At 35.1% G+C, this 243793-nt stretch overlaps 3 protein-coding genes across 4 annotated transcripts in view; 1 reads left to right on the top strand and 2 right to left on the bottom strand.

The window, feature by feature from the left end:
* Positions 1-4108: 4108 nt before the first annotated feature.
* On the bottom strand, positions 4109-156247 carry LOC136039518 (nuclear factor NF-kappa-B p105 subunit-like). The gene is made up of 20 exons (XM_065723316.1): positions 156106-156247; positions 145219-145361; positions 117499-117659; positions 101147-101288; positions 97492-97636; positions 90887-90991; positions 82761-82875; positions 81061-81185; positions 77789-77926; positions 61917-62053; positions 42969-43158; positions 40900-41174; positions 32272-32523; positions 29222-29441; positions 27388-27557; positions 21942-22049; positions 18095-18232; positions 13686-13863; positions 7583-7749; positions 4109-4408 (listed from the first exon to the last, which is right to left on the bottom strand). The coding sequence occupies exons 1-20, from the start codon at positions 156179-156181 to the stop codon at positions 4325-4327; spliced, it is 3069 nt and encodes a 1022-aa protein (XP_065579388.1). The 5' UTR covers positions 156182-156247; the 3' UTR covers positions 4109-4324.
* An 899-nt stretch (positions 156248-157146) lies between these two features.
* LOC136039517 (transmembrane protein 267-like) lies at positions 157147-178697 on the top strand. The gene is made up of 3 exons (XM_065723314.1): positions 157147-157188; positions 166003-166293; positions 177846-178697. The coding sequence occupies exons 1-3, from the start codon at positions 157162-157164 to the stop codon at positions 178188-178190; spliced, it is 663 nt and encodes a 220-aa protein (XP_065579386.1). The 5' UTR covers positions 157147-157161; the 3' UTR covers positions 178191-178697.
* A 17155-nt stretch (positions 178698-195852) lies between these two features.
* LOC136039516 (uncharacterized) overlaps positions 195853-243793 on the bottom strand; it is a 63084-nt gene continuing 15143 nt past the window's right edge. For both annotated transcript variants that reach the window (XM_065723313.1, XM_065723312.1), the window contains exons 3-9: positions 237048-237351; positions 230268-230440; positions 225196-225340; positions 215750-216407; positions 206851-207076; positions 203464-204121; positions 195853-196121 (exon numbers count right to left, since the gene is read on the bottom strand). In XM_065723313.1, the coding sequence (XP_065579385.1) occupies positions 195869-196121; positions 203464-204121; positions 206851-207076; positions 215750-216407; positions 225196-225340; positions 230268-230440; positions 237048-237351 (2417 nt within the window). In that variant the 3' untranslated portion in view covers positions 195853-195868. The remainder of the gene's footprint in view (positions 196122-203463; positions 204122-206850; positions 207077-215749; positions 216408-225195; positions 225341-230267; positions 230441-237047; positions 237352-243793) is intronic.

Raw genomic sequence — 243793 nt, 5'->3', positions numbered from 1 at the left:
AAATTTATTAAAGTTTAGATCAATCAGAATAAAAAGCTCTTAGCCAAGGAGGGAGGGGGTCTACCGACAAGGACAGTAGGGGAGAGGTAAATATCTGAGGGGGAGCCGTTTTGGTCACATATTTACGTTGCAGCTGTTGCAGAGTTACAGTTGCAGTTGAAATTTTTCTCCAAATTTCCCATAACACCTTTTAAGTTACTGCAGCCAAATTGTTTATCCAAGATGACGAATTCTTTTTTATACGAAATTTCTTTGATAGCTAGCATTAGTAAAATCTCCAGAATTATTCTCTTGAATAGGTTGTTAAATCGCAAGGCTGTTAAAATAAGGGGTTATTTGGGTGTATGCAATAAAACAATTCTTTACTTTTTCACAATTTTTTATATTGGAAATATACTTTAATAATTACCCGTCAGAACTATTTCTCCAACACGAACTCCTTCGAGGCTCTTAGATTATTAGATTGTTAAGCCTAACTATTTTGAGAAAGCATCAAAAGAGTTTTCTAAAAGTACTGAGGTTTAGCCAATTTGAAATATACTTGTAGTCCCGGTATTAAAAAGAATTATCAAACCTGGAACGTTTCAACCCAAGCTGAACCCCTTGATTGCTCAGTCCCTCCCCAGGCAGTGTGTTTGAACAAATCATTTACGAGCCCCACACACTTGATGTGAATGCGAGCTCTTGAAACACGCTTCAAAATAAACACCCTTCCAGGATTAAATTCATCAACAACTGAAACAGAAAGTCAACTTTATGTTTAACAAGATAAAATTAAATTTAAAATAAGTCATAATAAATTTATGCAAAACTTCGACAAGCAGAAATAAAATAATCGCAGTGTAAATTATCATTAATGTAATTATACTTGTAATCACGGGTATTAAAAGAAATTCTTAAACTTTGAAAGTTCTAAGCCAAACTAAACTTCAATAATTCCCCCCCCCAGGCAGTGTGTTAGAGCGATCCATTAGTGAGCCTCTTAATGTTGGCGTCTACGAGAACTCTTTAAACAAGTTTCAAAACAAACACTCTTCGTCAATTAAAGCTTTTTAACGATTTAAACAAAAAGTCAACTTTACGAACAACTTCAAAAAGCATAACTAATGTAATAATGGTTTGGTTAATTATTAATGTAATGAAGGTAATCATAAGTCATCAATTAATGTAATCAATCTTGTAATAATAGATACTAAAAGGAATTCTTAAATTTGAAACGTTTGAAGTGAAAATGAACTGTTATTGCTCAGCCCCTCCACCCCCCTCCGACCCGCCTCACCCTCTAGGCAGTGAGCTGAAGTTACTCGATTCTTAATCCCTCGAAGTTGCCATCTAGGGGAATTCCAGAAAGTTTCAAACCAACCACTCTTTCATAATTGAAATCGTCTTCAAATTCAGCTAAAAGTCAACTTTAGGTTCAAATAAATTAAATAAAACTTAAAATGAGTTATTATAAATTTACGTAAAACTTCGAAAAGCATAATTAATGTTATCATAATGCTAGATACCATCAAATTTGAAAACTTCTAAAGTGAATTGAAATTTCATCACTCAGCAACCCCCCTCCCACGGCATGACTTGCTTCTAAACCCTCAAAAAATTCAAAAAAGACATATTTAATTAACAATGCTGTGGCTGCAGTATAAGAACATTGGGACTTTTGATACGCTGGTCGACAAATAGACATTAAGTTCCTATATAGTCCATATAGCGCAAGAAGCCCATATAGCCGAAGAGAGAAAAATTAATTTCGCAGTCTAAATTTTAATTCATATTAATTTGCTATAATCGCAGATACTCTTAATTTATCGACATACGACGCTTCGAAAGTCATACAATAAGTTAAATAAAATAACCTCAAAAATCATCATCATCTATATGATTCATAACAATCATTGTCAGTAAAATTTAAAAGAACTCAAGAAGTTACTGCCTGTTATTAGTTTTATATATTAAAAACTATAGGAAAGCTGCGAAATCAGGAAAATCTATAAAAAAAAATTTAAACCATATAACATAGCTATCTGAATCTAAACTAGCCAATACTTTAAATTCTTTAAAAAATTTTTTAAAAGGTTTATGTTCATATTCACCTATGACGCTTGATCATTATGAACAGAATAATAGTAGGATTTTGGCAAAAAACCCTACCCTACCTTATTAAAAATAGGTGTTCAAATACCCTACCTTGGTTAAAAATCCTACCTCGTTTTGGCTAAGAACCTAAGAAAGGTTTTGGCTAAAAACCCTACCCTACCTTGCTAAAAATAGGTGCTCAAATACCCTACCTTGGCTAAAAACCCTACGTAAGGTTTTGGCTAAGAACCTAAGTAGGGTTTTGGCTAAAACAGCAATTTAAAGCTTAAAACAATCAAATCCCTATAGGATTTTTTTTTTATTTAACGCTTGAGATTTTTAATTTTAAGCTTAAATTTTTGAATTTTTGGTTTTGATTTCAAATCCCCAGATTAAAAAATTATTTGCCCAAAAATTATTACAATATAAAGCTGTAGATTTCTGTTTAAAGTATAGAAAACCCCGAAATGTACATATGAACCAAAAATCTTATTCCATCAGAGCCATCACATTCCTTCAGAGGAGTGTTATGTACAAAAACTATTATTGCACGCGGATGTGAACATGTATATCGCAATTTCCCAAAGGAAACAGGGATTCGGTATAAATTAAAATTTACATTTTATAAATTAGAGCCTATATTATTAAAGCTCATAATGCTAAATACGCTTACAAATTATTAATAAATTCAACTTATTAGTTATTAAAGCCGATAATACTAAAACGACTAATATATAACCAAAAACAAAATACAACACAAAAAATGTGCTCATGACAGTGTTAGTTTTGTTTTATAATGTTTAATAAACACACAATGTGTTTTTAAAACACAAATATACATCCTTTCTCCTTTGAAGCGCTTTCTATCAGCATTTAGGATAAGATCAAGGCAGTATAAACAGCCTACCAGTTGAGTACACCTATCGTACCTTTCTTGTGATTAAATAAAAAAAAAACAAGTTTTTTTAACTGAAAGTAAGGAGCGACATTAGAACTTAAAACGAACAGAAATTACTCCGTGTATGAAAGGGACTGTTCCCTCCTCAACGCCCCGCTAAAGCTTATTCCCTTATTTAACCTTAAACTTATTAAATTAAAGCTTTAATTAATAAAAGCTTAAATTAAAAGCTTAAACTTATTTACGCTAAAGTTATTTACTGTTTTATAAAGTAGAATTGAGAGAAATCCAATTATTCTATATATATATATATATATATATATATATATATATATATATATATATATATATATATATATATATATATATATATATATATATATATATATATATATATATATATATATATATATATATATATATATATATATATATATATATATATATATATATATATATATATATATATATATATATATATATATATATATATATATATATATATATATATATATATATATATATATATATATATATATATATATATATATATATATATATATATATATATATATATATATATATATATATATATATATATATATATATATATATATATATATATATATATATATATATATATATATATATATATATATATATATATATATATATATATATATATATATATATATATATATATATATATATATATATATATATATATATATATATATATATATATATATATATATATATATATATATATATATATATATATATATATATATATATATATATATATATATATATATATATATATATATATATATATATATATATATATATATATATATATATATATATATATATATATATATATATATATATATATATATATATATATATATATATATATATATATATATATATATATATATATATATATATATATATATATATATATATATATATATATATATATATATATATATATATATATATATATATATATATATATATATATATATATATATATATATATATATATATATATATATATATATATATATATATATATATATATATATATATATATATATATATATATATGTATATATATATTGTTAATATATATTAAGAAAGTATATCTTTGGACACAGTTCTTAAATTTTTCTAGGGGGTAATTTCGGGTCAGGGTATTATATAAGCTTCAAAGAACATGTCTAATACACTAGTTGATCCTTCCAAGCTTAAAATGAGGTAATTTCCAACACCAAGCACTCCTCAAAAAGTGTTTCTAAGTAGAGAAGTTCTAAAGGCACTTGATTAACATTTAGTATGTTGCTGCTACTCGAGGAATTCGTCGATAACATTGACAGCTTCTTTCAACTGCATATTTACCAATTTTGTGCGGAGTGTTCGAAGTGACACCTACAGAAATAGACTGTGTTAAAAATATATATATAATATATTAAAAAGGATATGCTACTATGTTCTGTGGTAAAAAGAAAAATGTACTTAGATTTAAATGGTTTACGGCAGTGACGCATTCTGTGGGCCAATTACTTTATTTTTAAAGTAATTAAATAATAATTAATTATTATTGAATTAAAATTTAATAAGCTTAAAGAATTTAATGCTTAAAGAATAATTAATTATTCTTTAAGCGTATGAAAGAAACCTAATAGCCTCGTCTTTTTAAGACTCTTTTTCTGTGTGAAAGTTTAAGCCAGTAAAAAGAATAAAAATTTGAATTCCACTTCATTGGCACTCCTGTGTGAAATCTAATAAATAAAAAAAAAACGGAAGATTTTAAGTCACAAGGCTACTTACAAGTACTTCCTGTGTTACTCAATGATTTAACAAACATATACTACTTAGCTTATAAATTAATTTAGTAATCATATAATTTGATCTGTATTTGACCTGACTATGATGTACGTATTACCGTTGGGCTACTATCTTTTTGGTGTTTTCTTTTCCATGTGTTCAAAATTATCGACCGGTTTTCAGAGGTTTTCAAGGGTTTCTTGTAGGTGATTCACTGAGCATATCTACTGTGAGAAAATTAAAAGATGGCAGTAGTGACAAGATAAAAATGATAAACTTTTATACATTCCAGTAAATGCACTTTACAATCGTCTAGCTTGCTTTAACTGTAAGTTAAATTATGTTAATTTCGAGCCAAACCGTGTTTTAAAAATTATATTTATAAATCTTTATAAATTCCTATATAACTGAAATAGTCTATAAACTTTTGTATAGTCTAGTTTTTTTTCTTTTCTTTTTTTTCTTCTTTTTTTAAGTGTAAGGTTCGGGCGATTCAGTGAAGATATTCTGTCGGGCCGTTAGTAAATAAGTTTGGATATACCGTTGCATAAAAATTATAAAAAGTTTTTCGTTAAGATCTGTTGGATGGCAACATGAAAATTTTTTTAATTGATGAATTTTACATATTTGAAATCAGGATTAAAAACAAAATAGTTTGATGTGGCTTAGATTAGACCTAGTTTGGGTTGTAGCTATATAATTTCCTTCACCTAGCTTAATAGCTCGATGTTTGAAAAATAAAGTTAATCTTTCGAGTAGTTTAAAACGAACTTCAGTCAAATTAGCTTTAAAAAGGTACTTGTGTTCAATAGCAAAAAGTTACCAAAATTTCGACCAAACTATGAAAAAATACTGAGTTGGTTGTTTTACTTAACATTTGCGTTAAAAGACATTAAATGGCCAGGTTTGGTGAGAAACTTCCAAAGGCAAGCCACATAACCAGGGTTGGCACTAAGTAGACTGGGTGTTATATACATGAACAGTATTGTCACTGGTAAAAACAAGAAAATTTCTTGTAACGACTCAACAACCTGTTTAGTAAAACTTGCGAACAAAAAAAAGATAAAAAAAAGACAACATCTTCTATTGTTGTTGGCAGTTTTTGGTCGTGCCTTGGCACTTACCATCTTGCGACCCAAAACTCAAATGTTTGAGGGTAGCCCAAACCCTTTGCCATGTTTTCTGCCCTAAAAACTGAGTTTAAAGTGAAAAATATATCAGTTTCAATAGTATATTATATCAAAAATAAATACTACGTAAAAAAAAGCTGTTAAAAGACAGTATATAATCGAATAGTGAAATATTTAAAGGGGTGGATTTTTAAATTTTTAAAGAAGTAAAAAAAATATAAACCGAACATCGTAGTCAAGCTCACCAGCAGATTTGAGAAGAGGCATTTGAATAGATTGTTTTTATTAGTCAATACATACATATCGGCAAACTTTGAAGAGGCATTTAGATAAGATTCTTTTTTTTTAGCCAATTCAGGTATATCGGCGAATTTGAGAAGAGGCATTCAGATAGACCCTTTTTATTTGCCAGTACAGGCATATCGACCACTTTGCGAAGGGGCATTTAGATAGATTATTTTTATTTGCCAATACAGGTATATCGACAAATTTGAAAAGAGGCGTTTAGATAGATTCTCTTTACTAGCCAATACAGGTATGTCGGCAAATTTGAGAAGAAGCATTTAGACAGATTCTTTTTATTAGCAAATACAGGTATATCGGCAAATTTGAGAGGAGGCATTTAGATAAACTCTTTTTATAAGCCAAAAACAGGTATATCGGCAAATTTGAGAAGAGGCATTTAGAAAGATTCTTTTTATTAGCCAATACAGTTATAATAATCATAAAAATAAAAAACAACTGATAATCTAGATTAGACACCTGCAGACAAGTCTAGAAAATCCAGGCTAAAGTTTGTACAAAAGGAAAAAGAGAAAAACGTCAATAGCTATTGTTGTTGTGGCTAATTTTGGCCATTTTGGCTCTGATGTCCTTGCAACCCAGAAAAAGCAATAGCAAACATAGTGGGCTGAATTCGAATGATTAACTACCATCTATAATCGAAGTTTCTTCAACGTAGCCAGTAGCGAATACAAGGTTTCGAAAATACCTCCGGCGCATTCTAGGTATCAACTGGTCTGACGAACACCTTCATACGCGAAAAAAAGAACCATAGCTAGTTGAGAGAATTTAAAGTAGTAGATGGCGGTATTGAGACCATATAACCCCTATGGGCATGGGCATTGGCAGGCTCCCTCATGATGTTTGATGTTGGATTCCACCGGCAATAAAAGGCATAGACGGCAAATGCGCTTGGTCCATGCCTAGAGAGGGAGGCTACATTGGCAGGCACATCTTTACTTCAACTGTGACCGCAACCTCTTCATAGGTCGTCGTAGAGAGGAATTTTCGCCTTATCCGCCAACCGGCATGGGAGGAACTAAGTCTAAGTAAGTTTTGTTAGTTGTTCTACTCCAAAGACCTCGGCTAAGAGGGAAAATACATCCCGCGTCCAGGAGTGATGGCATAAACCTTTGTGCAGAAACGAAGAGGTGCTGAGGGTCATTCTTTTTTTTCTTTAGTAGGAAAGTTTGGATTTTATTATCGGAAAATAGTGACATCATATTATACATCAAAAATGAATACTACATAGTACAAAAAGAGCTAAAAAGAATGTACAAAAGAAAGTCTTTTTAAAGGTGGAGTTATTACAATTTTTTAAAACGAAGAAAATATTTAAACTGAACATCCTAGTGAAGCTTACCGGTAGATTTGAGAAGAGGTGTTTGGCTGGATTCTCCTTATTAGCCAATACAGGTCGAAAAAACTGAAAATCCAGATCAGCCATAAGACGCTGAAAGTTTCTACTCTGAGGATGGAACAAGGCAGACAGCCGATCAACATATTTCTCATCCAAAACCTCTTTAGAACCTAAATAGCATTCAGACAGTTAGGGCAAGAAAAATGTGTTTTACAGGTCAGCTAATTCTAGGGGGGGGGGGTCCCTCGAAGAATCTATTTTTACGAAAAATCTATTTGATGAAAAATTAACTTCAGGTTCAAGTTCTTAAATTCAATAAATATAAAGAAACACTACAGTCTAAAAAGATCCTAAAGGACCCAGAGGCCCGTTAACTGAAAAAAAAATTAAAACTGAATATTAATCATTTGCAGGTTACTGAACTAGACCTAGACAAAAATGAATAAGAATTACTGCTCATACAATTGCTCACACGAACACAACCGACCTCCATATCACCTAACACCAACTACAAATCATATTTTATCATCGAAGATACATTAAAAAACAATGAAAAAGAAGGAGAGGTACTAATGCAGTCCTTACATCAGCTACGATGCTTCAAAGGTGTCGTTTCAAAAGACTTGAATTTACTGCCCATCCAACTTTTTTTGGTATATCGGTATTTGATCGGTATTTCGGTAATTTATTTTGGTATATCAGCATATACTCATATTTCAACATGTTTATCCTTCTATTTTCTCTCAAATGCATTGTATCTTCTTTTCTCTTTCCGAAATATTTGGAAAAGGGAGGTTTTAAAATCAACAATGGCGAATATACTATAAAAACAAATAAAATAAAACAGTCAATAATCAAAAACTTCCCTTTAAAATCAACGATTAAATATCCCCTTGTCCAGTAATTTTAAAATTTTAGCACATTTTAAAGTTTATTTATAGGGTGGCTTCTTTTCGTCTGGTTTTACTTTGTTAATTACTTTTTCTTTGTTATGTTCTTTTTTCTTTTTTTATCTTTGTTTTTCTCTTGTTTTCTTTTGTTCTAGTCGAAGTTTTTCCTCTGCTAATAGATCAATAAAGCTTTAAATGTATATGTTATATGTTTATGTTATATGTTATATGTATACGTTTATTTCACATGGATAACGTATATCTTTAGGAAAGATTACGCTATGCCGTTGGATTAGTAGAGAGCTGGAAGTAAAACTGGAGGTGGAAAGCGGGATTACGGAAATTGGAAAGCTCAATATAGCAGTTTTACGGTATTTTTACATCAAATGACTATTTAAGAATTTTCACTCAATGGCTTTTTACTCCTCTTGAATATATAAGAATAAGAATTACTGCTCATACGATTACTTTGTTAATTACTTTTTCTTTGATATGTTCTTTTTTCTTTTTTTATCTTGGTTTTTCTCTTGTTTTCTTTTGTTCTAGTCGAAGTTTTTCCTCTGCTAATAGATCATTAAAGCTTTAAATGTATATGTTATATTTTTAATAAGCAAAAATTTTATTTATAAAACATAATTTTATTTATAAAAAATAAAAGCTCTAGTGCAGTTTTTAAGTACAAGAAAAGATTGTGGCACTGTAAAATGGCGTTTTCTGCCATTTTGTGATCTAAGCTTTAAAGCTTTAAATGTATATGTATATGATATATTTTATTCTTATTGTGATCAGTACAGCCAGTGTAGACTTGGAAACCAGGCAAGTGATCAAAGTCTCAGTGGTCAAAGAACAGAAATTATTAAAATGTGTGGAGGGTTTTTGTTAGTTTTTTTGTGCCACAAAATGGCAGAAAACGCCATTTTGCAGTATCACAATCTTTTCTGGTACTTAAAAACTGCACTAGAGCTTTTATTTTTTATAAATAAAATTATGTTTTATAAATAAAATTATGTTTTATAAATAAAATTTTTGCTTATAAAAACGATTCTTTTCACTGTTTGATGATATTCTATCGCAGGGCAAAACTAAGGTAGATAGGTATACAGTAAGGGTTATTCAAATTAAGTTAATTGGTTTAACTAAAGGTTTTACCATCTTTATACTTTTATTTATCTTACGCCAAAAAATTATAATAGGAAAAACTAACCTTTCGGAATATTTGAGAAAAAAGCGCATTGAAAATGAAGTACTCGATAAAAAAATAGAATAAAAACAAAGGAGAAACCAAAGAACAACAACAACAAAAAAAGTACAAAACAAGGGGGTCAACAAGGGGGAACAAACAAAAAGAACAAAAAAGGAGATCCACATTGGAGAAAAACAAGAAGAACAAACGAAAAGAATAAAACAAGAGGGTCAACAAGGGGGAAAAGAAAAAGAACAAAACAAGAGGTCAACAAGGTGGAACAAACAAAAGAACAAACAAAAATAACAAAACAAGGGGTTATCGTATCAAGATATAAATAAAAAGAACATTCAAAATTTGATTGGGGAGGTTTTAGTCTTTAGTTTAGTTAGGGCTTTAATTTTTAGTTTAGGGCTATAATTTAGGTTTAAAGGAGACACCAGCAATTTTCGCGAGAACCCACTAAATTGTATAAGACAATGTACCAGGAGAATATCCTTACGAATTGCTTGCTTTGATAATAGCAATTAGAAGTTCTGTTGATATGTTTGTTCATGGCTAACGCTAGAGCCTGTATATTGCTCCAACCAGACTAATTGATCTTTTGCTACATGATCAACAAAGACCTTTATATAGCCAATGGGGTCTTAAGACTACCTTAACGTGTAAGCAATTCTATAACGTCTATCTAAGACTTTGTTAACCTGAGGTATGTAATGTTCATCTGAACAGATAGATTGAAATATAGATTAAAATAAACATCATATCAATTTATATTTTAACGTTCATCCATATAGATACAGACGCAACTAAATAGATACAATGGTCATCTATATAGATACTGATCAAAATATAGATCAAATAGATTAAAATATAGATTGATAGATAAAATTATGAATCATATAGTAGATTAAAATCCTTTTGTGATTCTGCTTTCAACAAAATGGAACGTGTCAACAATGCCACTAAAATTTGTGTAAAACAATCTATTTTATACGGGCAATTTCAATAATTTAGAGCCCTCGTCAAACTATACCCAATAATACCCAAATGTTTGGAAAACTTAGTGAAGAGTGACGGTTTTAAAAACATAAAGACTATTAAATGTTGCTCTGTGCTCGATCTCGCAATATAAAAAGCTCGGTCTCGAGACCGAGCTTTTATAGTAAGTAAATCACATTCTATAAGTTACTAATATACATCGATACTATATGGGGTAAGCAAGTAAATAAGTTCAAGCAAGTTATAAGGCATATGCGGCACAGTAACTTGCGTGCAGATTATTATAATAATAATATGCGATCAAACCTGTGAATAAAAACGATCAAACCTGTGAGGGCAGCTTAAATTACAAAAGAATTACAAAATTACAATTAATTACAATTAATAAATTACAATTAACAATAAATTACAATAAATAAATAAATTAACAATAATTACAATTAATAACTATAAATTACAAAAGAAAGCCAAATTTAAATCTGACTGTTTAGGCTGATTAAGTGCAAGTTACTAAGCCCTACACATCCCTCAACTTAGAGAAAACCAGGAATCCAATATTTAATGAAGATGACTTCCATTTGCAGCTGTTGGAAGCTTGTATGCCTTAAGGAAACTTCAGGAAAACCAGGAATCCAATATTTACTGAAGATGACTTCCATTTGCAGCTGTTGGAAGCTTGTATGACTTAAGGAAACTTAAGGAAAACCAGGAATCCAATATTTACTGAAGATGACTTCCATTTGCAGCTGTTGGAAGCTTGTATGACTTAAGGAAACTTAAGGAAAACCAGGAATCCAATATTTACTGAAGATGACTTCCATTTGCAGCTGTTGGAAGCTTGTTTGACTTAAGGAAACTTAAAGAAAACCAGGAATCCAATATTTACTGAAGATGACTTCCATTTGCAGCTGTTGGAAGCTTGTATGACTTAAGGAGACTTAAGGAAAACCAGGAATCCAATATTTACTGAAGATGACTTCCGTTTGCAGCTGTTGGAAGCTTGTATGACTGTTTTAGCCAGGTCAGTTTCCCCTCAAAAGTGACTACATTGGCTTCTATAACTCCATAGACTTTAAACCAAGGAAATTAAAAGCTAACTACAAATGTCAATCTGACGCAAAAGCCTACTCTTCTGAAGCCCCAAGGACATTGCCTGTTGTTCTGAAGTACCAAGGAGAGAGACTGCAATTCCGAAGTAAAAAGGACAGTGAAAATTAAATCTGATTGTTTGGTATAGTGGAAATTTGCTGAGAAAATCCGAGAAATTATATTTTAATGAATAAGACTTCCATGTGTAGCAAACAGTTTTTTATAGTAATCATCACTAAACTAAAAAAAAAGAGAAACTTTGGTAAAAATCGGCAAAAATAGGCCTAAAGCTATGTTTTTTCCATTAGCACACTGCCTTTCTATGACGAAACAAATTAGAGTTCAAATAGGGATATGTCCTTTTATTAGACAGTGAAAAACAGATCCAAAAGTTACTGGTATTTCGATCACATACATCAGTAATCATTATCAGTAGCGAAACTAAAGTATAACTACGAAACCCAAGACTTTTAATGAGCCCTCTAAGCCAATGGACCAGAAACTACCTCTGATCCCGAAGTAATAATTTTGTTCTGTATAAATATAGTTTGTTTTAATTGTAATGCTTCAGTTTCGTTGCTCATGATGATCACTTATGTATGTGATCGAAATATCCAGTAACTTTTATATCTGTTTCTCACCGTCTAATAAAAGGACCTATCCCTATCTTCATGTATTAGGCCTAAAAAATAGGGCACCAACCAGCTGAAGAAGGTCTAGCTTTCCTTTTAATGGGTGACTTTCTATGGGAATTACCCGATTGTTTATTTTTAAATTCTTACGGACGAATAGAGTTGTCAACTAACTAATTAACAAACTAATTATTTGATTAGAAAAGTAACTAATTCATTTATTTATTTAGTTGGGCTGTTCAACATGGGAACATGACGAAAATGTGTACTGCACTAAAACTTGAATATTATCAGTTGCTTAGATGTTCTCATTGAAGTAACTCTAATAGCTTCTTTTCCTTACGTGGATCAGTAGCGACAATTGCATTTATTATTATTGGTGGTGGTTTAATTTGTTTTTTCTTTTTATGTTGTGCTGAGGACGCCTAGTTTGGATACAGGCGAAATATCCGCGTTATTTTAGTCTTTCCTCTCTACTGGCCGCAATCTCGTTTGAGGTTTTTTTTGTGGAGTTTTATCTCTCTTTGTTGTTTAAAAACTTGAATATTAGCAACCAAAATAAAAATTATAGAAAATCGTAGTGTTGAGGCATCAACAAACCTAAGATGGTTCCTAGGGGGAGAGTTTTTTCATATTTTGACGCCCTCGATACTTTGAACAGAAAAATCCAAGATATTTGTAAGTGAGACACGACAGACAGGATTTGAAATTTCTTTTCAAAGCATACTTTTACCATTCCAATTTTTAATTTTATAAGTCTAGAAATTACCCCTTTGAAAGAAACAGCTCAGAAGGTAATTAAACACTCAACTGCTTCCACTATTCTTCTCATATTGTAGTATATTTCTCGTGTCATTTATTTCCTTTTTTTTCAAAAATTACGGCTACACACAACCTCCTGGAGTAACCCATGGAGCAATATTTTTGGATTCTAACCGCGCATCTGTGTTCAGGTTGTGGTATTTGTTTGCCTCTTTTAAAGCTATGTACAACTGTACATGGTTGACTGTCCAACGGAATTACCAAGATTTTTTAATTACTTTAGAAATATATAGCTATTTTAATTGTTTTCGGGTGAAAAAAGAGGTTGTGGTATTTGCTATTGAAATATAAAAGGCACAACCTTATAATACCGTTTTATAACAGCAGTGGACGTAAAATGCATGAAAACGGTAAGTAGATGTACACAGGTACTTAGGATGACATATAAACAGTTATAGAACGTATATCTCATCAATTCTCTGAAGGTTAAAACCAGAATCACAAATAAACCAGTTGCTAAGCGGAACCCCACTGAAAAGCATACTTACTTTTGGAAGATGAATGCTCAATGTTTGATGAAGAAGTGTCGATATCTATTCCCGAGTCAAGTCGGCTACAACTTGAAGGAATTGTTGTGGATGGTAAGTCAGTAGCGGGCAGCTCCGTAACATTTTCTTCTTTTTTTATCTCCTCTACTGTCCAATTTTGAGAGAGAATTTCTTTAATCTGAAAGATGGAGTCTTATTAAGCTTAAATTAATGAATTACTGGGCATAAAACATGACAGATTGCCAAAGATCGTGCTTTTCGGCCGACCATCTAGCGTAAAACGAAAAGCAGGTCGTCCCCAAATCGGGTGGGAGATCATAAGGAAAAATTTAAGGGACATGAAACTTCTTGCTGGGTGTGTTTGTGAGTCTGTGTAAAGAGGGAGTCTTGAAATAGATTGGGACGGATGAGGAACGTGCGTAACTGTATAAACCTCAGGCGGTTTGGCGCTACAGTGAGTTTTTAGTAGTAATAGCATAAGCACGTGGGGAAATTTTCCATGGGTAATTGTCTGCAGGGGGAGTTTTCTGAGGAGATGGAGGAAATATATGCGGGTAATAGCATAGCACGTGGGGAAATTTTCCATGGGTAATTGTCTGCAGGGGGAGTTTTCTGGGGAGAGGGAGGAAATATATGCGGGGGGGGGGGCTAATAATTTTCCGGAAACAATTATCTGGGGGAAATTACCCTCATGACGGAGGACTTTCCAGAGAGAATTGTCCACGGGGGATTTTCTCCAGGGGGAGGGAAGTTAATTGCCAGCAGGGTGGTTTCCAGAGAGTAATTTTCCAGGAGAGGGGCCAGCTTCTGGAATAATTGAACTGTCATGAGCCACCCCTGGATAATTGAACCGTCATTAGCCGGTGCAGTCATTGTAGAAATGATTTTGCTGATATGTTATAAAATTTGTAATTTCATTGATCATACTTTCGATATGAAAATGTTAGCAATAATTGACCACATTATCTATATACTAGGAAAAAATAGATATATTTAATAATTTTGAATGTATTAGACATTTATGTAATATTTGAGCAAGTATTTATATGTTTGAATAAAGATACACTATATGCCACGGTGATACTCATACCCTGTATATCCTTACCAAAGCAATAGTAGGCAAGTCAAGTTTGCAAGGGCACCCAGTAAAAGATGAAGGAGGAAGGCTCATGCTATAGGCGGAAGAATGAAAAGAACGACGGGCTAAATATGACAAAACTCTGTTAAATCGCCCCACAACAGCAGTTCCGACTAGGATACCATATCTTTCTTTTTTCAATCTCAGCAGTCTCTGTACGTCAAGCCGACAGCTGCTCTCAGCAACTACAAGCTGAAAAAAATAAAGGTCACTAGTACAGACCGCATTCCAGTGGAAATCTTGCTATCCTTCTTGTCGCTCCTGTGGCGGACTGAAAGTATCTCTAAGGAACAGAGAACGGGCTTCACAGAGAGTCTTCAAGGAAAAACAAAAAACTACAACTACAAAGGCATCCATCTTCCTTAAATTCATCTAAAGCTCTTTCGGACTATTATGCTAGGAAGATTCCATACTGCCCTTTGTACCCGTTTCAAGGAAGAATAGCATGGATTTCACCAAATCGTTGCTATTTCAACCTTATCTTTACTCTTTACACAATGTTGGACGGGTCGAATGAATAAAAACAATGCTTGTATATATTCTTCGCACAGGAAAGTGTTGTGTCTATTAGGTCTTCTTGCTGTACTACAGCATTCCAGAGAAAAAACTTTGTCTAATAGTTGCCATGTACGAATAGACTGATTGCTATGGTAACAACTCTTATGACAACAACACTACTTCAAAGTGATGACTGCCGTCATGCAAGGATTTATCCATTCACCCCTTTTCTTCATCCTGATTGTAGATTGCGCTTCTAAACAGATTAATGAACATGGAATTCTAATTGCTGCAAAGCTTCTTCAGGACACTAGCTGTACCAATTATATTGCGTTCACAGAAGCTGCAGAGTAGAAACTTCAGAAATACTTCAAGAACCTCCAAGAAACTTCAGAAACTGACAAAAAAAGCTGAACAGTTGGGATTACACATCAACGCCCAAAGAACTAATGCTGTGTCAATTACCCATGGAAATCCCAATAAAAGGTAAAGACACCGAGCAGATGGCACTCTGCAAATACTTAGGAAGTACCTGCAGACAACAGCTGTTGTACCTGAAGTACAACAGCTTTCAGTGCCAACTTTAAAAAAAAAAACACACAAGAAAAGAAAAGTCTGACCCAAAGCTGCCTTTCCCGTTGTGAGATAACGAGGCTAGCATTACCTTGGGCGCATCCTCTACATCCCAGATTATAGACTTCCAACAATTTTCCTCCACTGGTAACCGGAGGACACCTGTCACCAAGAAAGACGAAAAACACGTTCAATAAAAGATCCTTCAGTCAGATCTCATGGCAGAGTGGCAGAACATCTACGAGCAGGTTATCGAGCAGGAATCGAGGTTACCCATTGATAAGCTATGAGCCTCTGGAGGATTTAAGGATCTAAGGTAAGGAGCAACGATGTGTACTAAGCTTCAAACTTTTGATTCCCTTTTTTAAGGTTTTTGAATTGTTGTAATCCCTTGTTAAATATCTACAAATATTTTTGCAATTATCAGTTTTTTGCTCTTTACGCAATTTAATGTCTTTTTATGCTGAGTCTTTTCAAAAACATTTGCTTATTGAAGCTAGTCCGATTCCTAACAGCGATATGTACAAAGCTTGAAACTTTTGGTTTTCTACTTTAAGGTTTATGAACTGTTGTAATCCCTTGTCAAAATATCGAACGATCATCTACACATATAAAAATGTAGTGTCTGTCCGTCTGTTACACTGTCTTTTATAAAAAAGGGAAAAAACTGAAAAAAAGAAAAAACAAAAAATGTAAAAATAAAAAACAAACAAAATACTAAACAATAAAAAAAATAAAAAAGAAATAACTAAAAAAAATAAAAAAGAAAAAACTAAAATGAAAAAGATAAAAACTAAAGAAAAAGAAAAAAAAATACAAAATAAAAAAGACAAAAAAGAAAAAGAAAAACAAAACAAAAAAAAGAAAACAACTAAAAAAGAAAAAAAGAAAAAAAAGAAGAAACTAAGAAAGAGAAAAGACTGAAAAAAGAAATAAACGAAAAAAGAAAAAAAATTAACAATAAGAAAAAACTAAAAAAAGAAAAACTAAAAAAGAAAAAAACTAAAAAAAGAAAACTAAAAAAGAAAAAATGACAAAAACTAAGAAAAAAGAAAGAACTTAAAAACTTAAAAAAGAAAAAAAAGAACAAAGAAAAAACTTAAAAAAAAATTATAAAAATAAAATAGGTAAAAAACTAAAAGCCTGCCGCGTGCCACTAGAAGAGGCCAGGCGGCAAAGCCGCCTGGTCCCAGCTAGTTTGTAATAATTAAGAATTTTCGTTTTTTGGGTCTTGCTACTGACATTATATAACCGGTTGCGTTCATACCTGTAAGCTTAACCACACAACGAGTGGATTTTATCTAACAAAAAGACAAACTCTTTTTAAAACTTTCAGGTTTTTTTTTCTAGTTTGAATTAAAACATTAAAAATTCAAAATTATTGCTCAGGCACCATAAATATTTTTGCAGTTAACATGATAACTTTAGTGATCCTCAACTGAATTTTAAATTTTTTCAACTTTTTTTCATGTCTTTAAAAGACAATGCTTATACTTATAAGAAAAGAATGTTTTTCCAGCAATGATTTCTACTAAGCTTCAAACTATTGATTTTCTTTTTTAAGGTTTTTTGAATTGTTGTAATCCCTTGTCAAAATAGATAATCATGGTTTGTAATAGCAAAAAGATTTCTTTTTTAAGGTTTTTAAATTGTTGTAATCCCTTGTTAAATATATACAAATATTTTTACAATTACCAGTTTTTGCTCTTTACGCAATTTAATGTATTTTCATAGTGGTATATTCAAAGAGTTTTGATTATTACCGCAGTCTGATTTCTGATAAGGGGGGGGGATGGTATAATTCATCGAATTTTTGGTTTTCTTTTTTAAGGTTTTTGAATTGTTGTAATCACTTGTCAAAACATGCGCAAATATTTCTGCAATTACCCGTTTTTTTGCTTTTTAAGCAATTTAATAAAAGCTTCTTGATAAACGGTAGGCAGGAGGCCTGCCGGAGGTCATTGTCACTTCTTTTCTAACCGCAGTCAATTTGCTGTCTTTTCAAATATATTTGATTATTAAAGCAAGTCCGATTTCTAACAACGATATCTACTAAGCTTTAAACTTTTGATTTTTTTTACTGATAAACTTTTAAACTTTTGAATAACATAATAAAGGAATATGCATACAAGATAAGAAAGCTAGGATAGACAGATTTAAAAATACAAAATTCCTTCTACAAAAATTAAGAACAAAATACCTCTGGAATGTCTTTAGCCATCTCGAGTGGAGTACGAGAAAAATCATTGTAACTATCTTCTTCATCAGTTTCATCACTACTTCCATCTGAGAAACTACTATAGTCAACAGGTACATAGCAGCTTATATGGGGGTTGGCCTGCAATTAAGGCTGAAGCTAAATATAGATTTTGAAAAAGAAATTCCTAGATACCCATAAACACCGGGCTATCCTTTTCTCAGATTTTATTCCCAAACGATCCCCAAGAGTTGCCAAAAGGCCAGTCCCGAAGCTAATAGAAATAAACACGAAAGACATGCAGTATGAGAGAACATTTCTTCCGAGTTTCGTACAAGAGTTCAGTTTACCCTTGAATCAACTTTTTTTAGTATTGCTGACTGATGATATGTCTTTATGACGCAAATTGTATTTTGACAATGGCCATAAAAGTGGTCTTTTAGAATGAAATAATTTGATCTGAAATATAAATTATCTTGCCATTATTTCCTTTCTATTTCACAACACAAAGCTTAGACAAAAAAATAATAAAAATAATAAAGATATGAGATTAGTGTCTGTTTTCCCTCTTCCCTTTTGGCTCACAAATACAATCCCTAGCAAAAGAGAAATTCCGTTAAAGTCATGCAAATTTAGGGAAAGGGGGTACCGATAGGAATTTGGCTTCCACATCAAAGTTTTCCACCCCTCCAACCCTACAATTAGTGCAATTTTCAGCCTTCTGGGATGGGGGGGGGGGACGTGCTTCTAAAACCACCCCCTGGATCCGTCTGTGCACTCACCCATTTTGCTTTGGTATTTTTGTAGTTTGGAAACACTATTATTTTTGTTTTCACTGAACTAGGTACTTGACACTACTTATTGCCCTCTCTCTAGCCTATGAATCAAAAACAAGAACTAAAATATAAAACGCGAATTTTTTCTTCTTTGGATGGATTTGATACCCCTAGCTTGATAGTTAAACAAACGCCGGTGTGATTAGAGCAGAAGCCATTGGGAATCATATGAGGTAAACTATTTTTAGGCCATAAGTTCTTAATTTCACGATAGATTCAAGCCGATATTTATGGGGCAAAATTGCATTAAAAGGAATCTAAAATTGTGGATGTATATTTGCTGGGCGTTAAATTACTTAGCAAGATTTCAGGTTCTCCTGAACATGTTATCCAAGTCAAGCGACGGGACACATATCAAATACGCAAGAGTTTGCGGGTTCAAATTCTACCGAAGCAACATTTTTTACAGATTTTACCTTCTTTTTATAAAGGTTGCTGGTCTATTTGATGATCTTTTTGAAAGCAAGTTTGACTGGGTCCATTTTTATACAATTTTGGGTTTTAGAGTATTAATAAAAGGTTGACTTTTATGTCTTCATACTCAAACATTAAATTCCAGAAAACTGAGGCATAAAATACGATATCTCTTATTTGCTTCACAGTTAACGCGCCATTGTGTCGGGTGAGTGAACTCGAAGCGAATAGAGAAACAATTTGTTATTTAACTATGAAAGATGTTTCTTTTTTTGCGAGTTCACCTAAATTTCATTTTGCTCTCTGTAAAAATTTCATCTTACTTTGCGTGAAAGTAAAAGGACATGCTACGGCAAAGCTCCAATGATTTGTAAATTTTAGGTCTGAAATTCAGTCCTAGGAGGTTTTGTAGGACTTTGGGTGAGTGAATGTACGACTTTTGAGGGGCTACTTGAACCACAAATTTGGTTTCAGCGGTACCCTATGTTGAAAACGTGCTTTTTTATCAACACGTTTGACTATGGTGGTTCGGTGTGGTTGCGCCACAAGAATCATCGAGGCGTTTCTGAAAAACTGATTAGGAGGAAAGATCCCTCCTCCAACAGTATTTAGACATATTCATATTTAAGTTCGATTTCGTTTTATTGGCACCCTTACACTTTTTTGATAAAAAAAAAAGTATCTCTTGTCTGACCAGGTGTGGCTGCGGCGCACGGGCTTTTATGTCTCATTATAATCATTCATTCCTGTTGGGACATCTGTTGTCTTTGCTTGCATACATATGTGCAGAAAATGATTTTGATAGGATTTTAGACACAGAGCTGCTCGAGCTTTTCTCTTCTCTTTACGGCGAGCTGGATATCGACAGCATTCTTCTCGAATCTCAAGCTGGTATTACCAAGCGTTTCTTGCCCAATGAGGAGAAAAAGCCGGAAAACTTCCTAGACATTGTCGACCATCTTCAGGCATTACCAGTGGCTTACTCAGAAGTAATTAAAGTACTTCGTATTGCTGCCACACTTCCTGAGACAACAGCGAGCAATGAGCGTTTGTTTTCTAGCCTAGAAAGAGTGAAAAACTACCTGCGGTCTACAACAGGAGATGATCGTCTCAGTCACCTCCCTTTTGACATTTTGCATTTTTCGATTTTGCAAAGATGAAAGCTCGGCGGTTCAATGTTGTTAATTTTTTTTCAATGTTGTCAATGTTGTCAATTGTTGTTACCTTCAATGTTGTTAATTTTTTTTCTTGTTATGTTTTTCCTTTTTATAAATATATTTGATCTGGAAGAAAGTTCCTCGCTGAGGAATGCCAGCCTGTACTTTGGTTGAATTTTCCACTTTCAGTTTAATCACTTAACGTAGTTGATTGTATTCTTCGTGGTTATAATTAACCTTAGAGGTCAGTGTGGCTGAGTTCCACATTTGGTTACAGCACATTTCGATCAATGTGCTGCCAAAACACGGATTTTTTTCAGTGACACAAAGTGAATAGGGGGGGGGGGCTAGATGGAGTTCATGCCCACTCCAAGATTTGGCCCAAATGGCGCCTCTGGTATCAGGTCAACATTACTAGCAGCATCGAGTGCCTATACACCGTTAGAGCATAGCATAAACACGTGTGAGCTCATTACACATAAATTATGCACAATAATGAAGCACAATATTTAAATCATCATTCTCAGAAAAAAGGATTTAAGTCATTGAACGGGTTTGATTAGAATTGGCACACTTAAATATTTACTCATAAATGGTGTACAAAATATATAGAATTACCTGGCTAATGCTTGGATACGTTTTCCCCCTCTAATTTGGGATTCTAGGGATCGGTTGTTAGGTAGCAGGGAAAAAACTTTACATTTTCTAATTCAATTATTACAAAATAGTTCCTAGCAGCAAAAAAAGAGATAATGAAAGGTGGAAGTAAGGTCCAATCGCCAAAATTTTTAAGGGTCGGTCTGATTACTTAGCAGGCACAACAACGATAGGCGTTTCATATTTAATTTCAACGAAAACAACGATAAATTTAAAAAAGAAGAACGTAAATAAAGAAAGAGTTTGAAGAAAAAAGTATTCTTGTAAACATTACTTTTCATTTTAACTTTAAAGCTATATTTTTGCGTATTTGTCGTATGGGCTTGGAAGCAGCAGTAAAAGCAGAGATAACTCGTCAGGGAGGGGGAGGGTTGCAAGGTCAGTGGATGGTACTATAGAAAACAGACATTGGAGACACATCACATCTCTCATTGAAAGGTTGCAAAGTTACCCAATTGTCGTTACAGTTCACTATTAAGGCCCCATTTTGGATAGGGCCCTAAATGGTGGCCTATCCAAGTGGCATCTCTGAAGATGTCCCAGGTGGGTTTCAGGAGCTCGTGCAAATAGCATTTGTGTCCAGCAATAGGTCAAGAGTATGACTTATACAGAGAGCGATAATGCATACTTATACGATAATATAACCTCACTTTTCATCCAAAATTAAATATCAGTTTTATTCCTACTCAGTCGCCTGGTGGTCTACTTAGTGGTTTCTAATCTTTCAGATGCAGAAATCAAATAGTGTCTTACAAAAATAAAGAAATTGAAAAAAAAAAAACTTACCCCAAACCTCATCAGCTCAATACAAATTTCTTTGTTACGATTCATAACTGCCAAATGTAAAGGAGTCATTCCATCATAAGCTTGTATGTTTGGATTGGTTTGCTTGCACTAGAAATGAAAAAAATAGATCCGTTAAATTTGCAATAAACGAAATGTTCCAAGACACCCGTGTTGTAAAAAAACCTAAGAATACACGATAAATTTACATTCGATAATAGAAAAAAAAAAAAATCAATAAAGCCGACACAGCATAAAGAAGGAAACGCCATATTGCTTACTAAGACGCTTACTTACTGACGAGAAGATGTCAAGGAGGCACACTCGTGCCTCTATAAAGAGGCGACACACGACAATGTTAAGCGATCTTCGGTTCCAGTGGTCGCAGACGGATGGGGAGGGATGCATTTCGTAGCCCGAGCTCCAACTAAGAAACCTGCAAAATTTCATCCCCCTCCAACTTTTTCTTCACGGGGAAAATCTGGCCGAAAGTTTCGACCTGTCAACCCAAGCCCCCCTTTAACGTTGTCCGATCGGGCTGAAATTCACAAGTTGAGGTCCCCTAGGGCCCAGGAGCTTATCCGCGAAATTTCAGCTTGATCCGATAACTCCTTCCCTGTTTTCCAGAAACCACGCATAGCCACTTAAAATTCATTTACTTTTTTTTCCTAGACGCCTACAGGTCACATCCGACATCGGATCTGGGTGTACGAAGACTCGTTCGATGCGGAATTCTCCGAGTAAGTGCCCATGAAAGTTTCGTAGGAAAATCTTAACCCCCCGAAAGTTTCGACCCTCCAACCCCCCCACCCCTTTTAACGTTGTCCGATCGGGCTGAAATTCACAAGTTAAGGTCCCCTACGGCCCAGGAGCTTATCCGCGAAATTTCAGCTTGATCCGATGACTCCTTCCCTGTTTTCCAGAAACCACCCATTAGCTATTTAATTAACGGATTTCTCTCCATAAGAGCCCATGTTAATTTGAAATTTTTAAAAGCTATTGAGAAGTTATATTTACACATATGCAAGTTATTAGCTCAGTTGGTAGAGCGTGAGACTTTTAATCCTCGGGTCATGGGTTCAAGTCCCTTACGGGCGGTTTTTTTTCACAACATCAAAAAAATTTTGATAACACCTGGACAGCTTATCATTTGAGAGATAACAGAATATTAGCTTCTTATGAGCAAAAGAAACATTTCGGTCATTCTATCTATTTTTTTTCTATTTTATACAATGATTTAAAAGCGGGGGGGGAGGGGGGGGGGGGTTCCTCTCCTAATTCCTGTACGAGGAGTACTCCTGTACGAGGAGTACAGGAATTATTAAATTACATCCACCATGGATTGTAGAAAAACGTACAGAAATAATATGAAAAAAACTTCGTTTTCTTAAAGAGTTAAAGAGGCTGCGTCCCAAAGTCGAACCTTAAAACGTACAGGAATTAGAAGAGGCAGTTGGGGGGCTGCCGCCCCCCAAACCCCCAGCTTTTAAAGACTCTTTTGTACAGGTTTTTTGTTTTTTTGCTAACCCCCCGCTCTTGGCTTCGGAAAGGCCCTCTTTTAGTTAAAAAATAATTGAAATGAATGAATAATGGAATAACTTCGAAAAATGTTAAACACAAGAGGACAGGAGAACCATTGCACCGAAACTAGTAATTAGTAACAATGAAGTCCCCCCACAAAAAAAACCTGTCCAAAAGAGTCTTTAAAAGCTGGGGGTTTGGGGGGCGGCAGCCCCCCAACTGCCTCTTCTAATTCCTGTACGTTTTAAGGTTCGACTTTGGGACGCAGCCTCTTTAACTCTTTAAGAAAACGAAGTTTTTTTCATATTATTTGGTATATAGGTCGGGCTGTTCTCATGATTAGGGTGAGTCCTTACTCCACTGTAAGCTCCCTCCTTATCCAATGAAGAGAAATCCTGATCGTGCAGCCTCAATAATGTGTTGGGGTGCACCTATTACGAAATGGTCTAGTCAAAACATTGACTGAAAGCAACCTGGCCTCAAAGATTGGCACCCCTCGAGGGCGGCAGAGGACAGCATTGCAGAGGATTTTGAATAATGGACGGTTCTTCTGGGTATTGTTTGTTTGATAACATAATTAAAACAATTTCAGAATGCCAGTTGATTGTAATTTGCTTCCATGTCGTAATATAATTTTTCAATAGATGGATATATACTAAGTCTGATATAATTTACCTAGAGCACAACCCCGGCCCTTGTCCACAGAACAGCCTCGGGCCCTGAAAATCTTATGGTGACCCAGATGGGCAAAGGCGTACATAAAAGTCTTATTTACGCAGGCTTAATGATTCAACTTAAGGTCCAGAGGATTTCTTGGTTTCTGGTTTTAAGCCAACTTAAGCACATTGCTCAGGCTTAAGATGGAATTTTGCCTGGTTGGCACTGACACGACATCCTATTCATCTTGTTACTCTAAGACCTTTAAAAATTAAAACAATATGAAAAACTATGACCTCTAAAAACTATGACCTCGAGAGCATTTGCCATTTACTATTTGACTAAAAAATTCGACACTGAGTAGGATAATTAGACAGGGAGTAGTTACTAATGGTTATTAAAGAAGCTTTCAAGTCCTATTGAGGTTGGACAGGAGTTGAAAATATAATTATAGTTCCAAATTTTATACTTAAATCAGACTGAAATGATTTAATTGTCAAACGCCTTACACGATCATGCCCATCAGTGGCAGTTCTTGTCAAAATAAAAGATAAGGCACTAAGCATATACAAATCATACCACCGTAGAACCGACTGACAGATAGAGCAGTGAGTAAGATATATTTAACAAGCAGTGGCAGTTCTTGTCATAATAAAAGATAAGGCACTAAACATATACAAATCATACCACCGTAGAACCTACTGACAGATAGAGCAGTGAATAAGATATAAGTAACAAGCAGTGGCAGTTCTTGTCATAATACAAGATAAGGCACTAAACATGTACAAATCATACCATCGTAGAACCGACTGACAGATAGAGCAGTGAGTAAGATATAATTAACAAGCAGTGGCAGTTCTTGTCATAATACAAGATAAGGCACTAAACATGTACAAATCATACCATCGTAGAACTGACTGACAGATAGAGCAGTGAGTAAGATGTATTTAACATGCACTGGCAGGAACAAATAGATAACACTAGCTGTTGGGGTGGCACTTCGCGCCACCCCAACACCTACTTGGTGGGGAGCTTCGCAACCCCCCAAGCCCCCCCCCCCCCCCGCGCGCGTAAGTCGTTACGCGCCATATTAGTTACGCGCCATTGTAGTTGTGTCCCTGTGTCCCACCTGTGAATAGAGATAGATATATATATATATATGTTTTTAACTACGTAAAACATGCGAATATACAACATTCTTCGCTGTCCCATTGTCTGTGCATATAAATAGATTGTCAGGCTTACTGACTCTTGAACATGCAACATATAATTGTCCATGGGAAAAACAATCCGTATTCAGATCTATGCCTCATTATTCTAATGATGTGTCCCTGTGTCCCGGTCGTCATTTATATTCCCTGTGTCCCGGTTGTCATTTGTGTCCCGGTGTCCCAGTTTGTAATTTCTCTTTGAGTGTCCCAGTCGTCATTTATATTCCCTGTGTCCCGGTCGTCATTTGTGTCCCGGTCTGTAATTTCTATTCGAACAATCCCTGTGTCCCGGTCGTCATTTATATATCCCGCCTGTGCCCCCGGCGTCCCCGTTGTAGTTGTGTCCCTGTGTCCCGGTCGTCATTTATATTCCCTGTGTCCCGGTCGTGATTTGTGCCCGGGTGTCCCAGTCTGTAATTACTCTTTGAGGTTCCCGGTCGTCATTTATATTCCCTGTGTCCCGGTCGTCATTTGTGTCCCGGTATGTAATTTCATCAGTTGACAAACATGACGTCAGTCGGCAAACAAGTTCATGACTCATACAGCTCAATCCTTATAATGACGTCAGTCGACAAACATGACGTCAGTCGACACACAAACATGACGTCACTCGACACACACACACAAACACATAGACAACTTATTTTTATATATATAGATAGATAGATACTGGGTAGAAGTCTTTTTATCTGAGGATTTAATGCCCTGGAAAATCCGAATAGGGATATGGAGGAATTATTCTGCAAAGAATGGGTTACCGTAGCTTGACTTTGGAATAACGAAAGATGCAATTTGTGAAAATACGACACTTTATTAAGTAATTTATGACCTTTTTGAAAATAACAAATAAACTTGTTGGAAAAAATTTCGATATACTTTTTGGAAATAATTTTTTTCTTGGTACTAGAGTATTACGCCTAATACTTATGCATTCTGGGAACTCGCAGCAGATACAATTTAGTTTTGAATACTATCATCATACTTGACCGCTTTTACAGAAGAATTTTCAAGCAAAACGAATAGCTGGCCCAGTCACATTTAAACGTCATTACAGCCTTGTTAGGTTCCAGACCCTCTTTTATTTCCTCTCCTTTAAAAGGAACACAATGTAATGAGAAGTTGCTCCTACTCAAGTTTGACTTAGGTTGATCAACTTTTCCTGGTAGATGTCCTGATTAAAAGACTTCAGGGAGCCCTACTCTACAGAAGTTGGTCGTACTTGAACCCCAAAAGAGCACTATGCAGAAATTAGCTCTCCCTTCGTACCCTACTCTGTTAAAATGTGACAATCCGTCCTTGTAGATCTCCTAAGTACACGAACTTAACCCCATCCTCCCAGCATTATTACTGACAACTCATCACAGTAGCATGGTACTCGAGGCCGACAAGGATCATCCTCTGCCACCCTCCCATGTATAGCTCCAAGGATTATCCCATCAAACTGATAAAGAATACTAAAAAAAGAGGCAAAAACAGTTACTTTAACGCGTTCCCTAATCTAAAACAAGTAAACAAGGCATTACAGCCTTGAATTTCAGCAACAATAGTAAGGCAATCTTAAATATGTCACAACTATATAAGCTTAAATAGCCACAATTGTAGCTTATACTATACGTTCTTATCTCATAGTTACGATTGTTACATTTTAGACTACAAACTGTAACATTATTAATATATGCACTTTTACAAACTATTATATGCCTTAAGAATTAATTTAACTGAATGAAACTATGCAGCGGCAAGAAGAGGGGTTTTACTATTTTTATACACACTTACTTAAGCATTATATACCTTAAGTACATACTTTAAATATTAATTGAATTAAACTGAATGGTGAACATTCTACGGCTGAATAATCTTCCTAGTCTCATACACACACCTTGAGTGTTATATACCTTGTACACTATTATAAACCTTAAGTATTATCAATATTATACACCAAATGTATTAATTGAACTAAACTTCATTATGAAATTATATAGCAGTAAGAAAGATGGTTTTACAATTCTCATACAAACATATTTAAGTATTATTAAGTACTATATACCTTAAGTACATACCTTAAGAATTAATTGAACTAAACTTAATGACGCACATTCCACAGCGGCATGTAAGGGTGTTCTTCCTAGTCTGCAGTCCTTTTCATTCGGATTTGCACCACTTTGGAGAAGAATTTCAGTTCCTTCTAGCCATTGTTTTGAGACACTTTTATACAAAGGGCTACAGCCCTCTAGAAGAGAAAATAAACATACAAGGTAATATGAAAATACAATTAGATACGTTTTTTTACTACTAGCGTAGAAATGAAATGCATCTAAATAAACTCCACCAGAGCAAGTCATTGGAACTCATCCTAACAAGCTTGAGCGTAAGAGAAAATCAAATTTCTAAGGCTACAAAGAAAAACTTTTGGCAAAACAATAATTCATTTTATTATTGATTCCGATCAACTGATAAATTTGATTCTGATGTATCGTTGATTCTAGGTATTGTTTACATAGACTTCACCCACCCACTTTTTTTCATTAAATAACAGTTTAAATCCTTTTATCAGACAGTGAAAAAAAAACAATTAAAAAATACTTGATATTTCAATCACATATACAGTGACTGTCATCAGCAGATATACTAAAGTATAACTAAGAAAACCAGCGATAAATATACATAAATATAATATATATATATATATATATATATATATATATATATATATATATATATATATATATATATATATATATATATATATATATATATATACGAAATAAAATAACTACGTGTTATTTAGTGCTCTTATCTTTATCAACGCAATAGCGGAAGCACTTCCTGCTGACTTCCTAGATTCCTGTTCATTAGCTTTATTTGAATTAACAGGTCGACAGAGGTCAAAAGCATTGGGAGAAACAAATCTTACTTTATCTGACCTGACTAAATCATCGTAAATTGAGTTTAAGCCAATCGTCTTCAAAAATACCTACGCTTTTTTTTTTATCTAAATTTAGTGATTTTACTTACATGTTTGTTTTGCTCCCTCTTTTAGAGGTACGAGTACCCATTTTTTGTTTAGAATAATGGCATAAAAGATTTGAAGTGCAATCCTTTCATGTAAATTAAATAAAAAAAAAAAACAAGTTTTTTTAACTGAAAGTAAGAAGCGACATTAAAACTTAAAACGAACAGAAATTGCTTCGTATATGAAAGGGGCTGCTTCCTCATCAACGCCCCGCTCTTTACGCTAAAGTTTGACTCTTTCTCTCAACTCTACTTATTAAAACAGTAAAAAACTTTCATGGGGTTTCATGGGGTTGCTATTGTACATATTGGTTTTATTTTCTTTTTCATTTTTTATGTTGGATTCCTTCCTTTTTAATGTTGTTACGGTTTAGATTCTTTCTCATTAAATACCAAAGGTTACCCGAAATTTTTGGAGGGCTACAACCCACACAAAAAAAGGATTATTTAATTCAAAATTTTAATTATGCACCAATGCTCCGAGAAAAGAGTTCGTCTAATGTATTTGAATTTGACGTGAAGTATAATTATCCAAGCATTAGGGGAGCTGTTGTCCCCTCAGCTACTGTTATAACCATTTGAGGTCATACTAACTTCATCAACCCACAGAAGAAAATCAGTGACCTTGAAAGTAAGTTTTAGAACTACATCACCACCATAGAAAAAATCTACGGTCGTCCCTTTACACAGAGGGGGAGGGGGAGAGGATCCACAAGACAAAGCTGTCAGGACAAACCCCGTGGCGAAATATTTGAAACTAAAAGTAATAGAGACCCTTATCTTCCTAAAAATGTATTGTTAGTACTAAGTATAATAAACTAACGTAATCCATTAAGCATTAAAAGAAATAAAAAAAATCTTATCCAAATAGAAGATTCCTACCTGAATAGTTTTTAGCCTCCAATGAAAATTTGGCATTAGACTGAGCCCGATTCTTTGGATTGAGCAACTCTTTAAGGCAGTTGAAAAGAGATGGATCAGAAGATGCCAAGTGAATACAGGTGTTGCCATCTTTATCAACTAGATCACTATCAGCTCCAGATTGTAATAAGAGTCTTACGGCTTCACTATTGTTGGTCGTCACAGCAATATGGAGAGGAGTCTAAAACGTAAACTGGGGTTATACAGATGTGATTCAAATGCTAACTGGGATTTAACGAATTGAGTTAAAATAGAAACTATAAATATGAGGTAAAAATATAAGTTGGGGTTAGTTTAATAGCAGGAGGAAGTAAAATAGGGTCAAATGGATCAGCTAGAAATTTAAACTAGGGTTAAAACGTGAACTGGAATAATGGATGGGGTTAGAATGAAAACTGGGGTGATAACAACACAAAACTTATAAAGGAAACCGAGAAAGGCTTAGCGAGCCATCACACAGTTATCGTTTACATTAACTGACTAAGTTACAAAAAAAAACGATATGCCTCCTATTCTATATGTCCTTACGCTTTACCCACCTTCCATGCGTTTATTCTTATGTTGGTTTCGGTTAATGTTTTCATGCTTCATACTCTTTTCCTTTTTTTCTTTTTTTAAGGACATCCTCGCAAGCTCCATTTTTGTTGTGCAATTATATAAAAATGATTATTTTCAATAAAATTGTTCTACCACTACTACTACTACTACTACTACGTTATCCGCCGATGTACTGTTTCTATCCCTCAGTTTTAATATTGGACTTAGCCAGAGAGATGACCACTCTTCTTTCATCATTTTTTTAACATAGTCCGTATTATCCATGTATTAGCAAGACCTCTGCCGCACAACAATCTGAATACCAAGAACAAACCAGCGGACCAGATCATTTACCTCGGCCCTTGCTATGGCCCTCAATATTGGATCTTCAATATTGTATAATCAACAAGTTTTGACAGCTAGCATTGGATTCTTCATTAGCTTTCCCGTCATGAAAAGATGTTTCAACTGTATGTTTCAATGCCAAGGATTTCAAAATCTACCAATTAGGAAGCTTCTTTTGACGCTAAATTTATCATCTGTGCTACAGTGTCATGTTTCCACATTTATCTGGCAGTACATTCTACCTCTAAACCCGCACATCGCCAGACTTACATGCCTAGGTATGGATATCATGACAGACATGGATCTCAATGCCACTTAAGCTAAACTACCAATGGCCCCGTTACTTTTTAGATATTTTTTCTCTTTTCTAAAGTTATAGCTAAAGTAACCGCTGTCTTCAAGAACGTATCCAGAATATTTTGGAGGAAGGAAGCTACAAAAAACTTTAAAAAAACGCGTCAAAGTTTGTTTATATTTATTTTTGATAAGTAATTACAAGTTGGAAAAACATTTGAAGAGAGGGGGGTCAAACCCCCTAGCCCTCCCCCCTGGCATCAACGTAATTAGTAGATACTAAGTAGATATTACGCATTTAGTTGAAAGTCGCATTTCTACAGGAAGCAAGATCCTCCATATGATATTTCACTCGGTGATACCAGAATCACGCCAGTTGACAACATTAATTACCTCTGTCTCCCCAGTAAACCCTCAATAAAGCACACACGACGACTTTTAAGAGATCACACTAAACATTGGGTTTAGATAAGTGAACCCTTATCCAAGATAGGTGAGACACAAAATTATTTATCTTTTACGAAGATAGTGCAGATCATTATAAGTTTCATATATAAACATACGTTACTGACATATATGAGAATACATATGTTTTATTGCTGATTATTTGAACATACATTGCAACAGGCCTATATGTTCGTGTTGAAAATTCGTGTTTTTCTATACCTAGAAAGTTGTCTGTTTATAACTGATCCATCTCTATAGTAGATGCTTTTTTATTTTATTTTTAGTGTGATGTTTACTTTAGATTGATTTTTCATATTTTATTTTTATAGACTAATCTAGTTGAATTTATGGATGTTTATTGTTGTACCCGTCCATGTCAGCAGCTATGTTTCTTCTTCGGCGGATCCTTGTTAAATGTGTAAATAGTCTATTATCTATTTTATTTTAATACAGTTCAGTTTAATTCAACATTATATCTGGAAGTTTTGTACTTTTCGCTTTTTCTTTTCTTTTTGTTGAGCTGAATTAACCATCAAAGTTTAATCCGCGATACTCTGAAACCAACCCCGTTTCTGAAACAAGATGTCGATTTCTCGATACACATATGAAAATTCTAAAGAGGTTTCAACACTCATCTATTACTTTGAAGAATAATGTTGACAAAACAGGAAAGACATGCAAGTATTTTCAAGTTCAAAACATTCAGAACAACAGCAGCGTTGCCACGATATTGCACTGCTGTAAGAAGGGGCCCAAACATTTCTAGCTGATAGAAAAATCAATACAACTGAGACTTTTTATCATCAAAGTTTATTCTATATTTTAGTTAAGCTATATTAATTAAGTTACTTTAGCTAATTATATTAGTTAAATTAGTTAGTTAATAAGTAAATTAAATTTAATTAGGTCAATCAAACCAATTTAATTATTTCTATTCGAAGTCTTTTCTTTTACTTGGTAGCTTTATCATATTACTTGGATTTTGCTACACAAAGTAATATACCGGTACAATGTTGCGATATATCGCAACAGCGGTATAGTACATCGTTCTGGAAGATGTTTACAAGTTCATAAACACCAACACTTCTGAAAGTTTTTTCATCTGGTTTTTTCTTCTTTTTTTTAATCGTCACAATATAAAAATTCAGATCACCGTGACAAAAATGTGGAAAATCTCTAGGTGAAAAAAAAATCAATATAACAAAACTTTTATTATGAAAGTAAAGTCTATACAGCCAAAAGTCCTAAAATTAATCCTTTTGACAGGAAATCATTTTTACTATTGTACAAATAAAACTGAAGAACAGGTTACATTACCCATATATTGCTTAAAAGATAAATCTTTACCAAATAAAAAAAAAAAAAAAAAAAAAAAAAAAAAAACTTACCAGTCTTCTGAAGTTGAAAACGTTTAAAATATCACCAGGGTTGTCACGACAAGACACCGCAGCAAGAAGGAGTCCAAACGCCTCTTGCTGATTGTGAGTTAAGGCAGCATGCAAAGAATTATCTCCACTATTATCTTGAAGAGCAACTAAGCTATTCAGCTTAAACATTAAGGGAAGAATATCTCCAGACGTTGCAAACTTCCGTAAACTACAGCCAAGACTGAGACCTACCAATTTCGCCACATCCAAACCCTGAAATAATTAATTTCATATGAAAATTTAAGCAATCTTCCCATAATAAAAAGCTGGTATTAAGATTCAAACAGATTATATGACACAATTGGACTTGCCCTCAAAAGAAGAAAAATCTTGTCTAAAAGAAGATGAATCTTCAAACATTAAAGCATGATAAGTTGATCCAAAACTTCCTAGAGACCGTGATTTTAGAACTGAAACTTGAAGAGGAGGGCGATTACCCTTTCAATTCCAGGTCCAGACCTTAAAATAATAAGTTCGATAGAGAAACTTAAGCATTCTTTCAATTACAAAAGGCTGGTATTAAGATTCAAACAAATTATATTATACAATTGGACTTGCCCTCCCCCTAGAAAAAAATTATCGGTCAAACTTTCTATTAAGCTCTAGGGGTAAAACTCGAGTTGTTCAATACTCTAGGGCTCATTAAGCTGTAGCTATTCAGGGACAAAAGAAATATTAACTTCACAAGACAAGCAAAAACAAGTTTAAAAGAAGATGAATCTTTAAATCTTTTGTTTAAAATCGAGGTTATAAGGTAACCAGGTTGAGATAAAGATGTTAGAACATGATTTGTTGATCCAAAGATTCCTGGAGACCGTGATTTTAGGACTGAAACTTGGGGAGGAGGGGGATTCCCCTTTAAATTCCAGGTCCAGACCTTGGAATAATTAGTTCCACAGAGAAATTTAAGCATTCTTCTTATAATAAAAAGCTGGTAATAAGATTCAAACAGAATATATGATGCAATTGCACTTGCCCCCCCCCAAAAAAAAAAAATATTCGTAAATCTTTCTATTAAGCTCTAGGGGCAAAGCTTGATTTGTTCAAGGCTCTATGGCTCATTAAGGTCTAGCTGTTCAGGGGCAAAATCAATATTCACAATACAAACAAAAACAAGTTCAAATGAAGATAAGTCCTTTTATTAGACAGTGAAAACAGATATAAAAATCTGGATATTCCCAGAATCTGAAATCTTCTATTTAAAATGTAAGGTAGCTTACATTTATATGTAATATACAAATGTAAATGTAAGGTTCCAGAAACTTAACTGTAAATGTAAGGTATATATGTTGAGATAAAGATATTACAGCAAGGTAAAATGATCCAAAGCTTCCTGGAGACCGTTTTTTTTATTGATTTTTTCGGCGGGAGGATGGGGGCGATTCCCTTTTCAATTCCAGGTTCAAATTCTGAAATAGTCAATTTCGCAGAGAAATTTAAGAATTTTTTTGATAGCAAAAAGCTGGTGATAAGAATCAAACAGAATATACAATATAATTGAGCTGGTGATACAAAAAAAAAAACATCTGTTAAGCTTTCTATTAAGCTCTAATGGCAAAGGTCTAGTTGTTCAGGGCTGTAGGGCTCAGTAAATTCTAGTTTTTCAGGGTCAAAACCAATATCAACTTCACAAGATTAGCAACAGAACCAGTTGAAAAGATGATCCCTTCTATTTCTATATAAAATAGAGGTTATAAAGTAAACACGCCGAAACAAAGATGTTAGAAAATAGTAATTATTCCTATTTAAAAATCCTTATAATTATTTTAAACTACAGGCTACAGCCAACGCCTACGGGCTATTGCCAAAATATTAATTGCTTTAATTGCTGTAGGCTCTGTCATCCTAAGCCTTCCCTTACCCATAGTGCCAACTATAGTTCGCCATCTTCTGATGTCCTTGTTTGTTTTGCTGATGACACCACACTTGGCACTTCGGGAAATTGCGAATCTGAGCTTCGATTAAATTTGGAAAATTTGTTTTAGAGAATAATTTTATGGCTTGATGCTAATTATCTGACCCTAAATTTTTCCTAGTCCAGTTTTTTGATATTTTCGCATGTTTCTCAGATTTATCCTCAGTTATCAGAAATTCAACAGCCACATGGGATAATTCATAGATCTAAAGATCGACATGTTCGTTTTTTGGCATTCTTGCTGATGAAAACTTATCTTTCAAACGTCACATTGATTTGATCAAAATGAAGATTTGCAGGAGCCTAGGCATTTTAAGGAAAATTAAACATATTTTCCCTGGATCAATTTTGAAAATCCTTTTTCACTGCTTGATCCAATATTAAGTTTCTTACTGTCCAATAGTATGGATGTCAACCTTTCCTTCATTGTTAAAACTACTTCCTAAGGTTTACAATAAAGCTAGATACCTCATTAAGGAAACTAATCGTTCAAGAGTAATCCCATTACTAGATCTTGAGTCACTTTATATTCTTTCGTGTACCTATGAGTATTCTCAATGAAATTGGAAGTGAGGCTTTGGACCTAGATATGACCGTAAACCCCTCTAAGTCCATGATAATGCCGATTTGTTTCCTCAAATCCTCGCCCTGTTTTCTTAATCCTATCCCTCCTGAAATTTATGCATCCTCGGTTAAATTACTTGGAGTCACAATTTCTTCAAATTTAAAGTGGGATATCCACGTTAAAGATATCATCCATAAAGCTAATGCGTCTATCGCCCTCCTTAAGCTCCTAAATAAATATAGCGTCCCCCCTTCCCACTCCTTAAGGTTGTACACGTCTTTTGTCCGTCCGCATCTTGAATATGCTTGTCCAGTTTGGCACCCTGGCATCTCCCGTGAAGAATCAGACAAAATTGAGTCAATCCAAAAAAGAGCCTTGCGAATAATTTTTAAAGAAGGCAAGGTGCCTTACTCTCTGCTCCTAAAAAAAGCTAGTTTGGAAACCCTTGAGCGTAGGAGGTCGTCGTTGTGCCTCTGTTTTTCAAAAAATGCAATAACGAACCCTCGGACGGCAAGTATTTTCCCCAAACGTCACTCACCATCCAGATTACGACAGCCTCGAGCTGTTTCTGAGCCTATCCCAGTTTTGTCTCCCATTCGCTGCGTTACTTCCAGATATGAAAAAACCTTTGTCCCCTTCATCACAGAAAAAATAAATAAAATAGCCAACTGGTTTCTCCTCCCCCCCCCCTTCTTTTTTTTGTGAGGTGCTTTAGGTCGTTAAACTAATTTGCTTGCCTCCCGCTGTTTTGGTTTAGTTTCCCTTTTAATTCATATGTGTTTTTCGTGTGTTTTATGCTTCGTTCTTTTTTTTGTGAGTTTTTGGACTTTTTTTTAGTGTCCCTTTTAATTTGTAGATATATATGTTTATTTCTTGTTCATTTCTGTGTTATTATACTTTTTTGTCCCCTTTCCTTTTTTTTCTGACTTATATATTTTTTTATTTATTTTTTTGACTCATAATTTGATTATTTATTATTATTAGCTTTGTGTTTTTTGCTTTGTTTGTTTTATTAGTCGACTCCGAAGTCCGAATTCGGCCCTTTGAGGGATTGTGATAGTGATTTTTTTGAAATAAATATCTTATCTTATCTCTTATCAAAATAATTATAACCTTTGCAATACCAAAAATCATGTTCAAATTCCTTTTACTCCGTGTGTAAGGTCAGATTTTAATCCTTTAATTGCGAGTCATATTGTGTGGAATAAGTTGCCCGAATCAGCTCGAAGGTGCCACTCATTCGGTTTGTTCAAAAAATTGTTAAAAATTCTTTGGCTTCTTAGAAGTTATTTTATCTTCTTTTTTTTATTTTTTTCGTATATATATAGATATATATATACATACATATATTATTATTATTGTTTTTTCATTTGAGTCTATCTAATCTAATTATCTACTTAATTAGTTTAGTCTATTCAATCTATTAGTCTATTTAGTTTTGTTTTCTATAGTTTTTATTTTATTTATGTTTTCTTTTCTTCTCCTTTTTGCTCTTCTCTCTGTGAGTAAGTAATATTTTAATTTTTTTCTGAGTAAGTGACTCGTTTATATTCCCCCTTCTTTACAGGCCAAAGAGCCTTTTGGGGAATAGTAAAATGTAAAATTGTATGTGTATTTCATGATGAATAAAATCTTATCTTATCTTATATTAATTATCTTTTAAACTACGGACTTAGCGAACATTCAGGATTGGATATCATAAAGGTCTTTTGTTCTATTATACCAATCAACTTTCAACTACGGGCTACATCCATCATATTAAAATGGGCTACAGCCAACGTATAGGATTTCACATCTTAAAGGTCTTTCCGAAGTGACTCGTTTATATTCCCCCTTCTTTACAGGCCAAAGAGCCTTTTGGGGAATAGTAAAATGTAAAATTGTATGTGTATTTCATGATGAATAAGATCTTATTTTATCTTTTATTAATCATCTTTTAAACTACGGGCTTAGCGAACATTCAGGATTGGATATCATAAAGGTCTTTTGTTCTATTATATCAATCAACTTTCAACTACGGGCTACATCCACCATATTAAAATGGGCTACAGCCAACGTATAGGATTTCACATCTTAAAGGTCTTTCCGAAGTTGATTTCCTTAAAAATATTTTAAGTCCTTTGAAGTTCCAAATAGATATTTCAAAGCACGAGCCTGAAATGTCCAAATCTTATTTAATATAGCGTTTGAATTTCATTCTGTTAAATGAAAAAACTGAAGAATTGACTTTAATGTATACTAGAAGCAAAAAATGTACATCTGTACATCTGTATCGCGGGCACGGTTACCACCGAGGTTGATTTCTAAAGTGCTACGATTGCCGAAATTTGCGTGCTACAGAGCGATTTTCGATGCTATAGTCACAAAATCGACTGTGATAGTGATAAAATAGTGCTAAATTAGCACTTTTGGGCTACTTCAGCACCATTTTAGTGACCCTGAGCACGTATTACAGTGCTACACATGATATTAATATAATAGTGCTAAATTAGCACTTTTGGGCTACTTCAGCACCATTTTAGTGACCCTGAGCACGTATTACAGTGCTACACATGATATTAATATAATAGTGCTAAATTAGCACTTTTGGGCTACTTCAGCACCATTTTAGTGACCCTGAGCACGTATTACAGTGCTGCACATGATATTAATATAATAGTGCTAAATTAGCACTTTTGGGCTACTTCAGCACCATTTTAGTGACCCTGAGCACGTATTACACTGCTACACATGATATTAATATAATAGTGCTAAATTAGCACTTTTGGGCTACTTCAGCACCATTTTAGTGACCCTGAGCACGTATTACAGTGCTACACATGATATTAATATAATAGTGCTAAATTAGCACTTTTGGGCTACTTCAGCACCATTTTAGTGACCCTGAGCACGTATTACAGTACTGCACATGATATTAATATAATAGTGCTAAATTAGCACTTTTGGGCTACTTCAGCACCATTTTGGTGACCCTGAGCACGTATTACAGTGCTACACATGATATTAATATAATAGTGCTAAATTAGCACTTTTGGGCTACTTCAGCACCATTTTAGTGACCCTGAGCACGTATTACAGTGCTACACGATATTAATATAATAGTGCTAAATTAGCACTTTTGGGCTACTTCAGCACCATTTTAGTGACCCTGAGCACGTATTACAGTACTGCACATGATATTAATATAATAGTGCTAAATTAGCACTTTTGGGCTACTTCAGCACCATTTTGGTGACCCTGAGCACGTATTACAGTGCTACACATGATATTAATATAATAGTGCTAAAATAGCGCTTTCGTGCTATATGTGGCAACTCTGACCACAAGTCCCTTAAAACAAGGTAGTAAGATATTCGCACACAGGGGGAATGGAAAATGGGTAACCGATCGGTCCGAAGAAACCTCCCCACAAAAACATCTTAACTTTCGTAAATACCGACGAAGACAACACTGCCTTTCCATGTAAAACAAACCACAACTTAGAAACAATAGGGAAATTTTCTCAAGACAATAGAATTCAATTCAGTGATTATTAAGGCCCTATGTCCAAGGGCCGTCTGCAGCACAACACCAGCAACAACAAAATATAGATATAAAACTTACATTAAAATATGAGCTTTAAAACTAAAAGTGTTTTTAAATAAACTTTTAAAACAGCCCTAGCATCCTTACTTCAACGAAGTACAACCAGGACTGATATATAAAATGATGTGAGATAATAAAATCCATTCAAACGAAATAAAACAAAATAAATAAATGCAAACTTTAAAAAACAAAACTTGCTTGTCTGGCAGCTAGCCTTAAAGACCTTTTTGTAACGGGTTCACTACTATTGTCTTTTCGCTTAGTGAAATATTTTGTCAGATGATTTTCTATTAAATTTAAGTATAACGAATTTAATGAATATTCCTCCAAGTCCCTATTTAAAGAAATATTATTATTTATTTTGAGTCTAAATTCGACTGATTCCGGAACCACCTGTTTTATTCCAAACTCATTACTAATGGAAGAAGATTTTTCAAAAAGTATTGTGCGGCTGGGGTTATAAAATATATGGCTAGCTAAAGCAGAATCAATGAGGTATTAGAATTATTAGAAGGTAAGACTTTATCTATGTCTTCTTTATGCTGGTGTAGCCATTTTCCTAGATTCTGATGAGTTCCGCCAATATAGTGATTGCCACAGATACATGGTATTAGATAAACTTTTCTTTAGCAAGTCACGGGGGTTTTACTTTTACCAGAGTTTAAGAAATTTGTGATTTTAAAATTATAAGTGAAAACTATAAATAGATACGGTTAATTGTATTATTGACAAAAGGAATGGGTTATCTGTTAACGAAAAGATAATAATAATTATTCTTAATTCATAATAATTCATTAAATTTTTATAATCGAATTTAAATAAAAATGATCAATCAAATGTTTTACTAAACCAGTAGATAATAGCTGTGAACCCGTTACAAAAAGGCCTTTAAGTCTAGCTGCCAGACAAGCAAGATTAGCTTTAAAGCCTTGTATTCAATTATTTTATTCTATTTCGTTATAATGAATTTTATCATCTCACATAATTTTTTTTATTAGTCCTGGTTGAACTTCGTTGAAGTAAGGATGATAGTGCTGTTATAAGAGTTTTTAAAGCATTTTTAGTTTTAAAGTTCCCATTATATATATATATATATATATATATATATATATATATATATATATATATATATATATATATATATATATATACATATATATATACATATATATATATATATATATATATATATATATATATATATATATATATATATATATATATATATATATATATATATATATATATATATATGTATATATATATGAAAACGGCCCCTGAACATAAGGACGAAATAATCACTGAATTGAATTCCTCTGCCATGAGAAAATTTCCCTATTGTTTCTAAGTTTTGTTTGTATTTTAACTTTCCCTTGACAACCCTAAGTTCCCTTGTCTTCAAGACCCTGCCCCCCCAGGACTAAGTTTATGAGTACACAAGCGAATACTAAATAATTAGTTATCAATTCTTCAACTGGTCTGAGTTTTCCAAAATATTGTTATTAAAATGCTTGCTAATATAATGTACTGTATTTGTGTTTACATGTAAAAATGGCTATAACAGATAATACTTGTACTGGTAAGTCCACTTCTTTTCTAAGTGTAGCCACATATGTTAATGAGGTTAATTCCCATAGTAAAAGTTTGATGAATATAATTTATGTCAATAATTTGGTGGCACCTAGGTAGCGATTTTCTCTGGTTATCAGATAGACAAATTTATGGAATTCGTTATATGGGATATTAAAAATAGATGTGATTAGTTGAACTTCAGAGGTTGTTTAAAAATCGGTCGTCTACAAAATATGATTTTATTGATTAAAATAAAGGAATATTCAACTGACAGAATAAAATGGGGTACTTATCTGTTATAGCAACCCCACTCAAGAAGTGAAGTTAGGGTAATCCTAATGAAATATATCGGAATACAATGAACATATAATACTTAAAAAACAAATTTGGGCAATGTATTTGCACAGTAGGGGGCGTGAAAAACGTGTTGGGTATAATTGTTCTGCATATTATGAAGTAAGAATAGTTTTCTAACTTCACACTGTCTAAATACTTTACCAACAACCCGCCACCTCCTAATGTGCAAATATATAGCCCCAATCATATATTTCCCATCTATTCTGTCAGATGTCTTTGTCCTCTCTCACGCTACCAAAAATGGTATTAAAATGGTTCTCTCACCTAAAATGGTACTTTCAAGCACAAAAAATGGTATTAAATTGCCACTACTAGTAGATATTGTCAACGAATTTTAATTTTTATGGATGTTAATTAAGAAATTATTTGAGTGTCAAGCGTAAAGTTAATTGTAGCAGGGTACATAATGTTAAAGTTATGCTTCGATTTTTTTTACCTCTTCTGAGGCTAATCTTTTTTTTCGATTTGTTTGATTATCCCACCTCTATATCATGTCCTTGCGTTTGAAAAGGATATTGTAATGTTGATTTTTTCGTTAATAATTAATATTAAATATGTAAAAAATAAAAAATTAAAAGGTTAGTAAATAGAATACCTTAAATGTTGTTTCTTCATCGGATTTTTTTCCGTCATCAATCTTCAGATTTTCCATCCCCCGGCTAATAGTCGGATATATTGGGTCTAAAAGTTCGTTATATCGTATATTATTTCCATCGATAAAGTAAGGCATCCGATATTCGTCCAGCAAGTTGCTCAAGTTGGAGTCAGAAAAAAGCCCATCTTGATGAAAATTAGACTTTTGAAGCTTTGAATTATTTGCGGGTGTACATGAACTGCTTTTTAAAGCATCTTGGGTAGTGTTTGACTGGCCTGAAAGTTTATTTGAAATTAGAACTCATTTAACCAGGGAGCTAGTAAATAAGACAATATAAAAGTCCCTCCCAAAACGTCCTAACCTGAAAACCATGTTCATAAGCACGTATTGATTTTCTACAGCCTCTTGGGTACTTTTCAACCAACCTAAAAGTCTTATCTGAAATTAAACTCATTTTATAATCAAACCAGGGAGCTATTAAATCAGGTAATAAAAAAAAACACTTAGGCCTTAACGTAAAAAAAGCAGATTCTTGAGTATTTTTTTACTCACCTGGCATTTTATCTGAAACTGAATTTCAAATTACCATCAATCTGGGAGCTATTAAACAGGGTGATAAAAAAAAAATAATAGGCCTTGATCTGAAAAAATACGGTAATCACGGATTTATTTTACAACGTCTTGGATACTTTTGACTGCGTTGAAATTTTCATCAGAGGTTAAATCTCATTTTACCATGAATCAGGGGTACATTATCTGAGCAATATAAAAATCACTAGTATCAACTATGAGCCTCAAAAATTACCTTATTTTTCACCACTGACTTAGTCTTACAACCTCTTGGGTAGTTTTCAACTGACCTGAAAGTTAAATCATTTTTTTCCAGGCTAAATTCACTCTTCGCCATTAAAAGGTTAACAATTAATCAACAGAAATCAACAAAATAAAAAACCAACAAATCGAAAGAACGAAACAAAAAAAAATTCAAACCAACAAAATCAGCAAAATTTTGTATGTGACCTACGGCAACATCTAGCCCCGTTAGACAGGGGTTTAGGGGAATTTGCAGGGATACTACTAGTATATTCTAAATCAGTGTTAAAAGGTCCATCAAGTTATATTTCCATCGTTTAGCTAGCCAACGATTTAAAATTCATAAAACTACAAAATTTATCATCATATAAGTAGAAAAATAAGTCACTATGTAAATTTATTTTAAAAGTATTTGACAATCCTTCATTTCTCATTTAATCTTTGTTTAATTGTTCTTTTTAATTACAATTTACACAACAACATACTACTTTACATACTACTTTACATACTTTACATACTTTACTTTACATACTTCGCATACTTTACTTTACATACTTTACATACTAAATCCTCAGCTGACAACGGAACTCATAAAGTTGATGTAAGATAACAAAATTTTACTCTTGTCGGAACTTCGACAACGAAACCAAAATTTAAAAAAAAGAATAAAAAGAGAAACAAAAGATTGGGAAAGAAAAAGCAGAGATCTTTCTCAGAAGAAATCAATCCAAGTGAGTCCTAGAAAAGCTATACTAGAAATTTGAATTATAGTCTATAAGAAAACAGGATGCAAACAGGCACATACACAACGTCGGACAACGCACAAAAGGCACAAGGCACAACGTTGTAGGCAAACAAACGACAGTTAAAACATTCCTGATAAGTAGTGGCAGTATCCGCTTGTGAATATATGCTCTTTGGCTGAAGCTCTCTCATTTTCTTCTTTTTTAACATTAAGCCCCTATTTTTACGAGTAGAAAAAAATTTGCATCTTATTTTTTCTGAATTTCAATATAAATTGAATAGAATCTGAAACTATAATTTTTTTCAATATAATAATTTATACAATAATTTTTTATACATATATTTTTTTTAAATTATAATTTATAAGATTTTGATCTTTTATTTCTGTTTAAATCAATAAGGATTAAACTTTATATAATAAAGGCGGCAAGGCCTGTAGAATTTCTTTCCTGTCATTGTTGCAATATCTGTTGTGAAATAACTGAACTATAACAGAGACAACAATTGTTTACCTTGCATAGTTAATAGATAATCATCAATTTCGGAAGACAATGAAGGCTCAACTGGAGCAGGTTTTGATATCGCGGGAATGTTCTTCTCAATTTTAGGGATCTTCATCATAGAAACCTGAGCTCTGGGTGGAACAGATGATTTGGGCTCTGAATAAGCTATAGGGATACCACCGAAAACTCGCGGATTTAACTGTAAAACATAACTGCTTAGATATAAATAGAAATAATCAAATTAAATTACAATTTCTTGAAAAAAAATCTATTGTTGATTCGCTAAGACAACTGTACCTTCAAAAGTAGGCTGTACCTTTTTAAGCTGGTTGGTGTCATATGTCTGGCAACTTCAAGCTTAGTGTTGGTTTTTCACCAAATTTTTTTTTCTGTAATTTTTTAAGAGTCTTAGGGTTGTATACGTTTCCACTAGACTAACCCCAAAAATCACATTTCATTTTCACTGTTCTTTGTACATTTTAAAGATATTTTGTCAAAAAATCTGTCGGCAAATGGAACAGCCAACCAGTCAAGGATATTCTGCCCTACTCCATTTTCCTATAGTTTCGTCATTTTTGTAATCGAAGAACATTTGTGCCTCCTTGGAAAAGGTAACAACAGTCATTGCCGATCAACTTCTGGTTGACTTTTGTCTTATAGCTAATTGCTTCTTTCTTGAAAAGCATAACTTCAACTTAGCTGTTATATATATTCGGCTTCAGTCTGTTTAATATTACATTTTCCTCAATTATCACATTTAAAATATTCTAGCGGCGTCCTTACAGAGAAAAAAAAAGGTAAAACACCACTTCAGGAACCTCTTTATGCTAAGCACCAGAATTAATTCTTACTCTCAACTTGTAGGATTGCCATTAACAGCACTCATACGTCCATACTTCCTACTTTGCTTTCCTTTCTTTTTATGAACTAGCAGGAAGGGTTGCATCAGAGCTTTGGGAGTTCTTTGACTAGTCAGCCTGCATTCACCTCTGTTCAGTCCAAACCTTCCATTTAATCCTCAGATGATAGCACAGGGACTCCCAAAGCGGTCAGATCAATTAAATGATAATTGCTTTAGACAGATTTTCGGTATTATTCGAGCAGTTAGGCTAAAATATCTTTAGGGACTGACATTTCCTGAACTTAAGTTAGAAAATTCTGCTCCGAGTAATAGAAAAAATTAAATTCACGCTTCATGATGATGCAAGTCTCATTAAAACTGAATATCTCTATATCAGGCCCAAATTGAAAGAAATTAAATGGTTTTTCTAAGATATCTGGGAAATTCGCTGTCGGCTTTTAGTATTCTTTCGTTTATCTAAAGGTGTTATCTAATTTCTACAAATTATATGAAGGCCACCAACATAATTCTAAATAGTTTGGCCCCACAAACTAAAAACATTTATAATGGACGAGGTAGGGCAATTCTTCTTAGCATCGATGGGCCTTAAGAACAAAAGAAGACTCATTAAGAAACTAATAGGTCACAGAAGGAGCTCCAACTGATTTAACAGGTGATCGTCCTACAGCAATGACCCTAATTTCTGATGATCAACAGAGAGGTGGTGTGCCACAAGCTACTCTTTTGGCTAATTTTCTTTCTTTTTGGTGAAGATATTGGCATAGGAATATGAATATTGGTGGTAATATATGGACGGTCTCTCCTTGCTCAAGAAGTGCTATAGAGAAGGTATGGTCAACCCAAGTGATTTTGTGGCTATTTTGAAAATCCATCATAACTCTCTTGGCCACACGTAAAATCATATATCCCTGAATTACATTTAGAACCACTAAGAAATTATTTGAAGTGAAAAAAAATGAAAAAAAAAAAGTGAAAAAATGAAATATAAATAGTTACTACTATTGTGTTTGCTTGTATATAAATAGAGAGAATACTAAAATGGTGATACTGAGTCAACAGTGTAAAGAAAATGATAACACTTAAGAGGAAAAATATAGTTTACAAACATGTATATGAAATATAAAAAGTGAAATCATTGAAAAATATTTATTTCACTACTGCGGTATTCGTTTCACTACTCTTCAACTTAACTTTTACAAATCGATCTCCATTTGGATATTTGCACAGTGCAATTGCCATTGCTGCTTAGCCCCCATTATGTTGGAGTGTTTTTTTTTAACTCAAACTGGATAATTTGAGATAACTATCCTCTCCCTCCCTCCCTCCCTCCCTCTCTCTCTCTCTTTCTTTCTTTCTGTCTCACTTTCTTTCTTTCTCACTTTCTTTCTTTCTCTCTTTCTTTCTTTCTCTCTTTCTTTCTTTCTCTCTTTCTTTTTTCTTTCTTTCTTTCTTTCTCTCCTTCTCTCTTTGTCACTTTCTCACTTCCGTCTTTATTTTTCTATTACTGAAATGATTTTTGTGCTATTTTACGATTAAAAAAAAAATTGACAAATACTATCTACTATGCAGCCCTGGTCCTTCAAATAGTAGACTGTCGCTCACAATGAGAGGACAGAAAGGCAAACAAAGTAAATGTTCGATTTATTCTCTTTTAAGAGCCACAGAGCCGTGCTCCATTTTCAGAGCAATAGGTGTAGAAAATTTTACGACAAAAGATAATCAATACGGAAATTTAGGAAAAACAACAGCATCATTAACCTAAGTTTAGATACATTATGCAAAGACCCAGTTAAATGTAACTTTAAAAAAAAAGACTACCCTGCTAAGGAAGAGAACCATGGGAGGCAATTTCCATACTTTAAATTATAGGTCATATTGTCATGTCCAAATATAGAGAACACATTCCCTGAATGTGTTTGAATATCGAAATGTTCAAAACAGATGGATGCTAAAACATATACCATAAACGGCATACTCAAATGTTTATTTATTATATGGTTACATAATCAGCTTTACAAGACATACTAAGGTGTTTTCAGGTTTAGATACTTATCAATAGTTCGTTGAACACTATCTTTTGTTTAAATTCTTACTAAATTTTTCCGTAACATATTTTTTTTTCGTTTTCTTTTTATTCCCTCGCATTCTTAAGCTTTTTCTGAATTTTTCATAATTTTTCGTGTTTGAAATAGAAAATTTCTTGAATGTAGGGTTTTCGAAGCTGGGGAGTGACCTGTGTTATGTTAAAATGCAGTTAAATTTTACCTATTAAATTACCTAAAATTGCCTAAAATTGCAGTTAAAAATTACGAGGCAATCATACAGTTCGTGGTAACGAACTGTAGTAAGGAGCGACCGGCTCAATAGTAAACGAAACTCTAAAAAACAGAATTTTGATGCTAAAATATACATCAAAAGAATCGGATTTTCATGCTAATTTTAAATATATAAGTTTCATCAACTTCAGTATTTGTCATCAAAAGTTATGAGCCTGAGAAAATTTGCTTTATTTTGGAAAATAGGGGGAAACACCCCGTAAAAGTTGTAGAATCTTAACGAAAATCACACCGTCGCATTCGGCGTATCAGAGAACCCTATAGCAAAAATTTCAATTCCTATCTACAAAAATGTGGAATTTCGTATTTTTTGCCAGAAGACAAATCACGGGTGGGTGTTTATTTGTTTGTTTGTTGTTTTTTTTTTTTTTTTCCCCAGGGGTCATCGTATCGACCAAGTGGTCCTAGAATGTCGCAAGAGGGCTCATTCTAATGAAAATGAAAAGTTCTAGTGCCCTTTTTAAGTGACCAAAAAAATTGGAGGGCACCTAGACCCCCTCCCACGCTCATTTTTTCTCCAAAGTCAACGGATCAAAATTTTGAGATAGCCATTTTGTTCCGCACAGTCGAAAACCATCATTCGCATAGTCGAATGACTTACTCCCCCACAGTCCCTGGGGGAGGGGCTGCAAGTTAAAAGCTTTGACCAGTGTTTACATATAATAATCGTTATTGGGAAGTGTAGAGACGTTTTCGGGGGGATTTTTTTTGGTTTTGGGGGTGGGGCTGAGGGGAGGGGGCTATGTGGGTAAATCTTTCCTTGGAGAAATATGTCATGGGGGAAGAAAAATTCAATGAAAAGGGCGCAGGGTTTTCTAAAACTATTATAAAAGATAATGAAAAAATAAACATGAAAAAGTTTTTTCAATTAAGGAGAAAGTAAGGAGTAGCATTGAAGCTTAAAACGAACAGAGATTATTACGCATATGAGGGGCTCTAAATATACTTTAGCATAAATAGCGAGGTATTTAGGAGGAGATAAATACCTGGCTTTTTATGCTAAAGTATTTTTAGTAATTTCAACTATTTACTCTACGGCCTTTCTGATTCAGGGGTCATTCTTAAAGAATTGAAACAAAATTTACGATTTAGTGTAAAGAGCGAGGCATTAACGAGGATACAAACCCCCTTATATACATAATAAAAATATAAGAATATAAAAGTTTGTTACGTAAGTTAATTCTTAAGTTACGTATATTTTTTACTAATAGAAACGTTAGTTAAAAATTAAAAGTTATAGTTGCCTTTTTATGTAACCGAAGAATTGGAGGGCAACTAGGCCTCCTTCCCCACCCCTTATTTCTCAAAATCGTCTGATCAAAACTAAAAGAAAGCCATTTATCCAAAAAAAGAATTAATATGCAAATGTCATTTTAATAATCTGTTAATCTGATTCAATACAAAAAAATTCAATAAGATTGGACAAGTCCTATGGTGGAGAGCCAAAATCAAACATGCATTAATTCAAAGACGTTCAGAAATTAAATGAAAAAAACTAGTTTTTTTAACTGTAAGTAAGGAGCGACATTAAAACTTAAAACGAACAGAAATACTCCGTATATGAAATGGGTTGTCCCCTCTTCAACGCCTCGCTCTTTACGCTAAAGCTTTTAATTGTTTTAAAAAGTAGAATTGTGGCAAAGAGTCAAAGTTTAGCGTAAAGAGCGAGGCGTTGAAGAGGGGACAACCCATTTCATATATGGAGTAATTTCTGTTCGTTTTAAGTTTTAATGTCGCTCCTTACTTACAGTTAAAAAAAACTAGCTTTTTTTTCATTTAATAAGAGGTAAATTCTCTCCAAATGTCTGTATATAGCGCTAGGTGACCACAAAAGATTTCTGATCTCGCAGTTTTTACAGTTATTGCTCACCAGGAGCTGGTTCTGAAGATTATCTTTCTCTATCAGTTTTATTCTTTTTCATGCCCCAATTGAAGTCAAACTAATAATTTTTCGGGACAGGTCCCCTCTTGTGCACTTCCCCAAACGAATAAAAACAAACATATCGAGTCCATTTTTGAAGAGGAGGGGAGTGGTGTTTAATACTTTTTTCTGTGCGTAAGATTAGTGTCATCCAACTACAAACACTAATCAACTGGAGGGAAGGTAATTAATGTTAAAATTGCAGTTAAAAATTACCTAAAAAGAAAAAAGGCAACAAGAGGTAAATTCACACTTTAAATTGTTGAAGTTTTGGCACTGAGGACGGCTAAGCGGAGCGCTTGGCTTATTTTCTTTGGCTTCTTGGCTAATTTATATTAAATTTGCCTTATTTTCTGATTTTCACGGATTTCTGGGTTTCCAGGTTTTAAGTTTTCCCTTTTATGGGGTTTGTCTGGGAAGTTTCCCAGGTTCCACTGGCTGGCAATACTTAATCGGTTGTTTATTCTATGCTTTTTTGTTGTTGTTTTTTTCTCTGGCGTAGATAAGTTTCTTAATCCTTTCAAGAGAACATTTTTTCTTTAAAGATTTAAATTTGCTTCTAAATCAGTAAATAGTGTGTACCATAACAATTTGGCAGCTAGTATAAAGTTGATAAAATATTACTATTTTGTCGTTCATCTAGAGGCATTGACAGATTGCTTACTCCGACAAAGGCTATTTTTCCCTACGTGCAATGAAGAACCCCCCCCCCCTACGAATACCGTCAGGGAATATTAACCCACTAGACTATGGGAATTGTTTACTTGCACAACGTAATTTTTTTTGAAGTTTAGGGTTATAAAAAGCCGAAACTAGTTATTTAGAATCATCAGAAACCGAAGGAATTTTTACGCTAGACATCTTTAGCAGATTCAAAATATTTTGATTTATAACTGGGCATTATTGCAAATGTAAATTTGAAAGGACACATTATTGATTCTCATTTTTCTTGCAGTTGCCGAGGATAGGATTTTTAAATCTCTCCCAGTAATCTTAATCTATTTGAATTTGTGATTTACTTTTTGGCAAGTTTATTTAGCATTTATCTAGAAATCAAACTGAAATAAACTGACTCAAGATTTTCCCCTAGAATTTTATATTTCTCCTTTGTGTTTAGCTAGAAATCAAACAATATAAAAGTTCCTGGTAACGAACTGTAGTAAGGAGCGACCCGGCTCAATAGTAAACGAAACTCTAAAAAACGGAATTAAATATAAAAATTTATAAGTTTCAATATTTAAGGAATAATAATAAGTTTCAATATTTCAAGGAATTTAAATGTATAAGTTTCATCAAATTTAGTCTTTGTCATCAAAAGTTACGAGCCTGAGAAAATTTACCTTATTTTGGAAAATAAGGGGGAACACCCCCTAAAAGTTATAGAATTCAGCATATCAGAGAACCCTATAGCAAAAATTCCAGCCTCCTATCTACAAAAATGTGGAATTTCGTATTTTTTGATAGAAGACAGATCACGGGTGCGTGTTCATTTGTTTATTTGTTGTTTTTTCCCCAGGGGCCATCGTATCGACCAAGTGGTCCTAGAATGTCGCAAGAGGGCTAATTTTAACTACTACTACTACTAATAACTCACTGCAGCACCAAACCGCCTGAGGCCAACACAGCTACGCACGCTCCTCCTCCAACCTAATCTATTTAAAGCCTCCCTCTTTACACCCTCCCAGGAAGTTCCCATTTCCTTTAAATCCTTATTTATGACATCCTCCCAACCCAGACAAGGACGACCTGCTTTCCGTGTAGCCCCAGACGGTTGGCCAAAAAGGACAATCTTCGGTAATCTGTCATCCTTCATCCGTAGAACGTGGCCTAGCCATCTCAACCTTTCTTTCATTATAGCCCCAGAAAGCGGGATTGAACCACACTTTTCGTACAACCTACTGTTTGAAATACGGTCAGTCAGCCGGGTACCCAGAACAATCCGTAGGCAATTTCTCTGGAAAACATCTAGTAAATTTTCATCTGCTTTTCGGAGTGTCCATGCTTCAGAGCCATATTTGACCACTGTCATCACTGTAGCTTCCAATATTCTAATCTTGGTTTGTAGGCTTATCTTTCTATTCTTCCAAACTTTTTTTAACTGTGAAAAAACACCCTGAGCTTTAGCTATTCTACTTTTAACATCTTCACTGCTCCCACCATCTTTACTAATAATACTACCAAGGTAACTGAAGCTCCCAACCTGATCAATCTTTTCGTTACCTAAGGTCACCTGTTCATCTTCACTTATTCCTAACCTTAGTGACTTAGTCTTCTTAACATTAATTTTCAAGCCTATTTTAGCACCCTGAACTCGTAAAACCTCTAAAAATTCATTCATTTTGCTCACACTTTCATCTAATATGCTTAAATCATCAGCATAATCTAAGTCCAGGAGCGTTCTTCCTCCCCATTTGATTCCATGGTCTCCAATTGCCTTTCCTGTGCTCCTTAAGACGAAGTCCATCAAAATGATCCATATAAAGGGGGATAGAACACAACCCTGCTTAACTCCTGATTTAATACAAAACCAGTTGCTAACCTCATTTCCTACCTTAACCGCAACAGTATTTGAAAAGTTCTAGTTTTTTTTTTTTAGTGACCAAAAACATTGGAGGACACCTAGGCCCCCTCCCGAACTCATTTTTTTTCAAAGTCAACGGATCAAAATTTTGAGATAGCCATTTTGTTCCGCATAGTCGAAAACCATAATAACTATGTCTTTGGGGATGACTTACTCCCCCACAGTCCCTGGGGGAGAGGCTGCAAGTTACAAACTTTGACCAGTTACATACATTACATACAGTAATGGTTATTGGGAAGTGTACAGACGTTTTCAGGGGGATTTTTGGTTTGGCGGTGGGGTTGAGGGGAGGGGGCTATGTGGGAGGAATATGATAGGAGGAATATGTCATGGAGGAATAGAAATTCATTGAAAAGGGCGCGGGATTTTCTAGCATTACTATAAAAAAAACAATGAAAAAATAAACATGAAAAAGTCTTTTTCAATTGAAAGTATGGAGTAGCATTAAAACTTAAAACGAACAGAGATTATTACGCATATGAGGGGTTCTAAAAATACTTTAGCATAAAGAGCGAGGTATTTAGGAGGAGATAAATACCTCGCTCTTTATGCTAAAGTATTTTTAGTAATTTCAACTATTTATTCTACGGTCTTTCTGATTCAGGGGTCATTCTTAAAGAATTGGGACAAAACTTAAGATTTAGTGTAAAGAGCGAGGTATTAACAAGGGGACAAACCCCCTCATATACATAATAAAAAAAAATAAGAATATAAAAGTTTGTTACGTAAGTTAATTCTTAAGTTACGTATATTTTTTCCTAATAAAAACGTTCGTTAAAAAGTAAAAGTTCTAATTGCCTTTTTAAGTAACTGAAAAATTGGAGGGCAGCTAGGCCTCCTTCCCCACCCCTTATCTTTCAAAATCGTCTGGTCAAAACTAAGAGAAAGCCATTTAGCCAAAAAAAAAAAGAATTAATATGCAAATTTCATTTTAATAACTTATGTGCGGAGAGCCAAAATCAAACATGCATTAATTCAAAAGCCTTTAATTCAAAAACTGAAAGTAAGGAGCGACATTAAAACTTAAACGAACAGAAATTACTCCGTATATGAAATGGTTTGTCACCTTCGCAATCCCTCGCTCTTTACGCTAAAGTTTGACTCTTTGCCACAATTCTACTTTTTAAAACAATTAAAAACTCTAGCGTAAAGAGCGAGGCGTTGAGGAGGGGACAACCCATTTCATATACGGAGTAATTTCTGTTCGTTTTAAGTTTTAATGTCGCTCCTTACTTTCAGTTAAAAAAAACTAGTTTTTTTTTATTTAATAATAAGCTAACTCGAGATATTTCCCTAGTATTTTTATGTTTCGCCTGATGATCTTAATCTATTCGAATTTGTGATTTCCTGTTTTACAAGTTTATTTAACGTTTATTAGTCTATTAAAAATGTAGTTTGACCTCAAACAAATTGCTATACAAATGATGCTTTCACTACCCGACTAATAAATATATGCTGATTCCAAATCCGAAAAGTTTGCCACTCTAATTCTTTCACAAATTTGAGTTTTTTAGGTTGACGTTGAGCGTGAATTTGTTTTTTTTTTTTTCAATGTAAAGAATGCCGTCCTGAAAAGACAATTGCGAAGTTAGGGAGTGGTTTAGGGGTATGATTTAGCATCCCTACATACATCAGAACATTACAGCAATTTGGATTGAGATGGAGAGAGTGAGGTAGACTCTGAGGCAAATTTGAGGTACATAAAAGGCTGACTTTTTCGAAAATCGTCCACGAGAATCATCTTGCATACAAAGATCAAAATAGAATTTTTAACATTATAAAAAACATGCAGATATACTTGTATAAAATGTAGTTATTTATTTTTTTTTTTTTTGGTTTTAACAAAAAATCTGATTAGTCAATTGAGACTTGAATAACTCCGGAAAATTTTAACACAATCGCTAAAATCATTATTTAAACTTCAAAAGTATTTATGGTGTCTGAGTGATAATTTTAATCTTTAAATTCCAACTAGAAAAATACCTGAAAATTTTAAAATTAGTTTGGTTTTCGTTTCGCGTCAATTGACTCGTTACGTCCTTTTATGAGGTAGAAATATAGTGCAGATGATTTGTTTATTCTGTAAGAAAGAAATATTCGAAGTGGACGAGAAAGTCGTTGTGACTGAAGTAGGAACGAGAAGCACAGATTAATGAAGTAAAAAGCAAAAACAGACTAATATGACGGCTGTTGTGGGAGATTGTTTTCACAAGTCTTGTCGAAGTTCTTACACAAATGCAGAAAACCATTGACCAGCACTTGCGATTCTTAGTCAAGCAAAATGAGTCCCGATGTGTTATCTGATCCACGAAGCAAGTCTGTGGGATATGTCGGCAGCTAAATCGAAACTTGGTGACGTACTTTGCTACCAAATTCTTTTTCTCTGTTCCTTTCTCAGATGCGATTCAACTTTTCGAGTTTGTGGCAAAGGAAAATCTACACCTCTGAACTAGCAACAAGAAGAAAAACTTCCAGGATATCGCCGGACTATTCCTAGATTTAGCTTCTACAAAAGACAACGTTAGAAAAGCTGGAGAGAATGCCATGCTTATCTTATTTAAGGCTGCAGAAAATGAAACAAGTCTTGATCAGGTCCGCTACAGAAAATTCCTTTAAAAAGTATGTAGAGGCAAAAACACTTCCACCAACAAGCGGTGTTTGCAAAGATCATTCGCTTCGAGCATAATTCCAAGTACAATCGTGGAAAAATGAATGAGTGTCGACTGGATCCTTTGGAGTTTTGCTGGATTGCACAGAAAGAAGAATTATGACCTGTGTATTCAGATAAATAACCGGCACCACCTTCCTTTCTCTCAGTGTTTCACTGTAATTGCAATAGCGAGTGTTCGACGCTGCGATGTTCTTGCAAAATACATGGCTTAGGGTGTACTTGGGTTTGTGGCAATTGAAAAGGAGCAAGCTGTTCTAACTGCGAAACAATTGATGCCGGAAACCTTGAAGACGATAGTAGCGAAGAAGACCAAATTTTTGAATAGCTTTGACAGTATCCAATGAATCTCTGTGTTACTGTGATTTTTATCTGCCTAATTTAATCGATCTCTGTGTTGCATTATATCTGAGTATATTGATCTCTTATTTGGAACTAGTGTTTCATCTCATCTAAGGGAAGCTCAGTGACAGAACGTTTTTGTTGTTGGCAAACATGCGCTTCAACTTCCCCTCCTCCTCCTCATTCTTACTCACTTTCACAAAACTAAGGATCCAGGCATACTGGATTTTACCTGGACCCAGTCTTGGTTGTTACCAAGGCGCGAGGCTGCAAAAGTTCTGCCATAAGCCAAGTTTAATATACAACTGCAGGCTGAACATCTCCTCCAAGCTCACTCTCTCTCAAAGCTTTAATCTCCAAACGATTCTTTTAAAGTTTAAACATTTAGCTTCATGTTCATCTGGAAACAAAAGAGCGTAGAAATAACATATCTAATCTAATTGCTGGTATACATATAATAGATACATAAAATATATATATATACATATATATATATAGATATAAATATATATATATATATATATATATATATATATATATATATATATATATATATATATATATATATATATATATATATATATATATATATATATATATATATATATATATATATATATATATATATATAATAATAATCTAATTTGCTGGTATTTACTCAATCAAAATTTTTTGTCACAATCTCAAATTCAACGTATATATATATATATATATATATATATATATATATATATATATATATATATATATATATATATATAATAATCTAATTTGCTGGTATTTACTCAATCAAAATTTTTTGTCACAATCTCAAATTCAACGTAAAAAAAAACTTAAATTTGTGAAAGAGCTAGAGCGGTAAACTTTGTGGATTCGGAATCAGCACACAATTTTTGGTCAGGTAGTGAAAGATCATTTGCATAGCAATTTGTTTGAAGTTGACTCCTTTTTCCCAGTTTTCCTAGACTATATCTAGAGACAAAGCTCGAATAAGCAGACTCAAGATATTTCCCTTGGATTTTTATATTTTTCCTTGTGATCGTAATCTATCCAAATTTGTGATTTCCTGTTTTCCGAGTTTAATGAGCGTTTATCTAGAAATCAAACTTGAATAAGGTGACTCGAGATATTTTCCTAGGATTTTTATATTTGTCTTTATGATCTTAATCTATTCGAATTTGTGATTTCCTGTTTTCCAAGTTTATTTAACTTTTATATGGAAATCAAGCTCGAATAAGCTGACTCAAGATATTTCCCTTGGATTTTTTTATTTTTCATTGCGATCGCAATCTATTCGAATTTCTGATTTCCTGTTTTCGAGTTTAACTAAAGTTTGCCTAGAAACTCAAACTCGAATAAGCTGACTCGAGATATTTTCCAAGGATTTTCATATTTCTCCTCATGATCTTAATCTATTCGAATTTGTAATTTCCTATTTTCCAAGTTTATTTAACGTTTATCTGGAAATCAAGCTCGAATAAGCTGACTCAAGATATTTTCCTGGGATTTTTAAGATTCTCCTTATGTTCTTAATCTATTCAAATTTGTGGTTTCCTGTTTTGTGGGCTTATTTGGCGTTTATCAAGAAATCAAGCTAAAAAAAAAAGAAGCTGACTTAATATATTTCCCAAGAATATTTTTATTTCTTTGTGATTTTCTGTTTTGCGAGTTTATTTAGCGTTTTTCTAGAAATCAAGCTAAAAAAAAGCTGACGCAAGATATTTCCCTAGGATTTATATTTCTGCTTAAGTTCTTAATCTATTCAAATTTGTGATTTCCCTACTTTCAGAGATTATCTAACGTTTATCTAAAAATCCAACTCAAATAAGCTGACTCGAAATATTTCCCTACTATCTCCGTGTGATCTTAGTCTATTCCAACTTGTGATTTCCTATTTTCTAAGTTCATTTAACGTCTATCTAGAAATCAAGCTCGAAAAAGTTTAAGATATTTCTCTAAGATGCATACATTTCTCCTTTTGATCTTAATCTATTCGAATTTGTGATTTCCTTTTTTGCAAGTTTATTTAGCATTTATCTAGAAACCACACTCCAATAAACTGGCTCGTGATATCTACCTAGGATTTTTAGAATTCCCCTTGTGACCGTAATCTGTTCCAATTTGTGATCTCAAGTCTTGTGTGATTATTTAACGCTTATCTAAAAATCCAACTCGAATAAGCTGACTTGAAATATTTCCCTACTATTTTTATATTTCTCCTGGTGATCTTAATCTGCTCGAATTAGTGATTTCCTGATTTCTGAGTTCAATTAACGTTTAACTAGAAATCAAGCTCGAAAAACCTGACTCCCGATGTTTCCCTAGAAATCAACCTCAAATAAACGGATTTGTAATATTCCCTACCTTTATAGAACTCTGGAAAAAAAATCAAGCTCGAAAAACCTGACTCCCGATGTTTCCCTAGGATTTTTATATTTCTCATAATGATCCTCATCTATTTGAATTTTTGATTTCCTGTCCTGCAAGTTTATTCAACATTTACCTAGAAATCAACCTCAAATAAACGGACTTTAATATTTCCCTACATTTATAGAAATCTGAAAAAAAACAGAGCTTTATCAGAAACTGTTCTTACTCAAGTTATTTTCAGATAGTTCTAATTCTATACTTAAGTTGTTAATGTCATGGCTGATAAATGACTATTGAGAGCCTTATATTAGCCGTCTTTTATATTCTACTGTCTGCTTAAGCATTTTTCTGCGCCTAAAAGAACAACCCGTTTTTTGTCTCGATATCATTTTTTCAGTATAACATCATTTTTTGAGAATTCTATAAATACAGGGTGATGTCACACGCCACTTTATTTGAACATGTTACATAAACTGCGAAACAACAGTTTTTGTTCATTTGAAGTATCAACTTCACTCGTTACTTCAATCAGAAAAACTTCCCAGTTTAAAATTAATTTCAACTATGAATACTTGTATCATTGTAATGGCTTCTGCCATTTGGAAAAATTTCGGATTGCAATAGAAAAGTATTTGATTTTAGACGTGACAGTGAAAGACAACAGACACTATTATTGTAATAGTGCGAGAGTCCTCATAGCTCATGGTAGTATTTTTAAATTTCAGCATGATATTGTTATTACTGCTACTGCAACTAACAACTCACAGCAGCACCTAGCCGCTTGAGCCCAACGCAGCTACACATACTCCTCCTCCGTCCCAATCTATTCAGAGCCACTCTCTTTACACCATCCACAGAAGTTAGTATTTCGATTAAACTCTTCCCTACGATCTCATCCAGCCCCATTCGGGGACGACCTGGTTTTCGTATGGCTCTAGATGGTTGACCGAAAAGGACAACCTTTGGCAATATACCGTCCTTCATCCGCAGAACGTGTCCTAGCCATCTCAAAATTGCTCTCATTATAACCCTAGAAAGCGAGATAGAACCAAATTTCACGTACAGCTTAGTGTTTGAAATACGGTTAGTCAAACGGTTACCCAAAAGAATTGTGGACAATTCCTTTAGAAAACATCAACAAATCGTACTCCGTCTTTCGAAGAACTCGCGCTAAAAAACCATACGGCCAACCTTTGGGTACCCAAAATTTGAGTAACCAAAAAAATCGATAGGCAATTGCTCTAGAAAGCATTTAGCAAATCTTCCTTCAGTCTTTGGAGTGCCCATCCTTCAGAGCCGTATTTGACCACTGTTATCACTGCAGCTTCAAATATTTTTATCTTGGCTCGCATGCTTATCTTGCAATCCTTCCAAACTTTTTTCAACTGTGCGAAAACACCCTGGGCCTTGGCTTACCTAGTTATTACATCTTTACTGCATCCACCAGCTTTACTAATAATACTACCTAGGTAAGCGAAGCTATTCATTTGATCAAGCTCCTCGTTACCCATCATAATTGGTCCCCTTCACTTATTCCCAATCGAAGCGACTTATTTTCCTTCACAGCTTAGATATCAATACAGTTATGAAAACTCCTATCTTGCCCATGAGAAGCTTTTGGTACAGAGCTCTGAACTTGGCGCCTCCTCCAAGCCCACGCTCCGACGCGTAGATCGTACTACAACACCATAGGCGGGAACGCAATTTTGTTTTGTTGCATACACAGATTAGATACCAATATTGGTATCTAAGCTGTGCTCTGACTTCTAGATTCAGACTACCAGTTTCCTGTCTCCAGCCGCTAGCATCGCTACCGCGCATTGTCTCCCAAAAATAAATCGAGTTTTCATAACTGTATTGGTATCTAAGCTATATTTTCCTTAAAATTAATTTTCGAACCTATTCTTGCACCCTGACCTCTCAAAACCTCTAGACAATTATCCATTTTACAAATACTTTAATCTAGGATACTTCAAATCATCAGTATAATTTAAGACTAGGAGAGTTTTACTTCGGCGTTTTATTCCATGTTCTCCCATAGCCTTTGCCATGTTCTTTAGGACAAAGTCCATCAAACTGATCCATAAAATGAGGATAGAACGCAACCCTGCGTAACTCCTGATTCAACAGGAAACCAGCTGCTAACCTCATTTCCTACCCTAACCACAACAGTGTTATTCTCGTACATATCACTAATCTCATATCACTAATATCACTAATCTCTTTAATGTGTTTGTGTAGTGTGTCACTAACGGATAAGAACTTCGCTAAAGGTCTTCTATCAGCTGGATCAAACGCTTACTCATAATCTATAAAACTAAGGACTAAAATGGTTTGATGACTCAGATACTTCTCGATTTTTTGCCTGAGACTGAGAATTTGGTCGACACATCCTTTACCTTCCTAAAACCATACTGTTCTTCTCTTAAAACTTTGTCTACAACATCTGTAGGTCTAAAAAGTATCATCATACTAAGTAATTTGTTACCAACAGAACGAATCCTACAAATAAGGTGCTGGGAGAGGCAAAGAGCATCTCAAGAACGATTGAAGATAGAAAAAGAAATCCGTTATAAGAAAAGTGAAGGCGCATCAGTGACTAAACAAGTACGGTCCATGTAGCATAGACAGTCCCCCCCCCCCCACCCACCCGTTTGAAAAATACCTGTTTTGACATTTTTATTGAAAAATGGTTTTTTTGGTACTTTATTGAAAAAATTGAAAATATAGCGGAAGTTTCCCCCTAGATTTTGAAACACACATTTTTGTCCTTCCCAGTATACTTCCGTGAATTGACGCCGCTGGGTGGCAGCCCACTTATGTAGAAGATAATCCTGAAGATACTGTTCAAAACAGAATAGATATTTATAAAATTTCTTTTTTTTTCAAATAAAAGTAAATACGAAGAGAATAGTCTTGTGCGGAAGAGGTGTGGCGCCTGCCTAAGCGCTTTGCGTTAAGGTGTGACTTTTTGTCTCTAAAAATTCAAAAATGTATGCTTTGACCAAAGAACAATGTCATAAAATGTTACATTTTTATCACAAGACTTCCAGGATTAAAGGGTGCATTTAGTTGCAACAATCAAACGGGTTGTTCAAAGTAAAAGCATACGCTTAACTACCATCTGGCAGCCTACCATCATAACACCAATTATCATATTTAACTCCTTCCTTGATTGTTTTTAGTAAAACACTTTGAAAAATTGTAGCATAAAAGCAGGGGTGAGGGGGGTTAAGAGGGACGATAGGTCTCTTTATATATACAAGAAGTTCTGCTTGTTTTAAATTTTAAAGCCAGTCGTTGTTTTTAATTGAAAAAAAAAAAACGGAAAACATGTACTTACTATGTTTGGTTTTGGACTCCTAAGTTATAATACTAACCTCATATTTGTAATGAATAAGCTCAGAAATCCATTGAATCGAAATGCAGTGGCAATGAGAAACCACCTGACAACCATGTAAATACCGTACTTTATTTCAAGACTTTCATAATGCAAATACAGCTCTATAAATTAGCTCTATAGCAATTACAGCTCTATAAATTTGCGACTCCAAAAACCCATCAGTACGTACTTTGGTGAAATCGAACACCATTCCTAGAATATATCATCACTGCGTTTAGGATCTTCATTCTATAGTTCAACCTCAGGACTGACATCGCAACCTCCGTAAGCAGATTTGACTTTGTGGAAATTTGAATTTTGGTATTTATGAGGGTTTATTGCACAATTTTGCCTTGATTTGTGAGTGGGCGGCTATATAGAAGGCGAGGAGTGAAACTGCTTAACAGTATCTCTCAATAAGAAAGGATGTATTAATGTACACACAAACGACTGACAAAAGAGTGACTGCCGTATGCCGAGGTTGTAGCAGTAAGACCGTTTGATTACGAAATAAGGTCAAAACGAGTATTTTGATCAGCTTTTTTGCATAAAACGCAAGAAAATGCAGATACAGGTTAGTATTCGTCTCCAGGAGGCTGTACCGACAGAATAAGTACAGCGTGTACTCCATCGATGGCAACGCGTTAAAATAAATTGTATCGGTTTTATGATCAAAATGGCACCATGGAATATTCTTTGTGGAATAAATTTAACATTCTGCATCAGTTTCCATTTCACAAGCAAAAATACTAGAATATACTGAGAAGCAAACCAACTTCTTTTTTTGCTCATCCACTTTCAGATATTTCAAGCGCTGTCTTTCTGTGGATGACACATTTTGGAATTCGCGTAGATTTCATTTTGTGTCACGTTTGTCATTGCCAAAATTTTACCATATAAGATTCTCTGTGGCACAACTATTGCATTCTGCGTCAGTTTCCATTTCACACGTAAAAACACTAGACAAAACTAAAAACCAAGAAACTTTAATTTTGAGCGCTGTTTTCTCGTAGACGATTGGTCGGAATTTGCGTAGATTTCTTTTTGTGTTTTCGCCTTTGACCGAATATCTTTTTTTTTGCTTTCAGCCTTAAGATTTGGGAGTTTCAAAAATTTCACAAAAGTAATACTTACACAGGTGAATATAACCATAGTGTACCGAAACATTTTAGAAATTTTGGATTGTACCATAAGATGTCCAAATGCACCACATTGTTCAATGACGTCTAAATTGTACCAAAAATGGTATAATTTTACCGGGTTAGCAATGCAGGTGTGCTCTATGATTCCCACCCTGTACAGCAACATTACACTCAAAATAGTAATATTTCTAAGCAGGTGTGTCTTTTTTTTTCAAATCTCACTTTAAGTTAGTAAGAAACAAACTAACTTGAGTCAAATCTACTTGTGAATAGAGCGAGAGGTCTCGACAGAGGAAGAGCTTGATAGAGGAAGACAAAGGCTTGGCAAAGAAAGAATAAGAGCTGAAAAGAGAGGAAATTTAAATTCTTCTCTGGGAAGACAAAAATAACCAGTGTCATCTACCATCATCCAGTATAACCAAAAAAAAAAAAATTGTAAATCACTTTATTTGAATTTTCTTTAAACTATGAAGAAGATTTAAAAAAAGGTAAAATTGGTTAATTTATCTACATTTCTTAATTAACCTACGTTCTGAATACATGGCCTGAATTATCTAATGACCAGTAAAAAGTTGCTTCAATAAATCACCACTTTCACGATTGCTCATCCCAGAAAAGGAGTTCTTAAGATTTTTCTCTCGGTTGTTCCGAAATTATGAGTTTTTAGAGCAGTGCCATCTTTTCACCAGTCTTGTCACGTTCAACCGTGAAATTAAAAAGCAAAACTATCTAAATAATTTGATATCACTTTTTGAATGCAAAAATTATAACATTAATAATCCGTTGATTCCCAAGGACAACTACACCTTCAAAGGAGAGTTATACCGTCCTAAGCTGTTTGCTGCCATAAGTTTTTTAGCTTATTTTTTGACGATTTTTCACCCATGTTTCTTCTTTTAATTTGGCGCCTATTGGTGCTAAAAACAACATAACTGCGAATGGTGGTCTTTTTTACTAAAAATGAATTTCCAATTTTTCTAATTTTTTAAACATTTATGATGATCTAAGTTCCGCTAAACAGATCTAAACGATCATACTTCATTTTCACTTCCCTTGGTACTTCAGGAATACAAAATTCTGAAGCAATAGAGTGGCTCAAATTTAAATAGTTAAGACATTAAAAAGATTAATGATGGAACATCATCCTCTCTTTTCAGTTACACATACTCTTTGAGAAAGAGGTGAGAAGAATTTTTGCAATTTTGATTTACAGAACATGCTGGTTCTCTTGCTTTGCAGGGCAGAAATGTTGGGAGTGGTTGCCTACACAAAAAGCAAGAGGTAAGTAGAAGCAAAGATCATGCAGTTTATTAGACAATTGATATCACAGATACATAAAAAACAAATTCAGACCTGCTGAATGTCCGGTGTAGATGACTGAACACTTTTAGGTGGCGTTACGAATGGAGTGTGGTAAGCGGGGTAACGAAAATTGTAAAATCCTTGCAGACTTGGTGTGAGATGAGAATCAGAGGCAGAGTCAGAAGAACCTGAAAAAAAAATGATTAAAAGACATTTGATATAGAAGAAACGAATAAAAGTGGTTGGGAAATAGCACCCAAGCGCCACTTGCACCGGCGGAAATTATAGCAGGCGATGACGGATTTGGGCCGTTTAGCCTTCTCTTTGAACATTATTTTATTACGGTTTATCTTACCGTCGGAGCATAATATTTGCAGGCATGATCGCATAATGACCAGTAGGGACTAGGTATTAGATATTCTTAAGCAGAAGGTAAGGTCCTGGTGAGAGAAGTGCTCTAAACTCTAACAAACACATCGTGGTAACGAACTGTAAGTAAGGAGCGACCCGGCTCAACTGTGACCAAGACTCTGAAAAAAAGAATTTTGATACCGATAGATACATTAAAAGAATCAGATTTTTATGCTGGTTTTAAATATGTAAGTTTCATCAAGTTTAGTCCTACTTATGTCAAACTTTAATCAAAGTTACGAGCCTGAGAAACACACACTAAAAATCATAGAATGTCAATGAAAATCACACCATCAGATTCAGCGTATCAGAGAACCCTACGGTAGAGGTTTCAAGCTCTTATCTGGAAAAATGCGGAATTTTCAATTTTTGCCAGAAGAAAGATCACGGATGCGTGTTTTTTTTTTTTTTTTTTTTTTTTTTTTTTTTTTTTTTTTTTTTTTTTTTTTCTTCCAGGGGTGATCGTATCAACATCGACACAGTGGTCCTAGAATGTTGCAAGAGGGCTCATTCGAACGGAAATTAAAAGTTCTAGAGCCCTTCTTAAGCGACCAAAAAAATTGGAGGGCAACTAGGCCCGCTCCAACGGTAAAATTTTGAGATAGACATTTTATTCAGCATAGTCCAAAAATCTAGTAAATATTTCTTTGAGAACGACTTAATCCCCCACAGTCCCTGGGGGAAGGGCTACAAGTTATGAACTTTGCCCATTGCTTACATATAGTGTTGGTTATTGGGAAGCATACAGACATTTCCAGGGGGATTTTTTCTGGTGAGGGGCGGGGGAAGAGGGTTACGTGGGAGGATCTTTCCGTGGAGGAACTTTTCATGGAGGAAGAGAATTTTCCATGAAGGGGGTCCATCTCGTTCATCACCCAGGATATGAAATATAGTATTTGGTAGAATAAAATTTCAATGGAACATTGAAATTTTGACAGTTGGAAATGAACTCCGAGAGTTTCGAATTTGATAATGTACGGAATTGATGGAATGAATCCGATCGCCCTCGGTGCATGTGTCCTAACTAGCTAACTAGAAGACAACCCCTTGGGCTCTGTCCCTGAAAATTGAGCTCTATCAGAAGATAAATGAAAAGCATATCATTATAAGAATCGAAAAATTTGGGTTTCAGTTTTCGAATCACTCTTACCATGTAGAGATTTGTGGTTAACAATGCCACAAGCACCGATAACCCAAGAAACGGCATTGAAACTACTTTGTCAGCATTTAAATTACACTCCAAATTGTGGTAACATCTTAAGTTATTGCATCTTAAGTTGGTTGGGCCTGCGTAAAATTTGAAGAAAATCGGAGATGGTAAAGTAACGATTATAGTAAAATAAAGTAAATAATTTGTTTAGTAAGGAAGATCCCAGTGGTAAATAATAATTGAAAGGTTTAACGTTTATACCCAACTGTACAGGGGTACATAATCCGAGATAAAGAAAAAAATGCCCGACTGACCCAACCCCTTGCAAAATAGTAAACCTATAACCTGATTTTTCAGACCAGAAAAAGATCTTAGAGCTGCATGTTTAGGGGTTGAACAACTTCTCAAAATTGGAGTTTCCTATTTTCTACGAAAATTATTAAAATAAATATGTAGGGGATTTAACCTATCCTCCCTACATTGAGGAATATATTTCAACTGCTGAAGTGGTGATACTCCTGCTCTAATACTACAGACATGCCTTGAATGTAAACTAAATGAAACTAGGGCCAGGCACAATTTCTCGCCTTTTGCGGGATATTTTCAAATTATCATGCAAATATTAATCACACTCACAATAAAGCAGAAGTTAAAGTTATGCACGAAGAGCAAATGGTTCCCCTCCATTCTGACGATAGCCCCCTTATTTATATTTTCTGTTCTATGCTCTATACCTCAATAGCCTATACCTACCGACAAAATGCCCCAAAACGACAGATAAAATGAAAAGACAAATGCTTTCCTACTTAATTGGAAGAATTAACAGTAAAAAATAAGTTTGACAATCTCCAAAAATGTATGGGATGGGGTCCAAATGTGTTTTTCAAAACCTAGGTGCGTCAATTTTTTCAATTTTACAATGGAAAAACAAAAAAGGCATTTTCAATGAAAATACGCCAAAAAAGGTATCCTGAAAAACCTATAGTGAGGGGCAAACAAATCTAGGGAGGGGGCAAAGGGCTCTACCCCAAGTGACACCACTATTAATAGTCATTTGATCAAATCTTACCACATGTTTTGCTCATGGGTGACAAACTGAAATTGCATGATTAATTAACTTTTAACTAAGTAATTAACTAAATTAATAGTGCATAATTTTTTTTTTTCATGGAGGAGGACTAGGTCGACATACTGAAATTTGTATTTCCAGAGCATGATAATATTGATGCAAAGAAATATTTTAGATCTACAACTGAATAGCTTTAGCCCAAGGATGTTGAGGGCTTTGAAGCAAAAATCGCAAGATTTTTACGAGTCCACCCATATTTGCTTTATATGTTCTTGTAGAACGTGTCCACTTTTTTCCATTAACAAATTAAACTCCCTGCAAAGTTAGTTCTATCACCAGAGGTTTTAAGTAAAATTGACAAAATGTCGTAATATAATTGACCAAGAACACCTTTCTTGGAAGATTTTTGGACATACTCCTTTCCAGATGCAGATCCAGACCCGTCTTCCTGGGAAAGGTGTAGGGATTATGAGCATAAGTAACAATTTTTATTTTAAAAGTACAAAAAGCCATTATAAAATACAACATTCAAAAAAAAATTATATTAACTAAGCAATCCATTTAATAAATATTAATAGAAGGGCGCAATCTGGGGAAAGAACTTGCTTAAATCGATAAAAAGGATAAGCCTACAGTATTTCGCCAAATCTGAGACAATGACCGTCATACAAAGTTCACCTATAAAGAATCACCCATTACGGTAATTACAGTTCAATGCAAGGTAAAATAGGTATATACTGTAATTTCTTTTTTAAAGGGGGGGGGGTAGAGGAGTCGTTAACCTCTACACCTCCTCTCTGAATCAGTGCAGGTTTCTGTTTCTGGTTAGTGATTCATTTAGAGTTAAACTTGATTACAGAATTACCTTTCATACTAAATAAAGTAATATTCCAAATTTAAAACTAACATTTAGCTCAGTTATTTCACAAACGGGAATTCCAAGACACCTCAGAATAAAACTTTGAATATTGGACGATCAACAATGAATAATTTGCAACAGAAAAAAAAACCGAATGACGCAAATCTGCATCCGAGGGAAAACCCCGGCAATTCGTTTTAATAAGTCACTGCAATACTCATTTTGACGTCATTCCACAAAACAATACACATCATATATTATTTGAGTGAACCACACTATAAATTAAAGGACTCACAGCGTCCATTTTTAGAAGAAATATTTTAAATTTTCCCACCCAGAAAGTACGAATTAAAATTTCATCTTCTTCCTTTTAAATCTTAGGTCGTTTTTGTTGCAGGAGTGCAATTTAACTAATAGCAGGAACACATAGGCAGTGTTTCCACTTTTCTTTTCAAAAGATCTAGAAAACGTCGGGAATTTTCGGTCAAAACTGGGTAGGTGATTATCAGGAGGAGAGCTATCTAATTATTTTGTACCGAAAATAGCATCGATACGTTCGTTTTTGGTTGAGAGATGGATTGGGAATTCGGTAGACCTATCCAAAAATCGGTCGAGAAGCTGTACATAATTGATTGAAGAAGACATGGGGGCCAGCAGGGGGGCCTCCCCTCCCTGGAAATTTGGGACTGCAAAGTAATTATAAGGAAACCAGAGGAAAAAGAACAGAAAAGAACTGATATGATGCATCTAATAAAGGGATTTTCAATAAGATTGCATGCTTTTTTGGGGTGTTTCCCCTTTTTTTAAAAATCAGGCAAATATTTAGAATCAGCATAAAAAGCCAATACTGTCGGTGTAACAATTGTAAAGAGAATTCTATTTTTAGTTTTGGTGACTATTGGTCCAAGTTACTTTTTACTTCCAGTTTTTTTGTTTTTTTGTTTTTTTCTTTTTAACACAAACTATTTGATAAGATTCTCTAATGACGATTTTTTTTTCTTTTTTAGCCTGTTCATTTTATTTAGTTGAATAGGACAATAAAAACGAAGAGGGTTAATTTGATAGCTGGGTAGTAAGTTAAAATTTTGTTTTTCTTTCGAGTATATAAGGGATTTAAGTTCGAGGGGGGAATTGTCCAGTTTTGAAAGAGGTACATTTCACGTGGCCGTTATAAAATCAAAACGTGGTACCTATGCAGGCACGATGGTTTTTGAGTATGTCTACTCCTTTTGCGAACTATTTTAAGGCGTAGAAAATTGCATAAAGACAAGTCTACATATGTTATAATCTACGGAAGCAATAAGTCTTTCTGTAATTTTGGTTTGAGTTTGATTTTATTTTAAGATTAAATGGATAATAATAAAATATGTTATTGATGAAATAAAATGATCCCTTTGCCAAAAATCCTTGTCGTTGGAAATTTACTGTATTTTGTTTCATTTTGCGTGCAATTTAATTGCTTCTTTTATTTGAGTTTTTTCCTAAAGTATTTCAAAAATAAACTTACTCTTACGAAAAAAAATTCCTGAAATATATTTTACGTCACCCAACTACCACCGATATTTTAGAGTTTGGCCTCCCCCCTGGAAAATTTTCTGCTGGCACCCTTGGAAAAAGAGGTATGCCAGACGTTGAAGTATGCCATACAGTAATACGAATTTTTCTTTTGTTTTAATTCTGTCACTTGTCCTAAGTAAAAAAAAAAAAAAAAAAAAAAAAAAATTCAAACGATTTCAGAAAACTCCTTGTCTTGCAATAGTAAGACAAACCTTGAAAACTAAATATGACTCTTGATAAACCTTATTGATCTTCTTCTGAAAGGGTCTTATCATAATGATGGAATTTGATAACACATTTATGACCATTTCATGTTTTTGTTATGTACAGGGTGACCCAAAAAGATGCGTACCCATATTTTATTCGATAAAAAATCCACTCCGATAATACCCAATACATGTAAATATATTTATTAATTCTCAATTCGATATTGACGAGGCGCCAGTGACACAACGCAAAAAGTTCGAGTGGAAATTTCTAGTAAATAATAGAAAAAAAATGACTACGTTTCAGAAAACAATGTTCCCTACTACGTATAGACCCAAAATGCCTTGAGTAAACCCATAAATGTATTTTCATCATTGTTACGGAGCTCACCTTAGTACAGAACGAACTGTGGCCCATAGATACCGAAAAACATATTTTGAAAAAAAAAACAAGAGCTAAGAGCCCATATGGCACTTGTGACGAGGCCGGAAGAGCCAAGAGCTCATATGGCATGAGGTCTAGCAAAATTCTAAGAATCAATAGATTGATTTAAAAGGAAAATCAGGGGCTTAAGGCCGGTCGGGATTTAAAATAAGAGCTCAGAGACACGAGATCCTTCTAAATATCGGAATTCATTAAGATCCGATCGCCCATTCGTAAGTTAAAAGTATCTAATTTTTTCTAACTTTTCATCTCCCGTCAGCCCCCCAGATGGTCGAATCTGGGAAAACGACTTTATCAAGTCAATTTGTGCAGGTCTCTGACACGTCTACCAATTTTCATCGTCCTAGCACGTCCCGAAGCAACAAACTCGCAAAAGCACTGGACCCCCAAACTCCCCCAAAGAGAGCGGATCCGTTCCGGTTACGTACGACATTTGCTTATTCTAACCACGAAGTTTCGTCCCGATATCTCCACTCCATGCGTTTTCCAAGATTTACGGTTTCCCCCTCCAACTCCCCCCATGTCACCAGATCTGGTCGAGATTTCAAATGAGAGCTCCGGGAAATGAGTTCCTTCTAAATACCAAATTTCATTAAGATCCGGTCACCTATTATTAAGTTAAAAATGCCTCAATTTTTCTAATTTTTCCGAATTAACGCACAACTCCCACCAACTCCCCCAACGAGAGCGGATTCAGTCCGGTTATTTCAATCACGTATCTAGAACTTGTGCTTATTCTTCCAATCAAGTTTCATTCCGATCTCTCCACTCTAAGCGTTTTCCAAGATTTCCGGTTTCCAAGATTTCCGGTTTCTAAGATTTCTGTTTCCCCCTCCAGCCCCCTATGTCCGCAGGTCCGATTCGAATTGAAAATGGAGCAACTGAGACATAAGGCCTTTCTACATATAAATCCACTCCATGCGTTTTCCAAGATTTCCGGTTTCTCCTTCTACTCCCCCCAATGTCACCGGATCTGGTCGGGATTTAGGACAAGAGCTTTGAAGCACAAGATCCTTCAAAATATGAAATTTCTTTAAGATCTGATCAACCCGTTCGTAAGTTACAAGTACCTCATTTTTTCTAATTTTTCCGCATCCCCCCCAACTCCCCCAAAAGTAGCGGATCCAGTCCGGTTATGTCAGTCACGTATCTTGGACTTGTGCTTATTCTTTCCACCAAGTTTCATCCTGATCTCTCCACTCTAAGCCTATTCCAAAATTTCCGGTTCCCCCGCCCCAAACCCCCCCCCCCTCACACTTGATCCGGTTGGGATTTAAAATAGGACATCTGAGTTACGAGTTCCTTCTAAATATGAAATTTCGTTAAGATCCGATCATTTCTTTTTAAGTCAAAAATACCTTATTTTTTCTAATTTTTCGGAATTACCCTTCCCCCCCCCCAACTCCTCCAAAGAGAGCAGATCCGTTCCGGTTCTGTAAATCACGTATCTAAGACTTCTGCTTATTATTCCCACCAAGTTTCATCCTGATCCCTCCACTCTGAGCGTTTTCCAAGATTTCCGGTTTCCCCCTCCAACTCCCCCCAATGTCGCCAGATCCGGTCGGGATTTGAAATAAAAGCTCTGAGACATAATATCCTTATAAATATCAAATTCCATTAAGATCTGATCAACCGTTCGTAAGTTAAAAATACCTCACTCTTTCTAATTTTTCCGAATTAGCCGTCCACCCACTCCTCCCCCAGATGGTAAAATTGGGGAGACAACTATTTCTAATTTAATCTGGTCTGGTGCCTGATACACCTGCCAAATTTCATCGTCCTAGCTTATCTGGAAGTGCCTAAACTAGCAAAACCGGGACCGACAGACCGACAGAATTTGCGATCGCTATATGTCACTTGGTTAATACAAAGTGCCACAAAAACAAAAGCTAAGAGCTCATATGGCACTTGTGACGCGGTTGGAAGACCCAAGAGCCAAGAGCTCATACGGTATGACCTCTAGCAAAATTCTAAGAATCAAAAGATTGCTTTAAAAGGAAAATCAGAGGCTTAATGCCAATCGGGATTTAAAATTAGAGCTCTGAGTCACGAGATCCTTCTAAATATCAAAATTCATTAGGATCCGATCACCCACTCGTAAGTTAAAAATACCTCAATTTTTCCTCTCCCTTCAGCCCCCCCCCCAGATGGTCGAATCGGGGAAAACGACTTTATCAGGCCGATTTCTGCAGCTCCCTGACACGCGAACCAATTTTCATCGTCCTAGCACGTCCAGATGAATCAAACTCGCCAAAGCACTGAACCCCACCCCCTAACTCCCCCAAAGAGAGCGGATCCAGTCCTGTTACGTCAATCACGAATCTACGACATTTATAAGCGTTTTCCAAGATTTCCGGTTTCCCCCTCCAACACCCCCCAATGTCAGCAGATGTGGTCGGGATTTGAAATAAGAGCTCTGAGACACGAGTTCCTTCTAAATATCAAATTTCATTAAGATCCGGTCACCCGTGCATAAGTTAAAAATACCTCAATTTTTCAATTTTTTCCAAATTAACAACCCCCAGCTCCCCCAAAGAGAACAGATCCGTTCCAATTATGTCAATCACGTATCTATAACTTGTACTTATTCTTCCCATCAAGTTTCATCCCGATCTCTCTACTCTAAGCGTTTTCCGAGATTTCCGGTTTCCATGATTTCCAGTCTCCCCCTCCAACTCCCCCCAATGTCGCTGGATCTGGTCGGGATTTAAAATGAGAGTTTTAAATCACAAGATGCTTCTAAATATCAATTTTCATTAAGATCTGATAACCCGTTCGTAAGTTACAAATACCTCCTTTTTTTCTAATTTTTCCGAATTACCCCCCTCCCCCAACTCCACCAAAGAGAGTAGATCCGGTCTGGTTATTTCAGTCACTTATCTTGGACTTGTGCCTATTCTTCCCACCCAGTTTCATCCTGATCTCTCCGCTTTAAGCATTTTCCAAGATTTCTGCCCCCCCCCAATCACACTGGATCCAGTCGGGATTTAAAATAAGAGATCTGAGTTACGAGGTCCTTCTAAATATGAAATTTCATTAAGGTCCGATCACTTCTTCGTAAGTTAAAAATACCTCATTTTTTTTTAGAATTAACCCCCCCCCCCAACTCTTCCAAAAAGATCGGATCCGTTTCGGTTATGTCAATCGCGTATCTAGGACTTGTGATTATTTTTTCCACCAGGTTTCACCCCGATTCCTCCACTCTAAGCGTTTTCCAAGATTTTTGGTTCCCCCCCCCCAACTACCCTTAATTTCACCAGAGCCGTTCGGGATTCAAAATAAGAGCTCTGAGACACAATATCCTTCCAAACATCATATTTCATGAAGATCCGATCACTCCTTCGTAAGTCAAAAATATCTAATTTTTTCTAATTTTTCAGAATTCACCCTCCTCCCCCCAACTCCTCCAAATGAGAGCGGATCCGTTTCGGTTATGTCAATCACGTATCTAGGACTTTTGATTATTTTTCCCACCAAGTTTCATCCCAATCCCTCCGCTCTAAGCGTTTTCCAAGATTTTAGGTCCCCCCTAACTCTCCCCAATGTCACCGGATCCGGTCGGGATTTAATATAAGAGCTTTGAGATACGATATCCTTCCAAATATCAAACTTCATTAAGATCCGATCACCCGTTCGTAAGTTATTCTAATTTTTCCGAGTTAACCGTCCCCCCACTCCCCTCCCCAGATGGTAGAATCGGGGAAACGACAATTTCTAATTTAATCTGGTCTGGTTCCTGATACGTCTGCCAAATTTCATCGTCCTAGGAAGTGCCTAAAGTAGCAAAACAGGGACAGACAGGCCGACAGAATTTGCGATCGCTATATGTCACTTGGTAGATGCCAAGAGCCACAAAAACCTATCAAATGAGGAAGAATTGCCATTTGAAGATGATTTAGAAATGGTAAGTGTTATTTTGGCATATTTCATTCGTAAAAGCTTATCACGAAAAAAAATTATGGGAATTTAAAAAAAAAAAAACTAGAACCCCTTGAGAATCGGATCAAAATAAAAACTGCAACATTGGAATCACCATACCCAAAAACCCTATTCAGGTGAATGAGAGCAACAAGAAAAATCACTTTTTTGCATAGGAGGCACTGTTGTGTCCCAATCCTTTTTGTTGCTTTTTGTTATACCGTTACTGGGACACTGAAACATCATTTGAAAGCTAATTTTGTTTGACAGTTTTCATATTTCTTTTCATTTTCACTGCTCAGCGACCACTGGTACCGCTTATTTTTCATTTTAGAAAAATTTAAAGCAATTGCAAATTTTGGGTTTTAATTTATTTATTTTTGGACTTTTTTTTTACTTTACAGACCAATTAGTAGGATATTTCGTATAATGCAAGGCTGAGATTTTCCTTGCTGTTCAACGTGACAGACAGTAAATAACCATTTCAGGATATTTAGCAAAGAGAATTTCAAAAGTGTACTTTTTACTTTATTTTAAACATTCTTGAGAATTTCAGGCTCTTCTAATTCTCAAAAATTATTCTCTTAATTACAAATTACTGCTCAGTTGAAACTGAATAAACATTACAATTTTTAAAATAGTATTACATGGCGAATATCTGTCACTAGGCAGTTTCTTTAAAAATCGTTTTTCCCTAATTTTGGCTTCTATGGGTTTTCTATTTACTTAGTTACAGCCACCACCAACAATAAAGACGTATACTCAAACTGGCAAAATCATATTATTCTAGGCAGAGACCGAATAAATACATAGTTTTCTTGAGGCAAATTTGACAAATTGAATGAACTAAAAAGAAACTAGAATTGCGTGACGACTGTACCGACATGACAAACGGATATTACTTACGTGTGAACATCTACATGAACAAAGAGCAAGAGTTCCCAGCTGATCCGACAAGCAAGATAAAGCATGTCCAAATTTTGTGTAAAAACCAACCTATGATCAATGAGTAATTTACATAGGGCTTATACCACTAGGCCTGCTGGGGTTATGCCATCTCTGCAGGATGAGTATTACACCTTTCGACTGTTCTGAACAAATTCCGACATCATTGGGGATTACGGGGATACCCGGGGCGAAAAGGGCCCGGGAGGTATCTGGTTGCACTGCAATCCCTTTTGGCGCTTAAAGAAGGCACTGGGAGGTTCTGAGATTACACCTTCCACGCGAAGTGGTCGAGAAAGAAATAAAAAGAATAACCATGGACACACATGGCTCTTTACTGAGGCAACACAAGTAAGTTTCCTCTGACAATTGATGTACATAAAGCATATTCTCACCAACCGGAATAATAGCCGGCTGATTAATGATATAATAAAACAACACAAAACCACACCGATTAAGAAGCTCTAAATAGTCTACCACAACTCAAATCAATATTTTAACAAATTTATTGTTTTTTTGTTATAACTTAATTTGGCATAGAAAACTAGACTGTCATAATTAGAGATAAATTCAGTACGGTATTTTCGGGTCCATGTATAAGTGTTTCCATCTCCAACCGACTGACACGCCAGCTCCTAACCAGAGGCACCATCTGGGGGGGGGGGGGAAATCAGGGGTGGGCAAATGCCCACCCCAGATTTTCCAGGGGGCCCAAGCTTCCACCAAAAAGGGCCCTTTGCCGGCCATAATAATCCATTATATCCAGCATAATCCATTCTGTCCAATTGATTTGAAATTACTGCACGCCTATTAACCAAAGAGCGTAATTACTTGACAACCCTTGGGGTAATTACGCTATTTACTATTAATCATTGTAAACTTTGAAAGTAGGTAAGATACATAATAAAATTCTCGACTTCTGTCAAATGCCCATTTCCTAGATGATTACGCGACACGAAGTGAGTCGGGGGGGGGGGGGCAAGATGGAGTTCATGCCCACCCCAAGATTTGGTCCAAATGGCGCCTCTGCTCCTAACTATAGGTAAGTGAGGAACCTACATGAGTATTAACACGTACCTTAAGTAGCATACTTTACATCAGTTCAACTGAATCTTTGTCTCAAGCCCTGAGCCTTTTCAAGTTCCAAGAAAAAGATGACAAATACTCAGCTCATAATTTTTTTTCATGTTTCTCAACCGCTCCCTCAAGATATAGAATCCCATGACAGCCTTCCACCCCCCCCCCCCAACAAGGTTCTCAACTCTGAACGTTTATTATTAAAATTAAAACATGCCAAAATAATGTCATATACGGAATTGATTGTCACGTAACTCAAGTAGCGAATTGGATAATAAAATAACGAATAATGCAGCTTGCAAAACGTTTACTTTCTGACTATTTTTGGCTAGCAATATGAATTTAATTAATATTAAAGAAAGCATTATTAAGAAACGATTCTTTAAATTATGAACAGCACGTTGAAGTATCGACCAAGTGATATTAGTCTAGAAAAAAGAAAAATATTAAAAAAAATCCTTATTTCTAGGGCATTTACTTATGAATTTACAATAAAGTCAATCCAGTCCTTTCAAGGCAGATATGGAAAACTAAAAAGAAAAGAGGCATTAAAACTGGATTTGGCCTTAGAGCGGCTCATTTATCCTTCTACGTATTGATTAAAAAACAGATTTAAGGTGTTCCAAAGATTTCTACGATTCTGGAAGTCATGAAAGTGGAAGAAAGTAGGAAAAAGATGTCTTCGTAACCGTAAACGGAGTTTTAAGAACAGCTCATGTTTGTAGGAAAAATCTTCAGAAGCGTCATAGATAATGTCCCCTAAAGTTCCAAAATATTTTGAAAAAAAGTTTGAGTTGCATTGAATTAAGATAATTCAAAATGGAATACAAATTTTTATTCTTTAAGTGACTCGAGACTTTCAAGGTAAGTAGGCAGGGCATAGGGGACCTCAATGAGGGCAATAAAACCTGAAAGAAGGTTATCCTTTTTCAGATTGACCACAATTGTTTGCAAGTTTGGTAGTTGTTCTCTTTCACGACAAATCAAGCAGATGAGCAAAAAAAAATTTTTTTTGGCTGCTTGAACTTTTTTGGCAGTTTTCTATTAAGGACGTCCTTGATCCTGGAATACAGAACAAAAACTAGACGTAAGGAAAAAAATCTAAGCTGAGACAGCCTTTACCCAGGAAAGAACTTTTTAACTAAAAAAGAGACACTTAAAAATTTTGATCTTTTGGCCTATTTATTCTACTTTTTTTTATTATGTTAATGAAGCACGCTATAATTTGGTTATGATCTACAATTTTTACAGTGTTACATATTATCACAGGGATTACTCTTGCAGAGATAAGAATATCATGGAAAATAATAGAAAACCCCGTCGAGATGGGCACCTCATCTCGTAGCGGTGAAAATCATCTCAGAAAACCAATGAAAATCAATCAGAAATCAAAAGATTTCTGAAAATTTGTTCGAAAAGCAATCATTCCCTCTGTATCTTTCACACAACAAAATTTTGTTTTTAATATCAAGTTTTCCTTTTCAATCCAAGATATCTGTAAATTTTTGATTCTAAATCATTTGGTATGTACACCAAAGGCAATTCTCCTTCTTGGTACACATGCAGGATTAAATGAGATGGATACTGAAATGGTCGAAAAGCCAAAAGGATAATTCTCTTCTTTCAAAAGTACTAAGAGCGAATTTAAAATTAGTCCATTTTTACGAATGTCTCCTTGTTCCTTGACAGGAAAGAAGACAAATTCCTTTATAGCTCCATAAGATAATCCTTTTCTGTCAAAACGGGTGTATGCCTCTATTTTATTTTCGTAACAGTACAAGACACGACAACTCTGACTGCACCATTCTAATTACTCATTTCGACCAAAAAGACATATGTCACACTTTGAATTATCACAGCCGAAATGTTGTTTGATTTCAAACAACATTGGTACTTAGGAGTCTTTCAAGTTGCCAAGTACAAATATAAGGTTTAAATTGCAATATGAGCATCTGAAAGAAAAACACAGAAAGCAACTTACAGGGTTCCGCAAATAGCGTTCCGCAAAATACAGGGTTCCGCAAAATTTCGAGACAATATAAGCTCTGCTGGAGAAGAAACACCATAAGTAAAATACGTTTTTATTATTTTATTTTTCAATTTTTACTTATCAATCCACGATATATGTAAAATTTTTGATTCTAAATCATTTGATATGTACAACAAAGGCAATTTTCCTTCTTGGTCCACATGCAGCATTAAGCGAGATTGATACTGAAATGGTCGAAAAGCCAAGAGAAACAACCTTATACGCAGAAAAGAAAATTGTCCAGGCCTAACCACGCGAAATTTAAACTGAAAGTGATTCTAAATAAAATAAATAGAAAACGTCTGAATGAAGTAAAGCAGGAACTTTATTATCATTATATAAAAAAAATAAGTTTTTTCAACTAAAAGTAAGGAGCAACATTAAAACTTAAACAGAAATTACTATGTAAATGAGGGAGGTCAATCCCTCGCCAATACCTCGCTTTTTACGCTCAAGTTCGAATTTTGTTCCAATTCTTCAAGAACGGCTACTGAATCCCAAAGGCCGTTTAATTAGAATAGACAGAATTTTTAAAAGTACTAAAAAAAACTTTAACGTAAAGAGCGAGGTGTTGACGAGGGGGCGACCCCCCTCATTAATTTCTGTTTGTTTTAAGTTTAAATGTTGCTCCTTATTTTCAGTTTAAAAAACTTTTTTAATTAATTTCCAATCATTTTTTAAACATGCTGGGAAATCCGATTTCCCCTCAATAGAAAATTTACTTCCTCAATGGAAAGGTCCTACCACGTAACCTCCTCCCCTCCCCCATAAAAATCCCCCTGAAAACGTCTGTATACTTCCCAATAGCCATACTATATTTAAACAATGGGTGAAGTTCATTACTTGCAGCCCTTCCCCAGGGACTGTGGGGGGGGGGAGTCATTATCAAAGACATAGCTACAAAAGCTTTCGACTACGCTGAATAAAAGGATATCTCGAAATTTTGATCGGGTGACTTTGGGGAAAAAATGAGCGTGGGAGTAGGCTAGCTGCCCTCCAATATGTTTATTCATTTAAAAGGGAACTAGAACTTTCGATCAGGTGAGCCCTCTTTCGATCTCCTACGATCACTGGTTCGACATGATTACCCCTGAGGAAAAAAAAACGCATCCGTGATCTTTCTTCTTACAAAAATGCAAATTTCCCCATGGATATTGAAACCTTTATAGCAAGGTTCTCCGGTATGCTGAATCTGATGGTGTGATTTTCACTCAGATCATTTGATGTTTTGGGGGTATTACCCCTTTTTTTTAAAAAGGCAAATACTCTCAGGCTCATAACTTCTGATGGGTAGCATTAAATTTGATGAATTTTACATATTTTGAATAAGCATCAAAATTCGATCCTTTTGATGTATGTATTGCTATCAAGACCCTGTTACTTAGAGTTTCGGTTACTATTGAGCAGCATCGCTCCTTACTTACAGTTCGTTAGCACAACCACGAACGGTTTGATACTGTTTAGTTCATTAATAGTTCTAAGTTCCGAAAAAAACTGTTCAAAACTGAAGAAGTTCGGTCAACAGAAACACCTAGTGGGAGAAAGCTTAGGTAAACTATTAACTAGTACCATATCAGGCTCTAAATTCTTAGTGGATGAAACCCTGCACTGATTAATTGAAGAACAACTTTGTAAGATGTTGCAGCTTCAGTCAGAATGGTCTCTCAAGGAAGGTTACCCCTGATGATTCGTCTGATCATTGCTTTAAATGGAAATTCAGCAAACACAATTGTACGGCAAAAAAAAACTTATGTAAATGCTTGACTAGTATCACATCCAGGCCTAGGTTTGATGAGTTGGCCTGAGTTGATGAAGGCCCAGACTAAGCACTTGAAAAGCAGCTTTGTAAGATGCTGCAGCTTCATTCAGAATGGTCTCTCAAGCTAACATACCGCAAAAGAACCGTCTGTTCACTGCTTTAAAAGAAAGTTCTCCAGAAATAATTTTAGGAGGAAAAAACGAGGTTAATGGTTGACTAGGACTATAACTGGACCTAAGTCTTCAGTGGATGAAACCTAGTCTTGAGTACTTGAAGACCAGATTTGTAAGAATCTGCACCTTCATTCGTAAATACATTCTAAGACCACACTGGCTATACATGACATATGAAGCAAAGAAGAAGAAAAATGAAAAATAATATCAAATAGGCATGAAAAAATAGGGTTGTGTCACCCAGTGGAAACACTTTTTCCACTATAGATGAAGCAACGAGGCTTGCCTTAAAATAACAATATTAATACCCAGGAAAAAAACTTACCGGATGAGCCATATTTGCTAAGATTCTGAGGCGCTGGAGAGACAATAACTGATCCATGCAGAGAATTTCTGTATGCTCCAGTATTAGCAAACGAGTCCACAGAGTCGGTAGCCCCGATGCCCAAACGAACTCTTTTTCCTAAAAAGAAATTCAAATTATTTCATCATACATCAAGAAATATCTCCGTGGTCATAATAGACCTTTAGAAGGGAGCTTACGAAAGGATATAAGCACCAATTGTGGATACCCTAAGAAGTGTTGTTTTTTTAACCAACTGCTTTTGTGTTATGGACCTTTAACTATAAATATAGCCTTGTATCTTATCTATGGATGTCTTAATTCAAAATATGACTACAAACAACACGAATTTTTACGAATTCCAAACAGCACAGATTTCTGAAGCTGTTTGAAACAGAAAAAACAGATTCTTTAAGTGTGCTTCTCAATTACCTAATTGATTACCAATATTCTTATTAGATGCCTGATTGCTGTTTACCCGTTGGTGTACTCCAACGGTTTTTCGATATTATAGATAGATATCCACCTATCTATATAAATCAACGGCCGTCCTGGCCGAGTGGATTGGTGCGCTAGATTCAGGATCCTTTGACTGAGAGGGCGAGGGTTCGAATCCTAGAGTACCCAATTATTTAGTTTGGGACGGGGGTCAGTGGCGTGACTCTGTAGGCTCAGCCAGAGTCGAGCCAGCTCTAAATGGGTACCTGGAGAAATCTGGGGAAGGTAAACAGGAAGGGTGTGCGAAAGCACAGGATGGCTGCCCCCCCCCATTGTACTTCCTGGCTGAAGGACCAAGAAACGGAGATCAGCACCGCCGGTAGGGACTGTAAAATTTTATCCTTTTTATCAGCAAGAAAAAGAAAAAAAAACATGACCTCTTGACCCTGAAAGATTCAGAAAAATATTTCTGACCAGATCCTTCAAGACTGGTCGGAAAGACCTCATCCCAGAGAATTATCATCTAAAAAAGGTAAACAAGGAATGAATTACACAAATTTGTGCCTGCACATCCAATATGTAGCACCTGGAGTACCGTTGGAGTGTCCTTACTCATAAACTTAGGCTAATAATTAACACCAGCGTTTCCAAATCTTTGAAATAAACTGTACCGTTTTTCTGACAAAATTTGTTCCGCAAGGAATTAATTCATACCATCTGAGCAGCCTGTTAAAATTTACGGTAACCGACGGAAATTTTCTATAAACTAAAACTCGAACAGATATCAGAGTCAGAAATTGAGAAAATGATCAGAAATGAGCAATTAAAGCCAAAAAAATTTCCAGAAAATTTGTATTGTACCAAAAGATTTCCAAATGTATCGCATTGTATCAGGACCTCTAAATTGTACCAGAAATGGTACAATTGTACCGTATTGGCAACGCTGCAACACTCGTCCCTTAACAGGTGAGACTTGAAAATTGATATTTGCAGGGAAGTTAAACAAGGCCTAAAGTTTTTGCTGAAATTTCAGATACGTGAGCAAGATCAGAACTTAGGATCCCCGCAAAAAGTAACTTGCATACGATAACAAATTTTATTCATTAATGAATATCATTTTTATTAATAATAGTACATAATAGAAAATGAAAATGAGAAATTGCTTGAAAAGTTAAATTGTCTTAATGGTAGAAGAACAATGACGGTATTACAACGGTACCTTATGGCTACTATCGCTAGTTATTTTGTTTGGAACGGGTCAGGGGCGTGACTCTGTACGATTAGCCAGATTCAATCCAGCTCTAAATGGGCACATAGAGAAATAAGGGGAAGCTAAGCAGGAAGGGTGTGCGAAGGCACAGGATGGCTGGCCTCTAGCCCCCGTTCCATTTCCTGGCTAAAGGGCCACGAGACAGAGATCAACACCACAGGTAGGGACTGTAAAGTCTAATGCCGTATCAAAACATGGGAACAAACCAAGAGCATAGCAAGAACTGAACTAGAAATTAAGTGGTAGACTAGAGGCTATTGCTAATACTAAATCATGTATGAAATTTCTTGTAAGGGAGGGGCACTTACTGTTTTAGCCAAAGCATCATTGATATTCGGTGCAAGTTAATTTAGGACTAATCAATGCATAGAAGGTAGATGGTAAGGTAATAAAGGTTAAACTGAAAAGCTGTCATTCAAAAACTGACATCCAAAATTTAAGGCGGTATCGCAGAACTTTCCCGAGAGGGATTAAAACCCTTCAGAAAAGGATTTTTATTCTAAAATTTGCTATGACCTTCTTAATAGGATATTTTTAGTTTATTCAAAGTTCTAGCCTCTTTTATTAGGAATTTCCTGTAAAAGCATTTACATCAATATGTATATTTACATGAATTTTATTAATTATTCGATTTAAGGGCAAACTGCTAGTCTTCAAAACTATTTTCTTTTTTTAAATCGGCCAACACATGGAAAGGGACGGGAGTCATCGGCGTAACTCTGTATGCTCAGCCAGAGTCGATTCACCTCAAAATGGGTGCCTGGAGAAATCAGTGGCGGGTAAGCAGGAAGGGTGCGAAAGAACAGGATGACTGGCTCTAATCACCCGTTGCACTTCCTGGCTGAAGGACCTTGAAACGGAGATCAGCACCACTGGTTTAGACTTTAAGGGTCTAGTACCGTATCGCTTACCTTTTTTTTCCAACACATGGGCGGTAAACGTTTATTGCTACCTGAGGGAGATTACATCCCAAGAAGTTTGGATTATCTACACCAGTAACCATTGAACATAACAAGGCAATTTTTTATCTTATCCTGGTTTTGACCTTCAGTTTGACCTTGGGTTTTTTATTTTTGTCAAAATGTTAGTCTTTAGTATGCTATAACATATTTATTGCTACCTGAGGTAGATTATATCCGAAGAAGTTTGGATTATTCAGACAAGTAACCATTGAGCCTAACAAGGTAAATTTTTATCTTATCCTGGTTTTAGCCTTAGGTTTGACCTTGGGCTTTTGATTTTTGTCAAAATGTTGGCCTTTGGTTAGTTGTAAAATATTTATTGCTATCTGAGGGAGATTACATCCAATGAAGTTCAGATTATCCAGACAAGTAACCATTAAACCCAACAAGGTAGATTTTTATCTTATCCTGGTTTTGGCCTTAGGTTTGGCCTTGGGTTTCTGATTTTTGTCAAAATGTTGGCGTTATGTAACTTGGTCCTAGGTTTTCACACTGGTTATTTACATTAAAACCATAAGGAAGATAGAACCCTAGTTCTGCAGGTAGGTAAGGTAATGAAAAGTAAGATATGCAAATTAACTTACTCGGTTGATCTCGAGGTTTGTACTTGAATGGTTTTGGCTCACTTACGGCTTGATCCTGAGGTCTAAAAAGTTGTAAATATACATCGACATCAGACTCAATGTCCAAATCCTTGTAAGGTGGGGTTCTACAAAGAAATTTGGCTGTTTATATATACTTCTTCGTCAATAGCTACTAAGGAAATCTCGTCACACCCAAATCAATAAATTAATTTGTATTAATAATATTATTTTATAATAAATAACATTTGTTATATTGCATTAATTAATAATATATTAAAAATGACAAACTAATTGGTAATATAATTTTAATACAACAAATTAATTGATTATACGATAAATAATAAATTACTAATGGTACAATCAATAATAAATTAACTGTATAATCAATTTGTATAAGAAACTAAAAAAAATTATGAGTTGATTATTTATAAGATAGGGAAATTATTAATTTTTTTTGTTAGTTACAAAAACCACGAATCAAACACCTTTTTGTTTTCAAGAAAACAAGTTAGAGGGCAAGAAACATTCATGTATTAATCATTAGTCTACTGATCTAATTCACTAAGCAATACCTTTCATGATGTGTTACACACTTAACGCCAAAAATTAAGTTACAATCTTACATCATATTCATTAAGGCGATCGTTGCGTAAGTTACATCACACCCATTAATTTGGACGTTACTAAGTTACGTCGCGCCAGGGTCGTATCCAGGATTTTTGTTCAGGGGGAAGGGTTACACAAAAAAAACTTTAAAAAACTCATTAAAGATTTGTTTATATACATTTTATTACATTTTTACGACTCGGACAAATACTTCTGGGGGTGGAGAGCGGACAAACAACTTGACCCCCCCCCCCCTAGATACGGTCTTACATCGCGCCCAAAACGAAAAGACGTATATGACACCATTTTTTCGAAAGCAAGCTAGAGTGTGAAAAAGTTTCTGTATTAGACATTTATCCGTTGATCTAATTTGCTTGATCATCCTTCCATAATGTCTACTAAGTTTTACCAGTAACTTAACGTCAAGATTGTTTACCTTTACCTCACGTCAAGTATTATTGACGAAGGATGACAGGCTGATGAAAATGATGCTTTTTGGCAGTCGGGATGAGATCAGGCGGAAAGAAGGATGTAACTGAATGGGTTGGGAAAAGGTCATAAGTAAACATTTAAAAAAATTGAGTACTAAATGAGAAGAATCAAATAGTTAAGCCTTTTAACAGGGTGGAGTAGAGAAGGAATGTGCACAACTGTAGTGTCCTAAGGTGACTTGGTGCTGGGATATTGGTGCTTGGTGCTTGGTGCTTGAACGTGCACAACTGTAGTGTGCTGGTGCTGCACCTACACAAGTGTAGGGGCTGGGATGAGTCGTCAATAGCAGTAGCCAAGGCATTTAAAAATTACAAATTACACAAACTCAGCGACAGAAAAAAAAAGATTATAACTTAGACAATGTTGAAACTCAGAAAATTAGACCTCAAAAACTGAGAAACATAGACTTTAAGGTTTCTAGGACTAGGCTTGAGAGAGAATTTCAAACATTCTTTTTCATGGTTTCCCGATAATGTCCACACACTTCTCGGCTTTTTATTCTGTTCCGAAGACGTACCCCACCCCCTCTAAACAACAGAAATTCCAGAGCACCATGAAATATTCAGATTTATGGCGCTGAACAGAGTAAAGGAAAAACTTACTTAAAAGCAATAGCATACTGATGATGCACGTCTAATTCAGAAAATTCCGCAAATGCGTGCCAAGTTTCTAGGCCAGATTCTTCGTCAACTTCAAAAAACCGCACTTTAATGTTGCCTATAATGAAATACAAAAAAATATAGGCAATAAAGGCAATAAGAAAGTACACCAAAAAAGCCACAAAAAAGTTATAGAGGTAGCCCAAAAAAAGATGCCTAAAATATCTAATGACGGTAAAGTGCCTTATATCCCTTCTTTGCAGAGCCAATCTGGTTATCCTTGAGGAAAGAAAGAACAAATTCGCCAACATCGCTTTCCCTATTGTATTAAGTAATTCTAACTCTTCCTCCTCTTTCCTCTGCCCTCCCTTTTTAACCATTCATTGCGTAATTCTTTTTATTTTTTTATTTAGGCATTCTAATTGTTTAGTCTGTAGATTGATGTTTTATGCATGACATCTTTAGTTTTTAATTATTTTTTAAGGTTTGTTTGTCGTTCTTTGAAGCTTCTGCTTTTTTGTGTCATGTTGTTAGTTGTTTACTTGTTTGTCGTTTTTGTTTGTTTTTTTTTTTAGTTTCTTTTTTTACTTGAGATAAGAAGTGAATTCGGCTCTATTAGAGTTACTGATAAACTTTTTGGAATAAAAATTGTCTGAACTTGTCTTATTATCTTAAAGTACTTTAGAATACATAGCCTGCAATTAGCAAACAAAGAGCACGATCTGCACTAAGATATAAGAGAAATACCTAAGATCCATAATATTTTGTTTAATTTTTCATCTTTTTCTTTCTTTAATACGAAAGACAAAATATCCTTATGGAAAATATATAGCTACTAAAAAATAAGCCCCCCGCCCCTCCATCCCCCTCTTTCTCTCTCCAATACTCCTTCAAAATTTCAAAACGATCTATGAAGTCATTACCGAGATATTGTAAACAATTTGAAAAACCAGGTGAGCATAGTGTCCTTTGATTTACTCGGTCACGCTTTTTATTTCCAGTGTAGGCTCTTGGAAAAAAGGAGAGCCCTGTCCAAGAGAAGTGTCTGTTTTTAGCTTGCTCGAGATGCAACTAATCAAGAACAAAAGTTTCAGACTTCATTTATGGGCCCCCTACCCTCTCCCCCCTCCCACAACAAAATGTTTGATACTTTTGACCAAGAGAACAATCCCAGCAAGCTTAAAATAAATCGCAAACCTAGCATCAAACAAGCCCTCCTTTTCTATTATAAAAAAAAATATGTTAGAAAAAATGGACAATTTGCATGATTTACAGCCCTTGCCCCAATGAGAGTCATCCCCAATGGCATATTTATTGTACCTTTCAACTACTGGAAACAAGACGGCTATTTCATAATCTTGATCGGACATTTTTGACGGTTAAGGGGGCGGAATAGCCAAAAACGGTATGCGAGGGGGGGGGTTGTCTAATCGCTTATGATTCTTAAAAAGGGAGCAATGACTTTTAATTCCCAACAGACTAAGTCCTCTCAAAAGTTTCTACGATCACCCCTTTCATGCAAAGTGGCCAAGGGGAAAAAAACAAGTAATACATGGAAGCTATATCGCTCTTTACTTAGGCAGCGCTACTGGGCTGTCTATGAAAAAAGTGATAGATGCAGGTAAGCGAAACTTTCTGGAATCAACTCCTAAAAATCTCTGAAAGTTTCAATCATCTAGTCTTTGTACTTCCTACTCAGCTACTTTTTGTTAGGACAGTTTGATTGAAAAGCGATTCGTTTTACCATGGACGGATGATATTATTTTTTTTTTTCATTATTAAAAGAAACTTTGGGTTTTCTCAGTTTTCTAGGGTGATTACTGATTTTTCTTTTCAGAATTTTTTTTTTATCAACGGAAACCGGGTTTTCTCAGTTTTCTAGAATTGAGAATATAAGAGGCTCTATTTACTAGAATACAACAATAATAATTAGTCATAGTTAAACAACAAACCGGTTAATCCTAAACCGGATAATCTAAAGTTGACTGTACTTAGATTTTGAAGAGTTCTGGACAAAAAATGGAATGACGCCAATTTGCATCAAAGGGAAACCCCAGTAATTTACATATTAATCAATCACAATCGAGCATTTTTGCGTCATTACACGAGACAATACAAAACACATGAAACAAAAATATCAATACGCTGGTTTTCATATAACGATTAGTTACATATAGCTAAACAGTTAGAGAAAAAGTTACTGAAGAAAATTTATTCAATAAAATTATTATTTTATTTGACTTGATATAACAATGTCTGTCGGTACGAAATTGAATAAAGTTAAGTCCATACAATCCAAACACATGCGATGAAATAATTGGTGGACTTCCCCGATCTTGGCATGGCGAGTACAGTAGTATAGTTAAAATCTTTCCGTTTACTATGCTTTCTGTAGTTTCGGTTAAACGCTAAAGTTTTGTTTATTACTTTCAAAGGAGCTATTTATTCTAATTAAACGGCCTTGGTGATTCAGAGGTCATTCTTTAAGAATTGGAACACAATTCGAACTTGGGTTTGAAGAGCGATGTATTGACGAGGAGTAGAGCCACCTCATATACGTAATAATTTCTGTTCGCTTTAAGTTTTAATGTTGCTCCTTACTTTCAGTTGGAAAAACTTGTTTTATATTTAATTCTATTTAATAGAACAACACTAATTTATGTTATTCTATTCACAAATGAACAACTGGAATTGTAATAACTGAAAACAACTAATACTAGATTATAATATTTGAAATAATAATTAGAGTAGAGTTGTTCTATAGGAATAGTTCAACTACTATTAATTATAACAAATAAAACTTTTGAAAATTATAATAATAAATGAAATAATAATTGGAAAAGTGTTATTCTGTTGCAAAAATTCGACAATGTTTATTATTACTATTAGGTTTAGTTTTTAGTACTATTAGGTTATCTTGGCCAAACCCTTCACTTCAGTGACTAACCAGTGTTCCTGAAGTTTTCTTCAGGCATGGAAGAAGGCATACATACGAGTTATAACCAGAATCAAAGTTCCAAAATCTTGTTACCAGCTGCGGTCGATATCGATTACTCTTAATCTAGCCAAAGTGACCGAATCGTCCATTTACGACGAACTTACTTCTTAAATTAGCCCTTCCCTTGACCGATTTCAGTACGGTTGTCTGAAAGGAAGCAGCACTACTCAATATTTGACATGACTATTCAACATAATAACCAAATGAATGGACCAAAACCAATAGTATTGTGAATTTATATTTAGCTGATTATCCAAAAGTTTGATCTCATCCGTTGTAATACAGCTGCCGAAAACTTAAAGGCAATGGGTACAAAAAAGCATATTCAGCTACTTATTATTGACTTTCTTCGCGGCTCTTATCAGTGTGTTGATGCACCTTTCACGGGAAATCTCGACTTGGAATGAGCCGATGTAATATGCGGTGCAGATCAAGGCACCAAACATGCAGCCCTGCTGTTTCTAGTGATGATAAATTACGTGCTTTTGAGAGTTGAGGATCGTGTTAAATACGTTGAAGACTTGTGCATTCTACGGAAGTACCTAGTGGAAAAGTACCAAGTCGTTCCACAGTTCAGTACTGGCCTCAAGTCGATTTTTGTTGGCCAGTGTGGCAAAAAAGGGCTGCAAATCAACGAGAATAAAACAAAAGTGATGAGGTTCAAAGCTCTGGAACATGATCTCTCCTGTCGTGAACCATGGCACCCAGTTATCTCAACCACGTTTATGCTCGGTGTCACTTTTAGCTCAAAATCGCTCCTTTAGTCCATATGCTTCAAACCTAGTAAAGAAAGATAGGATAAGTGGTTACTTTGCGGCACCTGGGTTTTTCTACAAGGCAGTTCAAACTAGCATATCTGTATTATGTGCAGCCACTACTTGAGTACGATATGTCTGTCTGATGTGAGGGCTTCAAGTGCACAATGCAGAATATCTCAGTAGTGACATTGAAACTGTGCAGAAGCGTGCTGCTAAAATCCTACTCGGTGCGAATTATGTGTCGTAAATCCGGTGTCCAGTCAGTAAAAATGCTTCCTCTCCATGAGCACAGATACGAATTAATCCTCAAATACGGAAGCTCACTACTTGCGAGTCACAAGAATTGTTGCTGCTACCACCTCCTTCTACAAATCGTTTGCCTACAAAAAGCAGGAATAAAATCGAGCCATTGAGATGCTGAACCCATTGCTTTATGAACTCTTTTGTTCCTTTGCATTTAATCGGTTGTAATTTATTGACCTGATTATATAAAAATAGGGTAATTTAGCTGCGGCCTAGGTAAGCATGGTAAGCACTGGTAAGAGCACTAGGTAAACATGGTAAGCGGCCTAGGTAAGATCTTGAGAGGTGCAATTTTCCAAAGATTCTCACTGTGCCTTTTGCCAAATACTATTTGATTTGAATCCTATTTGTTTTATAACCATACCTGTTATAAGAAAAGGTAAATCCACCCCAACCCCACCCCCACGTACACACAAATTGTATATATCCCAATACTCAATTCGTTTGACATCCATAGCCAACATTAACTTTACACTCTTGACGTTACAACGACAGAGAGTAAGTTTTCAAAAAATGACGTTCTGGGTAGGATATTCAAATAGATGAGATTCGGGCAATCGAGCCTTGATCATTCTGACAAGGATTGCTAAGCCCCTAGTGATTTATCACTATTTCTAATGATTTATTATATCTCCATTTTGCATGTGAAAGAAGATTTGTTTTGAGGAAGAATTAGCGACAGAACTAAAAAGATTGAAAAATAATAAGGCTACAGGTGCTGATAGTGTGGTAAATGAGTTTCTTAAATATGGAGGCTCTGAGGTTAGTATGAATATGATTTTTGAAAAAGGGGGAGTACCTAGCGATTTTGGAAATACCTTAATCAAACCACTGAATAAGAAAAGTATGTTTTAAAAAAATGGAAAAATTGCATGATTTACAGTCATTGCTCCAATGAGAGTCATCCCCTATGGCATACTTATTTGACCTTTCAACTACTGGAAACAATGCGGTTATTTCAAAATCTTGATCGGACGTTTTTTGAAGGTTAAGGAGACGGTATAACCAAAAACGGCATGTGAGGGGGGCGACTTGGCTCTAATCACTTATGACTCTTAAAAAGGGAGCAAGGATTTTAATTCCCAATCGACTAAGTCCTCTCAAAAGTTTCTACGATCACTCCTTTCATGCATGAGTGGCCAAGGAGAAAAAAACAAATAATGCATGGAAGCCATATTGCTCTTTACTTAGGCAGTGCTACTGCGTTGTCTACGCAAAAAGTGATAGATGCAGGTAAGCGGAACTTTCTGGAATCAACTCCTAAAAATCTCTGAAAGTTTCAATCATCTAGTCTTTGCACTTCCTACTCAGCTACTTTTTGTTAGGACAGTTTGATTGAAAAGCGATTCGTTTTACCATGGACGAATGGGTTTTTTGTCAGTAATCGTTTTTCATATTTTTTATATTAGTTTATATATATATATATATATATATATATATATATATATATATATATATATATATATATATATATATATATATATATATATATATATATATATATATATATATATATATTATATTAGTTGACTCTTTGTCGTTTTTATTCAAATTAGTATTCCCTCCAAAAATGACCTTTAGTTCTGACGTAATTTTCTGGTTATTGGCCTGAAGCCAGAGTGTTTTAGAATATAATGTATTACTAATTGAGGTTTTTTCCTGAAACAACATTAAAAAAATGGAATTTTTCATTAAATTAACAACAATAATACAACATTAAATAAGTTAATATTAAGTAAATACAACAATAATAATTAGCCATAGTTAAACAACAAACCGATTGATTTTACCATGGACGCCCATAAAATGATTACTTTGAACAATTGATTTTTTTTTCAGATAAATCTTCTGATTAACGGAAACATTGTGTTTTCTCAGTTCTTTAGGGTTCAGAATATACGAGGCTCTATTTACTAAAATACAACAATAACAATGAGCCATAGTTAAACCACAAAGCGGTTAATCCTTAACCGATTAATCCTAAATCCTAGGATTTAAAGAAAAATATACGAACCAGTTGTTGAAAAATCCCATTGTTTTTAGGAGGAAATTCTCAAATAAAAATATGCTTTGACCTAAACTATTCTGGCTTCAGACAGCTATTGACCTATCGAAATTGCTTCAAACTGGAGAATATTTTTGGAGGGGACATTAATTCAAATAAAAAGGAAAAAGAGGCAAATAGTACAATTTACTGAAAAATTCCATTTTTTTAATGTTGTTTCAGGAAAAACCTCAATTAGTAATACATTATATTCTAAAACACTCTGGCTTCAGGCAAGTCAATAACCAGAAAATTACGTCAGAACTGAAGGTCATTTTTGGAGGGAATACTAATTTGAATAAAAACGACAAAGAGGCAACTAATATATATATATATATATATATATATATATATATATATATATATATATATATATATATATATATATATATATATATATATATATATATATATATATATATATATATATATATATAAACTAATATAAAAATATGAAAAACGATTGCTGACAAAAAACCAAATGTTTTGGGAAAATCCACAATTAATAATACAATTTGTCCGAAACCAGTCTGGCTTCAGGCAGGTCAGTAATCTAGAAATTGCTTCAAAACTGAAGGTCATTTTCTGAGGGAATATTAATATGAATAAGAAGGAAAAAGAGGCAAATAGTATGAAAAATACACAAAAAATTTACTGAAAAAATCCCATTGTTTTTAAAATGTTATTTAGGAAAATTCTCAACTAATGACATATTTGGCCTAAACCGTTCTGGCTTAAGGCAGGTCAACAACCAGCATATTGCTTCTGAAGTGGATGCCATTCTTGGAGAGGATATTAATTTCATAAAAGGGAAAACACGCAAATAATATAAATAAAAATTGCTTTTGAATAAATCTCAGAAGTATGGACATTTTGGCCACAATGTATTCCGACTTCAGGTAGGTCAATAATTAGGGAATTACTTCAAAGGTGGAGGACACTATTGAAGGAAATATTAATTTGAATAAAAAAGAAAAAAGAGGATAATATAATAGAAAATACAAAAAACAAACACTTTAGAAAATTGTCATGAAATTGAGGGGGCACAGCCCCGAGAAGTCGTTTCCGTGCATGCGGGTCTGCTTACATGCTTTCCCCGCGAATAAAAATTAGCTCTTGGTTTTCTTTTTCTTTTTTTTTGGGGGGGGGGGATCCTTTCCAATAAGTTTCAATGGCACAGAAAAAATTAAATTACAACGTTGCAGAGTTACGTGAAAACTATGAAACACAGATTGAGTAAAATATTTATCACGGAAACCTGGGACTATTCGAAAAGAAAAATGATAAACTAGCCCTCTCCTATCTCGGTCTAAACCCCATTCGCGTTGGGCTTCAAAAATCGTTATTAACAAGCGAAAAATTCTATTCCGAAATTCCACCCACCTCCCTCCTCCCTTCCAAAAAAAAAGTATTTTTTGTTTAACCTCTAGTTAGAATATATTATTTTTAATGAATAGAAAACAGGAAGATTTTAAGCCCGTGTTACTTTACTTTGGTCGGGTAACTACCGAAAATAAAATTAAAAAAAAAAAAAAAAGGTAAAGGATACGGGCACTAGACCCTTAAAGTGTAAACCGGTAGTGCTGATCTCCGTTTCAAGGCCCTTCGGCCAGGAAGTGCGGGGTTGGGGGCAAGCCATCTATGCTTTCGCATGCCCTACCTGCTTACCTTTCCCAGAATTCTCCAGGTATCCGTTTAGAACTGGGTCGACTCTGGCTGAGCTTACAGAGTCACGCAACTGATCCTCGCCCCATCCCAAATAACCGGCCACACCAGGAATCGAGCCCCCACCCTTCGAACAAAGGACTCCAAATCCAGCACACCAACCACTCGGCTAGGACGACACCATTGAAAAAAATAGTATATAGAAAAATACAGGTGGCCTATACACGGACGATTTGTCCCTTTCCATGAGTGACAACGAAAATGATTTCACTATATCAGATAACATCACTAGTCTGTAGATACCACCATATCACATGACATAAATTTAATAGCTTAAGACATTTAAAAACAGAAAACTTACGTTTATTAACTTTTTCCACGAAAATGAAGACTTCTTCATTGCCTGTGACACAGCTCACATGTTTGTCAATTCTAACAATCCTTAGATCACCAGTTTGTGTTGCTTCTAGAAAAGTGTAAGCATAAAATCATCAGATGGACAAAACAAGAAGAATGAAATAGAATATCAAAACTCGGGATATTATTTAAAAACTCAATATAATTGAACTTTAATATCTGAAAAATATCAAGAAGAAAAAGAAGAACCAAGAACGTTCATCATAGAAGACTCTCAGCAGTTTCTCAAGTAAGAGCAAGAAACTAAGACTAGACAAACCAAGAGGGAAAAGATAGGTAAGAAAGAAAAAAACCGTATGGCAACCCTGGTCAGTACTTGAAAATCTTTATTAAGTCTAATAATCCCAGTTTATGTTGCTTCTAGAAGAGTATAAGGATAAAATCATCAAGTGAAGATGGACAAAATAACAGGAGCAAATAATGCCGTATTTATAACGAAATACCCTCTAGCAACCTAATCAGCATTTAGCACTTCAACCATAATTTAAGTCGTGAATATTGACCAGGATAGCCAAAGGGTATTGCGCATAAAAATAAGAAAAATATCAAGAAAAAAATATATCAAGAAGGATCGTCATAAAATAACCAACGATGGATTCTCTGGGAGCAAGACATTGAGATCGGGCGAATCAAAAACAATAAGGTAGGTAAGAAATAAAACGCCGTATGGCAACCCTGGTCAATACTAGAAAATCCTTATCAAGTTTAATAACCCAGTTTGAATTCCTTCAAGAAGAGTACGAGCATAAACTCATCTAGAACAAATGGAAAAAAACAGGTGCAGATAAAGCCGCAACAATAATATACTCCGTAGCACCCCTAGTCAGTATTTAAACTTCAATTATATTTGAAGTTTTAGATACTGACCAGGGTAGTCAAAGAGTGTTTTTCAAAAAGTAGAAAAATATGCAGAAGAAAAAAAACTCAAGAAGGGTCATCATAAAATGACCGAAGACAGTTCCTCAAAATGAGAGCAAGACATTGAGGTTGGACGAACCAAGAGGAACAATTTATGGAAGATGGTAAAGGCTGTATGTCAATTTTGGATAGTACTTGAATATTGCTGTCCATTCTGACAATCCACAATCATCAGTATGCCTATATTTGTAGAAGCGAAAAGCATAAAATCATCCGAAGATAATGTAGCTTATTTCAAAAATTCCCATCACAAGCCCAAAAAGGCCGAATTCGAATCTTGGGATCAATAAACAAAAGCAAGACAAAAAACAGATAAAAAGTAATGAAAACTAAAAGATTGGTAAAAGAAGAAGTTAAAATTGTGAGAATGAAAACTCATTAGTCATTATTTAAACTGAGATTAGTCATAACGAATTAAAAGACAAAAAAAAGTAAAACTATAAAAACACAAATAAAAAATAAATACAAATATAAAAAAATTAAAGGGACATTAAAAAAGGAAGGCAAAACACAAACGAATAAATACAAAACATAGGCAGCACCTATACCCATTAAAAATTAAAAATAAAGTATCGGGATGTTTTGATTATTTTTTCTATAATGTAGGGGACAAAACTTTATTCATGTCTGGAAAAGAAGATGAACGAACAGGAGAACTAAATGAAAATGATGATGAAAATGAAGCGAACGGGAGACAAGATAAGAACAGGCTTGGGAAACGACCCAAGGAGGGTTAAATCTGGTTGGGGAGTGGGTTTTTTTTTTCAGAAAATGTGTCCCGTGCGAGAGTTTGTTGTTGTATAAAAAAAACGGAGGCATAACTCTGTACCTATGTTTTGAAAAAGTTTGAAAGAAAGAAGAAAAGTAAAATACGGCCTATTAGTAAATGCGTTAATTAAATCTTTCATCAATTAAATAAATAAAATACAATTAAACAAGTAAATAAGTAAAATACATCAATTAAACAAGTAAAATACATCATATGCTTCAGAATTCCGACCAGATTTTCAAGACTTAGAGCAACAAAGTGCCAGCTGTGGTTAGTGACCGTGGCACCAATTGTAACAGTGGGCACCAATTGGAAAGGGTGCAATTGTCCCCTAGATTCACCGTCCCATTCGTATATATACAAATATTTTTTTTTGATATTTTCATTGAAAAACAATTTAAAAAAATACAAAATTACCCCCTAGACTTTGAAAGATCTATTTTTTTACATCTTCATTTTAAGAAAAATTAAAAAAAAATCCTTGTCCTCCTCCCCAAAATTTGCATGAACTATTGCCCCTTGGTAATTTTCCCCTGGGTTTCCTTCCCCCATTTTCCAGATATGATGAAAAAACATGGGGGGCATATTTTTATTTTAAAAAAAATTACCACCGCACCCCTGACATTGAAAGACATATTTTTTTAATCTCCATTTTAAGAAAAACAAAAAAATCTTTGTCCCCCCTCCCCGAAATTGTCATGAATTATCAACCGGGGATCAAACAGAGAAGAATATTTGTGAAGAGACCTGTGTTGATAATTCCTTATTCATCCCCCTGCTTCATCCCCCAGCAGTCTTGAAATCTTTTTTTTCAGATTTGTACCCGAAATTCATTTGTTTTGTTACTATTTACTATTTTAAATGTCAAAAAAATTTTGTTGTATTTAAGTTTTTATTCTTTTGGTACCTTGTTATCATCTTGCAGCATTTAATTCATTCTTATGGTATATGTTCACTCTGAAACCAGCGATTTTGCAACAAGCCCGCTATGACTTGCACCAAAAGAGCAAGATACTCATATAATTGACTTCATTGGTCTCAGGTCTATCCTTTTGCCAAGCTATAATTATGATATCAAACATAACTTTTTTTCAGAGAAGTATCTAAACTTGCTCAAAAAAAGGAAAATTATACTTTTTCAACGATTTTAATCCAATTCTCGCCGTATTTTGAATCTAAAAAAAATTAGGTATATCAAATTTCAAAGATTAAATTCGGTAGACAAAAGTGAATGTCGGCTTTGAAATAACAGACACAAATTCTGATTTCCGTTGATATGATATTTAAAATCATAGGAAAGGATAAACATACCATAATCATAGAATAAACATACCAAAACTTGCACAGCCAAAACATACCAAAACTTTACACAACCAAAACATACCAAAATCTGCACACACACCGAAATATACCAAAATTTACACATACCAAAACATACCAAACTCTGCACATACCAAAACAAAATTTACACATAATAAAATGTACTTTAAAATTTACACAGGGAGCAAAAACATTACTCTATGATATTTATCCTGATCTTGAATTCTTATCCATACTGGATTTTTTTCTACAAACAGACAAACTAACCTTTTTCAAAGAAAAGACAAAGAAAACATAATCAAACAAAAACGAGTAAAAAAAGAGATAACAAATGTACAGAGAAAAAAGAATAATTCAAAGAAAACACAGCATTAATTGCACACAGGTTTGGAATATATATGGCGACATATCGATAATAAAAGAAAAGATAGTTAAAGAAAAAAGAATCAAAGAAAAAATTGATATATATCTAAAGAAAAACAATTCAAAGAAAACAAAACAGTAATTCAACTTGCTTAAATTAGACACCAGGCTAGAATATACAGAACTAAAAGATAAACAAAGAAAAAGAAAACAAATGTGTAAAGAAAAAAGAATAATTCAAAGAAAACAAAGGAGCAAATCAACTTCCTTAAATTACACACCGGGTGGGAATATACATTGCGACATATCAATAATCAGAGAAAAGATGGTTAAAGAAAAAAGAACAAGAAAACATATGTATAAAGAAAAAATAATTCAAAGAAAATAAAACAGTAATTCAACTTACTTAAATTACACAATGGGCGGGAATATATAGGACTAAAAGATAATCGAAGAAAAAAAAACAAATGTGGAAAAAAAGAATAATTCAAAGAAAAAAAAGCAGCATTTCAACTTAGTTAAATTACACACCAGGTGGGAATATGGCGACATATCGATAATGAAAGAAAAGATATTCAAGGTAAAAGAATCAAAAAAAAAAGAAAAACAAAAACAAATGTATAAAGAAAAAAGAATAATTCAAAGAAAACAAAGCAGAAAATCAACTTACTTAAATTATCCACTGGGTAGGAATATACATGGCGACATATCAAAATCAAAGAAAAGTTTGTCAAAGAAAAAGAATCAAAGAAAAAGATAACATATGTGCAAAGGAAAAAAAATTAAAACAAAATAAAACAGTAATTCAGCTTACTTAAATTACACTTTTCAGGAATATTTAAAGAAACTTTCCACGAACAGTTGAATACTAAACTTGAGAGTTTAAAATTTGACAATGTGGAAGATGGTTGGAATAATTTTAGAAAAACAATTTGTGAAGTTGCTGATGGTACCTTAGGGAAGAAAGGTAGGACTGCAGCTAGGAATTTTAGTGGAAATATGTTTAATAGAGAGGAGAAGGAGCTTGTACAAGAATTATTTGAATGATAGATCATGTTAACACAAAGGGAATGTAAAGAAAGTGGAGAAAACATCAAAATATTAACTAAGGAGATGTGCAGTGGAGGCCATGGATAAAATTGCCGAGGATGGCATGTTAATAAATCGAGGAGTAGTCAATGCGGACTAGTCCCGGTTAAAGATAGGAACGGGGCCACAATTAGTGATAAGGAAAGAGTTAGAGAGATGGGCAGAACATTTTGAGAACATTTGAGATGGGATTATAAAACAATAAGGCTCCAGGTGCTGATAGTGAGGTAAATGTTTTTGTTAAATATGGTGGCTCTGAGGTTAGAAATAAGTTACTGAAGATTATGAATATGATTTTGAAAGAGGGGAAGTGCCTAACGATTTAGGAAAGCCTTAATTAAACCACTGTACAAGAAAGGTGATAAGAGTGAGTGTGATAATTATCGCCGCACTAGTCTGGTCTCTGTAGGTAGCAAATTACTTAGTAATGTGATACTTTTCAGACAGTGATGCTGTAGACAAAGTTTTAAGAGAAGAACAGTTTGATTCTAGAAAAGGTAGAGGATATGTCGAACAAATTTCCATTCTTAGGTTAATAATTAAAATATGCTTGAGTTATCGAACACCTTTGGTCCTCAGTTTTATAGATTATGAGCAACCGTTCGATTCTGTTGATAGAAGAGCTTTAGCAAAGGTCTTATTCTAGTGTGATATACCAAACCAATACATTAAAGTGATTAGTTCTTGTACGAGAATAACACTGCTGCGGCTAAGGGAGGAAATGAGGTTATTAGCTGGTTCTGTATTAAATCAGGAGTTAAGCAGAGTTGTGTTCTATCTCCCTTTATATGGATCATTTTGATGGAATTTGCCCTAAGGAGCACAGGAAAGGCAATGGAAGACCACGGAATCAAATAAGGAGGAAAAACTCTCCTGGACTTAGATTATGCTGATGACTTAAGCATCCTAAGCAAAATCAATGAACTTTTAGAGGTTTTACGAGTTCAGGATGCTAGAACAAGTTTAAAAAGTAATGTTAAGGAGACTAAGTCACTAAGGCTAGGAATAAGTGAAGATGAACAGGTGACATTAGGTAACGAAAAGATTGAGTGGCCAGCTTCACTTACCATGGTAGTATTATTAGTAAAGACGGTAGGAGCAGTGAAGATGTAAAAAGTAGAATAGCTAAGGCTCAGGGTGTTTTTTCACAGTTAAAAAATAGTTTGGAAGAATAGGAAGATAAGTCTGCAAAACAAGATTAGAATATTGGAAGCTACAGTGATGACAGTGGTCAAATATGTTTCTGAAGCATGGACTCTCCGAAAATCGATTAAGATTTACTAGATGTTTTCCAGAGAAATTGCCTACGGATTGTTCTGGGTACCCGTCTGACTGACCGTTTTTATACTCTGAGGTTGCACAAAAAATGTGCTTCAATCCCGCTTTCTAGGGCTATAATGAAAGAAAGGTTGAGATGGCTAGGGAACGTTCTGCGGATGAAGGGTGTCAGATTGCCGAATATGGTCCTTTTCGGCCAACCGTCTAGGGCTGAACGGAAACATAAAGAAAGAAAACGACCAAGAATAGGCTTTTTAAAGGCCAAACGAAAATACTGAAGAAACACACAAAGTGAATATTTCGAGAGAACGACCGCCTCTCTTCTTCAGCGCGAAAAAAATAATATAATCAAGAGAAATGCCGGAGAATAAACCTACAAACAAACGCGGAAAGTCAACAAAACCAATTAAAAAAACAGCCAAAAATTTAAAAGATAAATAAAATTCAATGAAAGACCAAAAGTTATAAGAATTAAAATCAAATACGTAACAACCACAAAGTGAGTCATTCGCAAATATCCGCAGGTCGTCCTCGTCTAGGGTGGGAGGATGTCATAAAGAAAGCTTTAAAGGAAATGGGAACTTCCTGGGATAGTGTAAAGAGGGAGGCTTTGAATACATTCGGATAAAGGAGAAGCGTGTGTAGCTGTGGTGGCCTCAGGCGGCTTGGTGCTGCGCTGCCCCAAGCCACCTTAAAGTAAATTACACACCGGGCGGGAATATATAGGACTAAAAGATAATCAAAGAAAAAGAAAACAATTGTGCAAAGAAAAAGGAATAATTCAACGAAAATAAAGCAGCAAATCAACTTACTTAAATTACACACCGGGTGTGAATATACCGGCCGACATATCGATTGAAAAGTGCCAGGAGTTTCACTCGGAATTAAGGCCTCAAATTTCAGCTTCACGGCATGCAAGTCCATTGAATGTGCTTTACTTTCGGATAATTCTTTGGCCTAAAAAGAAGAAAAATTATAGTAACACTTAACCTCTGACAAAGATAATGAGCCATTCATGCAGGAGAGAAGAAGAAGCCAAAAAAACACGAAGAAGGCAAAGAAGAAAAAAAATACATTCTTAGTCACGATTAGTCAAGTTAAGAAAATCTACGGCAAAAATCATGAGACATTTAAAGAGGAGAGAAGAAAAGGAGACAGGAAAAAATCTGTAAAGAAAGATGAAAAACTAAACTCTCAACTAAACTTAGGCGAAAGCTCCACCGATAATCAGAGGACAGTCAGAGAGGAAAAGAAAAGAAGGGGAAAGAAAAGGAAAGAAGAGAAATAGAAAAAAAAGAAAAGAGGAAAGAAAAAAAATTCAACGTCGTGCTGAAGGAGTAAAAGCTCCTTCACTTTTCTGACACATGGCGGGTTGAATGGCATGATCAAATTATCACTTTTCTGGAGCTGTTCCCTGTTGTTATTGGAAAACTGGCGAGCTTTGTGGAAAACCAGTAAGATTCAGGTTTAATGCCGAATGCCAACTCCTTACTATCAGCCATTACCTAGTTGAGCTTCTTTTTCCCTCTGATTCTCGTGAAGAGGGATTTCGATTCTGCTTTCAACTTCCGTTTATCTGCAAAGGAAAATTCAGGTCTACATACCTACTGTGAACACTTCGATCTATGCAAGTCTGTATTAAAAGATCTGCTGAAAGTGGATTTTTCTTCTATTAATGGAAAAGCATTCTAGATAGATGAAAGTACTGAGACACCCGCCTCAATGGCAAGACGCCAACGTCGGTGATTCCCCTCTTCAGACGCTTCCATTTTTTTACAGACTTTTCCCTTTCCCCATATCTCGTGCAGCTATGTGTGGAAATCGATACGAGATTTCTTGACCGCCGATTACAGCACTTCAAACTCAACTTCTGTTCCCTCGTTTTATTTGTTGAGACTATATTAGCCGAGGTTGTGAAGAAGCCGCAAAAATACAAGCGATTCTTTTTCTCTGAGACTGGTCTCCAGTCTGACAAGCCAAATGGAGGTCTATAGGCAAGTCGCGCATCCCGATAGTTTCCGAAGCTCTTTGTGCGTTCGACAACCGCTGTTTTCCAACTATGCACTCTTGATTGTATTCTCCCTGTTATCACGACAGCTGTAGAGCGTTAATTTAGCATACCAAAACAGCTTCAAACATACATCCGAAATCAGACAGTAGGGGGCATGTTCAACGGTCTTGCACACATGTCTATCAATTGCAATGTCAAGGTGGATACTGACGATGTTTTAAGCCACTTTAGGAAGGAATTAAGATGGACTTAAATATAAGAAGTATTTACTTTTTGAATTAAAATGGAATAGTTGTGGGCATCAAGTCATGGCAATTGTAGAAAAGGCTAAGACAGATAGTCCAATTGAGTGAGAGGCAATTCTGGCATTAACCCCCCTTATGAGGATTATATAAAAATGATGTTAGTTCATTTGTTAATAGATATGTCTATCTATTATCCGTTCATGCGTCATTCCTAGGGCAGTAAAACCAATGTAGATAGTCATAGAGCTAAGATAGTGATAGAGCCTATAGTTTTCCAAGTGTTTGGTTAAATGGCACGGGTAAACGGCGGGAGTAAGTGTGCCTCTTTTATTGGACCAATATTTGTTTGTTATCTTTTAGCAAGTCATGCCTGCCACGTTTAATCACGTTTAGTCACGTTTTGCTTTTTTATCTGATTCAAGGATTAGCAAGATTATAGCTCTTCAATTTGGTTAATTGATTAATTATTTTATCTTTTTTAGCAGCATAGTAATAAATAAGCTAAACAGGGGACTATGACAGTAATATACTTAGTTGCTGGTAAGTTTCTAGACTTCCGATAGCTTTCGGCTGCCTCCCCCCCCCCCTCTCCGAGCAGAAATCCTGAATACGCCAATGCCATGAAACCATGTTTCGCTGCTAGCTCACACACTGCCTTAAGCTCCCCAAAAGTTTAATATTAACATTATTTGTTTACAAGGAAGTACAAATATTTATACTATTATTATACTATATTTTATTTCGCTGAATATTTACATTTCCTGTACAGACAATATTACAATACAGTTTTCAATTTACCCGAAGTAAACGTCATCATTGAGCCACTTGCCAGCGTCTCTGCAAAAAATATCTGAAAACTAAGCGTTTCTTTGAGTTAAGTTTTATACTCTGGCAAAAGAAAGCACAACAGTACGGGCTAGTTCAGCCAGGTCTTTTTACAAAAAAAAACTTTAGAAGTATAGACCTTTACAAAGTGAACTGTTTTGTTTAAAAAACAAAACAAACTTCGCCCTTAACCTTCCTCCGCTGACCAGTCTACTTAGCGCTGAGGTTTTTTGCTCAGTAATTATGTTGTTATAATTCTTTCTCTTTGCGTTCTGCTTGTTTATTCAACTAAGTGGGCAATAAAACATATTATAATTTTACAATCCAAAAAAATACTTTTACAATACAATAAATTAACAAAATATCGATTTTTCTAACTTAAGTAATATGTTTAAAAAAAAACACATTTTGGATTATTTTAATGAAGGTAATCTTTTTTTATTATTATTATTGTATTATTATCATTATTCCAATACACTTGGTCTAGAATGTGTTGATTCCCCGAGAATTATACATACAAAATTTTACATAAAATTACATAGAATCTTACATAATTTGACAATACAAAATATTGTAAAACAAATAAGATAAATTAACAAAATAAATAATAAATAAATTATAAAATTAAAATTTAAAAAACTAAAAGGGATGACTAGTGCCACTGGACGGCTTAAGAGATAAGTAGTGGTGGTTCTAGGCCTGGGTAGGGGGGCAGCTGCCCCTCCTCAGTTTTTCTGACAACATACATTAAATTTGTTTTATCTTATATTTTTACTTCTATCAAGGTGTCTTGCCCCCCCCCCCAGATTTTGGGGTCAAAAAGTTTTCCCGAGATACAGCTCATTTTATTATGCAAATATATTTTGTGGACATCTTTCCATAAGCTAGCCATAAATGGCCAGCTAGTCTATTTCATGAGCTAAGCTAGCCTACGAGGCATCATAGCTGAAGTATTGCTTTTTTTTCGTTTATATATTAAACGGAAAATGGGGAAAAAGAAAATGACATAGCCTGGTATAAATAGTGGGCTTTATCATGAAAGCCATGTTCGTGCGCGTTTTTTGGGGGGAGGGGGAAGAGGGAAAGAGATTTTTCCTGAAAATTTTATAAAACATTTCCTCAAAATTCTTAGTTTAACGAATTCAGGGTGAGGGCCTCATCGCAGTGCACCTAGAGGCTGGAACAAAAGTTCATCTGCAAAAATATGTATGTTTTCTGAACAAGACGGTGTCATTCTGTGTAAATGACAGGTTTTGATGAAAATACATATACAATTTTAAATAGTGAATTTCATCAATTTTATTTTTTTAATTGAAGCTTTTTTAAAGCAACCTATTTGTCAAGGCTGCATTTAAACGGTTTCAATTAATTTGAGGATGTACTCACATGCTGCAAAACTTGACTAGACAGTGACTGACTATTTCTGTCTGTTACCAAAGCTTCTTGCATGAACAGGGATTTTAATCGCCTTTCCAATACTTCCTTTACATGTTTCTTTCCAGTATGAATTATTGTTATACCCTGAAAACTAAAAAACAAGAATTAAAAATATATTCTTGGATGAAATAAGAGAAACAAAAAGGCAAGTGAGATCGGTAGCAGTCCCAGGGTTGTCAACTTTTTGATCCATGAATGTCTCCCTGAGCGTCCAGAAATGTGTTTTTTTTGTTTTTTTTTGCTAAAATGTGTACATCTTGAAATCCTAGAAACTAGAGGTTATTTTTTTACCAGTTATATTAAACCAAAAGACGCTTTGTAAATTTCTTTCAAAACGGCCAATTAATATCAAATGTAATAAAAACAAAAAAAATCAAACTCATTCATACAAAATGACTTAGTGTAAAAGCACGAAACACATATAAACTTGTAAATCCCTTACTTGGAACATAATCCTTTACTTGCAACGTCTCTGGTAAAACCTGAATGCTTGAAAAATGTGAAGAAAAAGCGCTGCTTTGGTGAAAATGACATTTCTTTATCAAAATATATATTCAGTTGGGAAATGTTTTGTTTTATGTCAAAAACTTCCAAAATGTTTCCCTTTTTAGCCCTTTTTTGTCCCAATTTTTTAAAACGTGTCACTTTTTCCCTTTTTCGTTATTGTGTCCCGACATATAGGAACTCTTTTGACATAAAATGAGTCCAGTTGGCAACCCTGAGCAGTCCTCTATAGGAACTCTTTTGACATAAAAGGTTGGTTCAGTTGGTTCAGGTTGGCTCAGGGTTGCCAACTGAGTCCAGTTGGAAACCCTGAGCAGTCCTCTAGTATAAGGTATAATATCTATCAAACCAACATATTCTGCAGACACTTACGTAGGTTTGTTTCGAAGAAGGCATTAAAAAATCCCTTCTTTTGTCTTTCGTTGTCATAGTTGCTTTTCGAATTGCTTTATTATGTCATTACAAGAAGTGGTGCTACTGTCAATGAAAAAGACGTCACTGCATTACGCTTACCGAATTCAAAATTTAAAGACTTATACTACTTTTTTTAGTTAATATAAAAAAAATCGCAAATTTAAAATTAAAAAAAAAACACTGACTGTAAAAAACAAGCATTAGCCAGGAATAATAAAGGGAAAATAAAATGAAAATGAGAGCCTTAAAGTATATTCTTCCTCTGTAAGTTTTTTTATTTATTTCCTTTATTTTATTCCTTGTTGGATGACAGATACAAAAACACAAACAAAGTTCTAAGAATGAAAAATAACTCTATTGTATGGTCTTCGCATTTATCAAAAATAGCTATCTTATAACAAAAAGGCCATCAAGACACATGCAAAACATTATATACATTAAATACGTTGTATAAGACTACCCTGACTATACATGGCGTTTATATATAAATATATATATATATATATATATATATATATATATATATATATATATATATATATATATATATATATATATATATCATGAAAAGAGAAATCACCAATGCAACAGTACAAACACATATAAAAAAAAAAAAAAAAAAAAAAAAAAAAGGAGACAGAAGGAGAAAAGGAAGACTGTTTTCCTAAATTAGTGATTAATATAGACCAGCACTTGAATTAGGCCTTAACCCTACTCATCCATACAATCACATAGGTCAAACAGCATAGCCAAACACAATCAACCATAAAGAATAATCCATGGACAGGCAGTCATGTCGTCAATAAGTATAAGTCGTCATTTACCAAACAATAGAAAAAATAATAAAGACAAATAATTCAGAGGCAACAACCCAACACAAGGGCTCATCAGGAGAATACACTGGCCTATAGGGTTTCGCCACTTTAAATTCTCTACCCAGCCAAGTGTTGTGGCTACCAGAGAATATCCATGGCATCCCCGTGTCAGGTATCACCCCCAAAATGCATGCCTAAGAAAAAAAAACAGCAAATGTAAAACAACCAAGTAACATCAAAACAAGCTTATCCTGTTAATATATCGCTCTTTTTAGCAACAACAGGTAAACTGAATATGATAAAATTTACCAAATCACAAGTATTAACACGTTGCAAAAAAAAAAAAAAAAAATAAAAATAATTTAATGAGCTAAACAACTATAGAATTCATCTTTACTATGTGGCTATTTTTTTTTTTTTTTTTTTTTTTTTTTTTTTTTTTTTTTTTTTTTTTTTTTTTTTTTTTTTTTTTTTTTTTTTATTAATCCGCTCTATTAGAAACAGAATTCAAACTAAATGGCGCTGCATCATCATTTGTCGGACCTCCGAAACTAGTTGAAAATTTCTTTAAGTATTTCCAGATAATTCTTTCGATATTTATTTAAAAGTTCGTTATAATGAAAACTACATAAACTACATAAATATTGCGTAAATCGAATCCATCTAAACCAGCCCGTTAATTCTAAATACAACTTGATAATAGAATTTTAAGTTTAGCGTATAGCAAAGATGGTTTGGGAGATTGAAGCCATTCAGGATATTTTGAATATGATTGAAAAATAAAAGCAACAAAGAAAATAGAAAATTAAAAGATTTTTTCTAGCTATAAAGAGCGATGTAAGACTTAAAAAAGGAGTATTTAATTATTTTTGATTTTTTTTTTTTTCGAGAGTTCCAAATGCCTTTCTATTCCAAAGGATAGCTTTGCAAAAAGCTTAGCTGCAATAGCATAAACCCCTTTTAAAATTTAATTTCAAGGATACAATCAATTGTGCCTATTAAAATTTACCTCTACTAACAACGAGGAAAAAAAATTGACTTTAATCGATCGAAACAATAACATCCTTTCTAGGACGCCTAAAGATAACCCAATATTTTTCAAAATACATGCATAAAAACGCAATCTTTTTCTAGGGACACAGGAAAAAAAATTTTTTAAAAGCAATACTGACACATATAAACATGTAAAGGTTCCGCTGTAAGGTTCCGCTCCCATTTTAAGGGCTACTTGTTCGGCAGGTGAGTTATTACGCACTCCTAAGCAGTTTCTGACCTCCATGCGTCCTGCTGTTTCCTGGTTTCTCGATTATTTTTTAAGTTTTTCGTTTTTTTTTATCAAACGTCAATAAATATAGCCAAATGTTTATCAATACACCAACAGTCCACCAAAACAATATATATTTTCTTCAATGAAAGTAAGAGACAAAAACGTGAGAGAGATAGAATATTAACATTCGCTTTATAAGTTACAGAATCTAGAATTCCCAGCCTATTTACACACTCCAGAAGCGTACACATGAATCTTAATCAGAGTGGGAGAGGTCAAAAATTTTAATTTTTGCATCTTTGCCGTTGCAAAATTTGTCTTTCTGTTTCGTTATTGCTTTTTGAAGTGTTTCCATATGTCCTAAGAAAAAAGACTGCGGTATCTTATAGGCTATTCTTCGAAAAACAACGTGTTATCTTTAGGCGTCCCGGAACAGATGTTAGTTTCGATTGGTTGAATTCAAAATTAACTTCTTTTTGTACTCGCTGTTAGTAGAGGCAAAACTTAATTGGCACAAGTAGATTTTGTATCCACTAAACTGTAAAATTGATACTGAAACCACTTTTCAGTCATTAAGCCTATTAAAAAGAAGAATCAAAAAGGTTTTTACTTCGATTAAATTAAGCCAAGCAAAGAATTAAGTGAGATGTGCAGTGGTCCTTCTAGCAAGCCAATATATCCACATTTGTTTAATCAAATTGCTGAAACAGAGAACTAACAGTAGGTTTTTGTCTTTAGTTGTTACAGACGCACAGGGCCCATGAGGGTTTGAACAATCGTTTGCCCCCGACAACTTCCAACGACAACAGAGTGAGGAAGGGTCAACGCTATCCCTCACTTCCTTTGAGCTATTTCACTTAAAAAAGAAGGTTTACAACCTAAATATTGCTATTATCTCTGTAAATTTCCATCAACCACAACAAATACTCTACGGTTAATTAAAATCTCTGAAGATTTTTATCCTCACGAGACCCTGAAACTAAATGCCATAAATAAACCGTTTATATGCATAATAAATAAATAACTAATAAACATATAAAATTAACATAAATAATCATAGGCCTGCCTAAGTAAAGAGCGAAGTTGACACAATGTATTTCTTTGTATGTATTCGCAATTATTTCCTTGTTTCTTCTAACCAAGACGCTTCGTATAGAAAGAGTTGTCGTAGAAACTTAGAAAGGAGCTCATTCGATTAGGAATTGGAAGTTCTAGTGCCCTTTTTAAGAGTCAAAAGTGATCAGAGGTCAACTAACCCCCCCCCCCCCGCGGCCTTTTTTATCCAAATGCATCCTATCGAAATTTCTAAATGCCATATAGTTTAAAATATTCCAAAGATCAAATGAGAATGCCTCCATGGTTGACAAAACCCCCCAGAGCCCAAGGGTTGCAAGTTATGCCCTGGGGGCATACAAGGTTTTTTGGAATGGGTGGTCGCAAAAACTTTGGGGGGATTCAATTTGAAATCGGATGTTCCAGGGTCTTTTTTAAAAGTCAAAAGTGATCGATGGGCAACGAGCCACTTTTCTTCATTTTTTCAAACAGTTCGTGGTAACGAACTGTAGTAAGGAGCGACCCGGCTCAATAGTAACCAAAACTCTAAAAAATTGAACTTTGATATCAATATCTACATCAAAAGAATCGCATTTTAATGCTGATTTTAAATATATAAGTTTAATCAAGTTTAGTCTTACCCATCAAAAGTTACGAGCCTGAGAAAATTTGCCTTATTTAGGAAAATAGGGGGAAACACCCCCTAAAAGTCGTAGGATCTTAACGAAAATGACACCATCAGATTCAGCGTATCAGAGAACCCTACTGTAGAAGTTTCAAGCTCCTATCTACAAAAATGTGGAATTTTGTATTTTTTGCCAGAAGACAAATCACGGGTGCGTGTTTATTTGTTTGTTTTTTCTTTTTTCTTTTTTTTTCTTTTCCCCAGGGGTCATCGTATCGACCAAGTGGTCCTAGAATGTCGCAAGAGGGCTCATTCTAACGGAAATGAAAAGTTCTAGTGCCCTTTTTAAGTGACCAAAAAAATTCCCAAAAGCAACGGATCAAAATTTTGAGATAGCCATTTTGTTCAGCATAGTCGAAAACCATAATAACTATGTCTTTGGGGATGACTTACTCCCCCACAATCCCTGGGGGAGGGGCTGCAAGTTACAAACTTTGACCAGTGTTTACATATAGTAATGGTTATTAGGAAGTGTACAGACGTTTTCAGGGGGATTTTATTTTGTTTGGGGGTGGGGCTGAGGGGGGGGGCTATGTTGGAGGATCTTTCCTTGGAGGAATCTGTCATGGGGGAAGAAAAATTCAATGACAAGCGCGCAGGATTCTCTAGCATTACTATAAGAAAACAATGAAAAATAAACATGAAAACGTTTTTTCAAATGAAAGGAAGAAGTAGCATTGAAACTTAAAACGAACAGAGATTATTACGCATATGAGGGGTTCTAAAAATACTTTAGCATAAAGAGCGAGGTATTTAGGAGGAGATAAATACCTTGCTCTCTATGCTAAAGTATTTTTAGTAATTTCAACTATAAATAGGGTCATTCTTATAGGGGTCATTCTTAAGGAATTGGGACAAAACTTACGATTTAGTGTAAAGAGCGTGAATGAAATGAGTTGTCCCCTTCACAATCCCTCGATCTTTACGCTAAAGTTTGACTCTTTGCCACAATTCTACTTTTTAAAACAATTAAAAGCTTTAGCGTAAAGAGCGAGGGATTGTGGAGGGGACAACTCATTTCATATAAGGAGTAATCTAAGAGAAAGCCATTTAGCCAAAAAAAGAATTAATATACAAATTTCATTTTAATAATTTATGTGCGGAGAGCCAAAACCAAACATGCATTAATTCAAAAACGTTCAGAAATTAAATAAAAAAGAACTAATTTTTTTAGCTGAAAGTAAGGAGCGACATTAAAACTTAAAACGAACAGAAATTACTCCGTATATGAAATGAGTTCTCCCGTCCACAATCCTTCGCTCTTTACGCTAAAGTTTGACTCTTTGCCACAATTTTACTTTTTAAAACAATTAAAAGCTTTAGCGTAAAGAGCGAGGGACTGTGGAGGGGACAACTCATTTCATATACGGAGTAATTTCTGTTCGTTTTAAGTTTTAATGTCGCTCCTTACTTTCAGCTAAAAAAATTAGTTTTTTTTTATTTAATCTTCAAGTAAGTCTGAAAGTAGAATAACTATAACTAAAGGGTTGACAAATTCCCCCAAGTAGTAGGGCCAGGGCTGTAATTTATGCAAGGTGCCCATTGTCAGCATATAAGAGGGTTTGGTAGAAGGTTTAGCAAGCTACTGATTGTCAGCATATAAGAGGGTTTTGTGGAAGGTTTAGACTTATAAACTTTGGAAGGGGTCATTCGATTGGAAATCGATTCTACTTCCTTTTTTAAGTATCCTTTTTAAAAGTCAAAAGTGATTGAATGCTAACCACCCCTTCCCTCCCACGCTAATCAATTCTCCAAACATAGCCAATCAAAACTATATTTGAGAAGCCCAGTATAAAAATCTTTTGGGCTATCCACCCCCTAAAGAATAGTGAGGGAGTGTTGAACTAAATCAAAACACATTACAGTATGTACATGTGCGTTGTCAAAAAGGCGTAACTCAGGAATGACTGAGGGTATTAATTTGGAACTTCCAAGAAATGGCAAGGGGGATAACCAATTAACAAAAGGTAATATCTGCAGGATACCACCACTACTACTACTACTTCTATAACTACTGAAACTACTACCACAACAATTAATGTTTCTTTAACAAGTACTTCCAATTATGAGGATATTCAAGCGAAAATTTCAGGAAATGTTCAGGAGAAAGATGAACTAAATAAAAATGTAATATGTGCATAAAAATTGTAAAAAGGGCGTGCCAGCAGTATCTTTGGAACTGCTAAACTTGTCGAGCTGATATTTCCAAGGCATAATGAGGGGATGTTCAACAGGCCAAAAGGCAACAAGCACATACTACTAATACTACTACTGCTCCTACTACTACAGCTATTACTGTCATACCAGTACTGTTAAGACTAAGGCTATGAGGGTGAAAATTTGAGAAAATATATAGAAGATAATTTAACTCAAAAGACACTATGTGCATGCAAATTGTCAAAAGGCCGTATCTCCGGTATGGATTAGGGAATTAAGTTGAAACTTTCAAGGAATGCTTAAAGGGGAGGATCAATCGACCAAGGAGTAACGTTTGCATGCCTTTTTTGCTACTGCTACCACTTCTGTAGCGATTATTTCCAAGGCGGAGGATACTAAAGTGGAAATTTGAGAAAATGTTGAGGGGAAAATTGAACAGAATCAAAAATAGTGGGCATACATATTTTAAAAAGGGCGTACCAGCAATATATTTAAAAATTAAAATTCATTTGGTTGTAAATTGGAAGTTCTAGTGTCCCTCTTAAGATATTATGAAAAATGGACCATTAAGCTTGAAATAAGGATTGTTTTCGCTATAACAAAGAATTTACAATATTGGAAAAAAAGACTATTTTTTTTTCGATGCACATTCAGCTGTACAATATATATATACATATACATATACATATATATATATATATATATATATATATATATATATATATATATATACTAGCTGTTGGGGTGGCGCTTCGCGCCACCCCAACACCTAGTTGGTGGGGCGCTTCGCGCCCCCCCAAGCCCCCCCGCGCGCGTAAGTCGTTACGCGCCATATTAGTTACGCGCCATTGTAGTTGTGTCCCTGTGTCCCACCTGTGAATAGAGATAGATATAAATATATGTTTTTAACTACGTAAAACATGCGAATATACAACATTCTTCGCTGTCCCATTGTCTGTGCATATAAATAGATTGTCAGGTTTACTGACTCTTGAACATGCAACATATAATTGTCCATGGGAAAAACAATCCGTATTCAGATCTATACCTCATTATTCTAATGATGTGTCCCTGTGTCCCGGTCGTCATTTATATTCCCTGTGTCCCGGTCGTCATTTGTGTCCCGGTGTCCCAGTTTGTAATTTCTCTTTGAGTGTCCCGGTCGTCATTTATATTCCCTGTGTCCCGGTGTCCCGGTCGTCATTTGTGTCCCGGTGTCCCGGTCTGTAATTTCTATTCGAACAATCCCTGTGTCCCGGTCGTCATTTATATATCCCGCCTGTGCCCCCGGCGTCCCCGTTGTAGTTGTGTCCCTGTGTCCCGGTCGTCATTTATATTCCCTGTGTCCCGGTCGTGATTTGTGTCCGGGTGTCCCAGTCTGTAATTTCTCTTTGAGGTTCCCGGTCGTCACTTATATTCCCTCTGTCTCGGTCGTCATTTGTGTCCCGGTCTGTAATTTCTCTTTGAGTGTTTTTTCTTTTTAGTTTTTTTTTAGTTTTTTACCTTTTTTCTTTTTTCAGTTTTCTTTTTCTTCTTTTTTTTCAGCGTCACTATGAAGTACATATCGACGAACCTTTGTTTTTTTAACTTAAATCTGGTAGGCATTGATGGCCTTATCCAAGTCAAAATCCCAAACCCAATCATCATCGCTATCATTTTCAGTTTTGATATGTTTTGACTCTCGCTGTCCAGGTGGATTTTCATCTAACTGCGCGGTTTTGCGTTCTTTAGCCGCAAGCCTGTTTTCTTGCTGTTCTTGTGATTCCTCGGAACGCTTTCTTTTCTTACTTTCTCTATCAGCAGCAAGTTTTTTGGCATAAACTCTTTGAGCAGCTTCCTCGGCTGTTGCCATTGTAGGTTCTTCAGTCATTTTACAATTAAACATTTTTCCGTGAACAAATGTCTTAAATACCGTTAATGACGTCACCGTCAAAGCAAAAATGACGACAACTAATTTCATGACGTCAGTCAACACAGAAACATGACGTCACCTGATCCACAGACAGACACACAGACAGACAACTTATTTTTATATATATAGATATATATATATATATATATATATATATATATATATATATATATATATATATATATATATATATATATATATATATATATATATATATATATATACTATATCATATTGTTTTTTCTTGTTTACTTTCCATATTAGGTAAAGAGATATGGATATGGAGAGATATGGAATAAATGATGGGATATCACTTTCCTCTTTGTATTTTTGAACTTTATAATAAAATTCTTGCCGTACGAAAATTACTGTTCAATTTCAATTACAATTTAAACAAGATTAAGTTTCAATTTATTCCGTTTCATTCTAATTAACCATATTATCTAGTATCTTATATTGAAATTGGAAGGCCTGAAAAATAGCGAACTATCAGGTGGCTCTTCTTGTTCTTAATGAAGATCTTGATTATTTTAAGCAAAAGACTGCAAACTATAGTTTTAAATTGTTTTTATTTTGATTATTTTAAGCAAAAAGCTGCAAACTGTAATTTTAAATTGTTTTTATTTTGAATGGAGGATGAAATTTGAAATGTTTTGACATTCAAAGACAATATAGCGCTACTTGGACTGATGAGGAATTAATTTAGAATTAAATCTATAATCTGGCAATACAGTGACAAAAGGAACGTGTAAATACTTCTTGGCAAAAAATTGTTCCAAAATGCAAAACAAAAATAAGAAGGTTTTATTTATTTACTCTTTTCTTAGAAGGCGACTACAAGAAGTATACATTCAGAATTTTTATTTTTGCATAGATTCATATTTTATTTATTTTTTTTAATTTGGGCCCTTTGTGAAAGGTCAATATTAATTCCTCATTCACTTAAGGCCTTAAAATAATATCATAAATTATTCAATCATTATCTTTAAGACATTTTTTTTAGTTCTTCTTTCTTTTTTATGTTGTTAGAGAAATGAATTAAAAACGAACAGACATTAAATAAATAAAAAACTGTTTTTTAACAAAAGTAAAGATCGAAGCATTGTCTTGAGCAGTGCAAAAAAAAAAACGACCAGAAATTATAATGAAAAATGGATAAAATTTTAAAATAACAGACATTAGACTTAATAAAAAATGAAACCAATAATACATTTATAATGAACTTATACATCAAAACTATATACGAAACTTATATATCAGAACTTATATATCAAGCTTATCATAACTTATATATCATAATTTATATATCAAAACTTATATCTGAAACTTATATATCAAAACAGATATTAAACTTAAAAAAAAAAGATGAAACCAAGAATGGACTTATAATGCACCAAAAGTAAGACTGATATTAAACTCAAACTCAAAATCAACAGAAATTAATTGAAGTGCTAGTTTTCTATAATCCTAGAAAACTAGAGAAACAAAAATAGTTAGTTTATTTGTACTAGTTTTATTGATATATATTAGATAGGGTGTGAAGCAATAATTTTTGTCCTTTTAAGTTTCAACTTCACTCTTTACTTCCCTCGGAAAAACTTTGTTCTTTTTAAATTGATCTTTGTTCGTTTTTTATTAGAATTTAATATAGAAACAACGATACCATGATCTTTTTTATTTATACGGAATAATGTATGTTCGTTTCAAGTTTTAATGTCACTCCTTAGTTTCAGTTGAAAACTTATCTATATATATAAAAATAAGTTGTCTGTGTGTGGATCTGTGTGTGGATCAGGTGACGTCATGTTTGTCCGCATATGACGTCTGAATTATTTCACACTAATACAAAAGAAGAAAAAAACTAAAAAAGGTAAAAACTACAAAAAAAAACTAAAAAGAAAAAGAAAACTAAAAAAGCTAAAAAACTAAAAAAAAACTAAAAAAAGGTAAAAATCTAATAACTAAAAAAAAAATGAAAAAAAATAAAAAAAGGCAAAAACTACAAAAAAAATAAAAACTAATAAAAAAACTAAAAAAGCTAAAAAACTAAAAAAAAATAAAAAAAACTAAAAAAAGGTAAAAAACTAAAAAAAACTAAAAACTAAAAAAGAAAAAAACTAAAAAAAAGGAAAAAACTGAAAAATAAAAGAGAAAAAGAAAACTAAAAAAATATGAATAAATATATATAAAAATAAGTTGTTTGTGGGTTATGTCTGTCTGTCTGTCTGTCGAGTGACGTCGTGTTTGTCCGCATATGACGTCTGAATTATTTCACGAGACACAAATGACGACCGGGACACAGGGAGTATAAATGACGACCAGGACATAAGTAAAAAAAAAACTAAAAAAACTAAAAAAATGGTAAAAACTACAAAAAAACTAAAAACTAATAAATAAACTAAAAAATCTAAAAATCTAAATAAACTAAAAAAGAAAAAAAAGAAAAAAGGAAAAAAATAAAGGAGAAAAACAAAACTAAAAAACGAATGTATATACAGACCGGGACACCGGGATACAAATGACGACCGGGACACAGGGAATATAAATGACGACCGGGACACAGGGACACAACTACAATGGGGACGCCGGGGGGCACAGGGGGATATAAATGACGACCGGGACACCGGGACACAAGGAATATAAATGACGCCCGGGACACTCAAAGAGAAATCACAGACTGGAACACCGGGACACAAATGACGACCGGGACACAGGGAATATAAATGACGACCGGGACACAGGGACATAACTACAAAGGGGACGCCGGGGTGCACAGGGGGATATATAAATGACGATGGCGACTCAGGGAATGGTCGATTAGCAATCACCATCAACAAAGCTCAAGGGCAATCATTAGAATCATGAGGTATAGATCTGAATACGGATTGTTTTCCCATGGACCATTATATGTTGCATGTTCAAGAGTCGGTAAACCTGACAATCTATTTATATGCACAGACAATGGGACAGCAAAGAATGTTGTATATTCGCAAGTTTTACGGAGTTAAAAACATATATATATATATATATATATATATATATATATATATATATATATATATATATATATATATATATATATATATATATATATATATATATATATATATATATATATATATATATATATATATATATATATATATATATATATATATATATATATATATATATATATATATATATATATATATATATATATATATATATATATATATATATCTATATTCACAGGTGGGACATAGGGACACAACTACAATGGCGCGTAACTAATATGGCGCGTAACGACTTACGCGCGCGGGGGGGCTTGGGGGGGGCGCGAAGCGCCCCCACCAACTAGGTGTTGGTGGCCAACAGCTAGTTTTTAATATAATTTCTAATTATCACCGATCTAGGGGAGATAAGACACCTCTAAAAAATACTGCAGACAACCTTGACAGCTACGAAAACTTCCAGTCTATAACATAAAGTTCATTATCCATACTTCAGAAAACAATAAATATTTTTCAGGAGCGTTTGTTTTTCGATGAACAAAAACCTGTTTTTACTCGGCCGACTTCGCCTGAAAAAGCCATAATGAAAACGGCTTTATAAATCGCCTACTGACAAGCAGAAACTAGAATGCTACTGAAAAAAAAGAACTTTTTAGGGCTCATTTAAAAGCGTAAATTTATATCTAATCGTTTTTTATAAATCTGACTTGATAGCATATTGCCACAAAATGCACTTTCGGTTGTATCCCCTTTTTTTTAATGAAAAAAGTGCCTTTTCCAATGAAATGACGATAAAGAGGTGTTATTCAAAACCTAGGCAGGAGCAAAAAACTAAGGGGGCAAGAACTTCCCTTCCCTTCAATTACCGCCGTTAGAACTCACACATAGGCTTTGTCACAGAGTGAAGTTTGAATGTTCAATTTAGTAGGCGATTTATGAAACTTACTAAGAGGCTTTGGAGAGGGAGTGTATGTGACGGGTTCATAGAAATCAGTTGAGTCTAGTTAACGGCATTGGACCGTGATTATTGCAATGGTACCGTTTTATGCTTCCAAACACTTCCACTAAAGAAGTTACGGGAAAAGTGCCGTTTATAGTGCTGTATGGCACTTATGGATGGTAAAATTGATAATAATAAAAAAAAACACTTAGATATGAGTAATAGGTTTAAAATGAGACTTCCCGGAATATGCTTTTAAAAAAAGTACATCACATTTACAAAAATAGTAGATTATCTGAAAAGTAATAATAAAAAGGGACAAACGATAATTTAAAAAAAAAAATCCAAGCTGGAATCGAACGCATAATAATCTAATTTCCAGCGCTGTACTAACAGAACCACGCCTCAAATAATGTAATTTAATATATTGGTGTTTGTGGGACTTTAGTTGCGTAGCTTATTAAGGGGACCTGGAGGAGGAAACATACGGGAGGTATTCTTGCAAAGCTCCAGTTAAGGGTTTTGGATCATAATTATTACAATGGTACTGTTTCATACTTCTTATTGTTTCTTACTGTTTTAAAAAGTAGAGTTAAGAGAAAGAGTCAAACTTTAGCGTAAAGAGCGAGGCGTTGAGGAGGAAAAGCCCCTTTCATATACGGAGTAATTTCTGTTCGTTTTAAGTTTTAATGTTGCTCCTTACTTTCATTTAAAAAAAACATGTTTTTTTATTTAATAAATATAAGCAACGGCTTTTAATAAAGCTATTAAACATCTATCTACAATGTTGTGTTAGCCTCGTAATTTTTCATTAGCTTACTGATAAGCACACAAATTATGAAACTTACAAAGGGGGCTGGCAGGGGGAGTGTACGGAAGGGGTTCTTGTAAACCTCCAGTTAAGTGTTCTGAAACATAACTATGACAATAGTACCTGTTCTGTACTTCAGAGCTTTTCAACTTAGAAGTGGCACCAAAAGTGTTGTTTCCAGTGCTATATCGCACTTACGAATGGTAGAATTGACGGAAAGCACGTAGATATAAGCAATAGCTTTCAAATGAGCCATTAAACATAACTCTTATAAGTTCTGCTAGCCCAATAGCCCCATGTTTTCTACTTGAGACATGGCACCAAAAATGCCATTTTAGTGCCATTCGGAACTTGCAGATGGTGGAGTTTTTGGGAAGAACGTAGATATGAGCCACATCTTTTATATGAGCGATAAAAAATCTGTCTACGATGTTCTGGTAGCCTGTTATTGCCCCCCCCCCCCCTTGAGAAATGGGACGACAATTTCGCAATAAACTTTTACTTTTAAGACGAAACGAAATAGTAGTTACCATCCCTGAATCAGTGTTAGATAGCAATTTTTTTCATAACTCAGTTTTTTTTTTTGCAAAACGTGTTTTTTTAACTTTTGGTTACTATGGGCTGTTGTCCGCTCTTTACTAGATTGCAGCTACCGGTGCAACCATGGTAAAATCCAGAATAATTTTTAAATAAATTATTGAATAAAAAAAATAACTGAAAAATAAAATTTTAATAACAGTCAAGATCACATAAAAGATAAAAGTTAAAAAAAAAAACACTTTATATGTCTAAATTCTTGGCTTTCGTTCTATTTCATTTATATATATAGAGCAATGGTGCCTAAATCAAATTTTTAAAATAAATAGTTAAAATTTTTGAATAGATTGATTTTATTTTTGAATAGAAGTTTAGCAATGACAAAAATACTTTGCTGTTTTATGCATTTTAAAACAAACATGTTTAGAATGAAGAAACTATTAATGGAACTTTAGTGTATATCAGCCTCATTGAACTAGCCTGATTTTATAAAATATAATCTCAGCTGTTTTATGCATTTTAAAACAAAACATGTTTAGAATGAAGAAACTATTAATGGAACTTTAGTGTATATCAGCCTCATTGAACTAGCCTGATTTTATAAAATATAATCTCAGCATTAATTTCAGGAGCTTCCGTTTATCTATTTAATCTCAATGTCACAATTATAAAAGAGAAATTACTTAAAATATATGTTGCTTTCAGTAAAGTACGAATGACACTCGCACTATAATTGCGGTACAAGGGGGACAACTTCCCAATCCACATATCTAGTAAATTTTATAGTAAATTGTATACGTATATAGTAAACCCATTTGTTCGTCTGTATTCAGAGACAATTAGCCTAGGCACAGTGAGATAAACTACTATATAGGCATATTTTAATTAAATATTTAATACTAGCTGTTGGTGTGGCGTCATATACAAAGCCTTATATACTTATAATGACGTCATATGCAAACCCTCTTTTTACAAAAAAAAAAACATACAAAAGAACAAACATGCATACAACTTATTTTTTATATATATAGAGATATAGAGCAGGTATTTTGTTAATATAGCGCGTTCTGGGGGGAATGTCTTCCATAATTCTTCGTTGTAGTTTCTATAATTTTGTTACTAAAGTATTATATTTTCATCAGATTTTGGTATTTTATATAATATAATCGATTTTATTAATCGATTAACCTGATTTTATAAAAAATAATCGAATTAATTTCAAGAGCTTTCGTTAATCTATTTATTTCCCAATGTCACAATGATAAAATAGAAATTACTTAAAATATATGTTGCTTTCAGTAAAGTGCGAATGGCTCTCGCACTACAATTGCGGTACAAGGGGGACAACTTTCCAATCCACATATCTAGTAAAATGTTTGTTTTGAGTTTGAGTTGAATATCAGTTTTATTTTTGGTAGAGAGAGAGAAAGAGAGAGATTGGTATATTTAAAAACTATCGTAGCATAGAGCTAAATTCAGTTTTTTCACAAAAATCATACATTTAAACAAAAATCACACACTACAACTCAGCATTAAAAACTGATGTGAAAAAAGGCACAAATGAGTTTGCGTATCGATTGGTTCGTACTTTAGGGGGTGCAAGTTTATTTCGTAATCGAGTTCGGCTATTGGGAGGGGCTGGTTCGGGTAGTAAAGATCGGTGGCTCTTATTGGCTAGGATGAATTTTCCAAATTGGTGAATAAGGTGTTCCAGCCGGACTTTAAGTGGAGATAAATTTAATTTAGCGAGGGCTTGATCGTAGGGTATGCCACGGTCTCGGAGTATAATCCTTGTTGCTCTTTTCTGGACGCAGTCTATGTCGCGTAATAGGTACGCTGTGCGGATAGCAGATGGACCCCACACCGGGCATGCGTACTCGAGCAACGGGCGAACATAACACGTGTAGGCATGGAGAAGGCTTTTAGTATCACACCCAAAACGCCTCATTTTGGTAAGTGTCTGAAGGCTTGCATTAGATGGTTCTAAAAATTGATAGGTATAATATTATGTAATCTGGATTTCCAAGTTGCACATAAACCCAGATGAAATTTGATACCAAATTTAACCTAGATTCGAAAAACAACAACAAGTAGTGAAAAACAACAAAAACAACAACAAGTAAAACAACAATAAGTTCGAAAAACAAAAAAACAACAAAAAACCAACAACAAGTTCGAAAAACAACAAGTAGTGTACAAGAATAGAAGATTACCTGGCAGTGTGGTCATTCATGTTATTTACAATGATATCTTGATAATCGGCACCATCACCTTGGAAATCTCCTTCAAGGGAATGTACGTGTGGAACAGGGTCTTGCTCGTTGGTGGCCAAGCTGCACCGGATTATGGCCTGTGCCCCATGGAAGTTTTCCAGCTAAAAAGTAGTAAATGTATAATTTCTAAGATAAATCCAATTCTGGAATTGTGATTGATTTTAATTGTGATTAATATTGATTTCTGTAGAATTTTAGCCTCCATAGAGAGTTTGGATAAAAACATGAAACAATATATTCTAGAGCAGGGGCGTAATTTCTATGGGGCACGCGGGAGGGGGGATTACCTCCTCCAGACCCCAGTTCACCCCCCAGCTGAAATTTAACTTCTTAAAAAAATCTTCAATCTTCAATAATCTTCAAAATTAAAACAAAGATAAGCCTCCATAATTCAAGCATCCAGAGAAAAGCGTCAGTTTTCTTAAATATATATTTGTCGTTATGGTAGTATATGGCTCATTTTTTATTTGCCACTGTCATTTTCACTTGATTTAGGAATATTGCCTCCAAATTTGCCCCCCCCCCAGGATCTTGACGAAATTACGCCACTGGTCTAAAGTACAGCCAAGGTACCATAGATGAACAAGTAGGAAATTCCGATACGAAATAGAGACCACAAAAAACATAAGAACAGAGGATATTCTACAGTTCGTGGTAACAAACTGTAAGTAAGGAGTGACTCGTCTCCATAGTGAGCGAAACTCTTAAAAACGAAATTTTGACACCGATAGATACATCAAAGAATTGGAAATTTATGCTGATTTCAAATATATAACTTTCATTAAGTTCAGTGTAAGTTTCATCAAGTATGGGTAGGTTATCTTACCCCTCAAAGGCTACGAGCATGAAAAAATTTGCCTTATTTTTGAAAAAAGGGAAAACGTATCCTAAAAGTCATAGAATCTTAACGAAAATCACAACATCATATTCAGCCTATCAGAGGACCCTATTGTATAGGTTTCAAGCTCCTTTCAGCAAAAATATGCAATTTTGTATTTTTTGCCAGAAGGAGCATCACTGATATGTTTTTTTTTCAAGGGTGATCGAACAGAAATTAAAAGTTCTAGTGCTTTTTTAAGTAACCAAAAAAGAGGAGGGCAACTAGGCCCCCTCCCACGCTCATTTTATTCCCAGTCACCCGATCAAAATTTTGAGATAGCCATTTTGTTCAACAGTGTCGAAAAATCTAATAACTATGTCTTGGGACAACTTAATCCCCCACAGTCCTAAGGAGAAGGGGGGTAAGTTACGAACTTTGTCCATTGTTTACATATTGTATTGGTTACTGGGATGTATACAGACATTTTCAGGGAGATTTTTTTCTGGTGAGGGGAGTCGAGGTGGGGTTACGCGGAAGGATCTTTCCGTGGAGGAATTTTTCATGGGGGAAAGGACTTTTCTATGGAGGCATTCAAATCCAATAGCCATCAAGAGACCATCCTCGCAAATTCGCAAAAAAAAAGAGAAAAAACAGCAAGACAAACAGAAAGATGAAATGAAATTCGCAAACATGAGCTTTTTTTGTTTTTTGCTTATTTATCCTTTAGCGAGATGAAAACTGCTTTTCGATTTTTTTTTTTTTTCTTTTTTGAGGGACTATGATGAAGATCAGCTTTTGAACATTGAAAGGGGTGGTGCCACTTAATTTTACCTTGGAATTCGCAACTTCAAGACTCTATTGGTTACTATGACCCAATAATTTTTGGATTAAAAAGCATTTGACTGACAAAAAGAAATTAATGCCTTTTTTGACTACATGACTTTTACAATTTAATAAAGACCACCAACAAAACTCCTTTGCTCATTTCTACGAATTTTTTTAAGCTAATAGATTTGACATTTGAAACATTCAGCTGATGAGATTATATTACAATTAAAAGGCATCACGGATCACTAGTTGTTTCACCATGAGCGGCACATTTGCTCCATGTGAACCATGAGCTGCGCATGATCCGATTCCTACGATTTTTAAATGTTGGCAGCCCCCTCCAGAAATTTAACTCAAACAATTTACAATACACACTGCCAAGAGTTGCTGGCATACATGGATTTGATAGTTTGATCGTCAGAGCAGGGGAGTAATTTGATATAGGGCAGAGGGGCAACTGCCCATCCCAGACTTCCGTTTGCCCCCCTAAACCCTAGTTTTGCCCTTTCCCCTAGCTCAAATTTAGCAGTAGTGACGGTTTGTGGATTACACGAGACCCATAGGGGGTATGCTATTGAACCCGGGTCTTATGCAATACTTTAGTACATCAGTATGTTATGTAATAGTATAGTACACCTTTTTTGTTACGTAATGGGGAATTTTTTTACATAATAGGGAATGGTTACGTAAGTTGGGAATGACGTAATCTTGCATGACTTGTTAGATTTATTGAGAATGACGGAGGCCCGTGGGGAACCTCCGTCGTAACTGAAAGCGACAGGCACGTGGGTGTTACCGAATTGTGGCACACATGTCAGTATTACGTAATGATGTTGCACACGAGAGATGTTACGTAATACTTTAAAATATTTTTTCTTCAAGGCGTTTCTTTCTTCGGGATTTCATTTTCTTCGGGATTTTTTTTTTCTTTTTTTTTTTCTTTGAGACATTTTCTTCAAGACTTTTTTTCCTCGTGGAGCCTTCGTAATCCAAAGATTTTTGTCCACTTTAGGAATCAAAAGAGACTTCCCCAATGGAACAGTGTCTTAACAATCTGAACCAGCAAACTACTGATGTTATTATGTCCCGAGAAATAGATTCTACGTGAAAAGCTGCTTCCCCGCTAAAAAGAATCCTCTACACAGTTTCTAGATCGATTAAACTATGAATCACTTGTTTCCAATCCCTAAGATATTTACGATATCTTATTGGGTGTTAGATTTCAGTCTCCCTCCCCTGGAAAGATTCCTTTAACACCATCCACATTAACTTTAAGTTGTTTTATAGAAGCTATTTATTTACAATAGATTTTTGAGTGTTAGATTTCAGCCCCCCTTCTCTCTCTCCCGTAAGAACTCTTTTAACACTTCCCAACTTGGCTTCACATTGTTTTATGAAAGTTATTTATGTACGATAGGAGAGGGAGAGGGGAACTGGAATATAACACCCAATAAGCTATTGTAATATATAACTTCCACAAAACAGCTTAAAGTTAAGGTGGGAGCTGTTAAAAGAACTTTTCCAGGGGGAGGAAAACTGAAATCTAAAATCCAATAAGCTATAGTGAATAAATAACTTCCACAAAAACAGCTTAAAGTTAAGGTGGGAGGTGTATAGTATTGCGCAAGGCCCAGTTTCGCGTAGTAATGTCTTGGGGGGTTAGTAGCACCAATAGTACACCCCCTAAGGACCTCGTGAAATCCACGATGCAGTCACTACTTTTAGTTTCTTCAAAAATGTTGTCAAAAGTAAGATAGGCCTGCATAATTCAATCATCCACAGAGACGAGTCAGTTTTCTTTAGCAAATCTTTATCCTTATGGTACTATGTGGCTTATTTTACAGTTGTCACTGTCATCTTCAGTTGATTAAGGGAAAATTGGCAGTAAATCTGCCCCTCCCCCAGAATTTCCAAGTTACACCACTGTATTAGGGAAGATCAAACCAGAGGATATTTCTGAAAGAAGAGTGTCTTACGACGATGAAGTGATCTTTAGGACACAAGTTTTCCGGGAGAAGTCCCTATTTTCTGTATGGTCATAGTGAGGAACCACTGCATAAGTTTACGTTCAAGTAACAGCAAAGACCTTCATCTTCTTCTCTCTAACAAAGAAGACACATGGAAATCATGACGATATTCTAGAAAGCCAGACGTAAGAAACTACAGTACAATTACTTACAAATAGCATTCAACTTAATGATGCGGTATGAGTTATATTTGGAGGTTGCAGGGAGGTTTGTTGCATAAAACGACTCATCCTATGTTCAGAAACGACAACAGACATCTTCCGGCCACCCTTTCAACTTACAGCCAGGGAGGCAAAAATATAAGAATCAATAATTTGGATTCAGTCAAAGGATGGCGATGCCAAGTTTCTCCAAGCATCAATCAAAGGGTTGAAGAGGTCACAATACTTGTGGAAAACAAAAGGAAAACGTGAGAAATAAATAGTCTGTTATCTTCAATAAAATAGATAGAACAGACATGTAAATAGTCACTCTAGAGCAATTTGTCAAGCTAGAGCTACACAAATAATAATAATAACAATCACACTAATTGCACAAGTAGCTATAATAAACATATCACGAAGAAAACCATTACTTCTGAAGCGTTACAAAATAACTACCTGAGACAAAAAAAAAGTTTAAATACAAGAAAATGAGTGGCAATCGAGCATCAAAGAAAGGAGGGGGAGTTACAGGTCAATACCTCCCTCCCCCGACAGGGGAATTATTTGCTCTGGGACAGGGGGGGGTTCAACTGCTCCCCGGAACCCAGTTTCAGCTAAAATTTAGTTTCCTAAAGATATTGTCAAAACCAAGATAAGCCTACATATTTCAAGCACTACAGAAACGGGTTAGTTTTCTGTACTATATCTTTGCCTTTATGATATTATATGGCTCATTTTCAAGTTTTCACTGTCATTTTTACTTGATTTGAGGAAATTGGCTCTAACTTGACCTCCTGGTTTTGACAAAGTTAAACCACTGCTACGGAAAAAAAGAATATCGAAATTTTTACGATAGGTCCTAAATTATCTTATATGTTTCATGCTATTCACCTATTTTCTGTAATTGCACACCTCCTGGTAACTCCACCTTCCTCCATCCTAAATAAAATCCCGCTAGTAGTAGTAGTAGTAGTAGCATACAAAGCCATATCCGGAGGGGGGGGGGGTGTTGATGCGGCCGAAAAAAAATTATCTGACCCGTAAAAATGTAACAAAAATGCATATAAAAAATGTTTTTATGCGTTTTTAAAAATTTATCTGTAATACCCCGAACAAAATCCTAGACCCGATCTACATACATACCTCGTGTTATTTCCGTTACGAAGTTCAAGTATTAAAGTTATAACCATACACATTAATTAAGAAGCCTTATTAACAAGAACTGGATATAGCCTAGTATTATTAGCTACTAGCACCCCAACACCTAGTTGGTGGGGCGCTTCGCGGCCCCCCTAGCCCCCCCGCACGCGGAAGTCGTTACGCGCCATATTAGTTACGCGCCATTGTAATTGTGTCCCTGTGTCATATATATATATATATATATATATATATATATATATATATATATATATATATATATATATATATATATATATATATATATATACTAGCTGTTGGGGTGGCGCTTCGCGCCACCCCAACACCTGGTTGGTGGGGGCGCTTCGCGCCCCCCCCCAAGCCCCCCCGCGAGCGTAAGTCGTTACGCGCCATATTAGTTACGCGCCATTGTAGTTGTGTCCCTATGTCCCACCTGTGAATATAGATAGATAGATAGATAGATAGATATATATATATATATATATATATATATATATATATATATATATATATATATATATATATATATATATATATATATATATATATATATATATATATCTATATATCTATATATCTATATATATATATATATATATATATATATATATATATATATATATATATATATATATATATATATATATATATATATATATATATATATATATATATATATATATATATATATATATACATATATATATATATATATATATATGTATATATATATATATATATATATATATATATATATATATATATATATATATATATATATATATATATATATATATATATATATATATATATATATATATATATATATATATGTTTTTAACTACGTAAAACTTGCGAATATACAACATTCTTTGCTGTCCCATTGTCTGTGCATATAAATAGATTGTCAGGTTTACCGACTCTTGAACATGCAACATATAATGGTCCATGGGAAAACAATCCGTATTCAGATCTATACCTCATGATTCTAATGATTGCCCTTGAGTTTTGTTGATGGTGATTGCTAATCGACCATTCCCTGAGTCGCCATCGTCATTTATATATCCCCCTGTGCACCCCGGCGTCCCCTTTGTAGTTATGTCCCTGTGTCCCGGTCGTCATTTATATTCCCTGTGTCCCGGGCGTCATTTATATTCCTTGTGTCCCGGTGTCCCGGTCGTCATTTATATCCCCCTGTGCCCCCCGGCGTCCCCATTGTAGTTGTGTCCCTGTGTCCCGGTCGTCATTTATATTCCCTGTGTCTTGGTCGTCATTTGTATCCCGGTGTCCCGGTCTGTATATACATTCGTTTTTTAGTTTTGTTTTTCTCCTTTATTTTTTTCCTTTTTTCTTTTTTTCTTTTTTAGTTTATTTAGATTTTTAGATTTTTTAGTTTTTTTTATTAGTTTTTAGTTTTTTTGTAGTTTTTACCATTTTTTTAGTTTTTTAGTTTTTTTTTTTTACTTATGTCCTGGTCGTCATTTATACTCCCTGTGTCCCGGTCGTCATTTGTGTCTCGGTGCTTTGTTGATTGCTAATTTATATTATATTTATATTTATATTTTTTATATTTATTAATATTTTTTTAGTTTTCTTTTTCTCTTATTTTTCAGTTTTTTCCTTTTTTTTAGTTTTTTTATTTTTTAGTTTTTAGTTTTTTTTTGTTTTTTACCTTTTTTTAGTTTTTTTTAGTTTTTTTAGTTTTTTAGCTTTTTTAGTTTTTTTATTAGTTTTTAGTTTTTTTTAGTTTTTGCCTTTTTTTAGTTTTTTCAGTTTTTTTTAGTTTTTAGTTTTTTACCTTTTTTTAGTTTTTTAGCTTTTTTAGTTTTTTTTCTTTTTAGTTTTTTTTGTAGTTTTTACCTTTTTTAGTTTTTTTTCTTCTTTTGTATTAGTGTGAAATAATTCAGACGTCATATGCGGACAAACACGACGTCACTCGACAGACAGACAGACAGACATAACCCACAAACAACTTATTTTTATATATATTTATTCATATTTTTTTAGTTTTCTTTTTCTCTTTTATTTTTCAGTTTTTTCCTTTTTTTTAGTTTTTTTCTTTTTTAGTTTTTAGTTTTTTTTAGTTTTTTACCTTTTTTTAGTTTTTTTTTAGTTTTTTTAGTTTTTTAGCTTTTTTAGTTTTTTTATTAGTTTTTATTTTTTTTGTAGTTTTTGCCTTTTTTTATTTTTTTCAGTTTTTTTTTTAGTTATTAGATTTTTACCTTTTTTTAGTTTTTTAGCTTTTTTAGTTTTTTTTTCTTTTTAGTTTTTTTTGTAGTTTTTACCTTTTTTAGTTTTTTTCTTCTTTTGTATTAGTGTGAAATAATTCAGACGTCATATGCGGACAAACATGACGTCACCTGATCCACACACAGATCCACACACAGACAACTTATTTTTATATATATAGATATGTTGCATATAAATAGATTGTTAGGTTTACTGACTCTTGAACATGCAACATATAATTGTCTATGGGAAAAACAATCCGTATTCAGATCTGTACCTCATTATTCTAATGATGTGTCCCTGTGTCCCGGTCGTCATTTGTGTCCCGATTTCCCAGTTTGTAATTTCTCTTTGAGTGTCCCGGTCGTCATTTATATTCCCTGTGTCCCGGTGTCCTGGTCGTCAATTGTGTCCCGGTGTCCCGGTCTGTAATTTCTATTCGAACAATCCCTATGTCCCGGTCGTCATTTATATATCCCGCCTGTGTCTCCGGCGTCCCCGTTGTAGTTGTGTCCCTGTGTCCCGGTCGTCATTTGTGTCCCGGTGTCCCGGTATATAATTTCATCAGTTGACGAACATGACGTCAGTCGACAAACAACTTCATGACGCATACAGCTCAATCCTTATAATGACGTCAGTCAACAAACATGACGTCAGTCGACACACAAACATGACGTCACTCGACACACACACAGACAACTTATTTTTAAATATATAGAAATCCAGGTCCCTCTTATCACTAATGGAAGCACCTTTTTTTTCTCCCAAACAGTCCACTGCCAGTAAGTGATCCTGGGCAACATTAATCAAAATCATAAACTACTTCTAATGCAGATTATTCTAACACAGATTATATATGCCCACTAAGAGGGACAATCTGTCTTGGCTTTTTCTACAATTGGCCATGACTTGAATTTCCCCACTACTATTCCATTTTCAATACAAAAATCAACGGACTCGGTCGAGGCCTTCGGCCTGTCTTGGCTTTTTCTACAATTGGCCCTGACTTGACTTTTCCCACAACTATTCCATTTTCAATGCAAATAAGTAGAATACAGTTTACTAAGCTCTAAAATAACATTTCAAGAGATATTACCATACAAAAATTTGCTTAACTTTACATAAGAGCACAATTTTGGACAGGGGACAGGGGGAGGGGGAACTTCCTATAACTACAACAATCTTGATGAAAACTAAATCATTACGTTTCAAATAAATTAACATACTAATCGATGAAAACTGATTAAAAAACAGACGAACATGGGAAAAATAAGGAAATCTGATTAATTGACACTTTTTGCATTTAGAAAGTAAGAATTCAATCAATGTTTCGGTTAGTTGTCTTCTATTTTTTATAGTCTAGAGATATACGAGACCAAAAACTTATTTTTAAATATATAGAAATCCAGGTCCCTCTTATCACTAATGGAAGCACCTTTTTTTTTCTCCCAAACAGTCCACTGCCAGTAAGTGATCCTGGGCAACATTAATCAAAATCATAAACTACTTCTAACGCAGATTATATATGCCCACTTAATTGGACAATCTGTCTTGGCTTTTTCTACAATTGGCCATGACTTGAATTTCCCCACTACTATTCCATTTTCAATACAAAAATCAACGGACTCGGTCGAGGCCTTCGGCCTGTCTTGGCTTTTTCTACAATTGGCCCTGACTTGACTTTTCCCACAACTATTCCATTTTCAATGCAAATAAGTAGAATACAGTTTACTAAGCTCTAAAATAACATTTCAAGAGATATTACCATACAAAAATTTGCTTAACTTTACATAAGAGCATAATTTTGGACAGGGGACAGGGGGAGGGGGAACTTCCTATAACTAAAACAATGTTGATGAAAATTAAATCATTACGTTTCAAATAAATTAACATACTAATCGATGAAAACTGATTAAAAAACAGACGAACATGAGAAAAATAAGGAAATCTGATTAATTGACACTTTTTGCATTTAGAAAGTAAGAATTCAATCAATGTTTCGGTTAGTTGTCTTCTATTTTTTATAGTCTAGAGATATACGAGACCATTAGAGGGGGGAGAGGGTTGGGAATGAATTTTCAAAATGCAGAAAAAAGTATAATTATAAGCAATAAAATTACTAATCTAAAAATATGCCTCTTTTTGTTCTGGGATGTTTCCTTCTGAAGAGGTTCTATTCTTGGCCTTAAGCATAGTAAAGTCTTCCTTTAATCAGTTTAATAGTTTTCAATCAATAAAACAATATTTTGTTATAGCTAACAATATTTTGGGTAGGTTTCAAAGGCTCTATGCGTTTCTAAGATTTTCTTTCTTTTATCCATTCGATATTCATTTCGCGCTCAACGGAGCACAACAATTACTTTAATTCAGTAAACCATCGCAATGATTGAAGATCAAGTTCGAAACTGAATGTTTGTAGTAAAGATCCATAGACCTTAAATCTATTATTTATTTACTTTTCACTAGCTTTTTTTCTATCAGAGCCACTTCATATAAAAGGGTTGATCCTTAAAAGCCAAAGGCTCTGAAACTAAAGAGTGGGCTTATTTAAAGAACCATCACAGGAACTCCGGAGGAGACTCAATCGATTAGAAATTTAAAATTATGGTGTGCTTTTCACGATTCTAAAGAGATTCAAGAGTAACTATACCCCCTCCCTTGAATTTATTTTCCAACCCCCCCCCCCCTGCCCTCTAAAGAAATGAATTGAAAATTTGAGATAGCTATTTTGATGACAATAGTCGAAAACTTCAAAAAATATGGCTTCGGTGGTGAAAAAAAAACCACTGACACTGGGGGAATGACTGTAAATAACATAAACTTATAATGGTTTAAACATAATGTTCATATTGAAAGGAGGGATTGGAATTATCCGTGGATATAGATGGGGATGATGAACTACATCAAAAGAACTATGTGCATCCAGGACTTCAAAGAGCTCTAAGATTAAACTTTGTACGAAAGTTGTGGAGGATGTTGAAGCAGGTCAGAATATACTTTTTGCATTCAGTTTGCCCAAAGGGTGTAAGTGAAACATCTCAAGAACAGCTAAGGGTATTAAGTTGAAACTGCCAGGGAATGTTGAGGGAGGATATTTAACTTTTTTTTTTATTTCCAGTTTGTAGAAATGACATATCCTTCCTTCCACACTATGCACACGTTTGTGTCAAAGTTATCACTACAAAATTTTAACAAGTCGGAAATAAAGCAAGGTGAGTCATGTCTCTGACATATATTTTTCTCTTATAAAATTTCCATTCACACATAATTTTTGGAACATTTGCCCACGAGGATTCTTATAAGTATGTTATTTGAAAATTTGCATTTGAACCAAAAAATTGGTTCAGAAACCGTCCTCAACATTGATCTTGAATTTAGCACTAATTATGCAATAATTATGTTTAACAGAATCAACACCCAGACCACCTCTTGCAACCTAAGAATTTAGATTAGAATTCAACAAATTAATTGCTAAACAGAAAACATGAAAAAGTAAAAACGCCCCCTTCTAAAGGCTATCGCGTCATTTGCTGAAACCAAATGTATTAAAATAGTTTTTTATATAATTTTTGGTCTCAGTTTGGCAATATGGGATTCAGAGGTCAAACCTGACAGTGGCCAACAAAAGGGAGGACAAAATAGATTTTGAGCTACTGAGATTTCCAGGATTTAATATCATGATGTCTTCCGATTACTTTTGTTTGTAACCTTGACCTATGAGTCAGCTACCATCAACAGAACCCTTTCACCTTCCCTCCTTCTCTCATGGTCGAAAATTTTAAGACTTGAATTGTAGGAGCGATTATGTTAGCTAAAACCAGATTTTCTAATTCCTCGCTCGCAAAAGCTTGCAAAGCAAGTTTGACCACGATTCAAAAAGACCTGAACTTCAAAAATTAAAGTATTGTTGTAGCGTCAATTTATGAAAATTTAAGGGAGGAATGAAAGATATTTTCAAAATCCAGGAGTTAGCCAAATCTAAAGTTTGTTTCAATTTTTCCATGAAAATATCGAAAAATGCATTTTTCAATTAAAGTGCCCCAAAAGGTTTTTCTCAGGATCTGAGTGGGGCTAAGAATCTAGGAGGCAAATGCATTCCCCATTTCCTTAATTGTGACCACTGTAGTATACTCACTCCAACTTCGTCAAGCACGAGGATTTTCTCGGAATGGATGTCCATGCTCCTTCAAGCTCTCTAGCCGTTCTTTGCCAACTGCTTAACGAAAGCTGCTTTTGAAAAGTATTATGGCTGCATGTTTGCAGCGCAAGCCATTCGAAAGCGAAAGGTTGCCAAATGAGACATGAAAAGGTGTAGAGTGGTGGGTGTGTCCAACGTGACAAGGATTAGGCTAAACATGGTCCTCACGAATTCGACTACCCATGATCCCAGATATACACCCGGTGGCGGGAGCGAACGACCCCTCAGTGTGATTTTGAATTGTGAGATAAGACTATTCGGCTTTATCTACAATAATAGCTTTAAAACAAATTAAATGGTTTAAACTAAATTTACGACAATTTCTGTTCTTCTTGAAACAATGTCACTGAGGCTCAAAATCCCAGGAATAGGGGCCTAGATTCTGTGGTTTCCCAGCTGAAGACAAGTGGCTGGTTGAGATGAACCGAAATAACCAATTTATATAGGTAGATTACATATCCTGTGGCTTGGTTTAAAAAAAAAAACAACTTGAAATAATTTGGAACTGTGTGATACTCCCCTGCCTAGGTTGTGATTCGGGGGATTTTTAAGGCGGATGATTGGATTTTGTGTGTGGGTTTGTTGAGTTTCTTGAAGGTGTGAATTGGTTTGATTTTTATCTGGCCATGGAGCCTTATGGGAGAGACAATGTTAAAGTGTTTCTGTTGTACATTTATTGACGAATAAATAAACTCGGAACTCGGAACTCTCATATTATGCTCAAAAAATCTAAACGAGTATTCAAGGTCTTTTAAGAAGAATCAAACAGTTCGTGGTAACGAACTGTAGTAAGGAGCGACCCGGCTCAATGGTAACCAAAACTCTAAAAAATGGAATTTTGATACCAATAGCTACATCAAAAGAATCGCATTTTAATGCTGGTTTTAAATATATAAGTTTCATCAAGTTTAGTCTTACCCATCAAAAGTTACGAGCCTGAGAAAATTTGCGTTATTTTAGAAAATAGGGGGAAACGCCCCCTAAAAGTCATAGAATCTTAACGAAAATCACACCATCAGATTCAGCGTATCAGAGAACCCTACTGTAGAAGTTTCGAGCTCCTATCTACAAAAATGTGGAATTTTGCATTTTTTGCCAGAAGGCAGATCACGGATGCGTGTTTATTTGTTTTTTTGTTTTTTTGTTTTTTTGTTTTTTTTTTCTTTTCCCCAGGGGTGATCGTATCGACCCAGTTGTCCTAGAATGTTGCAAGAGGGCTCATTCTAACGGAAATGAAAAGTTCTAGTGCCCTTTTTAAGTGACCAAAAAAATTGGAGGGCACCTAGGCCCCCTCCCACGCTAATTATTTTCCCAAAGTCAACGGATCAAAATTCTGAGATAGCCATTTTATTCAGCGTAGTCGAAAAACCTTATAACTATGTCTTTGGGGACGACTTACTCCCCCACAGTCCCCGTGGGAGGGGCAACAAGTTACAAACTTTGACCTGTGCTTACATATAGTAATGGTTATTGGGAAGTATACAGGCGTTTTCAGGAGGATTTTTTTGGTTTGGGGGAGGGGTTGAGAAGAGGGGGATATGCTGGGGGAACTTTCCTTCGAGAATTTGTAATGGGAGAAGAAAATTTCCATGAAGGGAGAGCAGGATTTACTAGCATTATTTAAAAAAAAAACAATTAAAAAATAAAAGTGAAAAAGCTTTTTCAGCTGGAAGTAAGGAACAGCAATAAAACTTAAAACAAACAGAAATTATTACCCATATGAGGGGCTCACCTCCTTCTAATACCTCGCTCTTTACGCTAAAGTATTTTCGGTAATTTCAACTACTTATTCTACGGCTTTTGTGATTCAGGGGGTCATTCTTAATGAATTGGGATAAAATTTAAGCTTTAGTGTAAAGAGCGAGGTACTGACGATGGGGCGAATCCCCTCATATATGTAATGAAAACATGAGAATACAAAAGTTCTTTACGTAAGCTAATTTATAAGTTACGTAAATCTTTTACCAATAAAAAGATTCGTAAAAAATTAAAAGTTCTAGTTGCCTTTTTAATTAACCAAAAAATCGGGGGGCAACTAGGCTTCGTCCCCCGCTCTTTTTTTCTCAAAATCATTCGATCAAAATTATGAGAAAGCCATTGAGCCAAAAAAAAAAAATATGCAAATTTCGTTTTGATCATTCCTCTGCGGAGAGCCAAAATCAAAACATGCATTGATTCAAAAACGTTCAGAAATTAAATAAAAAAAACAAGTTTTTTCAACTGAAAGTAAGGAGTGACATCAAAACTTAAAACGCACAGAAATTACTTCGTATATGAAAGAGGCTGCTTCCTCATCAACGCCCCGCTCTTTACGCTAAAGTTTTTTACTGTTTTAGAAAGAAGAATTGAGAGAAAGAGTCAAACTTTAGCGTAAAGAGCGGGGCGTTGATGAGGAAGCAGCCTCTTTCATATACGAAGTAATTTCTGTGCGTTTTAAGTTTTGATGTCACTCCTTACTTTCAGTTGAAAAAACTTGTTTTTTTTATTTAATATACAATTAAGGCGCATATTATAATTTAGGACAATATGTGAAGATATATTTATAACTCCGAGTTTTAAAGGAACAAATGGAAAAACCCTGCACTTTTGTGCAATTTTCATGTTAACATTCAGAACCTGTTGGCTTAGATTGATAGTGGTTACATATGACTATAAACCCCCCCCCCCCCTTATTCAATATGACATCAAGTCCTACTAAGAAATTTCCCGTTCATTCGAAAGCAGTATAGAATATTAAAATAAATCGTTAAATCTCCTTTATCCTTTTCTACAACCAATCCATAATTCCAAAAAAAAACATTTAGGCGAATTTATTCCTTCCTTCGAATCCCCTTCAGGTGGAAGCTTAATTGACCTGTTCCCACATTAAAAGTTCCATTCAGTAAAATCTATAATTGACCAACACTTTTCACATGTTGAAAAATATTCAAGTAACATTTCTATTCATTATGTTTAGGACTGGTTTTTTGAAAACCGGTTGCAAAATAATCACTAAGTCATTGCTTCGTTGAAAAAGTACTCTAGCGTAAATAAATAAAAACGTAGATATTTAGTTTACGGAAGCAAAACTTCTTGGCATGTATACGTTACTTAGTGTATATCTGGTAAAGAGAGACTCCCGAACCAATATTTAATTACCAAGAAAAGTGAAAATGCCTTTGGTCCTCAGTTTTATAGATTATGAGCAAAGTGCTCGACTCTGTTGAAAATTCAATTAAAAAAACTAGTTTTTTTAACTGAAAGTAAGGAGCGACATTAAAACTTAAAACGAACAGAAATTACTCCGTGTATGAAAGGGGCCTTCTCAACGCCCCGCTCTTTACACTAAAGTTTGACTCTTTCTCTCAATTCTACTTTATTAAACAGTAAGGGCCCGTAGGCTCGTAACTTTTGATGACAAAGACTAAATCTGATGAAACTTATATATTTAAAATCAGCATAAAAATCCGATTCTTTTGGTGTATCTTTTTGTATCAAAATTCCGTTTTTTTAGAGTTTCGTTTACTATTGAGCTGGGTCACTCCTTACTACAGTTTGTTACCACGAACTGTTTGAAAGAGCTTTAGCGAAGATATTATCCTAGTATGGTATACTAGGCAAAAACAATAAAGTGATTAGCGCAGTATATGAGAATAGCACTGGGTACTTATCAAAAAGTTAGGGGTAACGAACTGTAGTAAGGAGCGACCCGGCTCAGTAGTAACCGAAACTCTAAAAAATTGAATTTTGATACCAATAGTTACATCAAAAGATTCGCATTTTAATACATATTTTAAATATATAAGTTTCAAGTCAAGTTTAGTTTACTCATCAAAAGTTACGAGCCTGAAAAAATTTGCCTTATTTTTGAAAATAGGGGGAAACATCCCCTAAAAGTCATACAATCTTAACGAAAATCACACCATCAGATTCAGCGTATTAGAGAACCGTAATGCAGACGTTTCAAGCTCCTGTCTACAGAAATGTGGAATTTTGCATTTTTTTTGCCAGAAGACTATGATGCGTGTGTCTATGTTGCTATGTAATGCGTGATTTGTTTTTTGTTTTTTTTGTTGTTGTTGTTCTTTCTTTCCAGGGGTGATCGTATCGACTCAGTGGCCCTAGAATGTCGCGAGAGAGCTCATTCTAACGGAAATTAAAAGTGCTAGTGCCCTTTTTAAGAGACCAAAAAATTGGAGGGCACCTAGGCCCCCTCCTACGCTCGTTTTTTCTCAAAGTCACCGGATCAAAATTCTGAGATAGTCATTTGATTCATCATAGTCGAAAAACCTAATAACTATGTCTTTGGGGACGACTTACTCCCCCACAGTCCCCGTGGGAGGGGCTGCAAGTTACAAACTTTAACCAGTGTTTACATATAGTAATGGTTATTGGGAAGTGTACAGACGTTTTAACGAGGATTTTTTTGGTTTGGGGGGAGAAGTTGAAGGGGGGTTACGTGGGACGATCTTTCCATGGAGGAATTTGTCATGGGGGAAGAGAATTTCAATGAAGGAGCCGCAGAATTGTCTAGCATTATTAAAAAAAATAGTTACAAATAAATATGAAAAGTTTTTTCAACTGAAAGTAAGGAGCAGCTTAAATCTTAAAACGAACAGAAATTATTACCCACACGAGGGGTTCACCTCCTTGTAATACCTCGCTCTTTACGCTAACGTATTTTTAGTATTTTCAACTATTTATTCTACGGCCTTTGTGATTCAGGGGTCATTCTTAAGGAATTGGGACAAAATTTAACCTTTAGTGTAAAGAGCGAGGTATTGACGAGGGGATGAACCACCTCATATACGTAATAAAAACATACGAATATAGAAGTTCGTTACGTAAGTCAATTTGCAAGTTACGTATTTTTTTACTAATGAAAACGTTTGTAAGAAATTAAAAGTTCTAGTTTCTTTTTAAGTAATGAAAAATTGGAGGGTAACTAGGCCTCCTCCCCCGCTTTTTTCTCAAAATCTTCCGATTAAAACTATGAGAAAGCTATTAAGCCAAAAAAAAAATTAATATGCAAATTTAGTTTTAATACTCAGACTTTAATACTCAACCGAATTTTAATTTAGACTCAAACTTTAAAAAAAAAAGAGATATGAGTTATGAGGTCCTTCTAAATGTGGAATTTCATTAAGATCCGATCAATGCTTCGTAAGTTAAAAATACCTAATTTTTGTTCTAATTTTTCAGGATTAACCCTACCCCCAACTCTCCCAAAGAGAGCGAATACGTTCCGGTTATGTCAATCACGTACCTAGGACTTATAAAGTTTCATCCCGATCCCTCCACTCTAAGCGTGATTTCAGGTTTTCCTGAAATCCGATGTCGCCAGATCCGGTCGGGATTTAAAATAAGAGCTCTGAGACACGATACCCTTCTACATATTAAATTTCATTAAGATCCGATCACCCGTCCATAAGTTAAAAATACCTCATTTTTTCTAATTTTTCCGAATTAACCGTCCCCCACTCCCCTCTCCCAGAGGGCCGAATCAGAGAAACGACTATTTCTAATTTAATCTGGTCTGGTACCTGGTACGCCTATCAAATTTCATCGTCCTAGCTTATCTGGAAGTGCCTGAACTAGCAAAACCGGGACCGACAGACCGACAGAATTTGCGATTGCTATATGTCACATGGCCAAGTGCCATAAAAACTTGTACGCCTCCAGGGCAAAACTTAAAACACTTGCCCCCGGGCTCTGGGGGGTTGTCTCAATCAGTCAATCAATCATTTCATTAATACTAAAACACTATTACAAACGTAATAGAGTTATTCGGCCCAAGAAGCTTTGCTTGTTATGGGCTTGGTACGGGGCAAAAGTTTTGTTATCTAATGTTTGAACTATTTTATAAAAATTGCTATCTCAAAATTTGTATTGGATGGGTTTGGGGAAAAGGGGTTATGGTGGGGGGAGGGGACTAGACACATATTTACATGCGCTGTTAGTGGGAGGATATTAAGGGATCGGGTTTGATGCTAGGGGCAGACAGGGATGAATAAGGCCAACCTTTACATTTTTGGGACACTATTTTCACGAATCTCAGTGCACCTATGCACAACTAGCAGCGCATCCATCCCAGCGCAGCGCATCCCAGAATCAAATATGCCCTATTTTCTTCATAAAAAAACCTTAAATTTCACAGTAAAATTTTGCCTTAGTAACATTTTGAACAAAAATAGCTATTTCAAAATTTGGTCGGGTTCATATGATGAAAAAAGGTGTAAGGGAGTGGGGTTGCCCTCTCATAACTTTTGACTCTTAAAAGGGAACGAGATTACAAGTACAATGAGCTGTTTTTAGAACATGAGGAATTTTTAGAAAAAGATCCTATAAAACATCAAAGCCTTATGGTCTGTATTTATGACCTTTAGTTTTCTACTGTCTAAAACTTATTAACAGAAAAAAAAATAATAAAAAAAAACCAAACAACTTTACATAAGAGATAACCATTAAAAGGGAGAATATAAAGCTATCCTCCCATTTGCGCTGCAAATGCGAGGATATTGGGGAGCAGGGTTTAACACTAGGAGGTGGGCGACCCGTGGTAGCCCTATTTTCCCTTATCTTAGAGCACAACTAAAAAAATTTCTATTATCTAAAACTAATTACAAAAAAAAAAAAAAATAATAATTTCACATAAGAGAAAACCACTCACAAGAAGTAGGCTATATAGAGCTATCCTTCCATGTTCGCTGCAAATGCGAGGATGTTAGGGGGTCAGATTTAATGCTAGGGGGTGTGTCATTTCATTCTCCTCCAAAGTTTATACGACCGCATCTTCCATAGAAACCGTATATACCCCACAGCATAAGTTACAGACCTTCCCCGGGCTTTGGAGGGAGGAGGGGGTATATTGACCTCGAAGTTTTTGTTACCTGATCGTTGGACTACTTTCAACAAACTAGCAATCTCAAAATTTTGATCGGATACATTTGGGGGAAAAGGTGTGTATGGGGGGGGCACGTGCCCTTCGATACCTTTTGGCTCATAAAATGTAACTAGAACTTTCAACTTTCAATCAAATGAGCCACTTCTGAAGTATATACGACCTCTCCTTACGTTAAAAACGTACATGCCCCGGGGCATAACTATATGGGGGGCACGTGCCCTTCGATACCTTTTGGCTCATAAAAATGTAACTAGAACTTTCAATTTTCAATCAAATGAGCCACTTCTGAAGTATATACGACCTCTCTTTACGTTAAAAACTTACATGCCCCGAGGCATAACTTAAAAACTTGCCCCCATGCTCTGGGGGGTTGTGTCAACCTCGGAGTTTTTAATATCTGATATTTAAACTATTATGAACAAAATGGCTATCTCTACATTTTTACCGGATGGGTTTGGGGGAAAAGGGGCGTAGGGGGGGGCTAATTGCCTTTCGATCTCTTTTGACTCTTTAAAAGTGAACTAGAATTTTCAATTTTCAGTCAAATGAGCCCTCTCCGAAGTTTATACGAGCACCCCTTCAAGAATCATATATGCCCCCAGGGCACAAATTAAAACACCGTTCCCGGGCCCTGGGGGGTTATGTTGACCCTAGAGTATAATATCTGATGTTTGAACTAATTAAAACAAGGGCTAAGAGCTCATATGGCACTTGTGATGAGGCGAGAAGAGCTAAGAGCCAAGAGATCATATGGTATGAGCTCTAACAAAATTCTATGAATCAATAGATGGATTTAAAAAGGAAAATAAGAGCCTTAATGCCGGTCAGGATTTAAAATAAGAGCTCTGAGTCACGATGTCCTGCTAAATATCAAAATTCATTAAGATCCGATCACCCACTCGTAAGTTATAAATCCCTAATCTTTTCTAATTTTTCCTCTCCCTTTAGCCCCCCAGATGGTCGAATCTGGGAAAACGACTTTATCAAGTGAAATTGTGCAGCTCCCTGACACGCCTACCAATTTTCATTGTCCTAGCACGTCCAGAAGCACCAAACTCGCCAAATCACTGAACCCCTCCCCCCAACTCCTCCAAAGAATCCAGTACGATTCTGTCAATCACGTATCAAGGACATTTGTTTATTCTATCCACCAAGCTTCATCCCGATTCCTACACTACAAGTGTTTTTCCAAGATTTCCCCCTCCAACTCCCCCCAATGTCAAAAGATCGGGTCGGGATTTGAAATAAGAGCTCTGAGACATGAATTTCTTCTAAGAATCAAATTTCATTAAGATCCGATCATCTATTCGTAAGATAAAAATACCCCAATTTTCACGTTTTCCAAGAATTCCGGTTTCCCCCTCCAACTCCCCCCAATGTCAAAGGATCTGGTTGGAATTTAAAATTAGAACTTTAAAGCACAAGATCCTTCTAAATATCAAATTTCTTTAAGATATGCTTCGTAACCCTTTCGTAAGTTACAAATACCTCAATTATCAAAATTACCCCCCCCCCCCAATTCCACCCTTTCGTAAGTTACAAATACCTCAATTTTCAAAATTACCCCCCCCCCCAATTCCACCAAAGAGAGCCGATCCGGTCCGGTTATGTCAGTCACGTATCTTAGACAGGTTTCTATTCTTCCCATCCAGTTTCATCCTGATCTCACCGCTTTAAGTATTTCCTAAGATTTCCGGTACCCCCATCTGCCCCTCTCCAATTACGCTTGATCCGGTTGACATTTAAAATAAGAGATCTGAGTTACGAGGTCCTTCTAAATATGAATTTTCATGAAGATACGATCACTCCTTCGTAAGTTAAAAATACGTAATTTTTTCTTATTTTTCAGAATTAGCACCTCCCCCCCAATAGAGCGGATCCGTTCCAATTATGTAAATCACGTATTAAGACTTCTGCTTATTTTCCCACCAAGTTTCATCCCGATCCCTCCAATCTAAGCGTTTTCCATGATTTTAGGTTCCCCCGCCTCAAACTTCCCCCAATGTCACCAGATCCGGTCGGGATTAAAATAAGAGCTCTGAGACACGATATCCTTCTAAATATCAAATTTCATTGAGTTCCAATCACCCGATCGTAAGTTAAAAAATACCTCATTTTTTCTAATTTTTCAGAAATAACCCCCCCCAACTACCCCAAAGAGAGCGGATCCGTTCCGTTTATGTCAATCATGTATCTAAGACTTGTGTTTATTTTTCCCACCAAGTTTCATCCCGATCCCTCCACTCTAAGTGTTTTCCAAGTTTTAGGTTTCCCCCTCCCAAATCCCCCCCAATGTCACCAGATCCAGTCGGGATTTAAAATAAGAGCTCTAAGACACGATATCCTTCTAAACATCGAATTTCATTGAGATCCGATCACCCGTTCGTAAGTTAAAAATACCTCATTTTCTAATTTTTCAGAATTACCCCCCCCCCCAACTACCCCAAAGAGAGCGGATCCGTTCCGATTATGTCAATCATGTATCTGGGACTTGTGCTTATTTTCCCATCAAGTTTCATCCCGATCCCTCCACTTTAAGTGTTTTCCAAGATTTTAGGTTTCCCCCCTCCAACTCCCCCCAATGTCATCAGATCCGGTCGGGATTTAAAATAAGAGCTCTGAGACACAATATCATTCCAAAAATCAAATTTCATTAAGATCCCATCACCCGCTCATAAGTTAAAATCCTTCATTTTTTCTATTTTTCCGAATTAACCGCCCCCCCCCACTCCCCCCAGATGGTCAAATCGGGAAAACGACTATTTCTAATTTAATCTGGTCCGGTCCCTGATACGCTTGCCAAATTTCATCGTCCTAGAGATACGTCCTGGACCGACAGACAGACCGACAGACAAAAAGAATTCGCGATTGCTATATGTCACTTGGTTAATACCAAGTGCCATAAAAAATTGTCATCTCAAAAGTTTTATTGGATGGATTTGGGGCAAAAAGCTGTGGAGGGAGGGGGGTCCCAGTCCCCCAAATGTATCTTAAGTGACTTGTTTCAGTCCACAGGGTTGAACTATAAGTCTGGTTTTTAAAATGATTTGTCCTTCATAATGGGATGCTTCACAAAAACCTTCTGTAATTTGTATTAATCGACCGGACGTGCGGGTATAATTTTTATTATGTCGTAATTAGATTCCTTTTATTGTGAAAACAATAGCGTTTTGACCGTTTTTTAAATAATATTTTTTAGTATGACTTGTTTTTAAAGTCATGGCAGAAGATTTCATAGGATCATATTCCTATTGGACAGGTAATCTAATTTCTAATGGACAGGTATAACTGAATATTCCTTTAGGTGGTTGTAACATTGTGCTATCAATATCGTCCCCAATTTTTATGCATTTTATGATTTTTGTGTGCTTTTTTGTGACAACGACACACTTTTCTAGATTATGCACTTGTTTTACTCTAGTTGTCCTCCGATCTCTTTTGACTTTGAAAAAGTGAAGTAGAACTTTTAATTTCCATTCAAATGAGCCCTCTCTGAAGTTTATACTTGCATCCTTTCTAAAAGAAAAAAAAAACATATTTGCCCCCAAGGCATAACTTACAAAGCCTGCCCCCGGTCCCTGAGGGATTGCGTCGACACCGGATTTTTTGTTATCGGACCTTTGAACTATTTTTGATTCTCAAAATTTGTATCTGATGCATTTGGGGAAAAAGGGCGTGGGGGAGGAGGCTAACTGCCCACCGATTACTTTTGACTCTTAAAAAGAGAACTATAACTTTCACTTTCCAATCAAATGAGCCCTCTATGAAGTTTATATGAGCATTCCTTCCATAAGAACCATATATGCCCCCGGGGCATAACTTACAACACCATCCCCTGGTCCCTGGAGGGTTGTGTCGGCACCAGAGTTTTTGTTATCTAGCCTTTTAACTATTTTAACAAAATGGTTATCTCAGAACTTTTATCTGATGCATTCGGGGAAAAAAGAACGTGGAGGGAGAGGACTAGTTGCCCTTCGATACCTTTTAACTCTTAAAAAGTGAACTAGAACTTTCCCTTTCCAAAAAAATGAGCGCTCTCTGTAGTTTATACGAGCATCCCTTCCATAAGAGCTATAAATACCCCCTGGCCATAACCTACAATGCCTGATCCCGGGCCCTGGGGGGTTGTGTCAACACAGAAAATTTGTTATCTGAACCTTGAACTATTTATAACAAAATGTGTGTCTCAAATTTTTATAAGATGCATTTGGGGAAAAAAGGGCGTGGGGAAGCTAGTTGCCCTCCGATATTTTTCGACTCTGAAAAATCTCACTAGATCTCTTAATTTTGAAACAAATGAGCCCTCTCTGGAGTCTATACGAGCATCCCTTATATAAGAATCATATTTGCCCCCAGGGCATAACTTACAACGCCTGCCCCTTCGGCCCTGGTTGGTTGTGTCAACCCCAAAGTTTTTTTATATGATCTTTTAACTATTTTTAACAAATTGGCTACCTCAAAATCTATCAGATGTATTTGGGAAAAAAAGATTTTGGGGGCGGCTATCTGCCCTCCGATCACTTTTGACTCTTAAAAAGTGAACTAGGACTTTCAATTTCCCATCAAAGGAGCCTTCTTTGAAGTTTATACGAGCATTCCTTCCATAAAAATCTTATATGCCCCAAGGTATAACTTACAACGTATACCACTGGGTGGTTATGTCAACATCTGAGTTTTGTTATCAGACCTTTAAACTATTTTTAACAAAACGGCAATTTCAGAATTTTTATCTGATGTATTTGAGGAAAAAGGCGTGGGGAGGGGCTTTAGTTGCTCTCTGATTTCTTTTGACTCAGAAAAAGTGAGCTAGAAATTTCAATTTCCAATCAAATGAGCCCTCTCTGAAGTTTATACAAGTATCCCTTCTATAAGAACCATACTTGCCCCCAGGGTATAACTTCCAACGCCTACCCCCGGGCCCTGCGGGGTTGTCTCAACCCTGGAGTTTTTTTATATGATCTTTGAACTATTTTTTTAAATGACATCCTCAAAATTACTATCGGATGTATTTGGCGGGAAAAGGGCATGGGGGGGGCTAGTTGCCCTCCCTATAACTTTCGACTTTTAAAAAGGGCACTAGAACTCTCGATTGCCAATCGAACGAGCCCCCTTTGAAGTTTATACAACAACCCCTTCCATGTGAAGTGCCCCTGGAAAAAAAATAATAAATAAATAATAAAACATTGTAGCCGTATGGCCTTTACTACAGGCAACGCTATACCGTTGCCTCTGACATTCTTCCACGTAGTGGTAACATTCTTACCACGGTAGCATTATTAGTAAAGATGGTGGATGTGGTGAAGATAATAGAATAGCCAAGGCCCAGGGAGTGTTTTTACAGTTGAAAAGGTTTGGAAGAAAAAGAAAATAAGTCTGTAAACTAGGATTAGACTAGTAAAACCTAGGGTATTAACAGAGATCAAGTATGGTCCTGAAACACCTTGAAAGACAGAGAAAGATTTGTTAAATATTTTCCAAAGACATTGTCTACGGATGCTTTTACGTACCCGTTTGATTGACCGCAGGTGAAACAACAATCTGTACAAAATATTTGGTCATATCCTACTTTCTGGGGCAAAAACAAAAGAAAGCTTGAGATGGGTAGGACACGTTTTACGGATGAAGGATGACACATTCCCAAAGGTTGTTCTTTTTGACCATCCATCTACGAAAAAACTAAAAGCAGATGGATCCCGAGCCGGGTGGGAAGAACTCATAAAAAAGGATTTAAAGGAAATCGGAACTTCGTGGGAGGGGGTACAGAGTGAAACTTCGAATAGATTGCGGTGAAGGAGCACCGTGCGCAGCTGTTTTAGCCTCAGGCGGCTTGGTGCTGCAGTGAGTCGTTAGTAGCAATATTAGTGGTCCTAATAAACCAAGAAGAGAAAGACGGGCTTAATCCTCCCCCCTCTAAAAAAAGGATTATTTATATTACAGTACTTATTTTTGGAATCACACTACAACAGTAGTCTACAGTCTACATTCGGATTTTTGATTCTACATTGCACTGTCACCAGGACGCCACGAGGAACTTCTGCCGAGAGATGGGGTTTAACTTTCCAAGGAATGGATTTGATGTATTTCCGAGGAGTGATATCTTAATTAGAATAGACATGACTAAGTTATAGATAAATCAGAGTATAAAGCGGAAAAATTAGAAGTGGGCTTTACGTTCAATAGTGAAGTTTTGTATTTTCTTGCAGTTTTGTCCTCCCCTCATGTCCCTCCTTGGCAGAGCCCATGCGGTTTATTTTAATCAATTAGATACCAACAGATATTCCACACTAGGGGAAAAACGTACAAACCCATTCCGGGTCTAAATGGTACAGCAAGTTCATATACAAAAAACACATTCGGTTTTTTATATTTTCACTTCCACAACTGAATTGAAATAGAAAACTATTTTTCAGCATAACAAGAAAAAGAAAACAGAAACTAAGTGCTGTTAGTGATTGTTTGTAATATGACGGTACTACCATATTAGTACAAATCCATTCCGGGTCAAAATGGTACTGTAAGCTCACATTCGTTTTTTTATGGCACTTGGTATCTACCAAGTGACATATAGCGATCGCAAATTCTTTCGGTCTGTCTGTCGGTCTGTCTGTACCGGTTTTGCTACTATAGGCACTTCCAGGCAAGCTAGGACGATGAAATTTGGCAGGCGTATCAGGAACCAGACCAGATTAAATTAAAAATTGTCGTTTCCCCGATTTGACCATCTGAAGGGAGGGAGAGTGGGGGAGGACAGTTAAATAGGAAAAATTAGAAAAAATGAGGTATTTTTAACTTACGAACAGATGATCGGATCTTAATGAAATTTGATGTTTTGAAGGATATTGTGTTTCAGAGCTCTTATTTTAAATCCCGACTGGATTCGGTGACAATGCGGGGAGTTTGGGGGGCGGACCTAAAATCTTCGAAAACACTTAGAGTGGAGGGATCGGGATGAAACTTGGTGGGAAAAACAATCACAAGTCCAAGATATGTGACAGAAATATGTGACAGAATAGTGGATTGGATCCACTCTCTTTGGTGAAGTTGGGGAGGGAGTAATTCGGAAAAATTAGACAAAATGAGATATTCGTAACTTACGAATGGGTGATCAGATCTTAATGAAATGCGATCCTTAGAAGAATTTTGTGCTTTGAACTCTCATTTTAAATTTCGACCAGATCTGGTGACATTGGGGGAGAGCTGGAGGGAGAAACCAAAAATCTTGGAAACCGGAAAGCTTGGAAAACGCTTAGAGCGGAGAGATCAGGATGAAACTCGATGGGAAGAATAAGCACAAGTTATAGATATGTGATTGACATAATTGGAAGGGATCCGTTCTCTTTAGGGGAGCTGGGGGTTTATAATTTGGAAAAATTAGAAAAATGGAGGTATTTTAAATTAAGAACGGGTGACCGGATCTTAATGAAATTTGATATTTAGAACTTATGTCTCAGAGCTCTTATTTCAAATCCTGACCAGATCTGTTAACATTGGAGAGAGTTGGAGGGGGAAACCAGGAATCTTGGAAAATGCTTATAAATGTCGTAGATACGTGATTGACGTAACCGGACTGGATCCTCTGTCTTTGAGGGAGTTAGGGGGTGGGGTTCAGTGCTTTGGCGAGTTTGGTGCTTCTGGAGTTGGGGGGTGGGGTTCAAACTCGAAGACTCTAGGACGACGAAAATTGGTAGACGTGTCAGGGAGCTGCACAAACTGACTTGATAAAGTCGTTTTCCCCGATTCTACCATCTGGGGGGTTGAAGGGAGAGGAAAAATTAGAAAAATTGAGGTACTTTTAACTTAAGAGTGGGTGATCGGATCTTCATGAATTTTGATATTTAGAAGGACCTCGGGACTCAGAGCTCTTATTTTAAATCCCGACCGGCATTAAGCTTCTGATTTTCCTTTTAAAGCAATATATTGATTCTTAGAATTTTGCCAGAACTCATACCATATGAGCTCTTGGCTCTTCCGACCTCGTCACAAGCGCCATATGAGCGCTTAGCTCTTGTTTTATATTTTGACTTATACCACCATACTATTATGACAGTAGCGTGATTATTATCATTGTATATTATTGTGACAAAAGTTTTAACTATCATTTGAACAAACATTATGGTACAAATTAGAGTATTTCATTGTTGAATTTGGGCCAAAACACCTAAAAGAAACCGACAATGGATCTAAAACACTCATGACAACCAGATGAACCTCTGTATCTCTGAGAATTCAGACGCTACATCTATGAAGCATAAGCTTTGGAACAAGTTTAATCCATGGCAAATAAGAATTACATGGTTTTGGTCAATTTGAAATTGAATTATTTATGGAATAGTTGGATAAGTGTTCATTTGAAATATTGATTTATGTTGAAATATCGAAATATGTTAATTTATCTAGTTATAGTTACTATTTTCTATGTATTCTGGGTGATATAATGTAATATTTTATGTGTTTGGTAGAATTTGGGTTTCTTGCAGTAAACAAAGGCGGATCAAGAGCAGAATCATGGGGGAGGAGGGAGCCCAATGTGGCAAGTGCACCAATAATAAACCAAACTGACAAGTTTATTGAAAGCAAGGGTAGAAAAGAAAAATAAAAACAAATGAGGGCACCAGAAACATCCTGGGGGGCTGTACACCCCCCTGGATCCACCCATGGCAGTATATAGCTTTACCCACTAATTTTTCAGATATTTTATTTCACCTTATTTACTCTATTCTTTATTTTTATTTCTTTAGTTATTAACCACCATAATCTCGCAAAGTTCGGTTTGCTGCATAGCCGAATGAATTTTTATAAAGAACTTTTTTACAATTTTTTGCAATAATTAAATTGCAATAAATTATTATACCACTACTTTCACGGAAATTGGGATTGGCTGGCAGTTTCTCTGGATGTCATGGAATAATTCAAATAAATAATCTCTCGATATCAAAAACAAGCTTATCAAATACAAATCACATTCAAACTTAAATCCTAGGTCAGACTTAAATCCTTTGCGAATAAAATCGTATGGAATAAGTTGCCTGAATCAGTTCCGAGGTCATCCAAACAAAGGTAAAAAAAATTTTGTGTCTTTGACGATTTTTTCCCTTTATTTGTGTTGGATTGATTTAAATCTAAAATCCAGTTAATTTTATTCTTCTTTTCAATTATTTTTCTTTTATTTTGCTTAGTGATGTTATAATCATTAGGTTTTTTCATAACATAACCCAGCAAAAAAAAGAAAAATAATAAAGAGAAAAACATGTCTTCTCTCTGCTCTACATGCCAAGTAGCTTTAACGGAAATCGGCTCTACATTATGAATAAATTACGTTTAAATCATAATGAATAAATCTTATCTATCTTATAGACCTGATGAATCGAACTTACCTGTACTGTTGGGTATGTTTTCTTTGTTTTGTCCTGATTTTCTCCCATTAATGACCCGTGCGTACCCGTCATTTCAGATTTGTATCTAAACCGAAATCGAGATTGAGGCTGCTCTACGATGACTAGGAAGGGGAAAGATGACTCTGTAATAGAATATAGATATGATAAATATAAATATAAATTAACATAATAAATAATAGAAATAGTATAGAAAATAATAGATATGTAATAGAAAATAGGTTTTGAAGGTTACAAAATGTCAAAACTACCGATCAGAACATAAAGCCTTTTCAATTACCAAAACAGATGTTGGATGAAATATTAAAATTAAATTATACCCGAAGCTTTCTGGTAAATTACACGAAACAGAATGATGGATATGAGGTCTTTTTGTCTCATACAGCCTTTCAAATTACTGAAGCAGATTGAACAAGACTATCTAAATCGAAATCAAGACGAGGCTGCACTAAGAAGATTAAAAAGAGGAAAGAGGATTATATACCAGGAAACTGAAGCAGGAAACAAGCTTTCAGGGCTCCAAAATGTTGAAAAAATATCAATATAGTCATTTATCGAAATGCAAAATAATGCCTTTATGTTGACATGATTTTCCGATCTCGTCCTGCTGGAACGAAGTTTCGCGGACAGACTGAAGGATCTGCTTTGTTCCGCGTTCAGAATAGACACACTTAGACTTACGTCATGACCAAGGGAAGTCTTTGATGAATATAAAGGGGAAATAGGATATTGATATGATATACAAGTTTTGAAGGATCCAAAGTATCACAGAAAACATCACTACTATCATTTACTAAATCGTAGTACCACGCCTGTGTGTAACTTAACGACTTACGAATTAACAAAATTGATTACCGGGCCTGGTTCTTTCTTATCAAATGACCAAAACAGGATAGGCAGACGTAGCAAAAGGGAGGATTGAAGCAGAGATGTCTCTTAATCGAAATTAAATAAAAAAGAGAGTTAGGAGCTGCATTAAAACTCAAAACCAACAGAAAATATTCCACATATAAGGAGGGTTGTCCCTTTCTCAACCCTCGCTCTTTACGCTAAAGTCTTAAACGTTCTTAAAAATATTTCTCAGTCAGATTCAACGGCACTTGTGTTTGAGGAGTCTTTCTTAAGGAATATTAAAACCAGTGAGGTAATTTTGTCAAAATTCTGGGGGGGAAGGGAGGGACAAACTTGGAGTAAGTTTCCCAAAATCAAATGAAAATAGCAGTGAAAACTGAAAAACGAGCCATATAGTACCATAAAGACAAAGGTATAGTAAAGAAAACTGGCCCGTTCCTGAGGATGCTTGAATTACGCAAGCTTATTTTAGTTTTGACAATATTAAAAAAAAAAAAAAAACTAAGTTTCATCTGGAGGGGACGAAATGCGGTCTGGGGGGTCAGTGGTCCCCTTCTCCATAGCAACTTACGCTCCAGCTTAAAACATCTTAAGCCTTGTTTTTCCACGAGTCTTTCAAGAAGAATAGTCTTTCAAATTAAGCTGCTATAAATAGTTGTTAGTTATTGTTTCTTAAGGGTTGTCTGGGGCGATTATCATCGAATCTATCAGACCTTACATCTTTATTTATGGGTGGACAGGGTTTCAAAAATACGAGGCTTGGCGACATACTACTGGGAGTGTATAAAAGAAGTACCCGCTGAAGACGTGAAATATTCACAAGTCAATGGACATCCATAATTGGGAAACAACGTTGCTTAAGATATTTTTGAATAGAAGTTCTCCGCCTACTTGCCAATTTACAAATATATATATATATATAAAAGAGCAACATCGAGTGGTATAACAAAATATAATCGTTGGGAACATTTATAAAAACTAAAAAGAACAGCATCAATTCCAAATGAGAGCATGAATGAAATGAATAAAGGTAAATCAATCCTTGAAATATTATAAAGGAGAGACAGAAAACATACACACACACCTTCACCTTCACACCTCACACCTTCCATGGCCAATAACACAAAATTTCGATGTATTGAAAGTAATGAGCTTTGTTATTGCTAAATAATTAAATAACTTTGTTATTGTTGACTTGTAAAATGCTTAAAAGGCATATGCATGATATGAATTATGCCATGTAAAGATACATGTAAATAATACATTGTAAAATACATATAAGACTAAGAGGAAAAAAGCGGGGGGAGGGGTAAGCCTAAAAAGAGAAAAAGTCAGCTTCTGATGTTTCTCCAAATCTCTGATGATTTTTCTCACTTAGCCAAATTTCTGACTTTTTCTAGCTCTGCCTTGGTGACAGCCCAGCCCTCTACTCAGAGTTACAAGCTTTACCCCCATTCATAATGTCCCAAATTCCTTTAAATCCTTTCTTAGGACATTTTCCTGCCCCGTTTGGGGAGGATCTGCTTCTTATTTGGCCCAAAATAACCCTAAAAAGGTTGGTCAAATAACCCTAGAAAGTGAGCTTGAACTCCATTTTTTCCAATAGGTTTGTGTTTCCTTGACAGTCAGTCAGGCCAGCAACTAGAACTATCCTTAAACAATTTCTCCAGCACACATCTAGCATATTTGCCTCAACTTTTAGAACCCCCTATAATTTAGAGCTATATTTGGCCACTGTCTTTACTGTAGCTCAAAAATAGCTTGTCTATTCCAACAATCCAACGGAATTCTGGCAAGTATTTTACAAAAGAAAACGTAAGTTAACTTCTAAAGGCAAGTTAAAACGTAAGTTAGGGATTATTAAAATAATCGCTGTTTAAGGGAAAACAAGTTTCCATGAAGACTTAACGAAATACCAACAACAGTAGCTTTGGAAACACTACAAGCCTGGTCTATAAAATAATATCAATAGCTAAATCGACCAAGAAATAATTGTTCAACCTAGTTTTAAGTTTTCATAGCAAATTGTAATTTTTTTCTACAAATTATGATTAATTATTAAATTTTTAGCTACTGGGGCTATATAAGATTTCTATTATTTTCCTATTCATCCAACGTTGTGTAACTGTAAAAAAAGATTATGTACATTGGTTATTTTACATTTCATATCTTTACTCCATGCCTGTGGTGGTTCTGGCCTCTCTTACGCCCGGGGCAAAATCTTGATTAGCCCTCCCCCACCCTCTCTCCTAAAAAAATTTCAGGCCAAATTTTCGAAAAAAATTTCTATTAATTAAAGAAAATATTTTCAATGAATTAATAAAATTAATAATTTATGCTTTAATTATCTTTTTATTTAATACTTGAATTAAATAATTATTATTTATTATTTTAATTTGATTATTTTGATCTTTTAAATTTAATAATGTTTCATTTTTAATATTTTTTTTAATTGATTAATAATTCATATTTTTTTATTTATTAACTACGCCCTCTACTTCATTTCAATAAAAATAAAATTTGAAAAGTTACAAAATGATTATAACTGTTTATCACATTATTTTTAATCAGAATCTTTTTTAATCAGGTTTTTAAAAAACATACTAGTAAAAGAAAAGTTTCCAAAACTAGATTTTTCTTTTTATTCTCTTTCTAAATATTGTCATATCTAACAAGGCACTTTACTCATACCCTCTCCCCTGATGGTCCAAAGATATAGGCCCAAGCCCTTGCATACATAAGGAATTACTTTATAAATAATTTCTGAGACCACACTGGCTAATCAAGACAAAACACAAAATCGCAAAAAAAAGAAGAATGAGGGCAATAAACAGCCAGTGAAAAAATTAAAAATTATGCAAATATTTGGGTCAAGACCTCCACTTGACCATCCTCAGTGCAGAATAAACTGATAAAAAAAACTTTATACAAAACACAAAACTAAAATATGATTACCATTTCTCAGTAACAGGTTCAGGTTCATTTGTATTTCACACAGTGAAAGGTAACTCTTTTTTATCCTTTCACCATTACTGAGAAAGGGTAATTGTATTTTAATTTTGTATTTTATTTTAAGTTTGATTTAATTTTCAATTTTTTCACTGGCTGTGTCCTCGTACTTCTTTTCTTTGTGATTTTATTTTTTGTCGAATTACTTTATAATATGCAGAATCTTTCTACTTATCAGATTTTGATGTTTTGTTCTATGGTTATACACATTTTTGAACCATTTCAAACAATAGTTTATCAAACAATTGCATAAAAACCATTTGACCTTCTATTTTTACTGGATTAAGAATGTAAGAAAAAAAAAACAGTAGACAATGAAGACACAGCATATTACAATATGCAAAAATATGGAGAAATGTATTCTTATGGTAATGTATGGAATAATCAGGACAAATGAGGTGCACAGGCAGAAACGCAACCATAACATATGGAAAGAACATAAAATAGGGAATACAAAGGTACTAAAGTGGGCTAGATTAATCTTATTATTAAATGTTCAGTGGCAGGCCATTTCTGAAAAAAAGGTGCTGAACAGCTCAGCCTTATTAAGTTTTTTATTCCAGGCGAAACTCGTTTTCAAATATTCTTGGCAGGGAGTACCCTGCTCAAGATAGTCTTAACGAGCTGTACTTCGGCAAGTTGATCACAAGGGCTTTATTCTATCAGGAACGAGCTTTGAAAGCTCATCTGATGGAGGGTTATACATGTACTTGTAAAAAAAATGACACGAATGCCACATCAAGGCATTCCTGGATCAATTATGGGGTTTTAGCTTTTGTGTTACCAGAAGTTTCAGCACAAACTGCTCAATTTTAAATTTATTGGAGTGGAGTGATGTGGCTTTTTGGTGCACCAGCAAAGAGAGGACATGCATATTCCATGACAGGTTTGATGGACAAAATGAAAAGTGGCAGAATAGACTCATCAGGGAGAAGACTTTTGCATCTTAGGATAACTCTTAACTTCTTGGAGAAGAGGATCTAATTTTACTGAGATGTTCAGTCCATAAGAGATCCAAAGAGAAATTACCTCCAAGTAGGCGCAGTGTATCAGCTCGCGCTATTGCCTCTCCTTTGAAGACAAAATCAGGATAAACCTTCATGTTACACGCCTTAGAAATTAGGACTTCTTTTGTTTTCAATGCGTCAAAACTTACAAGCCATGCATCTGCCCATGCCTCAATTCTCTCCAGGTCAGTCTGAAACTCCTTCTGTCCATTCTGTTCTTTACTAGGTATGTTATTCACGTTTTGCAATTGATATTTTGTGGTTGTGTCATCGGCAAAGTAGTGAGGTTTCTCAAAAAGGTTGTCCCCTAGATCATTTATGAACACCAAGAAATGAGTTGGCTAAGAATACTTCCTTGGGGCACTCCTGATAACACTTGATGGTCTTTTGATATGAAGCCATTGAGGACAACTTGCAATGATTGTTGACAAAGAAAGTCAGCAAGCACCTGAAATAGCTGACCATGAATTCCATTGGCTTTCAGTTTACAAAGAATCCCTTGTGCCTTACATAATCAAAGGCTTTTGCAATGTCAAAGGAGAGAAGGCAAATATTGTGCCAGAAAGGAGCTCAACCCACTCTTGATACTGTAAAATATAACAGTCTAATGTAGACTGTTGTCTGCAAAAACTGCATTGCAAGTCTGTCAACAACAGATGCAACTCAAGGTATTGGTAAAGGGTCTTATTAATGATGCTTTCATAACCTTTACCTACACAGGACAGCAGACTTATTGGACAATACAATCCTACATTAGTAAGGTCAGACTTTGCCTTTGGAACAGGGACCACATGGGCAATTTTCCATACTTTCAGGAATGATCCTGCTTCCTACAGAAGGAAGAGGACCAGCAAGTTCAGGGGCATATCTTTTTAGGATGAGATTGGGAATCCTGTCAGGTCCTGAAGCTTTGTGATATCCAGCTGGCTTAGCATTCTGAGCACCTTACTAACAGTTATGTTAACGCTGGTGATTTTTGCATCTGTTTGTGGCAGAAAGGGGGGGGGGAGACTCCATCTTCATCAAGGAGACCTTTGAAAAGACTTTTTCAAGAGCATCTGCCTTTTCCTGGCCTGACTGGATTATCATCCCTTTAGCATAAACTGAGGGAATTGATGTTGATTTAGATTATGGTAGAGCTTCTTTGATAACCCTTTCCCACCTCTTTGCAGGGGCATTTTTCAGTTTTTCTACAAACTTGTGTATGTAATTGGTTCCAACTAGACATGCAGCTTTAGCAGGTTTGTTTCAAGCACTAATAAAAACAGCACAGGCCTCACTGGATTCAGTTGAGTGCCATTTCTAGTGACTTTATGGCCTGGGTTGCCTTTCTACAGCCAGTATTGAACCAAGGCTTTTTACTGTTTTTGATGGGATGAATTGCTCAATGGCATCTGTAATTGCTTTTTCGTAAAGTGCTGCTGCTTTACGTGGGGCTTCTTTTTAAAAATTTACTCCACAGCTTTGCTGATAAGAAGTTTTGTGGACCATCCTAGTCTATGCAGTGACACTGCCTGATGATCTGCTTGTGCTTTACAGGTGGATGCATTTTGAGATTTCCACAAGCTATAACTGTCACATGGTTGCTGGCAAAAGGATAGCTTTCAACAATAAAGAAATCCAAATGATCAGCTAAGAAGAGATCTGGCCAGGATGATCAATGAAGGCCAATATAAGTGTTGAATTCAACAAGCTGTTCCATAGGCATATAGGCCACAGGCCATAGGCAAGACTCAGGTCTAGCAGAGCTACATCTTCTGCATCAGTTGTATGAGTTTTCAGTCAGTGGCTATGATGAATGTTGAAGTCTCCTTGAATTATTTTACATGATTTAGGGATTTTTTACTTCATAAATTCCAAGCAATCAAAAAAGGTATGGAAAAAAACTCAAAGTTTGCCAAACAGTCTTCATTTGCCTACCTATTTTTGGCCTTTATTTGCTAGGCTATGAGACTGAATTTAAGTCAGGTTATCCTACCTTTTCTTTAATGAAGGTATAATGTCATAGTAAAGATTCACTAATTTAATGTGTCAATTGGGCTCTTGGAGGTTTAACATCTTAAGGAAACAATTTTTACTTCATAATATGAAGAGAAATAGGATAATGGTTACACTAGCAGACTATCCAGGTAGCTAAGAAATAAACTTGTCTCTAAAGTCAGAATTACATCCTGAATCCAAACTTAACATGCAGTTGCATTGGAAATGAAGCTTATTTCTACCTCTATTTATACCAATTCAGGGTAAATATTTGCACACCAGGGAGGGGGGAGGGGTAAAGTTCAAACTTATCTCTGTAGTCAGAACTGTATCCCAAATTTAACATTCATTTGCATCAAAAAAGGACTTTAGATGCCCCCCTCCCCTAATGTGCAAATATATACCATGAATTGGTGTGTATAGGATACAGCCTCCTGCTATGCCTGTGCTTCTGTACCATGCTTATGCAATGCTTTTGCTTATTTTATGCTTGCATCTTTACCATGCTTGCTTTATTTTGTAAGTAGCCTGGGTCATTAAATCCTATTAATACAGATATTGCATGCTGTCAGAAGTGGAATTCCTCAAGTTACCATAGATGTTCAACAGCCTTCTATAAATTGGGACTCCAATTCTCTTGCAGAGGAATAGGATAAGTTTGTGTGCTTACCTCCTAATTTTGACAGAGATTATTTTGCTCTCCTAGCACAGTTTCAGAAATATCTTAGCCCAAAGAAAATTACTCTCTTTACTAGGTTTCCTTTTCAAAAGCAGGGCCAGTTAGAAGGCAAAAGTGTGGAAAAATGCATTATTGACTTTAAGACATTAGCCAAACTTTGCCTTTACAAGGAACATGATTCATGATTTAATTGTCTGTGGAATAAGAAACAAGGCAGCCATGGAGAGACTCTTGGCTGAAGAGGATTCATTAACTTTAGAAAATTTTATAACAAGATGCAGAACCCACAACCCAGGTTCAGTTAAAGGCCTTCTGCAGAAGAACGCCTGTACCTATCAAACACGAAATAGATGCTGTTACTGGCAACTTACCCCAATGTTACTTCAGCAGGCAGAGAGAACTCACAAGCAATGCCCCAAAATGTAAAGAATGCTACTTTTGTTGTGGAGAGAAGAAGATGATACAGTACCCTTGTACATTATTAATCAGAAGAGTGAGAAGGATGAAGCAATGGTTACCCTGGTAATAAACAACCAGCTTCCTGTTTGCTTCAAGCTAGATACAGGTGCCCAAGCTAATATCATTTCTAAATCAATCTTTGATCAGCTCAATCCTAATCAAAGGCTTCATCCAACTAGTCAAAGACTCACCAGCTATTGTGGTTCCAAGAAACGAGTTGTTGGAGCTTGTGATTTACTATGTAGCCATAAGTTCAGCAAAGCAGCAACCCACAAATTCTATATTGCTGACTCACTATCCATACCCATCATTGGCTACAGGTCAAGCATCAATGTAGAATTGATTAAGCTGATCCTAATTGTTTTTTCAAGCAAATCCAATATCTACATACAAGATCACTACAAAACTGTCTTTGATGGTATTGGTTGTCTGGAGAGTGAATGCAGCATACATCTGAAGAAAGGTTCTGTACCAACTGTATATCCTGCCCAAAGAATTCTTGAAGCACTGAAGAGTAAACTGCAGCAGGAGACATACACAGAGAGAGATGGTATAATCAAGAAGGTTACTGAACCCACAGATTGGGTAAATTCAATGGTAATCATAGAGAACAAAGATGGAAGTGTTCAATTATGCATAGACTCAGTAGACTTAAACATATACAAAAGGCAGCCATATTACCCTATACCAACACTAAAAAATGCAACATCAAAACTTCATGGTCCTACTGATTTCAGCAAACTAGATGCACAATTTGGGTATTGGTCATTTGTACTGTCTGAAAGTACATCTTGCATGATGACATTCACCCCCATATATGGAAGATACTCATCTCTGAGAATGCAAACTAGCATAATTTTAACCAAAGACGAGTTTCAAAGGAGAATGGAAGAAACATTTAAAGGGCTAAATGGATTCATAGTTACAATTATTGTGTCATAATTTTACCCCTATCTCCACTCCCTCTAGAGGATCCTGAAATTCACCTACATGACAGGTCTGTTACCAAATTGAAATTTTTACAAGACAACATTTTATGTTAATTTTCAATAAGGGCTATCAGTTTTTTTTTCTGGCTCTAATTCTGAAAATGCAAGTCCTGTTATTTGAGTAGGCTAGAATTTTAAGCCATATCAATGTTGTTGTTTTTTTTTAGGAAATGTATTTACACATCTTTAAAGCCTTATAAAATGGCATTGAATGGCATTGTTGTGAAGCTGAAAATAATTTTGTTGTAGTCTACTTTTTTTAAGCAGATGACTTATTTTGAGATTTTACTTTTATATCACACAGATTTTTAAAGGTCATCAAAGGTCAGGACCCTCTAGAGGGAGAAGGAGTAGGGGTGGGTGCTTCAAAATACCTTCAAAGGACATACTGTAGCCTGTACACCCATCCTTCAAAGTTTCCTTTTCCTAGCCTAACCCCTTTCCAAGATATTCAAAAGTAGAATTTTACTTTAGCTATTTTTGAAAACTTCCCATGAATTTTTCAATGAATAATCTTTTTCAATCTGTGTACCCATAAATTGAGTCAACACTGACAAAATCAGGAAACAGAAAAACACATAGGAAATGCATAATTTATACTGTATATAGGTAAAATTTATTTTAACAGGCTGTTTTCCTCTAAAGTCAGAATTGTGTCCCAAATCTAAATTTAACATGCATTTGCATTAGAAAATAACTTTAACCCTCACCCCTATGCAATATTCATATTAATAGAATTAAATAGTCTACAAAGGATTAATAATTCAACTGCCTCACCTGTGCTGCAGTAGCAGGGGCTAACCAGACTATTGGTACCATTAAGCAACTCATGTAGCCTAACTGACAACCTACCAATAAAGTGAACATACCCCATGATGCCTTTTTATGTTCTTTACAAATATAATAAACCTTCTACCATAAATTCAAATTTAAGCACTTTTGAGCTCTTAAAAATGAAAGATTTTCAATTAAACTATGAGTTATTGCTTGTTTTTGACAAAATAATGTTTTGACATTTTCTTTGACATTGTTTTGACATTTTCTCAGTGCTGTTATCTTGGTTGTTTTTGAGAAATAGGCCTAATACTACAATTTCTCATTATTAAGACTATTTATAATATGGTTAAATTAGGTTAGGTCATAAAGACCTTAAATTTGAATTTGCAATAGAAGTAATTATTATATTCATAAAGAACATAAAAAAAAGGCATCAAGTAGTAGGTTCACTTTATTGGTAAGTCAGTTATATGAACTGTCATAAATTTACTAAGATAGGAACCTCAAAATACCTTCTCAGGACATAATTTAGCTGTAGACTGATTCCTGAAAGTTTCATTTGGTAAATGTTTAAGCTTTGTTCCAAGTGCTCTAAGCTTATATTGCTGTACATAACAAGATTCTGATGATTGGTTATTGTTTCTTTGTCATTATTAGAGAAGCATATCTATTTCTGGTTGACCCTTCTCCTCCATGGGGCAAACTAAAAATGTGTAAAGTGGGCTTGCTTACAGGTAACACTACCTAGCCTATAGAGTAAAGTGCATTAGTCCATGAGCCCTGCAGCAGCAGGGCAAGGTCTGTATTCTATATTTATTTAATAAACCTAGTTTGAGGTTTTTTTGTTTTATTTTTTAGTTTTATCACACTTTGTTGAATAAATATAGAATATAGCCTAGATCTTGCCCCACTGCCTGCAGGGCTCATGGGCTAATATATTTGCACTAGGATGGAATATAGTGGGATTGCTTTAATAATATGTTAACTATAGCTTTTTCTGCATTACAGAATAAGAAGTTTTTTTACATATTTCCTTACTTTTTATTTAATAAATCTATTGACCATTGGACTAGCCTAACTTATTCAATCTCCCATGAAATTTACAAATTGTACATACCTTCACAAAAATTTTCAGTTCCATTTGAAACCTCTTCTTTTGGTAACCGGGATGTGGGTGAGTTATTTGAACTCATGTTTTTCTTAGTCTAAGCTACAAGGAAAACATTTGTTAATGTTTTGCTTTTGGAAATAGTACTTATTATTACAAATATAATAAAATAAATATTCTATTAAAAAAAGAAGAACCAAAGTTCTTTCAAAAATTTTTTTATATTATTTTCTTGTTCAAATTCTACAAAAAATAGATATAATTACAAAAACTTTTTCTTATTTTTGTATATTACCACGCTTTTCCACGCAAGTCAGGATTGCCACTTGGACATTTACAGCGAGCTTTATCGCAATAGAATATACAGGCGTGTATCTTGGCTTTAGGTCTGACTATTACAAACGGGATTGCGGATAAATGGATAGAAGGAGAATCCCCCTAAAGTTCCAAGCTTTTGGCACTGAGTATTGACGGTTTTGAGCTTTTAGCGACTTATTTAAGTTATATGTTCTCATTTCTTTCCATACGAAAGAAAACTTTCGTATTTTGTCAGATGAATATAATCGTATTGGTCTCAATTTTAATCATAGTAAGAGTGAGATTCTAGTTTTTAACCGACGTTGCCAAGATTCCGTTGCTGTATCTCTTGGTGTATCTCTTGGTGTTATACAAGACCAAGAACGTCTTACGCAGGCTGGAGTCCCAATTGGAAAAAAAATGTCCGATCGGCACGGGTCTCGCTTAAAGATTTTTTTGCGAATAGAACTAGGAAGGCTTATGGCCTGTTGGTAGCACTGAAGTTCAAGTTTAACCGTCGCATCCTTGCTACTTTAGCGACTAAAAATCATAGTACGCTGCTACTCAGCGACCTAAAAAAGTTTTTTTACAAATAAGCAAAATATTTGCTTAGATTGCCTCTATGGACCAGTAATGCAACTGTGTCAACAAGCTACGGAGTAGCTAGTCCAGTGTGTTCAGTAGATAACCGAAATGAGCGTTATACAACACGCCTGGATATTAATAGCACTTTGCTAAGCGTTTTCCGATATTTTTTTCATGTTATAAATGCTCAGTTTGATTTCGTTTTTAGAAGTGTGTTTTATTTCTTGTTTTCTCTTTTTTTCTCGTATTACTCTGTCAGTTTTTTTTTTTGCAATATGACGGGAAATAAACATACACATACATTTGTCAGCAGACTATACGATTTTGTTGATTTATCTCACTCTTTCGAACTCAAACCCTAGCCTCACCTCTGAGTATAAGTTACAGCTAAGCTATTAAGTATGTTGTTAAGAAGCTATTAAAGGATAAATGGAAGTGCATATATATATATATATATATATATATATATATATATATATATATATATATAAACATATACATATATACGTATACGTATATATATACATACATATACGTATATATGTATATATACATATATATATATATAGGGGCAGGTATTTTCCATTTTTGGACCCCCACCCCCCTGATTTGCATTCCCCACCAAAAATCACCCTATGAAAATTTTCCCCCATGCATAAAGTGTTTTTGTATATATTTTTTTAACTAATCCATGCTCATTTTTGACATAAGGAAACGAGAAAAATAGGGGTCCATTAGACTTCAAAATATGTTCTGTGCTTTCTGTTTACCACATTTGCTCAGGTCAATTTCTTTCTTTGATATTTAATGTGCTTCTACTCTCTAAAACCTATCAGTTCAAGATTAGCTTCTCTTGTTTTAAAACTTACAACATTGGATATAAATGCACCCTATATATCTGCAAATAGAACAGAGATGGAATCATTAAAGAATAAGAAGGTTGACATACAGTGAATATAATTGAAAAGGTCATCGTTAAAAAATAAAAAAGTACTTATAAAATAAGTACTTTATATAATGGTATCCGCACTATAACTGGATTGGTCAAATCGGTTGTCGTTTGGCAATGGAAATTGGTGGAAGGAGATCCGCTCTAGGAATCCTTTAATTGTTTTAATTTGTATTTTCGGTATTTCATTGAAACTCTTATTCTCTTATTTGTCACTGAGATGCCTAAAGATTGCTGATAATTACCTATGCTTTACATTTCGGATTCACAAACTAACCCATAAATATAAAACTGTCTCTATGTATAATACCTTGCTGACTTCCTGCTAATTTTGCTTTTCTAAAATATTTCTTAACCAGCTCCGAAAAAAGAATTGGCATAAATGTGCTAAGGATTATGACTGAAATTAATTGCATTTCACACAATCTCTGCATTAGCATGCTATACGAAATTTATGCTGATGATTACATGAAAGTGAATTTAAAAAAAACGTGATATTTTTCTCACAATTTAGATATTTTGTGAGCACGTATAAGCGCTATCAACCCACTCTCTTTTTTCTATTGTTATCAGTTTTACCATGCATCACTAGGAGACCGAGCTTTGATTGTAAAATAATTATAGACATGAAAAAGATATTCAGTCTAGCCCCCCTCTGTAAATGAATGCCCCCTATGCCCTGATTTACAAATGAATAACTTTTGTGCAATTTTTATTGAATTTGTTTTTTTAAATGAAGACACAAAGAGGAAGGTAATTTTTAAACTCTAGGTGCCAATTTTCCCTTCCGATTGGTATCCCTGCCAATTTTTAATTAATTAAAGGTTTCTGCCATAATGATGCCAAGAACCGCTCATATTTTTGGATATTACTTGTTAAACAATGTCCAGTGGTTACGTTAATAATTCTGAATTTATTTTTCGACTAATATTTTCGCAATTTAAATGTGGGGAATATGTGAAAATATAATGTGGCACAATCTGTTGTAATTCTTTGACTTATCCTGTATCTTTACTTAGACAGCGCTATTGCGCTGCTTATAATTTTGTTTTGGCTTTATGTGACCGACTGATGTCCATACTATTTATTAATATAAATCGGTGGACTCAAAAATAAATCAATTTAATAAAAAATAATAAATACAATTTCAATCAATCACGTTTATTAAAAGTTTAGTACAAAACAAATTAAATCTTAGAGAGTTGAAATCCATTCAAAATTACGAGCAAATGAATAGCGTGATACCCGAGGCTATTAGAATTGAGCTTGGTTCAATAATAAGATTGAGCATCTTGTGCCTGATGTGGGGGTTGGCAGATGTGGAGGGGGATATGTGCTGCAGCACTAGGGTTGAATCTGGCTGAATAGCCGATTGTATACGACACTTACCACCTCCCATCCGAAAGATTTTTTACGCTATACTGCTGTCGTCTGAAGCAGCTCATTGCTGACAATTTTTGTAAAAGCCAAGCACCAACACTTATTTATATTTTTGATTGTTTAATGTATGCTTATCGTTTATAATGTATTACGTAATGTGTTTGAGTTCACCGAGTAGTGTGTTTATTAAATAGTGGCTTACCTTCGCAACCGCTTGAATAGCACCTGCTTCAATAGCACCCCCTCTTCCCCCCATAAAACACTATAGTTAAGTCCCTGCTTTCAGATGAAAAAAAAACTAATTTTTTTCATTTACTATGGCATAAGGTTGTCCATATGGGCATTAATAACACTGCGTTTTTTAAACACCGAATGCCATTTTCGTGACTAGTCACACAAAAATTACTTGCAAATAAGTTTTCCCCCTTATTATTCAACATCTTAATTTATAAATTTAATTACACGATAAAATTCTAAATAAAATACCTAGTTAATCTTGGGATAGTTGAGGTAGGTGGGTGAAACTTGCATGGATGAGTCCAAGGCCTAATTATGCTCCAGGAAAGTATTGCCAAGCTACTATCTCTACCCTTTTCTTTTCTTAGAGCTTCGGAGGTTCCATGCATGACAGATTTAAATTATGATAAAAATGTTCTACCTTAATTTTGTATTTTTAGTCTCTTTTCCATCGAGTTCAGTTTTTGCAAATACAATGCTTTTCATTTCGCTAGGATTTTCAGCCGTATGTACAATCTTTACCAGAATTTAACAAACAAATTAATGGTCATCAAATCTTTATAAATTGAGGTCGAGCAAAAACATAAGACTCAGAAAACATTATGGTGACTACTTTGAGTAGAAGATGTATTGTGAAAAAGTTCCACTTTTATAACCCAAAGATTATAAAGGCCATCGAGTGTCAGTTTCCATGGGAGGAGGAAGTAGTGGAGATAACTATTTCAAGATAAATTCCTTGGAGATCATTAAGGCTCTGGATCCATTTATGAGAGTTTCATTTGCCCAACTCAATTATTTTCCAAAATTAATAAACGCTTCTAGTCTAGAATTTTACCTGATTACATATTTTCCTTACTCCAACTTTATTTTGTGCAATAAAGTATGTAGCCACGTAAGTTATATCACCTTAATATGTTTTGTAACCACGAATTAAGAGTCATAGTTTTTTTTCTATTTAAGTTTTAAGTGGAAAAAAGCCTACATTTACTGTGACTCTTCCCACAAGCTGTGTTTATTTCTAAACACCGGGAATACTGTCATAATCGGGATTGCGAGCTGGACACATTTTATGCCAAAAGGACACATTCTCATGTGCTGGAACAAAATGACCTTAAAGATAAAAAAACTGATTTTTTTAGAAATTTGGGACAAAAGAAGGCAAAGAGGGTCATATTTTTAAATTTATGACATAAACCAGAACATTAACAACTGGATAAATAATTTAATAAGAAACTTCACTTTTCACCAAAGTCATATTATGTCTTGGTATTGCTTTACGTATCCAGGTTTAGTCGTAGATGTTGTAAGAATTTTTTTTCCAAAACAAGAGATTGAAACGTTTAAACAAGTTTTGTGGTTTCACAATAAGCCATTTTGTATGAATGTTTTATATGTTTATTTTTATTATATTTGATGTTAAGTGGTCGCTTTTGGAGAGGTTTACAGTGTGTTTTTAGGATTCAAGTTGAACACACTTTAGGTAGAAAGGATGTATTTTTGGAGATTCAGGAGACACATTAATGGACCGAAAAGTCCGCAACTCTGGTTTAGCGTGCGGTCAAATTTAAACTATAGTAATATTTTGTTCTAAATGCTAGCTTAAGATGTAAATAATACACCTATGGAGCCTGACAGCAGCATATACTAAAGCAGAAGTATTTGTATAGGCCATATTTTGTAATCTGTGACATCATTTTAAAACCAAAAAGCCATCAACGGTGCCAAAATATTTACACATTTGAAATTCTGCTCTGAAATTTATTATAATTTGTGGGTTTTATGAACATTTAATTAATCCCCAAGAACACAAAGTTCTATAATAAACATTAGACACTTATATAAGTAGTTTATTTACATTAAGTGAAGTGTAAAGCCTTTTTTCTTTCCTTGGATAGTGGTCACAGTATAGGTGGTTTTTAAACTTTTGCTTTGTTATTTGTCTGTGACTTGCCACCAAATATTTGCTTATTTTTCCAAGAGCTATGGTAACATATATGTGCCTGGTATCAAACAGGCACATTCTAGCCTAGTAAAAGGACAGGAAAAGTGTTCATCCTGTGTGGTGAATTTAAGCAAGGAATCAAACACTATGAATTGTGATGATGATGATTGCTGGTTATGTATTGAATGTCTTGAGCTCTGAGAACCAGTTTACATCTTGCTTACAAAAATGACTCATCATATGGGTTTCTATGGAAATTGTATTGTTACCAGTTGAATAATTTATTAAGCCAACCGACCTGCAACAAAACTACATAAGCAAACAGCAATCATAAGATAATAAGCAGCAAGCATAAGCATAAAAGCACACACACACAAAAAAAAGAAACACTACCAATTTAAATGTCCATTATCTTCCTTGGCTTAACCACTCTACCCCAGTTCTTGTTACATAGGGTTGTGAATAATCCTCTACTGTTTGCTGCTGGAAGGGGTGTTGGAGTTCTTGGGGTTCTGTAAGGGCTGTCTTGGAAGAATTCTCCAGTACTACAATTATCTGGAGTCTTTGGAACAGCCATTTTTGGAGAAGAGGATTGAGTCACAGGAGGGTGAAATTCTGCTGTAAGGTCCTCATCCCCTGTGAATCCTGAAGATTGTTGAGCACTGTTGCCTTCAGCACTGGACCGTGGTTTCAAATGGGCCCAATTTCTGCAATAAAATCTACCATTTTCAGCTTGTATAAGGTAAGATCTTGGAGATATGCATGACGTCACTACACCTTTCATCCAACAAGTAGCTTCCTTTGACAGCTTGACCCAAATGGGTTGATTGTCTTTCAACTCTATTAGATCTTTAGAAGCCTTGTCATAGTTCTGCTTCTGCCTTTCTTGTCGACTAGTTCTTGCTTCAAGGAATTTTGTCTTTGGAACAGTATTTGGCTCCAGTTGCTTTTGAGTACATGGAAGGATGGATCTTAAACTTCTACTCATAAGAAGCTGGGCAGGTGATGCCTCACCATCTACTGGAGTATTCCGATATTCTAAAAGACCAAGGTAGAGGTCTGTATTGGACTCTATAGCTTTTAGCATGATCCTACTTGCTATATCCATGGCCATTAGACTGCAGGAAATTTGGACTTGAAGTCAGATGCTGGATGTCCCATTTCTGTGAAAAGGACTGGAAATCATAAGATGTAAACTGTGGTCCATTGTCCGACCAAATTTTTTCAGGAATACCATATCTAGCAAAATGGGCCTTGAGCTTTTTTATTACTTCTGAAGAGGTTGCTGGTTTGACTTGGTCAATCTCTATGAAATGACTATAGTAGTCACTGGTTACTATATAGTCTCTTCCATAGATCTTGCAAAGGTATTCCCAAGTATACCCAGGTATTCCCAAGGATACTGTGGGATTGGTGTTGATATCAGTGGTTCTTTCTGATTATTTCTGGAAAATTTCCCACAAGCTTCACAGTTCCAGATCAGATCTTCTATAGCTGAATTCATATTTGGCCAGTAAACAGAGCTTCTGGCTCTTTGCTTGCTTTTCTCCATCCCTAGGTGTGATACATGCAATTGCTGCAGAATGTCCCTTCGTAATGCTCTTGGAATGACAACTCTATTTCCTTTTAAAATGACCTAACATTCCAGTAAGGTTGCATGCTAGCAGAACACTGGTGTCAGTGGTTCGGCCATCCTTTTTGTATGACCAAGGTAAGTTCTATCATAATTGGGTCTCTCTTATTTTCTTCTAAGATGATCCCCATCTTCTTATCACTGACTGGGATACTTTTCATAACAGAGTCATCTTACCAGGAGCCCCAAGATTTTTCTGGTGCCCTCATTTTCATTCTGTTCATTTTTTTTACTTGTTTTTCAAGTATACTTGTCAATTTGATCAATTATTCATAGGTGATTTACCCAATTGACAACTAAAAGCAAAGCTTTCCTGTGAAGGTAAAAAAGTTGAAACTTAAAATGAACAAAAATTATTTATCTTCAGATGGTTCAGAATATATCTGCCAAATTTGCATAAAAATCTTTGATTGTTGCAAAGATTTTTCAACAAACATGGAACTTTCCCCTGTTTATAAAAAACCTGTTGAAGATAAAAGTGGTATCTTTTATGACATCTCATAAATGAAGTAGCACAGTTATTTAGCTATTTGTCTGTTCACAATTACATACTGAATTTTAGCCTTGTTGCTAAAAGTTCAAAATGGATCAAAATAAAAAAATCTGGACATCAAGGATAGAATGGATAAAAGATGAAAACTGATGGCTGAATGTGCAAGGGGACCAAAGGATGTTGCCGGATATTTTGGCAAAATATCCAAATATACCTGGAATTTGAATGGTAAGTTTTGACTAATAATAAACCCCCTCCACCCTCAAAAAATCCTTAATTTTAGTTTTGTGACAAATTAAATAGCAAATGGCCCAAAAGGGCTTTCATGTGAGTAAACTTATCTATCTATTTATTTTAACTATACAGCTAATTTGGTTGAAATTGGATGAATGAAAGAATTAAAAGCAATTTAGGCCAGGAACAGATACATGAGGTTGGAGGGGGCAACCCTCATCCTAAAACACTTTTGGCACACTTATTCTGTTCTTTTTTCTTTTCTTTTAATCTTTTTTAAAATAAACTTTTTAATTTGGTGCCAACCTTGAGTCACATTGGTGCCCTTGATTCAGCCCCCCCCAAGATTTTTTATAGATCCGCTCCTGCATCTTACTATCCTTCTAGCTTATGTGGCCAACCAAAAAGTTACCCAGCAAAGAGAAATCAGGAACTAGAGTCAAAATGCTCAGAAAGGAGATGCAAAAGAACACAACAGCTACAGAGGCATCAATCTTCTTGCAATCCTTCTAAACTTCTTCTCAAGTTTAATGTTTAGAAAAGTTGAAACTACACTTTATATCAATTTGCATGAAAAACAGCATGAACTCTGGGCAAAATGCTTCTGTGCTGACATGATCCTTACACCAGGCAAGATGCTGGATGAATTGAAAATCTCTAAAGGCAATGCTCACATCTGCAAAGTCATGACTGCTATCAAGCAAGGCTGTGTTCTGTCATCTCATTCTGCCATCCTAGTTGCAGATTACATCTTAAGACAGATAGATGGATGTGGAATCCTATTTGCAGGAGAGTATCTCCAGTACATCAACTTTGATCATGATGCTGGGCTCATGAAAACCAACAAGCAGAAGCTTGAGGAATTTTGCACAAGCTCCCAAAAAAAGAATGTGTAACAAGGTCAATAATATACCTTAAAATGGTTAAAAAAAGAGGAGCAAAGTGGTTACTTGTAAAAAATCTTGTCACTTAAAGAACTCAACTAAAACAATTGATCAGTCACAAAAATAAACAAAATTACTGCTATGACTAGTGCTGTAATATAAATAGAAATAATAGCAAGATAAAAGAAATGTAAAATCCCAGATAGGAGTTCTCTAGATCAGCCTAAGTTGAATACTCCAATATAGAAATATATTTTGGTTAGAAATATATTTTAGTGTACATGTCAGTACACCAAAGACTAAAGCTATGTCAATTAGTACCTTGTTTGTAGGAATCCAAAAAGGGGGTAAATACATCAAACAGATGACAGACTTCAAGTACTTCAGAAGAACAGCAATTTCTAGTAGCAACTATGAAAAAGAACTATGCCACAACCCTAGCCAACATCATTTCAGAGACTTCTGCCAGTCGAAACCTATAGCATACTCTCAAAAGCTTAACCTCAGGCTGTTCTGATGCAATGTTTTGTCTCTTCTGAGTTTCTCTATGGAATGCCTGAAGTTAACTGTAGATTAATAGAGATTAATTGCTGGCTTCTCTAGATACTAAGGATTACCAGGAGAGACTGTGTCAGCAATGATAAGATTTGTACCTAAAGAGTACAAATCTCCTAAAGTGCTCCTCTAGTGGCAACTGGAAGACAAAAAACGATTTTTTTTTGGGGGGGGGAGGGGTTTAGTCTCACTGTTGCTATGCAAAGTTGATAAAGTAACCTCACTCTGGTGGATTCCTTTACAAATTCAAGCTTACATATTTGTAAACACATACACAACTGATCATTCAAATTTTTGCAGATGTGCAATACAATAAATGGAAGTGTACACCAGAGTTAAAATTGCAGGAAACATCTTAAGCTGCAAGACGAGGGAGTTCATCAATGCTCTTCTGCGTGAATCAGAATATTAGCTAGCAGATACCAATCTTTTTTTTACTCTGTTTCATGGCTTTTACCCCTTTTTCTGATTTTCACAAATTTAGTCATAGAGTAAAAACTAAACTTTTAATACCCCTTCCCCCATCCCAGTAAAAAGAACAAGTTTTGCATATGCATTTCTAAGAACATTTCTAAGATTGTGGTTTCTGCAAGTACCATGTTTATGGACTACTGTGTCCTATTACATAGGTAATTAGCTTGTTTGTCCTTAATTTCTATACTGGTTTTCTGATGTCTCTTTTTTCTTTTCTTTTTTAAGGTATAATTTTGGTTCTAGGTAAGAAATCTGGCTTATATTCGTTTGCTAGCAGTATGTATGTGTATTGCTGGTGTAGCAGTATTGGGCGATATATTCCTCCAGAGTTGTCAAAATCTTCATCTTCGAGCATTAACGGACAGTTGCACGCATTTTGGGATAGCTGTTTTTTCTTGGATGTCTGTTGAGTTAAACTGCCGGCAGCAAAATGTCTGTACCAAAAAATGCCTGTTTGAAAGTATTTTTTGTGGTTTCTTGTCATCTGCAGTAGACTTGGATCATTTTATTTGTGCTGCATCTTTTAAGCTCAAGGTGAGTTTGGTTTTAAAAGCTATTCCATTTTTGGTTTAGCTTAGTTTTTTTTATATATATCTCTCCTTTGAACAGTTGGTTTTAGCTTTTTCTTTCTTTTGGTTATCTGAATTGTCCAGCAGCATACGGTGTCCTGTGCAATAAAAGCTACTTAATGGTTGGTTGAGCGTATGTACTTTATTATTTTATTTTTCTTTCTCACCTTCAATTGGGTGATAATCTTTTATTATTATTCTTTGGTTAACCCCATTGCACAACTATTTTTTGTGCCATTGTCATACAGTTCTGCAAAAAGTTATGCCAACCTCTCATAGAGACTATCTGTTCTGGCTTTACTCTGATTAGTCATGGCCGTCAAGTTTTTCATTGCTTTCACCAAGTTGATTTTATCTCAAAAATCGACATTGATTTGATTCATAGTCCAATTACCTTAAATTGCAACTTGGAGCAATCTAAGGATTTTTCCTTGTAGATACTCCAGAGTTGATAATACATGACACATAGTTGAATACACACACTTGTCTAGTGGTTTGATGTTGCTGATTCGAGTGCTTCCCAGTTATACTTCCATTCTTTGATTGACCATTCGTTGTTAAGATGGTTCTTAAAGCTGTCTGTGGTTTGGGCAGCACAATGGTATCTGGCAGCAATTGGTTCCAGAGGTTGGCAACACGGTTGGCAAGAAAATGGGCGCGTTACTGCTTCGATGAGAAATGCCTGGATAACTGCAAGTTATGTCCCCTTGTACAAGAGTCCTGAGACGCCAGAGGAAGAAGATCAGGAACTGCCTTCGAATTAATAAGTTTATGAACCAGAATGGCATCACCCCATGTTCTTCAGTAAACCAGAGTTGGGAATTTCAGCTCGCATAGCCTTGCAGGGTAAGGGAGCTCATGCAGTCCACTCACCTTCTTAATGGCTCTTCTCTGGACATCTTCAAGAATTTCAACATCTTTTTTGCAAAAGGGGGATGCAAGGACCATGCCTGTCTCAAGCCTTGGCTGAATAAGTCCTGTATACAAAAGGCTCAGAATTTTAGGAGAACGGGAAGAAATTGTTCTTTTTATGAGTTCTAGAGATGAGCCAGCTGATGCTGCTGCCTTCTTTGCATGAGTGCTAAATTTAAGATGATTGTCGACAATTACTCCTAGGTCACGTTCTTCCAAAACTGGAGAAAGGAGCTGACTGTAAAGAGAGTAAGTTGTATTGATATTCTTGTGCCCAAAGTGTAAACCATGACATTTTGACACATTGAAAGTGAGTAGCATAGATTTCGCCCACACGCTAAGGAGATCAAGTTCTTTTTGAAGTTGAGAAGTATCCTCAAGAGCGCTAGCTGGACCAATTACCTTGGAATCATCAGCATATAGCGTCATCCTGCTTTTAAGTGCTAGAGGAGCATCATTTATGAAAATATTGAACATGGTGAGGCCAAGAACACTACCCTATAGAACCCCACTGATATCATTCTGAGAGAGGAGAGAATAGGATTGCCATCTGCATCAAACAGTCTTACTTGCTGAACACAATTCCTCAAGAAATGCAGAATCCATTTAAGAATTTTTTCCTCAAACACCAATAGATTGTAGCTTAAGCTCAAGTCTCCTATGACAAACTTTGTTGCCTTCAAATGGCTCATAGAACTGGAAGACTATTTGAATTATTGTTACTTTATACCTATCTACCTTAGTTCTACCTTAGGATGGATGATAGACTATCTATCAACAAGTGAAATGAGTCATTTTTATATAATTTTGAAAAAGTTATGCCAGCTTTGCCTCTCACTGAGACTATATGCATTGGCTTTACTCTAATTAGCCATGACTCTTAAGTTTTTTCATCATCCACCAAGTAGACTCTAAGTAAAAAATTAAGGGACTTGGTCTTGGCCTTTGACCTCGACCTTGTTGAGGTCGAGGCAAAAAATCCACACGGTAATTCAAATAGTCTAAATCAGTTCTATGAGCCATTTGAAGGCAATAGGAGACCCCAAATAAAAGGTTTTTAAAGATACAAGGTTTCTGAGATTTATTGTATTATACAAGCTTTGCCTTCTGGGAAAGAAGTTTTTTTCGAAAGAAGATCGAAACCAAGACCGAGTCTGTTGATTTTTGAGTTAAAGTCAACTTGGTGGAAGTGATGAAATACTTGAGAGCCATGGCTAATTAGAGTAAATTCAAGACAGATAGTCTCAGTGAGAGGCAAAGCTGGCATAACTTTTCCCAGAATTGTTTAAAATCTTCCTTGGCTTTACTCTAATTAGCCATGGCTCTCAAGTATTTCATCACTTCCATTAAGTTGACTTTAACTCAAAAATCAACATTGATTTAATTCAAAATCCATTTGCATTCAGATGGCTCACAGTATTGAAAGACTATTTAATTTACCGCTAATCTATGCATATCTACCTTAGTTCTGTCCTAGGATGGATGATAGGTTGTCTATCAACAAGTGAAAGGAATCATTTTCATACAATTCTGGAAAAGGCTATGCCAGCTTTGCCTCTCACTGAGACTATTTGTCTTTGCTTTACTCTAATTAGCCATGGCTTTCAAGTTTTTCATCACTTCCACCAAGTTGACTTTAACTCAAAAATCAACATTGATTTAATTCAAAATCCATTTGCCTTCAGATGGCTCACAGTATTGAAAGACTATTTAATTTACCGTTAATCTATGCATATCTACCTTAGTTCTGTCCTAGGATGGATGATAGGTTGTCTATCAACAAGTGAAAGGAATCATTTTCATACGATTCTGGAAAAAGCTATGCCAGCTTTCCCTCTCACTGAGACTATTTGTCTTTGCTTTACTCTAATTAGCCATGGCTTTCAAGTTTTTCAGCACTTCCACCAAGTTAATCATAATTCGAAACTAATGGACTCAGTCTTGGCTTTTGGCCTCGACCTTATTTTGAAAATAATTTCGTGAAATTGATTTTAATTTCAATTGACTGAAAATGGAGTTGTGGAGGTGATGAAACTTGAGAGTCATGGCTAACTAGAGTGAAGCCGAGCCAAATAGTCTCTGTGACAGACAAAGCTGGCATAGCTTTTCCCGGATACGTATAAAAATGATTTATTTCACCTATTGATAGATAGTCTATCATCCATTTTAGGGTAGAACTAAGGTAGATAAGCATAGAGTACCTGTCTCGCACAGAGACGATCTGTCTCGGTTCGGTTCTAATCTTTCAAGTTTTTCACCTCTTCCACCAAATTGATTTTAATTCAAAAATTGACATACTGGGTCTCGGCTGGTGGCCCTATCTCGTTGTGAAAGTGCTTCGATCAAATTGATTTTATTTTGAATTGAATTAAAATTGACTTAGTCGAGCTGATGAAAAATCAAAGCCAATCAGAGTAAAGTCAAGACAGATACATATGTAAGAGGCAAAGGTGACATTGCCTTTTCCATTTTTCCAAATTGGTTTCGGGGGGTTTTATTTTTTCCTCTCTTTCGGCAAGGCGGTTTAAGTTTTTTTTCTTTCTTTCGTCTTTTTTCAATTCAAATTGTAGTGCTACATTTTGAGTTATGTTGGATACTTCATACTTTATGAAAAGATGCCTCATAGTTGGTTTTGACTATATTTTTTTCTCTCTTTTGAGTGGGCGGTTTAAATTTATTTTAATTTTTTAATTCTTTTGACAACCCAAATGGAGTAAGTGGAGTTGTCGTAAAAACATTAAGAGCTAGGCTTTTAGCCCTCTGTCCTTTTTTACTACTACTGCCACTAACATCTCACCACAGCACCAAGCCGCCTAAGGCCACCAAAGCTAGGCACGCCCCTCCATCCCAATCTATTCAAAGCCCCCCTTTTACTCATCTTTTATTAAACATTGTCTGTTGTTTTCATGAATTTTTTTTTAACCTAAATTATATCATTATTTTATGTGGTATGTGCAGGGAAAAATATTTTACGTTTGGTTTTGTGGGTTCTGATTATTTTTTTTTTGTCTCTTGTTCAAGTTGGTGGTTAGTTTTTTTTTTCTCTAAGTACTTTTTTCTCTTTTTTTTCTATTTGCCATCCAAATTGTACTGCTACATTGGGTTATGTACATGATTAAATAAAAAAAAACAAGTTTTTTTAACTGAAAGTAAGGAGCGACATTAAAACTTAAAACGACCAGAAATTACTTCGTATATGAAAGAGGCTGCTTCCTCATTAACGCCTCGCTCTTTACGCTAAAGTTTGACTCTTTCTCTCAATTCTTCTTTTTAAAACAGTAAAAAACTTTAGCGTAAAGAGCGGGGCGTTGATGAGGAAGCAGCCTCTTTCATATACGAAGTAATTTCTGGTCGTTTTAAGTTTTAATGTCGCTCCTTACTTTCAGTTAAAAAAACTTGTTTTTTTATTTAATTTCTGGACGTTTTTGAATCAATGCATGTTTTGATTTTGGCTCTCCGCAGAGGAATAATTAAAACAAAATTTGCATTTTTTTTTTTTGGCTAAATGGCTTTCTCATAATTTTGATCGAATGATTTTGAGAAAAAAAGAGCGGGGGAGGAAGCCTAGTTGCCCTCCGGTTTTTTGGTTAATTAAAAAGGCAACTAGAATTTTTGATTTTTTACGAATATTTTTATTAGTAAAAGATTTACGTAACTTATAAATTAGCTTAAGTAAAGAACTTTTGTATTCTCATATTTTTATTACATACTAGCTGTTGGGGTGGCGCTTCGCGCCACCCCAACACCTAGTTGGTGGGGCGCTTCGCGACCCCCCCCCCCCCAACCCCCCCCCCCCGCGCGCGTAAGTCGTTACGCGCCATATTAGTTACGCGCCATTGTAGTTGTGTCCCTGTGTCCCACCTGTGAATATAGATAGATTTATATATGTGTTTCAAACTACGTAAAAATTGCGAATATACAACATTCTTGGCTTTCCCATTGTCTGTGCATATACAAAGCCGTATGTACTAATGATGACGTCATATGCAAACGCTCTTTTTACAAACAAACAAACATGCATACACACAACTCGTTTTTATATAGATAGATAGATAGATAGATGCAATACAAATTAACTGCGTAAAACTTGCGAATATACAACATTCTTCGCTGTCCAATTGTCGCTGCATATAAATAGATTGTCAGGTTTACCGACCCTCGAACATGCAACGTACAATTGTCCATGGGAAAAACAATCAGTATTAAGATCTATACCACATTTTTCTAATGATTGACCTTGAGCTTTGTTAATGGTGATTGCAAATGCTAATCGAATTGGGAATTGCAATCTTTTAAATTGAAAAGGCAGATCCGTTGGAATCATGGGAATGCGAGGAATAAGAACAGCCTCACCCTCAAAAGGCCCTGTCAAGATTATGGCCTCTATTAGGTTTTCCATTGTTTTTTTTTTACGGCAAGTCGAGTGCCATTGCAAAGCTTTGGTGGGTTTATATTTCTTAAAAGTATTATTGGTACGCCTATTTTTAGTTGTAGCACGTGTGGTGGAAACCCTGAAAGATCTATGGAATTTAAAAATTCAGATGGATAATTAACCGCTTCATTTGGTTCCAAAACTGTGTCGACTGACTTGTAAAGGACTGCCTGGTCTCGAATCTTGGTCAAAACAATATTGTTGATTTCGTGGACGTCTATATTTTTGGGTGCGAGAATCGCTCTTTCACTTAGCCATTTATTATTTTTATAATTTTTTAGAATATTCGGAAATACTTTTTCAATCAATTCATTTTTGGACGTCACTAAATTACAGAAATCAGCAGGTAGTTGTATACGTCCTGAAATTGAGTCTACTGGGAGCTTTCCGTTTCCAATTGCCAGCAATTGATCTGAAAATGTTTGACCAGAGTCATCGTTTTGCAATCGGACACGCATATTTGTAGTTAATTTTAATATTTTTACGTGTGCCCATAAATTAGAATTTTTCAGGCAAGCATTCATTTCGTCTGCAGGAGTTGATCTAGGTATTATAGGTAATGTTTGCCTGAAATCTCCCGCAAGCAATATTAATGTGCTGCCAAAGGGTTTCGACTTCCCTCTCAAATCTTTCAAGCATTGATCCAGAGCCTCGAGCGATTTTTTGTGTGCCATTGTGCACTCATCCCAAATAATAAGTTTGCATTGCTGCAATACTTTACCCATCCCAGATGATTTGGAAATATTGCACGTGGGAGTTTCTGTAGAATGCAAATTCAGAGGCAATTTCAAAGCGGAATGAGCAGTTCTTCCACCAGGCAGCAATGTTGCGGCTATTCCGGACGACGCAATTGCCAACGCTATATCATTTTTTGATCGAATTGATGCCAGAATCAGTTTTATCACAAATGTTTTACCAGTACCTCCTGGCGCATCCAAAAAGAAAATTTCTCCAACGTTGTTATCGACACAATGCATTATCGTATCATAAATGTCTTTTTGTTCCGACGTTAACTTGGAAATGTTATTTTGTACATACGACAATAGATCACTCGTACTGTAACTTTGTTCACGATCCAATTCTACACATGTCGAAACAGCAGCGATACGGTTAGGTGAAGGCATTCCCAAATCCTGAAGAGGTTTGTTTGCCATACGTACGCACAAATCTTCTATAATAACTAAAGTGTAGTTATAAATTTCTGATGTAAAATCAAAAGTCATATCTGACGTCTCTAACTGTTTTCGATGGAGTATATCTTCGGACATTTTTGACTTATATTTTTCCCATAACTCTGTAGGAGCTGATGGAGAGCAAGTTGTTAAAATGATGCCAAACAATGCACGAATTTGACTTGGGGTTGACGTTTCGCACGCGTCATTGATGCAGTTATCCCAGTGTTGGTCATTATCCAATAAATTCAGAGCTTGGCATGCACTACGGTAAGTGTCATGTATAGTACCGTTTACAGTTCTCAAATACTCAAAGGATGTCGGACCGGGTACATTCACCAAAAGCAGGCGTAGAAAGAAGCATTCATGTTGATTGGGGTGAACGGTGTAGAGTCTTCCTATCGTGGTATCTTTGAAGATGGTAGGTTGGCCGTCGACTGACTTACCCTGTTTTCGACGTTCAAATACTTTATTTTTAGTATTCCACGTGTAATACGAAGGCACTTCAGTATACAGCAGTTTTTTTGCAAAAGAATCATTTTTGCAAAGCGAAAAAAAGCTGTTAATGTTGTATCCGGTGGATTCAGGACTCTTTGTTGCACGTTGGTTTCCGTGAAATAAACACGTTGACCATTCTGTAAGTGTACCGCTAAGTGAACAACAGCTGGACTACGTTCATGTATCGGAAATGAAAGAATTCGCCAAACAGCTTCATTATTGCTTATGTATCTTCCAGCCTGATATTGTACGATTTCGTCGAAATCTTTGATTTCGGGCTGCAAGCCAAAAACTGCCATGTCACTGCCTTTGTTGACGTATTTACATATGTATTTGATTGCCTTTACGGAGTTACAGTATTCAACGTTTATGTGTGCATTAAATGTTTTTGATAATAATGGGGAATATGGAACAACCCACTGGTTATCTACTTCGATGGTGGTACCGTTACGCTTCTTTATTATTGCTGTTTTACCGCCATCTTCAGTAGATCTTCTTCTATATTGTGGGTAACCATCATTGCCAGTAATTGTGTTTGATACTAAAAGTCGAGGATATTGCTTTGTGCACCTTCCTTTGGCCATGCATGGTGAATTTTCGTTCAGTGCACCGCAAGGTCCATGTATCATATTTTTTACAATAATATCATGTAACCCCTTATCGACATTTTTATCAGGTATTTCAGCGGAAATCACATCATCAATTTCGTTCGAAGTAATTTTTTTATGTAGCCAGATTAGTATATGTGCGTGTGGCAAACCTCGTTTTTGCCATTCCACTGAGTACATCCAGCATCGCACTGACCCAAACACTTCATTTTTACTATGTAGTTTATCAGTGATTTCAACTTTTGCCGGAAGACACGGGCCGTAATGTCATGCCTATGAACCGCCGATTGTCCTTGAAGTAAAAGCTGCAGTATCTCGTCCCAAGATTGATTACATGTAAATGTAATAAATAAATCTGGACAACCATAGAGACGAACATAAGCAATAGCATCTTGAGCATATTCATGCATATGACGGGGACTGCCAGCATATGACGAAGGTAAAATTGTTAATCTTCCAACGTTTGTGGTATTACCGTCATTTATAACTGCATCTCGCAAATGAATGTATTGTTCAGAGCGGAGCTTGGTCTGATTCAGGCGGATATATAGCAAACGTTCTGATTCAATTTTAGCATACATATCAACGACAAATTGGTGAAACAATTCACGGCATTTTAAAATATAATTTTCTTCATCCTGCCGAATCATTAATCTATAGGAATAATAATGCATTGCACTGCATTTCTTATTCATTTCTTTGGTAGTGGCTGGATTCATCAATTTAATATTAAAGTGATAGCCGTCGGCTCCATCCCAAAAAATGATAGGATATTGTAGGGCATCGTAGCATCGATGAGTTTCAGCAATTCTTAACAACTGAGCGTTTCGCTTATGAAGAATAATATCTCGAGGTAAAAACTGATCACCAACCATAACGATTGCCACTTCGTCGATAGTTGGAGCATTGTATCTACGCACATGTTGGCCAGGAGGCGTTTTGTCAGCGGAAATAACAATTTTATGCGTATCAGTAGGCATCAAATCGATGGCTGTTTTGAACAGACGCACTAAATTATTATTTTCGTGGAAAAGACGTTGCAATTGGGAAACGATTGTCCTTTCAACGTTGGGAGAAATTTCGCAACGTGCATTCAATTCAGAATTTCTATCACTGATGAAGTACAATTGTAAAAATTTATGATTCTCGCCTGAGAATGGTAGAAGGGACCCTGCTCTATGATAAATTTGCCCTTTTACTTTGAAAGTAGACATAAATTGATCTGGATTTTCGATTTGGGCTCCAAACGACGTCATTTGGAAACATGAGTTGTATTTTCTGATTTGTGACAAAAAACGCTTAGATTCTGACGTAGTTCCAGTAAGGAAAGTCTTCAATGGCTCTGGTGGTGCAGCCAATAGAGGAAGTTTAACTTTTCCTGAGGCGCAACACATTCCCATTGTTTCACCATTGAATTTCAAGGCCTTGCAATAGGGACAAATTTTAGACATTGTCCCGATTTGAACACATCTACTCAAGCTATAATCATCGACTGGGTTGTACCTGAATGCCAGGCGATAACTTTCAGGTTGCTCTGATTCCTCGGCACGCTTTCTTTTCTTACTTTCTCTATCAGCAGCAAGCCTGATTTCTTGCTGTTCTTGTGATTCCTCGGCACGCTTTCTTTTCTTACTTTCTCTATCAGCAGCAAGCCTGATTTCTTGCTGTTCTTGTAATTCCTCGGCACGCCTTCTTTTTTCACTTTCTCTTTTAGCAGCAAGTCTGCTTCCGCGTTGCTCTGGTAGTTCCTCGGCACGCTTTCTGTTCTTTCTTTCTCTATCAGCCTCAAGCCTGTTTCCTTGCTGTTCTTTTGATTCCTCGGCACGCTTTCTGTTCTTTCTTTCTCTATCAGCCTCAAGCCTGTTTCCTTGCTGTTCTTTTGATTCCTCGGCACGCTTTCTGTTCTTTCTTTCTCTATCAGCCTCAAGCCTGTTTCCTTGCTGTTCTTTTGATTCCTCGGCACGCTTTCTTTTCTGACTTTCTCTATCAGCAGCAAGTTTTTTGGCATAGACTCTTTGAGCATCTTCATCGGCTTTTGCCATTGTAAGTTCATCAGTCATTTTAAACTTAAACATTAATAGATTTCTACGTGAACATATGTCTTAAATATCTTGAATGACGTCACCGTCGTAGCAAAAATGACGACAACTAACTTGATGACGTCAGTCAACACAGAAACATGACGTCACCTGACAGACAGGCAGACACACAGACAGACAACTTATTTTTATATATATAGATATGAGGGGGTTCCCCCCTTGTCAGATCCTCGCTCTTTACATTAAAGCTTAAATTTTGTCCCAATTCATTTAGAATGATCCCAGAATCACAAAAGCTGTAGAATAAATAGTTGAAATTACTAAAAATACTTTAGCGTAAAGAGCGAGGTATTAGGAGGAGGTGAACCCCTCAAATGGGTAATAATTTCTGTTTGTTTTAAGTTTTAATGCTGCTCCTTACTTCCAGCTGAAAGAACTTTTTCATATTTATTTTTTCATTTTCTTTTTAAATAATGCTAGTAAATCCTGCGCTCCCTTCAGGGAGATTTTCTTCCGCCATGACAAACTATCGATGGAAAGTTCCCCCAGCATATCCCCCTCTTCTCAACCCCTCCCCCAACCAGAAAAATCCTCCTGAAAACGCCTGTACACTTCCCAATAACCATTACTATATGTAAGCACTGGTCAAAGTTTGTAACTTGTTGCCCCTCCCACGGGGACTGTGGGGGAGTAAGTCGTCCCCAAAGACATAGTTATAAGGTTTTTCGACAACGCTGAATAAAATGGCTATCTCAGAATTTTGATTTGTTGACTTTGGTAAAATAATTAGCTTGGGAGGGGGCCTAGGTGCCCTCCAATTTTTTTGGTCACTTAAAAAGGGCACTAGAACTTTTCATTTCCGTTAAAATGAGCCCTCTTGCAACATTCTAGGACAACTGGGTCGATACGATCACCCCTGGGAAAAAGAAAAAAAAACAAAAAAACAAATAAACACACATCCGTGATCCGCCTTCTGGCAAAAAATACAAAATTCCACATTTTTGTAGATAGGAGCTTGAAACTTCTACAGTAGGGTTCTCTGATACGGTGAATCTGATGGTGTGATTTTCGTAAAGATTCTATGACTTCTAGGGGGCATTTCCCCCTATTTTCTAAAATAACGCACATTTTCTCAGGCTCGTAACTTTTGATGGGTAAGACTAAACTTGATGAAACTTATATATTTAAAATCAGCATTAAAATGCGATTCTTTTGATGTATGTATTGGCATCAAAATTCTGTTTTTTAGAGTTTTGGTTACTATTGAGCCGGGTCGCTCCTTACTACAGTTCGTTACCACGAACTGTTTGAAAAGATGCTTTAAGGTTGGCTTTAGGAATTTTAGTTATTTTTTTTCCTCTTTTTTGACTGGGCGGTTGAAGTTATTCTTTTGAAAACCTGAATATTACTTCTACATTAAATGGTGTGTATATTACATGGGGTGGTCAAATAAACCTTCAGAACTGGGCTTCTAGCTTATCTGGATTTTTTAAAATCTGCTTTTGTTAAATATTATTGGTCTTTTTTTAACTTCGTCAATTTTTTCTTTTTTTCTCAGTTTTTGTAGCCCCAGTTGTATCTTTTTACATTGTGTTATACATATTTATTAAAGTGTCTCTGCCAGTGGCGTAATTTTTCAATGGGAGGGGGGACAGCTGCCCCTCCCAGAGTTCAGTTTGCCCAAAGATTTCCCTTTGAATAATGGCTCCAACTCCCCCCTGGATTTTGAAGAAATTACGCCACTGTGTTCAACAAGCTTTGACAAGTAGGCTTCTAGCTAATTTGTTTTAATGTCTTTTTAAATAATATTCTTTAGGTAGACATAATTGATTATTTTCCAATAATTTCGTTTCCAGGCTGCTGTGTCTTTGTCATCTCGTCCATTCTTACACTGCACCACAATACCAATCATAGTTCTGCTTGTTCTGCACATGTCATCTCGAATTTTCTTTAAATCTGAAAGACTGAAGACTTTGTTGAGGGATCTTGGCTGGATTCAGGCAATAGCGTTAGTTTCTCATCATCTACGAGATGGACACAGAAGAGGCATATGGATATGTCCGTTTGGATCAATCAAATATCCTTATGTAGTTTATATACCTTTTACTTTACTAGTATGTTTTACTGTAGCTAAAGCTCGACAAATTTTGGATCGTAACTTGAACAAAACTTTAAAAATTCCGTCTTGTTTTGATGCATAATACTGTTGACCAACGTGCTTCTTTTGTTAATAAATTCACCTTTGCCGTATCCCATTGTTATTGATTTGTATCGATTATATCAAAATAAATAGCTTTTTGGAATAAAGTTTAATGCTATTTAAATTCATTTTTTCATCTTCTTCTTCTTTTTCAGCAGTCGCGGGCTTTTCAGTCGAGACTATTCAGCCGTTTCATTTTGACTCATTCTGTGAGATGGACAGAGCTACTGATTTGGTTTAGACTTGTTTATTTTGAATCTACTCAGATTTCTTACAGTAAATCTTTTGATACTTGGAGTTGAATTATGAGATAATATACATTGAGTTCTGTGCTCTGTGTGCAGGTATGGTCAGCGAGACTCTTGGCTAATAGTGAGATTTTGTGGTGTTTGAAGCATTCTAATATTTTACATTGCAGGGTATATCTTTTGTTAGTAAATTCAGCTGTGTCGTGTGGCATTGTTATTGATTTGTATCGATTGCAAAATAAATAGCTTTTTGGAATAAAGTTTTATACTATTTAACTTCATTTTTTTTACTAACCATGACAATATCTTCTTCTTCTTCTTACAGCACCTGAAATCCACAATAGACTTTTTGTTGACTTCTATTAGGTTTCTACTGAATATTCATTTGACAATTAAAAGACCAAGACGATCATCAGGTAGAAAAGGCTTTTTTTTCTTTTTTTGCCTTCAACACCAATACCAACATCAACAATTTTTGTATATAAAAAATGATATAAAGGATGAATAACAAATGATGTAAAGGATCAATATTGTTTTTTCATTATTTTCCCCATCGCTGGAAGATTTCTGCTCGGTGACATCTGCAGTTGGATCCCCAGAGATTGCAGCGACAGGTCGAGTTGTAACAACAATCGTGTGGCCGGTGGTCACAAGTCCCGCCTCGTCGGATGCATGATCGTCTGTAAACATGAAAAAATGGGGAGCGTCTACAGTTAAATCTTCATATTAACCAAGTTTTTTTGCTATGCAATTGTAAAGAATATTATTCTCTTGGTGAGCATATAACAAACGCAATGACAGAAAATAAAAGAAAATTAATAATTAAGTGAGCTGGACGGCTTGTGGGAAATGCGAGTACTCAAGCTGCGTGTTCCCAGCAGCTTGAATGCCTGTTCCCAGCAGCTTAAAGGCAGGTCTGTACCAATACAGCTGTTCCTAATCGCTTTCTTCTCCACAAGAGATCTGTCGTAACTAGCCGAAATATATTTGAGGTCTAAAAAAATTTCACTATCTTACGTAAATTCCCTGCTTTTTTTCGCAGTCTGATTATTTTGCAGTTAGGGGGGGGGGGGTAGATGCTTCAAAGGGTGCATTTTAGTGCCAAAACATCGCAACTCTCATTGAGCCCTCAGGTAAATATAAAATTAGTTCTAAAAGAGAGACGAGGGAAGGGTGGAGGTAGAAATTGATGCATAATTCCCAGTGTAATTGATCCATAATCCCAGTATCCAGGACTTTTGTTTTGGGGTTACACTTTTTTAGGGTAGGATACAAAAACTTAAAAATAGGATCAAAAATGTTAAATTGATATTAAATCCCTCTTAATATCTGAATCCCGAAGTAGATTCAGCTAAAATAGCTGCTTCGATTTATGCCTTACAGTCATAACTGATGACCTAACATTCGATTACTTTGGATCTTCAATAGTTTGCAGAGAAACAAATAGGCATACGAATTTTCGGTGAAAATTTGGCCAATGATAGTTAACAAACAGTTAAAAATCTCCCAATTTATTATATGAAATGCAAATTTCTTTATGGTGTTTTAGCAACAATTCTAGTTTTTGAATTTAAATATTGAACGTACCTAAAAGTTTTGCAATACATTTTGGTTTAGTTTTGTTCTCTGTTAAGAATCTCTAAAATTATCATTTAAACCACAAAAACATTTGTGGTGTCTTAGCAAAACTCTAATTTTTAAATTGAAACAAGAAAAATATCCGAATATTTTATTAAATTTTATTATAATTTAGTTTTTAAGCAACTTGATGCGACATTTTAAGGACTTAAGATTCACTAAGATAAAAAGTTTAATTTGAAACAATAGATTTTGTTTTTTGAAACAATAATTAAGATTTTAATTTGAAACAATAGGTCTTGTTTTTAATTTGAAACAAGACAAATTTTTAATTTGAAACAAGAAAAATATCCGAACATTTTATTAAATTTTATTATAATTTAGTTTTTAAGCAACTTGATGCGACATTTTAAGGACTTAAGATTTACTAAGATAAAAAGTTTAATAAAATGTGTGTCAAAATCACTCTTGGCAAAGAAAAAACTAAAAGATGGTAGGATTTTTTTCCGTTTTCATTGCTGCAATGTTCCCTGTAATGACTATTGGAATTTACAGTACCATCAATGGTTTCTCTGAAGAATTTGATTAAGAACAGCAGTTTATCTTAACATATCTTTTAAGTTTCTCTGTCGTTACTGCTAAGTGACTAGAACTCACACCACTCAAATTGGAGAGAGCCGCTCCATAGCCACTAGGCTGCAGTAACTGTTTGTAAATAATGGGTCACGAAACATATGAATATGGAGATATTTGTTTCTTTCAAACAGTTTTGGCAATGAAATGTAAATTTGCCAGTATCAAGAAGAAACAAGTATATAGCCGATTTCAAGCCTGGGCTCCGGCACGGCAACGCTTGTATATAATGCTTGTCATTATCGATTGTCTTCTAACCGCAGACAATTTGAGCCGGTTCTTGATGTCATTGCGATAAGACCACCCCTGGGGAAAACACACATTAGCCGTAAGGTTTTGACTTAATTAGATCATTTTAGTAGCCAAAAATGTCAATGTTCCAGTTCTAAGAAAATAGCCATGAAGCTGATTTTGGGGTCAGACTCCGGCACTCGGCACGGGGCAGGCTTGCATATACTGATATTCGTTATAAGAATTTACCTTCAAATGAATAACCTTTGTTTGCTAGTCTTTCCTCGAGAAAATGAAGGGCTCTACAGGGAATAATTGTATTGTTGAAGGACCCCAAAGACTTGTCACTTTCATATTTTACGCGCCTTGATTCTTTTCCTTCTGTAGCTCTTTGTTCCCGCTGTGGGATGTCTTCTAACCTCATATTTATTTGTTCTTCACTTCCATTTTCAATTTATTCTGCTCCTCGTTGTCCCATGTCTTGTAACCGCATTATTTCTTTGTGTTTCACTTTTGTTTTGAATCGTTGTAATTGTTGTAGACGCAAGTATTTTAAGTGTATATTTCTCTGTCCTTCTTTTTTTTATCATTACTTTAAACACGTTTTAATAGCTTTTCCATCAACTGCTCAGATTGATATTGCCACATTTGATGGTCTAGGTATTTCATTTGCCTTCTAGGCATTATAAAACGGCTTGAAATGGCTTTTGTAAATAGATTATTGCACTTGGTATTTTATACTTGGCTATGTTCCTTTTGTAATGTTACATGCGTCAAATACATAAAAACAATACCATCACCACCGGGACGGGGAGGGGAATGCGCCCATAAATATGGCGTTATTCATATGATTTTTGCTTAAATTAAATTCTAATCGAATTTTCTCAAACTCGTAATCTATGTAAATCGTTTTTGCGGGCCAAAAAATCTCTGGATTCCAATTTTTCAAATATTTTAACATTTTCTTATTCTCGCTGTCGCTTGTAATTTTCGCTGCCGTTTATGTTCTAACCACATATTTCATTGTTCTCGCTTTTGTATATCTTTCAACCGCATATTTCTTTTTCTTCACTTTTGTTTTTAATTTGTTCTTCTCCTCATTGTTGTATGTCTTGTAACCGCAAATTTCTTGATTCTTAACTTATGTTTTAGACTCATTTTATTCTCGCTTTTCTAATCTGCTTAAAACGCCGTTCAAACAATTCTTGGTAACGAACCGTAAGTAAGAGGCGACCCGGCTCAATAGCAACCGAAACTCTAAAAAATGGTTTTTGATACCAAAAGATACATCGAAAGAATCGAATTTTAATGCTGAAGTTAAATATACAAGTTTCATCAAGTTTAATCTTACCCATCAATGGTTACGAGTCGGAGAAAATTTGCCTTATTTTTGAAAAAGGGGGAAACACCTCATAAAAGTCATAGAATCTTAATGAAAATCACACAATCAGATTTAGCGTATCAGAGAACCTTACTGTAGAGATTTCAATCTCCTATCTGCAAAAATGTGGAATTCTGTATTTTTTGCCCAAAGAAAAATCACGGATGCGTGTTTATTTTTATTATTTTCCAGGGGTGATCGTATCGACCCAGTGGTCTTAGAATGTCTTTGAAGTTCTAGTGCCTTCTTAGTTAAAAAACAAAATTTAAATAAATTAATAAACATTTTATCTAAAAAATTTCATTTTTATGTTCAAGCTTGATGAATGAACCTTCTCAAATTGAGTGCCAAAAGCAGATATAATCAGGATGAGAAAGCAGAAGCTCTAAAGAAACGTCGAGCTTTAGAACGATACATGATCAAACAGTTCGTGGTAACGAACTGTAAGTAAGAGGTGACCCGGCTCAGAAGTAACCGAAACTCTAAAAAACGGAATTTTGATACCAATAGATACATAAAAAGAATTTGATTATAGTAAAGAGTGAACTCAAGCTTAAAGCAACTGAACCCTGTGGTTTTTCTAAATTTTAAATTTAAAAGATATGCTTTAAATTCAATACACCAAAAGTTCTCCCTGACGGGGAGTCGAACCTCTGTTTTCCGCATGGCAAGAGGGTATGATTTCAATTGTACCATCATAAACTTATGAAATATAAGCTATATATAATTAAAGTAAAGAACGAATAATAAAGCCTATAACTGAGTATTACTAGTAGACTAAAAGTTTGTAACAAAATTGTAAATAGATTGATTACACTTTGTATTTTCTAGTTAGCTACGTTTTTTTTATAATTTTGCATGCATCATAGACGATGAAAACGATACACCCACTGCTGGGGTAAATGTAACGGTCATGACCTATATAAAGCATTTTTTAACGATCTATACATCTTTTTTGTTGTTTGATCCCAGCAATAAAAAAATAACCATTGGCTAAGTTTTGATTGAAAGTTTTTATTCCTATTTCTTTCTTTGCAAACACTATTTTAGGTCCGTAGCAATCGAACTTTTGGCCATCAGTCACGACTGTTGGTCATAAATCTAAGCAGCTCTTTTAGCTGCACCTTCTTCGGGATTCTGATTGGTTTTAGCTGTGCTGCACTGTTTGAGCTGGAATGGTAGGCTACTAAGGAATTAGTAGGTTGGCAAATAGCCGGGCACTCGGCATACGGCAGGCTTGCCTATACTGGTTCTCTTTGTAAGTATCAACCTCCAAATGTTTCACCGTTGTTGGCTACCTTTTTTTCGAGAAAATGAAGGGCACCCCAGGAAATAATTATAGCAATGAAGGACACATATGAATTATCACTGTCGTTTTTACCCTTCTTGATTCTCTTCGTTGTAGCCGCCTTTCTAGTAGCAGGCTATTATCCTTGTTAATAGGTTAGAATAATCTCCAAATTAGTTTATCCTTCATCTGATGAATTCCCTAAGCATTTATTGATACAGCATCCCCCTGAACGTTTTCTAAAGTTTCACCTTAATAACCCCAGCCTTAGAATTAGTAGGATTCATTGTAGTGTTAATAGCTGTTGCAGTAGTAGTAGTATGCACATAGTGCTTACTACTACTACATAGATAGTGCTTTGTCAAAATTAAGTTTAGTAGGTAGGTTTCCTAAGTTTACAGTGGATTCTAGTGTGGCTTTAAGACGTGCGACTAGTATCACATCAAACCCAAAATGAAAATGATGGACAGCAAAAATTTCAGTTAGAAGTATGGTCTAAAGAGAAGCAACGGTGAGAATCACGAGTCTCGAGAGAAAATAAATCCTATAAAAGGGATGACTTTTGATGTATCCTATTCTCAGTCTCAATGATATATCTTTTGCTAGTTTGTATTATTTACTTAAATTCGGTTTACTAAAAATCGGTTTGATGTCTGTTACAAAGAAGGATGTCTAAATAAGAGTAGGTTTTTCGAGCAAGGGTCATTATACTAGTTAATGGGTTAGAAGAATCTGCAAATTAGTTTACCCTTCATTTGATCTATCCCCTAAACATTTATTGATTCAGCTTCCTCCTCAACATTTCCCAAGGTTTTATCTTAATAACCTTAGCCTCAGAATTAATAGGAGTTATTGTAGTGTTAGTACTAGCATTGTTAATATTGGTAGCATATACATAGGACCTACTACTCCTAAATTGACAGTGCTTTTACAAAATTGAGTTATGTAGCTAAGTTCCCTAAGTTTAAAATGTGTCCTAGTGTGGGTTGAAGATATGCGACAACAAGTATCACATCGAATTCTAAATGAAAATAATGGACACAACTTCGGTTAGAAGTACGGTTAAAAGAGAAGCAACAGTGAGAATCACGAGTCTCAGAAGAAAGCATATACTATATATACAAATAAGTTGTATGCATGTTTGTCTTTTTGTATGTTTTTTTGTAAAAAGATGGTTTGTATATGACGTCATTATAAGTATATAAGGCTTTGTATATGACGTTATTATAAGTTGACGTTGTTATAAATATATAAGGCTTTGTATATGACGTCATTATAAGTACATAAGGCTTGCGATTCAAAGAGAAAATTTAGTATAAATCCTATAATGGCAGAAGAAACAGCCGAGGAATTAAATCGTGCGAGAAATTTTAGTATAAATCCTACAATGACAGAAGAAACAGCCAAGGAATCAAATCGTGCCGAGGAATCAAACAGGCTTGTGGCTCAAAGAGATAATGCCAAAGAAGAGCAACACAAAAACAGGCTTGCGGCTCAAAGAAAATTACCGAAAAAATCGTGCCGAAGAATCACAAGAGCAACGTATAAACAGGCTTGTGGCTAAAAGTGAAAGTAACAAAAGAAAGCGTACCGAGGAATCACAAGAGCAACGTGAAAACCGGCTTGCAGCTCAAAGAGATAATGTCAAAAGAAAGCGTGCCGAGGAATCACAAGAGCAACGTGAAAACAGGCTCGCGGCTCAAAGAGATAATGCCAAAAGAAAGCGTGCTGAGGAATCACAAGAGCAACGTGAAAACGGGCTTGTTTACAGACCGGGACACAAATGACGACCGGGACACAGGGAATATAAATGACGACCGGGACACAGTGACACAACTACAACGGGGACGAAGGGGGGACAGGGGGATATATAAATGACGACGGGGACACAGTGAATATTCGATTAGCAATCACCATCAACAAAGCTCACGGGCAATCATTAAAAAATGCGGTATAGATCTGAATACGGATTGTTTGTTCCCGTAGACAATTATATGTTGCATGTTCAAGAGTCGGTAAATCTGACAATCTATTACACAACTAAAGTGGCGCGTAATTAATACAGCACGTAAAAGACTTACGTGCGTGGGGGGGGGGGGTGAAGCGCCACACCAACAGGTAGTATACTATAAAATGAATGATTCTTTGAAGTATTAACAGGGAAGAGGAATCGAATTTACGTCACAATCGTTTAATTCAATTTAACTTGCTGATTTGACACCTCATGACTTAAAACTTAAGAATAACGTAATGATCTTGCTTACATCAGAGAATCAAGTATGCTGTCAAATATTCTTCGGTTTACTGAATCATTATCTTAGACATTCTCCCACACGTTTTGTTGTAGCTGTTTTGATTCATTCAAAATTGTATCTAATTCTGAATGACGTCAAAGACCCGAAAAAGACCGTTGAAAATATTTCTCGTCAACAGCACTTTTAAGGTCAAAGCCTGTTCCTTTAGGGATGACAATACCCTCCACGTCCCATGAGGAAAATTCTGTAAGCTATGTTTTCTAGTTCTAGTGGTAGATGCAGCCTATTAGGGTTTTAGCGGCAGCAGCAACATAGTAAGAGACGATTGCTCCCTTTTCTAAGAAAATGATTACAGAACTCTCTTTACACGCTTTTTATAAGGTTAAAAATACTATTTTGACTTTCGTATCCAAGAATATGTTAATAACATTTGCTACTACAGTGCTATAGGAAATGCAGTTTTTCGAAAAAATTTGCTTTTATTTTAATTACAAAGGGCCTTAGATGTGGCAGTGTCCTTTCGAATGCTCTATTAAACAGCTCTCTATGACGTTCTTGTGCTCAGCTATCTTGGGAGAACAAGAAAAAAAGATGCTGTCGATGCAGAATATCGTAGTTCAAGCAACTTATCTTGTTTTTCAAGCCAATAGATTTTCCTCGTTATTCAAGCCAAGGGACGGCAAGTTTCCATTATATGGGTTTTGGAAAAGGTGGTTCTAAAACTGAACTTCTTATTTTTATCTGAAACTGTTTTTAGGATTCATTGTTTATTACATTTCCTAGTATTGGATGTGATCGTCTCTTGCTAGGTGTTTAGCTACTGTTGCATCCGGGATAATGGACAACAAAAAATCGGTTAGAAGCACGGTTAAAAAAAAACAACAGTGAGAATAAGCTATTCCTCAGCGTTGAAAAAACAACAATAACAAAAGAATATCGAAAGAACAGACTAAATTACTTTGTAGCCAGTTGAACTTTATCCTTTTCAATCGTAGACATTGTGGACGGATGCAAACTGGGAACAATCTATATATATAAAAATAAGTTGTCTGTGGATCTGTGGATCGTGGATCAGGTGACGTCACCTGAAAAAACTGGATCAGGTGACGTCAAAACTGAAAAAACTAAAAAAAAGGCAAAAACTACAAAAAAAACTAAAAACTAATAAAAAAAATAAAAAAGCTAAAAAACTAAAAAAACTAAAAAAAGGCAAAAACTACAAAAAAAACTAAAAACTAATAAAAAAGCTAAAAAACTAAAAAAACTAAAAAAAGGCAAAAACTACAAAAAAAACTAAAAACTAATAAAAAAAATAAAAAAGCTAAAAAACTAAAAAAACTAAAAAAAGGTAAAAAACTAAAAAAACTAAAAACTAAAAAAACTAAAAAAAAGGAAAAAACTGAAAAATAAGCTAAAATAAAGGTAAAAACCAATAAAAAACTAAAAAAAAACTGAAAAAACTAAAAAAAGGCAAAAACTACAAAAAAAAAACTAAAAACTAATAAAAAAAGTAAAAAAGCTAAAAAACTAAAAAAACTAAAAAAACTAAAAAAGGTAAAAAACTAAAAAAAATAAAAAATAAAAAAAAACTAAAAAAAAGGAAAAAACTGAAAAATAAGCTAAAATAAAGGTAAAAACCAATAAAAAACTAAAAAGAAAAAAAGGAAAAAACTAAAAAAAAATTTCAAAAAAACTAAAAAAAACTAAAAAAGGTAAAAACTAAAAGAACTAAAAAAGAAAAAAATAAATGACGACACTCAAAGAGAAAGCGACCAGGACAAAAGGAATGTTCGATTAGCAATCAACAAAGCACCGGGACACAGGGAGTATAAATGACGACCAGGACATAAGTAATGACGACCGGGACACAGGGAATATAAATGACGACCGGGACACAGGGACACAACTACAACGGGGACACCGGGGGAAACAGGGGGATATAAATGACGACCGGGACACCGGGACAGGGAATGGTCGATTAGCAATCACCATCAACAAAGCTCAAGGGCAATCATTAGAATCATGAGGTATAGATCTGAATACAGATTGTTTTCCCATGGACCATTATATGTTGCATGTTCAAGAGTCGGTAAACCTGACAATCTATTTATATGCAAAGACAATGGGACAGCAAAGAATGTTGTATATTCGCAAGTTTTACGTAGTTAAAACCATATATATATATATATATATATATATATATATATATATATATATATATATATATATATATATATATATCTATCTATATTCACAGGTGGGACATAGGGACACAACTACAATGGCGCGTAACTATTATGGTGCGTAACGACTTACGCGCGCGGGGGGGCGCGCGGGGGGGCGCCCCCACCAACTAGGTGTTGGGGTGGCGCGAAGCGCCACCCCAACAGCTAGTATCCTATATAATCTAGTTGGTATTATAAAGCTATCCGTAACTTTTCAGGATTAAAATACCATAGGTGACACTAATTATTACGAAACTACCTCATTGTTTTACGTTATCGTTTGTACCCGTTGCGTAAACACTTAATTCTAGGTTACAGTGAGTATGGGTAGGCTACATCAACTAGAAAAAGTTACAAACCCCTCTTCACTTAAGATGATTGTAGCCTAACAGACGATTATTACTTGCAAGTCCCCTGCATGTCTTACCACTGGAACCAAATTGGTCTTACCATCAAATACACCGGAAACAAATAATAGGTACACCGACTAGCCAAAGTTGCAAACCCCTTATTGCCGAAGATGATTATGGTCTAACAGCTGACTGTTGCTTACAAGTCCTCCTCTTGTCTCACAATTGAAATCGGCCTATTTTTGGTTTCAGTATTTACCCTTACTATTGAAGTTGTCAACCCCTTGAAACTTTCAAACTAGTATATCTCATGAAGGAATTTTTGTACCAAAAATTGGATGACAAATAGTTTGATTAGCTCATCAAGAGCTATCGATTGCCGTCGAAAGAAAATTCTATCTGTCTTAGTTCAAAAGTTGATTTTTTTTTGCCGTAGGCAAACTTTTTAACGTCACCATTTAGAAAGGAGCAAAGGATAAGCTCCAATTTCTTTAGCAATGACAGAACTTTTAAAGTTTAAGAGGTACATTTGATAACATTTCTCTACCTCAATCCCAAGTCTGAAAAAACAAATGATAAACCCAGCGAAAATCACGGCGGCACTTTCGGACCCGTGGAAAATGCCACTTTTTTGCTTCTGTAAATTTTTTTATTTATCATTCAAAGAAGATATATTGGTTTTGGGCCGGGTAACTGTCGCATATATTTAACACTTATAGATTTTAGTCCATCTTCAATCTGAAAGCGGTGCCTGCCTGCATGCCTGCTAGAACGGAGCTTTCCACTCTAGGTTATTTTTTTTTAATATAACCAATATTTACAAAATATTAGGTAACTCAAGGCTGAGAGTATAGCTCGAATACAATTGAGCTACCTTTAAGCAACACTAAATATGCACAAAAATTAAAAATAAATAGTTCTCTTAACCAATCTTGGCAGATTTTAACCAATCTTGGCAGAAAGCAGAAACATGGTTTGATGAAACGAAAGCTTGGCTGCACAACTTCAGATACTCCTCTCTGACATAGGCTATATAAATCCACTTCATTTCGCACACCATAGGCTCTGGCTTGTGGACAAGCAAAAACCATCCTTTTTGGCCCCAGGCAAGAGTTCTGCGGAGCTTTCCCAAATGTAATGTCATATTCATCTGAGGTCCTGAGGTCCACACTTTCAGAAAAACCGCACAGGTTAGACCCTTGTCAGTTTCCAGGAATAAGCCGAGATCGGCGGCATAGGAAAAAAAAGGGACAAAACCAAAGTGTTGCTCTCGCAACACAATAACATATTTATACACATTTTATTTGTATGCCTAAAAACACTCATGCCAGCTTTACCGCACGCTCAGACTATCTGTCCTGGCTTTTTCTCCAATTAGTCATGGCTGGAGGGCAACTTTGATTTTAATTAACAAAACCAAATTCAATGCATATATTGGTCTACTTCTTCTATTATAGTAATTTTTAATTCTTTTTGGATTTTAGATTTTTTCCTTTTTTCCTTATCACTTGTAACACTGGGTGTGCTCGTAAGATTAGGCTAAGCAAATGGAGCCTTCAATAGACTACGGAAAGTTTGGCAGTTTCGTTTGAAAATGCAGCTTTTTGTAAAAAAGTTGATTTTATTGAGAATATTTTTTTTTATTACAAAAGGCAATAGACGTGGCAGTTTCCTTTAAATAAGCCATTAAACAGCTCTCTGTGATGTTGCAGTACCTAGCTAGCTTTAAAAGTAGTTACTGCAGCGTAGTGGTTATGGAGCTATGGAGCTTATTTCTGTAATCCAAGAGGATTGAATTCTAGTCACCTGGCAGTAACGATAAATTTGTCATCTAAATCAACTTTTACAGTGTATTTTTTTTTACAGACAATTAGCATATTGATTAGCCATTTAAGCCATTTTACTCTGTGAAGGACTTTTTTTTATCTCTTGCCAAGAAGGAATCATTTATGTTCAATGTTGCATATCCGTGTTCTTCCATACATTTTCTGAAAAACTATGGACGTTACTGTAAATTCCATAGTCATTGCAGGGCACATTACAGAAATGAAAATGGGAAAAAAATTCCACCAAATTTGAGTTTCATCTTTGACAATGATGATTTTGACGGATGTTGTATTTCTCAAGTATTTTCTTAGCTTATAATAATTTTAGAGGATCTAAACAGAGAACTAAAATAGACTAAAATTTATTGCAAAGTTTTCAGCTATATTACATGTTTAAACTCAAAAATTATAATTGTTGTTAAAACACTATAAATGAAATTGCATTTTAATATAATGAGTTAAGAGATTTTCAACTGAGATTTAAAACAAAAGGAATTGGATCATTGGCTAAGTTTTCACCAAAAATTGGTATGCCTATTTGTTTCTCTGCAAACACTAATGTCAATACATAAAATTTGAATTTTAGGTCATCATTTATGAAAAAAAAAACAATAAAATAAATGTGAAAAGTCAATGTGAAAGAAAAACATAAAACCAAAAATTAAAAGATAAATGAAATACAAGATAAATAAGAATTAAAACCAAATATCTAACAACCATAAAGCGAGTCATTCGCAAATATATGCGATTTGCACAAAAGAGATTCTTCTGAGTTTAACATTTCAATAAATTTCTGTTGTGTATTTTAGGTTTTTATACTCTCCCAATATTATTAGAATTAAAACCAAATACCTAACAACCACAAAGCAAGTCATTCGCTAATATCCGCGATTTGCACTGAAATCCTTAAGATTAGAACTGTCATCGCCGGGTACTAGCGAACAAGCATCCAGACGTTCCTTAATTTTCGCTTTCATTCCTTAGTTACCTACCGCTGTAGCTCTGACAGTGCAACACAACTAAAACCGATCAGAATCCGAAGTAGGTGCAGCTAAAATAGCTGCTTCGATTTATGGCCTTACAATCATAACCGATGACCTAAAATTTAATTACTAAGGACCTCCAATAGTGTTTGCAGAGAAACAAATAGGCATTCAAATTTCCGGTGAAAGTTTGGCCAATGGTATTTTTTTTTTTTATTGCTGGGACCAAACAACAAAGAAATGTGTGATGGTGATTAAGAACTACTTGTTAACAAATTGGTCATCAACAGAAATTATCTTGACTCATCTACGTAAAGAATCATGAAATGAAAAAAAGTCATGAAAATTTTATTCACCGGGAGCTAGAGTTTATTGTACTATTCACCCCTGTTGTTACTGTTAAGTGGCTAGAACTCGTGCCTTTACAATTGAAGAGACAAGCTCCATAGCCACTGGGCTGCAGTAACTGTTAGTTTAGAATGTTTCACGGAGTATTTGATGAATATGGAGAATTTTCTTTAATTAAAAAAAGTGACTATATGTAGCCATTTCCTGTAAAATGAGCGATTAAAAATCTCTCTATGACGTTCGGATAATCTGATGCGGAAAAGAAAAGAAAAAAGAGACACATCAGTGCTTAAAACGTAAAAATGATTTTCCTTGTTGACCAACAACTAGGCCCTTTACTTAATGAGGGCTATGTTTAGCCCTTTACTAGGTTGCATCTACAGCTGCAATCATGATTTCTCGCTAGCCCCGGTGGAAAGAAAAAACAATATATCAGTGCTAAAAATGCAGAAATTTGGTTTTCCTTGTTGTTCAAGTTTGGGTAGAGTAATTTCCTGCATAAGGTTTTTGACCATTCTGACTCCGATTGTTTCTTTTCGTTATTAAATAAAAAAAACAAGTTTTTTCAACTGAAAGTAAGGAGTGACATCAAAACTTAAAACGCACAGAAATTACTTTGTATATGAAAGAGGCTGCTTCCTCATCAACGCCCCGCTCTTTACGCTAAAGTTTGACTCTTTCTCTCAATTCTTCTTTCTAAAACAGTAAAAAAAACTTTAGCGTAAAGAGCGGGGCGTTGATGAGGAAGCAGCCTCTTTCATATACAAAGTAATTTCTGTGCGTTTTAAGTTTTGATGTCACTCCTTACTTTCAGTTGAAAAAACTTGTTTTTTTTATTTAATTTCTGAACGTTTTTGAATCAATGCATGTTTTGATTTTGGCTCTCCGCAGAGGAATGATCAAAACGAAATTTGCATATTTTTTTTTTGGCTCAATGGCTTTCTCATAATTTTGATCGAATGATTTTGAGAAAAAAAGAGCGGGGGACGAAGCCTAGTTGCCCCCCGATTTTTTGGTTAATTAAAAAGGCAACTAGAACTTTTAATTTTTTACGAATCTTTTTATTGGTAAAAGATTTACGTAACTTATAAATTAGCTTACGTAAAGAACTTTTGTATTCTCATGTTTTTATTACATATATGAGGGGATTCGCCCCATCGTCAGTACCTCGCTCTTTACACTAAAGCTTAAATTTTATCCCAATTCATTAAGAATGACCCCTGAATCACAAAAGCCGTAGAATAAGTAGTTGAAATTACCGAAAATACTTTAGCGTAAAGAGCGAGGTATTAGAAGGAGGTGAGCCCCTCATATGGGTAATAATTTCTGTTTGTTTTAAGTTTTATTGCTGTTCCTTACTTCCAGCTGAAAAAGCTTTTTCAGTTTTATTTTTTAATTGTTTTTTTTTAATAATGCTAGTAAATCCTGCTCTCCCTTCATGGAAATTTTCTTCTCCCATTACAAATTCTCGAAGGAAAGTTCCCCCAGCATATCCCCCTCTTCTCAACCCCTCCCCCAAACCAAAAAAATCCTCCTGAAAACGCCTGTATACTTCCCAATAACCATTACAATATGTAAGCACAGGTCAAAGTTTGTAACTTGTTGCCCCTCCCACGGGGACTGTGGGGGAGTAAGTCGTCCCCAAAGACATAGTTATAAGGTTTTTTGACTACGCTGAATAAAATGGCTATCTCAGAATTTTGATCCGTTGACTTTGGGAAAATAATTAGCGTGGGAGGGGTGCCCTCCAATTTTTTTGGTCACTTAAAAAGGGCACTAGAACTTTTCATTTCCGTTAGAATGAGCCCTCTTGCAACATTCTAGGACAACTGGGTCGATACGATCACCCCTGGGAAAAAAAACAAAAAACAAAAAAACAAAAAAACAAATAAACACGCATCCGTGATCTGCCTTCTGGCAAAAAATGCAAAATTCCACATTTTTGTAGATAGGAGCTCGAAACTTCTACAGTAGGGTTCTCTGATACGCTGAATCTGATGGTGTGATTTTCGTTAAGATTCTATGACTTTTAGGGGGCGTTTCCCCCTATTTTCTAAAATAACGCAAATTTTCTCAGGCTCGTAACTTTTGATGGGTAAGACTAAACTTGATGAAACTTATATATTTAAAACCAGCGTTAAAATGCGATTCTTTTGATGTAGCTATTGGTATCAAAATTCCATTTTTTAGAGTTTTGGTTACTATTGAGCCGGGTCGCTCCTTACTACAGTTCGTTACCACGAACTGTTTGATTTACTTTTACTTTCAAGAGGAATGGTAAAAATAGCTACCATTTCCAAATGAGTATGAAATGGCATTTTTTTCATTAGATAGTTTGAAAAAACGTTTTTTTTTTACTTTTGGTTACTATGGACTGTGGTTCACTCTACACTAGGGTGCAACTACAGCTGCAACCATGAAAAATTTTATGCATAATATTGCATTTGAAAAAATTCACTTTGTGGTTTGATATGACCCAGTTTTTACGGGTTTCGGCTGTTTTTTTTTGGTGACTATTGACTGTGTATGTGTTTTACTAGGTTACTGCAACCACGTTTTTTTTTTATAAGAAAATGTATTTCTTCATAAAAGATTGATTTTGCTTTTTAAATTTGGTACTTTTTAAAAATTGATTTTACTTTTTACGTCATATGTGGTTACAGCCTACGATTATGGGGTCATTCGTCATCTATATCATTTAGCACTAATCATTTTCTATCAACATCCCCGTTTTTCATACAAGTCCAGTGGACATTGTCCGTCAAGAATTAACCCGAAAATCTCGATCATCCCTTTGTTCTATGACTTTGTTCTATAAACTTTAGTTCTGCATTAGGATGGATGGATGATAGACCATCTATCAACAAGTGAAAATAACATATATATATATATATATATATATATATATATACGCATTTCATTTTTATGCCTAAAAAGGCTCATGCCAGCTTTGCCGCTCACTCAGACTTTTTGTCTTGGCTTTTTCTCCAATGAGCGATGACTAGATGGCAACTTTGATTTTAATTTAAAAAATCAAATTCAATGCATATATTGGTCTGCTTCTTCTATTATTATAATTTTTAATTCTTTTTGGATCTTAGATTTTTTTTTCCTTTTCTCTTGTAACACTGGGAGTGTTCGTAAGATTAGGCTAAGAGAATGGATTCTTCAATAGACTACGGAAAGTTTGGCAGTTTCGTATGAAAATGAAGCTTTTTGTAAAAATATTGATTTTATTTTGAATATTTCTTTTGTTAATTACAAAAGGTACTAAACGTGCCAGTTTCCTTTAAGTAAGCCATTAAACAGCTCTCTGTGATGTTGCAGTACCTAGCTAGCTTTAAAGAAGGAAAAAACAGTAAAAATAGACATGGCTTTAGAAACTATATAACTTATATAACTATATAGCTAAAGAAATGATTTATCAGTTCGTTTTATATATCTTACAAACATAGAGTATCAACATATTCATACATAAATGAACCAAAAATAAATCTCCGTAATAAATAAACGCATTAAATACAAATACCTTAGTTATTACACGTATATAATTAACTCTACTAGGAGTGGGTCTAATTTGTGAGCCTGAGGGATAGCTAGTAAAGGTTCAGCAATTTTCGAACTAATAGAGTATTTTTTAGCCAAATTGGTAAACGTAACAAATATTTTGCAAAACTGAAAAACAACGAACGGATTTTAGATCGATTTGATTTTGTGAGGATTTTCCAAAATGGGGTTAATATATAAGATATGAAGAAGGGCCACTTTGTTCTAAGAAGAATTGCCAAGAACTACTGAAAGCAGAGGATAACCAACCAATCTATCAGTGACAGGACGGGTCAACCACTTTTGATAGATGCATTATGTTTATCAATGAAGATACCATGGCCACAGACTACTCATGGACAATCCCTGACATACCAATTGCAGTGCTCCACAGGCAACCACCGGATACAAGCCGCAGAAGCCGGCCCAGAGACACCAAGCACCCAACATACCAAACAGATCTGCGAAATCTAAACACCTCAATCAAGCCTCAGTGGGATGATATACTGGTAGCAGCAACTTTGCAGGAAGATAGACAGCTCCTTAATTCCCTGAGTGCTTCTGAAGGCACAGGCAGACCTAAGGTAAAGCCCTGTAACACTGAAGACGCCTAGCTTTATACAGGCGAAATAATCGTGTTGATTGTTTCTTTTGTTTTTCCTCCTTCCGGCCGTCGACCCGTTGTTTTCTCTAGATTATGTCTTGGTTTTGTCATAAAAATACCAGATACACCCAATAGATTCAGGCAAGGCATCATAAAATAAAAACTAATTAAATTGATAAAAATTTATTGAAAAACAGTTAATAAAGATTGAATCATTTCCACAGGAATATCCAAATCTAACGATTTTGCATAATGGTACAATCGCTTACTTCTCCTGGAATTAGAGTCGATTTTTGCAGTCTCGGCCTGATAGATGCCTCTAACACATGGTAAGTAATCCAGAGCGACAGTATTGCGACTAAGGTAGTTTGTTAATTCCAGTTGATTAGCAATCATTTTGTCAGCTGATTGATGCATATCCACCCAGGTCCTGAAACTAGAAGAAACCTAGTTTAAAATAGGTTAAATCAGTCTTATATTCTGTATATCAAAGCCTTAGGAAAATCTCATTTCTACTAGAACAATTGCCATAGAAATTTGTTTTATATTTATGAGCGGCTACAATGCTGAGCTGGTTGCTAGGCTAACTTTCCGGTTTTCAATTTTTCAGAGACTCTTATCAAATTATTATACACAGAAAACCGACCACTAGGCTATATTAAAAGCCAACTTTTCGGATTTGCATTTTTCGGAAACTATATAGGCTATAAAGAAAACCGACCGCTAGGCTGTGTCAATAGCCAACTTTTGGGGTTAAATTTTTTTAGAGACTATCAATTCAATAGGCTGTAGGCTACGAAGAAAACCAACCGGTAGGCTGTATCAATAGCCAACTTTTCGGGTTTGAATTCGTCTGTGACAATCAATTTAATATAGGCAACAATGAAAACCGACCGGTAGGCTGTATCAATAGCCAACTTTTCGGGTTTGAATTCTTCTGAGACTATCAATTTAATATAGGCAACAATGAAAACCGACCGGTAGGCTGTATCAGTAGCCAACTTTTCGGGTTTGAATTTTTCGGAGACTATCAAATGAATGTAGGCTAAAAAGAAAACCGACCTTTTTAAAATTTCCAATTTGTGACTAAAACTAACGACAAACTTAATGCCATGCGACATCTTAAAGAAACACTATATCTCGTCCATTATAGACTTTTATAGTTTGTGGAGACAACTACGTAGAACTGATCGGGCAGTCCTGCCATAATTTGCAGAGATTGGATGAGATATCCGAATAAACTACACAAAATAAAAGGCCGACACCTACTTTCCAGGACACATGAGAGAAAGCATTTAACTTCCCCCATGTTATGCTGGAAATCGTGATATTCAAAGTAAATGAAACTCATATTATCAGAAAAAGGGAGTTTAGTTTATTCAACTAAAAGGAGAATATTCTTTTTTTAGTTCCGAGAAATGGAAGTCTTTAAAAATGTTCCAGCACACCTGCTTGGAAAACGTTACAAATCAATACGAAGGAATTATTATTGGAGTAATTTGGCTGTTTTTGCATTTTTCGATAGTTTTCAATGATAGGTAGTCCCCTGGCATAATTTACTAATGAACCTTTGTCATTGAGACGGTTAGCTGATGCTAAGGCTCACAGAATAATTTTTAAGGTATCATATCGCCTTAACGAAGAAGCAGAAAATATGTAAAACTCTACGAGTAGGATTTCCAAGGAAATTCGCATTCAAAATATTGTGTGGACAGTCGTTATATTGAGCTAACCGCTAGGTCCGAAACGAGAATGGCTAGAGTAGCCATAACAGGGATTAGAAATTTTGGTGGGAAACATCTTTCTCGAATAGGGAGGGATGAATCTCCATCATGTCAAAAATACAAGATGGGCACTGTGGAAATAAGATGACATCTGATAGAAGAATGTCCAGCTAAAATTAAACACCGGCTAGAGATATGTCATAATGTTATTCTTAAGCTGGAGGACATAGTAAGGGACGGAAAAGTCCACCAGCTGGCAAGATATATGGTAAAGGTGGGAATGAACCAATTATTGGTTCCTCCAACCATAAATATACCATAGTTTTTGGGGTGTAGAGGCAATGGGCCTTGAAGTTAAGCCTCGACCGACTGACAGTGGTTCCACACCTCCTAATAATAATAGACTGCGAGTGACCGCAGTCTTGCAAGTGAGAACACCTCTTTCGATCTATTGGATTATTTCAGTGACCATAGATAATTTTTGATTTCATATATTAAGAAGCGTACTGGGAACAACCAGAAGGGGGGAAGAAGCCTCCCGCAAGCGACGTATTGTACCCGCCGGTATTAAGTTACCCGTAAATTGCGGGGAATAGTTGAGGGGATCCTTACACTTCCCTTGTTCCCAGGTTCCTTCATTCATTGTGAATCATCCCTGTGAGATAATTTATTCTGAATTAACTGACGCTTGATTACGAGCTTGGCTCGCCCCTGCAATAATTTTCGGACTGGTTACTGCGGCCTGATTAGCAGCGAAAATGGATAAAAATAATATCGTTTGGAATGCGGTATTGAACTTTGTGTCGAGGTCAATGCTCGCTGGCATAAAACACCAGCTGATTGTAAGCCGTGCTGTGGAATTCTTCAGTAGAGATGACATTCTAAGTGCAAAAGAACTGTTTTTGTTAAAATCTGGTCTACCGGACCCCTTTCGCAAGTCTCTGAAAGATGATGAAAATGTTTTGGATATAGCCAAATTCTTTGGCTATATCCATCAAGTCAGTCAGCTCCATCATATCAAGTCAGCAAAGGAAAATCGTGCTTTGCCTACCTTCGTTATTTTTGAACCTACAGAAGTCCCGGCTTGTATGGAGGAGATAAATGCATGTATAACTACTAAAGTAAACGACATGTGTCGTCGTTTTGACGGACTTATGGAACGTATTAACAAAGGTAAGTTCCACGTTTCTACCCATACCAGCCCCTCTAGTGAACTTTACGCTCCGCAAAAGCTATCATACTCAGTCGTTGTAAAAAACCCTCCACCCTTGAAAACACCACTGGAACGAAAGAACTTTATCGAATCTGCATGTGGCGAAGCTCTAGACGCCTCCAAAGTTGAACTAAGGCCTGGAAGGAACGGTTGGCGCATGGCTGTAGCTCACAAGGCTACGGCGGAAAAAATAGCACTAGCGATCAAAAATTCAGAATCCGATGCCAAAGTAAAAACCCCTTTGTACATAGGACTGATTAAAGGGATTCCTGAACCCCTTGACGCAGAGGTCATTCAAAGTCTAGTTTCTGGATGTGAGAAAGCCGAACAATGTGGAAAATCACGTGCATTCAAGCTTTATTTTCCAAGTCGTGAATCCCTTGATACTGCCACAAAACTGTCAATGAAAGTGGGCTTTGAAAGTTTCAGAATTCAAGAATTTGTCTTTCTTCCGAAACGTTGCTACAACTGCCATGAATCTGGCCACATAGCGACCCAGTGCAAAGACGTATCGAAGTGTGCCCATTGTGCTCAAAATAACTATGGAGCAACGAAAGAAAATCCCTGCCAGAATGCGATGCGGTGCCTAAGCTGTACAAGCACCCGACACACATGCTACCACGCTAGCTGCCCATCTAACAAGTCAGCGAAGTTAATGACCTCAAACGCCCAAAATGAATGCATTTTATATTGACAAGCGTTTCGTCTCCTGGAATATGAATGGTAGTCTTAGTACCAAAATTACTGTGCTTGAACAACTCTGCCTCACCGAAGAAAATATTTGTCTCCAAGAACATTTTCTTTCTAACGACAGTAGAAATATATTCGATGCCTTACCCTCACACATGGTTCATTTTGTACCAGCGAAAAAACTTAAGAAACGAGGGCGCCCCTCGGGTGGACTTGCTACGCTAATAAGTGGGCATATCAACTCCGATTTGTTCGCTAGTTCCGACCATTTTTTAGCAGTTAGAGTTGGCGAGACTGTTATAATAAATGTATACCTGCCCACCGACTACAGAGACGATTGCTCCGAAATGAAGTTTGCTCTAGCCTGCAAAGAACTGGGGAAATGTACGACTAAAATTAGTGCTTCACATCTCCATTGGATTTTATTGGGGGACTTTAATTGTGATACATCCAAAAGTGAAAGCTCGCGTTCAGCTCTTCTGCTTAGTCTGATTCCAAATGAAAGTGCTCTTGTACCGAAAGCGGGTGACTTTACGTACATTCACCCTACCGAATCAGTTTCTAACCTTGATCATGTCCTTGTATCTAGTAGTATTTTTAGTCGCTCATTAACAGTAGATGTGCTACGTGATTTTTTTGTTTCTGACCATTTACCGCTATCGTTCCGAATCAGTGCACCATTTTATCGAATGCGCGCAAATCGACCTTTAAAATGGAGAACAATCATTGAATGGAGTATAACCGATTTGACTCAGTATCAGTACTGGCTTGATAATCTACTTTTGAAGATAAAAATACCTTTTGACTTGCTCCAAACATCAGTACCTATTCCCACGTCTGAAATTCGTCTAAAACTAAATATGTACTCGTCACTAATCCGACGCTTCTGTGGAAAAGTTTGACCCGCAACCAGAGTGAAGGAAACGCTCCGTCAGCTCATATCTCTGCTGAGGCCTGGCAACAACATTTTTTGAAAGAATTTTCAGAACCTGATTCCAAAGTAGAATATCCTCTTAAATGTGATCTCAATCGGATACTGTCAAGAAAGACTGTATCCACGTTTATTGTTTATCTGTTTATTGTTGTTTATATGTTGTTTACCGTTTATTGTTTATTATGAATTCTGCGCAAAAAATTAAGAAACCTTTTTCGAGAGGTACAGATAATATTTGTGCTAAACACATTCTTCTTGGAAGTCCCCTACTACTTTGTCACCTTGATCTCGTGTTCCAAATGGTGTTCACAACTGGAATAGTTCCAACCTCATTCTCTTCTGGTCGTCTTACTCCTGTTCCAAAAAAAATAAATCGCTGAATGAATGTTCTTCATATCGCCCTATTACAGTTGCTACTACTTTCTGCAAGATTTTTGAAACCCTCGTAATGCCAGAACTTACAGATAAATGCTACATACCGCCATATCAGTTTGGCTTCCAAAAAGGCCTAGGGTGTGCCCACGCGCTTACTGCACTGTCGTCAATACTTATAGATGCTGATAAGTCTGGTGATTCGCTCGTCCTAGGGAGTCATGATGTAAGCCATGCTTTCGTCTCTCTGATTCACGCACAAATTCTCCTTGAGCTATATAAACGGGGAGTTGACACGTCTGCCATTCGTGCTTTGTACGATATGTATAACCATCTTGATGTTGTAATCAAGCTACCTGATGGGACCATAACACGTTTCGTTATTCCAGTCCGTCGAGGCGTCAGACAGGGTGCCCTTACCTCTCCAGTTGCCTTTAATAACTGTATCCTGAACGCCCAATCCAGCGCAGTTCCTTCGTGTATTTTAAAAGGGATTGATGTGTCACTAATCGCTTATGCAGATGATATTTTTAACCCCAGTCAAACAGTACAGTCGTTCGAAAGAAATTTTGCTATTTTAAGTAAAGAATATGCTAAGATTAACCTTACATTCAATAGAGAAAAATCGGACGCGGTTCTGTTCAACTGGGTTGAAACTCGAGCAGGATTTACTATTAATCTCGACGGCGCGCCAGTTTTCCCAAAATCACAAATGAAATATTTAGGACTTCCTATTGGTGACACTCTTAAAGCAACTAGAAGGCTCTTGATCCTTCATTTCCAACGTCGAACAGCAACTGCATACGGAAGCTTGGTAGCAAACAAACTTCGACTCAACCGCAAACTGCTAGCGAAACTTTACAATGCTTCTGCACTCCCGAATTTCCTATACCTTGCACCTTTTTGGCGTACGTTTACGATAACCGAGACGAAGGAACTTCGGCGAATCTATTTCCGGTATGCCAAATACCTGCTTGCCCTTCCACCATGGTCAAGCAACTCCTGGGTCATTAAAAGATACGGCATCATAGACCCGAATGCTTCTATCAGAAAAAGCATAGAAGCTTATAATAGTAGAATTGGTCGGCACCCCTGGAGTGCTATTTTGATTCAATGAATGTTTCGCTTTTGTATGTTTTAATTGTTTTTAAGTAAGGTGACGTGTTGCAAAGTTTTTCGTGTAGTTTTTTAGGTCATTTCCTTAATTCCTCTTTTCTTTTATTCACATTATACTCCGTTTTTCATGTGTATTATAACGGGTTATAAATAAATTCAATTGAATAATAATAAGCCACAACTTAGGCTGAATACGTTTCTCCCTCCCATCTCTCTGAATATTTTTCATAAGCCGTCTAATGACTGAAATCAGAGACCCTGAAAGCCTTGAGCTTAATGAGTTGTTTCCGAGCTTTTAGAGAAAGACACTCCTGTTTGGTAAGCGTGAAGTGAGTCTTAGATGCTTAATTGCTTTATCTTTTCGGACAAACGATGATTGTATATAGGTATATTGATTTATACAGGGGACCGAGCTTTACCCCCTTCGTATACCGAGCGAAGCTTAACTGAATTCTCAAGCAAGGTTGATTAGCTTTTTGAAATAGATCAATTGGCTTATTTAAATAAAAAAAATCGATGTAAAAGTTGAATTAAATTGCACAAGTCAAATTTACATCGAATAAGCAAATAACTGCTGACGATATATGTTTCCCCTGGAACGAGCAAAAAGAGAAAAGGACAAGGTCAAGAGGAAAAGGACAAGGTCATGGAAAAGGGCAAGGTCAAGAAGATATCCATGATTTTTTTTCAGAAGAGAGGAGGGTACAAAAAAAAAACGCATCAAAAACTTGTTTGTGTTACTTTTGTCCTTTGATAAAGTACTTAACTTTATCAAAATTATTTAAGTACTTGGATTCAGAGGTCTCAGTTCTATCCATTCAATGAGCCAGAACTGTGGTATTCCTTACACTTTTTTAAGGTAAAATCGAAACGTGATAAAAAAAAAGAAGAAAATTACCCTTTCTTCAATGATTTTAACCAATTGAACACATTCTTAGTCTAAAAAACCCCGTACGCCATATTTGAGAAATTCGATAGCGATTGTTTGCCATACACATTTTCAATCTTAACCACTAAAGTGGAAGTCAGTAGGTTTTCAGGTCCTCTTGTATTTTTTCTTGTGCCAACCTTGTAAGATAACGCGGCTTTTGACATTTTTTTCGCTATTTAAGGTATACGTTCCCTTTCAAACAAGCGACTTCGCGACAAGCCTGAAGATGTAACTTTAACTAAAAGGCCAAGATACTTATATCATTGCATTCATTATAGGATACTTATATTTATTATAGGATACTTATATAGGACAGCCTATACCGGATACTTAGAGTCATATGGATCTGTCCATAAGACAATCGGAGTTATAATATTTCTCAGACAGTTTCTTAGGGAAGGATCTAAACTTGTTTTGAAGATAAGAACAAAGTCCCGTTATTCAGTGATTTTAACCAATTTTCAACATAATTCAGTCAACAAACCCAGTACACTGAATTTCAAAAATGTAACTGGGTGAATAGATATAACTAAATCTCAACTATAAAGTGATAGCAAAATTTTGGTTTTTGGTTGATATTCAAAACCACAGGAAAGCAGAAAAAAATAATGAAAAGAAAAAAAGGAAAACGAGAAAAAAAGACAAGGCACACAAAAATAATGAAAAAAGCAGAAAAATAATATAAATTATTTTTACAGATAACATAGACCTTAAATAATACTGAATAATGTAAAAAGAACTACAGAAGCCACAAAAAAAGCTGAAAAAGTAAAAAAAAAAGAAATAAAAAAGACATACCTTTCTTCGCTTACTCTGTTAAAGGAAGCAGGTGCACATTTGGAGAAATCACTCTTTTTACTTAATAACAAATTCTTCTCTCGCGCCAAGTCCACGATGTTTTTTAATAATTTATTTTCTTCAAATCGTTCCTCTGTATCCCTAAATGGCATGTAATTATCCCCGATTCCACCGACAGAAAATTCTTTCCAAATTGGAACAATACATTCTTGTTCGTCTATAAAAGGTAAACATAAACTTGATTCATTTTCAAGGTATTCTGCTAACTTAGATAATCCTCTTAATTCAACTTTTTTGTTTCTATTGGAAGCATCAGAACCAATTTCACTTAGCCTTGGGATTTCAAAAGTATCACAATAAAACAAGTTTCTTTCTTCACATTCACCATCTTTTAAGATTATGAATTCGTCTTCATCTAGCTCAGTAGCTTCTTCGTCACTATCATCGTTAGTAACACTATTTCTTTCGTTTTTGGCTTTCAACGACAGCTTAGAAAGGCAATTATCCTCAATAGTAATTAGTTCCTGATCCTGTAGCCAAAATTGGACATATGCCAGAACAGAACGAAGATCTTTTTTATAAAAATTAACAAGTTCCAATGCAGTGTTGTATGACATATATGTTCCTTCTATCAGGCAGACACAAGAGGTGTAAGCAGCTGGAAAAGAAGGTTTATTATTTTTTTAAAGGGGGGGAGGCTCCTCATATAAAAAGTAGGACAAGTACTTCTTTTCATTACTTAAGTTTGATGATCAAAAATTGAATAGAATATTAGCAAAATGCAAAACAACAGTTAATAGACAATGTTTGAAGATTTTATACTAAACATATAAACTATTAAAGGAAAAAAAGAATAGAAAATAAAAGATTAAAAGAAAACAGGTTCTATATCCCAAAACGGGTTTTAAATTTTATAAAATAAAATTATATAAATTTTAGAGTTTTATACGGGTTTTAAAAGAACATAGCTGTAAAATAAAAATAAAATAAAATAAAGCAAAACTTAGTGAAACCCATATCTTCGAACCATAATCATTCTTTTTCTTTAATAGAAATTTCTAAGGCCAAAACATGAAAATATAAAAATGGTAGCAAAACGAAAACGCGGCGTTTCATAATTATTTATGGACTTGTAATGAAACTTGTCCTAATGAGTCGATTGATTGCTTCGAAATTAAAAATAAACAAAAAATTACAAACTGGATTTAAACACACTATTTCTGATACATTCATACTGCCATATTCTGAAAACCCACGCACTTTTATCTCCAAACATACCACAAATTATTTATCTACTTTTTTTTTGCAAACAAGAAAAATTGAAATGCCGTTTCATAGCTATTCAGACAGAACTTCTATATCCCAATTGCACTCAGGGCCGGATAGAGGGCGACTGGAATGATTAGGCCCATTTGTGCCCTGCATTTTAAAGGGCCCCGAGTTGTCATCAAAATGAACAATGGATTTTCGAAATTGTGAAATGTTCTTAACAATTCCAATAAGCATTTCTTCTGGAGACAGATCATTTTCCAGGCTAAAACTAATATAAAAAACCCATCTGATATCAAGAATAAATCAGGATAGACTAAATAGCTTAGCAATTATGTTGATTGAAAGTGAAGACGCAAGGAAAATAGATTTTAAAACCATTTAAGAAAAATTTGCAGAACAAAAATTTAGAAATATGTAAATTCATGTGAAATACGCAGAGAAATACGCAGTTAGAAGTTAATCAGGATCAAGAATTATAAGCAACAGTAGGAACCAGAACGTGCCAAAAATAAAAGCGAAGAACAACAAATTGTAGGATTAGCGCACACGCTAAAGCGAATATGAGAAAGCGTCAAAAATGACAGTGAAGAACAAAGAACTGCGTTGTTAGAAGACAGCGACGATCAGAACTAGTCAAAAATGAAATTGAAGAAGGAAAAAATATTATGTTAGAAGAGCAACACCATCACAATCTTTAATACCAACAAACTGTGGCGTAAAAACCAGTGAAAACCCTACAAAGATGTCGTAAACTGCGCAAGCGTTACTAAAAAGTCATTAGACCCCCTGGAACCTGGATTATTTACTTGGGGGCGGCTGCCTGCTTGGTCGAATTGCATTCCCGCATCAAAAATTTCCAAATGAATTTGTTTGGTCTGCTATGGGACATCATTGGCTCTCCAAAGATTTCCACAAATAAACACAAAACCGGAAATCATGTATTGCTTTAGCTTCATTCAACGTAAACGATGATCGAACCACAAATAGTCGTAATGTTTTCAGCTTCATAAAAGCTGGACAGATTTATCACAAAATCAATTTAGTGGCACACCCCTGAAGGTGATCACAGACCCCTGAAGGTGATTTCGAACCATATTCATGTGGCCAAATGTACATTCTAGACCCCAATGGAGAAGTTAAACAACAGATTTCACATATTTTAAATTATTAGATCAGTCAAAACCCAACAGATCTCTTTGAAAAAACATTGCGAGACACAAACAGCAATGCAAAAAGTTACATGAAAACGCGATATATATATATATATATATATATATATATATATATATATATATATATATATATATATATATATATATATATATATATATATATATATATAAATCCCAGAAAGTCCAGCCCCTCGGAAAACACCTGACGTCCATGAGGGAGACCACGCACTAGATGGGTAAAAGTAGTAAGCGAACACCTACTCAGCCAGAATATAAACCTATTTTATGCCCGTTCTAGTCCTAGTCTCCCTTGTCATTCTACTCCATTCCACTTCTCTGCCCATTATTAATGCCTATTATGGGCATAAATAGTGCCCATTTGTAGTCTTAGTCTAGTAAATGTTTATTTCTAGTAAATTTCCAGCTCATCACCCCCAGATATCCAAGAAGATCCAACCCCTCGAAAAAGGACTTACAACATCCTTGAGGGAGGCTACGCACTAGATGGGCAGAAGTACGAAACCAACGTCTCCTCAGCCATAATATAAAAATATTTTATGCCCATTCTAGTCCTAGTCTTTCTAGTCATTATAGTCTAGTACCATTCTCGGCACATTCTAGTCTGCCCATTCTGGGCATAAATAATGCCCATTTCTAGTCCTAGACAGGGTACTATCGAAAAGACTGGCGAAGCTATCAACTAGTTCCATCGACGCTTACAGGCTTGTTAAATCATGAAAGTCAATCCCCAGAATAATTTTCTGCAAAAGTACCTAACTACCTTGATGAGTTTATCGAGAATAATGACTAGTTCACGGAGCAGGATTATAGGTTAAAAACTAAGCTTAAATAATCAGGTTGTGGAGTATTTTTACCTTTGTCTGTCTATTTCCTATTTTGTTTCAATTTTTTTTTTCGACAACACAGAGATTAGGGAACTCACCAATTTCAAACTCATTCATAGATTCAAATTCAATGAGGTCTACGTTGATTTTTAAATTGTCCAGAATGGGATCCACTTTCTTACTGGATGCCGTCATTACAATAGGACATCTTGATGACTTGATTAACGTCTGAAGGGTCTGATAGTAGCCATCTTTATCTTCTTCAAAAACAATATCAACGTCTTCGATTAATACGGCGCATGTTTTTTCATCTGATTGGGCCATCTAGGGTAAAATAATTAGAAGATTTTAGTAACTTTACTAGAGGCTTAGTTCTCCCTTAACTGTTGCTTACTACTGTATTACTTCACAGCAACACAATTGTTAAAAACTTATTATTGATCAATCGTTGAAATATTCTAATTGGACAGGAAGTTTAAAAGTGCCACTAGAAATGTAAAATAAAATCTTTGAAAACTCAAACTTAACTAGCAAAACCAGGACAGACCGGCAGAATTTGCGGTCGCTATATGTCACTTGGTAAATACCAAGTGCCATAAAAACCACTAAAAAAGGGTTATGAACTTTAAACTCAAAATTCGTTCACTCTTATTTCTTGGGTGAAAAAAAGTTGACAGATTTATTTTTCAGTTCATCTCATTTTTCTTTCTTTTTTTTCAATATCACTTTCAAAATCTATTAACAATTTTTTCCAGTAAGACTTCGAATTTTTGGAGAATTCCACTGATTATTCTAGAAAATGTTCCATCGGCTTGCAGAAAGACAAATCTTAGTTATAGACAAACTAAAATTTTTTGAGGTAGGATACGAAAAAAGTTTCGTACGACATATTATACTTGTTTTTTCTTGAACTATTGCTTCTAATTTTCGGTTTTTATTCGTACGTGTATCATTTAGAATGCTCAATTCATGTCTAAATTATTAATTTGATCCTAATTAATAGTGCTTTTTAAAAGAAACTTTTATTCAATCAAGATACAAAAAAGTCCCTAATTTCAGTCTCACAAACAGAATATTCCATGAATTAATTATGGCGATAAATCTATATATATATAAAAATAAGTTGTCTGTGGATCTGTGGATCAGGTGACGTCATGTTTGTCCGCATATGACGTCTGAATTATTTCACACTAATACAAAAGAAGAAAAAAACTAAAAAAGGTAAAAACTACAAAAAAAACTAAAAAGAAAAAAAAACTAAAAAAGCTAAAAAACTAAAAAAAACTAAAAAAAGGTAAAAATCTAATAACTAAAAAAAAACTGAAAAAAATAAAAAAAGGCAAAAACTACAAAAAAATAAAAACTAATAAAAAAAACTAAAAAAGCTAAAAAACTAAAAAAACTAAAAAAAACTAAAAAAAGGTAAAAAACTAAAAAAAACTAAAAACTAAAAAAGAAAAAAACTAAAAAAAAGGAAAAAACTGAAAAATAAAAGAGAAAAAGAAAACTAAAAAAATATGAATAAATATATATAAAAATAAGTTGTTTGTGGGTTATGTCTGTCTGTCTGTCTGTCGAGTGACGTCGTGTTTGTCCGCATATGACGTCTGAATTATTTCACACTAATACAAAAGAAGAAAAAAACTAAAAAAGGTAAAAACTACAAAAAAAAACTAAAAAGAAAAAAAACTAAAAAAGCTAAAAAACTAAAAAAAACTAAAAAAAGGTAAAAAACTAAAAACTGAAAAAACTAAAAAAAGGCAAAAACTAAAAAAAAAACTAAAAACTAATAAAAAAACTAAAAAAGCTAAAAAACTAAAAAAACTAAAAAAAGGTAAAAAACAAAAAAAAACTAAAAACTAAAAAAGAAAAAACTAAAAAAAAGGAAAAAACTGAAAAATAAGAGAAAAAGAAAACTAAAAAAATATTAATAAAGAAGAAAAAAACTAAAAAAGGTAAAAACTACAAAAAAAACTAAAAAAAAATAAAAAAATAAAAAGCTAAAAAACTAAAAAAACTAAAAAAAGGTAAAAATCTAATAACTAAAAAAAAACTGAAAAAAATAAAAAAAGGCAAAAACTACAAAAAAAATAAAAACTAATAAAAAACTAAAAAAGCTAAAAAACTAAAAAAACTAAAAAAAACTAAAAAAAGGTAAAAAACTAAAAAAAACTAAAAACTAAAAAAGAAAAAAACTAAAAAAAAGGAAAAAACTGAAAAATAAAAGAGAAAAAGAAAACTAAAAAAATATGAATAAATAAAAAAAAATAAAAATAAAAAAAGGCAAAAACTACAAAAAAAATAAAAACTAATAAAAAAACTAAAAAAGCTAAAAAACTAAAAAAACTAAAAAAAACTAAAAAAAGGTAAAAAACTAAAAAAAACTAAAAACTAAAAAAGAAAAAAACTAAAAAAAAGGAAAAAACTGAAAAATAAAAGAGAAAAAGAAAACTAAAAAAATATGAATAAATATATATAAAAATAAGTTGTTTGTGGGTTATGTCTGTCTGTCCGCATATGTCGTTGCGTGTTTGTCCGCATATGACGTCTGAATTATTTCACACTAATACAAAAGAAGAAAAAAAAACTAAAAAAGGTAAATGACGACCGGGACACAGGGACACAACTACAATGGGGACGCCGGGGGGCACAGGGGGATATAAATGACGACCGGGACACCGGGACACAAGGAATATAAATGACGCCCGGGACACTCAAAGAGAAATCACAGACTGGAACACCGGGACACAAATGACGACCGGGACACAGTGAATATAAATGACGACCGGGACACAGGGACATAACTACAAAGGGGACGCCGGGGTGCACAGGGGGATATATAAATGACGATGGCGACTCAGGGAATGGTCGATTAGCAATCACCATCAACAAAGCTCAAGGGCAATCATTAGAATCATGAGGTATAGATCTGAATACGGATTGTTTTCCCATGGACCATTATATGTTGCATGTTCAAGAGTCGGTAAACCTGACAATCTATTTATATGCACAGACAATGGGACAGCAAAGAATGTTGTATATTCGCAAGTTTTACGTAGTTAAAAACATATATATATATATATATATATATATATATATATATATATATATATATATATATATATATATATATATATATATATTCACAGGTGGGACATAGGGACACAACTACAATGGCGCGTAACTAATATGGCGCGTAACGACTTACGCGCGCGGGGGGGCTTGGGGGGGCGCGAAGCGCCCCCACCAACTAGGTGTTGGGGTGGCGCGAAGCGCCACCCCAACAGCTAGTATATTATATAAATTTATCAATGGAAATTAATAAAAAAAATCAATATAATTAATCATATAAAAAATTAATATGAAACTTAATATATAATTAATACATAAAAATTAGTATATATATATATATATATATATATATATATATATATATATATATATATATATATATATATATATATATATATATATATATGTATGTATTTGACGAGTCTATTGTTATCGTTACATTTATTCTGTGATAAATAATAGTCGTCATTTCATTAACTATTCTATACTACACCTGCTAATAAATCACTTTAGCACCTACCTGGCTCTGAATCTAAAATACAAAAAGATATGAGAAAAGCAAAAAGGATTAAAAGAGGAGTGGCTCCCAGGACACACTCTAGGCTCTATGGCCAGTAGGAAGAACGATCAACCGAATATATGTAAAAAATAAATCATTATATTTAATGATTATAAATAAATTATAAACAAATAAATATATTTTGCCTGTATACAACAAGGCGTCCTCATTGTTGAGAAAGGAAAGAATTCAAAGTATTTCACAACACAGAAGCGACTTTCCTGTCCACTTAAAATGTTTCCATCATGAACTAATAACAAACTTTTTTTGTGAACAATCCTATCTCAGCAATAACAATCTTTTGCTACAGTCAACTTCAGCGATGAGGGGTTTGCAAATATGCTAGTTGGTGTACCCATTTATTTGTTTCCGGTGAACTTGATGCCTATCACGGGAGAGGGATTTATAAGTAAGAATCGGTTCACTTTGGGCGAGAAACGGCTGTTAGCTCATAATCATCTTCAGCAATGAGGGGTTTGCCACTTTTGCTAGTTGGTGTACCTATTATTTGTTTCCGGTGAACTTGATGCCTATCACGGGAGAGGGATTTATAAGTAAGAATCGGTTCACTTTGGGCGAGAAAGGGCTGTTAGCTCATGATCATCTTCAGCAATGAGGGGTTTGCCACTTTTGCTAGTTGGTGTACCCATTTATTTGTTTCCGGTGAACTTGATGCCTATCACGGGAGAGGGATTTATAAGTAAGAATCGGTTCACTTTGGGCGAGGAACGGCTGTTAGCTCATATTGCGCGACAATCATCTTCAGCGATGGGGGGTTTGCAACTTTTGCCAGTTGGCAACTTTTGCAACAATGAGGTAGTTTCGTAATAGTTAGTGTCCCCTGTCATATTTTAATCCTGAAAAGTTACCGATAGCTTTAAATACCAACTAGATTATATAAGATACTGTTCCAAGTTTTCATCCGTAACGATGTCTACGATTGAAAAGGATAAAGTTCAACTGGCTGCAAAGTCAATTTAGTCCCTTCTTTCGATATTACTTTGTAGTTGTTGTTTTTCAACGCTGAGGAATAGCCTTTGGTCATGTGATAACTGATTGTGTTCTTGTTTGAACATACTGTTTTAAAAACTCCGATAGGCAGACAACTTCATCATTTAACCGATAGTGAAGAAACAACCACAAACAAGAATGTAAAACAATGAGATAGTTTCGTAATAATTAAAAGAATGTCATGTAGGGTATTTTGATCCTGAAAAGTTGGGGATAGCTTTATAATACCAACTAGATTATAGAAGATATTGTTCCGAGTTTTCACCCGTCACGATGTCTATGATTGAAAAGGATAAAATTCAACTGGCTGCAAATTCAATTTAGTCCCTTCTTTCGTACGCTGAGTAATAGCCTTTGATCATGATGCCGGACAAGGGTTGCCGCAACATTTCTCGTTGCCCGGGCAAAGTAGGTCTAGTTTTGATTTGAACTCTCTTTTTCAAGAATTTATTTAATAACGGCATAACTAATTTCGTTATCCATGTTTTCATATTTTTAAATAAGACAAACAAGCACAATACAATGACCTTGTTTATAATATAATATGAAAACTTTCAAAACTTTTTTTTGGAATAATTTTATTTAATATATTTAAAAATACAAAAAAAATTAACCCCCAACAGAGAGCAGAGCTCATAATGCTAGGTGCGTAAATAATGGAACATACGAAAAAAAAATATCTCATCATAATAATAGTAATAATAGCAAAATTAACTTAATTAACCAAAAAAAAAACAATAACAACAAAAACCTAGAAAATAAGGAATAAAATAAGTAGGGAAAAAAATGCTGGGCTGAAAAGAAATGCTGGGCAGGAGGGGAATGGGAGGCCGTCCCCATCGTGGAGACAAAACAAAACACATTAAGAAAAATATCACGAATTAAAAAAAAAATTAAATTCCATCACTAAAGGTAAATAAATAAATATTAAAAAACAATCTTTAATAATTGCTTCTTTACATAGAGCTGAGATTTTTGGGATTCCGAGTGTTATTATTTAACTTATATTTACTCACAATGAATGGCATTAGGTACCTCAGTGAAACCTTGACCTTTCACAGCTTACAAAAGGAATTCGGCATAATCCCGCCCACCGACAAGCCGAACGAGGGGACAAAGTCAACAGAGATTTGTTGTAGAGATAATTTATAGGGTTTTGAATTTGAAAATACCATAAGGAAATATTTACATCACATATACGTTTTAAATCCGGCAAACTTAGGAAAAAGGACACCGTTTTTGTTTCAGATGTATTTTTAATTTTTGATGGTTGATGTAAAAAATTTAAAAGTATTCTTACTGCCCTATTTTATAATTGTTTTAAATGCGTCCGAAAGGTATTAAGATAAACGACTGAGCAGTAATTCAAGTATGAAGCAATTAAAGAGTGGTAAATTATTTATAGTACAGTAAATGCAAAAATGTTTTTCACACTGTACGTCGACACAATATTTTGTACAGGTTTAATTCTTAAATGATCAATGTGATTACGAAAAGACAACAATGGATAAAGGAAAACTCCTAAATAGCGATATGACTGAGCCCTATGAATTTTATTCTCACCAACCTGAAGCGCCTGACAAGCAATAAATGGAGTTGCGCGTTCTGAAAGACCAAAAACCATTTTTAGTAAAATTTGGTTATTAGAAGCAAACCATCGGTTAACTGAAGTAACAGTTACAATCAACTTTTAATTAATGTAGTTGAATCCCTCGCTTTAAGAGATATAGCTGTGTCATCTGCAAATAGAATAGCAAGACTAATATGCCCCTGCAAACTTTGCGGAAGATCGTTAATATAAATCAAAAATAAGAGCGGACCTAATACTGAACCTTGAGGGACACCAATATCATTAAGGTTTTTCAAATTAGACAGCTTTCCATCGACATCTACCGCAATTTTACGTCCACACAGGTATGATTATACTAAGTCTAGTCCATTCCCTCTTATGTCTGCATTTTCCACTTTGTCAGAAAGAATTTCATGGTTTAATGTGTCAAATGCTTTCTTAGCATCTTAGAAAACAGTAGCCTCAAGGAAATCATTATCAACAGACTGGCGCGTTTTGAACGACCAAAAACCATAGATTCAATTTTAGTAAAAGATGGTACTAGATTATTAGAAGCAAACCATCGGTTAATTGAAATAACAGTTACCATAAAATTTTCAATTAATGTAGTTGAACCTCTTGCTTTAACAGATATAGCTGTGTCATCTGCAAATAGAATAGCAACACTAATATTCCCCTGCAAACTTTATGGAAGATCGTTAATATAAATCAAAAATAAGAGCGGGCCTAATACTGAACCTTGAGGGACACCAATTTCATTAAGTTTTTTTTTTTTTAAATTAGACAGTTTTCCATCGACATCTACCGCAATTTTACGTCCATACAGGTATGATTATACTAAGTCTAGTCCTATCCCTCTTATGCCTGCATTTTACACTTTGTCAGAAAGAATTTCCTTGTTTAATGTGTCAAATACTTTCTTAACATCTCAGAAAACAGTAGCCACATGAAAATCATTATCAATAGATTGGCACGTTTTGAACGACCAAAAAACCATAAATTCAGTTTTAGTAAAATTTGGTACTAGATTATTAGAAACAAACCATCAGTTAACTGAAGTAACAGTTACAATCAAATTTTCAATTAATATAGTTGAATCCCTTGCTTTAATAGATATAGCTGTGTCACCTGCAAATAGAATAGCAAGACTACTATTCCCCTGCAAACTTTGCAGAAAATCGTTAATATAAATGAAAAATTAGGGCGGACCTAATACTGAGCCTTGGGGGACAGCAATATCATCAAATTTGACAGTTTTCCATCGAAATCTACCGCAATTATACGTCCACACAGGTAGGATTTTACTAAGTCTAGTACTATCCCTCTTATGCCTGTATTTTCCACTTTGTCAGAAAGAATTTCATGGTTTAATGTGTCAAATGCTTTCTTAACATGTTAGAAAACAGTAGCCCCATGGAAATCATTATCTAAACAATCATTTAATTCTAGTAAGAGAGCTGCAACTGCGTGTTGTGTCTAATGGTTTGCCCTAAATCTAAACTGGTGTTGGAAAAAAACATTTTACTCAAATGATTAGAAATCCTTTTTTTAAATTTTTTCAAACATTTTAGACAAAGGCGATAAAATCGCGATGGGACGATAATTATTTACATCAGACTTATCACCTTTTTCACGTAACGGAATCACCTTGGCAATTTTCCCTCTACTAGGAAACATACCTGAACTGATACATGAATTAATAATATGAATAAGTGGTTCAGAAATCACTCAACTAATATTTCTTAGCAACTTTGTTGATACTCCATCATACCCCATTCAACCCCACTTTTTATATTTTTAATAGCTTTTTGGAGTTCGTTTTGACAAATTTTTGGTGAAATCTTGACAATCGCTGGCTAAGAACATGTCGCCGCGGTACTTTTATGCTTGTAAAATGTCACGAAGCTTTCGTCAAAGCTTGACAACGGCAAACTAATGCTAGCGTCGTCGCAACAAAAAACTTATCATGTGTAACAAAGTTTTGCTAAATCCTGACAATCGCAAAGTAAAAATATGTCGCCGCAGCACAGAGCTTTTTTAATGCCAGTAAAATGTCATGAAGCTTTCATCAAATCTTGACAACGCAAGACTAATACTAGCGTCGTTGCAGCAAAAAGCCTGTCATATGTCACGAATGTCACAAAATTTTTGTTAAATCTTAACAATCGCTAACTAAAAATATGGTACCGTAGCACAGAGCTTTTTAATGCTTGTAAAATGTCACAAAGTTGTCGATCGTCGACAAATACTAGCGTCGTCGCAACAAAAAGCTTATCATGTCACAAAATTTAGTTAAATCTTGAGAATCGGTGACTAATACAACGTCATCACAGCACAGAGCTCGTCAAATGCTTGTTAAATTTTCAGAGAGTTTTGTTTTACCAAATCTTGATAATTGCTAATTACTACTAGCATCGTAGGCAATATGCAGCACAAAACCGCATCAGTAACTTGGCTATATGTAGCTCAAGCGTCACAGCTTCTCAAGGAAGAAGGCCTTCCAAAGAATAGGTATAAACTTTGGCCTACAATGTTTCCAGGCATGGGCTTATCCACTTTGCAGTTCCAAGGATTTTAGCATGATAAAAATTAAATTAAATTGAATAATTTAACAAAAATGGTGTTACATTTAAAATAGCTTATTGTTAATTGTTGCTCCACAAGCCCTATACTATGTTCACAATTCAATAACAATCACAGTCTACAATTTCAGTTAATCAATACCTCAGCATCAATAACAATCATAAAATCTCAATAACACTCTAATTAAACAATTCAAGGATACCTGATTTGCCTGCATTGCTTCTTGCAGCGCCAACTGCAAATTTCTGCCACTCCTTTTTATTGAAGTATTTATCTCCACAAAATACCATTCCAGCGACTCTGCAACCGCATAAACACCTGTCGTCTTCCCAGAACTACAGCCACCACTAATCAAAACAGCACCATGTCCAATTTCCTCACAGTCATCACTGTCACTGCTCAATCTTCTTCTTCTCTTAGCAGCTGATTTCCAATCCTTTCCCCATTTATATAATTTTTCAACAGGCTTCCTACTAAGGATAATATCGCGTATTTTTCGCGGTTGATATTTTTCAGACCAAGGTAAGTCCTCGCTTGCACGATTTTTCGATAATCTGTATAACAATTGATAAAACGGTATATCTACACGAGACCGAAACTCAGACACAAATTTTCGAATAACCACCCAGTTGATTGATTTTGGCTTATATACTGCCATTTTTCTCAGAGTTCGTGGTTTAACACATACTCTTAATTGTTCGTCAAAGCATGGTATTGGTCCAACTTTAGGTATATTGCCAATTAAGCTTTTTTGACTAAGAGGCATTGATGAGGATGGCTTTATCCAAGATAAGTCTATACTATCCAACTGCTGGACATGAGATATTCTGGGCACATATTGATATTCAATATTTTCCAACCTAAAAAATGAAGAAAGATTGAAAAAAAAAATCGAAACCAAAGAAACTCAAAAGTTCAAACCAAATGTTAGCAGCAATAATTCAAAAGGCTAACAACGAAATCTACTCTATCAAGCAAGCTCTCACCATATCTTCTATTTAAGGAAATTTGTAAGACGAAGTTACCTGTCAGAGGCTAATCTGACCAAGCTTAATTTTAACTTGTCTTTGATTTACTACATATTTATAAATCCTATATTCACTAATATTTACAACATTTATATGATATTAAATAAATCGCTAAGAATTGCATGCGCCATTGTTTTGCTAGAAATTATTTTTTTTTTGCAAATAATATGAGCAGAAATTGTTAAGTGTGTGAGGGGGTTGCTCCCTTCTCAGTTCCCCACTCTTTACGTTAATGTTTGACTTTTCTTTCCAATTATTTAAAAATGACTATAGAAAGAAATAATAAAGAAAGAAATAACAATGTGCAAATAAACTGTTTTAAAGCAAATATACTGTTTCCAAGTACATGGGGTCTAAATAACGAAAAAAAGATTGTAAAATAAAAAGAAAACTTAAAAGTCCACACCAAATTTAGGCAGCGTTAAATAAAATATTTAACAAGGAAAGTAACAGCAAAAACAAAAAAAAATCAAAAGTCTCTAACAAATGTTGGCTTGGACTTTGAATAAGTCTACACTTCGACTTTATTACATATTAAATGAAAAAAAAACAAGTTTTTTCAACTGAAAGTAAGGAGTAATATTAAAACTGAAAACGAACAAAAATTATTACGTATATGAAGGGGGTTGCCTCCTCCTCGACACCTCACTCTTTACGCTAATTTTTTTAGTTAGACAGCCCTTGTGTTTCAGGAGTCATTCTTCAAATATAGGGACAAAATTCAAACTTCCTTACTTTCCGTTAAAAAAAAACTTGTTTTTTTTTTAATTTATGATCGTTTTTTGAACAATGCCAGGAAATCTGACCCCACCTTCACGGAGAAACCCCCTCACCATGGAAATATCCTCAAGGAAATTCAATCCCAGTGAAAATTTTACCCAGATAATTACTGTTAACTTCCCCTATAATTTCCCCTGGCAAGTTCACTCCCTGTTCACTTCCCGTGAAAAAAAAAAACAGCAGAAAACTTGTCCCCCACCCCCATCCAAAAATGTATGCATGCATCCCAATAACAAATAATATGCGTAAACAATGGGCAAATTTTATAACTTAAAGACCTTTCCCCTGGGGATGTGGGGGTGGAGTCATGTTATACTCAAAGACATAGTTATTGGGCCTTTCAACTATGATGAACAAAATGGCTATCTCAAAATTTCGATCGGACGATTTTGGGAAACAGAAGTAGTTGGGGAGGTGGCCTAGTTGCCCTCCAATTTTTTGGTCACTTAAAAAGGGCACTAGCACTTTTAATTTCCTTTCAAATGAGCCCTCTTCCGACATTCTAGGACCACTAGGTCTATACAATCACCCCTGGGGAAAAAATAGATATACACGCTAAACGGGGCAAAAGATAAAATAGATAAACGGGGAAAAAATGGATTCGTGACCATTCTTCTGGCAAAAAACACAAAAACTCACATTTTTGTACATAAGAGCTTGAAACCTCTACAGTAGGATTTGCCGAATCTGAAAATGTGATTTTCATTTAGATTCTATAACTTTCAGTGTGTGTTTCCCTCTTTGTTCGAAAACAAGGCAAATTTTCTCAGGCTCTTGAAACCTATATAGTAGGATTCTCTGATACACTGAATCTGAGGGTATAATTTTCATTAAGATCACTTGGCTGTTAGGGGGTATTTCCATCCTTTTTTTCAAAAATCAGGAACATTTTCTAAGGCTCGTAACTTTTGATGGGTAAGACTAAACTTAATGAAATTTATATATTTGAAATTAGCATAAAAAGGCAATTTTTTTAATACTTTTATTGGTATCAAAATCCTTTTTTTAAATCGTTTTTTACAGTTTCGGTTACTATTGAGCCGGGTCACTCCTTACTTACAGTTCGTTACCACAGAACTGTTTGAACCGCTATTTTCTCAGATTTTTCTTTTGGCTGTTATTACGTATATGAGGGATTTGCCTCCTCCTCAGTACCTTGCTCTTTACGCTAAAGTGTTCGTGAATTCGTAAAAAGCTTGTTATTATGATTAAATGGTCCTTGTATGTCAGGAGTCATTCTTAAATAATTGAAACAAAAATTTAAACACTAGCGTAAAGAATGAGGTACTGAGGAGGGGACAGCCCCCTCACACTTAATAATTTCTGTTCGTTTAAAATGTTAATGTTGTTCCTTACTTTCAGTTGGATAAAACTGTTGTTTTTTTATTTATTTAATAACAACAACAAGCCGAAAACATGCAATATCTTTGGTTAATTATCACATAAAAATCATAGTTAAGAAGCTGCTTAAGATAATATTAAATGCTAAGATTGGCCGAAAGATAACACAAAAAAATTATTGTTTATATTGGCCATTATTTAACAAATTACTTCTGAATTTACTAAAAAATACTTTAGCTGAGAAAGTGAGATACTGACGAGGGGGCGAACTCCCTCATATACGTAGTAATTTTTGTTTGTTTTAAGTTTTAATGCTGCTTTTGCTTTCAGTTGAAAAAACTTCTATTTTGATTTAAAATTTTGATTGTTTTTTAACTAATGCTGGGAAATCCAGTGTCCTCTTCATGGATATTCTCTTCCCTCATGAAGAAATTCCTCCATGGAAAGATTACCCCACGTAACCTTCTCTCCCCCCCCACCAGAAAAAATTCCCCCCTGAAAATGTCTGTATACTTCCCAATAGTCAATACTACATGTAAACAATGGGCAAAGTTCAAAAATTGCAGCCCTTCCCCATGGGAGTGTAAGGGATTAATTCGTCCTCAAAGACATAGTAATTAGATTTTCCGACTATGTTTAACAAAATGACTATCTTAAAATTTCGATCCGGTGACTTCGGGAAAAAATGAGCGAAGGGGCCCTAGCTGCCCTCCAATTTTTGGTCCCTTAAAAAGGGCACTAGAACTTCTATTTCCGTTCAAATGAGCCCTCTCGCGACATTCTAAGACCACTGGGTCGATACGACCACCCCTGGGAGAAAAAAAACACCATCCGTGATCTTTCTTCTGGTAAAAAATACAAAATTCCACATTTTTATAGATAGGAGCTTGAAACCTCTACATTAGGATTCGCTGATAAGCTAAATCTGATAATGTGATTTTCATTCAGATTCTATAACTTTTAGAGGGTGTTTCCCTCTTTTTTCGAAAACAAGGCAAATTTTCTCAGGCTTGTAAATTTTGATGGGTATAACTAAATTGATTAAACTTATATATTTGAAATCAGCATAAAAATCCGATTCTTTTGATGTATCTATTTGTATGAAAATTTAGTTTTTCAGAATTCCGGTTATTATTGAGCAGGGTTGCTCCTTACGTAAAGTTCGTTAGAACGAACTATTTGATTCAGGGCTGGAATACCTGAAAAACAAAAGATCGATTTTCCAGTTATGGAAAACCTCTAGTAAATGGGGAAAGAACAAAATGAAGAAAATTCTTCAGATTTTTCTTACTGTAGCCCTACCTTAGAGTGCGACAAAATCCTTCCTCAGAAAAGAACGTTCTCCGGGCATGCAACTACAAATCCTAAGGAAGAATTCCAAGATTCTAAAGACAGTTGCTGTCTTGACGAATTTTTTGGGAGATTCATTAGTGGCAGAGCAGAAGATGTATTATGTCAAATAATTTGGAATGGTAATTTGTAAATTGTCTATGCGCAATGTGCCTTGGTGTAAGTATAGCATGATGGTACTAGACCCCTAAGGTCCAAACCGTCGGTGCTAATCTCTGTTTCACGGCCCTTCAGCCAGGAAGTGCAATGTGGGGGGGGAGTTGGAGACCAGACATCCTGTACTTTCACACACTCTTCCTGCTTATCTTCCCCAGATTTCTCAAGGTACCGATTTTCAGAGCTGGGTCAACTCTGGCTACGCTTACAGAGTCAAGCCACTGACCCCTGTCCCAAACTAAAAAAAACCTACCACACCAGGAATTGAACCCACGCCCTCGAACAAAGTATTTCCAATCCAGCGCACCAGCGACTTAGCCAGGATGGCTCCTGTGAGGTCGGCGACAGAGCGGCAATTAATTTATAAGTTCAATATTAGCATATATTTTCTAACTTTAGTGAGTGATCGTAGACCCAGCTTAGCCCAACTTGGCTTATACATAAAATTCTAATACTACTACTAACAACAACTCATCGCAGCACTAAGCCGCGTAAGAACTACGTAAAATAGCAGTGTAGGAACCAAAGAGGAGAATAACTTCTGTGATAGAAGAAAAGAGTGGGAACCCTGATATTTATATATCATATATTTACTAGCATTTACGAGTACATATGTAAACTACATTTTTATTTTATCTTAAATCAAACTTTTAACAAGGAATGTTAGTCTATCGAGTTAGCCCCGACCAACTATCTTATTTCGGGGAGTTGATAAAAAGAAAACTCAAAACAAAACTCAAAATTCCACATTTAGATTAATTACAAACTTATAAGTCACTTATTTATTAGCACTTACAAACACATTTAAATTACATTTTTGTTTCCACATAAATCGCTAAGAATTATATACAAAAGTTTTGCTTAAAAGACTAGAAATGGTTTTTTGACTCGAATAATTTATGCAGTTTGAAAATACATTGGGGCTAATCATCTCATTTTCCAATCTTAAAAAAAACTCTAAAAAATAAAAACAAATTTAGAATTCCACAGTAATTATCAGCAGTATTAAATCAAACGGTTAAGTTACTCTATCGAGCAGGCTCTAACCATCTGTCCTATTTGGGAAGTTGATAAAACAATACAAAACTAAAACAAAAACAAAAACTCAAATTTCCTCATATTGATCTATTACATATTTATAAGTCACGTACCGTAATTTTTAATACCTGTAAACAAATATTTAAGTTACATTTTTGTCTCCACATAAATCGCTAAGAATTATATGCAAAAGCTTCTCTTAAAAGACTAGAAATGGTTTTCTGATTTAAATAATTTATGCTGTTTGCAAATACGTTGGGGTTAATCATCTCGTTTTACAGTCTGTAAACAGAAAACGAAAAAAGATTCTAAAAAAAAGAAGATTCTATGACTTTTAGGGGGTGTTTCCCCCTACTTTCTAAAATAAGGCAAATTTTCTCAGGCTCGTAAATCTTGATGGGTAAGACTAAGCTTGATGAAACTTATATATTTAAAATCAGCATAAAAATGCGATTCTTTTGACGTAACTATTGGTATCACAATTCCATTTTTTAGAGTTTCTGTTACTATTGAGGCGGGTCGCTGCTTAATACAGTTCGTCACCACTAACTGTTTGATTCGTTACCACGAACTGTTTGATTCGTTACCAAGAGCTGTTTGATAATTAAAAAATATTCAATATATTTCTCCTGCTCGACACTCGCTGTCAGAAAACTCTCCTGAGACCTCTTTCTACCACTCGCAACCCTCTCCTATACTGAGTATAATACTTGGCTCAACAGGTCTAAAGAACCTTCAACTTCCCCATCTTCCGCCAATCTCAGGCATCTCTCCAAACTTTCTCGCTCATTTTTTCCTGAAATGACTTTTCCACCTTAGGACAGATATAAAGCAGATTCTTCATATCTATAGACTCTTCTTCTTTCCTATCTTCTACTGCCCTACTCTTACCCTTTATCCTATTTCCTTTTTCTTTTTCTAATCTTAAAATTTTCTTTTTCTAATCTTAAAATCAACACATAAAGGCCAAAGAGACAAATCCACCATAATAAAATCAATCACACTTGGAGACCTCCCACTGTAACAAGTAAATTCTCCCTTACCCTTATCCATTCCTACTCTTCCATTCAAAATTATCAACTAATCATTATTACAAAATTCCAAAAGCTTCCTTCCCCAATTATTAGTTCTGCGGAGGTGATCCCTACTCACCCTCCGCGGAAGAACGATATCAATACCATCGCAATTTCTTCCCACTAGTACATCCGTGCAGTCACGAACAGACTAGAACATCTCCCGTGTCGATCCGACATATGCGCTGAAATCTTCTAGAAAGCAAAAACAATCGACAGGATAAAGTTTAGAAAAGACACATTACTCCCTCTCAAGAAAAGTCCAAGTATCCTCTTGAGAAAATGAACTGGAATCTGATAGAATATATACAGCATAGAAAATAACATTTGCTTTTGAAAACAAACGCTAACCCGCACTAGATTAAATGATGCACTTTTCAGGTTTGAAACTTTACTCTCCGAAAAAAATTTATTTGATAATAGAAGAGCAGCACCTCCATATGTTCTGCAAGTTCTTTATTTTTTCCTGTGGGCACCAAAATATATGTTTCTTCAATAAATAGAGGATTTTCCAACCATTTCTCAGCCACTGATATCAAGTCCCACTTGCAACTACTTAAACTCAATAAACCACGGATCTTATCTTTCGCAAACCCTTTGACCAATATTTATATAATTTTTTTTTTTTTACCATGACCTGCTTATTCCTAGTTTAAGTTTCCCTTTTCACCGTTTTCTCTCTGATTAAATCCCAAATTTTTTGGCACAAAACCTAGTTTTCCATTATAAATGAGTTTATACGGTCGCAGAAAAAGCGTCTAGTGCTCCTTCCACTATCATATGTTGTGTTCCTCCTAAGTGTCTCCAGAGACACTTGGGAAGCACTTCTCTCTCTAGCTCCATTATTTGCCATTCCACTTTCTAAATCATCTCCTTGCTGTTGTTCATCACTTCTTTTTTCCCCACCGTCTCACGGATTCTTCAGTTCTGCCTGTTTCAAAGTTATAACGATAACATTTATTTCTAGTAATCGATTTCAAATCGCGTAGCTTCATGTCTGATTGACCATCGTTTTTCATTTGATCCATCTCGATTTTTAGTTGGCTTCGCGCCAACATTTCTCGTTCTGTGTACTGAGGGTTAACTGGTAATTTGTGCTGACGAAGATAAACGTTTGATTTCAATACGAAGTCTCTGGCAGATACAGTACCAAATTTCATTAAAACATGAAGAATGCCGTGGGTTGATTTTAGGCGAAACACATCTCTAAAATTACTAGGGTGCATTTGTGTGTTTGGAATAATGCTGTTAATAGCAGAAATCAAATCATCAAAAGGTGACTGACCTCTTCTAATTTGATCAAATTTATATAAAGTGACGTCACAGCGCTTACCATCAGCTTCTATCTGCTGTAACTTTGATATCTCGAGTTCTCTATATAGGCTAGCCACTTCAGACTTGATTTTATCGCAGTGCTGATTCGCTGATATGTCCAATCGCTGAGACAATATTCTCCTATCGATAGATGGGAGATATCGATATCGATAGATGATGCCGGTGGAGCTATTGGGTCAATCTTTTTTATAAGTAAGCTCATTTCGTTAATCTTTGCTAGTATATCTAACAAGGTCTGGGCTTGATTCTCTGCCATTATTCCTTTCTTACTACAAACTTATCTTAGCAAAGAAAGGTACTTAACTTTCTGTGGAAAGGCCTGTACTTTTTTTCACCGTACTCCGACGTCCCACTCAGCTATTATCTTATCCAAAAAATGTTGACTGTTAGCTCATTCACTGCCATCGGTCAAACATAGCTTATTCCACAATATTTAGCTGTATTACCAAGCAGAGATGAAACCCATTGCACCAATATAGACCGCAATATCTCCGAAATGGCTCGTTGCATTAAGTTGAAACTGTTGAAGAACGTCGAGAGTTTGTTGAACCAGATCACAATACGGTATGTTCTTGAATGTTGTCAAAAGAGAGTACCTACAATGTCTCGGTTGAAACTTGCGGGGCAAGTTGAATTAAATCAGATTGGAACTATGATTCAATTCAATTATTTAGTTTATAAATTGAAAGGATGCAAATCCAGGTTGTCAAATAGACGCATCTGCAAAAATGTCAAGAATGGCTAAGGTTATTGAAACGAAACAATAAGCACGTGTTTATGCAGATATTGAAATAAATCAACACACTATAAACATCCAGGCTGTCAAGAGAATGTATCTACAATTTATCAGGAACGGAAGACCAAAGTCCTCTGCGGCGGGGAATCAAATCCCTCTACTACCAAGAATTGCATATGGAGGTCCTTTAAAATGAATTGTCAATCGTTACGCACTTTTGAGACATACACGGTTTTGCTTTATTTTGCCGTTAATACTAAATGATGTAGGTTATTCAAATCCACTGTCAAATTCAAGTTTCCTCTCTTACCAGTTTCCTAAAGGTAAATCTTTGCTTTTAAAAAATAGTCACAACAAAATTTCAACTACAGCCAATGAGGAGCAGAGCTCAAAGAAAATATTCTACACCCAAAATTTCCAACGTGGGGTGCAGGCCCAACCGGCGAGACATGGTAATATGTCGGTGGGTCGTGGGCAGGACGTGCACTCTAGCTGACTATACTTTATAGCCTCAATTTTGAAAAAAAGCGTTTCTTGAGTGAATGACATTACATTCATATGCATTTGAAGAGCGGAAAAAAGCGCAAGATAGTATTGCATAGAGGCACAAGACATGCCTCAAGGACAACCGAAAAAAAACAAAAACAAAGTTAATGGGTTTATAGCTTCCTTTTGGTGGATACATGTAAGATTTTGAATAACAAAATTTAAATATCACGAGAGGGGGGGGCATCCTGATTTTAGAAATTCCTAGGTGGGACATGACCCAAAATCAGTTGGGATCCACTGCTCTATACTCTATGATTCCTACCTTTCGATTAAATCCTGATGAGCTTTTATCTCGTCAGGGACGCCACTCGATAGAAATGCCATCTTTGCTGCTTCTTTTGCAAGTTCTTCTGCCGTTGGAGCCACTTTTTTGGGGCGGACGAATATTGGCGCCAACTTCCGCGACACTAAAATGTAGTGAAATTTGACTAGCTTAAAGAGAGTATCAAAGAGTAAAGATAACGTACACGAGTGGGAACTGGCGCTAGTGTCCAGAAAAAACATCAACGCCATCTAGTGTTTGGCGACACGTGACATTTTTTTAGTATAATAATTAGATGTCACCCAACGCTAGACAGCGTTGATGGGTTTTTTTTTTTACCAACACTAGCGCCAGCTTCAACTCTTATAAGCTACCCATATATTTTGGACAGTATTATCAGAGGCAGAGGGCAATTGCAAAACGTTTCCTAAATTTTTTACTCTTTAATTCGAGAAAAAAAGATAAAATCAGGTGCATTTATGCAGAATCTACAAATACCCAATGATGCATTTTTTTAGTTGGGGACAACTCCACTTATCTTTTATATCACAGCAGCAATAAATCAGAAGAGAGTATTGACAAAAAAAATTTAATACCGGAGAAATACATTTTGGTGTTTTCTTTATAGGAAGTTTCATCTGTATGTTATTTTCTTTTAGGTCTTAGTTGTTAATTAAAAATTTGCTTTTTAATTTTTGCTCGTTTCCGTAAGTGAAGTCAAAAATTGTCATGACGAGACAGAAGTAAAGTGTAAGACATAAAATGATACGACATAAATTACAACGTACTGTTTGTAAAATGTACGCCAAAATGTCCGAAGATGAAGCCTACAACGAAGTGTAGGCTTCAAACGAAAAAACGAAAAAATTTTAAAGAACTGAAATATCGAAAAAATACATGTTGTTGTTTTCTTTATAGGAAATTTCATCTGTATGTTATTTTCTTCTAGGTCTTAGTTGTTAATTCTAGTTTTTCATTTTTTTTTTCATTTCTGTAAGTGAAGCCAAAAACTGTCATGACGAGATATAAGTAAAGTGCAAGACATTAAATGATAAGACGTAAATTACAACGTGATTTTTAAAATGTACGTCAAAACGTCCGTAAGACAAAGCCTACAACAAAACATACGTAACAATCAAGCTGAAGTATAGACTGGAAAAACCATGCTTCTTAAAGTCTCACAAAAAAGTTTTAGTGTAGAAATAACCTATAAGGTCAGTTTAAAATTGAATTGGAATTGGATATTAAGTTTAATCAATTTAGTTTAGTATAAAATCGAACCATTTATTTTAAAATCAATATTACAACCTAACAAAAGTAGAAACAAGTAATAAAATCTATAAAAGAAAATACATCAGATACTGCCTCTCAAAACCTATTAATGGATAAAATGCAGAAACACTCTACTAAGCTTTAACTTCTACTAAGCTTTAATTGTTTTCACTAATATTTCTATCTGTGTTTCTACCTTTCCTCTATCAAACAATTTAATCTGGGATGTAGGTAGATGTCTCAGTCCAAGGTGAACGATTGGCCAAACTGTATAACCCCACAAGAAAAACCAGATATTATCACAATATATATGATAGGGTATATGTGATAGTCTTGAAATTGTTCAAAATACTTCTCATTCAAATTCAATGGGCCTTGCGTTTAAGCACTCTTTTTTAAGAATAGCGACACAAATTCACACTTTAGCGTAAAAACTTGCTTTTTTAGTTCATGGCCATTTTTCAAATCGTACCAGGAAATCCCCTTTCCTCACCCCTGTGTAAAATTTCCCCAGGAAAAATTTCTCTTAATGAATATTAATGTTTGGTGTGGTGTGTTTAAAACTAATTTTATCGACAAGTTTTCCTTGTTTAGATTAATGGTAATATTGCATGATAAAATTGTATTATTTTATCAATATAGCTACTTATGAAGCTAAGCTAAGTGTTATTGTACAGTTAAAAAAAATACTTAGTTGGTTTGAAAAATATTAGAATGGATAACTTATAAATATTTTGTATGGAGATTTCTCTGAGACGAAACTCATGAGAAAAAAAAATTGGAGTTTATAAAACACATTTTATAAGATGAACCCACCAGTTAATTAAATCTAGCAAGAACTACATTGAAAGTAGAAGTAGTAGCACCAATTCACGAGAATATAGGAAGGGACAGATTCTATTTCTAAAACCTAGGATTGTTGTTTCTTTTTTGGATCCATAAATAAAGATATGTTTCGTTGAAAATTCCAAATTGAAAAAGAACTTAAATCAAGAGGGGGGAGATCAAGAAGGCCACTCCCCTCCCCAATAGACACTCCAGTTTTTAATGTAATGTTATTGAATAATACTTCATTATCACATTTATAGGGAAGCCAATCTGATCTTTATGGCCAGTTTGGCAACCAGTTTGCCAAACATAGAACTCAATTTTCAGAAAACATATTTCGAAAAAGAGTTGTTCCACCAATATTCTATAAAAATTCCATAGTCATAAAAAAAAAAAAATATGATAAGGACAGAACGAATAAATATCTGAAAACATCTGCGCACCTTTAGGTAGAAGGCGCACATCTTTCCTCTGCGCTATATAAAATGACAGAAATTGTGATTTTTCTAATTTTTTGTTTACTCACTTTCGACAAAAGAATGTTAGTGGTAGTCACTTTTTAGCATAGTCTAAAGCAGATTCGAGGATTTCTTTACATCAATGGAAATTCAAAATCCATGGAAGATATTCCAGCATACGTTGATTTGCTAAATCAAAAATTGAAAGCCAATTGGTGAATTATTAACATTGGTAACATAAAATACAGCGCGTTACTTACTTGTTAGCTAGTACACACTCCAGAATTTGGGTCGCGAAGATCAGACAATAACTTGTTTTCATGGTCTGTACACCAGACGATTAGCTCGGCCTCAGTCGAAATTTACGTTTTAGGTATATTTTTTATTAAATATTTAATAAAGATTGTATTCAGGTTGGGTTGGGTATTTAAAATAATACGTTCTGGATAATTCTATCATATTTTGGTATATTTCATTATGATTAACCTAACTTCAATTCTTAAGTGTGTACTGGCTAACGAGGAAGTACCAGCAACTCTATTAGAAATATAAGCCTGTACCCATTTTGATATCCCCCAAGGGTGTAGGTCCGTACTTCTCGTTTTTTCCCGTGCTTCGGAAATAAAGATAACGAGAAAAAAAAGACCAAAGTAGGCTTGCTGAAATAAACGCAAGAAAATAGGTACTCTAAAGGAAACAAATTTTTAAATAAAGTCTTTGCATCCTGAAACAAGAACTGAATTTGTAAAACAGAAAAAAAGCATTTCCCAATTTCGATATTTCTGATTATATAGTAGGTACATTGTTGTATTATAAAATAGAAAACAAGTCTCTTCAACTGAAAGTAAGAACAATATTAAAACTTAAAGGGAAGAGAAACTGTGTGCGAGGACTAGCTCTTCCTCAGCCCCTCACTTTCCACACTAAAGTTTTTTTTATTACTTTAAGAAAACTTCTTATTCCAAATAAACAGCCCTTGTGTTTCAGGGGTCGTTCTTACAGAATTGGAACACAAAGTCGAACTTTGGCGAAACCAAATTATTTTGATGATTTAAACGCACTAGATTAAAATGTTAGCAAAATGAACAAATTTTTTTAACGTTTTGAGGGTTCCACCTGCAAGAACAAGTTTAAAAATTAATGTTGCCACTCGTGGTAAAGGAGTGATGATGGGTAACGAGATGGTCGATAAAGTTGATAGTTTTACTTACCTAGGTAGTGGTATTAGTTAAGACATCTTCTACTTTTAAGTGAAGATGTTAAAAGTAGAACAAGCAAGGCCCGGGTATTTTTTCACAGTTGAAAATGGTTTGGAAGAATAGGACGACATGTAAGAATATTGGAAGCTACATTGATGACAATGGTAAGTTATCAATAAGCGTTATCAGTTATCGGTAAGCGTGGGAGCTCCAAAAAAAGGGAGGGGGAATTTGCTAGATGTTTTCCAGAGAATTTGCCTACAAATTATTTTGGGCACCTGACTGAAAGACCGTATTTCAAACAGTAAGGTGTGGAACAATGTGGTTCAATTCCGCTTTCTAGGGCAATAATGAGAGAAAGGTTGAGATGGCTAGGAAACCCTCTGTGGGCGAAGGATGACAGATTATCAAAGACAGGCCTTGTCGGCCAAATGAAAAGCAGTTCATCCCCTAATGGAGACGGAGAGTTTCGTAAGGGAAGATTTCAGGGAAATAGGAACCTCTTGGAGGATATAAAGAGGAGTATTTTAAATAAATTAGGATTGAAGAGGAGCGTGCGTAGCTGTGTTGGCCTGAGACGACTTGCTGTTGCAGTGAGTTGTTTGTAGTAGTAGTAGATTCTCTAGAAGACAGAGGTCGGAGGAGAGAGGTCAGCTGAAAACCCAGCCCATTGAGCACTTTGTCGTATGAAGACCATCGTCGCAAAAAGGTCGGTAAATTTCCGGGTAATAAACGGATAACTTGTCCATTTTTTTTAAGTCAGAAAATGTATTGCCCTCCACTCATTTGTGCCCCTTAAAAGGGCAATAAAACCTCCAACTTTCAATCAAATGAGCTCCATCCGATCGAAAGTACATACGACCGCCCGTTTCGTAAAACCTTGCCATCGTAATATAGCTTTCGTAAAATAGCTTACAATCCTTGCCCATAAGTTGTGGGAGATTATGTCCACCCTAAAGACATTGTTATATGATTTTTGGACTATTAGTAACATAATGGCAATTACACAATTTCAACTGAACGCGTTTTGGGAAAAGAGGATGTCAAGAGGGGGGGGGCTAGTTGCTCTCAATCATGTTTGACTCTTAAAAGGGAACTAGGACCATACATTTACAATATCCGGGTGATAAAGGATACAGTTGAAGAACTTTATGGCTTTATGGATTTCACTAACTAAATCCATAATTAATAGATCCATTATTTAAAAATTATTAGATTAAAGAGCCATGCAATGTTGTCTTAAAATTTCACAAAAAAAATAGTACAAAATAAACCTATGAAGCTAGGTTAAAAGCTGGACAGAAAGAGGGCCAACCTTTCTTTTTCATTTCGCCTTCACTAGATGAACAGGAATCGATGGATATTGGTGACGAATTTTCTTTCTTCCGCGTTCTTCTATTCTTCTTGTTTTTTGGTGCATCAGATTCATCATCAGAATCAGATTTAATTAAGAATTTAGTTACAGGCTTTCTAACACGACAGGAACGCCTAAAAGAAGATGCCAAAATAAGACTATACAAACCGGGACAATACAATAATAGCTTTGATCAATTTCTTTCATCAAATACACTTTATTAAATTAAACTATCATTAAATTTAATATTTCAGCTTATCGATCTGTTTAACTTTCACAAAATATGATTCAATTATTAAATGTTTTCTTATCGATAATAGTCCTAACTATCATTAATGTATTTTTTTGCTGTATTTCACACCATGCAGAAAAGGTAGCTAAGATTTTGAATTCCTTAATAGAAAGTGTTTATTAACACTTTACAACGCTCAAGAAAAGTCCCCCCCTCGTATTTTTTGCCCAAAAATGTAACGGTGGACATCTTCTTTTAAAACTTTTATGAATAAAACTTTTGATAACTGAAATATAATGAAGGATTAGATAAGTGAATTCAATTGTTAACCTGGCCTCGTTTTTAATTCTCGAGTTCTTTTGATCTTGAAAACCAGATGCCTGATTTCCATTAAAAATTGTTTCTTTGTACTCATGCTTTCAAATTGAGATACAAATTTTTTGTTTAAAATTGTTTCATTTCTTTTGTTTTATTAATTATCAATTAGTTTTAAATTTTTTTTTATTCTGTTTTTTTTTTATTTCACGTTTAGTGTGATTTTTCTGAAATTACAACTCTACTGACACCAAGTTCTTTTTTAAAGTTCGCAGAATTTTCAAATCGAGGTCTTTAGAATTGCTTGTGCCTCCCAAAGCAGGGCATCGAAGAGGAGCATGAAATTTGAATTTGAATTAGAGGTTTCCTGCTGCAGTGATGCCATCTCACTGTGGTTAAACCGAGGTCTGCAGGTTGCACAGATCCCTCTGGTACTTCCGGCTCAGTGTATTTCTGGATTTTTCCTGGCTATGACTTCCAGGTGGCTGCCAATGTAAAGCAGATTTAGCGAGTCTATGGTCGCCCATATGGAAGACGCATCCCAAATATCTTCGCCATCAAATTCTGATCATGTCAGTCCCGTGAGATGGTCGCGTTATTCAACAGATGAAAACCGTTATTTAACAGGTGAAACAATTATTTAACAGTTTGCTGTCTTTTTTTACCAATGGCTATTCAATATTCTGCAGGGACACGAGTTTTTAAAAGGCAGAACTCTCATCTCTGGTTCTTGCTTCAGGTGTCATGTTTCAATGGCGTCAAGTAACATTGGCATAATATGGCCGTTAAAAAAAAATTAACTTTTGCAGAAGTACTAATATAGTTCCAAGAGACGCACAGAGTTTATTCCTGAGCTTTAGGATTCAGAGAACAGTCATCTGAAAGATGTTGGAGGTAAGCGCAATTTTTCCCTATCATTGTTTATACCTTTGTATATAGTTCACAGATCCGCAGATTATATACTATTTGCAGATCTCTTGGAATTAATTGTAATTACTGGCTAAGTCCTTACAATTACGGCATTAAGAACAATTGATTAATATTATTCACCTTCATTTAAATTAAAATAACAATTTGAATTCCTTGTTACCAAACTGCACAGTTGTACATGGCGGTCTTTTTTATTTAAAAGTCAATTTACGATTTTGCTTAAATTTTGAAGACATATATGGCTGGGTAAATTTTAACACCAATCAGATTTCCTTTTCAATGTCCTTGGTAAGTAAACCATTTAAGTGATGGCATAAAAACAAGGTCCAAATGTAGCTTAAAAATATTTAAATCAAAATTATAGGCTCTTTAAATAAAAATTATTATAAATTATATTATGATCATTTTGTTTCTCTTGTGGTTTGTTATGTCTTTTTATTCTTTTATCTTTTCCCCCCATTTATCTCCTTTCTATCTTGTATCTTTTTTTTTTATCTTCCTCTTCCATTTTCTGGATCTTTTGTTAAAAATCAACTACTATTGCATCTTACTGTATTATAAAATAAACCAATTTATATAAAAACCAACTATAAACTGGGACCCTCTTTTCTTATTCCACTTATTCCAAGTCTGTTTGATTAATATACTTCAGACACTGCCAATAAAAATTCATGTTCTATAGTTGACTGCCCTCTCAGACAACAAGATCTGGGCTATACACCTTGGAGGTAGATTCAGAGATATTGTCTCTGAATGAATGTATTGTCTTTGAATGTATATATTCAAAATCTTTTCTAAGGAGGGGGAGGGGTATTGACTGAAGCTTCAGGAAGGTTGAAATTCTTTACTGCTACTACTACTAACAACTCACCGCAGCACCAACCCGCCCGAGGCCAGCACAGCTACGCACGCTCCCCCTCCATCAAATCTATTCGAAGCTTCCCTCTTTACACCCTTCCAGGAAGTTCCCATTTCCTTTAAATCTATCTTTATGACCTCCTCCCACCCAACAGGAGGAGACCTACTTTCCGTTCAGCCCTAGAAAGTTGGCCAAAAATGACAATCTTCGGCAATCTGTCATCCTTCATCCGCAGAACATGACCCAGCAATCTCAACCTTTGTTTCATAATAGCCCTAGGAAAAGGGATTGGACCACAATTTTGTACAGCCTACTGTTTGAAATATGGTCAGTCAGTCGGGTACCCCGAGCAATCCTTAGGCAATTTCTCTGGAAAACATTTAGTAAATCTTAATCCGCTTTTCGGACCGCCTATGCTTCAGAGCCATATTTGACCACTGTCATCATCATACCTTCTAATATTATAATTTTGGTTTGCAAACTCATCTTCCTAATCTTCCGAACTTTTTTTTACTGTGAAAAAAAGCCCTGAGCCTTGGCTATTCTACTTTTAACATCTTCACTGCTCCCACCATCTTTACTAATAATACAACCGAGGTAAGTGAAGCTGTCCCCCCGATCAAACTTTTCGTTGCCCAAGGTTACCTTATCATCTTCACTTATTCCTAGCCTTATTGACTTAGTCTTCTAAATATTAATTTTCAAACCTATTCATGCACCTTAAACTCACAAGACCTATAAAAGTGCATTCATTTTTGCTCACACTTTTATCTAGGATGCTTAAATCATCACCATAATCTAAGTCCGAAGTTTTTCCTCCTCATTTGATTTCGTGGTCTCCCATTGCCTTTCCTGTGCTCCTGAAGACAAAGTCTATCAAAATGATCCCTATAAAGAGGGATAGAACACAACCCTGCTTAACTCCAGATTTAATACAAAACCAGCTCCTTACCTCATATCCTACCTTAACCAGAACAGTGTTATTCTCATACATAGCACTAATTACTTTAATGTATTAGTCTGATATACCATACAAGGATAAGACCTTTGCTAAACTTCTTTTATCAACAGAATCCAACACTTGCTCATAATCCATAAAATAGAGGACCAAAAATGTTTGACAACTCAGGCACTTCTCAATTATTAACCTAAGAGTGAAAATTTGGTCGACACATCCTCTAGTTTTTCTAAAACCACACTGTTCTTCTCTTCAAACTTTGTCTACACCATCTCTCAGTCTAAAAAGTTTCATATCATTAAGTAATTTACTACCTACAGAGACCAGCCTAATACCTCAATAATTAACACACTCACTCTTATAACCTTTTTTATATAGTGGTTTAATTAAAGATTCCTAAAATCATTAGGTACTTCCCCTTTTTCAAAAATCACCTTCATTATCTTCAGTAACTTATTTCTGACCTCAGAGCCACCATATTTAAGAAACTTATTTACTATCAGCACCAGGAGCCTTTTTATTTTTTAATCCTTTTGGCACTGTCGCTAAAAACAAATCTTCCTTCACATCCAAGGCATCACAAACTTTTTTTATTTTCCTCTATATCTTTTCTGCAACTGTATCCCGGTTTAACACATTTTCAAAATATTCCGCCCATCTCACTTTAACTCTTTCCTTGTCACTAATTGTGGCCCCGTCCCTATCTTTAACTGGGACAAGTCCTGACTGACTACTCCCTCTCAATTTATTAACATGCCAGTACAATATTTTACTATAATGCCGTCTGGCTGCATCTCCCAGATCCTCAGCAATTTTATCCATGGCCTCCACTTCACACCTTCACACCTCCATATTTTGATGCTTTCTCCACTTTCTATATATTCCTTTTGTTTTTATATGATCTATCACTCATATAATTCTTGTACAAGTGCCTTCGCCTCTATCAAACATAAAGCTTTTTCACTAATATTCCTAGCTGCAGTCTTAACTTTCTTCCATAAGACACCACTAGCAACTTCACAAATTGCTTTTCTAAAATTATTCCAACCATCTTCCACATTGTCAAATTTTAAAGTCTCGAGTTTAGTATTCAACTGTCCCTGGAAAGTTTCTCTCAAATTCTCATGCTGGAGTCAAACAACATCATAACGTCCTGGACGATGGTTATCCTTCCGAAATTTCATTTCAACTTTAAATTAACCCTAGATACTACTAGATGGTGTTCTTTACTTTTGACATCAATAGCAGCACTCCTATATACCCTAGTATATTGTATAGATCCTGCCAGTCTTCGGTTTACTATAACATAATGAATAAGGTTTGTTGTCTTACCATCACGTGAATACCATGTCAACTTATTGGCCATTTTATGACCAAACACCGTATTGGTTACAACTAGAATTTTATACCTACATAATTGCAGAAGTCTGTAGCCATTACAGTTTTCTTTTCCTACACCAAATCTACCTAGGGTAGGATACGATTTATCCCTATTTCTACGACCTGGGCATTAAAATCTCCTAGTAAAAACACCATATTTCTACCTGGGACTCTGTCTATTTGCTCCTGCAACTATAAGTAAAATTCATCTGAGTCACTAGTATCTCCGTCGGCGGTTCAACAGGGGCATAGACTACTATAACCAATACCCTGAACTATTTAGTCATAAAATGAGCACTTAGTATTCTATTATTAATACCTTCCCAGTTTTAACAAGACTTAGCAGCTTCTTTATTCATAATGAGCCCTACTCCCTATCTATGTACCCCATCCTTCCTGCCTGAGTAAACAAATTATATATCACCTAATTTCATGCTTCCTACCCCTGGGATATGAGTTTCTGAAACTCCTAATAAGTTCAGTTCGAATCATCTGAATTCGTCAGTCAAAATGTCGATACGATAGTCATTTTTCGACGTCATAACATTCCAAGTTCCAATTTTCGTGTTCTCTGAAACTATTTTGGCCTCAGGAAAAGCAATGATCCTGGATACCAGTAAAGGACGGGAATCATTATATCTTCTTAAGTCTACACCAAAGCGCTTAAGCCGGCTTAGAACCGGACAGCAAGTAGTCTCTGGGACCTCCAGTTCGAATAGAGGCTTTGTGCAATCCGGGGCCCATCTTGGTCATAACATGGTTTTCAGCACTTGGCGATGCTTTTATATCAACAAGAGTCCAAATACTGCACACACAGTCCCTAGCCTATTACCTCCTACTCATTATATATTAATGCCTATAAATATTATGCTACTACAGGGAAGCAGCCCATAGTAAATAAATTAGCTAGAATGAGGTTTTTCAGCCCGAAAACACCCGTCAAAACAGACCAAGCCCCGAAGAATTATCCATTAATCAGAATTCCGTGCGAATGCTGTGTCGTTTACCAGGCTATAATTTCCTCGAGGGGCGCCACTCCTCAAGTGGGAAAAAAGTTGACCGCAAGATCCCCAGTCTTGCAGGTACTCCAAAAGGGTTGAGGCAGCCCTTTGCAGAGGCAGTTGTCCATAGATCTAGATCTTACGCCCAGTCGCAGTTGTCCTCCTATAGAAGATCCTCCCATGATGGTGTTCTGCGTCACCATGAAATTTAAACCATTACTGGGAGAAGGTTTGTAACTCATGGGACCTGTGGACACGCCAGTGGGCCCTATTGAGCGTACATTTGAGTGGCATTTTTCCTCCTTCGCCTGTTTCTGTGGCCCCAGGCAAGGGCGCCCCAGTTTCTATTATGGACCCCCCAGATACTAGGTCCCCCCTTGGCCCGTGCCTCCTATTGAGGTACTTTACATATCTGTAATGCGTTCCTCTATAGCCACCTGGGGACACACTGAGTGGTCTGGGGGAAGCCCCTAAAGAGCAGTAGACTCAAAACAGCATAAGTAGGCAGAACTCAGGACCAGAAAATACCTTTCTGGGCCCTACTTTGGATTTAGGATCATTCCCAACAAGCACACATACATGATTCAGGCTCATCTTGACTGAAACTTGGCTGGCAGTTTTAATCCATGTTGATTTCGCTTGAATCAAGCAAAATGCAAGGCTTTTTGCTTAGGGCAATACCTTCGTAAAAAAGTACGAATAGAAAATAGGTCATTTAGACCATTAACGGTATAACATACCTTATGCCTTTTTACCAATCTGCTTGAAAGCGGTTTTAATAAATTTGCGGGAAAATAAGATTATTCTATCAGTAATAAAAAATTTTATGAGGGGGGAGGTGTTTATCCAATATAGAGAATTATAGTAGCTCAAATTTGGTTGGTGGGGGGATATATAGAAAGAGGGACTCAACAGCATATATGCAGAAATCCAATTCTATGTGATACTTACAATTCTAAACATAATCATATTCTTCATACACATATTTTATATATGTATATAGAATAAAAAAAAAGAAATTCAAGAATAAATTCTTTTATTTGTGTAGGCTACAAGGATAATTTACCTCAAAACAGGAGAAGATCTGACATTTTCGTCATCCGATGCTTTACTACAATCATTTCTACCAGAGTTAGATTCATCCATAGATGACCGAGTTTGTAGCCCCTCTGTTTCTGATTGACCAGCCAACTCTTCATGCTTTTGGCTCCTTTCTGCCACTTCTTCATACAGTGATTTCCTTGATTGCTCAACTAATTCTTCACAGTTCTTAGCCATTTCTGTTGTGTCTTCAAAAACCTCTTCCAGGGATTTTGACTCATCTTTCTCAAATTCTTCTGTTGATAATTCATGATCCTCTATAGGGCTGCCTGTGAAAGAGAGAAAAAAGTATAGGATAAGACCACAAGAGTTTAATAACTGTGTCAGTCTCTAAGAAGTTCACTATCAGAGATCAAAGTGTAAACTTCATAGCATCTCAACCAAAAAGGGAGACAGCTCAATTTCTCGATTTTCATCATTAGTAAAAGTTAGAAAGTGTGAAAACTGATATGAGAAGAAACTCAAATTCATTGGTGAAAAAACACTTTATCAGGTAATATCCTGAAAATTCACAAAGTTAGTTATAAGAAACTGAAAGTAAATTTTGGTTAAATATATTTTTTTATTTTTTACTATTTTTTTTACACTGACCCAAAGATGAAAGAGTCAGTTTCGCGAAATGTGCAAAATAGGTGTATTTGTGTGCCTTTTTTATATGTTTTCTCCGTATAATTTTATATTTCACTTTTGTTTATATATTAGTTCTTTTAAACATTTTGTTTACACATCTTATTTTAGTTGTATTTTTTAGTCCATGTTATCCATACTTTTGAAGTATATTAAGCAAAAGATAGAGGAACCAATTTTGTAAATTATGAGAAATTGATGTATTTGACGATATCTGGATTTCAGTGCTTCACTAATCTGGGGCAGCCAAAACTGCAAAAGAGGAGTTGGTGTCTACGTCAGAGAAGGCTTCCAGGTTATTTTTATTAACCATTTAATTTTCAATGTGCCCTGGTTGGAAAATTTATGGCTTGATATTACTTTTCAAGAAAAATCAAATCTGTACAGGGTATGTATATAAAAGCCTTAGTGCATCCAGTCTTGATGAATGTGAAATATGATTGAATACGAATAAAATATGAATACCCAGTCTCTCAACACAGTTATGACGAAATGTTATTTTCAGTATCAACAATGGTTGAATCTGATTCTACAATTCTTGGCGATTTCAACTCCCCCTCAGCCAAGTGGGTTGATGGTCTTGGTCATGCAGCATCTAGTAATGGAGGTTCGCCATTTGTGTCTTATCTATCTGATAACTTCCTTTTTCAAACGATTGACATGCCAACAAGGCATTATGGTGACCAGAATCCTCCTAATTGGATCTCATAATTTTGAGCGATCCAAACTCCCTCGTCAGAAATGAATTCCTTCCTCCAGTTGGCAACAGTAACCACTCAGTCATCCTTTCTATGTTATTTAATAAAGGTCTGCAACCTAATCTTCGTCCTCAAACTTTTGTTGCCTATCAAGCAATAAAGAATGAACTAGGCTCAGTAAACTGATCAGAACTAATCATTTCTGATATCAACATATCATGGGCAATTGTTAAGGAAGCCCTCCTATCAACTGAGAAGAAGCACTCTTGCGTCATTTACCAAAAACAGCCGAAAACACTTCCATTTCTCATAAAGGCTGCAAAGAGAAAATTTAACAGGAAAGCTAAGCCTGAAAAAGGTAAAAAGAGAAGAAAGCACAGGAAAATTGGCAGATGTATGCAAAGGCTCAGAACATGGCCTCCGACGCAATTAGGAAACTGAAGTCTAAACATGAGGGGAACCTTGCCCCAGAAGATATCAAGGCAAACCCCAAATCCTTCTGGAGACATGTTTCTGCTAAAAATCCTAACCGCCACCCCATTCCTGACCTCAAATATAACGGCACATCGCCAGTAGACAAGGCTAATGTATTGAATACCCAGTTTGCTTCTGCTTTCACCATCCCATCTTGTCCAACTATCCCTGCAGAACCATCAGATTTAACATCTGACCTAATTTCGGAATTGTCAGTTACTGAAGAAATGGTCTCAACTAGCCTAGACAAACTTGATGCTAACAAATCCAAAGGACCAGATGGAATACACCCAAGGCTTCTCAAAGAGTGCTAAAATGTTCTCAGTTCTACCCTGTGCAGACGCTTCCAGCTGTACCTACAAAATGAAGAACTACCGTCAGATTGGAAACATTCTATATCACACCAATCCACAAAAAAAAGCCCCATAGATCATGCAGAAAATTACCATCCCATCAGCATCACTCCTGCAGTTGTAAAGGTGCTCAAGAGATTTGTCAACAGAGCTTTAATTCAGCGCTTCGAAGCTAACAACATACTCACTTCCACTCACCATGGCTTCAGATCTTTAATATCCATTGATACTAACCTAATACAGAGATATGAGCATCTCATATCATTGTTGGATAAAGATTTCCCTGTCGACATGGTGCTCCTGGACCTCCCAAAAGCACCTGACAGGGTTTGTCATGAATCCCCTATCACAGAACTAAAAGCAGCAGATGTTGATAATATTACCGTCCAGTGGATACAGAGTTCTCTTTCAGAGAGAAAACAAGTTGTAAGAGTTAATGACTCTCGAGATGTCCCACATTTTTCCTTGTCTACAACTGTTTTAAGCAGCCTTCCCAGGGAACCATTCTTAGACTTATACATAAGCTGAAGTTTCTTCAGCTTATGTATAAATGATGCACCCAGCCTTCTCTTAAACCTCCTCACCCTTTATGCTGATGATACAAAACTTGACCCTCTTACCTGCAATCTATTCAAAAGGACCTTGACATTCTTGGGACTGATGGCTCCTCATTTCAATCCTGGTCAAACAGTTCGTGGTAAGGAACTGTAGGTAAGGAGCGACCCGGCTAAATAGTAATCGAAACTCCGAAAAACGGAATTTTGATACCAATAATTACATCACACGAATCGTATTTTTATGCTGATTTTAAATATATAAGTTTTATCAAGTTTAGTCTTACCCATTAGAAGCCTCGAGCCTGAGAAAATTTGCCTTATTTTAGGAAATACAGGGAAACACCCCCTAAAAGTCATAGAATCTTAACGAAAATCAGACCATCAGATTCAATGTATAACAGAACCCAACTGTAAAAGTTTCAAGCTCCTATCTACAACAATGTGGAATTTTGTATTTTTTGCCAGAAGACAGATCGTGGATGCGTGTTTTTTTTTGTTTTTTTTTTCAGGGGTGATCGTATCGACCCAGTGGTCCTAGAATGTCGCGAAAGGGCTCATTCAAATGGAAATTAAAGGTTCTAGTGCCCTTTTTAAGTGACCAAAAATTGGAGGGCAACTAGGTCCCTCCCACGCTCAGTTTTTCCCAAAATGACCGGAACAAAATTTTGAGATAGCCATTTTGTTCAACATAGTCGAAAAATCTAACAACTATGTCTTTGAGGACGACTTAATCCCCGGACTTTCTTGGGACAAAGCTGCAAGTTATGAACTTTGCCCATTGTTTACATACAGTATTGGCTATTGGGAAGAGGGGGTCGGGGAGAGGGTAGCGTGGGAGGATCTTTCCATGGAGGAATTTTTCATGGGGGAAGAGAATTTCTATGAAAGGAGACATGGATTTCTCAGCATTATTTGAAAAAGAATCATATATTAAATTTTAAAAACACAAATTTTTTCAACTGAAAGTAAGGAGCAACATTAAAACTTAAAACGAACAGAAATTATTACGTATATAAGACGGTTCGCCCCCTCTTCAATATCTTGCCCTTTACCTAAAATATGTTTTGTAATTTCAAAAGAGCTATTTACTCTAATTAAACGGCTTTTGGAATTCAGGGGGCATTCCTAAAGAGTTGGAAAAATTTTTGAACTTTAGCGTAAAGAGCGAAGTATGGACGAGGGGGTGAAACCCGTCATATTACGTATATGAGGGATTTTCGTCCCCTCGTCAGTATCTCGCTCTTTACGCTAAAGTTAAATTTTTGTTAAATAATGGCCAATATAAACAAAAATTTGTATGTGTTATTTTTCAGCCAATATTAGCATTTAGTATTATCTTAAGCAGCTTCTTAACCATGATTTTTATGTGATAATTAACCAAAGACATTATATGTCTTCGGCTTGTGCTTGTATTTAAAAAAAAACAAGTTTTTTCCAACTGAAAGTAAGGAACAACATTAAAACTTACAACAAACAGAAATAATTAAGTATGTGACGGGTTATCCCCTTCTAAGTACTTCACTCTTTACGCTAATGGTAATGTTTTGACGTTACGTGGGAGAATATTTCCATAGAGAAAATTTTCACGAGGGAAGAGAATTTCCATGAAGGGGAAGCAGGATTTTCTAGCATTATCTAAAGAAACAATGGAAAAATAAATCAAAAAAAAATTTCAACTGGAAGTAAGGAACAGCATTAAAACTTAAAACGAACAGACATTATTAAATATATAAGGGCGTTCGTCTCCTCCTGAATACCTTGCTCTTTACGCTAAAGAATTTTTAGTAATTTCAACTATTTATTCTATGGCTTTTGCGATTCAGGGGTCATTCTTAAAGAATTGGAACAAAAGTCAAGCTTTAGTGTAAAGAGCGAGGTATTGACGAGGGGGCGAACCCCCTCATCACGTAATAAAAATAAACAAATATAGAAGTTCGTTACGTAAGTTAATTCGTAAGTTACATATATTTATTACAAATAAAAACATTCGTAAAAAATAAAAAGTTCTAGCTACATTTTTAAGTAACCTAAAATTTGAGGACAACTAGCCCTCCTTCCCCATCCCTTTTTTAACAAAACCATCCGACCAAAACTATGAGAAAGCCATTTAGCCCCAAAAAAAATGAATATGCAATTTCGTTTTAATTATCCATGTGTGGTGAGCCAAAATCAAAACATACATTATTCCAAAAACGTTCAGAAATTAAATAGAAAACATGTTTTTTCTACTGAAAGTAAGGAGCGACATTTAAACTTAAAACGAACAAAAATTGTTCCGTATATGAAAGGGGTTGTCCCCTCCTCAACGTCCCGCTCTTTACACTAAAGTTTTTTACTATTTAAAAGGTGGAACTGTGACAAAGAGGCAAACTTTAGCGTAAAGAGCGGGATGTTGAGGAGGGGGACAGCCCCTTTCATATACGGAATAATTTATGGTCGTTTTAAGTTTAATTTCACTCCTTACTTTTAGTTGAAGAAACTGGTATTTTTTATTTAATAAATGTCATGCAATCAACTTCGGCAACCACAATCCACATTAGCGGTACCATCTCCAAGGTAAAACCCTCTCTGCAGTTTCTGAAGAAATAGATCTTGGAGTCTTTGTTGATCATCAACTTAAGTTCAGCACCTCTCAGAATGATCATAAGAACTATCTCCAGCAGATGCCCAAAAGTATTTACAGTATTAAGTTCTACGAGGCAGTGGTTGACCCGTACCTAGAGGTTAGAATATCCCTGGCGTCATCCTACCTCAAAAAGGACAAAGAAATACCACAAAGAATACAACAAAGAGCAACCAAAATGGCCAAAGGCCTCAAACAAATGCCACACGAAGTTCATTTTACGTCATTTGAAGCTTCCTACTCTCACATACGTCAGTAAGTCATTGAAGTAATGACGTTCTCAGCACATTAGTGCTGGTTCATATACGTCAGACATACGTCATTTGAAGCTTCCTACTCTCACATACGTCATTACGTCATTGAAGTAATGACGTTCTCAGCACATTAGTGCTGGTTCATATACGTCAGACATACGTCATTTGAAGCTTCCTACTCTCACATACTGGAGGAAACGTGGCGACATGATTATGGCCCACAAAATTATTTCAACAAATATTTTTCTGGCTCTCCTTGCCCCCCTCCCCTCAGAACGTTCTGTGACTAGAAGACATTCCCAGAAAATCTTCAAGAAACACTGCTTAATAAGAGAAAGAAGCCTTTTCTTCATCCAGCAAGTAACAAACCTTGAAGCGAAATCTCGGCAAAGAATGGCTATAGCAGGTGTTTCTTTACAACTGGGAAGCTATTGAGTCCTCAACCCAAATGTAGCAAGCAACCGCGTCAAACAATCTACAGAAGACATCATGGAGCAAGATGGATACAAAGATGGGAAATCCTTAGATTTACTCCAAGCTGTAATTTAAGGTGATTTAAAGGTAAAAGCAAGAAAGGTCAATAAATACTTTAAAAAGTAAATCAAGAGACACATTTTAATAGTGATGGGATATGCCTATTCTAAAAATACTTTAAAATTTTAATAGAACATCTTTGGATGGGAGGGCGCATTGATCCTGTGGGAGAGGGCTGGAGAATGAAAAATGTACAAAAATAGAAAAAATTCACAACCAAATTCTGATGGTACAAGTTACCCCCCCCCCCTCACAAAAATATTCTGGCATCACTCTTGAGAGGGGGGGGGTCTCTGGAAGAATGCTAATGTAATATCTGTCTCTGTCCCTGTATTTTAGGGTGTGATTATATTCAAAGATCCACAGGCCAAACTATTAAGTTTGAGGGGTCAACAGATTTTCTGCCAGGAGGAAAGGGGTTAGATGAAAATCTCATGCTTAGGTAGTAATCATGGATATAGTATCTGTATAGTATCATGGATATAGAGGATATCCCAAGAACAATATAAAGAAAAAAAATCAAATGAAGTACAAAAGATGAGTTTTTAAGCCACCAATTTACCAGCAGGAGGGGGTGTCTGAGCAATTTTG

Source organism: Artemia franciscana, chromosome 19 (genome assembly GCF_032884065.1).
Source record: "Artemia franciscana chromosome 19, ASM3288406v1, whole genome shotgun sequence".
NCBI classification, from domain to species: domain Eukaryota; kingdom Metazoa; phylum Arthropoda; class Branchiopoda; order Anostraca; family Artemiidae; genus Artemia; species Artemia franciscana.
This window is presented reverse-complemented; position numbering and strand designations above follow the sequence as displayed.

What these genes read in the sequence shown, in the direction of transcription:
- LOC136039518 (XM_065723316.1), bottom strand. Translation starts at nt 156,181, where the DNA reads ATGAGTTCAAATAACTCACCCACATCCCGGTTACCAAAAGAAGAGGTT. An exon ending in TTGAGCTGATGAGGTTTGGG is followed by an intron (nt 18,233 to 21,941) that starts GTAAGTTTTTTT and finishes CCTTAATTGCAG; the next exon opens with GCCAACCCCCATATAAGCTG. An exon ending in TGGCTAAAGACATTCCAGAG is followed by an intron (nt 13,864 to 18,094) that starts GTATTTTGTTCT and finishes TCCATCTTTCAG; the next exon opens with ATTAAAGAAATTCTCTCTCA.
- LOC136039517 (XM_065723314.1), top strand. Translation starts at nt 157,162, where the DNA reads ATGCTCAGTTTGATTTCGTTTTTAGAA. An exon ending in GTTTGATTTCGTTTTTAGAA is followed by an intron (nt 157,189 to 166,002) that starts GTGTGTTTTATT and finishes TTTTGGTTCTAG; the next exon opens with GTAAGAAATCTGGCTTATAT. An exon ending in CTGCATCTTTTAAGCTCAAG is followed by an intron (nt 166,294 to 177,845) that starts GTGAGTTTGGTT and finishes TTTCGTTTCCAG; the next exon opens with GCTGCTGTGTCTTTGTCATC.